This window comes from Bos mutus, chromosome 2 (assembly GCF_027580195.1).
Source record: "Bos mutus isolate GX-2022 chromosome 2, NWIPB_WYAK_1.1, whole genome shotgun sequence".
NCBI classification, from domain to species: Eukaryota; Metazoa; Chordata; class Mammalia; order Artiodactyla; family Bovidae; genus Bos; species Bos mutus.
In genome coordinates this window covers 104,705,214-104,977,594 of record NC_091618.1, presented here as the reverse complement: position 1 = coordinate 104,977,594, position 272,381 = coordinate 104,705,214, and the positions used below count along the sequence as shown (strand labels likewise).

Here is a 272,381-nt window from a genome sequence, read left to right as displayed (position 1 = left end):
TAGATGCTTAGTAAATGCTGGGGTTTTTTTTTCCCCTTTTTTTAGAGACATCTTAGTGCTGTTGCTTGTCATTTCAGTAATGCCTATCTCTCCATTGTCCCATCTTCCTTATTTTATCCCATCTTTTGTGGTTTCCAGGGTCTAGCATAGTACTCATCTGAGATAAAGTGTTTAGTAAATCATCGATGAATTAACAGTTGTAACCCTGTATCTATTCAGGAGTTTTCTTGGTCTTTGTTTTCTTTCCAGGATAATTTTTGTGTCATGACACCAACTAATTTTTGATTTCTGATTTTGTTGTTTCAGTTATATAGGACTTTACAAGTGACTTCTTACATCTATGGCACCTCCATATACTGAGCTTACTTTACCTAACCAATGCCCTTAACCTAAAGTCAACTACTATCCTCACTGTCTCCCCTCTCCATCCAACCCATGTGTACTTGAACACCACACACATGCACACGCACACACACACACACACATGCATATATATAGAGATATGTTTGTTTCTGCTTCCCTAGCTTGTTTCAGCAGCCCAGAAAGTTCAACATTCATGTATCTACCTTTCACAATCTTATCAATTCATCACAAGCCATTGTTCTGTAAATTTTTCTTCCACTTCTGAATTTCCATTATATCAATGTTTAAAGAAGAAAAAATATCACAGCATTAACCTCTTAATGCATACATTAACATATATTTTTCTTTGCGTTAATCTGTCCCTAAAACTACTTCTTGGTCAGTTTTAATGAAAGTATAGCCTGACATCTGTCACTTTCATCCAATTATTATCAACTGATTCTTCATTACCACTTTATATTATAAAGCACAAATTCTCCTGCCTGATATTTAAAGAACATTCCAAATGTCCTTTCCAGTCTTTCCTCCTGTCAACCCTTATTAGTACCCTGTTTTAAAGACACAATAATCTGTTCAAGTTTTCCTAAACCTGCATCATGTTCTCTGTATTTTCACTTCCAAGCTAATGTTTATGCTGTTTTCATGACCTGAAATTCACTATATTACCAATTCAACCTGATAAAACAATAGCAGTTTTAAATCTCAAGTATGACATTTTCCATAAGTACTTCCACATCCTTCCATCTGAATATATCCTTTCACTTTTGAGCCAAATAATACTTGTTTTTTACACACTATTTGATGTACTAATGTGACTGCTAGTAAGTCTATGAAGCCCTCCTCTTGGTAACTCTAAAAGTTCATAAAGCAATACCTTGTACAAAGTAGACAAAAGAACTAAATAACAGAATATTTCCAAAAGGCGGTATTGAATAACCTGCGGTGCTAGTGTTAAAAAAACCGCCTGCCAATGCAGGAGATGTAAGAGACATGTGTTCAATCCCAGGTTGGGAAGATCCCCTGGAGAACGGCATGACAACCCACTCCAGTATTCTTGTCCTTGAGAATCCCATGGACAGAGAAGCATGGCGGGCTACAGCCGATAGGGTTGCAAAGAATCAGACACAACTAAAGCGACTTAGCATGTGACGTTGAAGGGGTCCTGGATGTAAAATAGGCTCTTGTGACTCGAGAGGACAGATCTAAGATGAATATGTCATAGGAAAAAATTGATTCACTATAAATAATAATGTTCAAATTATTAGACTTGCATAAATCTAAACAACTACTCTTTAATAAGAAGTAATTCTAAGTTATTGGAGATACTCAAGCCAGTACTATAGAAAGAATGCTTGTCTGGGCAAATAATTGGAATACATAACTCCAAAAATATTTTCAACCTCCAGATTGTATGATTGCCTAAAAAGGCAGAGCACTTAATTATCTTTTACTAAAGTGAGAAAAATGAAGGCAGAATTAAACAAATTTTTATGGTTTTTTACATAAATTCTGGATTAGAGATCACTCAACATCCAGAAGTCAGTGAGAAGACACGTTGCCTCCCTGATCAGTGGTTGCTGCTGCCTGGCGATGAGCAGCATGAGGGCAGGAAGCTCCTCTGGAACTGCAAACCACCTCCTTCTCCATTTCTCATTGTATCATGTGGTTTCCCCATAAATATGTGGAACTGAATTAAAAATGAGACTTAATTTGCATTTGCATAACTAGACCAAAAGAGGTCAGAAAGAGGACATAGTAAAAAAAGGATCTTAACAATAAAAGCTGACTTGCTTTAAAAATACAATCAATTATGGCTTTTTAGACCGCAATAAGAAAACACTGAAAAGCAATACTAAGAAGTTATTTTTGCCTCTTTTAAGGATCAAGAATGAATCTATTTATTTTTGTTGAGTTCACATTGTAAACAATATATTTTCAGCAAAAATATGAAAATATATGTCCAGATACATGTCTTCTTTTTTAAAATTAGTTATATTAGTGGTCCAGGCACTTAAGCCAAGAGGGCTATGGCTGTAAACAATTTTGGATTTTTTTCTTTTGGAATTGTTGCCTATTTTCTAGGAAGATAATTTAGAGTTCTTTTTTTCCATGAAAATTCTTTGGCACTCAGCTTCTAGTTACACTTGATTTAGCAACATCACTCATTTTGAGGTACTCTAACTGACTTACTGTTATTTGGTGAGCACCAGGCTTCTGAAGAAAAGGCAATGACTTTGGAGCCAGAACTAGTTTGCATCTTTACTCTGCTACTTTCCAGCTATGGTTCTTTGAGCAAAGTACTTAGATTATAGTGAGAATTAAAGAAATAAGTAAATTACCCAGCACACACAGAGGGTGTTACTTATCCCACTTTTTTCCTGCACCCTTCAAGTTCTTCCAAATAATACTGTATGAAACAGAATAAATAAGCCTACATATAAAGCTTGAAGTCCAATTTACAATTTTACAATTTTTGCAATTTACAATCCAGTCCATCATTTAACAAACAAAACTTTTAAGTGTTCACTAAAGGCCACTATTGTCCAGATGCTTCCAGACAATCTGCCTTCATGGAGCTTATACTTTATGTATCCTAATAAAACAGATTATGTATAAGAAAATTGCTATGAAAAAAGAAAGAGAGAGGAAAAAAAAATAATAAACCAGTGTAGAGAGTGAGGGAGAAGAAGGTTATGTGGTAACTTCAAATAGAGCGGTCAAGGAAAGTCTTGCTGAGGAAGTAACATTTAAGCCAAAGCCCTGAAGGATTCACGGAAGACAGCCATGTCATAAGCCTTCCAGGATGATGGGGTTCCAAGCAGAGCCAATGCATTGCAGAGTTACAGGAAGGTACTCACGTTTGGAGAGGGCTATAGCAAGGTAAGTAACACTGAAAGAGTGAAATGAAACACAAAAACACCAGCATGTCAACAGGAAGAAGAAACTGGAGCAGGTAGCAGGGACAGTGAGTACACCAGCAGACGCTGCCAACCTCAGTTAGGCCTGCCATCTGGTTGCCCAGCAGTTTTACCGGGGACACCTGTGACATAAATGTCAAGATCAGAGCCCAAGCCAGACCCTGAGAAGCAGCAATCGTAACAGATAGAAAGAAAAGCTCGCTGCCACTCAATGCCCTTAGCCTGAGCACAAAAAGGGATGTTGAAAGCAGGATAGCATTCCTGACAGCTCAGAAAAATCTAAGCCTGGATGGCCATCTGCAGGGTGGGACCCGAGAACCACATTATGGATAGCTATGGGGAGTACGGGGCCAAATTTAGCAGCTAGAAACAGCTTAACGTCAGTAAAGCAGTCAAAGCAAAATGTTGCCTATCCTTGATGCCTAGAAATCTTTGCTGCAATTTTAAGAGATTAGAAAAGGGGTATTTTTTGTGGACCAGGATGCAGTTTTAAAATAGACTAGTTAAACGATATAACACCAATTAAAATTAAAACTATGAAACAGATACTGCTACAAAAGTTTTCATTTTTATGTGTGAAAAGTGCGCTGGTATTACATTTGTCTATTCAATATGTTGGCAGCTATTTTCACTAGCATATTCCCTGGCTTCTAACCACTCCTAATACATTTTAGAGAGAACAAATAGAGAATTAGCCACTCTGCCCTTAAGTCTTAGGGGCTTCCTCCTTACCTTTTCCCTCCCTCCCTTCTCTCTCTATTTCTTCTTTCTTCCCCTGCCTCCACCCCAACCTTTAAAACAAGGATAACTTCTATCTTGATCAAAATCATAATGTTGCTGTTGGGATGAATTCTGATTATTTACAGTAAACCATTTTTTTAACTTTAAAGCATTATAACATTGTTTATCCTTTTCCTTAATATTATTAAAACATAATTTGCCAGTAGAAATGAATGAAGAAAGAGTTTTTAAATGAAATGACCTCTTGCATTCTATATTTGAAAGTTTCCTTATGTAATTCCATGTATGTGATTTATAAAGGTATGGTTAGAACCTATAAGATGGTTAGATTTTAAAGAGTTCTCTATCCATGCACATAGATGCATAAGCCCACACATGACAGGTCACATGATTTCCATCCCACCATACGACTGTAGCGGTTTCACCTGAAAACTAAAACAGGAAAAGCAGCAGGTCTGAGAAGGGAAAAGGGCAAAGTGAGGAAAACATACCACCTCCCCCAGTAAAGTGACCATTTGCTTTCTACATACTCATTTCCAGGCTCATATTCATGAATGACATTTCCCATTTGCTTTTCTCACTTCCAACCAGACAAAATACAGTGAAATCATTAAAAGCAAGGACTGATCTGTAAAAACAGCCTCATCACTTGGAAATTATCAAAGGGCAAGAAATGACTCACACTTTTTTTTAAAAGTTCAAATCTTGATCACAAATTGCAAACTGAAATTTCTTTTGGTTTCTTGTAAAAAAAATACAGAGAGACAGAGAGAGAGAGAGAGAGAGAATGATTTGAGTTCTATTAATACAAAGAAAATGTTCATCCAAATAAAAGAATTTGTAAATTAGAAGACATCATTTATATTCATAATTAAACCTCTACTTTCTTTATGGCACTGAGAAAAAAATTTCCCCTTGTATTCGCACTGTAACCAATGTTAATTAAAATCATAGGTTTTGTGTTTGGAAGGGGGCCTCCAAAGAGATCATGTAGTCAGACTACTTCTATTCATTAAGGATTGAACTAAAATCGGAGACAGATGGCTTTGTCTCAGATCTCGGAACAGAGATTTCACAACTTTCCTTGGTTGTCTATTCAACTCTTTAATCACCATCTAACTTACTCTTTAGTTATAACCTCTGCTACTATTAACACTATCCAGACTATTTCTGTCAGTGTTTCATTGTATGGAAAGAGAAGCACCATATACACCCCTGTATGGGGTTTATCAAGGTAAAATTGCCCAAACATTTACTTAGCATTCTGTTTATTAACATTGAAAGGATATTACCTTTTAGTTCAACCAAGATACAGTGACTCAATAAGAACTGTAGTAAAAGAAAAACATTAGCTAGCATGTAGGCATGACCCTTATAATTCTTAGCCTGTAGTCTGCTGGTAACTACAAATTGTCACTTGCCAAAGGCATTTTGCCACATGCCACTTGGGAGATTGAATCCTGTGCTGCTGTAGCTGTTGACCTTCAAAAAGCCCTGAAGGGCTTTCAGGGTGGGGAATGAAGCACTTTGTGCTCCGGGAAAACTGGTGGAATAGGTCTTTAGATAGATATTTTCAGGAACTGATATCATGATCCCAATCCTTGCATCTCCTCATTGACATCAGCTCCTCTGACTAGCAGAAAACTTTTTGTAAAAGAAGTGTTGATTGTGTGAACTCCCCTTTCACCAAAACTACATATATTGACCTTCCCCAACTATCTCTTTGAAGCAGTTTCTCAGAACTATTGGAGGTGCTTTCTCCCGGGCTGCAGTCCTCATTTTGCCCCCAGTAAAATCTAACTTGCAACTCTCACGTTATGCATCATTTTTTTAGTTGACACTGATTTTCTGTCCATTCTCTTCCCCAAGTTCTTCTGAAGAAAATATAATGTTAACTTGATTAATCAGCTCTTGAGACAACATTGCAGTTGAACACCATAAACACACAGGCTTTTTTTTTGCAGTTTTAATTTATTTTTAATTGAAGGATACTTGCTTTACACTATTGTGTTGGTTTCTGCCATAGATCAACATGAATCAACCACAGGTATACATATGTCCCCTCCCGCTTGAACCTCCTACCCCACTTCACTCCTCTAGTTGTCACAGTGCCCTGGTTTGAGCTCGCTGAGTCATAGAGCCAATTGCCACGGTTACCTATTCTATATACTGCAGTGTGTATGCTTCCATGCTACTCTCTCCATTATCCCACCCTCTCCTTCCTCCCCTGCCATGTCCACAAGTCTGTCTCTATGTCTGTGTCTCCACTGTTACCCTGAAAATAGGATCATCAGCACCATCTTTCTAGATTCCATATGCTACTGCTAAGTCACTTCAGTCGTGTCCAACTCTGTGCAACCCCATAGACGGCAGCCCACCAGGCTCCCCCATCCCTGGGATTCTCCAGGCAAGAACAGTGAAGTGGGTCGCCATTTCCTTCTCCAAGATTCCATATATTATGCATTAAAATACAATATTTGTTTCTTTCTTTCTAACTTACTTCATTCTGTATAATAGGCTCTAGGTTCATCTACCTCATTAGAACTGACTCAAATGCCTTCCTTTTTATGGCTGAGTAGTGTTCCATTGCCAGAGAAGGCAATGGCACCCCACTCCAGTACTCTTGCCTGGAAAATCCCAAGGACGGAGGAGCCTGGTGGGCTGCAGTCCCTGGGGTCGTGAAGAGTCGGACACGACTGAGTGACTTCAATTTCACTTTTCACTTTCATGCATTGGAGAAGGAAATGGCAACCCACTCAAGTGTTCTTGCCTGGAGAATCCCAGGAACAGGGGAACCTGGTGGGCTGCCGTCTATGGGGTCGCACAGAGTTGGACACGACTGAAGCGACTTAGCAGAGGCAGCTGCAGCAGCAGTGTTCCATTGCATATATATACCACAGCTTCTTTATCCATTCATCTACTGATGGACATCTAGGCTGCTTCAATGTCTGAGCAATTATAAATAGTACTGCAGTGAACACTGGGGTACATGTGTTTTTTCAATTATGCTTTCCTCAAAGTATATGCAATTGTTGGGACATATGGTAGCTTTATTCCTAGTTTTTCAGGGATCTCCATATTGTCTTTCATAGTGTCTTATCAATTTACATTCCTATCAACACGGTAAGAGGGTTCCCTTTTCTTCACACCCACTCCAGCATTTATTGTCTGTAGATTTTTTGATGATGGTCATTCTCACCAGTGTGAGAAAACTCAGACTTTTAACATGTTGTAGTTGTCTGTCATTCAGTACAGAACACTTTCTACTTTTTCTTATGATTTCTTTTATTCATAGATTGATTTAAGTTTTCCTTAATTTTTCAAAGAAAAGGACTTTTTCTATGTAATTTATTGTTATTGGTTTCTAATTTAATTCCACTGTAGCCAAATAAACAAATAGATTGAAACTTACTTTATGGCCCAGCATATGATTTTTGGTGAATGTTCTATATACACTTAAAAAGAATGTGTATTGGCTATTTATAATAACCAGGACATGGAAGCAACCTAGATGTCCATCAGCAGATGAATGGATAAAAGAAAGCTGTGGTACATATACACAGTGGAATATTACTCAGCCATTAAAAAGAAAACATTTGAATCAGTTCTAAAAGGTGGATTAAACTGGAGCCTATTATACAGAGTGAAGTAAGTCATAAAGGAAAACACCAATATAGTATTCTAACACATATATTTGGAATTTAGAAAGATGGTAACAATAACTCTATATGCGAGATAGCAAAAGAGACACAGATGTATAGAACAGTCTTTTGGACTCTGTGGGAGAAGGTGAGGGTGGGATGATTTGAGAGAATAGCATTGAAACATGTATATTATCATATGTGAAACAGATTGCCAGTCAAGGTTTGATGCATGATTCAGGGTGCTCAGGGCTGGTGCACTGGGATGACCCAGAGGGATGGGATGGGGAGGGAGGTAGGAGGGGGATTCAGGATGGGGAATACATGTACACCATGGCTGATTCATGTAAATGTATGGCAAAAACCACTATGATATTTTAAAATAATTAGCCTCCAATTAAAATAAATAAATTTAAAAAAAGAATGTGTATTGTAATAAAAGGTCAGAATATAGAATATTCTATAAGTAAATTGGAGCCTCATGTTTGATAACTGAGAATCCTCACAGATTTTCTTTTGTACTGGTTTTATCAACTGCTGAAAGAAGACTGTTCAAATCTCTAAAAATAATTGTGCATCTATATGTGTATTTCTCACTTTAATTCTGTCAATTTTTTCTTCTTCTGTTTTGGAATGTTTGTCATACACATTTTGTCATGATTTTGTCATGCACATTTAAGACTGTTATGTCCTATTACAAATCTGACCTTTTATTCCAATGAAATGAACATTTTAATCTGTATTAACATTCCTTGTCTTGAAGTCTACTTTATTTGATATTTATTTGACATAAGTGTTTATTATACCTTTTGTCATTTCATCTTTGTTTTCTTTGACCCTCTTTCACCTGATAAGTGTTTAGATACCTCAATTTACCTTTTGATCATATAAGCTCCCTTTTCACATTTTTCAATGAGCCATCTTTGTTCTAAGATAATTGGGAGTTGGATCTTTTTCTTGATCTTGATCAATATTCTTTCACCTTCAATGCCAAAAAAAAAAAAAAAGAGAAATTATTTAAAAAAAAAATTATACACAGACATATACACACCTGAAAAGACAAGTTAATTAGAATTACTTACTTTGTATATTTTAAGAATTGGTCAAGAAATGGCAAAAAATTCTTGTTACTGTGAAAATAAATGGTAGAGAATACAGAAATTGTTGTTAATCTGTTTCACATTTTAAATTCTTAATTACCTGGGAGAAGAAATTATGTATTTCCATTTCAAAAGAAATTATTTAAAGTAATTTGTATTCTAAGATAAAATAGCAATTTTCTTTGTTTATATAAATAATATAAGATATTATGAAATGTTTTGTTGGTATAAATTTTTGGCCTTAAAACTTACTCAAATTCTAACTCTAGATGTACAGTATTCTGTTTTTGTCTATCCTCAGAATAGTAAAAAAAAAAAAAAAAAGAGAGAATTCAATGCCTAATTAAGTATTCCAAATAAACACATGGAAATTTAAGTGACAGCACTGAGTCCAGTAGCAGCGCAAGACAGCAACATACAAAAACAACACAACTAACAGGTTGATTTGTTTGTGATAAATTTTTTTAAAATTTTACAAAATGTTTTTATATACGCTATATTTATCACTTACAACAACCACAGTGGGTAGCTCAGGGAGGTATGAATAGCTTCATCTTATAGATAAAGAAACTAAGCTTTTAGTCAGCCTATGCTACTGGTCACAGCATATACATAATGGATGCAAGAGTGCAACTTGCATATTTTGACTTTACCTCCCACCACAAGAACTTATTTTATGTCCCTTGCTATTCAAAAAAGGTTAAAGTCATTGACTGCTGAAGATAAACAAAAGCTTCTTAGATGAGGTAGAACTTAGGCTCAGCTTTAAAGGTTATACCAGAAGAAGAGGACATTCCTATTGGAAGGGAAAGCATAATCAAAGGCCCAGCCCTAAGTAGGGTCTGGCTCTAACCTACAAGAGAGAACAAGGCAGGTTGGAGAAAGAGCAAATGAAAAGATCCAATTGGACTAGAGAGGATGTTCTTGCCTAGAGCAAATCAGGGAAGGATAACAGAGGTGAGAATGGGGAAAGTGTCAACAAAAGATGCCAAAGGTCAAGAGGTGGCTTCAAGATGGGGAAGGAATAAGACTGAGAGACCACCTTCTCCCCTACAAAAATATCAAAAAATCATGTGTGTGTGGAATAATTCCCACTGAACACTGTCAGAGGACCCCGACATCCAGAAAGGCAAATTAATCTCCTCAGAATAGGTACAGAAAAGATAAAGACAAAAATGGAAACAAAGGATTTCACGATGGGTCCTCCTGTCCCAGGGAGGGAGTCCTGAAGGAGGAGAAGTTTCCACACAATAGGAAACCCTGTCACAGGTGAGGTAAGGGGGGAACTTTGGATCCTCAGAAGGAAGCACAACAAGGCAAAACAGAAAATTCACTACAGAGATCAGGCCAAACAGCAATTTCCAGCTAAGAAGTGGCTCACCTGCAGTAAGTGAGGCCTGGGTGCGGGGACTCAGGCTTTGGGGCCCAGTCCTCAGGGAGAGGACTGGGGCTAACTGCTGTGAAGATACCCTGAGGGGGCTAAAGTAACACAGCAGAGACAGAACAGGAAAAACCCTGGGACCACCAGAGAAACAAGAGTATGCCTCTTTGTGCTAACTCCAGGCATTCACAGGACAAAGGAACATGCCCTAGCATATATTGAAGTGGGGCAATTCAGCTGCAGTCTACTGTACCAGAGATGGCAAATTCCACCAAGCTGTGATCCTAAGCAGCTCAGCTCTGCCAAAGGTGTCACAAACCCGGGTTCAACTCCTCTGGGGACATGCACAACCTGCTTCAGGCTGTGGGAACCCCTATGTGGCCCAGCCATGGTCAGCACTCCCCCCATACCCCGCTGGCATTTGCAGTATCCCTTCCTCTCCACAGCACAGCTGAGCAAGTGAGACTGAATAAGCAGCCACTTTCCCTCCTCCATGTCAGGGCAGAGATCAGATGCTGGAGAGAGACCTACAAGCACAGGTAGGACCAAAACCAAAGCAAAAGCACAAGCAAAGGAAAGGGTTACAGGTGCACAGTTTAAATTTCTGCAATTAACCTGAGACTAAGTACTTTACGGAAAACAGCAGACTGCAAGAGCAAGTACAAACTGGAACAAGGGAAGATCGCAGTCAGAACTGACTCCACTGTGCCCACCACAGGCCCAAAGACCTTCCTAGATATACTGCAGGACTCTGAGTACACAAATTGACACGAGCAGGAAGATGGAGGAATCACTGGGTCTTTCCTCTCACTATCATTCTCTATATATTTCTCGTCCCCTATTTTTTTTTCCCTTTTATTCTCATATTGTCCTAATACAGTTCTTTATTATTCCTTTAATTTCTATTTTTATAACCTGCTTTTCTGTGTGTGTATTCAGTTGCTCAGTCATGTCCAACTCTTTGCGACCCCAAAGACTGTGGCCTGCCAGGCTCCTCCATCCATGGGAAGTCTTGGTGCTACTGTAGGAAGTCAGGCCTGAACCCCAGAGGCAGGAGACTCAACTCCAGGACTTTGGACCACTAGAGAACTTCCAACCCTACCGAACATTAACAGATGTGAACATGCCCAAAGGCCTCCATCTTAATACTGAGACCAAGCTCCACCCAAGAGCCAGCAAGCTACAGTGCAGGACATGCAAGCGCGCTTGATGCTAAGTTGCTTCAGTCATGTCCGACTCTTTGTGACCTCATGGACTATAGTCTGTCAGGCTCCTCTGTAAATGGGATTCTCCAGGCATGAATACTGGAGTGTTTGCCATTTCCTTCTCCAAGGGCTCTTCTCCACCTAGGGATCAAACGCACAACTCTTATGTCTCCTGCACTGGCAGGTGGATCTTTACCACTAGTACTACCAGTGCAGGACACCCCATGCCAATCCTCCACAAAACAGGAGCACAACCCTGCACATTAATGGGCAGGTACCTCAAAGCCATACCGAACCCATAGATACCACAAAACACACTGCTAGACACAGCACTGCCCTCCAGAGAGACTAGATTCAGCTCCATCCGCCAGAACACAGGCACAAGTACCCCCCCACCGTCAACCAGGAAATCTTCACAAGGCACTGGTCTAACCCCACCCACAGTAGGCAGACTCCACAATTAAGAGGAACTGTGACTTCTGCCTACAGAAAGGAAAGACAGCCCAAAGTCAGTAAATTAAATAAAATGAAAAGACAGAGAAATATGCAACAGATGAAGGAACATGGTAAAAACCCACAAGACCAAACAATTGAGAAGGAAATAGTTGTCTAACTGAAACAGAATTCAGAGTAATGATAGTAAAGATGATCCAAAATCTTGAAAACAAAATAGAGGCATGGATAAATAGACCGGAGGCACAGAATGAGAAGATGCAAAAAATGTTTAACAGGGACCTAAAAGAATTAAAGAATAAACAATCAACAACAAAAAATGAAATAACTGAGATTAAAAATACACTGGAGGGAATAAACAGTAGGGTAACTGATGCAGAAGAATGGATAAGTGAACTGAAAGATAGAGTGATGGAAATAATTGAAGCAGAGTGGAATAAAGAAAAAAGAAGAAAAAGAAATGAAGACAGCCTCAGAGACCTTTGGGACAACATTAAGTGCCCCAACATTTTACTCATTTGCCCCAGAAGAAGAAGACAAAAAGAAAGGGTATGATAAAATATTTGAGGAGATTACAGTCCCTAAAATGGGAAAGCAAATAGCTATCAAAGTCCATGAGATCAAGAGAGTCTCACACAGGATAAATCCAAGGAGAAACACAACAATGTACATATTATTCAAACTAATAAAAATTAAACACAAAGAACAAATATTAAAAGCAGCAAGGGAAAGGCAACAAATAATATACAAGGGGATCCCCATAAGGCTAACATTTGATCTTTCAACAGAAACTCTGCAGGAGAGAAGAGAATGGCAGGATATACTTAAAGTGATAAAAGAGAAAAGTCCACAACCAAGATTATGCTATCCATCAAGGATCTCATTCAGATTCAAAGAAGAAATCAAAAGCTTTACAGACAAGCAAAAGTTAGGAGAATTCAGCACCACCAAACCAGCTCTTCAACAAATGCTGAAGGAACTTCTCCAGACAGGACACACAAAACTAAAAGGCCCATAAAACTTAGCCCAAACAATAAAGTAAATGGTAACAGGATCGTACTTATCAGTAATTACCTTAGCTGTAAATGAGCTAACTGCTCCAACCAAAAGACACAGAGTGGCTGAGTGGATACAAAAACAAGTCCTCTATTTATGATGTCTACAAGAGACCCACCTCAGACCTCAGGGACACACACAGACTGAAAGTGAGGGTCTGGAAAAAGATATTCCATGCAAATGGAAATCGAAAGCAGGAGTAGCAGTAGTCATAACAGATAAAATAGACTTTAAAATAAAGATAGTTACAAGAGAGAAAGGACACTACATAATGATCATGGGATCAACCAGAAAGAAAATATAACAATTAAAAATATATATGCACCCAACATAGTAGCACCTCCATACATAAAGCAATTGCTAACAACTATTTAAAGGGGATCTCCTCATGGCTGCTGCTCCTGACCTTGGACGTGGGGTATATACTCTTGGCTGCACCTCCTGACCTAACGTGGGGTATCTAATCTCAGCCGCTCCAGCACATAAGTGCAGCTGCTGCTTTAATGCCAGCTTTGCTGGAGCAACCATGAAGAGATACCCCATGTCCAAGGTAAGAGAAACCTCAGTAAGATGGTAGGCACTGAGAGAGGGCATCAGAGGGCAGACACACTGAAACCACAATCACAGAAAACTAGCCAATCTGATCACATGAGCCACGGCCTTGTCTAACTCAATGAAACAGCCTGCCATGTGGGGCCACCCAAGACGGATGGGTCATGGTGGATAGTTCTGACAAAACGTGGTCCACTGGAGAAGGGAATGGCAAACCACTTCAGTATTCTTGCCTTGAGAACCCCATGAACAGTATGAAAAGGCAAAAAGATAGGACACTGAAAGATGAAATCCCGAGGTTGGTAGGTCCCCAATATGCTACCGGAGATCAGTGGAGAAATAACTCCAGAAAGAATGAAGGGAGGGAGCCAAAGCAAAAACAATTCCCAGTTGTGGATGTGACTGGTGATAGAAGCAAGGTCCGATGCTGTAAAGAGCAATATTGCATGGGAACCTGGAATGTCAGGTCCATGAATCAAGGCAAATTGGAAGTGGTCAAAGAATGCTCTTACTACTGCAAAATTTCACTCATCTCACACTCTAGTAAGTAATGCTCAAAATTCTCCAAGCCAGGCTTCAGCAATACATGAACTGTGAACTTCCAGATGTTCAAGGTGGTTTTAGACAAGACAGAGGAACCAGAGATCAAATTGCCAACATCTGCTGAATCATCAAAAAAAGCAAGAGAGTTTCAGAAAAACATCTATTTCTGCTTTTTTGACTATGCCAAAGCCTTTAACTGTGTGGATCACAATAAACTGGAAAATTCTGAAAGAGATGGGAATACCAGACCACCTGACCTGCCTCTTGAGAAATCTGTATGCAGGTCAAGAAGCAACAGTTAGAACTGCACATGGAACAACAGACTGCTTCCATTCAGGAAAAGGAGTATGTCAAGGCTGTATGTTGTCACCCTGCTTATTTAACTTCTATGCAGAGTACATCATGAGAAATGCTGGGCTGGAAGAAGCACAAGCTGGAATCAAGATGTCGGGAGAAATATCAATAACCTCAGATATGCAGATGACAGCACCCTTATGGCAAAAAGTAAAGAAGAACTAAAGAGCCTCTTAGTGAAAGTGAAAGAAGAGAGTGAGTAAGTTGGCTTAAAGCTCAACATTCAGAACATGAAGATCATGGCATCTGGTCCCATCACTTCATGGCAAATAGATGGAGAAACAGTGGAAATAGTGACAGACTATATTTTTTGGTCTCCAATTCACTGCAGATGGTGACTGCAGCCGTGAAATTAAAAGACACTTACTCCTTGGAAGGAAAGTTATGATCAACATAGACAGCATATTCAAAAGCAGAGACATTACTTCACCAACAAAGGTCTGTCTAGTCAAGGCTATGGTTTTTCCAGTGGTCATGTATGGATGTGAGAGTTGAACTATAGAGAAATTTGAGTGCTGAAGAATTGATGCTTTTGAACTGTGGTGTTGGAGAAGACTTTTGAGAGTCCCTTGGACTGCAAGGAGATCCAACCAGTCCATATTAAAGGATATCAGTCCTGGGTGTTCACTGGAAGGACTAATGTGAAGCTAAAACTCCAATACTTTGGTCATGTGATGTGAAGAGCCATCTCATTGGAAAAGACCCTGATGCTGGGAAAGATTGAAGGCAGGAGGAGAAGGGGACAACAGAGGATGTGATGGATGGATGGCATCACCCACTCAATGGACATGAGTTTGTGTAGACTCCAGGAGTTGGTGATGGACAGGAAGTCCTGGCCTGCTGCAGTTCATGGGGTCACAAAGAGTTGGACACATCTGAGTGACTGAACTGAGCTGACCTGATTAAAGGGGAAGTTGACAGTAACACAGTGTTAGTGGGGGGGGTCTTTAATACACCACTCACACCAATGGACAGATCATTCAGACAGAAAATTAATATGGAGACACAAGTTTTATGATACATTGGACCAGTTGGACCTAACTGATACCTACAGGGAATCTCATCAAAAAACAGTAAATTTCACTTTTTTCTCAAGTGCACATGAAATATTCTCCAGGATAGATCACATTTTGGATCATAAATCAGGCCTTGGTAAATTTTTTAAAAATTGAAATCATTTAAAGTATCTTTTCTGACCACAATGCTGTAAGATTAGATATATACTATAGGGGGGAAAAAACTATAAATAACACACATACATGGAGGCTAAACAACACACTTTTGAATAACCAACAGATTACTGAAGAAATAAAAATATGCCTAGAAATAAATGACAATGAAAACACAACAACTCAAAATCTAGGATGCAGTAAAAGCAGTGCTAAGTGGGAAGTTTATAGCTATGCTAGCCTACCTCAAAAAACAAGAGAGACATAAAATAAACAACCTAACGTTATACCTAAAGCAACTAGAAAATGAAGAATAAAAACATCCCAGAGTTATAGAAGGAAAGAAATCATTAAGATCATAGTAGAAATAAATGAAAAAGAATGATGGAAACTATAGGAAAGATAAATAAAACTAAAAGTTGGTTTGTTGAGAAGATAAGCAATACTCTAAACTGTTAGCCAGAATCATCAAGAAAAAAAGGGATAAGACTCAAATCAATAAAATTAGAAATGAAAAGGGAGAAGTTACAATAGAGAACACAGAAATACAAAGGATCGTAAGAGGCTACTATGAACAACTATATACCAATAAAATAAACAACTTGGAAGAAAAGGACAAACTCTTAGAAAAGTACAACCTTCCAAAACTGAACCAAGAAGAAACAGAAAATATGAACAGTTCAATCACAAGCACAGAGATTGAAAATTTTAATCAAAAATTCTTATTACAAACAAAAGCCAGGGCCAGAAGGCTTCACAGGTGAATTCTACCAAAATTTCAGAGAGCTTACACCTATCCTACTCAAGCTTTTCCAGAAAACTGCAGCAGAAAGAAAACTCCCAAACTCATTCTATGAGGCCACCAATCACTCTAATACCAAAACCAGACAAAGATGCCACAAAAAAAGAAAATTACAGGCCAGTTTCACTGATGAATAGATACAAGAATCCTCAACAAAATTCTACCAAACAGAATCCAACAACACATTAAAAAGATCATACATGCCTCAACATAATAGAGGCCATATATAACAAAGCCACAGCAAATATTATTCTCAATGGTGAAAAACTGAAAGCATTTCTTCTAAAATCAGGAACAAGACAAGGATGCCCAGTCTTACCAATATTATTTCAACATTTTAGAAGTCTTAGCCACAGCAATAAGAGAAGAAAGAGAAATAAAAGAAATCCAGATTGGAAAAGAAGAAACTCTGTTTGTAGATGACTCTATTCTTTACATAGACAACTCAAAAGATGCCACCAGAAAACTACTAGTACTAATCATTGAATACAGTAAAGTTGCATGATACAAAATTAATACACAGAAATCCCTTGCATTCCTGTATACTAACAACGAAAAATCAGAAAGAGAAACTAAGGAAACAATCCCATTCACCATTGCAACAAAAAGAATAAAATACTTAGGAATAAATTTACCTAAAGAGACAAAAGACTGTATGCAGAAAACTGTAAGATATTGATGAAAAACATTAAACACAACACAAACAAATGGAGGATATACTATGTTCCTGGATTGGAAAAATCAATATTATGAAAATGACTATATTACCCAAAGCAATCTATAGCTTCAGTGAAATCCCTATCAAACTACCAATGGTATTTTTCACAGAATTAGAATAAATAATTTCACTATTTGTATGGAAACACAAAAGAGCTTGGATAGACAAAGCCATCTTGAGAAAAAAGAATGGAGCTGGAGGAATTAACCCTCCTGACTTCAGACTATAATACAAAGCTATAGTCATCAAGACAGTGGTCAGTTCAGTTCAGTTCAGTCACAGTCGTGTCTGACTCTTTGCGACCCCATGAATTGCAGCACACCAGGCCTCCCTGTCCATCACCAACTCCCAGAGTTCATTCAGACTCAAGTCCATCGAGTCAGTGATGCCATCCAGCCATCTCAGCCTCTGTCGTCCCCCCTTCTCCTCCTGCCCCCAATCCCTCCCAGCATCAGAGTCTTTTCCAATGAGTCAACTCTTCGCATGAAGTGGCCAAAGTACTGGAGTTTCAGCTTTAGCATCATTCCTTCCAAAGAAATCCCAGGGCTGATCTCCTTTAGGATAGACTGGTTGGATCTCTCAAGAGTCTTCTCCAACACCACAGTTAAAAAGCATCAATTCTTCAGTGCTCAGCCTTCTTTGCAGTCCAACTCTCACATCCATACATGACCACAGGAAAAACCATAGCCTTGACTAGACGGACCTTTGTTGGCAAAGTAATGTCTCTGCTTTTGAATATGCTATCTAGGTTGGTCATAACTTTCCTTCCAAGGAGTAAGCATCTTTTAATTTCATGGCTGCAGTCACCATCTGCAGTGATTTTGGAGTGCAAAAAAATAAAGTCTGACACTGTTTCCACTGTTTCCCCATCTATTTCCCATGAAGTGATGGGACCAGATGCCATGATCTTCATGTTCTGAATGTTGAGCTTTAAGCCAACTTACTCACTCTCCTCTTTCACTTTCACTAAGAGGCTCTTTAGTTCTTCTTTATTTTTTGCCATAAGGGTGGTGTCATCTGCATATCTGAGGTTATTGATATTTCTCCCGACAATCTTGATTCCAGCTTGTGCTTCTTCCAGTCCAGTGTTTCTCATGATGTACTCTGCATAGCAGTTAAATAAGCAGGGTGACAACATACAGCCTTGACATACTCCTTTTCCTGAATGGAAGCAGTCTGTTGTTCCATGTGCAGTTCTAACTGTTGCTTCCTGACCTGCATACACATTTCTCAAGAGGCAGGTCAGGTGGTCTGGTATTCCCATCTCTTTCAGAATTTTCCAGTTTATTGTGATCCACACAGTCAAAAGCTTTGGCATAGTCAATAAAGCAGAAATAGATGTTTTTCTGGAACTCTCTTGCTTTTTCCATGATCCAGTGGATGTTGGCCATTTGATGTCTGGTTCCTCTGCCTTTTCTAAAACCAGCTTGAACATCAGGAAGTTCATGGTTCACATATTGCTGAAGCCTGGCTTGGAGAATTTTGAGCATTACTTTACTAGCGTGTAAGATGAGTGCAACTGTGCGGTAGTTTGAGCATTTTTTGGCATTGCCTTTCTTTGGGATTGGAATGAAAACTGACCTTTTCCAGTCCTATGGCCACTGCTGAGTTTTCCAAATTTGCTGGCATATTGAGTGCAGCACTTTCACAGCATCATCTTTCAGGATTTGAAATAGCTCAACTGGAATTCCATCACCTCCACGAGCTTTGTTCATAGTGATGCTTTCTAAGGCCCATTTGACTTCACATTCCAGGATATCTGGCTCTAGGTCAGTGATCACACCATCCTGATTATCTGGGTCGTTAAGATCTTTTTTGTACAGTTCTTCTGTGTATTCTTGCCACCTCTTCTTAATATCTTCTGCTTCTGTTAGGTCCATACCATTTCTGTCCTTTATCGAGCCCATCTTTGCATGAAATGTTCCCTTGGTAGCTCTAATTTTCTTGAAGAGATCCCTAGTCTTTCCCATTCTGTTGTTTTCCTTGATTTCTTTGCACTGATTGCTGAGGAAGGCTTTCTTATCTCTTCTTGCTATTCTTTGGAACTCTGCATTCAGATGCTTATATCGTTCCTTTTCTCCTTTGCTTTTCACTTCTCTTCTTTTCACAGCTATTTGTAAGGCGTCCCCAGACAGTCATTTTGCTTTTTTGCATTTCTTTTCCATGGGGATGGTGTTGATCCCTGTCTCCTGTACAATGTCACGAACGTCTGTCCATAGTTCATCAGGCACTCTTATCTATCAGATCTAGGCCCTTAAATCTATTTCTCACTTCCACTGTATGATCATAAGGGATTTGATTTAGGTCATACCTGAATGGTCTAGTGGTTTTCCGTACTTTCTTCAATTTAAGTCTGAATTTGGTAATAAGGAGTTCATGATCTGAGCCACAGTCAGCTCCTGGTCTTGTTTTTGCTGACCGTATAGAGCTTCTCCATCTTTGGCTGCAAAGAACATAATCAATCTGATTTCGGTGTTGACCATTGAGAAATGCAAATCAAAAAAACAATGAGGTAGCATTTCACACTGGTCAGAATGCCACTGTCAAAAAGTCTACAAACAATAAATGCTGGAGAGGGTGTAGAGAAAAGAGAACCATCTTGCACTGTTGGTAGGAAAGGAAACTGACACAGCCACTATGGATAGCAGTATGGAGATTCCTTAAAAAACTAGGAATAAAGTTATCACATAACCCAGTAATCCTACTACTGGGCATATACCCCCAGGAATCCATAATAAAAAAGTACACACATGTACCCCAATGTTCATAGCAGCACTATTTATACTTGCTAGGACGCGGAAGCATCCTAGATGCCCATTGACAGATGAATGGATAAAGAGACTGTGGTACATATACACAATGGAACATTATTCAGCTATAAAACAGAATGCATTTGAATCAGTTCTAATGAGGTAGATGAACCTAGAGACTATTATAAGAGTAAAGTAAGTCAGAAAGAGAAAGACAAATATTGTATATTAACCCATATATATGGGATCTAGAAAGATAGTACTGATGATCCTATTTCAGAGCAGCAAAGGAGACACAAAATAAAGAACAGACTTATGGGCACAGTGGGGGAGGAACAGAGTGGGATGATTTGAGTGAGTAGTATTAAAACATATACATTACCATAAGTAAAATAGATAGCTGGTGGGAATTTGCTGTATGATGCAGGGAACACAAACTTGGTGCTCCTTGACAACTAAAGGGTTGGGATGGGTAGGGAGGTGGCAGGGCGGTTTAGGAGGAGTGGGATGTATGTATATCTTTGGCTGATTCACAGTGATGTACGGCAGAAACCATCACAATATTGTAATTATTCTCCAATTAAACATAAAATTAAATTTAAAAAATGCCAAAAGTCAGTGTAATTTGCTAAAGCCATTAAGAAGGAAAATTAAATATTAAGGGAAAAGGTGTCTATTATAAAATATCTTAAATATTGTAAAATATTAGTACATATTTAAGATTACAATTTTAGTACAGTAGTGAGAGTGGATAAGCAACAATTAGGTTATAAAGATGAGTTTACCAGGAGGCTCAGTGGTAAAGAATCTGCATGCCAATGCAGGAGATGCAAGTTTGATAACTGCTTTGGGAAGATCCCCTGGAGGAGGAAAGGCTCCCCACTCCAGCATTCTTGCTTGGAAAATTCCAGACAAAGGAGCCTGGTGAGCTACAATCCATGGGGTTGCAAAGAATTGGACATAACCAAGATACCGAGCATGCATGCACATGTTATAAAGAAATAAAGAAATTTGGTACACAAAACTTAAGAAATTCACTTTCAAGGGAAGAAAAACCAAACCAAAGAGCCCATTTTTCAGTGTAAGAAAGAGCTATACTTGCTCAAAGGCAGAACAAAAGAAGTTAATGAAGAATAGGAAATTAAAGATATTGAGAGAGTACTTGCTTATGGGGAATTTCTCTTGGAATATGAGGTAGAACAGGGTCAAGAACAAAGAAGAAGTCATTAAGCTTTGAAATCAAGAAAAATAACATTACGTATAGGACAAAATCAGAGTAAATGGATAGAAATACGATTAAATTAAGGTTAACAATGGAGAAGATCAAATTCATCTGATTACCTTAATCTTTTGAATAAAGTCCTATGCAGATACTGATCTTAAAAAAAAAGAAGATTTGGATTGGAAAATTCAGGAAAGAATAATTTTGTTGTTCAGTTGCTCAGTTGTGTCCTACTCTTTATGACCCCATGGACTGCAGCACACCAGGCTTCCCTGTCTTCACCATCTCCTGGAGCTTGCTCAAATCTATTTCCATTGAGTTGGTGATGCCATCCAACCAACTCATCCTCTGTTGTTTCCTTCTCCTGCCTTCAATCTTTCCCAGCATCAGGATCTTTTCCAATGAGATGGCTCTTCACATCATGTGGCCAAAGTACTGGAGTTTCAGCTTCAACATCAGTCCTTCCAATGAATATACAGGACTGATTTCCTTTAGGATGGACTGGTTGGATCTCCTTGCAGTCCAAGGGACTCTCAAGAGTCTTCTCCAACACCACAGTTCAAAAGCATCAATTCTTTGGTGCTCAGCCTTCTTCACAGTCCAACTCTCACATCCATACATGACCACAGGAAAAACCATAGCTTTGACTAGATGGACCTGTATCAGCAAAGTAATGTCTCTGCTTTTTAATATGCTGTCTAGGTTCTTCATGAACTCCTTATTGCAAAATTCAGACTTAAATTGAAGAAAGTAGGGGAAACCACTAGGCCATTCAGGTATGAAAGTGAAGTCGAAAGTGAAGTCGCTCAGTTGTGTCCAACTCTTTGTGACCCCATGGGCTGTAGCTTGTCAGGCTCCTCCATCCATGGGATTTTCCAGGCAAGAGTGCTGGAGTGGATTGCCATTTCCTTCTTCAGGGGAACTTCCTGACCCAGGAATCGAACACAGGTCTCCTGCATTGCAGGCAGACATTTTACCATCTGAGCCACCAGGGAAGCCCTTCAAGTATGATTCTAATCAAATCCCTGATGATTACACAAGGGAAGTGACAAATAGATTCAAGGGATTAGATCTGATAGACAGAGTACCTGAATGACTATGGACATAGGAAAGAATAATGGGTCATATAATTTTCACTGATAAGAAGCAGATTTTTGGTTGTTTGCAAAAGTAATAAGATATTACACTTTTTTTCACTTGCAATATTTTTCATTAATTATCAGTTTAAAAAATAGAGGCCATTCCTTTTGAGAGATAACTATAGTACTTTTCATTGTACAGATTAAACAATACTCATAGAAATAGTAATAGTAAATGACTATTTATTACAAATCAACACTTGAGTGAGACAGAAAGATCAGCCCCTTTGTATTCTTCAAAAAATTAAAACATTCAACATCATATGTAGTGATGTAGAATGATAAAGTGATAAAATGATCAAGCATGTGAGGAAGGTATGCAAGGAGGTATTAGAACACAGCAATATTCTTTATTAAGGATAATTTGCAGCAAAAAAAGAGGTCTGCATGAGCATGCTCCAAATCACTCTCACCTCATAAATGTACCCCTACTTGAGGTAATTCAGCATATTTTATTTTGGGAAATGGTACAAAATCAATACAACAGAAGAAGTTAGTAGGACAAAGGCAAGGATAAGTCGTTTACAGCACACTGTCTACCTACTGCTTAAATTATGTCTTCCTACTATTTCAGACCTGGAGTGAGAGGAACTTCTTGTTTTCTAAAGAAGGAAATAGTCTTATCAACCTCTAGCTTTAATTTTTTTAATATATCATCATCTATGGTTCTAATAATGTGAACTAGAAAAATTATGCAGCTTTGCAGAGATGTAGGCCATTTTTTTTTCATTTTAATGGTAATAAAATTGAAGCTTATATTAGTCAAATTTAAGAGTATAGATAGTATCAGATCTGTGATCAGAATTCTGTTTTTCTAACTCCTAGTCCAGTCCTCTTTTCACCAATAATGATTTGTTATCTCTAAAGAAACTGTGAGATTTAAAAAGAGAGAGAGAGAAGAAATAAAAGTTATTTGAGCTGAAAATAAAAATGGGACTTTATTATCTATTAAGCAAACAAAACTACCTATTCATTTGAGTCAGTTAATACTTCTGTTAAATCTCTTTCCTTTATTCATGGATAATCTTAGGATTTGAAGGCATTTACTTTTGGGTGAAACAGTCTCTCGGTCACAGACATCTAATTCCTCTCCTTTCAATGCACTACCCTCTCAACTGCCAGATGCAAGTGAAAAGAGCACTGCACATTCTGAAATGAGTTGGGGAGGCAGAACGTGTTTCATTGCTGGAAACTAGGAAGACAGATCTGCACATGCTGTAAGTGTCTTTCTAGATATAGATCAGCAGCAGCAGACTGAAAGAAAACCAAACATATGCAGAACTGCGGGCATAAGGAAGATCAGTTTTCACTCAGAAATAAATGAAAGATGTGCCCATTGAATAGCATAATCACTGCTGGAGCCTGTGACGAATGTTGGAAGAAGAGTATGTTTTGCAGCAATCATAGAACACTACAGCTTTCACCAATATATCTAGGATGTTCACTAGATGGCAAAGTCCGTGTGTAGCTTACAATATGTGCAGACAGCCATGTCAAGCAAAGAACAGGAATGCTGCTCTCCATGAAGACAACTGAATTCAGGAAATGTCTTACTTCCCCAGATTTGATCCTGGCTGCCAAACCTACCAGTCCCTGCTGTGATTAGCTCTTATTTTCCTTTGGCACTGGACCTTTCAAATGGCAAAGTTATAACAACTGGGAATTTAAAGCATTCTCTTCTGCCTAAAAGATCTCTAGACAATTACAGGAAATCAACAATACTTGACAGAATCATCACAAATCCATTATTTACAGCATAGACTTTTTTCTGGAAGGATGAATGAACAGAGAAAAATGACCAGACATATGATTCTTCAAAATAAGGTGTATGTTTGTAATAATCAACTCAGATGCCTCCTTATGAAACAAAATTACTACAAAACAAGACAAGCTAATGTTGAAATATACTCTAATTAAGAGGACAGCTTAAATATGAAAGAAAAGCTGACAGCAAGAGAGTCCAACTGGAGACTGTAAGGATACTTCTGTGCAAGTGTGCTCAGTCACTTCAGTCATGTCCAGCTGTTTGCGACCCTATAAACTGTAACCTGCCAGGCTCCTCTGTCCATGGGACTCTCCAGGCAAGAATACTGGAGTGGGTTGCCTGCCCTCCTTTGGAGGATCTTCCCAGCCCAGGGATCAAACCCATGTCTCCTGCGCCTCCTGTACTGTAGGTGGATTCTTTACCCACTAGCCACCTGGGAAGCCCAAAGGATAGTTCCAAAAATAGCTAAGATCATAAGCAGAATACAAACAATAAACAGTAGATGTGAAAATGCTGGAAGTTAAATACACTAAATAAAACAGAAGACAAACTCAAGACAATCTGGAAAAGACAATCTCTTTCCAGAGATTAAAGAGGGGAGAGAAATAAGAGAAAAATGATTATTAAAAATATAAAAAATGTATGAGGCAAAAGCCAAGAAGATACTATAGTTAAAACTAGCAATTCAGAAGGAAAACTAAAGCAAACATGGTAGTTTCAACAATTTCTAATCTCCAGAAAGAATGGAGTCTTTGTATCAAAAAGACTCTGTACATCAAAAGGGACCAGCAAAGAGAAGTGAAAGTTGCTCACTTGTGCCTGACTCTTTGTGACCCCACGGACTATACAGTCCCTGGAATTCTCCAGGCCAGAATACTGGACTGGGTAGCCTTTCCCTTCTTCAGGGGATCTTCCCAACCTAGGGATCGAACCCAGGTCTCTCACATTGCAGACAAATTCTTTACCAGCTGAGCCACAAGGGAGCCTATCCCTTCTCCAGCAGATCTTCCCTACCCAGGAATCGAACGGGAGTCTCCTGCATTGCAGGAGGATTCTTTACCAACTGAGCTATCAGGGAAGCCCTCATCAATGAAAACAAACTGAAACTCAGGCATATTCTGTTAGGCTAGAGAGGGAAAAGATGAAGATATAAGTCTTTTAAGTATATGGCATGAAAAAATGATTCATTTCCAAGAAAAATAGTTGTATATCAAATGAAAGTATTATTCCCCTATGAAGGCATTGGAGAAACAGTCTCACGCAACAAGAGGTAATAAAATATATATCAGCAATGTATCCTTCATAAAAAGATGATTTTAAGATATACTTTGGCTCTACAGAAGATGATGAGGAAAAAATGGTGAAATTGTATATAAAAGAACTCTCAGGACGTACAGTTAAACCATAGAGCAATATGTAAACCACTGTTGTCACGATGGTTAGAAACAATAGACTTATTAAGAACATTTACATAAATTTGTATAAAATACCAGATTACCTTTCAAAACACTAGGGAATAGTTGGAAAGTGAAGGAAAAATTAATATTTTTATCTTATAAGGGAATAGCTAATAGATACTGTTTCATTTATGATGGTGATAATTTCTTTTAAAATTATGGAATAAAATGAGGCTATAAATGTATTCCAAAAACTAGAAGAAATAATGCCAGAAAAAAAGAAAGTAAAAAAATGATAGTTGATACAGTCCAGGAAAAATCAGGAAAAGCACTAAGAACAAAAGTAGAAATGACAAGACAAGTTACCAGAAAAAACAGAAAGGCCAAATATACCTAAAATTTATGATAATAAATTGTGATTTGGTTTATTTGCATTAAATAACAAAAAATACCAAATTAGATCACAAAGTAAAAGCGTAACAGATGCTGTTTATTTAAAAGAAGCATAGAAAAAACTGCCAAAATTAAAAATAAAAAATGGGCAAAAATATATCAGGCAAATACAAACAAAAATGTAGGTTTTTACAATATTACTAGAGACAAAATATATGTCAAGGCAAAAATAATAAATGGATAAATAATGTAATTTTATATTTATAAAGGTAAACCTTCCAATAAATTTATACTACTCATCAATTTGTAAAATGAATAGTAGTACATTGTTATGCAAAACTTAGAAATTCAACATAAATCAACACAACTGTTGAAGACATCAATTCATTTCTCTCAGTTTTTGAGAGATCAAGTATAAAAGTAAGATAGAAGCATTGAAGATATGAATAAAATAATTGTTACTGTTGTTTTAATAACTAGGTACCAAACCTACTGTACAGAGAAATTTTCTTTTATAATTTCTAAAACTGATCAATTGTATAGCAACAAAGCAACAAGCAACAAACAAGCAACTAAACAAATAAAATATCCTAACTTAATAAACTCTAAAAGGTAGAATTTTCAGACCTAGCCCACATTCCTTGACTACAACACATTATAAAACTTATTGTGAAATTCATAAATCTTTAACATTCTCTATGAAACGTATAACATGCATGAAAATGAAATTGTCAATATCGTATAAGAAGTAGAAAACTTGATCAGACAGATTATAGGACAACTAATTGAAAAAATATGTAAAACTAAGTTATAATAACAAAGGTATTGCTTTACAGAAGTTATTGATATCTTCTAGAAAATAAATATTGACATTATACAGAAGCACTTTATTTCCACATTTTTAAATGGACTCAAAGCAGAGGTAAACAAATTATCCAAGAGAGTTAAGAAACAAATACAAACTTCATAGTAAAACCTTACCAGAAATGGAATCTACAACCAACACCACTAGTGAAAACAGATACAAAAATCTTAAACAAAATCTGTTCATTACTTAATAGCACACTGTTCATTACTTAATGTTGCTGAAAAGCAACAACCAAAATAGCCATGAAAAAATAATACAGTATTAGAAAATATATTCATGAAATGTATTATGTCAGTGAATCAATAAAGAATATGAACTATATCCAGATGCTAAAATGGCATTTAATGTCTCATATTTACTCATAAATTATCATACATTCTTTTTGTCAGAGAAATAAAAGAAACCTTCTTACTTGTTAATGTCTGTTTCAAATCAAAATTACATCAATACAATTATATCACTATTTTTCTTAAGACTTAACCAAGGTCAGGAATTTGAGAAACCATAAGCTCAAGGAAAAATGATGAATGACATGGAACCAGAGATTAAATTTATTGGCTGAACCTTATCCAAGTGATCAAGGTTTCCATCATCAGTGACAAATCATGCTGATAGCAGGCACCCTTCATGGCATGAGGGAAAAACACCCAACTCTGGGGTACTCTTCTCTCACATCCATAATCTGAGTGTGAGCATGAGAAAACATCAGACAAAACCCAAATTGAGGAATATTCTAGGAAATATCTGACCACTACTCAGCAGTTTTGAGGTCAAGAGAGACAAAGAAAGATTGCGAGGCTGTCACAGGTTGGAGGGGACAAAGGGGCAAGGAGACTAAATGCTATGCTTTGTTCTGGATCTGACCCAGAACAGGGCAGTCTAACACCTACAGTCAGTTAACAGTACAGTGCAGTGCTCATTTCTTTGTTTTAATAAATGTCCCATGATTTTAGAAGAGGTCTCCATCAGGGGAAACTGGGTGACAGATATGTGGGGTAATTCTCTGCACTATCTTTGCAACTCTTTTTCAAACCTAAAATTAATCCAAAATAAGACCTTCAAAAACATTAAAAAACTGTATTGGTTGAGTAAAAAGTGTTGTCTTAAACAGATCTTCAATTAAGGAATTGATGCATTCTACAAGATACACATCCCTCACTATTGTGACACCAGAATAGTATTGCAATCTACATTTTATTACTTCCTCCAGATGTTTGGTCAATTTACTTTTTAGGTTGCATTTTTAAAGTTTGATAATAATAATTATAATATATTAATAATAATAGAGGGAAAGACCATAGATATTTGTGTGTATGCATATGTGTTTGTGGGACTATTGCTGATTAATTCTGCTATTGATTATAAACCTTATTCAGTCATGGAGTAAGAGAATTCCTTATGAATGATATCTTGAGTAGAGACTGCGTGTGTGTGAGAGAGACAGAAAGAGACCCCTAAAATTATATTTATTATTATTGTCTGAAATTTTAAAATATATTCTGCATCCATATTCTTTTACACATCACCAGATAGTCTATTAAAACACAAAATTTAAAAGCCATTTAAGCCAATTACATTAAAGTAAACAATTAAAAACTATTTTAATGACTCACTTAAAGTAGAACATAGTTATGCTGTGAAAGTCAGACATTTCAAATAGTACCTTCATCGCCGTTTTAAATGACCACAGCTCAGCAAATGTACTGATCACCTTCTATGGAAGACAGTATGTGTAGGTACTGGATAGATTGGTAGGCTGATAAGACACACGTCTGTTCTTACGCAGTAAACAATTTTACATGATAGATGACCCAGGTGCACATAAATCTGGCTAGTCCACATTATGACAAGTGTAGAGAGAGCTGCAGGATGCAATGGAAGTATAGAGGAAAATGTGACATTGCATGTGAAGACATCAGAGACAGCATTATAAAGGAAGTGACATTTGAGTTAGATTTAATGAGGACAAAAGTTCACATATGTTTTCTGAAGCATGGAATATTATAAAAAATTTTTTCATTGGAACCCTGGAATCTATTGAGGACAGAAATATATTCAGTGAATATATCTTTCAGTATGATTAAGTAGAAAGTCATATATTTTCTATATGATTATATATTTTATAGACATATATTTCAGGCATATATTTTATAGACTATATATTTTATAGGCAGAATTTTCTACAAATAAAATAATAAAGACATATATAGGCCTTTAAAAAAGACAAATATCTAAGCTGAAATGTAGAAGACATCATTGAAGACTCTGGGACAGCTAAACTGGGTAGTTTCAATTAAACTATAGTGGTTTAATGACATGTCATCATAAGATGTCCCTTGTATTTCTCTTCCCACACAACAACAGAAACTTGGCATCTATCCACAAACAAAACTACTTCTGTGAGAGCACTATATGCCAAAGACCTGAAATAGCTAAACACTGAGAAAGAAGAATAAAGCTGGAAGAATTGCATCACCTGATTTCAGACTATATTACAAAGGTATAATGGTCAAGACAGAAAGACACTGGCATAAAAACACACACATAGACCACTGTCATAGAACTGAGAGCCCAGAAATAAACCCTCACATATAAGGCCAACTAATATTTGACAAAGAAACCAAGAACACCCAGTGGGGAAAGGACAGCCGCTTCAATCAATGGTGCTGGGAAAACTGGAAAATCGCATGCAAAAGAATGATACTGAACCCCTATTTTACACCACATACACAAACTAACTTGAAATGAGTTGAAGAGTTAAAACATAATATCTGAAACTGTAATTTACTAGAAAAAATTAGGAAATTTTTTGACACTGGTCTGGCAACAGCTTTTGTTGGGGGGAGGGATATGACACCAAAAGCACGAGCAACAAAAGCAAAAATTAATAAGAGGACTACACCAAACTAAAAGGCTTCTGCACAACAAGAGAAACAATCAGCAAAATGAAACAGCAACCTTCAGAATGGGAGAAAGTATTTGCAAACCATATACTGGATAAGAGGCCAATATCCAAAGTCATATAAAGAACATATACAACTCAATAGGAAAAATTCAGCCTATTTTAAAATGCCAAAGGACATGAATAGGAATTTTTCCAAGGAAGATATTCAAATGGGAAACAGATACATGAAAAGGTGCTTGGCATCACTGATCATCATATCATGGAAAAGTAAATCAAAAACACAATGGGATATCACTGACATCTATTAGAATGCTGCTGCTGCTAAGTCGCTTCAGTCGTGTCCGGCTCTGTGCAACCCCACAGACGGCAGCCCACCAGGCTCCCCGTCCCTAGGACTCTCCAGGCAAGAATACTGGAGTGGGTTGCCAAATAGCTATCATCAAAAAGACAAGAGATAACAAGTAGAGGTGAGGATGTGGAGAAAGGTGAGGATCTGGAGAAGGAAATGGCATTCCACTCCAGCACTTTTGCCTGGAAAATCCCACGGACGGAGGAGCCTGATAGGCTACAGTCCGTGGGGTCGCAAAGAGTCGGACATGACAAAGTGACTTCACTTTCACTTTCTTTCTTTCTTGTGCACCAGCCATGGGAATGTAAATTGGTACAACCACAATAGAAAGCAGTACAGCAGTTCCTTAAATAACTAAAAATAAAATCATCATATAACCTAGCAATCCTGTTTTTGACATATATCCAAGGACATGAAACAAATATTTTAGGGATATCTTCATTCCCTTGCTTATTGCAGTGTTGTTCACAATAGCCAGGACACAGAAATAACCTAAGTCTCTATCAATGACTGAATGGATAAAGGAGATGTGGCATATATCATATTCTATATACAACTGAATATTATTCATCCATGAGGAAGAAAAATCCAGCCATTTGTGACAAAATTAATGGCTTGGGGGATTTGGTTAAGTGAAGTCAGTCAGAGAAAGACAAATACTGTATGATATCATTTATATGTGGAATCTAAAAAAGCCAAACTCTTAAAAAAGGAGAATGATGGTTATCAAGGCCTAGGGGTACACAGTGAAGAAAATGGAGAGATACTGGTCATAGAATAGAAACTTCCACTTGGAAGATGAACAAGTTCTGGGGATCTAATGTACAGTGTTGTAATTATTGTTTAAATTATTATTAACAATAATGTATTACATAGTCAAAAATTTAAGAGAGTAGATCTTAAAAATTCTCACTACAGAAAAAGGAACAATAATTATGTGATATTATGGAAGTGTTAGTTAACACTACATAAGTAATATTTTGCCAACATATGTGTATCAGATCAACATGTTGTATACCTTAAAGTTACACAATGTTATTATCAATTATATCACAAGAAAATAGGAAAAAATCCTGGTGGTTGATGTATATTAAATAGTAAATAATTTTATAACAGTTACAGAGTTAAAAGGACAAAATATAAAGTCAATTTTCCTAACTTATTAAGACAACAAAAGAAAATTAATTATTATTCACAACGCTAAAGATTTGCTTCCAACTGAAAACAAAAACAGAACATTCCCAATATATTTGACACTGCAACTATTACTTCTAGTCATCTCTAAACAAGGGAATAGATTTAACCTTCTATGATACAGTCTCTGAAGATAACACAGTGAGGACACAGAAATAGTTGAGAAAGAATAGAGTCCTGGGCCAAACAGCTGTAAAAATGAAAACTATCACATCTGTAAAAATGAAACTTACACTTTTCTCCTCAGGGTTGTTGCAAGAATTAAAGGAATCTGCATGGAGAAAGTTCAGGACACATAGTATACACTAGATCAATATTCAATTTTCAGTCTATGATTAATCTAGCATGTTTTGAAAATTTCTTACGTGCCAGGCAGTGGACTAGGTGCTTGAGAGTACCACTAAGCGTGCTTAAAGGAATACAATTTAAGTTGGTTCATTCATTTACTCAAACAAATACAATTTTAGTTACTTCTATTTGTCAGAAACCATTCTGAGCACTTGTGATAAATCGGTGCACCAAAAAGATAATAATCTCTGTCCATTTGGAGTTTACATTATTGACAGAGCAGATAGAAATTACACAGTGTGCCAGAAGTTGTAAGTTTTAAGAAGGGAAAGGAACAAAAAAAAAGGAAAGGAAAGGAAAAAAGAGTAAAGCAAAAAGTAAAAAGAAAGTTCAGCAGAGTATGGGGGAATCAAAAGAATGGAGTAGGGGAAGGAGCTGAGATTTTTAATTGCATAGTCAGAATAGGCATCATTTAGAAATGCCATTTGAACACAGACTTGAAGCAGGTGAAGGAATTAGTTATGCAAATATCTGAGGCAGAAGCCTTCCAGGAAGATGAACCTCCCTAAAGATGTGAGTGTTCCTGGAACATTCAAGAAATAGTAAAAGTGAATAGGGGAAAGAGAAATTGGAGATGACGTCAGAGAAATAATGTGACGGAGACCAGATTCAACTGAATCTTATCGGAAACTGTAACATAGTTTTTACTCTGAGAGCAATAGGCACACTTAGAGGATTTTGAGAAGAGATGTGGCACAATCTTACTCCCATCTGCTGAGTGTAGAAGGAGAAGAAGTAGATGAATTAAGTCCAGTTTTAAGAAACCAAGGCATAAATCCAGGAGAGATATGGTAATGGCTTGGACCAGGGAAGTAGCAGTCAAGATGCCAGGATGTAGTCAGCTTCTGAATGTATTCTGAAGATGAAATCAACAGGAATTCCATAGGGAATGGATATAGGATATGAGAGAAAGAGAATACTCAAAAGTGATTCTAAAGCTTTTAGCCTGAGGATAAGTAAGACTAGAGTTATCCCCTAAGAAGTAAAATGGGGAAGGCAGGGGGTGGACCAGGTTGGTCAGGGAGAGAAAAATTCAGAAATGTAGTTTAGGGCATGTTAACTTTGAGTTCTCTTTGAGATATCAAAGGCAACATGTCAAATAAACAGTGGGACACATAAGTCTTTTGGAAATTATGACTATTTACATGGCATTTAAAGCCATGGGACTCAATGAATCACAAGAAGGTGATGAAGATAGAGGGAAAAAAAGAGAATCAGGGAATGGATCAGGGACAGTCATAAGTAATGAACTTTGGAAAGGCAGGGTAAAGAGAAAAGTGATGTGGAAGAGTGAATAGAAAAAGAACCAAGACCATGTCCTGTCCTGGAATCCAAGAGAAGGAAGTACATCAAGGGAAATGCAATGATGCATTATGTCCAATACTGCATTGTGCTCAGACACACACAAAGACAGAGACAAAGACAGAATGGACCATTGGACAATGTGGTGGCTCCTGTATTCCCATCAAGAATTGGTAAAACGGTGAGAGTGAAAGCTTGACTAAAAGAGAATGGGTGGAGAAAAATGGACATAGAATATAACAAACAGTCTTGACAAGTCATTTTGAAAAGGGGAGGACTGAAATGGAGTAGTTGCTGAAGGAAGAAAAAAGATTTAACATATGAGCAATAATAAAATGTTTGCATGATCATACAGTAAGAAGCTAAAATTACTGGTGTAGGAGAGAGAGAAAAAAATTGCTGAAGTGGAGTCTTGTGTAGGTAAGAAGGAATAGGGTCTAGTGCACAGATGCATGGATTGTTTTAGGTAGAAGCAGAGGTAGCTAATTTAAGGTAACAGGTGGGAAGTAGGATATGTGGGTGCAGAGCTTGGTGGGGAAATGCATTTAGTGAGGAAAGTCTTGAAGGAAAAATATCTTCTGATTGTTTCAATTTTCTCAGGAAACAGCGTTGTCGACTAAGAGTGAACATGAAGTAGGGAGTATTGGTGGTTTGAGAAGAAAAGAAAGGGCATGATATCCAAGTCCAGGAAACTGGGATATGAGTGGTCTAGGGAACGGTGGTATGATTGCTGGGCAGCATCAAGGGCCCACTTGGGTTTTGTGCTTGTGACCAGCTACACGGGTGCACACATGGAGTAAGGGGAGAGTTGGATATAACTAGGAGGGGATTTCACCAGGAAATTAAAAAAAGAGTGAGGGAGAGTTTGTTAAGTGTGTATGTGTGTATGTAAGGAATGACCATAGAATTTATTTAAAAAAGGAAAGAGGACATTAAGAACAGTGAAAGTGTGATAAGACCAATGAGTTGGGGTTTAGTTGGGTTAAAATACTGTTCAAGCTGGGGTTCTATCCAAAGAAACATGTCTTGATCAATACGGAATTTTCTCTTCTATTTAATTCTCCCCCACTATCTCAATTATCTCCTTCTCAAATATCTGTTTCTTATTGCTGAAAATTTTAACTCTGCTTATTTTGCTTTTTTAACATCAAGAATGCAATTGATACATCCTAGGTAAATCCTTATATCCATCTACAAAATTTTAACTCTTATTTCAGCTGAATCTATTCTACTAAATCCATTTACTGAAGTTTAAAATGCTAGTTCTTATAATTTTCATTTATAAATTTCTATTTGGTTTCTGTTAAAATATACCTATTTTACTTAGTAGCATTTTTATTCCTTAACAGTTTATAATTTTAAATATGTTCATTTATATTTTATTACAGATTATTGTATTATCCCAAATTCCTGAGATGCTAGTTCTAATTATTTTTTGTTATGTCTGGTGAATATCTCTTATGGTGGTTTATTTCTCATGTAGTTTACAATTTTTTATTATGAGTTTATCTTAAGATTCTTTTCCTTACATATTTAAAATTTGAGAAAATGATTTTACAAACATTTACAATGATTTAGGTTTACAGTGATTTAGCAATTTTACAATTCCATCTGCCAAGGACTTGAGATGTCACTGACCTGATACTGATCTCTGTGTTAATTTATACAATGAGGAATTCCTTCCCACAGAATGGTATATATCCAGAAGCTAAAGTGACTTGATTTACTAGTCACACACAGTCCTAGAGTTAAGTCTTTCTAAAAGACTCTTTCCTCCCCCTAAAAGACAGGACAGAAACAAGTTTCTTTGAATTCCTGTATCAGCAGATTACATTCTCTAATTCTCATTTCAGTAAGGGTACAACTCCTTAAGGCTCTATGCTGTACACAGGGATTCTGAATTTCAACTCTCCATATTACAAAGGTCAAGATTGCAGCCTCATGCATGCACAGGAATTTGGATCATTTTTCAAATGATCTCTTATCATAAATTCTATTTTTTCATGATATTCTAACCAATCTACTATCCTTCCTACAAGCCTAATAGGAAGTGTTGTTCACTTATCACTCTCCCATAAATATCATCCAACACAAGATATAGCACAGTATAATTATGCAATCACATAATTGCATAATTATTTGCTAATACTACCAAGACATGCTCATGCTGGAAGCATTTTATAATCCCAACTGCTCCTAGATATCAATATAAGACTTAGTCATTCAAAACTATAAATATAATTCAAACAATTCAAAGCACTTCTTGAGGGTGGTTGATTCCTAAGACCATTTTATTCTAGTACAAAATTATTTTTTAGCAAGTAGACACAAAAAGATAACAAAAATTATGTTTACTTAACCTCAAAAATCTTTAATATGTTCTATAGAACAGTCTTATGGACTCTGTGGGAGAGGGAGAGGGTGGGAAGATTTGAGAGAATGGCATTGAAACATGTAAAATATCATGTATGAAACGAGATGCCAGTCCAGGTTCGATGCACAATACTGGATGCTTGGGGCTAGTGCACTGGGACAACCCAGACGGATGGTATGGGGAGGGAGGAGGGTTCAGGATGGGGAACACATGTATACCTGTGGTGGATTCATTTTGATATTTGGCAAAACTAATACAATTATGTAAAGTTTAAAAATTAAATAAAATTTAAAAAAAACAACAAAAAAAAAAAAAATAATAATAATATATTCTAATAGATAAAATGTATTTAAATTTACTTTTGATTCTTAAACCATTTTTCCAAAAATTCCTACAAATAACAAAGGTCCTTATATGATAGAAATGTTTTCTTTCTAAATTATTAATGTAGTTAGTAACTATATTTTCTTCCAAATAAAAGCCTTGATTTAAAAATTTAATGTCATATCACTGGTAAAAATTTACATTTTTGATTTGCCAAGTCCACCTCCCTCTCTGCTTTCACCCACCTCGAATTTCTCTAACCCCAATACAGTAAGGTGGAGATTACACTAATGTGTGATAAGTGAATAGCTTTTACTTTTGAATTTTAATATGATTTCACTTCATGTTCTTGATGCAAGCCATCTTTTCCTACTTAGAAATAATACTTCAGTAGGCATATAGCCAATGTTATTTATCATGAAATGTATATACACTTTTAATGCTCTTAAAATAAATATAATATGAAATTACATTTTGATGATTAGAAGCTTATTTGCCTTCATTGGAATGATGATCTTTCTTCTTGTTTGAATCCTAAAGCAAGACCTTTTCCAACATAGCAAATAATTTTTCATAAATCTTACTTTTGCTATAATTAAACACTAGAGAAGATCATAGTAAACTTCTATTCTAGACATGAGACATGTGAAGTAGGTACAGGCAAAACTACAAATCTGCAGTATTTTATTTTATTTTATGTATTTTTTTTTTTTTTGCGCCTGGAGAGCCGCGGTTATTTGCCCACTCCGCCACAAATTCCTGGAGTTGGGAAATTTACCCCCCTTCGGCCGGAACGCGCATATCTGTATTAAAACCATTTGAATTATTTTCCACTTGTTTGCAACCATTATCAGTATTTATAGCACACTGAGCAAAATGCATTAATGATTAATAGAGCAAGCAGTTATACAAGTAGGGGAAGTAGTGCTTTTTTAACCACAGGAAGCATCTGAAAGTGATCTGGAGTTGATATTAAAAGTATGTGTGAATTTTGTTAGAAAAGTTTGGTTTTTTTTTTAACAGAAGTTTTAGAAGACCTCGATGTGTACCTTCTAGCATATTTGCTTAGAGCAGGAATCTGAAAAATATTCTAAGCCTTACCTTGTGCTTCCTATGACTTACTAGAAAATTACATTTTAAAATAAGTATTTCTCAAAGGGAAATACTTAAAACCAGACAGAATATAATCCCTTGAAAGTACCCTGAGCTGAGAAGTGATGGCACATATGGAACTGAGCAGAGCCCCATGGGCCTTCCAAGACAGTCCTCTCCCACCCCATGTCCTTCACCTGCCTCCTGTCTGTGGAAAAACTCCAACCAAAGAATAAATTTAATTACAGAAGTAAGAAAATACAGAAAGAAAGGAAAACAGTCAAAGAAATACAAAGTAATAACACTTTAGCCTTTAAACAAAGTCAAGGAAGGATCTTTAGATCCTTCTCAAATGCTATGGACAATTTTCTGAGCCCTACCCTTTGAGATGTTTTGCAGATACTGAAAGCCCCACCAGGTGGGAAACGCTGACTGTATACTGACCACAAGTGTATAGAGCCCAGATGAGTTGGAACCAGAAAGACTAGCTGATCAAAGATTTATGCCTCAGGTCACAGCGAGACATGACGGCTACTTTGAGCCATGTGATCAAGACAATCATCTCTGAAAATAGAAGATTACCCCGTCCCCAACAGGTAACCCTTTCTTTTTTCCCTTTATAATCTCTGAGCAAAACCTGGGGAGATGGGGGGTTGGTTTTTTGCAACAAGAGTTATTCAGGAAAAGATGGAGACAAATAAACATCAAGCTCTGAAATGGATAAGGTTTAAGAGTCCACCTTCTCCACAGGATTCACAGTTTCCTCAATAGTTATCTTTCCTTTTACCAACACTTGTGTCTCAGTGTTGGATTCTTGAAGCTAAGTTTGGTAACACTGGGTTTGCCACTGTACAGTTAGCATTTTCCAGTTTCCAGTTTCCAGTTAGAACATCTAGTGCCAAGCATTGCCCACGACAATGAGTGTTAGTAGAACTGAACTTGAACTACTGTTTCAATCCAAATCATCAATTGTCCCAAGTATGCCCTCAAAGTGCCCATGCTGCTGGTCAGGAAAAGATGGAGACAAATAAACATCAGGTTCTGAAATGGATGGATAAAGGTTAAGAGTTCCACAGGTAGCAAAAATAATCTAAAATGTTTTAATAACAAAAGAATAAAAGCAAACCCAAATAAAATCTAAATTCTACCTTAATATTTTAATAACCGCAGATTTGAGGCTAGATAATGATATTCTCATTTATAAAGCTTAGAAGCCGATGTGATAGCTATGAGACTATCTATATGTGACTCCCATGAGGCAGGGGTGAAATTTGCTATACAGGGTTGTCCAAGGTCAGCCCTAAGGGAAGTTATCTATGTTTGTGCTGTGCTGTGCTCAGCAGTGTCCGACTCTTTGTGACCCCATGGTCTGCAGCCCACCAGGCTCCTCTGTCCATGGGATTCTCCAGGCAAGAATCCCGGAGTGGGATGCCATTTTCTTTTCTGGGGGTCTTCCTGACCCAGAGATCAAACCCGTATCTCTCAAGACTCCTACCTACTTTGCAAGTGGATTCTTTACCACTGAGCCACCTGGGAAGCCCCATCTGTGTCTCAGTTCAGTTCAGTTCAGTTCATTTCAGTTGCTCAGTGGTGTCCGACTCTTTGCGACCCCATGAACTGCAGCACGCCAGGCCTCCCTGTCCATCACCAATCCCGGAGTTCACTCAAAACTCACGTCCATCGAGTTGGTGATGCCATCCAGCCATCTCATCCTCTGTCGTCCCCTTCTCCTCCTGCCCCCAATCCCTCCCAGCATCAGAGTCTTTTCCAATGAGTCAACTCTTCACATGAGGTGGCCAAAGTACTGGAGTTTCAGCTTTAGCATCATTCCTTCCAAAGAACACCCAGGACTGGATCTCCTTCAGAATGGACTGGTTGGATCTCCTTGCAGTCCAAGGGACTCTCAAGAGTCTTCTCCAACACCACACTTCAAAAGCATCAATTCTTCGGTGCTCAGCTTTCTTCATAGTCCAACTCTCATATCCATACATGACTATTGGAAAAACCATAGCCTTGACTAGACGGACCTTTGTTGGCAAAGTAATGTCTCTGCTTTTGAATATGCTATCTAGGTTGGTCATAACTTTCCTTCCAAGGAGTAAGCGTCTTTTAATTTCATGGCTGCAATCACCATCTGCAGTGATTTTGGAGCCCAGAAACATAAAGTCTGACACTGTTTCCACTGTTTACCCATCTATTCCCCATGAAGTGATGGGACCAGATGCCATGATCTTCGTTTTCTGAATGTTGAGCTTTAAGTCAACTTTTTCACTCTCCTCTTTCACTTTCATCAAGAGGCTTTTTAGTTCCTCTTCACTTTCTGCCATAAGGGTGGTGTCATCTGCATATGTGAGGTTATTGATATTTCTCCCGGCAATCTTGATTCCAGCTTGTGCTTCTTCCAGTCCAGCGTTTCTCATGATGTACTCTGCATAGAAGTTAAATAAGCAGGGTGACAATATACAGCCTTGACAGACTCCTTTTCCTATTTGGAACCAGTCTGTTGTTCCATGTCCAGTTCTAACTGTTGCTTCCTGACCTGCATATAGGTTTCTCAAAAGGCAAGTCAGGTGGTCTGGTATTCCCATGTCTTTCAGAATTTTCCACAGTTTATTGTGATGCACACAGTCAAAGGCTTTGGTGTAGTCAATAAAGCAGAAATAGATGTTTTTCTGGAACTCTCTTGCTTTTTTGATGATCCAGTGGATCTTGGCAATTTGATGTCTGGTTCCTCTACCTTTTCTAAAACCAGCTTGAACATCTGGAAGTTCACGGTTCACATACTGCTGAAGCCTGGCTTGGAGAATTTTGAGCATTACTTTACTAGCGTGTGTGATGAGTGCAATTGTGCGGTAGTTTACTGCCACCTAAATGCCTGCTCCTGTTCCATGGCCTGTCAGGCTCATAGTACAACCCCAGCCAGGTCTTGAAAGAAGGAAGTAATGTCCTATTCAGGCAATTCTAAACCAAACTCAGTTAATGTTACCCAAGAAAGCAGCTATTTCAGAGGCTTCATTGTAAAGGATGGGACTCTCATCATGCCTCTGCCTTCTCAAGGCTTCACATTCCTGTCCCATGGCTAGTTGAGTGCAAGGGAATGCCTAGAAGAGATGCGCTCTAGGAAAGATGTAAGAGGATTCTGGAACTGTCAACAGAAAGGGAGAAAGGGAGCTTTATAAAGGAGGTTAGTTCACCCTAAGGGAAGGACATTTGTAATTAAACTGACTTTCTTTTTTCTTTACACACAGCCCTGTGAAACTGCTAATAAAACCGAGGGAGGAAAAGGCAAGAGCTTGAATATTTAATTCAGATGCTGGCAAACCAGTCCTTACTAATCAAACTAAATGTATATATATATATATATATATATATGTATATATGTGTGTGTGTGTGTGTGTGTGTGTGTGTTGGTCGAATCTTATTCAAGTTTAAAATAGAACCTGTTTTCCAACACGTCATTCTGAATAGGAAATAGATAACAAAGGAGATACAATAAGTTTAATGTGAAACAGTGTTATTAGTTTCCAAATCAAGAATTAATATGATTAAAATATGCTCCGCTGGAAAGTGTTTTGATACTGAGGATGAATTATTTCTTCCAGAAAGCCCATATGCCATAAATAGTGTTTTCTGAGGAACCAACTGATTTAAATAGAAGAGATATTTTATCTCACAGACAAGGATTTCATTTCCAAGAACAGGGCACCTAAAGTGGTTATATTAGCTTTCTTTTATATCATCTCCTACCCTTTCTTCTGATCTCAAAGGGAAAAAAAAAAACACAAAAACATTCTCAAACATTCCCTCTTTTGTCTCTTGTAGGACTTCAATTTATTTTATTATTTTTTCTTTCTTCACTTTCTCTCTACTGACTTTATATCCTTACTGGATGAAGGTGTTGAGGTTTCTCTAATCCTAGCTTAAATCAAATTACCCTTAACAGTACCCTACCCTTCAAGATAAAAACATGTTATCTCTCTTTACCTTCACTGATAAATACCTTAAAATCTAAAATTACTCTTCAGCTTTCTCTTTTTCCACTTAGTCCTCAATTAAAGCTCATGTCTCTGTAGATCTACTAAACTTCTCTTAAAATCCATCCATGACCTAATAACAGGTCAGCTCCACCCTATTCTCTTGTTAAACACTTTATGGGTTTGCTTTTGGTAGTCAATTTACCTGCTTTATCTCCTATGACCCTATTATTAAACTAACTCTAATTTATCCCATTACGTTCCCACAATCAATTAATATCCTTTCTAAACTTGTGTTATTCCACCACTCCAGCCACTTTTATTTTACCACTCCATTCCACTTTTGTTCCCTACTGATGTTCATTTATGTGTGACCTAATTCTTGCCACAGCTTCATACACATCCATATATTCAGCTTTACCTTCTAAACTGATATTTGGATGTAAAATTTTCACCATCTTCCAGATCATCTCTGTGTGGTAGTACAAATTAGTATGTAAATGCATAACATCAAAACCCAAATTCATTATCCTTACTTTTTCTGCCACAGGGGAAATAAATACAACACCCTCATGTTTCAATCAGGTTGGATTATTTACCATTCTCTTTAATTTCCCTATATAACGTCTTCACTATGTCTTAGCAATATTTGCATGCCTAACCTTTGTGCTTAGAATAAACAACTTTATATTTTTATTTATTTATACCTAGATCACTCTTAAAGAAGTAATTAACTATCATATCCCCTTAAAATCATTATCTCTGGGCTCTGAGTTCCTTGTGGACAGAAATTGTGACTTTTGGCTTATTGTGAATCTCAGGTTGTAACACAGCACCTCGCACTAGATAGGTACTCATATACCTGTTCCGTTCACTTTCCCACTTTTCTTCATTTTTCATTTTGATGTTTATAATATTTTGAGTACAAGCACATTTCCATGCTACATTCCATGAGGTATAAACTATATGCCTTTGTTTACATCTCAGTCCCTTCCATGGACTGTTCTCGGTAGGTGTGTGCTGTACTGTGCTTAGTCGCTCAGTTGTGTCAGAGTGTTTGAGACTCCATGGACTCTAACCTGCCAGGCTCTTCTGTCCATGGGGATTTTCCAGGCAAGAATACTGGAGTGAGTTTCCATGCCCTCCTCAAGGGGATCTTCCCAACTCAAGGGTTGAATCCAGGTCTCTTTTTTTCCCCCTCAAGATATTGAAATAGTAGGATGCATCCTGTGCCCAGGAGGTGAAAAAAAGGAAAGCCAGGGCATGAGATGATGTTCAGGGTCAACAGACCACATGTATAGTCTGTTTTATTAGCTAGGAGGAATGGAGTTGCAAGATAGTATGTGACCATCCATATCATTCATGGGCAGAGAGTAGAATGACATACCTCATCAAAGGGTGTAAGGAGAATACTAAGAAACAGAGCATCTCCATAGTTCTTTTATTAGTTTTCTTGGGTGCTTTATCAAGACCCCTGAGAAAACTGAACACTGTATATGCTATGCCACTGTAACATGAACACTAAAAGAAAATACTTCACAAAATTTACACCCCTGCACACACACACGCACACACACACACAGAGAGAGTCAACATCAGTATACCTGGTACATGCCATTCGGATATGTTCACACTAGAGGTAAACTGTGTTACTGCTATGAAAGACTGAACCCTGTCAGTCAGTATTCAAGCCTTGCCTCTGATTCTAATTATGTGGCTCTGGGAAATTTTACTTACTCTCTCAGCCACAACTGTTTTTCTTTAAATAATGAGATAGGTAAATGCTAAAAATCTGAGTTCCTAAAAAATTTTCATGTAACTAGAATTGTATGGAACTTAAATCTCTTTCTAGATTCCACATGTGAAAGGAATTAATTTTTTTCTTAGTGGTTCGAACCCTTCTGTAAGATCATTCCCCATTGCTTTCACAACCTCTGACACAGCACAACCACCACTTTACAAGAAAAAAAGAAAAAACGATGCGTAAGATAGAAACATCCTGATGCACCTGCCACCTCCACCACCAGCATGACACACGTACATACAAATGCACTTTCAAAAGAGGAAGGAATCAGATATTTAAAAATGAGCTTACAAAAATAATTTTTCAACATATTAAAATTCCATTATAAATTCACCTAAATGACGACTGGGACTTTTAAATTGTTTTCTTCCTGTTAATTGGATAATAACACCCAGAGAATTTAGGGGAAAGCATGAGAAGCAGCAGAAAAGCAAGGCTGTGGCATGCAATTTCTAGCTCCTGAGTCATTCCACTCTTCAGCACAGCTAATGTCACATGACGAAAAATAATTTTAAATGTGAGCATCTTATACAACATCAACTATTTTAAGTGGCCACAGTCCTATCCTCACAAATCTACCACAATCTAAGAAAAATTCATTTTCTCAGTAATTAATTTGTTTTCAGTGTCCTCCTCACAACCACACTGGAAGAAGGGCAGGGTCTGTACCATCATTCCAAGTCTACTAAACACAGTACATAAATCTTCCACTCATGTGGGAGAAATGACTTACATATTTTTCATAAATGGGAAGAAAAAAAGCATAAATAACCCATATCATCATTACTGGTAAGAACTGCTCAGAAGGCCTTTGGGCTCAGGATGTGGACGTGCCTCGGAGGCTGCTATCAAAAGGCTCAGCCCTGGGCTTTGGAAAAGCCTGCTGCCATGTTAATCTGCTTCATTACATTTCTACAATTTGTTCACCACATTAAGGAGCAGTATTTCCCTCCTGAAAGGAAGATCCATCCTTCACTTTGAAAGCTTTATCATCAAAAGGTAACAAACATAGCCACAGAAATAGATCAGAAAGCCAAATAAATACTAAAATACAGCATGCTAAAGTCAGAGCTCATTTCAGGCTAGGAAGATTTAAAGATACAGAATAGCTAGAATTACAGCTTTTGAATCTCCTAGATCAAAATCCAAGCTCACAAAGCACACATTTTAAATGTTACCATTAACATAAATAACAATTCATTGGTAGGTCAAAGATAGAATCATTCTGGCTTACCTGAAATAAAGGGAATTGTAAGTCATAGCTCAGAATCCACATATGTGTTAAATATAATATTCTCCAATGCAGTTATTCAGAATTTCGGCTACAGTAGAAACTAAAATCTCACACGTGCTCCATCCTCACTGAAGAAGAAAAAACAAAAAGGACGACTGCAGCATCCTCTCTGTTTCTGCCTTAGCTTTCTGTTCTGACATATACTCTATGGTACCCACTGTCTGTTAGAAAGCAGCATGCTAAACTGAAAAAAATAAATAAATAAATGTAAGGCCGCATCTTACATGTCAGCTCCATCTCCTGGCCAAAAGGGGAATCATTTTCATTAAAGATCCCTTGGCAATGCCACATCTAGCAAGTTTGATGTGGTGTATAGCCCATAACTCCACTGTATTTGAAACTGACTACCTTAATTAACTGCAAAGTAAATATTTAAGAAGCATTAGAGTATGAATTTTTAAAATTTGTGGTTCACTTTGGGGTTTAGCTCAATTTTCTTACATTGTATTTAAACTAACTGAAACCTGTCATAGCATTATTAAAATTTTAATGCTTACCTTAACTTTATTTGCCATAGCAAAAATAATATGTATCTCCTACAAAATAATTTTAGATGTCAAATTTATTTTTATTGAACACTTCTTTGTGGAGATGTCATATAAGTTTTTGCTACTAGAGAAATTCTGCATTATGTTATTTTGTTAATGTTATCTGGAAGATGTTAAAAGATTAAAGTGAAAGTTAATGAAGGGCAAGGGCTTCCCAGGTGGCTCAGTGGTAAAGAATCTGCCTGCCAATGCAGGAGATGCAGGGGGCACAGGTTTGATCTCTGGATCAGGAAGGTCCCCTAGAGAAGGAAACCCACTCCCTGGAAAATTCCATGGACAGAGGAGTCTGGGGTGCTGCAGCCCATGGGGTAGCAAAGAGTCATACATGACTGAGTGATTGAGCATGCAAATGAACATGTATGACAAGGAAATTAATAAACAACAAACTAGAAAGTCTTTAGTCAACTTAAGCTTTTAAAGATATTTCAAAATTTACAAATATAAAATTATATGCTACATGAATATAAGAATTGTAGTATCCTATGGTGTGTAGTTATATCTTATTAGAAGGATAAGAGAAAAAATATATTATTATGATAATGCATTTAGTAAATAACACCAGTTATACTGAGCATGGAGAAGGCAATGGCACCCCACTCCAGTACTCTTGCCTGGAAAATCCCACGGACGGAGGAGCCTGGTGGGCTGCAGTCCATGGGGTCGCACAGAGTCGGATACGACTGAAGTGACTTAGCAGCAGCAGCAGCAGCATACTGAGCATATTACATGCTCAATATGTATTTATTTTTTCTATGCTTAACTGTGAAGTTCTGGTTAATTATTAAAGTTTTAAATAACCATATGGATTGTCCTTCTTCAACATTTTCACAATACCATGTAAATCTGAAGACAGACATATGTATGGACTGAAGTCCTCCCTACTAGTGTTTTGATATTCCACAGTTTTGTCTTTCCAGCTACTGCAGAAAACAATGTGACGCTGTCCGTGGTACTGAAAATCAATTTCCGAACTCAAAGGGTCTAGGTTTTAAGTGAAAGCGAAGTGAAAGTCGCTCAGCCGTGTCCGACTCTTTAAGACCCCATGGACTATGCAGTCCACAGAATTCTCCAGGCCAGAGTACTGGACTGGGTAGCCTTTCCCTTCTCCAGGGGATTTTCCCGACCCAGGGATCGAACCTAGGTCTCCAGCATTGCAGGTGGATTCTTTACCAGTGGAGCTACTAAGGAAGCCCAAGAATACTGGAGTAGGTAGCCTATCCTTGTGGGTAGCCTATCCTTGTCCAGCGGATCTTCCCAACCAAAGAACTGAACCAGGGTCACCTGCATTGCAGGTGGATTACTTACCAACTGAGTTATCAGGGAAGCCCTCTAGGTTTTAAACTGGTCTAAAATGTTGTCTTTGTAATATTTCATGTAAATTTTATTTTTAAAAGTGCTATATAATCAAGAATAATTTACAGTACCTAAGATAAAAGTAATTAATATTTTATCCACAGAATATATAGTATACATACTGACCAGAAGCCATGATTAAGATAAATATATTCAATAAAAATATAAGTCATGCTTCTTTGGACCCTCTATATAATACTTCATTTTATTCTTGATGAAGTTATATTATACAGACTGTTTCAGCATTAGTTCCCACACTGAACAGATGAAGGTACTTAAGCCTTCTCTTCAGTAAATTCAGAGTCAAGTCAATAAGCAAGTCAGAAGAACAAATCTGTTTCTCTAAAGTTTACCTTACTTCTGTTTCTACAATATCATTAACACATATTTGTATGGTTTTTAAAATACATAATAACATTGCACATATAAACAATTTAAATGACTTGGAAGATCAAATTATTTAAATATGCACACTCAAACTCTTGCCTTGCATAAGCTTCTGGCAAAAATAGGATACTGTTAAAAACCCTCAGGCCACATCAGTTCAGTTCAGTTCAGTCGCTCAGTCATGTCTGATTCTTTGCAACCCCATGGACTGCAGCACGCCAGGCTTCCATGTCCATCACCAACTTCTGGAGCTTGCTCAAACTCATGTTCTTGAGTCGCTGATGCCAACCAACCATCTCATCCTCTGTCATTGCCTTCTCCCCCTGCCTTAAATCTTTCCTAGCATCAGGGTCTTTTCAAATGAGTCAGCTCTTCCCATCAGGAGGCCAAACTATTGGAGTTTCAGCTTCAGCATCAGTCCTTCCAAGAACACCCAGGACTGATCTCCTTTAGAATGGACTGGTTGTATCTCCTTGCAGTCCAAGGGACTCTTAGAGTCTTCTCCAACACCAGAGTTCAAAAGCATCAATTCTTTGGTGCTCAGCTTTCTTTATAGTCCAACTCTCACATCCATACATGACTATTGGAAAAACCATAGCCTTGACTAGGTCAGTAGACGGACCTTTGTTGGCAAAGTAATGTCTCTGCTTTTAAATATGCTATCTAGGTTGGTAATAACTTTCCTTCCAAGGAGTAAGCGTCTTTTAATTTCATGGCTGCAGTCACCATCTGCAGTGATTTTGGAGCCCCCAAAAAATAAAGTCTGACACTATTTCCACTGTTTCCCCATCTATTTACCGTGAAGTGATGGGACTGGATGCCATGATCTTCATGTTCTGAATGTTGAGCTTTAAGCCAATTTTTTCACTCTCCTCTTTCACTTTCATCAAGAGGCTCTTTAGTTCTTCTCACTTTCTGCCATAAGGGTGGTTTCATCTGCATATCTGAGGTTATTGATATTTCTCCCGGCAATCTTGATTCCAGCTTGTGCTTCTTCCAGTCCAGTGTTTCTCATGATGTACTCTGCATAGAAGTTAAATAAGAGGGTGACGATATACAGCCTTGACGGACTCCTTTTCCTATTTGGAACCAGTCTGTTGTCTCATGTCCAGTTCTAACTGTTGCTTCCTGACCTGCATATAGATTTCTCAAGAGGCAGGTCAGGTGGTCTGGTATTCCCATCTCTTTCAGAATTTTCCACAGTTTATTGTGATCCACACAGTCAAAGGCTTTGGCATAGTCAATAAAGCAGAAATAGATGTTTTTCTGGAACTCGCTTTTTCGATGATCCAGCAAATGTTGGCAATTCGATCTTTGGTTCCTCTGCCTTTTCTAAAACCAGCTTGAACATCTGAAAGTTCACGGTTCGTGTACTGCTGAAGCCTGGCTTGGAGAATTTTGAGGATTACTTTGCTAGCATGTGAGATGAGTGCAATTGTGCGGTAGTTTGAGCATTCTTTGGCATTGCCTTTCTTAGGGAATTGGCATGAAAACTGACCTTTTCCAGTCCTGTGGCCACTGTGGAGCTTTCCAAATTTGCTGACATATTGAGTGCAGCAGTTTCATAGCATCATTTTTTAGGATTTGAAATAGCTCAGCTGGAATTCCATCACCTCCACTAGCTTTGTTCATAGTGATGCTTCCTAAGGCCCACTTGACTTTGCATTCCAGGATATCTGGCTCTAGGTGAGTGATCACACCATCGTGATTATCTTGGTTGTAAAGATCTTTTTTTGTACAGTTCTTCTGTGCATTTTTGCCACTTCTTCTTATATTTTCTGCTTCTGTTAGGTCCATACCATTTCTGTCCTTTATTGAGTCCATCTTTGCATGAAATGTTCCCTTGGTATCTCTTATTTTCTTGAAGAGATCGCTAGTCTTTCCCAATCTATTGTTTTCCTCTATTTCTTTGCATTAATCACTGAGGAAGGCTTTTTTTTTTATCTCTCCTTGCTATTCTTTGGAACTCTGCATTCAGATGCATTTATCTTTCCTTTTCTCCTTTGCTTTTGGCTTCTCTTCTTTTCACAGCTATTTTAAGGCATCCTCAGACAGCTATTTTGCTTTTTTGCATTTCTTTCTCTTGGGGATGGTCTTGATCCCTGTCTCCTGTACAGTGTCACAAATTTCCATCCATAGTTCATCAGGCACTCTGTCTATCGTATCTAGTCTCTAAATCTATTTCTCACTTCCATTGTATAATCATTAGGGATTTGATTTAGGTCTTACCTGAAAGGTCTAGTGGTTTTCCCCACTTTCTTCAATTTAAGTCTGAATTTGGCAATAAGGAGTTCATGATCTGAGCCACAGTCAGCTCCCAGTCTTGTTTTTGCTGACTGTATAGAGCTTCTCCATCTTTGGCTGCAAAGAATATAATCAATTGATTTCGTTGTTGGCCATCTGGTGATGTCCATGTGTGGAGTCTTCTCTTGCATTGTTGGAAGAGGGCGTTTGCTATGACCAGTGGGACCTCTGGCAAAACTCTATTAGCCTTTGCCCTGCTTCATTCTGTACTCGAAGGCCAAAATTGCCTGTTACTCCAGGTGTTTCTTGACTTCCTACTTTTGCATTCCAGTGCCCTATAATGAAAAGGACATCTTTTTTGGGTGTTAATTCTCAAAGGTCTTGTAGGTCTTCATAGAACCGTTAGACTTCAGCTTCTTCCGCATTACTGGTTGGGGCATAGACTTGGATTACTGTGATATTGAATGGTTTGCCTTGGAAATGAACAGAGATCATTCTGTCCTTTTTGAGACTGCATCCAAATACTTCATTTCGGACTCTTTTGTTGACTATCATGGCTACTCCATTTCTTCTAAGGGATTCTTGCCCACAGTAGTAGATGTAATGGTCATCTGAGTTAAATTCACCCATTCCATTTTAGTCCATTTTAGTTTGCTGATTCCTAAAACGTCGACGTTCACTCTTGCCATCTCCTGTTTGATCACTTCCAATTTGCCTTTATTCATGGACCTAATATTCCAGGTTCTTATGCAATATTGCTCTTTACAGCATCGGGCCTTGCTTCCATCACCAGTCACATCCACAACTGGATGTAGTTTTTGCTTTGGCTCTGTCTCTTCATTCTTTCTGGAGTTATTTCTCCACAGATCTCCAGTAGCATATTGGGCACCTACCAACCTCGGGAGTTCATCTTTCAGTGTCCTATATTTTGCCTTTTCATACTGTTCATGGGGTTCTCAAGGCAAGAATACTGAAGTGGTTTGCCATTCCCTTCTCCAGTGGAACACATTTTGTCAGAACTCTCCACCATGACCTGTCTGTCTTGGATGGCCCTATACAACATGGCTTATAGTTTCACTGAGTTAGACAAGGCTGTGGTCCATGTGATTAGATTGGTTACTTTTTGTGACTGTGGTTTTCAGTGTCTGCCCTATTGATGGAGAAGGATAAGAGGCTTATGAAAGTTTCCTGATGAGATTGACTGACTGAGGGGGATACTTGGTCTTGTTCTGATGGGTGGTGCCATGCTCAATAAATCTTTAATACAATTTTCTGTTGATGGGTGGAGCTGTGTTCCCTCCCTGCTATTTATCTGGGGCCAAACTATGGTGGAGGTAATGAAGATAATGCTGACCTCCCTCAAAAGATCCCAGGCATGTACTGCTACAGTCAGTGCCCCCAACCCTGCAGCAGGCCACCACCGACCCACGCCTAAAATGTTGACATTCACTCTTGCCATCTTCTGTTTGATCACTTCCAATTTGCCTTGATTCATGGACCTGACATTCCAGGTTATTATGCAATATTGCTCTTTACAGCATCAGGCCTTGCTTCCACCACCAGTCACATCCACAACTGAGTGCAAAAACTATACCCAGACACCCACCAGAGACTCCCAGACACCCACAGGCAAGACTCCTGTGGGGGTCACTGTTTCTTTTTCCAGGGTGCACAAGGTTCTGTTGTGCCCTCCAAGAATCTATTTCCCAGTCCTATGTAAGTTCTGGTCTAAACGCAAATTCACCCATCCTACCATCTTGCTGGGACTTCTCCTTTACCCTTGGACATGGGGTATCTCCTCACAGCCGCTCCAGTGCCTACCGTCTTATTGGGGTTTCTCTGACCTTGGACATGGGGTATCTCCTCACAGCCAGTCCAGCATAGCGCAGCTGCCGCTCTTGACCTTGGACGTGGGGTATCTATCCACGGCTGCTCCAGCCAAGTGCAGGTGCCTCTCAGAGCACATAAACTATGGTAATTTTTCAGCAAAGCACTCCTAATGGCCAAAAATATTGAACTCATAAGATTAGAATCCGATATGTCACAAACATGAAATATCACTGAAGTTTCACTTGATCTTTATAATAATTTATATAACATTTAAATACTTCTCTTAAAACATCAATTATTTTCCCACTATTTTGAATGTAAAATTTACCCTTTATGGAGGTATATTTAACTTATCTTGGGATTTTACAGACCTCCAGGTATGCCACCATACGCTCCTGGGATCATAACATCCCAGTTTGAAAACCATGAAATTACATAACATAAAGTCACTTTATTTCAGCAAAAAGGTAATTACTTGAAACCTTTTTTCATGTATTCCTTTCAAGCATATAACTTCTATTTTGACTAATCACAAAAGTAGGAGTCCAGTATGAATAAATGATACCTCATAAAATATATTTGCATTCTTCATTTTTAGCATGCTCTGTAGAAGTCACAATGTAAGTGTTGCCACAATCCTTTTTTCCTCTTCATATTCCTGTCTTTTGCAATGTGAGTAGCATTAAAAGATGGGAAACTATTTTTTCATCTTTTATCTGGGCTGAACTCATGATTTGGCAATAAAATGTAATGAAAATGACATTGTTCCAGATTAGTCCTCAAAATTTCTTACATACTTCTGCTTTCTCTCTGGGAGCTCTCTCTGACCATCCCATGAACTAGTCTGGGCCTGCCTAGTGGAGGACATGAGACCACATGGAGCAGAGACCATTTCCTGGCTATGAATTTCTAAGAACAGCTAGTCCTAAGCTGACCTGGCAGCTGTGATGCAAGTGAATGAGCAAATCCATCCTAAAATCAGCTGAGTCTAGCTAGGATCAACCGAACCAAAAAATTATGAATTAACTAAAGGTTTGTTTGCATTATATCCAATTTCTTCACATTCAACCCCATGGTAAATTTGTGATCATAATATTAAAAATCATTTGAAACATTTGCTTATTTCTTTCTTTTTGAAATACTTTCTACGTTTGTTTTTTCTTGGCACCATTCTATAAGGTACTTCGTCTACACATGGCTGCTGCTTCTCATTGTCTTTACTGATCTCCTCCTCCATTTCCCTAGCTTGAATATTGACAGGATCCAGAAAGCAATCTTTCACAACTCTCAAATTAGTTACTGTTTTAGCTTGCTGTTTTAGCTTGAACCTGTCTCCTAAACTCCAGACTTAGTATATTCAAATGGCACTCATCATTTTCACGCCCTATTAATATGTCAAAAGTGAGGTTCTCCATCTTCAGTTCAGTTCAGTCGCTCAGTCGTGTCCGACTCTTTGCAACCCCATGAATCACAGCACACCAACTGTCCATCACAACTCCCGGAGTTCACAGAAGATGTGAGCCATCCAGCCATCTCATCCTCTGTCGCCCCCTTCTCCTTGCCCCCAATCCCTCCCAGCATCAGAGTCTTTTCCAATGAGTCAACTCTTCACATGAGGTGGAAAATGATTCCTTCCAAGGAACACCCAGGACTGGCCATTTGAATATACAGTAAGTCTCAAGAGTTTCCAACACCACAGGAGACAGGTTCTTTACAGTCCAAAATCCAGTACCACTAATTTGACGGACCTTTGTTGGCAAAGTAAAGATTGCTTTCTGGATCTAGGTTGTCAATCCTTCCAAGCTTTTAATTTATGGCTGCAGTCAATGGAGTGAGGAGTGCAAAAAAATAAAGTCTGACACTGTTTCACTGTTTAAAGACAATGATGGGACCGGATGCCATGATGCAGTTTTCTGAATGTGCTTTAAGCCAACTTTTTCTCTCCACTTTATAGCAAAGGCTTTTGGTTCCTCTTCACTTTCTGCCATAAGGTAAAAACAATCTGAGGTTATTGATATTTCTCCCAGCAATCTTGATTCCAGCTTGTGTTTCTTCCAGCCCAGCATTTCAAAAAAGAAAGTTAAATAAGGGTGACAGTATACAAATGTTTCCAAATGATTTTCCATGTCCAGTTCTAATTACCTGATACACATTTCTCAAATTTACTATCTCTTGAAGAATGTCCGCAGTTTAATGATCCACACAGTCAAATTGGATATCAATAAAGCAGAAATAGACAAACCATTCCAGCAGATGTTAATTCTCTAATTTTTAAAACCAGCTTGAACATTGATCCTATTGCTGAAGACTCAGCTGATTTTAGTTTGGATTCTTTGACATTTGCTCATTCTTTGGGATTGGAATGAAACAGACCTTTGCCAGTCCTGTCACTACTGAGGACAAATTTGCTGGTTATTAGAAATTCACAGCATCATCTTTCAGGATTTGAAATAGCTCAACTGGAATGCCATCACCTCCAAGCTTGGTTTGTAATGATGCTTTCTAAGGCCCAGTTGACTTCACATTCCAGGATGTCTGGTTCTAGGTCAAACAATCGTGATTAGTGGTACAGGTGATGGCATTCTTCTTAATAGTTGAGTCCATACCATTTTGTCATCTTCCAGTTAAAGATGATTGTTCCAATTACTTAGACCAAAAGTTTGTATCACCTTTGATACTTCCTTTCATGTTTCACGTTATTAATATTAGCCATTGCCAAAATTTCCAGAATCTAAAACTCACTAATTTATGTTAGTTAGTTTCATTTCTATTTTGGACTGTTAACTGATGTGTTTTTCTACTTCTTTTCTTTTCCAATCCCAAAGAAAGGTAATCCAAAACATAAGTCCTATAATGCACTTATCTCAAAATTTTCTAGTGGAGACAATTCTGCCTCAGATTAAAGCCAAGGCCTGTCTAATGCACTTTACTTCTCTTTTCTAGTTACCTTTGCCTTTACTCACTCTACTTTAAGGCTTCCCTGGTAGCTTAGATGGTAAAGAATTTGCCTGCAATGTGGGAGACCTGGGTTTGATCTCTGGGTTGGGAAAAATCCCTGGAGAAGAGAATGGCTACCCACCCCAGTATTCTTGCCTGGAGAATTTCATGGACAGAGGACCCTGGCAGGCTACAGTCCATAGGGTCACATAGGTCACTCTACTCCATCCTTTCCGGTCTTGTTGCAGTTACTCAAACATGGCAGCAATTTTCCTTCTTTGGGAAATTCCCAACTTTTGATCTCCTTGTCTGTAATACTCTCACCTGGGCTCCTCATATCTCACTTCTCTCATTCTGGGTCATGGCTCAGAGCCACTTCCTCAGTGAGGCTAGCTTTGACCCCGAACACTATGCCCTAATTCCCCTCTTCTGTTTTTATTTTTCCCTGTAGCTGATAACCATACATTTTGTTTACTGTTGCCTTTCTAAGGAAAACATAAACTCCATGAAGGCAGAATTGTTGGTTTCATTCACTGCTATAAACCTGGTTCCTAAAACAGTATCTGGGGCATATTTAAAAACTTCTCAAATAATGAATGAATGTCTTAGACACAGAATATGCATTTTTATTAATACATCATGGAAATGTTATTATATTTATGTGTGAATTCATATGTTATTATGAATATGTCTGTCACAGAGTGTGAAAAATGAGGTAAATAGCATGGTCTTTAATTAAACAATCATCCTAGATCTAAACAGAAAGTCTGACATAGTGTGGGTATTCAATAAATACATTGAGCTAATTACATAAATTTTGAAATTAGATCACTAAGATTTTGAGTTATTTTCAATGACATTCTGAAAAAAATTTGCTAAAATATCACTGAACAATTCATTTCATATTAACATGCTTTGAAAGTGACAGTGAAAGTTGCTCAGTCGTGTCTGACTCTTTGAAATCCCATGGACCATACAGTCCATGGATTTCTCCAGGCCAGAATGCTGGAGTGGGTAGCCATTCCCTTCTCCAGGGGATCTTTCCAACCCAGGGATCGAACCTGGGTCTCCCACATTGCAGGCAGATTGTTTATCAGCTGAACCACCAGGAGAGCTTTACCAGACTTTGAATAGATTTTGAAACGACCATTATAATTGTACTTTGTTAAAAAATGTTTATTTTCATGAGCGCAGGAGGAGAAGGGGACGACAGAGGATGAGATGGTTGGATGGCATCATGGACTCAGTGGACATGGTGAACTCCGGGAGTTGGTGATGGACAGGGAGGCCTGGTGTGCTGTGGGGCCATGGGGTCACAAAGTCGGACACAACTGAGCGACTGAACTGAACTGAGAATAGTTTTAACTGCTTAAAAATAATTATAAAAATATTAGCAATGCTTCCCATTATGTGTGTGTATTGATATCTATCTGAGAGAATATATATATATATCAATATATATGTATAATATATATACTCATAAAACTTGAGTTGACATTCATTTGGCTAAAACAACAAGCCAATGACATATAATTTCTTAATGATTTATCTCTCTGGCACTATTTTAATCATAAAATCTACAGTTTTATTTTGGCAGATCAATTTTCAAAATTACTTTAAATTTTAGGGATAAAAGCAAGTGTAGAGGTTAATTTTATGTACCAGTTTAACTGGTCAAGAGGAACCCCAGATTGAACATTATTTATGGGTGTATCAGTTAGGGTTCTGGATGAAATTAGCACTTGAATTGGTGGACTCAGGAAAGTAGACTGTCCTCCTCAGAGTGGGTGGGCAACATTCAGTCCATTGAGAATCTAAATAGAACAAAAAGCAAGGAAAGAAGGCATTTCTCCCTTAAAAAAAAAAAAAAAAAAAGCCTCCCTTCTTAGGCTAAGGGCTTGTCTCATGTTTTTCTGCTCTCAACTGAGATTTGCACTTTGGGCTCCTTTGGTTCTTATGCTTTAGGACTCAGACTGAAGTATTTCACTAGTTTTTCTGGGTTTCCAGCTTTATATCTGTGTATAATATTGTTTACTTTATATATTATATATTACATAGATAATAAATTGGATATAAAATATTTTATATTATGTTTATATTATATTATTGTATGTGTTATAGATGACACATTATATAGATCCTACATATAATATTATTATCATAACAGTACAGATATACACATGCATGTTCTGTTTCTCTAAAGAACCCCAATATAGTAGGTAAGCCTTATTTACCTCCATTAAGTTGTAGATATTGATTAAGACTTAATTTTGTAACTCTTTACCACTTCTCACTCAACTTTTTAAAACTTTTGTGTAATTCAAGAAATAAAGGAAGATGAAAAACCCAACTGTCAATGCAGGAGACATAAGAGATGCAAGTTGGGAAGATCCCCTAGAGGAAGGCACAGCAACCTACTCCAGTATTCTGGCTTGGAGAATCCCATGGACAGAGGAGCCTGGTAGGCTAAAGTCCATGGGGTTGCAAAGAGTCAGACATGACTGAGCAACCGAGCATAGCACAGCACAGCATGGTATGTTATTAAATGATGGATGAAAAAATAAAAGGGAAATAAAAATTAGGCTAGCAAAAGCATATAATTTCCATAAACAAAATTTGATAGAGTATTTGCCATAAACTTTTGAAAGAGGAGGTGTGACAAATAATTTCAGCAACTTAATGTTTACTGAGTACTGTTTATGTGCCAAGCACTTTGCATAGATTGTCTCATTAAATTCCCACAGCAGGCCTATAAACTAGGTTTTAATTTTTTCCCCCTAATAAAGATGGAGAAAATAAGCCTAAAAATCTCTCAGCTGGCAAAAGATGTTTCTTGAACTCCAACTCAGACCTCAATTTTCGATGTTTGGGCTCCATTTGAATCCTTTGAGACTCAGGAGATAGGAACTCCAAGGAAACTATCCCAGTGACCTTTAGAATGTATGTGCTTTTTGTTCCAGCCCCAGGTCTCATTAGTTATGTGAGCATGAAGAGCAAGAATGGAAGTTGGAGAAAGGATAAACTTCAGGTGTGCTTCTCCTCACTGGGGCATTTTTGAGTCAGGAAATGGCAACCCACTCCTGTATTCTGGCCTTGGAAATCCCAAGGACAGAGGAGCCTGGTGGGCTACAGTCTATGGGGTCACAAAGAGTCGGACACGACTGAATTGACTACGCATGCAATGAGTTTACAATGGAAGGGCTATACATAGACGGAAGGACTAACATAGAAAGACAGGAAGAGAAACGGGGTTAGAGTGATTAAAGGAAATAAATCACCAAAAGCTTAATGAGCTGGAGAAAAGGGCAAAAGAAGAGCACAGGCCCCTTGGGACTTTGCCGAAGACTTGTCTCTTCCCAGAAGATAGTTCTCTGAAAGAATGAATCTGTCTATGATTCACTGAATGAGAAGTTTTCATTTGTGCAAAAAGCCTTGCATGATTCTGTTACTGACACCAGAAATACATAAATGCCTGTTGGTGGCCCCTACTGACAATAAGGAAGGTATAATCAGGTTATCCTGACATCCTTAATTGGGAGGCAGGTTTTTTTCCTGAAGCAAAAAAAAAAACCAATACAATGAAGAACCATTTAGACATGATGACATTTTCCAAACCCTAAGCCAAAGTATAGTCACTTGGTGTCTACAAAAATCTCCTAATGGGCAGAAGACTGATCATAAACTCCAAATCTTTCTTTGTGGTTCTTGTGGTAACAGTTCAACGGTCCTTCCCCCTCCCTCCAAGCTTATCATTATTATTATCACTGATAATGGTAATTATCAGCTTAAATTTTCATTAAAAACTGCATTTGATACATTGTTATTTTTATTTTCTGACAAATTCACCTCTCAGTGGGGCTAATAACACAAGGTAGAGAACGGCAGTTAATTGAATCCAATAAATGATTTTAGCAAGAACTCACTGAGATGATGGGACAGAAAGGAGAGACCAGAGGTGATTAAAATTCTGGAATTTCGTTGGGCAGAGCCCTGCTGCTCATCTATATAAAACATGAAGGCTGAACTAGGAGAGGGCAGGCAAGAAAAGTTTTAATTACTAGAAGCAGCCCTCTCCTTTACTGAGCTTGCTATATTGTAACAAGTTACAAGGACCAGAGCCTGAGTGAGAAAATTCTAGCACTGAAAATAAGAAGAGTGAACTCAGAGTGATGAGGCAGGCATGCTAAGTCACTTCGGTTATGTCCGACTCTATGTGACATGATGAGCTGCAGCCTGCCAGGCTCCTCTGTGGCCTAAAAGATGCTAATCATTTTATGGATGGAGTGGGCAGAGGACAATGACATCTGTTAAAATTTCTAAGTTTCTCCAGGTTCACTTTTGGTGGGGATAAGTACTCGCTTGTAAGTTTCTAGAGGTAAGAGAGATGGTACTGCATATCTTTATCCTTGACCCATGCTCATCACAATGTACCAGTTACTTCTAAAGTTACCTCTATGACATTGTAGTTCATTTAGGAAGGTGCCTTCTTGAGTCAGGCAAATCACTGACTCACAGAAGATAAGAGACATCAGGAATAGAAAGAACACGTAGAAATTAAATGCCACAGAATTTAAAACTTTGCCCACTAGGCACCAAATGGTGTTTCTCCAGCATCCTGCCCCACTGGACAATGCACACAAACCCAGCAGAGGGCCAGCATGTAGTTTCCTTAGAGACTAGGCAGCTACAGTGAGTGTCTCCTTGTCCTAAACATTACTGGAAACAGAGTTATCTGGGAAGACAAACATTGTTTTAGACATGTTGTCAGTCACTGAGATGCTAAAGGACAGGGGAGTATTAAAATCAGGGTAGCAGTTTAAGTGTGTCCTTTGAAGGAGTCAAACACCACCAAAATGATAACTATCCAATATTTAAAGTGTGAGGTCAGTTTTTGAGGAAGGGGTATAGAAACCCTTGAATAGGCTGGTCAGGTGCTCAATAACTGTGTGGGTGTCATATTATAATTGTTCTTCAAACCAGTTAGGGTCAGTTAGTGACAGGCTGTGGAGAAGGCAATGGCACCCCACTCCAGTACTCTTGCATGGAAAATCCCATGGACGGAGGAGCCTGGTGAGCTGCAGTCCATGGGGTCACGGAGAGTTGGACACGACTGAGCAACTTCACTTTCACTTTTCACTTTCATGCATTGGAGAAGGAAATGGCAACCCACTCCAGTACTCTTGCATGGAAAATCCCATGGATGGGGAAGCCTGGTAGGTCACTGTCTATGGGGTCACACAGAGTCAGACATGACTGAAGCGACTTAGCAACAGCAGCAGCAGCAGCAGTGACAGGCTGTGTTCAAGAAAATGATCTCAAAGGAAAGTGCTCAGGACTCAAAGATGATTTTACTGGTTAGTTGATCTCACTACTTGAGCAGGACCAGTTACCTGGAAAAATATAAGTGGATAAGAATTGTTTTCTGGGGGAGTAAAATCCTCTAAGTATAATGGAGTCATCAGAACTTCTAAGCCAGGTTGTAGAGCAGACATCAAGAGGATATTTGGGTAAGGAAGGCTTAGGTTCTAGTCAAAGATTATATGAATCTCTGACTTCTTTAGATCAGTAATTGTGACAAACAGTGGGAAAATTAGCAGTTAGCCCGTAACTAGGAAACCCTAGAAATGACCAGGATGCATCGACCAAACTAGGATCTTTCAAAGCAGATACTTTATGTAGCCTTAGTCCATGTTTTGTGGTCTGTACACAAGAGGGTCCCACCATACTGCTAGAAGTGGCATAAAAGTTTCATCTTAATAATTACCTTTTCACCCATTGAGGTTTGTAAGACCTGGGAGAAAAATATCTGCGTATTTGGAGACACTTAACCCTTCTCCTTCTCCCTCTTGGTGGTGGTGGTTTAGTCATTAACTCGTGTTCAACTTTAGTTGTGTCTGACTCTTTGTGACCCCATGGACTGCAGCCTGCCAGGATCCTCTGTCCATGGGATTCTCCAGGCAAGAATACTGGAGTGGCTTGTCATTTCCTTCTCCAGGGGATCTTCCTGACCCAGGAATCAAACCCAGGTCTCCTGCATTGCAGGCAGACTCTTTACCAACTGAGGGAAAATATGGACTGAGCAGGGTGGAGAGTTTCCATATACGGATATGGAACAGAAAGAGGCAAAATTGTCAGATATAGCATATTAAACCATTTTTATAACAGAGATAAAATTCACATTAGCATGAACAAAGGGAGTAGTTGGGTATGGTGAACCAAAAGTAAAAGATATGAATCTTGAGATACAAAGTGAATCCATACATAAGGAAGGTAAGATAAAGCTTAGATATCAAACGCTCAGATTCTTTATGTTCCCCAGGACTGGTGGGCAGTTATTGGAGGAGTGGACCAAAAGAAGAACAAACACTTAAAGATGAGAGAGTTTAATGATAATACATAGTATTTAAATAATTATAAAGAATGTGTAAACAATGCAGAGGAATTGTCAATAGATTCACAAGTAACTCAGGTGAAGAGGAAGGACTCAAATCTCTAAGTTCCACCTGCTTTTATCATTATGCTTTTGGTCAATATAATATAGAACGTAATGATAGCTACACGATAAAGGAAAGAGCTGCTTGGAGACAGGAATTTCTCTGAATATCACAGAGTTTGAACATTTATCAAAAATGCTGTCATATGGATTTTTGTACTGCTTGTAGAAAGAGCTGTTGTTTATAACCCACTCTGGCTCTTAAATAACACAATACTGTTACCAGGACAAACATCTAAATACCTTTCTTGTTTGAGAAATTGGGAAATCAATTTATATCTGAGATTTATATTTCAGAAAAGGTAGATGACTAAACAGAGACATCACTTCACGAGAAAACCACAAGTCCTCCCACCTACCTCATCTCTCAACCAGTGTCCTCTTCACTAAACCAGTAGTCACTCGCTATGGAAAGGATGTGCGGTTCCTCATAGGAATTGTAGAAAGAGAAGTCTCATTTCTTTTCCCTGCTCCAGGTGGAAGCATTCATGTATTTCCAAAAGAGAATGCACCTAGAAAGAGCTGCATTGAGAAAATGAGTGTCTGACATTTTTCAGGCTCCAGGGTAGCAGAAACAATTCTCTGTGTTAATCAAATCATTTCATTTTCTTCTTTAACACACAACTAAGCTACAATCCTCAGCTCTCTGGAAGTGAACAGTATGATGTGATTATACCCAAACAAAGTGAAGCAAGAGTGGTGCTATCTCTTGCAGGGCTGGCCCCTCAATCTTGTCATGTGATCCTTGACAAACTCTTCTAGTCCTTGTATCCTGGCCAGGTCCAGAGGACCCACTGGGGGATTCTGAAGAGCCATTCGATAGATGGAATTGGGCCTTGGGTCATCAATTAGAGTAGCACCAATCAGGAAATAGAGAATGGTGAGGAAAATCATAGAGCAAGACATGCCTCAAAGCTTGTGGTACTGACTAAGAAATCAGAATCAAAGTCCAGTGTTGGTTCAGGCATGGTCCAATGTTGCCTGAAATGTGTTTCCTGAAATGAGATAGTAAAACAAAGTTATACCCTGGTTCAAACAGGACAGAAAATTCTCTCTCCCATAACAGTCTAGAGTATGAAAGCAGGCTCTACTTCATAAGGTCATTAGGGACCCATTCTGTTGTCTCCTCGGGTATTGCTCTCATCTACATATTTAAGGTTGGTTGACACACATGTCTACATTCTGGCCCATGGGAAGATGAGAGGAAGTAAAGAATGAGCAAATGCAGAAGTTGAACATATATACTCAGCTACAATCCACTGGCAAGAACTCAATGGCATTGGCAGTGTCTGATTTCAAGGGAAAATTTCAAGGGAAAAAACAAGGTGGCCATGTTCACAGGTTAAACTCCATTATTTTGGCAAAGGGCAAGAACATATTTGGGTTGGGGAGGGTACTAGTAGTTTATCACACTGGACTAAAAATATTTAGCAAATTATTTCTTTATTAAAGTATTCCTCAAGATATAAAGCACTAATGTGCATTATGATTCTTTAACAGAGATTTTTTAAAATAAGAATTTGCCATAACATTGGACTATAAAACGCATTTTACCTTGGAACATCTCTGGGGATAGTATTCTATAGGACATACCACCAGAAACATTGGCCTATTAAACTCCTCTAGCTACAAAAGCAGGACCAGTCTACTTCCCTTGCCCTAAATGGATAAAAAGATCTCTGGAGGAGTCGATTCCTCTAATCCCCCACCCTCACTTCTAAAGTTCCTTTGGAATAAACTAATGATGCAGAATCTAACATAAGAGTTCTTATCCATAGACTCTAAAAGAAAAAAAACACAAGTCAAAATAATGGCAGGGAATTTATCTCATGTCCCCCAAATATGTGTATCTATTTGGAAATAGCATAAAAGGCGTTCTTCAATTGAACTTCTTGAAGGAGAAAAATGCTTTACCCACACATTAAAAAATTATCCACAGACTACAGTCTGTATTTTTAACACTTGTTAGCTAGGAGTCATCCAGTTTTATAAGTTTAGAACAGAGTACCAGCACAAGAGGCTTAAAATATAAGAGTGGGAGTTTTGCTATCGGGACAAATTTAGTGGCAGTTGTGGTTACAGCAGCAAAGCTCAGGTTTTATGTCATGTACCAACAATTCCAGGTCTCTCTCCTGGTTCTCCCTCTAGCACTCTGATTGCTCTTTTGCGTTCTTCCTTCTACGATCACTTCTGTCTGATCAGACACCGTGTTTTCTGTAGACTATCATGGTTAATTTGTTAATAATGATAATGGGCTAAAAGTTGCAAAGATTACTTTTATGTATAATTTAAAGTGAATCTGGGATTGCCCCTATAATAGCATGAGTCCCATTAACTTTCATTCAGAGAGCCTTTCTTAACAGGTAAAAAAAAGTCATATTTACAGTTAGTGCATTGGTAATAGCACTTGACTTTGGGTAGAATCGGGGGCCTGGATCTAAAGTGTGAACAGTATTATTTTGAAGCAGAAAAATACTGCATGCCACTGTTTTGCATGCATATGTGCTAAGTCACTTCAGTGGTGTCTGATTCTTTGCGACCCTATAGACTGTAGCCCTCCAGGCTTCTCTGTCCATGAGATTCTCTATGCAAGCATATTGGAGTAGTTTGCCATTTCCTCCTCCAGGGGATCTCCCTGAACCAGGGATTGAACCCTGGTCTCATGTCTCCTGAATTGGCAGGCAGGTTCTTTACCAATAGCACCACCTGGGAAGCCCATGAAAGTGAAAATGAAAGTCACTTAGTCATGTCCGACTCTTTGTAACTCCATGGACTATACAGTCCATGGAATTTTTCAGGCTCTAATACTGGAGTGGGTAGCCTTTCCCTTCTCCAGGGGATCTTTCCAACCCCAGGATTGAACCCAGGTCTCCCACATTGCAGGTGGATTCTTTACCAGCTAAGCCCATAAGCAATTGCATTTTCTTAGTAACTTTTACAAAGCACAGAACTAATCATAATTGTCCCCTGCAAGACAATGTTCAGCAGCTCACTACTGTTCAGGGATGAATTCAGTCCCAGCCCCTAAGAATGACAAGCAAGATGCTTCTACGACATAATTTCTGTCTGCCTTATCTCTGCAGCTTTACCTCCACCTCTGCTCTTGCATGGACCATTAGCTTCTGTATTACTGGATATTCCCCAAAACAATTTATACATTTTCACATCTCTGTTCCCTCCTGCATGTTGTTACCTTCACTGAGAACCTTCTATATGTTCCATTACCTGCCTGATAATCTACTAGTCTTGTAGAGATCAGTTCCTGTGCAGACCTGGCCAACCATCTAAGGTAAATTCATCACTCCTTTCTCCCTTGTTTTAGATATAGTGTCACAGCTCTTCTTGTTACTCAGATTCACATGGTTGCTATAAAGATCAGTGAAATGAAGCTGGGAAATTATTTCTGAAACAATAAACAGCTACGAAATTACTTTGAAATTATCAGTAGGCAGTGCTGGATAATAATCCCAAGAGAACGTTTGTGCTTCTTTGTTTTTCTCCCTTGGCACTGACGTAAGGTTCCGTCACACTGTAATATCATTATTTATTTAATTTTGTCATTTCGGCCCCTCCTCTTAGTCTGTCTCTGGGAACACAAAGAGCAGACTGCTAATCAGAAGAGTCCCAGCTGGAATGAAATTGACAGTGTGGGTGCTGAACAAAGTGTTATTAACACTGTGGGCAGAGCAAAGGATCAGAGAAACACTTTCTTCCTAGAAATAGCTCCCTGGGCTCTCCTCCACTTCGTTTGCACCTCTAGGTGTTAGTCATGTGAACTTAAAAGGACAGGACAAAAGATTCAGACCTGCCCTGTCTCTTTAAATAAAGGCCATCCCAAATGTCTGAGCATATCCAGACCATTGTATAGATCCATTCAGTTGGAAAAACATTTATTAGCAGGCCCGATGTTAGATGCTAGGGACTCAAAAATGAACAAGGGAAAGCCTCTGCTTCAAGTAGCTAGCTCTCCTGCTAACCTATGGGAGAAAAGCAAAACCAAAATTTGCACAGAGAGGGATACATTTCATAATGCAGACAAGCATGATGACATGATGACATGGCTAATAAATCTTCACAGGTTGGAAGCAAAAAGAGATCAAGAAAGATTTCTCAGGTGAAAAAACAAAATATATTTACCAGTATATTTAAACAACTTTCCATCAAAACCTATTTTGTTTTTCCTGCCCAGCCCTTTAGAGCATATGTTCTATGAACTTACCATTTAGTCAAATATCTTCTAAATTTGGAAAAATGTTTATAACCTACATTTTAAATTACAGTTAAAGCACTTTCCTCTCTTGCCTTCTATCCAGTCTGAATTTTAGATAAACTTGATGTTTCTTTAAGCAAAACCTAATGTTGAAGTGAAGTGAAGTGAAAGTCGCTCAGTCATGTCTGACTCTTTGCAACCACATAGACTCAGTCCATGGAATTCTCCAGGCCAGAATACTGGAGTGGGTAGCCTTTCCCTTCTCCAGGGGATCTTGCCAACTCTGGGATCGAACCAAAGGTCTCCCACATTGCGGGCAGATTCTTTACCAGCTGAGCCACAAGGGAAGCCCCAACCTAATGTTATATGTGACCTAATGTTATATGAAACTATTATTCTGCATATTTATTTTCTTACTAAGGAATTTTTTCTAGCCAAATATTTTCAGTTTTATAGCACTCAGTGTCATAATTAATTTCTTATAAGTTAAATTTCATTTTAAGCTGATAGCAGTTTTAAGTTATTTCTATACTCTATTTCTTTCATTTCTGCATCTATAAAACTATTAACACTTTCAAGTCCTTTGAACAGACTGGAGACTCTCTTATGAACACAGAGGATCATGTTAAGTCTCACTCATAAATTTAGTAAGTCCGTTCCAGATAGATATTGCAAGGTCAAAGCCAGGCTAAGCCAGGATCAGACCTTGAGTAAAAGGCTATTTTATGAGCAATTTTTACTAGATTCTTAAGCTTCTTATGTATTTTGAGGAAACCTGAAGCATCCTTTTTTAGAATTGATTCAATATGAATGACTTATAGCCACTGAACCCCATAGTAAACATAAAAAGTTGGAAATAAACCTCACGCTTATGAAACTTTTAAAGGGAAAGTTGATTAGATAAAACCCAAATGGAAATGAAAATCTCTGGGAAAAAAATTCTCAAAAAGGTACAGGATGACCCTCCTGTTATTGCTGCTTTCATTTGGGTAGTTGTCTTACATGCAAGCATATGAGGTTGTCAGATGACAAATTTCATGGTTAATTTCAATATTAAAACCCTGCTTTTGAGTTTGCCCCTATTTGCAGGGCAAGAACAGAGGTGCAGACATAGAGAACAGACTTGTGGAAACAGTGGGGGAAGGAGAGATTCGGATGAATTCAGAGAGTGTCACTGAAACATATACATTACCATATGTAAAAGAGATAGCTAGTGGGAAGTTGCTGTATCACACAGGGAGCTCAACCCAGTACTCTGTGACAACCTAGAGGGTGGGATGGGGTGGGCCGTGGGATGGAGGCTCCTGAGGAAGGAGACACAATGTATACTTATGGCCGATTCACATTACTGTATGGCAGAAACTAACACAACATTGTAAAGCAATTATCCTCCAATTAAAAATAAAAATAAATAAAAAAGAAATGAACAAAAGCTCTTTGGCTATGCACCAGCCTTGCTTCAACTAGTAGGAAACGTGAGAAAACAGTAAGCCATTGCTTTTACAGAAGAAAGCAATGAGGCTAAAAACACAATGAAAGCCAACAATCATGGTGTGTCTCCAAGGGTAAAGAGCTAATTTAATGCTGCTCTTTTACAACAAGCACAAGTAAATAGTTCTCATTCATGCTTTAATTAATCAGATTAATGTAAGCACTAGTTGGATGGAATAAATGTTTGTCTTTTCCATTATTGTGTGTTATGATTTGCTTATTGGTGTCTCAGCTCCATTTCAGATAGCTTAGAGGAATAATTCTGCTTATTCAAGCATGCTGGCAGAGTTGGTTCCAACAAGAAATATCTCTGCATCTCAGAGTATGGCTCAAAGGTATCTGCAGAGAAAATACCATTTCTATTAAATCAGGCAAGAATATCTGTCTCAAAAAGATGAATCAAAAAAGAACTTTTTATTAAGTTCAGACCAAATGTTTTAAGAGACTATTTTATTTTGCTATGCTATTCTTTATGGTAGAATACCTTCACCATCTCTCTTTCATCTTTTCATCTTTCTCCTCCATCATCCTCCTTAGGGGTGACTCTGGAGTCACCTCTTTCTGAACCTGCCCTGACTACCCTGGCCCACAATGCCTCTCTTCTGTAAACACTGAGTTTTTTGCATTGATTCTGACAATAACAGAACAAGTATATGGTCAATATTTTGATGTATGCCTAGGCTAGGAAAAACGTGGGCTTTGGTGCAAGACATCATTGGGTGAAATCTCAGTTCAACTATTTACTTAACCTTTTTACTACCAATTAACTCCTCTGTGATATCCATCTGTAACTATTTGGTAAGGTTGTGAGTATTAAGTTTTTTAAAAAGTAGTATGTCTAGAACACTGTAGACATTCTATAAATGTTATTGTGGTATTTATACAAATGATATCATAGACCATGATAAAGCAGGTTTATTCATGTTAACTATATTTTTGGCTAAAAAAAGGTACATTTTTTAGCAAAACCGGGAATCAAAATTATTCATTTCTGAGTTTTCCAGCAATACTATATCCTAAATATTCCTAGGAAGGCCCTTTTGAAGTATTAACAGATGCATTTACAGTTGACCCTTGAACAATATGGGTCTAAACCACAAGGGTCCACTTAGAAATGGATTTTTTTCAACAAATGTGTACTGCAGACTGCATAGGCCCTGCTTGGTTGAACCCACAAATGCAGAATTGGGAACATGGAAGGCAGGAGGACCGAACGTAGAGTTATGTGGGAATTTTTGACTGCAGGGAGGATCGGTACCCCTACCCGCCCTCCCCAACCCCACACTATTCAAGGTCAACTGTTCTCACGTCTTATTTAAAAGATTATTGAATGCTTTAACACAAAACAAAATACATACAGGAAAACCCAACTTTGCCAGGATCCTCACTCTTACTTGCTTCATACAATTTCATTTCTACATCCCAGACTCTCTTTTTCCCTTTAATAGAATCACTTTCCTCATTTCAGCTATTCAGTTCTCTCATCATTTACTTGCTTCCTAAAGAACAATTGTAAAAAGATGGTTTCTAAGAATTCAGTCTTGCAGTTTGTGAACTGAAGAACTGTTCTTAGACTGTCTTCTTTTTTAACAAGTAAATCTTTATGGAATAAGGTTGTGTGTTTCATGAATAAAAAGTTAAGGGATCACACACAAAACATGGTGATATATTATGGATGAAGTTACATACACATACATACAAACACATGAACTATATACATTCCCTAGACCCAATGAGAACTAATAAGGTCCTAACTAAGGCAGAGGCAACAGAATGGAAAGAAAAATAGAAAAGAGATATTAAAATATTATACAAAGTTTCAAAACAAGGTAAAGGTGTCAAGATAATTCATTGATCTTTTCAACACATGATGTTGGGTCTATTGGATATCCATATACAAAAGAGTGAGATTGGACCCCTTCCTCACACCATACAGAAGCATTAAGTCAAAATGGATTATAAATTTAAATTTAAGAACTAAAATTATAAAAACAGCATAGAAGTAAATCTTTATTACATTGAGTTAGGCAATACTTTCTTATATATGACACAAAAAACACATGACAAAGAAATACAAATAAATTCTAATTTATCAAAACTTACAAACTTTGATCCTTCAAAGATTACCATCAGGAAAATGAAAACACAACCCACAGAATGGGAGAAACCTTTGAAAATCATCAAGTCAATAAAAAACAAATAACCTAATTTAAAACCAGCAAAGGAATTCAATAGACATTTCTTCAAAGGAAATATATCAATGGTCAATAAATATAGGAAAAGATGATGAACATCATTAATCACTAGGAAAATGCAAATCAAAACCAAAATTCACTTCCACTAGGAAGGCAATGATAACAAAAATAACAATAGCAGCAGATAAAAAATACAAGTGTTGTTGAGGATATGGAGAAATTCCCCTTCTACATTCCCTGTTGGGAATGTAAAATGGTTCAGCCATTTTGGAAAACAATTTGGCAGTTCCTCAAAAGGTTTAAGAGAAAAGTTACCATCAGTTCAGTTCAGTTCAGTTGCTCAGTTGTGTCTGACTCTTTGCGACCCCATGAATCGCAGCACGCCAGGCCTCCCTGTCCATCACCAACTCCCGGAGTTCACCCAGACTCACGTCCATCGAGTCGGTGATGCCATCCAGCCATCTCATCCTCTGTCATCCCCTTCTCATCCTGCCCCCAATCCCTCCCAGCATCAGAGTCTTTTCCAATGAGTCAACTCATCGCATGAGGTGGCCAAAGTACTGGAGTGTCAGCTTTAGCCTCATTCCTTCCAAAGAACACCCAGGGCTGATTTCCTTCAGAATGGACTAGTTGGATCTCCAGTCCAAGGCACTCTCAAGTTACCATATGACCCAGCAATTTCAATCTTAGATATATACCAAAAAGAAGAAAAAAGAAATACATTCACACAAAACCATGTGTTGAATACATGAATGCTCACAGCAAGGTTATTCAGAGTAACTAAAAAGTAGAAACAAAACAAATATTCTATCAACTGTAAAATAAATTAATTGTTTAAATGTGGTCAGACATGACTGAAGCAACTTAGCACTCATGCACAAGGGTCTAGTTTTTACCTAATATTTGTTTATATTTTTCTTGCATCACTTTTTCCCATGTAAAATATCCATATTGAAGAAATACAACCAAGCAGACTATTTTTAAACATTTAATTTATATAGTTTTAGTCAAGGCAGTTTGAAAAATTTGAACTCCATATTTGTTTCTCCTAAGCGTTATAAAATTAAAAGATGCTTACTCCTTGGAATAAAAGCTAGGACCAACCTAGATAGCATATTAAAAAGCAGAGACATTGCTTTGCCAACAAATGTCCATCTAGTCAAAGCTATGGTTTTTCCAGTAGTCATGTATGGATGTGAGAGGTGGACTATAAAGCTGAGCATGGAAAAATTGATGCTTTTGAACTGTGGTGCTGAAGAAGACTCTTGAGAGTCCCTTGGACTGCAAGGAGATCCAACCAGTCAATCCTAAAGGAAATCAGTCCTGAATATTCAGTGGAAGGACTGATGCTGAAGCTGAAACTCCAATACTTTGGCCACCTGATGTGAAGAACTGACTCATTGGAAAAGACACTGATGATGGGAAAGATTGGAGAAGGAGGAGGAGAAGGGGGTGACAGAGGATGAGATGGTTGGATGGCATCAGCGACTCAATGGACATGAATTTGAGTAAGCTCCGGGAGTTGGTGATGGATAGGGAAGCCTGGCATGCTGCAGTCCATGGGGTCACAAAGAGTCAGACACGACTGAGCGACTGAACTGAACACCATTATCACTAGGGTATCACAGACCTTCAAGCTAGAAAAGGCACAAATCTTTCCACATCATTTTCAAAGACTTCTAATACTGATGAAAAGGGTAGCTTCTATCACTAATCCTAATTAGTGTGAATTGACATTTACTAGTATGTTATTCGGAGAAGGCAATGGCACCCCCACTCCAGTACTCTTGCCTGGAAAATCCCATGGACAGAGGAGCCTCGTGGGCTGCAGTCCACGGGGTCACGAAGAGTCGGACATGACTGAGTGACTTCACTTTCACTTTTCACTTTCATGCATTGGAGAAGGCAATGGCAACCCACTCCAGTGTTCTTGCCTAGAGAATCCAGGGACAGGGAAGCCTGGTGGACTGCCATCTATGGGGTCACACAGAGTTGGACACTACTGAAGTGACTTAGCAGCAGCAGCAGCAGTATGTTATTAAGGGCTTCCCTGGTAGCTCAGCTGATAAAGAATCCGCCTGCAATGCTGGAGACCTGGGTTTGATCCCTGGGTTGGAAAGATCCCCCGGAGGAGGGCATGGCCACCCACTCCAGTATTCTTGCCTGGAAAATCTCCATGGACAGAGGAGCCTGGTGGGTTACAGACCAGGAAATCACAAAGAGTCAGACACGACTGAGCAACTAAGCACAATTACTCCTTACTGCTCAGAGATCTTTCTTGCCTAAGACAGTCCATGTAACCCTGTCCCTGCCTTTGGCTTCTGTCATAGGTATGTATTTCTCTGGCCACCAAGCCTGTTTCAAGATATTAGTCTCAATAAGAACCAACTGATCAAAATACCAAAACTTTACAATTGGACTAGAGCTGTGAAGATATAAACATGTAATTCCTGGAGGTCCTCTTGGCATAAAAAAGGAGAGTATATCTATAAATAAAGACAATAATGAGAAAAGAAAAGGCCACATCTGGAAGAGAGATTAGGTCCAGATGATTTCATTTGATCTCTGGGGTGCAGGCTTGCCCAAAGCCATTTCATATTCTGGACTTTCCAATTCTATAAGCCAAAAAACTCTCTTTTCACTTAAGCCAATTATAGGTAAGCATTCTGTCACTTGAAGCCAAATAATCCCAATTAACTTTTACATCACTGCTCCTAAAATACCTGCTTCATGGAGGCAAAGGAAAACTGAGCAGTCTTTTCCATAGCCACCTAAGGCGCCTACATAATACTAAATCATAAATTAAGGCTGGCTTAGCAAACATCTTTCCAAATGATGTTGACTATTACTGTGATTGATCTAAGTCTGTGTAAAACATAAATGGAATAGCACCGTATTAAAGAAACTTTTTTATTTGCAAGTGCTCAGGGAAAACATTATCAGATATGTGATAGCTCTCAGAAAGCATTTTTAGTTCTAGCACTTGAAATTCTTGTACTCAATTACAAATCTGGTTTATTAAATGGCAATCTCATTTTATTTGTTGTTACCACGCACTGGGCTTTACTTTTGCTAATGCTTGGAAAACACCCTGTGAATTAAACCCTCAGGAAAATACCTGCAATGATTCCTGCAACTGACCTCCACATTAAAAATGGCATGAAGACTGTCCAACAGAATGGAATTCTTCAGGCAAGAATACTGGATTGGGTAGCCATTCCCTTCTCCAGGGGATCTTCCCAACTCAGGGATCAAACTCAGGTCTCCTGCAATGCAAGCAGATTCTTTACTATCTGAACCACCAGGGAAGCCCACATGGTATGTTACCTAAATGAAAGACCTCCAACTGGCAAAAGAGACATGGCAGACAACCTTGCTTTGCCACCTCATTCATTTCTCCAAATGTATGACCCATACAATCAGTAAGTTTTTCAATGTTTTCTTCTTTAGCTGATAGCTTGCTCCTTTGTAGTGGCAAAAAAAAAAAAAAACAACCCCATAGGACTAAATTTTCTAGAGATTATTTTAGTATTCTTCTCTAATTAAAATTGTATGTGTGTTTAATCAGGGACCATTTATACCTTGAATCATTAATCTTTCTCCATGTAACCAAACCATCATAATCAGAATATATATATTTTTTTCTGACAGACCATTTCTGTCTAGATCATCAGGGGTGATCAAAAATGTAGTAGATTATGTGGCTTTAGCTATGTCAGACTCTAGATTCTTGGTGTGATATTTTAGGGAATGAGAACTCTGGTTTATTGTTATGGCTGTTTCTTACTTGCTGAGTTACCTACTTGTTGTTCAAGGCAAGCACTCTGTTACTAATAATTAGCAACTTTAAAAAATAAAACCTACTTCCTTAACCTTCTGTTGTTCTTAAAGTTACTATCAAAAGTATTGGAATTTGTAGAACAGATTTTTAAACAGTGAAGAAAAATTGTTCATGCCACTCAGTTAAAACAAATCAAAACAAACCCTGAACTGCATTACTGACAGTTATCATCATGCTGCTTGTCAGTGATGATATAGACAATCCTAGCTCAATTAATCTACAAGGACACTCTTCAAACAGAGGAACCCAGTAAGAACAAAATCATTGTAGTGTCTGATCAATTCTGCTAGTAGAAAATTCAGTAGATTACAGAGATGTTGAAAACTAAGTGAATCAGTGGGGCTTTAGACAGATGCAACAGCATACTACAATGGATTTGGAGAGATGATGAAATGAATGTGGATTAACTAGAAAGTGAATCACAACATTTAAACTGGAAATTTCAACCAAGGAACCAAGAACTAATAAATGCAATGCTGTATTCCAAAGAAGGTTCCAGACATACATATCTGAATGAAGTTTCATGATTCTCACAACCCTGTACCTACGTCAAGGAAACCAAACTTGGTCTGCAAAAATTAGAGGGGATTTTTGGAGAAGAATTGTTCTGAAACTTCTATTAGTCCTCAAAACACCTTCCACCAAGAGAGAAGAGTGGAGGTATCTCCATCTTCACCTCAAATATAGTAACAGGATTTTCAAAGGCATCAACCATGAGACTTAATACATGTCCCCGATATGATTCAGGCATAGGAAACAAGAAAATCTAACATGCTGCTTTTGTAAAGCAAAAGAGAGGTGGTTTCTGTATTGGGATTGGAGTTCATCTCCATAAACTGTTAGGCAAAAAACCACAAAGTTTTCCACATGGAGAGTCAATTTTGAACCAGTTTTAAACCTTTTCAATTATCTATCTCAAAAAGCAGAGAGGTGGACAAAAAACTTGGATGAAGTGGATCTTCAGAAAACTATGAACTCAGGGGGAGTATTTTCTAGGAGTAAAAACACATTGCCCTTGTGAGAGGAAGAATAATCAAAAATTCTCAAATACTCCTTCTAAAAATCAGTCTTGAAAGAATATTGCCCCTAAGCATTTGGCAATCCCTAAGACATCAAGATGATGAAGCTGTCTTACAGCCTTACCAGTCAAGTAAGAATTTTCCCTCTTCACTGGCCATCTCCTCCTATCTTTAATCCTGCAAGCTCAGGACCCAAGCAAAAGTGGTATTCTGGGAGAGGAGAGGTAGAGTTTTGAGGAGGAGAGAGAAATGACTATATTTTTATTTCCATCAGAAAAAGAATTTTAAGTTTAAATCAAGTTCAAAATGTTATTTTCTAAATGGGTTATTTATATAGCTATTAATAATAAATTGAGATCAAATTTGTAACAAAATGAGACTATAAGCCTTTGTATCATTGAAGAGTGACAAGAAAAACTACTGGGCATATTCAAGATTTTTACTATAAGCATGATAAGAAATTCTTCCACTGTATTCCTTTTTGAAAACAGTGGTAATAAAAACAGAATTTTCTTTGATATCATACTCTGTGAGCCCTGGACTGCTCAATATGTTATTTGACTGTGAATAGCAGCAGCAGTCTGTACACAATTGATGACCCAGTATTTGCATGGTCACAATGCCTATGAGGATATTTATTCCTAGAGCTCCCAAATGAGAGTTTTTGCTGTAATTTGTTCAGGCATTTTAGTAGCCACTTAGCTACAAACAGAATGACTATCTTATTTCAAAGGCTTCCAAATTGTCAAATAAGTCCGGATAACTTAGAGATAACTAACAAACAAGCAATGAAAAGCCTTTCGAAGAGTCTAGAGAAGTATGAAAAATCCAAGTTTTCATTTTCTGGAAAAAATAGGAGGCTAAATTATCAAGTTAGATGTTAATTGAGAGAGAGAGTGTGTGTGTGTCTGTGTGTAGGAGATAAAAATAATAGAGTGGAAAGAAATCTTTATACAAAGTCAAGTAAAAATATGTGTCTCAAAAATAAGCCTTATGAATAAATGTAGTATTTTATAGTTTGAAAACCATATTTCCATTTTCTTTATCTTGTCAACAATCCTGTGAGGGAAGTGAGGCCATAAAATTTACACATCTACAGTTGAGAACACTGAGCCTGAAAAGGTCAAGTATTTTGCCTAATACCACCCAGATTTTTATTTCACTAGGACTGGAACCCAGGGCTCTTCCTGTGTTCTAAAAGAGATGTTGATTTCAATGCAAATTTTCAATGGAAAATTTCTGTAACAGCATTAAAACAAAGGGCTTTTTTGTTTGTTTGTTTTGAGAGAGTAGCTTATGAAGCTTGAGTAAATACACATGAATTATTTTACATCTATAAATAATGTTTGACACTTAAAAACACATGGGTCTACAGCTTTCCTGGAAATAAAAAGTTTAATTAAACAGAAATCCATGGGATTTTGGTGGATGATTTGCCCAGCAACCACTCTCACTTCTAATAAGAGAACTTCCCCAATTTCCCACAGGTAACTAACTACCTCTCCCTTGCTCTCAGTCCACTTGATTTGGGTGAGTTGACTCCCTCCCCTTCTCTAAAGGTGGCACCTAGCCCAAGTTCTTTTCTCTAAAGGTGGCAAGTTTGATCTTTTTAAGCAACTTATCCTCTTAGTCTCTGTGACTGGTCAGGGTTGGGCACTTGACCCAATCAAAGGTCATCAGAGCTGATCTTGGGGATTTTGCTGGTGCCCTTGGTGATGAAGTGTCTTCATTCTCACTCTTCCTGAACCTGGTGGATGAAAGCCAGGACCTGCAGGAGCACACCATGTGCAGACAGCCTGAATAAGAAGGAAACCAGTGCAGAAGAAAACTCAGCCAATGATAGAGGGAAAGGTTCCAGAATCATGTTTCAGGACTTGAATCCAGATGTGCCCAAAGCTCCTCTAAATCCCACAGTTTTTACTCTATGAGCCTATTATTGCTCTTTTCAGGCTTCCCCAGTGGCTCGGTAGTAAACAGTCCACCTGCAATGTAGGAGACGTGGGGGAATCACACGGACAGAGGAGCCTCCAGGGCTACAGTTCATAGGGTCGCAAAGAGTCGGACACAACTTAGCGACTAAACAACAACAACTGCACCTTTTGTCTTGAGTCCTAATTCAGGATTCTGTCACTTACAATCCAGCGAGCTCCAAAATGCACATGGTGTCAACAGAGCCATATGATTTCCTCTGGAGTAGTTTTCTAGGAGCGCTTGTTAATATACTTCACAGAGACCATTCTGTGTGAACTGAGTGACTTCGGGACACTTACACATTGTAAAGCCAGCTATCCCATTTTTGAAGCTGCCTTTTTTTTTTTTTTTCTATTTCACATAAAAAGTGAGGAATGATTTTTCTCTGAGGGCAAGTTTCAGTCAGGCGTCCTGCAGCACCTGTGTGTACCTCCATCTGCAGTTGTGCATCGTGTTGAAACAGCTGTGTCGTCAGATTCCCTCCCTAGTCCATAAACTCCTTCAGTCCAGGGACTGTGTTTTATTCTTACTCATTCCCACCATGCATTTTTCAATGAATACTTGTTAAGCAAATGACTAATTCAAACTACAACATTTTAAATCATCAAAATTACTGTCACAGTTCCTGAGATTCCCCGTCTCAAGGCATCCTTTAACAGTGTTACTACATGATTTTTCACATAAAACACACTGAGCATGTCCCTAATCTATCATAATAATCAGTGAGCACAGATGAATAACAAAATTCTCACCTTGAAGCTTCTACCCCTAAGAGATAGAGCTAATCAGGCTGCACGTTTTTATTTGCGTTCCCGAGCCTACCCAGATCAAAGGACCTGCAGCCTTGCTTTAAAATGACTGTGACTTCATCTGCTGTGCTCTTAAATATAAATAAATAAATAAGGGGCTAGAGGAAGTAAATTAGTAGTATCTATCTGAAGGCTGGAAAACTGACAGTCTTAAAACAGTGAGAATAAATCAACAACCAATATTTATCTAAGTGCTTACAATTATCCAGCTCATGCAGAGCACCTGCCTTGGTGTTAACCAGCATTTAACTACTGGGCGAGTGGCTGCCAGGCTCTACTTACTGCTAGGAATTATTTTCGATTCTAAAGTCTGTGTTTGCATTATCAGCCCTTCTATTTGACTGCCTCCCGAGCCTACCATAGCACTAGCCCACTCACTCAGTGAGGCTGCCTGGCGCAGGAGCAAAGCACTGTGTGAAGTCCGTTTATGTCCAATAGGACAGCCCACCTTCATCACACCTGCTCCACTTGAAGCTGAACAAATGGATCCAGGTGTGCAGTGATCCATAGCAACAGGGACCAAAGCCAGGGCCACCTGCCTGCTGGGTAGCAGAGGGAAAGATTTTTCTAGAAGACTACACATTGCCAGTTTGGGGCAAATTAATATCTCTAGTTGGAAGAATATTTTGCCAAGGGAAGTAAAGGTAATATTCTTTTCCAGATAGAGATATACACAATGACAACTTGTGTTGCTAGAAGTACCTTATTGCAAGAAAAATATGGATGCAGTTGCCCTGTGAAAGACTTTAAAAGATATCTTAGCACTAGTTATCTACCATATAAAAAATAAACTCAGAATAGATTAGAGACCTAAATGTAAGACCAGAAACAATAAAACTCCTAAAAGAAAACATATGCAGAACACTCTTTGACATAAATTGTAGCAATATTTTTTGGATTTGTCTCCTAAAGCAAACAAAAGCAACAATAAATAAATGGGATCTAATTAAACTTGGGACTTTCCAGGCAGCCCTAGTGGGAAAGAGCTCACTTGCCAATGCAGGGGACATATGAGACACAGGTTCGATCCCTGAGCTGGAAAGATCCCCTGGAGGAGGGCATGGCAACCTACTCCAGTATTAGCTGGAGAATCCCATGGACAAAGGAGCCTGGTGAGCTACAGTGCATAGGGTGGAAAGATATGACTGAAGCAACTTAGCACACATGCACAATTAAACTTAAAAGCTTTTGCACAACAAAGGAAACCATCCGCAAAATGAAAGGATGACCTATTAAATGGGAGAAAATATTTGCAAATGATGTAACTAATAAGGGGTTAATATACAAAATATTTAAATAGCTCATACAGTTTGACAGCAAAAAAAAAAAAAACCAACAACCCAAATAAAAAGTGTTCAGAAGACCTGAATGATATTTTTCCAAAGAAGACATACAGAAGGCCAACAGGCACGTGAAAAGATGCTTCAACATCATTAATCATCAGAAAAACACAAATCAGAATCACAATGAGATATCACTACACGCCTGTCAGAATGTGCTCAGTCCCTCAGTCTGACTCTTTGTGGCCCCATGGACTGCAGCCCACCAGGCTCCGCTATCCATGGGAATTTCTAGGCAAGAATACTGAAGTGGGTTGTCATTTCCTCCTCCAGGAGATTTTCCTTACCTAGGGATCAAACCCACGTCTCCTGCATCTCTTGAATTGGCAAGTGGATCCTTTACTACTGAGCACCTGGAAAGCCACAGATATATATGCTGTGCTATGCTATGCTAAGTCACTTCAGTCATGGCCGACTCTGTGTGATCCCATAGACAGCAGCCCACCAGGCTCCCCTGTCCCTGGGCTTCTCCAGGCAAGAACACTGGAGTGGGTTGCCATTTCCTTCTCCAATGCATGAAAGTGAAAAGTGAAAGTGAAGTCGCTCAGTCGTGTCCGACTCTTAGCAACCCCATGGACTGCAGCCTACCAGGCTCCTCCATGGGATTTTCCAGGCAAGAGTACTGGAGTGGGGTGCCATTGCCTTCTCTGACAGATATATATAGACATATAAATATACACAATATACACAATGGGACACTACTCAGCCATAAAAAAGAGTGGAATTTTGCCATTTGCAAAAATATGAATGGACATGAAAGATATTACATTAAATGAAGTAAGTCAGAGAAAGATATCATTTATATGTGGAATCTAAAAAATAAAACTAGTGGATATAACAAAAAAGAAACAAACACAGATATACAGACAAACTTGGGGAAAGGGGCAGAACAGGGGTGAGGGATTACAGTTATTTACAATTACTGCATATAAATTAAGCTATAAGGATATGTTGTACAACACAGGGAATATAGGCAAACGTTTTAAGTAACTATAAATGGAAAATAACCTTTAAAATTGTGAATCACTATGTCGCACACTTCAAACATATAATATGTATCAACTATACTTCAATAAAAATTGTTTTTAAAAAGGATACTTAGTGTTACTTATTGTAAGTAAATATGATAAAAATTGCTTAGCTACATCCATACAACTGAGTAGATCTATAGTAAATTACAGTTTTCCTCCACAGAACCAAATTTTGTATACTTAAAATCACTGCTCTGTTTTTCCATTCCTCAGGCTTAAACACTGTAACACAATGAACACTTCCCTATAGTCCAGGGTTGCAAAGAGTCAGACAGACACAACCTAATGACTAACCAACGATGGAGTTTGTACTCTCACCAACTGTACCACTGCTCCCTTCTTCATTTGGGTCAATTTTGAGAATCATTATTCATAAGTCCTGTATCCTCCATTTTTATTATTTGTCTCACACTTGGCAATGAAAAATTTCTGATGTGAGCACTCCTGCTGTCTGTGGTTCTTAATTTTAGCACTTTTTTTTCCAAGTTGCTTAATTAGGTTTCAGATTAGAAATGCTGCAGCATTACAAAAAGGATTGCCTCTTTTGTTATCAAAGAAATAATCATTTCTCTCAGAGATATTTTATTGCAATTTATTACATGGTTTTGTCCAATTTGTTTTCATAATTATTTAACACACAAACTACTGTGTACAAGAGACCCCATCAGAAAATTTAGAATTATAAGGATAAGCAAACTATTTAAGCATTGATGAAACTTACAATCTACTAGGTGATCTAAGTAAGCTATTTAACAATTATGCTACAAGTCTACACATAACAAACACTAAGAGAGAGCAAACCAGCTTTCCCACTAAATCCTTTACTGTAAGAAAAAAAGCTCAGGAACCACAAACCTTCTCATTGTAAATTCACCACATGTATGATCTTGGTTACATTCTCTGACCTCTTAAAACCTCAATTTCTATATCTTTAAAGTGAAGACAATACCAGCACTTAAGAGTTGTGAAAATCAAATGAAAAAAAAAAATCCAAAAAGAAACAAAAAATCCATGTGAGGATTTTTTCCATTTTCATGGTTATATATTTGTATAGCAAAATATCAGAGAGGTGAAAGGTCAGAGAGACAAACCAATGAAAAATTAAGATGTAAATTGTTCAGATAGGAGATTAATGATGTTGGCTAAGACCCTGGAAATGTCACTTCTGGTGATGGGGAAGGGAGGAAATAGGTCCTGAAAATGACCATCTGAATTTCCTGCCACTTCAGTGGGATGGAGCACCAAAATCCAAACAGGTTTGTAGAACATAAGGAAATGTGGCATTTCCTAAATGCCTAGGTTGTGGACTTACAATTTAGACTTACTCAGATAGTCAAGGTTGATGCCATGCAGAGCTAACTCCCTACACTTCTGAGTTGCACAGTCTGGCCACTCAGCAGCCACTCAGAAAAGTAGACTCTCACACCTTGATTATTGCGCTGTTTGTTTCTGAGTCTAGAGAAGGGAAACCTGATCCAGGTAAACATCGGGCAAGAGAAAGAAAGGGATGTGCATGGGACTCTGAGAAAATACACAAGATTGATAGCAAATGGATCCCAAAACTTGTCCCAACTACCGAAGCTGGAAAACTGAATAGAAAATAGTGGGTTATAGAAGTATGGTGTGAAGAAACAAGTAAGGGTTTGAAAGAATGAAAAGAAAGTTAAACAAGAAACACTGAGAGAGATTTCTGTAGTAATTCCTTAAATTGGTACACAGATTGAAGCAGAAATCTGAGTTCTCTTCTCTAGTAGCTAAGGGACCAAAACCTTAAAAAGGAATGCTGAATTTTACAGCCAAAAGATGTGAACCCAATCAAGATCCCCAGCCTCATAAAAGATTCTGACAAATTTGCCAAAGACATGACTCATTGCTTAAATATTATTACTTAATAAATATTTCTATATGATCACCCAACTCGAAACTGCAAGCAAGTACCCCATCAACATTTTAATCCCATCTGCTGTTTTAATTTTAACTTCTTTATATAGCATTGATCATCTTCTGACATGTTATAATTTACTAACTTGTTATGATTATTGTTTATTGCCTGTATCTTCTCCATCCCTAAAACATAAGCCTCATGAAAGTGGAGATCTTCATCTTGCTTCCTGATTGATATTTTAAGCATGAAGAACATTTCCTGGCAAATAATAGATCCTCAATAATATTTGTTGAATAAATGAATCCTTGAGCTGTTCACTCCTACCTTCTGCACTGATTCTACATGAGTCTAGAACTTTGATATGATGGGTGGAGGTGCTCTAGTAAAATTATTCAGCTGAAGTTATTATCAACCTGTAATTTTTCATATACTTGGATATAGACAAAAATCATATATGCAATGTAAATTTTATAATATATTTCAAATCTGTATCAGTCAGTTCAGTTCAGTCGCTCAGTCATGTTGATTCTTTGCGACCCCATGGACTGCAACACGCCAGGCTTCCCTGTCTCTATTTCCACTTCCATCAACTTATGTAGATCATCATCTCTCTCCCAGGTTTACAACAACACACCATGTTTCTCCCTGACTTTCCTCTTGGCCTAAGAAAGCAGCCCCTTGCTTTCTTTCTAGCTTCTCCTTCATCTTCCTCTCCCAATTTCTCCCACACTCCTTGACCTTCCATTGTTTTCAATGACCCTTCTTTTCTGCCCAAAGCACTTTGCAAAATTTCATTAATGTATTTATCTTTGCAAACTTAGGGTAATTATTTTCTGAAATATAAACACAGTAATTTCAACCGGAAACAATTCTTCTCATTTCTTTTCTCCACTAATAAGTGAACTTTCAAACTGCAATGGACTTTTTTTATCAGCTAAATTCACCTCTTAAAATCAATAAACTAAATAAAAATACATCTTACATTAAACAAGCTTTTCAAAGGACTAAACCCTCTACTTAGACATACAGCCTACAAATACTTTGCAATCTTTTTGTGTTAGCATTAAATAATGCTAGTGACAAACAGCAAAAATGTAAGTTCAAGTAAATATTTTTAAAAATAGTATATTAAATAAAAAATTTAATTCTTTCCTATTGATCTAATTCTGCATAGATTGGCGTGTAGTTACTTGCATGCACTAAATTTCAGAAGATAGAATGAGGAATTGTATAAGTGAATTGTCTAAGAGCTTGCTTTTAATTAGCAATAGACACTACAGTCTCATGGAAAAAATAATAATGTATTTTTCCCTCTAGCTTAGCTGAATTCACAATGTGACAATGTCACACTAAAAAAGTTTGTGTAGGAAAAAAAAAAGGTCTGTTGCTTAGTCACAAAGCCACAGAGCAGAAAAGCATGTGTGCATATGGGTAAACACATTATCCAGCGATCTTTCCTGAGAGAAGCAGAGCGTATCTCCAAGACCTGACCTTATCTGCTTTGCATCTGTCCTTTCCAAGTGAAATCTCCTGGTAAATAATGGACATTTACAGGAGTCTAAGAATATTGAGTCATCTGAATGGATGACACAGTCTCACTTCTGACAATGTGTATGCTAGTATGAAAGGTAACATTGAAAGGTTAGAGTGAAGTTAATGCCTCACATTTAAATATAGGTCCCCACAAGTTGTTACTAGGAAAGGTGAAGTACAGTTGCTTACTTTCTAAAAATAGAGTAGATTCTTACACTAGATGGCAAAGCTTTTCTCATTACTGGCTTTCTAAATGAAAGAGGTAAACAATATGCCAATTTATACACAGTGACAAAATACCATCCTGTGAAAAACAGGTAATTATTGAATACTACTCCCTGCCAAGCACTGTGTTAAGTAATGAAGACAAGGATATAAAGAAGTAGAGTTCTTGCTCTCAAGGAACTCATAGTCTGTGTAGGAGAGGTTTGAAGAGGATGACACACCACAGCTAAGCCACCATTTATAGTGCAGTATGAAAAATACTATCAAAGAGTATGCAATAATAAAGTACAACCATGTAATACAATGCTACCCATAATCTGGGAAAAGCAGAAGAGGGTATATAATTCTTTTATGGGGAGAGCAGGAGAGGATATCAGGTTTATTATCCTGAGTCTCCAAGAATAAACAGCAATTGTCCAGGTGTTAGAAGGGAAATGGGGATGAAAAAGGCAATGATGAAACATAATTTCAAACTAAGGGAATAGCAATTAAGAAGGCATCATGGCCCAAGATAGCTTCAGATACTTGTAATTACATAGCTGGATAGCTACAACATGGAGGTAGTCTATATTTGGGAATCACCTGGAAGCAGAGAATTTCTTACTGCATTATTCTTTTATAATAACGATAAAAATATTTTAATATTACTGAACTGAAGCACACTTAAGTAATATTTTGACAGTTGTTACATCTGGAATATTTGAGCCCATGAGATAAAATCATATTGTCTACTGAATAGACTTGAAACTGACAATTATCCTGTTTTTCAGATCGACTTTACCACCATGTAATTTTTGCTTTTCTGTACCAATTTTCTCAGCTAACAAATGTGAAAAATATCTACACTTCTCAACTTCTAGAGGTGTTATAAAGAAAAAAAGATGTAATAAATGTAAAAATATTTCATTGTTTTCTTTCAGAACGAAGAAGTTATTTCATGCTGTAATTTACACCTTGTATATTAAGCACTGGGCAAAGTGTGCTTGTGTCAATATTTACCACCATGAGATTCTGATCTAAAATGGACTACAGAAATATAAAAGGACAGAAAATATAATGTAAATTAGTCTAAGTTTTCATAAAATAGCAATTAATAAAAATAAATGCAAGCAGAGTGGTAGGTAACTATACTATTAAGGTGACTAAAGAGAGAAGCATGGAAGTTGAGCATCATCATGAATGAGGATGTCTTCTTCTCAAAGACGACGTATTCCAGGATCTCTTTGAATAGCAAAGGGGATCTATTCTAAACCCAACTAAAAGGGAAAAATAAATATGAAGGTACATATTTAGTGTATTTTTAGTATTTTAAATATATTTTTAATTGCACTGGTAATGCACACATATATAATTGTATATGTTTCAGACAGAAAAGAAATATACACAGCAAATCCTGAAATTTCCATACATTTACTCTTCATTTCTTTCCTCCTCTAAAAATGACAGCTGTCAAACCCTTGAAATTTGTCTTGTACTGTATGTATTTGCTATTTTACTTTAGGGATTGGTGCTTTTTTCCCCCAGTACATTTTTATATCCTTGTGTTGTGTTCAACTTTCTAAAATATGTCTTTATTTTCTTTCAAACTGTCTAATGATTTCCCCTTGTTTTATCTATTATATAATTTATGAGCACTTTTTATTATATTATTCCCCCAAGGTATCCTACTCTCACTTCATAGATGCATCTAGGATATTAAATATATTTTTATATATTTATCTTAGCTTCATGTAGTGTCTTGAGTTTTTCAGATTTACAAGGTTTTTGCTTGGTCCAGGCCCAGGGAACCACCATTCCAAATTGTAAGGTAGAGGAGGAAGGCAACAAAAGGGAGATATCTAGGAAAATTTAAAAGAAAAATGCTAAATCAGGTTTGTATGTCTGGAAAATAATTGTTACTCATTGACAGACCTAGTGGAGCAATTAAAAAATTAGCAATGTGCCGGAGTCCAGCTCCAGCAGACAGGGAATCAGCCTGAAGGGGTGAGCGGTGTTAGCAGACGATAATGTAGCCTCTGACTCATAGTACGGAACTATATGTTTATTTCAAGCTTCAGGTTCTCTTTTATACTCTGACAAAAGCATTATGTCAGAGGTTTGACATTTTCAGTTTCCCCCACCCAGATTTATTGTCTCCAGAAATCATTGTTGTCCTTCAAACAGAGTTCCTGAATCGGCTTTACTATCTATTATCTACTTTCTCTTATACGTCCTATACTTAACTTGTGATTACATTGTAACTCATGCTACATTCCTCAGTTTATTTCTTATCTTTCTAAATCCTGTTCGCCCATAGCATCTTAAGGCTTCTAGCTATTCTTCAGTTCAGTTCAGTTGTTCAGTCCTTTCCGACTCTTTACGACCCCATGAATCGCAGCACGCCAGGCCTCCCTGTCCATCACCAACTCCTGGGGTTCACTCAAACTCATGTCCATCGAGTCAGTGATGCCATCCAGCCATCTCATCCTCTGTCGTCCCCCTTCTCCTCCTGCCCCCAATCCCTCCCAGCATCAGAGTCTTTTCCAGTGAGTCAACTCTTCACATGAAGTGGCCAAAGTACTGGAGTTTCAGCTTTAGCATCATTCCTTCCAAAGAACACCCAGGGCTGATCTCCTTTAGAATGGACTGGTTGGATCTCTTTGCAGTCCAAGGGACTCTCAAGAGTCTTCTCCAGCACCACAGTTCAAAAGCATCAATTCTTCAGCACTCAGCTTTCTTTACAGTCCAACTCTCACATCCATACATGACCACTGGAAAAACCATAGCCTTGACTAGACGGACCTTTTTTGGCAAAGTAATGTCTCTGTTTTCTTAATTATTCCTAAACCCTAAACTCAGCAAACTTCTTTTGCCATAAATATTTCCCTCACAAACAGGTCTCAGAAAACAATCCTTCCCATGGCCTCAAGCTGCGGCCTACATGCTCATCCTGGGACATTCTTTGTAAAGATCCTTGAACAAATGTCAATGGTTAGTTTATAGATTATTTTCTGGGCACAACTGCAGAAGGCTTTGTAGGCACAAAGCTTCTCATGCTTCTCTCAAGCACCTTAACATTCTTTCCAGCCAACTCAACGGAAGAAAGGAAAGAACAAGTCAGAATCACAAGGCCTAACTCCTTCATCCCGGGGCCGTGCCTGCAAGATGAGGAGAGGGGGTTGGGGCCGTGCCTCCATTTTGTCAGTAATGCCTAATGTGGCTCCCGACAGCAACGACTATGTGAATCAGATAAGGCAAATAATTTCATGATGATGTATGAATTCTGTCTGTAAAATCTGGTATAATTTATATTCATCCAATATAATTTATATTCAGTAAGAATTATATAATTCTTGCTATAATTATAATTCTGTCTGTTGATTTGTTATAGAACTTCATTGCTTTTCTTTTTCTTCCCCCAAATTTTATCCCATGATAATTCCCCCTCAATGTCCTAAGAATAAGGTTTATACTTTAATGTGTGTACATGCACACACACACACACACACACAGAGCTTAGAATCATCTAAAATAAAAATCGGTTCTCCAGAAAACACTACCAGGAACTCTCCTGAGCAAATGAATACCCAAAAGTAGACATCAGAATGAACATACTTCTAAGTAACATTATTAGTGGAAAAATTAGTATGGCATGCTAGGGACTGGCAGTTAATAAACATTACCAGTTGGCACTCGTGGTAAAGAGCCTGCCTGCCAATGCAGGAGACATAACAGATGTGGGTTCAACCCCTGGGTTGGGAAGAGCCCTTGGAGGAGGGCATGGCAACCACTCCAGTATTCTGGCCTGGAGAATCCCTTGGACAAAGAAGCCTGGCAGGCTACAGTCCACAAGGTCGCAAAGAGTCAGACATGACTGAAGCGACTTAGCATGCAGTGAAGGGATAAATTTGTCTGTGACAAGAGAAAAAAATAAAAGTTCCTCAAAAAGAGAAATATCTCATGACAGAAAATGTATACAACAAAATGGTAAATTGTTTTGAATTTTCCCTGAATGTGTGAGTAGCAGCAGTCTAAATTAGCAGAAGTTCATTTCCTTTCTGCTCCTCCAGCACTTGGTACATATTTGTATCATAACAGTTATCTTACTAGATTACAATTGCCTGTATGGTAAGATATGCAAAGTGCTAACTGATATGCTTTTACTTTCTTCCACATTTCACTGTTTCATCTGTAGAATGTATGTGATAATACCTTCTAGGAGTGCGTTAAATGAATATATGCAAAATGCATAGAAAAACATCTGGCACAAAGTACTGAATAAATTTGGGTTTTTGTTATTGTTATTATTTAATTTCTTCACTATTACCCGAGGCTCTTCCCCCAGCCACTCCCTAACATTCTGGCCAGATATCTAAACTATCATTCCCTATGGGGAACTCTTATGGGAAACATAAAAAAGAATCATCAGATTCTTGTATTTTAAATTTAAAAGGTGTTAATCTAAGTGTATGAGTTGAACTGCACCCACATATCCTCAGAAAAAGAAAGAAAAAAAAAAAGATTTGAAATCCTAATCTCAAGGGGCTCAAAATATGCCCTTACTTGGAAATAAGGTCTTTCTGAAAAAAAGTAAAGTGTTGGTCATTCATTTGTGTCTGATTCTTTGCAACTGTAGCCCACCAGGCTCCTCCATTCATGGGATTCTCCAGGCAAAAATACTCGAGTAGGTTGCCATTTCCTTCTCCAGGGGATCTTTCCAAGCCAGGGATCAAACTCTGGTCCCCTGCATTGCAGGTGGATTCTTTACTATCCGAGCCAGCAGGAAGCCCAAGGTCTTTACAGAGATAAGCAAATTAAAATGAAATCATTACAGTCGACCCTAATGCAAAATGACTTGTGACATTATAAAAAGAAGAAATTTGGACGTGGAGACAGCACAGAGGGAAGACGATACAAAGAGATGTAGGAGAACACTACGGAAAGATGGAGACAAGGACTAGAATTAGTGTCACACACCAAGGAATATCTGGGCTACCAAAAGCTGAAAGACACAGGGAGGATGCTAGTTTTCAGAAGATGCATGATTCCACTGACACCTTGACTTAGGAATTCAAACCTCCAGAACTGTGAGATAATAAATGTCTGTGGGTCTGAGCTAACCAGTGCGATCCTTTGCTGTAGCAGCAAATTATCACATTATGTATAAGACAGACGATTTCCGAGGAAAACTTTTGGATCCAGTTTACTACTGGCACAGAAGGAAGAGATTCAAGCTATACTCTTTGGGGGCTGGAAAGGAAGTCTGTGAGGAAGCAAGACTCAAACCAACTGGGGTGTCTGTTAAGGACCTCCTACATAGTTTGCCTTCCCCAGGAGTAGCTAAAAAGCAGAAAGATAAGAAGCTGAAATTTTCTAATATAGCAGGGACTGCGCCTCATTTTTCTGAAGCCCACAGAGCATATTATGCTCCATGGGATGAAAACAGGAGGCAAGAGATGGCCGTGTGGGGTGCCTGGGACGTGGGACTTACGTCAGCTAATTATTATAGTGACCCTGGAAAGTTGCTACTTGCTTTTCTTCCCTCCTCCCCTAAGTACAGAAGCAAAAGTTACCCAAGAGAAAGAGCTGACAAAACCTGAGGTAACTAATGGTCATGAAGAGGGGATGCTGCCATGCAAAACTGAATCGATGGAGCTTCTGGGGCCCAACAGGAATATAGGCACATTGGCAGATGTCTGAGTGAAGGGTTGATAATGTTCCAGAATCATTCAAGACTCTCAATCCAGTCGCTCAGTTGTGCCCAACTCTTTGCGACCCCATGGACTGCAGCACGCACAGCCCACTAAATGGCCACGAAGAGAAGTGGGAGGCTGGGGATCATATTCTGCTTTCCTTAAATATATTCCGGACTGAGATCAGTCCCCGTGAGAAGATTGTAAACCTGAAATCACTAGAAAAATTCCCAAGTGACTCAGTCCACCTCAAACTGACAGGATTTATTTTTCTGCCATTAGGCAAATGGGGGCTAGAATTAAAAAACTAAGTACTCCTTGAGCACATAGTAAAAAAAAAAAAAAAGGCATCCGTTATATTCCTCTCTTCATTATACATAAGTTCCTTGATGACAAGCACTGTGTTTTCATCTTTGTCTTTTCAAAGCTACCATAGAGCCTGATGTATATTAAGGTGTTCCCTAATATGAATATATTTAATTAATGAAAAACTAATAAAATTATAGTTGCTTTCTCTAAATTAAATTGAAAAGTCAAATGAAATGCACTTTGATTAGTTAAGAAATCTCTTAATAAACTGATAAAGTCATTTTGCTTATGTATTGTGTGTTTCAATATCCTTATAAGCCATGTTTTCTTAATATTTTAAAGACATAGATATAATAATATATAACCTTTGATTATATTATCATATGTAAGATGAATTTTACCTGTTCCTCCTGTCGTATACATAGAACACATAATCCATAGATCTAAATTACATAAGCCTCACTGAAGTTAAAAATACTTTCCCAGATATTACTACTTACAAATGTTTTACAAAAAAGCAACACAAAATGACTGCCAGTGAATGACTATTACCTTGTTCTTTAAGGAGACAGATTATTCACTCAGAAAGAATTAATCCAGTGGGAAGACAAAGTTTTCAGAAGACTAGAGCAGGCCACAAGAGAGATTTTGCAAAACTCTACATGTAGTCCATAAATCTGATTTTCAAACAGAAATTTGGAGGGTTTTTAATTGTATTCATTTATGGTTGAATCAACATTGTAAACATAAAATTTAGAAAAATATATAATATCAGAAAACTGTGCATACTCCAACAATTTAGTATGCAAAAGAATATTTTTTACATATTCATGTGTAGGGCATAGGTATGATAAAGAATAATGGGGATGTTTATCCTTTTGTTCAATTTTGTGTGTCTGCCAGTAGATGGCGGTACCATGTCGAGTGCTGTCAGCTTTTTTTTTTTTTTTTTTTTTTTCCCCTCAAAGCTGTTTTCTGATATATGTTGGGTACCATAGAGTGAATCTCAGAACAGGAAGCGGAGGCATAAGCAGAGAGGATTCTGGAAAGGTTTCTTTGTTTTCTTGTTCAGAGAGAAAGCAAAGAGGGGGTTGGGGGGGAAGCATTGTAGTTAATATGTAAACCTCTGTGGCCAAAAATTTGAACAACTGCAGGGGAAGGCTCTTTATACTCTAACCATCTTGGATGCGGGCTTTGTTATGCTGTGATCCATAAGGCTCTGTTTCATCAGGTAAGCTGGCAAAACGTTCAATTTTCTGAAACATAGAATTTAACAACCAGATCATTTCTCTTATTTTAAATCATCTTCATGCTGCTATTTTTAACCTAATGTTGTTTTAATGTCAATTACAAGGACCAAAGGCATCGTTTGATGTGTAAACTGCTTACTATTCCTTTATCTCAAAGGAAGAGCCTCTGTCTAGAAATGGTGACTTATGGTACAGACTAGGCATTACTGAGCTTGTATTTGTGAAACATGTAGATGCCTATGATTCACTGTAGTCAAGAGGAAATATTTTTATTACACAAAGCTAACCTAATTGATTTTGTGGCTATACTTTCTCTATTTAAATGTCCAGTGTGCCTAGTGTTTTTTGAACATAAATGTATAGTGACATTGGGACTATCATTCTCGTGCTTTAGTCTTTTTGTAACAGCTTTGGGAGGCCATGCGTATAGGGAATGATAACAATATAGAGGTGTATAGCTGTTTGAAAAACATTACCATTGGTCTGTAAAATAATCTATTCTCACCAATACTAACCCATTAAAATGAGATTTAACCTTCTAGTATTAAAACTATCCCTAAATACTCCATTATGTGTTATTTTTTATTTTAACATATTCATTTTACATTATTTACCACTTTATTGATTTAAAGGGTATTGTACTCTCTTGATGAGTTATAAGCTTTATATATTTCTGTATTTTTTCTGTGTATATTTTAATAACTGGTTATTATTATCATTATTATTACTATTTATCAAGGAGGGCTACTTGGACAAAAGCAATTATTTATTTTATAATCTATATTTTCTGCAGTTTCTTTAAAATATTTTATAGAATAATCATAAAGATTGCATTCAATTAGCAATCACATAGAACAGAAAATTATTGGCAGAAAATCTCTAAGTATTCATTTAATGAAGAGTTTTAAAAATCATAGAGGTTTTTAAAAAATACAACAGGTGGTATAATGTAACACATGGAGACAAAGATAAAAGTGTATATACTTAGAAGATTATGCATGAAAACATTTCATCACAATCAGTCCAAGCAGTGAGTGCCCTGTGTGGAATAAAGACCTCTGATTTCAACACGGGTTTCTAGTCAGTACTGGTCAAACCAGCCTAAAAATAGAACTTGCGGCCTCTGCTTTAAAAACAACTATAATCTCTAATGATATGGAAAAATACTGATTTCTCATCCAAGATTTTACCTTGGCTAGCAATAATACTTCCTCTAAAAAATTACAAAATAGTGGTTGCCTCAGAGAAAATCCCTGGGTCTTGTATATTTTTGAGCTCCTACCATTGGCTATAAAGAAAACTGTTTCTTTGAAAAGGGTTCCCAGAAAAGGATGCTAATTGGCTTGAGTATATTGTACACTCCAAGCTTCACTACAGGTGACTGAATTTAACTTTGTTCTGTGTAAACACCAGAGCTGGTCTTTCTGAACTGTTTTATATTTATGAATGGATGCTTCTATTTTGTTCCTATTAGTAATATTTTTATCAGTATAGTTGCAAGAATCTCTTAATTCTTTCTATATTTGTAGTAACCATGTGAAGAGCAAATGCATACAGAGTTATTCACCAAATGTGCTCTTTGAAAATTGTTAGAAATCAAACATGTTTCGATTAAATGATGTATCAAGTACATTTGGTATCTTATTCTTAAAAAGAACTAGTAGTGACTTCATTTGTTAGGTCAAAAATAATACTGTAATGTACTGGTGTGGTAGAGAAAAATAGGTTGGGCACTGAGCTGGAAGTCTTGATTTCTGATTCAAATTCTGCTACTAATGAGTTTTGTTGCCTCAGAAGGGACACTTGTAAAATATGGAAATGGGAATCAAGGATATATAAGGACACTTTTCATTCATTGTTCCTAATTTATCTGGATTTTCACCAATTGATTTCTCAGCTTAACTGTAATCTGATATATCTCTGATTTTCACTGAGTTTTATATTACCATTAATCTTGTGCTAAACATGAGGATAGAGAAATAGAGATGTTTAAAGGTCCTTAGCCAGTTCCTTCTGTGGTGGGAACAACCAGAAAGCAACATGGAGAAGCGGTTAAGAGCAATGGCTAGTGGAATGAATCTTATATGTGTGTGTGTGTGTGTGTATGCGCTTGATTCATATACGTGATTGTGTGTGCTTAGTTGCTTCCATCGTGTCCAACTCTCTGCAATCCCATGGACTGCAGCCCACCAGGCTCCTCTGTCCATGGAATTTTTCAGGCAAGAATACTGGAGTGGGTTGCCATTTCCTACTTCAGGGATCTTCCTGACCCAGGGATCGAATTTGTGTCTCTTGCGTCTCTTGTATTGGCAGGTGGATTCCTTCCACTGAGCAACCTGGGAAGTCCCAAATGAATCCTAGGTCCACTATTAACTAACAAAGATTTTAATCTTATGAGCCTCTATCATATCACCTGTATAAACAGGAATGATGATGCTGACATTGCAGCATTGTGTAAATAAATACTGTCTGTCCAGTGTTTATTACATATCCTGGGGCACAATTAAGTGCCAACCCATCCCTCCTCCCCTGTTCACCAACGCTTGCCAAAAGGAACAGGTATTATTTTTTAATGCTGGTGATGGTAGTGCATCTTCTACAACAACAGGAAGAATACAGTGAAACTGCCAAGAAATTCCGTAGTTGAAAAGGGAATAGTTCTTATCCTGGAAGCATGCCCTTGCTGAAACACAACAAAATGTGTTCTCTATAATAATATCAATTAGTGTTAACATCCTAGCCATTTCCTGAATTGCTCATAGAACTCTCATACCTTCTAGAAGACCACTCTTTTGCCAATGATACATTATCATGGACCCCACTTCTAAGGCCTTTTTCTTTTTAACAAAATAGGGGCAAAAGGCTTTATTTCGCTTGTGCTTTAATCAATACAACTATTAGACAGAAGGCCTCTGTGAAGTCAGAAAAAAAAATTAGGTTTCACCAAGAATTAATTTCACTATGACCATCAAGTTAAAGAACCTAAATCCCAGAAATGACTGCATGTGTAGGCTATGTGATCAACTCAAACTATCTACCGTTTAAATAGAATTGATGGTGCAATAAAGGGTGGAAAGTCAAACTGTGCCGGATGAAACTGTTGACATAGAGCAAAATCTCTGCTTCTCTACAAAGGATTTTTTCTACAAACCCAGCTTCATGCTCTTGACAGCTGTGTGCTACTGGGATCTTAGGGAGCTAGAGCTGGGAGGTCTTTTCAGCACCCCAGGCCTCCCAATCCTTCCCTTCAACCACCCTAGGCCTCTTTAAACTGACTCAAATAACTGTGATGTCAGTTTCATTTTCATGGCAGCCAAGACGACTTAATGGGCTTATGATTAGACAGATCTGAGATGGCCTTGAGTTTGAGAGTCTTCAAGACACGAGGGGAAAGTTTCTCAATTAGACAGTGCCCTGCTTTAGTCCATCTTCCTGACTCCAGCTCATTCCCAGCTCTTCTGATTCCTTATTTTTAGGGGTTAAATGAAAGCACTCATAAGTGGAAGCATATTAAAAAAACACTTTTTTTCCACTGAGGAATGAAATGTGACTAGATGGTGAAATGTCTTTGCATGAGCGGCTGTTCAGATTGCTTTCTTTCTCATCATCATTCATGTATAGGAACACTGTGAACTCACTGAAGGTTGGGAATAATGTTTACCTTGTCATCTAAAATATATTATTCTTTCTACCTTAATATTGATGATTGTTTTACCAGTTTTCTAAAACTTGAGGATTAATTTATCCACCTGCTCCTGAAATAAGGACTTCCCTATAGCTCAAATGGTAAAGAATCTGCCTGCAATGCAGGAGACTAGGGTTCGATCCCTGGGTGAGGAAGATCCTCTGGAGAAGGGAATGCAATACACTCCAGTATTCTTGCCTGGAGAATCCCACGGACAGAGAAGCCTGGTGAGTTACAATCCGTGGGGTCACAGAGTCAGATATGATAACACATACACGTAACTCCTGAAATATAATTTAGGATATTAACAGTATACTTCCGTCCTAGGGATCTATTTGAAATTTTTATTAACTTTAATCCTAAATTATCTGTACTTCCACTTGAATTTTACACCATAAACACCTTTAATGGCAATCCTATGTAGAACCTGGTATCCAAACTACAAGTTCTTGAGGTAGGTTGTTCTTTGAGGTAGTTATAAAATCTGGGAAGGATAAAAGCCAATTTTATTGCCTCTTGGGTTGCAAGTTCATATATTTATCTTTGATTAGAAAACTACCACTTTAGTTCAGCTTTACTTGATAATATTTTTCACACTGGGGTGAAGTTAACACATTCTTTGCATACATTTTAATGGGTTTATGTGTAGAGTTAAGAGCAGAATAGTGTTAATTTTCTGTTAATTTTACCTGAAAGTAAGTTAATAAAGAAAATCTTGCTCTCTTGCTAAGCAAAGATGTGCTTGCTGACCTGTCTGATGGGCACCAGCTCTGTAGATATCTGAAATCTGAATCTATGCTCAGACGTCTAATTAGCCACAATAGAAGAATTCTTTAAATTTTATATGAATACCTACTCAACTGCATAACAGAAGTTTTAATATGCCTCCTATTTATTGAGTGATTCTTATAATACTCCACCTCTTTTGTCCAGGCTTTGAAGTAAAAAAGGACTTTATAGAGAGAACCTTAAAGAAATTTCTGCTCAAGATAAATGAATAGAGAGTAACTGCAAAGTAACTTATAAGCATGCTTACAAATTAAATCTACCTATTAAACACAAATACAGTGCATATAAACATATGCTAGGTGGTAGCTGTATTAGGGAATTCTCAGGGGTTGTTTTAGTTCAGAGAAACCTTTTAAAAGTTTGGAGTTATTTCTGTAATAGTTGAATTAGGTTTTCATGCTTTTGCAGACTGCATATAGGGAGCCCTGCATGTGATTAAGCTCTGAGCTGGAGGAAAGAGAAAGAAATGATGGTCTTTAAATTTTTAAACAGTAGTTTAATATTGTTTTATTCAATGGGTGATTTCAAAGATGGGAAGTCACTCCTTAAATAACCTTGGCCATTTTCTGCCAAGAAGCTCACTTTTGGGAATTTTAATCTCCTAATATTCAGAAGATACTCTATTCTTACTTCGGTCGTACAGAACATTTTGTCCTTTTCTTTTTCCAAGAGCTTGAACTGGAATAATTCACTAAATCCCAGCTCCTGTTATTAAGTGACATTGCACTTCTGAACCAAACCCCAAATATTCATGCAGAGCTTATTAATAGGACACATTTAATGGGCTCACGCCTCTATTTGAGAACCAATCACCTGTTTGTTAGCTTCTCTGTGTCCTTGCTGTTTTTGCTTGTAACATTTATTTTTCTTAATGTAAACTGCTTTTGCAAAGTATTCTGATGAGACTGAGTACATTCAGCATGGTAGGGCCATAGACAAAGTATTCCGAGCAATTTCTTTTCATGGAACTTACACCATGGATGGCATACACTTAAGAATGAATTCTCCAAGAAACAAGCCCAAATTCCTACATGCATGATGCAGGTGAGAGAAATGAGTAAAGCAAGTCAGGTTGGGACTAAAAACTCCTACAGCCCACGTGCTTTCTAAAGAGGGACTGCTCCTAAGGGCCAGGAGACTATTGAATTTAACGATTTTTCCAAAGAAGCTTAAAATCTAGATTTCTTTTTTGAGAAACTTCCCTCTTGTTAAATGTTATCATCTATTTCAAATTATTTACAATATTGGATAGATTCCACAAAGCATACCTACAGGCAGGATATGGCCAAGGGATTTTTGGCCAGGTATTTTTTCCTTTTGCCAATCTAACCAGTATTTTTACCAATAAGGGTAAATAAACTTCATGGAGAAGAAATGGCTTGACTGTATTTGGAGGAAGTGCCACACAGGCACTCATAGTTCCTATCTGCTCCTCCAGGCTTAACTAACTGTCCACCATTTTTCTCTTTCATTTCAAATCCTTGGATGTTCTACATATTCCCTCCCAAAATTCTGTTTTTACTGCTGCAATTACTTCACTGAATTTTATCTACTTAGATCCTTTTACTCCCCTTTTTTTTTATTGCTATTAATACTTCTCTTGCTATGGATATCTTGTTACGGCTATGCTAGTTGATGAAGTATGTAATATTCTCACTTCTACACTATTCTGAAATTATTGAAATTTGTAGGAAAAACATGTCCCTTAGCTGAGAAAAGATAAAAGATATCATTAATAGAATATTTACATGTCCTTGAGTTAACATGGTCTCAAAGTTCCAAAATATCTTATTAAAGTATCTTTAATCATAGCCATTAATGATGACAACTCAAGTAAACCCATTCTTCATATTAGTTTTCAACAATTTTATCGGGCTCTACTATCAATCTTAATATATCAGTTCCAAAAATTAAAGTACATTATTATATTAGCATTGAAAGAACAGGCAAAAGTATAATACACAAATATATTGCATTCTTTTTCATTGATGTAAAACTTGGTGGTATAAAGAATAAAAATCAAATACATATGTCTGGAATGAGAACTTCTTCACCAGTACATGGAAAATCAGAAAGAAAAAGCAAAATGAAAACTGAAAAAAAAAACAGTCAGATTTTTTAAACCTCACCAATAATAATAAAAGGAGGGGGAAAAAACAGTTTAAAGGAAATAGAGATGCAAACATCTGAGAGAAAATGGAAACAGATAAAACATGATGAGCTTATTCAGAGAGTGGGGCACAGCTCTGGCTACACACTGGAATCATCTGGGAAGCTTCAAAAAGAGCAAAGCTAAAAAAAAAAAAAGAGTAAAGCTTGCTCCACCTTAGGCCAATTCAATTAAATGCGCTGGGCTGAGCCTGGGCATCAGTGTTTAAAAGCTCTGCAAGCATAGTTCAAATATGCAGTCAGGTTTGAAAAGCAATTGACTAAAGAAAGATGGAGAAAAACAAGAAAAGCTAGTGAAAGTTTGGCTAGAGAAGTGAAAGACAACTGAGAAATGGCTTTTAGAATAATTTCAAAATTCTAACAAGTGGGCACATGTTAAGTTAAAAGACTATGCAAATACTAAAAGTAACAAAAAGTACATTCGTGTCCATTTCCCCTTCGGTTAAAAACACTGGTATTTACTCTATATGTTTAAGCAGTTTTATATTTCAAATTGGTAATTTCCTACCCTTACCTCTATTAGAAAGTTGACTCAGCTGCTGGTTGTGATATATTTTTCAAACTAACAATACAAACAATTGTGCACACTTGGACATAAGCATCCATGAAGTTCAATTTGTACAACCAGAGATTTGCCCTCTTCTTATTCTGTACCTTGTAAATTGTTCCTTTGAAAATTAAGTCTTAAAATCAAATAAGAGTGGTCATTGAAAGATAATTTTTCAAATAGCCAGTTCATTCAATTGGAAACAAAACATTGATTTCAAGTTATTGAAACTTCAATTGTGGCACATTTCGAGGTAAAGCAGATCTGTAAACCAACAAATTATTTAAAGCCAAAAGTCACTTAAAAATGTATTGTCAGAAAGTGGCATTTCTGAGGAAAAAGTGAATTAACCTAATAGTTAAGTGGAATTAATAATGAATTGATTTTCCTAAAACGAATTCCATTATGAAGGTGAGTCAGCCTTTTCAACATTTTCTGGGTTAACATCGCAGTTGCTTTTCCATGTTGATTTCCCACAATCCTTTCCACAACTAGGGAGAGTCTGTGGTAGCCTCTATAAAAGCAATCCGCTCCATCCTTCAGAGCAGATTATATCCTAAAGTCTTTCCTCTGGAGAAACATCCTTTAATATTTCTACTCAACTATGCTTTCTTCATGATTTCTACCATTTTTTCAACCAGGTCACGAAAATTATCATCCAATATGAAAGAGCTGTTAAATCTCAGGATGAGAATACATGTATTTTGAAACAGGAGGCTAGTGGTTGCATGGTGAACAGAAGCAACACTATATTATATCTGGGCTCAGTTTATGGTAGACGTCGATGAAACGGTGCTTGGATTCTCAAACTGGGATTAGATCACTGATTTTTTTTAAAAAAATGACATCCTACCTTTATATTCAAAGTACTTAGGTGGTCTACAATAAAAATATAAATAACAAACCAGTAAAATATTAATAAGAATGAACCAGTCCATCCTGAAGGAGATCAGCCCTGGGATTTCTTTGGAAGGAATGATGCTAAAGCTGAAACTCCAATACTTTGGCCACCTCATGTGAGGAGTTGACTCGTTGGAAAAGACTCTGATGCTGGGAGGGATTGGGGGCAGGAGGAGAATGGGACGACAGAGGATGAGATAGCTGGATGGCAACACTGACTCGATGGATGTGAGTCTGGGTGAACTCCAGGAGTTGGTGATGGACAGGGAGGCCTGGCGTGCTGCGATTCATGGGGTCGCAAAGAATCGGACACGACTGAGTGACTGAACTGAACTGAACCAAAAAGAAATGTTTTTTAATGAAAGGTAAAAACACCTTAAATTAGTCAGTGTAGAGAGCAAAAAATTTATGGTTGATATGACCATTTCCTCTACCAACACAGTGACAACTGTGAGAAATAAGTGGATTCTTTGGGGAAAAGAATTCCAATTTGTTATTCAAAAGCATTAAGTATATTTTGAAAAGGGGAAGGGTAATGCTCAGGAGTAAATGAAAAGTGGCAAAGCACATCCAAATCATGATGCAGATCTCTATGCAAATTAGCACGAGTTAAAATACGCCCTGGAAACTGCAGTAGTAAGCTCTCTAATACATTTGTTAAACTTGTTTACTCTGTGTCTCAAAATTATCCTGAGTCATTGTTAAGACACATTTCTTTTAAATATCCATTAAATGTACTATAACTGTATTACATTTGAAACAACACTCTGTGATACAGATGTAACCATAAAATAATACTCACTTTCTCCAATAACCCAGATCCCTCAGGAAAGCTAAATTTGGGAAACTTTATGCATAACAAAATACTTTCTATTTATTCTCAATTTCTTCCTGAATAAAACATTTGAAAACTAAATATCTAAGACATAAAGAGGCACACTTGATTTGGAAACTCTTTGACTTTTTTTTTTCAACATTTGATAGATATTTTATGTTTTCTTGGATTTTTTAAAAATTGAAGTATAGTTGACATACAATGTTGTGTTGGTTTCTGGTGTTTAGCAAAGTAATTCACATATATGTATATGCATTTTTTCTTTTTCATTATAGATTATTATAAGATACTGAATATAGTTCCCTATGCTATACAGTAGGCCTTTGTTGTTTCTTTTATATATAGTAGTTTGTATCTGCAAACTCCTAAATTTATCCCTCCCCTCCCTCTTTCCCTTTTGGTAAACATAAGTGTGTTTTCTGTGTCTGTGAACTGTCTATTCAAGTTTCTGGTAACCTAGAACTGCCCTAAAAAAATAAAGTCTATTATTTTTTTAAAAGGAGAAAGACATTTGAAGAATAAATGAATTCAATGCCCAACTTTGCACAGGCAATTTTATCAGAACCCTAAATTATCCATGTCCTTGAGTAGTTAGTTCAAGTTCCATACTTGAAGAAGTTCTCAGTTCAAGAACACTGTAGAAATGCCACAAATTCCAGCTCTGTCCTTCCTAGCATCTCCTCCGTTCAACGCTTTTGTTTCTCCTTATGATTGCTGCCCTCACTAGCCAGAGTCTTGCTAGATCCTGCATCCTGGGAAGGGCCAGGCAGGCTATGCCTGTCTTGACTCTAATTAGCATATTGGTTGCTGCAATCTCTAAGGAAAATTTTGCATCAAATGTAATTTTCTATTGCCTGTGGCATTCTGGCTTCCTTTAGCCCCCAAAGAATTGAGCTCTGAACAGTATCCCTGCTGTGTTTACATGCAGAGACCCTCCACTGTGTGATCCTGCTGCAATTAAGTGGTAATGTGGGTGCCTGCTCAGTCACTTCGGTCACGTCCGACTCTTTGCAAATTTATGAACTGAAGCCTGCCAGGCTCCTCAGTCCCTGGGATTCTCCAGGCAAGAGTACTGGAGTAGGTTGCCATGCCCTCCTCCAGGGGATCTTTCCAATGTAGGTATTGAATGTCTCCTGCTTTACAGAGTGATTCTTTACCACTGACCAACAGGGAATCCCAAATAAGTGGTAACATCTACACCTAACTCAGGCAGCGCACGGAGGTCTTTGCTCTATTTTGGTACAAATGATGTGCTAAGTGGCTGAAGGAAAAACATAGACTCTCTGTTTTCACATTTTCTTCAATGACTGATCGTATTTCATTGAAACCTAGACTCGAGGTTTTGTTAGTTTTTTTTTTAATTGTTATTTGTATAGAAGATTTTTGATATCACCAATTTAGGAAGAAATTATGTGTACAGAATTGAGTATCTAAATAGAAAAGATGTGAGGGACAATTCTCTTCAGCAACCAACCCTCCAGCTATACTCTTCTCAAGGTATTCATAATATTGATTCATCAAAAAAACATAGCTCAAATTTGAACAAGCACATAGCCCATAAAGTATTCTGAATATGAAGACAGACTCTAAAAGGTATAACACAGCCAACCCCAGTTACATCATTAGTCCAATATTCAATGACCCTTTGAGTTCAGAGTATAAGGCAACTGCTGCACCTTCAGATCACTGTCTCTCAGAAGGGATAAATGTTGGAATACACCAAGCACAGAGTTTCAGTGCTGTAGAGATAAAAGAGGCGTTGCATATCAACTAGTCACATTCCCGCTTCCTTCTCCATAACAGATGTGGACACTCAATACCAAAAACACTGAGCATTCAACATGTCACAGCAAGTGACGTCAAAGACAAGCCTAGAACTTACAGATTACTTGAGTCACAGGCATTCCCCTATCTGTTTTCTTCTGTCTCTCTTAGGGGCAGGGCATGTTTCTATTGTATTATACTCTCCTCTGCCTCTCCTTTCCATCTTCAAGGTGGTCAGACTCCACAACATTATAACCATCTAGCTAGGATGGGGTGGGGGTGGGGTGCTGCTGCTGCTGCTAAGTCGCTTCAGTCGTGTCCGACTCTGTGCAACCCCATAGACAGCAGCCCACCAGGGGTGGGGTGGGGATGCTTAAAAGAGAAGCTGCTCAGGCGGCTGGGTTCTGGCTGGGGAAGAACCACAGCAGAACTGCAGCCACACCTAAATAAGTGTGCTCCAGTGGAGTTTACCACTAGCACTAATCTGAAGGCTGATTTCACAGCCTCCCTGCTGCATGCTAGATAACTCTCAATTCCTCTGTAGTTTAAGCCTCAGAGGATGCAGGTTACATATGAAGTAAGCACCACCATCTTGAAGTGATGCAAGTTATACCTCAAGCTCCCTTAGGTTGCCAAGTGAAAAAGGCAATCGACTCAACGCTGGGTTGTGAAAACAGTGTGCTGTCATTTTGATTACAGTCAGTAAACAGTCTGTGGTTGCCTGGAAAGAAACTGCCTAAAGCACAAGGCACCAGCAAGCAGGAGGAGAGACGTGGCTGGGGGCAACTTGCAGGGCTCTCTATTATGGCTGAAGCAAAACTGACATTACGATAGAAATGGATCAAGGGCTGTTTACTGGGCTGAGAACTTTATTTGCTTTCTATTTTCCTTGATGCCAGTTTACTTCAAAATAGAAAGCTTTCTATAATTCTGGATATATTCTGATTTAGATGTTTAAATGTGTTTAAATGTTACCTTCCATGTTTCTCTGTCTCTTACACACACACACACACACACACACGCAGAAACACACAATGTTCACTTTTGTTTCTTGGTCCAAAATCCTAGGAATTAAAGACGAAAACAACCATCTAACCAAGTAAAACAGAAAATGATAGACAGAGTGTGCCTCTCCCTTTTAGAGCATCTCAGAACAGGGGATTGCCTGCTTTCTTAATTCATTTGTTAGTAGGTTTGATCATTTGGTGGATGGAAAAGGAATAGGAGAAAGGTATACACTGAACCAGCACTCATCACTACAGATATGAGATGAACATATGTACTTTGACAATTTCTAGATGATAACATTAAAAAAAGACAAAAGAAACAAGTGAAATTAAGGTTACTAATGCTGGTTTTTTTTTTAAATTTAAGCCAATATCCAAAAATATTATCATTTCAGATTTGGCACTAGCTATAATTTAAGTGTTCAATTCCTACATGTGACCAGAGCTAACACACTGGATAGGGCACTAGCAGAATTTGTTTTAGGTAATAATATTCAGAAGATATCTAATAATATCCTGCTGACTGTGGTAGATAAGCAATAAAATCTTTATCTTCAAGAAATTTAAAATGTAGAAGAAATAAGGCACATCCTTAATAAAAGCAGAAGCCAGAGTATTATAATTATTATATGAATTTTAAAGACAATCTGTGCAAGTTGTTGGAGTTCAGAGGAAGGCAAAACAACTTCTGACTCAGAATTTAGGTATGATGAGCCTTGGCGTATAGGTAGGATTTTAACAGGCAGTAATTGGTGGTGAGTGAGAATTCAGGCAGAGGGAAGGTTTCTGAAAGTCAGAGGCCAGAGACGGGACTTTCGGGGAATGGCAAACATACATTTGACTAGGGAGGAGCACACATGTAGGAGAGCATGTAAGATGAAGCTGGAGAAACAAATCAGTAAATTATTTTTTAGGGAGAGCCTCTGATTTTTACTTTTTCTTGAGAAACCTATATGCAGGTCAGGAAGCAACAGTTAGAACTGGACATGGAACAACAGACTGGTTCCAAATAGGAAAAGGAGTTCGTCAAGGCTGTATATTGTCACCCTGCTTATTTAACTTATATGCAGAGTACATCATGAGAAACGCTGGACTAGAAGAAGCACAAGCTGGAATCAAGATTGCAGGGAGAAATATCAATCACCTCAGATATGCAGATGACACCACCCTTATGGCAGAAAGTGAAGAGGAACTCAAAAGCCTCTTGCTGAAAGTGAAAGTGGAGAGTGAAAAAGTTGGCTTAAAGCTCAACATTCAGAAAACGAACATCATGGCATCTGGTCCCATCACTTCATGGCAAATAGATGGGAAACAGTGGAAACAGTGTCAGACTTTATTTTTGGGGGCTCCAAAATCACTGCAGATGGTGATTGCAGCCATGAAATTAAAAGACGCTTACTCCTTGAAAGGAAAGTTATGACCAACCTAGATAGCATATTCAAAAGCAGAGACTTTGCCAACAAAGGTCCGTCTAGTCAAGGCTATGTTTTTTTCTGTGGTCATGTATGGATGTGAGAGTTGGACTGTGAAGAATGCTGAGCACCGAGGAATTGATGCTTTTGAACTGTGGTGTTGGAGAAGACTCTTGAGAGTCCCATGGACTGCAAGGAGATCCAACCAGTCCATTCTGAAGGAGACCAGCCCTGGGATTTCTTTGGAAGGAATGATGCTAAAGCTGAAACTCCAGTACTTTGGCCACTTCATGCGAAGTGTTGATTCATTGGAAAAGACTCTGATGCTGGAAGGGATTGGGGGCAGGAGGAGAAGGGGACGACAGAGGATGAGATGGCTGAATGGCATCACCATCAATGGACGTGGGTTTGGATGAACTCCGGGAGCTGGTGATGGACAGGGAGGCCTGGAGTGCTGTGATTCATGGGGTCGCAAAGAGTCGGACACGACTGAGCAACTGAACTGAACTGAACTGAAGAAAAAAAAGACACTGGATTTGGTGGCATGATTACTAGCCATGTGACTTTGGACGTCTTATTATCCTCTGAATCCTATTGTTTCCTTATCTGCAAAATGAGGACAATAATCACCTTTATCTCATAGAGTTACTGTCAAGATAAAAATGAGCTAATCAGTGCCTGGCACAGAGCAAGTCAGTGTCCTCTATTATCATTACTATTCCTTCTCTAAGATATTTTGAGGTGTGGAATTCTTTGAGGAAAATATTCATTCCTCACTTTGCTTTGTATTAAAGAGGGTCTGATAAACTCAGCATGTTGTTGTTTAGTCGCTGAGTTGTGTCTGACTCTTTGAGATCCCATAGACTGTAGCCCAGGCTTCTCTTTCCATGGGATTTCCCAGGCAAGAATACTGGAGTGTTGCCATTTCCTTCTCCAGGGAATCTTCCTGACCCAGGGATGGATTGGACCCAGGTCTCCTGCATTGGCAGCAGATTCTTCACCCCTGAGCCACCAGGGAAGCCCAAACTCAGCATACTTAGTCAATAATCTTTGAGGTAAACAGGTTTTGAATGTATGTATGTGATCTAGAAGAAATACAATTACATAATTAGCAAATATTGTGCCTATAGAGTATTTGGCTTTTGTTGCTTTTCTATGTTTTACCATCTTCATGGCTATATGACACAAAACTACGTTACTTTATTTACCTAACCAATCTTATATGAGTGGATATTTCAGTTTTTTTCTAGACTTTGCTGTTATAAAATATGCTACCTAAATAGAATACAAGACTTTCTAAAGAGTAGTTGTAGGCTGAATTTGAAATAGCAAATCTAAGTAAAAAGTTTAAATCTTTATAAGAAACTAACATTAAGTAATTCATTTATTCAAAAAATATCTGTTGAGCACCCACTATGTGCCATGCACTGTTCTAAGTACTTGGGATTCACTGGTGAACAAAAGGGACCAAGAAAGGAATATTCCAGCCCCTTTAAGTCTTATGTTCTACCCAGGAAAAATAGAAAGTGAATAACAGACATTATAAATCAGTTAATTATATAGTACATAATAAGGTGATAAGTGCTTTGGAAACAATAAAGTGGGGTAAGGAGATGGAGGGGAAGCATAGAAGGTCTCTTTGAAAAGGTAAAGTTTTGACCAAGACTTGCAGATGAGAAAGTTAGGTTATCCAGAGGAAACAACACTCCTAGGAGACTGAGCAGTATATCTGCGTTTGGCAGGTGCAAAGGACAGCCAGTAGCCAGTGTGACTAGAGAGGAGTGAGAAAAAAGGAGAGCAATGAGTTCAGGATGAGTTCAGCAAGGTAACTGGAAAGCCATTCATAAGGTCTTAGAGGCAATAATACAGAGTTTGGCCTTTTCTCTGGGTAGCTCCTGTAGGCTCCTGCACAGAGAAATAACTCGATTTGTTTTCTCTTTTCCCCAAATCACTCTGACTGCTGGGTGAAAATAGGCTCCATGGGAGTCAGGCTGGAATCAGGGAGACGCTTACAAAGCTATTGCAGGCTTCTGTGAAATACTGCCATAAATCATTTTAAGCTTCCAGGTTCAGAAGAATTACACCACAGGACATTAAACAAATAAACAATGAGACTGAAGAAGCTATGGCTATTATCTTTGAGAAATCATAAAAATGAGAACAGTATGACTGGCACATATGCTTCTAAGTTCAACAACAAAAAACAGAACAAACAAACAAACAAAAAAATTTCTGGATTCTATCAGCCAGTCATTGTCAAAATGGGATTCCTGGGCTAACATCATCAGCATCCTCTGTGTGCTTATTAGAAACACAACATTTGGGGCTTCACCTGTATCTACAAGCAACTCTGGGGTAGAACCTGGCAAGCTGTGATTTACTAAAAGCCCTACAGGTGATTCTGATGCTAAATTTTGAGGACCACTGACACTCTAATGGTGAAACTAGATGCCAGAAGGAGCCTTTTCAGTTTTAGAATACTGGACTTCCAAGTTCCAATACATCTTTTAAATCATGTATTTAGAGAAATTTAACTTTTATTTATGGAAAAGGAAATGGCAACCCATTCCAGTATTCTAGCCTGGGAATCCCATGGACAGAGGAGCCTGGTGGGCTGCAGTCCATATGGTCACAAAAGAGTCAGACACAACTTGGCAACTGAACAGCAACAACTTTTTGTTTTTATTATATTTTATCTCTTCATAAAAAATAAAGTAAAATGGTACATTATTTTTTCAAAATACATGAGCAACAGGCAGTTGAAGACGATGAAAATGGAGAAAATGTAGATGATTAAACCTGTTCAACATTGCGCATTAATGAAGTCACTGTTTTAGAATGTACATTTAAGCTTCTGAGTCTCAGCCTCAACATTTTTAGAGTAAGGCAGAAATGAATTTAATACAACTCAAAGAAAGAAATCTCAGATTTTAAATTAACTGAGACCTTCATTTAGTCTTCTAATGGTCAAATTTACTCCAGGAGAATCTGAAGTACCCAGAGAAGTAGATGTGTGGTTTTCCTTCCTAGACAAAATTCTCAGTATATTACTTCATAACATCTTGGTGATTTGACCATTTGAAGTTATTTACCTGATAACAGTTTCAAGTCCTAAAACCAAAGGAGCAGCTGGTAGGATAGGGCTATTACAGACGCCAAAAGCCAACCAGCAATCCCATCCAGATGGAAGGAGGTCCCCTCCCCATGGGGAAACACTGCCAGGGACCTGATGACAATAGCTGTGAACTCCTTAGTGTGTGGCTTTGGATTTACTTCAGCCCCTGCACAAAGAGCTAACTGAGTCCCCAGAGTTTTACAGTCGAATGCCTGCCAGAAATGGTTTTGATCTGGAAAATTCTGAAGCAGGTACATTATGTCAACATAAATGAGGATAAAATGGATTGAAAGGAAAGAAAGCTGCATAAATGGCTAAAAATAGCTAAGTGAAATAAAAATGAAAGTCAGTCACGTCCGACTCTTTGGCACCCCATGGACTGTAGCCACCAAGCTCCTCTGTCCAAGGAATTCTCCAGGCAAGAATACTGGAGTGGTTGATATTTCCTTCTCCAGGGGATCTTCTAGAGTGAGGGATTGAACTCAGGTCTCCTGCTTGCCAGGCAGATTCTTTACTGTTGCGTGAGTTACCAGGAAGCCTCCAAAATCGTTCAGTTTAGTTCAGTTGCTCGGTCATGTCCGACTCTTTGCGACCCCATGAATCACAGCACACCAGGCCTCCCTGTCCATCACCAACTCCCGGAGTTCACCCAGACTCACATCCATTGAGTCAGTGATGCCATTCAGCCATCTCATCCTCTGTCGTCCCCTTCTCCTCCTGCCCCCAATCCCTTCCAGCATCAGAGTCTTTTCCAATGAATCAACACTTCGCATGAGGTGGCCAAAGTACTGGAGTTTCAGCTTTAGCATCATTCCTTCCAAAGAAATCCCAGGGCTGATCTCCTTCAGAATGGACTGGTTGGATCTCCTTGCAGTCCAAGGGACTCTCAAGAGTCTTCTCCAACACCACAGTTCAAAAGCATCAATTCCTCGGTGCTCAGCCTTCTCCACAGTCCAACTCTCACATCCATACATGACCACAGAAAAAAACATAGCCTTGACTAGACGGACTTTGTTGGCAAAGTAATGTCTCTGCTTTTGAATATGCTATCTAGGTTGGTCATAACTTTCCTTCCAAGGAGTAAGCGTCTTTTAATTTCATGGCTGCAGTCACCATCTGCAGTGATTTTGGAGCCCCAAAAAATAAAGTCTGACACTGTTTCCACTGTTTCCCCATCTATTTCCCATGAAGTGATGGGACCAGATGCCATGATGTTCGTTTTCTGAATGTTGAGCTTTAAGCCAACTTTTTCACTCTCCACTTTCACTTTCAGCAAGAGGCTTTTGAGTTCCTCTTCACTTTCTGCCATAAGGGTGGTGTCATCTGCATATCTGAGGTGATTGATATTTCTCCCTGCAATCTTGATTCCAGCTTGTGCTTCTTCCAGTCCAGCGTTTCTCTGATGTACTCTGCATAGAAGTTAAATAAACAGGGTGACAATATACAGCCTTGACGTACTCCTTTTCCTATTTGGAAACAGTCTGTTGTTCCATGTCCAGTTCTAATTGTTGCTTCCTGACCTGCATACAGATTTCTCAAGAGGCAGATCAGGTGGTCTGGTATTCCCATCTCTTTCAGAATTTGCCACAGTTTATTGTGATCTGCACAGTCAAAGGCGTTGGCATAGTCAATAAAGCAGGAATAGATGTTTTTCTGGAACTCTCTTGCTTTTTCCATGATCCAGCAGATGTTGGCAATTTAATCTCTGGTTCCTCTGCCTTTTCTAAAACCAGCTTGAACATCAGGAAGTTCACGGTTCACATATTGCCGAAGCCTGGCTTGGAGAATTTTGACCATTACTTTACTAGCGTGTGAGATGAGTGCAATTATGCGATAGTTTGTGCATTTTTTGGCATTGCCTTTCTTTGGGATTGGAATGAAAACTGACCTTTTCCAGTCCTGTGGCCACTGCTGAGTTTCCCAAATTTGCTGGCATATTGAGTGCAGCACTTTCACAGCATCATCTTTCAGGATTTGAAACAGCTCAACTGGAATTCTATCACCTCCACTAGCTTTGTTCATAGTGATGCTTTCTAAGGCCCACTTGACTTCACATTCCAGGATGTCTGGCTCTAGGTGAGTGATCACACCATCATGATTATCTGGGTCGTGAAGATCTTTTTTGTACAGTTCTTCTGTGTATTCTTGCAAATAGTTAAAGGATAAACTAAAGAGGCAAAATAAGATTTAAAAACAATGGACACCTACCTTTTTTAGAGTAAAGTTACTATCATACTCTTTGAATAACAACTTCCTCATTCATGGTATAAAGAATTCCCCTTAATTTCTGAACTGCTAAAATTCTTTTAAGATAATTTCAAGACAAAAATTAAACACTGGACTAGAAGAAATTAAAGGATAAATCAATTGTTAGGATAAACTTACACAAAAGGAAATATAAAACTCATCTCTAGAAAATTCAACTGTTGGTATTAATATTACAATTAATAATATTAACAGTATAAATAAAAATGAGCTAAGAAAAATAAAATTAAAGCAAAGTTCCTCAGCTGGTGACATCTACCCTTTTTAGAGTAAAGTTTCTGTCATACTCTTTGAATAACAACTTCCTCATTCATGGTATAAAGAATTTCCCTTAATTTCTGAACTGCTAAAATTCTTTTAAGATAATTTCAAAGGCAGGCTATCCATTTTGGGGGGATCTGTAGGTCCAATACTTATATTAAATAATCTGAAAGTATAGTTTCTAAATCATCTTATCTCATCACCATCTTAATGGAATTCACTGAGTTCAACTACTTTAACCATTAGTATAAGTCTTATTAGATTAAACCTTGTATGGGTCTTCTGTGAAATTAAATTTAAGATATCTGCTAAGCATGTTATGTAGTATCCCTTGATAGCAAAACTTCTTCCCTCAGTTTGGTTCTTGGAGAAAGATTGTCTTTTTATACACAGTGTTTAAGAATCTTTTTGTTTTGTTTTGTTTCCTAAAATAAAATCAGATACATATGATTCTGTGTACTTCCACTTTTCCTTACCTATTGGGAACATAAGCGCTAAATTCCAGCCTTGATTGTATAAAGTGACCATCTCATATTCATAGTAATCTCTACTCTTTCCTTTCAGAATAACCTTCTTAAACTGTACTCAATGTGCCATTTCCATCAAATTAATCTAAGGTACTATTTTAAAATGCAGATCCCTGGGTCTTGCCCAAGACTAATTTTTTCAGAATCTCCATAGATTGAACCCAGAAGTCTACAGATTTAATAAGCAGTCCAAGTGATTCTTATGCTCACTGAAGTTCAGAACTGATTTAAAGAATCCTCATTCTCTTCTTAACTCAAGTAGTCCTATTTTATCTTACAATTAATCTATAAACCGTGGTCTTCTTCGAATGATGAGTGAGATAGAGATCTTATTAAGACATAATACAACTCAAAGTATTGGACCTAAATTGGAGTGTGAAACCATATGCAGAAATCACTATTTCCCATGTGTACTCGAGACTGAAAAAAATCTCTCCCATTTGGAGCCCAGGCCATGAGATATATTTTCTCTAATCCGTGAATCAGTGATTTTCACAAGGGGAGGGTGAAGAATAAGAACTCAAGCGAATCAGAACTTTCTGGCATGCTTTTTCAAACTCCACTCTTCTGTTCATCCTGAAGTTCTTAGTTTCTCTTTGATATTTAGTCCTCCCAACTTCACCCCCGCACCAGAGAAAAGGCTGAAAATGTTTCCAGAGAAAAGACTGCACATAATTTAGAATATCTAAATTTGATATTTTAGTTGTTTAATACCATGCTCATTATAAGTCAGGATGAAGATCAAGGTATTGAAAACTCAGTTATTTACATGCTGTGAAGGAGAGAAGTAGTGTTTATTAGCCTGTGACTTAAAGTAGAAGCAACTAACATTTATTTAAGGACTATAAATTTAACAATGTAATACTTGAATGAAATTTAATGCTTCAAGATCTGATGATGGGTATTAGTAAAGTAATAATAACTATAATACTGTTATTCCTATTATTGCTACTTCTATTACTACTAAAACCTCCAGCTTTTATGGAAAACCTACTTTATACCAGCTATTGTACAAATGACTCTACATGCATGTGTGTATGTGTGAAGATCATTTAATTCTAACAACAACCCTCTTTCCATGGGTATTATAGTTTCCATGAACAGAGAGGAAACTAAAAATTGGACTGGTCAGGTAACATGTTCAATGTTAAACAGCTAGCAAATGGCAGAGCCAGGTCTGTGTTGCTACCAAGTGAAAGAGAGGAAAGACAAAGGCCAGATCACAAAGGCACCGGCACACTTTCCTAAGTATAACTCACTAAGAAGCACTTATAAAGTTTAATAAGGATAAGATACATATTTTTAAAAGATCACTCTGATGACAGATTAAAGAAGAGATTTGTTGTTTAGGAGTGAGTTCTCCTCTGGAGATGAAGATGAAAAAAAAAAACAACTATGTATTAAATAAAAAGGTGACATTTAATGGGACTTTTTTTTTCACAGTAAATTGTAAAAAGAGATTCATTCATGAGGATCCAGACTGGTTTGCCATGTAAGATTTGTATACATGAAATGAAGTCTTTTAAAAAATACTAATTGCTGATTTAAATCAGGGATACTGATTGGGTATCCCTGGTGGCTCAGATGGTAAATAATCTGCCTGCAATGTGGGAGACCTGGGTTTGATCCCTGTGTTGGGAAGATGCCCCTGGAGGAGGAAATGGCAACCCACTCCAGGATTCTTGCCTGGAAAATCCCATGGACAGAAGAGCCTGGTTGGCTACAGTCCATGGGGTCGCAAAGAGTCAGACACAACTGAGTGACTAACACTTTCACTTTCATATATCATCCTTCTAAATAATCATTGGTTTAACTAGGCTTAGCCATTGCTAATGGTTATAGCCGGAAGGACTATGACATCAGATTGATATATATTACGCCTTGGTTTAACATGCTGGTTTTTTTCACCTCTGCTTATCTAAAATTTATTCATAGAAGCCATTGAATAAAGTTTATTGGTCTTATCTTAGCAAATAAAATGGGATTTTAGGTGGAGAGGAAAAGGAATTAGGATAATAACCCATAACCTCCATGTGTACCGTACACTCCAAGGGTCTACCTCTTTGATCTTTCTGGTATTTGAAGAAAAGAAGCAAAGGGGCAGTAAAGAGAGGAGAGGAGGGAAGGAAGTAGGAGGTGAAGAACAGGCAGATGCCCTGGAGCTCCAGTCTGTCTTCAGAAGGACTGGAATCAAGGTTGCCACTGAAGGAGGTGAGTCCCATGCCCACTGCAGGATCCTGACAATGGTTCCCGGTCCCATCATCCCTTGAGCACACAAGGGTACGCTGCTCATAAGGCTCACACAACATGTTTTGTGTGAATCCTGATTTCTTGATCTAGGACTATAAGTAAACAAAGTGCATACAAAATCCAGATCCAGAAACAGAGTACCCATATCAATCCAAATGTCAAAGGTGCTGGATTCACCTCACCTGTGTTCTCTTTCTTCACAGGTCATGGAGCAAGGACGGTAATGTCAAGCCACATCAGAGTTCATCAGGGATGAGATACCTGTCAAGGATTTGTGGCAGAGTGGCACACTGGAATAAAAACACAGAATCTCTTATAAGGGTCGTATAAGAACAAATGAGATAATTCCCAGAATTGGCCTGGAGTTTTTTCCGGAAAAAGGTGCTGTGACTATCTAAGGTACCTAAACTTCTAGTGGGTCTAAATCGTGTTTGTGCAAAGTAAACTAAAATCTAGTAAACTAACAATGGCAACAGTTTCAGGACAAAAAGGAGGCAGAAGAGGGATTTCCTGCCTCCTTGCTAGTTTGTTCCTCCCAAAGAGAAAAACACTCAAGAGACATGGCAGAGATGACCTCAGGGAGTGGAGAGATGACAAAGGCTATTGATGTAAGTAAAGAGAAACTAAACCAGCATTTTATTTCTTTTTCTCTCAAGAGACACATTCATCTTGTGTATTCAGCAAATTATCCAGGATTGTATTTAGTTGAACTTATTTATTTGGTAATTGCTTCTGTAGGTCATCTATGTGTATAGGATAAAGGACATCTAAATATGTAGTCAGAATTGGACTGTAAGCTGGCTCCTGGACTGGCCAAGTTTTTGAACCTACCGAGGAGTGTTTATCAGTCGCAACTAATGAAAAAAGCTGTCTAAAATTATGTAAGTCAAGAAGGATGTTTATTGAACTAACAAGCAGTGCAGAGGCTGCTTGGGTCCAGGAGGTGAGTGATCCATCAAGAGCCCAAGGGCAGATCTGTCTCTGTGATCTGCCACCCTCAGCGTGTCAGCTTTGCCCTCACAATGGCACGCCTTCTGGTTTTAAGTGCCGGCAGTAGGACCATCATACCCTGATGCAACAATGTCCATAGGACAGAGAACTCTGTTTCCCCCTCAGTCTTTTTTGAGTGAAGAAAACTTTTACAGATGCCAAGTTGGCAGACTTGCCCTCATCTTGTATTGGCCAGAACTGGACCAAATGTCTAATCCTTAACTAATGATAGGCAAGGGGTTTGAAAGAGGTATTGAAGTGGAATGGCTGTTGGGAAGATGAACACAAAATTTACTTCAGTTTGAAAACACAGTAGACAAACTGAGGAGCTGATAAAACCAATGATGCTGATTTGTTTATTACAATATTGGCTTAATTGTCATTATTAGTTAGCAGTGGTCTCTCTGAGCGTATATCTATCTGATAATGATAAAGTCACAGGCAACATCATCTCCTAAAAAATAATAATTATTTCCAAGACAAAAACTGTTCTGAAGCCAGAGATGAACTTCTGCTTTCACATTCAGCTATTTTTTTCAGATGTCTGACATTAAGTCCAGGTAGAAAAAGACCAAAGTAGTTCTTTTATGGACAATCATGTGTTTATCTGACAGGAAGGGAACAATAGTAGAGAAAGTCGAGATTTAATTTGTATTTGGCCATAGTATGGTGATAGCCACACTACAGAGTTACTTTCTCAATAGGCTTGTCCAGACCGTTAGTTAATTTAATTTACCTTTAAATAGCTCCAAAATGTTTAACATACATGTGAACAGGTATCTATTAGATGTGCCTTTTATGTTTATTAATTCATTCCTGTTTGTTTTGTATTTTAAAGCAAAGGTGAGGACTCTATTGCTGTGCTTCTTAGATGGTACCACCCCATTCCTAACATCATACATACATAACAACCTCTGTACATAATAACCTCCTAATAAGGTAGCTGACTCATCGTAATTCCATTTCTGAAGACATGAACTAAAATTCTTCTCATTTTGCAGGCTTGGGACCCAGGCTTTATCCTAAACTATCTGTATTCAAATCCTGACTCCTTATTACTTTTGTAACTTGGACAAATTATCCAACCTACCTATACCTAGGTTTTCCTATCTGTAAAACGGGGAAAATAGTAATAGTAATACCCTCATAGGGTTAAAATGACAATTAAATAAGTTAGTGTACGTAAATTACATGACGTAAATTATCTAAGACATAGTGATCATTCAATTGAGTTTTATCTATTATTTTATTTAATCCTCAAAGTCACTTGGTTACGTAGGCACACCAACAAAGCAATAATTTCAAAACTTTTAAAACATAGACAATAATATTTTATTCAGCCTTGGTGAGTGCCCAGTGGTTATTATTATAATGTGTTGAATGCTATGTGTATGCCTTTGATAAAATATGCTTTTGGTCACACATGCCACTTATAAGCCCTAAACGAAAATTCCTTTGGAAAAAATAATAACTTTATTTAGTAGGAAAATAGTTAATTGGTCCATTCTATCTTTTAGATTATACCTTTCCTATTTCTTTTGTTGATACCAAGAAAACACAGACAGCATCCTGTTCTCACTAATGAAACCAGTCTTTCTCTGACAACTCTCTCTCTTGTCGTCAAGAACATGAAAATATATTCGGATGTTGTTTTTTCCTTCCCTGATCTCTCAAGTTGTATGACACAGAACAACTTTCCTTCCTTGAAGATGGCAAATTTATAGCCTCTGACATAATTCAGTTTCCATGGAAATAGACCAGAACTAATTGATTTTGTCTGTAACGTAATTATAAAAATCCCTACAGAGACGGAGAGAGACTATTGATACTAACAGGCTATAGACCAATACAATTCACCAAACTGTCTTCTGTTCTGGAAAATTAGGCAAGATGAGACTTCACGGGCTAAATGACTAATGGAAAAAATACTTTTGTTTCTGCTGCGGTAGTGCTACGGCATATCTCAAATATTTACTGTGCCATTTTTCTCAGATTCTGATTCACTAACAGTTATTAATTTTGTACTCATTGTATTCGTTGGTTTTACATGTTTTCAGCAGCTTATGTTAGTATCACAGCACACAGATACGTGAGCCTGGAAAACTGATCTGGGTTACACAAATCTATCTTTCTGTACTTATACACAGCTTAGATCTTTAATATCAAATCACACAATAGTAAGATTCAAGATAAAAAATGTCAACAATAATAGGAAAAATCAGTCAAGAACAGAATGTACGGAAAATGTGTCGCTTTAGGGCAACAATCTGTGTTTGTCAATAGATACTTCAATGAAGATTACTTCTCTGTGCCTGTTCCTCATTTATTTTAAAGGCAGGTAGCTGGACTTTTTGTCAAATCCAATGCATGCCTTTTAATTAACTTCTTAGAAATTCCTCTTTTGGCATCTATATAACTGTTCTAATTTCACTGTTTAATATCCTCTGTGTTCCCTCTCTTTAAAAAATGGTAATCACAAGAGTCCTGCTTCTTCATATTTCCAATTTTTTCCTAAATAATGTACTGTGTATTCTTCAGCTTTAATGCTGCTGCTGCTAAGTCACTTCAGTTGTGTCCAACTCTGTGGAATCCCATAGACGGCAGCCCACCAGGCTCCCCCGTCCCTGGGGTTCTCCAGGCAAGAACACTGGAGTGGGTTGCCATTTTCTTCTCCAATGCATGAAAGTGAAAAGTGAAAGTGAAGTCACTCAGTCTCTGACTCTTAGCGACCCCGTGGACTGCAGCCCACCAGGCTCCTCCGTCCATGGGATTTTCCAGGCAAGAGTACTGGAGTGGGGTGCCATTGCCTTCTCCGTCAGCTTTAACTGGTGACTCCTTAATCAACATTTACCCAGCCCAGACAGCTTTCTTGAGTCTCAGATAAATATACATCCAGTTGTCTCACAGGCATCTCAAACTAAATAAAACTCAAGCAGAATTTATTCCTACAAACCTCTACTTCTTGGTTGGGTTAAACTTGAGGCTTAAACCAGAAATCTGGAGATAAACTTGACCCCATAACTCTTCTTCACCCTTCATATCAAATCATCACAAAATCTCATTGGTTTTCTCTTCCTAATTGTGCCTTCAGTACAAACCTCCAGCCATGGTTTGTTTTCTTTCTAACTTATTGAAGACCTTCTATCCTCCAGGCACCTGCTCAGCTTTCAGTGCATTTTCTCATTTAAAGGTTAACATTAACTCTATGAAATATGTGCTGTCATTGCTATCATTACCTTCATAGGGAACCTGGCGAGTATGAAGAATTAAAAAAAAAAAAATTATCACATTGCTAGAACATAGTGGAGCCAGGGCTTGAATGCAGTCCTGACCACCAAGTCCACACCCTTAAGTAGTAAAGCTACAATAAAATTCTCTTGCCCTTTGCTTTAAACCACTGGTGTCCATCTGCTTCCTTTTAGGGAGGCTGTTCTCAAAGGGTGGTTTCAGACACCGGGGTGTTCCTGAGTTTGCTTCAGAGTGTCTGTGAGGTCTAAACTATTTTCTTAAAAAATACCAAATTGTCATTTGCCTTTTTTCACTGCTCTGACATTTGCACCGATAGTGCTAAAGTCATGGAAGTAGAACTGCTAACGCCTGAGCAGGAATCAAGGCAGTGGCACCAAACTGTAGGAGGAGTCCTTGTTTTCTTCACCACAATTTTTGGTAAGGAAAAAAAAAAAAAATGCCAGTTCGCATAAGAACATCTTTGATGAGGCAGTAAAAATTATTAGTTTTATTAAATCTTGACCCTACAGAACACTTATTTTTAATATTCTGTATGATGATAGGGAAAGAATACAGAAAGCATTTCCTCTTGGACTAAGCACTAAAGCTGTCTCAAGGAAAAGAGTTGTGTGACTGTGTCAGTCAAGAACTGAATGCGCATTACTTTTTCGCGGAACACCATTTCCACTTGACAGAAAGAACTGACAAACTCTGGTTATTCAGACTCGGATATTTGGCAGATATTTTCTCAAAAGTGAATAAAGGAAAAACCTGTCACTTCAGGGAAAGCAAATGATAGCAGTTGTTGTCGATGTTAAAATTGGAGCTTTCAAGGGGAAATTGGAATTCTGGAAAACCTGAAGCTGGGAGAACTGACTTATTTGAAAAGACCCTGATGCTGGGAAAGAGAAGGGGACGACAGAGGATGAGATGGTTGGATGGCATCACCAACTCAATGGACATGAGTTTGAGTATACTCTGGGAGTTGGTGATGGACAGGGAGGCCTAGCGTGCTGCAGTTCATGGGGTTGCAAAGAGTCAGACATGACTGAGCGACTGAACTGAACTGAACTGGGAGCTTGACAGTCTCCCAATACATTATGATCTTCTCTAGAGATCAATGGTGATATTAACAAATGCTATTTTTGAATGTTACATGATAAAGTTGGTCAAAATTTGGAAAATCTGCATAGCAATGTGCTGATATTTTCCAAATGATCTATGCATGATGGTACAAAATCCATCCAAAGGGCAAGATCAATCAGAAGTTCACTGATAGTTTTAGATTCCACATAGAAACTAATTTAAGAAACTACCATTTGTAGAGTTTTAATGTTTATCAAAGAAAAATATTCACAACTGCTTCATAAAGAAATTGAAATGCTCCCTATTTTCCAACTACATATTTGTGAGGGGATTTTCTTCTTGTACTTTAATCAAAACAACATATCTCAACAGATTGAATTCTTAAGCAGATATGAGTATCTAGCTATATTCCATTAAGTCAGACAGTAAAGAGATTTGCCCAAATGTAAAACAAGTTCATTCTTCTCACTCAATTCTTTTCATTTTGAAACATGATTGGTATATTAAGGTGTTTTCATTAAAAATCTGTTTTATATGTAAACATATTATGTTAATCAAGACATGTTTTTAAATTTTCTATTCTAATTTTTAGTACAGTAAATATGGATAGATAAGTCTCTTAAACAAAAGCTCTTTGAAGTCACCTATAATTTTAAGAGCATTAAGGGATCCTGAAACCAAAATGTTTAAAAACCATGGCTCTAGGATCACTCCCTATCTGTCCATCCTTCATACTGCCACCATCTTTCCAATCTTAAAGTGATCATGCGTGTCCCACCTACAGCTTTCCTTAGTGTGCTGAATGAGGCCTTTGGTGATCTATATCCTGCATAAATTCCATTCCTTTATTTTTCCCCTCCCTTTTAGGCAGGTTGACTTCCACCCATAATGAACTTCTTATAGTTAGTTCTTCCCAAACAATCCATGCTCTGTTATTTCTGGGTCCATATACATGCTTCCCCCCTGCCTACCTAATAGGTCTCTACTAATATGGCTTCTTCCCAACCTTCCCCCATCTACCACCACCACTACAACTAGCTGGTCAAATTCCAACCAGTCTACAAAACTTACCCTAATATTACTTCCTTAGGAAAACTTGTCTTAACCATGCCCTTCCCTGGGTAGAATAAACTCCTCCCTTTAATGCACCTCAGACAATAACCAGTTATATAAGATTATATTATAATTATTAGTATAAAAATCTGTCTTTCCCAATGGACAGTCAATTCCTTGAGGGCAGAGACTATGGGTACCTAGTTCAAGCACAGTGTTGATACAGAGTGGTCCCTCAATAAATATTTCCTAAATAAATGACCCTAAGTTTCCTTCCAGGTTTGAAATTCTGTCATCCATCCCTGTAATAAGATATTCTGAACCACAGTCTTTCTTGATTAACAGAAGGATGCATTTGTTTTATTGATACACATTAACAAACTTAGAGTTTTTAATCAAAGAGATCATCTCCTCAGATCTTTTCTCCTTTTTTGTCCTTGCAAGGACAGTTCTAGAGAAAATTTGATGTGTTTTAATAAATTATAATGCATATATATTCATTAATAATAGATATTCCACACCAAGGCATCAGCAGGAATTAATTTTTTAAAGTCTGTCCTAATAGGAATATAAAATTATGTAAGAGCTCAGTATAATAAGCTCACAAAGAACAAGAAAGAATAGAAAAAAATTAAAATAGAACTACTGAAGAACTACGAGAGGTTTCTAAACAGCAACACTATAGGTGAAGCCCCAAGAAACTCTGTTCACTATAATCTTTAATGTCTCAGCCTACCCAAATACTGAGCAAACCCTAGGTCTCCTTGCAGACAAAAAGCTGAGAGTCTAGAGCTGGACTGTCTTCTCGGGATTTAGAGACACCAGCATGGTAATTTCAAAGAGACGTCTTTACTTCCTTTTGATCAAGACTCGAGATCTTTATTCTGGCCCCTGATAAGTGAATGAAGGTAAATTATTTATTTTAAAATAAATTGTCATGATTTTGTGATGGTACCTTTTTGTGTGTCATCTCAGAGAAATCAAAGTCATTTATAAAGATTACTGGAAGATTTTCTACATTAGATATGTTTAAAATAATTTCATTTTAGAACTCAGGAGCCAGGAGACTCTAATTAAATGAGTAAAAGTAGTTATTTCTTTATGGAAAAGTGTTGTCACATATATGATAAGGTGTTTCAATGTCAATGAGGTTGCTTGCTTGTGTGTGCTCAGTTGTGTCCAGCTCTTTGCAACCCCATGGACCGGGGGCCCCACCAGGCTCCTCTGTCCATGAAATTCTCCAGGCAAGAACACTGGAGTGGGTTACCATTTTCCTACTCCAGGGGATCTTCCTGACACAGGGATCAAACCCACATCCCTTTTGTCTCCTGCATTGGCAAGCAGGTGCTTTAAAGAGGCTGAGGAAGATTAAGTGACAAACTCAATACCACAAACTCAGTAGTCACAGACTCTGAAACCAACTGCGGCAAGGTTCCCACTGTCAATAAAGAAACCAAAATCACTTCAAGTGAATGCTTAACTACAAAAGCAACCTTTCTTGTCCCTTAAGAGAGCAGCCAAGTTCCACAGAAATTTTTAAAGATATTTTTCTCATGCTTTGTCATTTTCATTTAGCACTTGGGAAGAACCCTTATCCATTCAATTCAAGACAGGTGATAAGAGACAGGTGGATTACACATACCTGGTTATTTAAGGCTTTGAGTTAAAGGCAAACTCCTTCCCCACTGAAAAGTCCAAAAGCTGTGATTATTCCACAGCTGCCTAGAGTTGAGATGACTATGTCGCCATTGGATTTAACATAAAATGGCTGAAACCATTAATTATACTTTGTGCATCTACCATGAATTTAGAAGGCACAAAATAGAGAGCTGATTGATTTTCAAGTAAAACAGAATACCTGTTCCCAAACCTTCTGATCCATATACCACTTGATGTCCCATCACAAATCAGAAGTTCTTTTTTCAGAACTAGTAGGGGATATGGCACAATTTTTTGACAAGTCTGACAATTTATAACTTATCTGGAATATACCTTCATAATAGCAGGAAATATAATGATGGTATCATACTGTGAATATGAATTCAATGGAAAGACATAGGTATTAAAATAGTTTTTTGTCATTGGGACAGACCTGGGAGCCAGTAATTCAGATATACACTCCAAAAACACATTTTTTTTTGAGTCACTATTTTTCTTATGTCACTATAAGATCTAGAATTTCTCCTTGTCTGGAAACTCACTATCTCCATGCAACGAACTGCCAAGAATTAGAATGCCATTTAGGGATAAACTACTATGGTGACTAGAGTAAGTGTCGGGGCAGAGGAAGGTAGGTGTCTGGGGATAGGGAAATATCACAGATGACTTCCATGATTATTCTGATGCCATGGTTGTAGATCATTCTACAAGATGGCTGATGTACTCATTGCATTTCATTGTTATTGTTTCTATTTTCTATATGGATTTTTAAAATGAGATTCTTGGCACAATGCAAAATAAAATAACTGCTAACTCATGTTTCAAAATTTAGCTGATTTCCTGTATTTCTGACAGTTCTGTCACATTTCCAGCAGACAGAATTTCTTCCCTCCCCTGGGAAATTGAGCAAGTCCACTCCGCATGTCTGCCTTGTCTCCTCCATTCCTCTTCCAGCCATGGGGTAGGCGTGTGTGAATGTGCCCCTGTACTCTGCACTCCCCAGTCCATTCCTGAAGCTCCACAGTTAGCTGTAGTTCCAGCAAGTTAGGACCTTATTTAAAGAACAGTGGCTTGAATTGCAAAGATGCTTGAAACCGCAACAGAGAAAAAGGTTGAAGGAAGGAACTAAAGATAATTAGATTACGATCACTGACACTAACACAACGCTTGCTAATTCTGGAAACTAGTCTAAATATTTAATGCAAATTAATTTTTTAATTCCTTACTAACCTGGGGGGTTCAGTACTCATATTATCCCCATTTTATAGATGAAGACTGAAGCACTGAGGGGTTACATTTTTAAAGTCATGCCGCTCAACAGTGACAGCCAGGGTTTAGAAAAGAAGGAATCTGGCTCCGTAGTCCATCCCTTTACAACCCTACACCAAATGAAAGATTCAGGAAGATGAAAACTGTCCTGGAATACTTAAAGAGGAGCAGACAGGAAAAGTAAATACATTCTGCATTGCTTCAGAAGATACCTCAGGAGGAACCTAAGTGAAAAGCTAAAAGGAAACAGCTTTGACTTCTCTGTCGATGCTGACAGTCAGACCTTGCCTTAGAACCAGTGTTCAATGATGCTGGTAATTAGAACAGTGGTTGGGTTACACAAAATTCTTTTCCTACCCTGAGATTTTATGAGTCTGCAGTATATCACTATATTGTCACCAGGATATTTTTCTTTGGAGTGTTAGTAAGATATGATAAAAAGAGGAGGGAGAGAAATAATGGGTCCCTAAGTAATCTTATCGACAAGCATTCTTGGCACTAATCTTTACCAAATGTTTACTATGCTTTGGTGTAAAGGTATCAGAACAGACATATAAAGTCTTATTGAAAATTAGACTGAATGATATTTCTAAGTTAAAATTTGTAGTGCAGCATGAAAAGCATTACTTAATGTTTACATTAAAATAATTAATACAAGAAATATTAAATAACATTTTGGTTGATTTTCTTAATCTCTCTCATTCTCTTGCTTTCCTAACCCTCATGCATTTTTTTTAATTGCAGGCTATTCTTATGCAAGAAGCTAAACGTAATTAAATGTGCAGGATGAAAAGATGGCACAGGCACTGTTGGTACCCCCAGGACCTGAAAGCTTCCGCCTTTTTACTAGAGAATCTCTTGCTGCTATCGAAAAACGTGCTGCAGAAGAGAAAGCCAAGAAACCCAAGAGAGAACAAGACAATGATGAAGAGAACGAACCAAAGCCAAACAGTGACTTGGAGGCTGGAAAGAATCTTCCATTCATTTACGGAGACATCCCTCCAGGGATGGTGTCAGAGCCGCTGGAGGACTTGGACCCCTACTATATCAATAAGAAAGTGAGTGTTGATTTTATCCTTCCCATAAGTCTTTAACTTGGAACTTTAATACACTTTTCTGGGGCTCATGGATACCCTGCACCATAAGTTTTCTATTGTTTAAGATTTTATAACACTTATTTCCACTTATTTTTAAGTACAATATAATGAGCAGAAACGTAAGAAAGGAAGTCAAGATCTGGCCAAAGTGAAGTGATATAGAGATGAACCATTTCTACAATTTCACAGCCACTGATATTGACAAAATTAAAATTGACACCAACAAAGCAAAACATCTGTTATTGGTGACATGTTTAAACACACAGTAGACAACAGAATAATAGCTGTGTGAAAGAAGAGTTACAGGGCACATGTCCTTAGTTTTCAGTTCTTTGACTTGAGGTTTCTTCACGATACATTTGTAGTCTAAAGGGTAATAAATAATCTTTTATTTAGCATCCTCCTATAGGAAGATAGAAAAAAATGTTCACCCAAAGATACATTTTTTGGGGGTCCAGTAACCTGATTGGGAGTTTCTCTTAAACTTAATCTGTGACAGGCTAGATTCCAGAACACTTATATGTTGTTAAAACATCACTCAGAAAAAAAAAATGTCAAGAACAGAAGACAAAAAAACAGAAACAGAAACTCAAGTTTTTCCAACTATATATGATTTAAATCAACAATTATGACTGTGTCTTTCTAATACTATAATAACCATATAATTCTGTCAGAATTAGCTAGTTTTTTTATGTTAAACCAACTGTGCAGTATTTTGTAGGAAGTATAAAGAATTCATGATAGATTGTGTGCTCTCTAATTAGGTATTTTGGCAGCTTACAACCATGATTTATATTTCACATTCACAGACATAAAAACTGGCCCATGTAGAAACTAAAGGAACATTAATATCGCCAAGAGTTATTGGCTTACAGATTAAAGGAAAAAATGAGCACTTTTATTAGTCAAAGCCAGCCCTTTTAAAAGGAATGGCTAAAGAAACTGTATTCTTTAAGCAGCATACAGCTTATAAGATCAACGATGGCTAAAGGAACTGACAACCATTCAGACCTGGAACTAGCCCTATTGCTCTGAAACTATGTACATATTGTATGAAACTATGTACATACAGAGGATAATGTTAAAGTACAGATTCTTTCTGCTTCCTTTTAAACTAGCTGCATGAAAGGTGGCATATAATATATATTCATATAGTTCTAAAAATAATTTATTCCAGTACTTTACTATAGAATTGGTAAAGAAAATTTTGAAATTTAGTTACTGTATTATTACATATGATGATGCAAGTGAGATATTCCCCAAGAAACTAGAAGAAAATTCTCCTCTGGAAATTATTGATTCAAGCTATACATTTGCAAAGATGCCTTCAAGAGATGACAGTATGACTTATACTTTGACATGATTAAAAGTATTTGCTACTTAAAGAAAGGAATTTTACCTATCCTTAAGATAGGGAATTGGTAAAATTAAGGAGGGGCAAAAGAGAATAATGAAGAAAAATATTAACATTTTTTCAGGGAGACAGATTTTCAGTTAGTAGTAGTCCTGAAAGTACTTTCCTCTCAGAAAGTCACTACACTGGGGAGGGCCTACACTGTGCCACTTAATTGAGATGTCATCAAACATCCATATTAATTAATTAAGTCAGCTTATTTGGACTCCACACTCAACAAAGAGTATCTTATTATAATTCGTCTTCCCATACATCTGCTTAAAGGAAAGAATGTGCTGGCTCTGCTACAGCAATTATTCCAACCCATGTGACAGTGATCTATCTGGTTGTATATAAATAGATTGGCATTTTAACTTTATATCAGGCTTTCAAGCTTGGTTAACGTGAGTCTGCCGCTAGGAAACAGAATTGCTCTCTATGTGCTAACAAAGTCAGTTTTTATTGCCTCCCTGTCTGACAACAAGAGTGGAACCCATATTTATTCATAATGGCCATGACTCATTTTAAGAGACATCCAGAGTGTATACTGTTGTTTGCCCTGCTTTCCTTTATGATGAGTCTATAAGGGTGAAGGATGAAGGGCTATTGAAGAAAATAGCTCTTGGGACAGAAGGAGCTAATGTAAGAAGCTAATGGAGAAGTTCTGGAATTTAAAATATGGTATAAAGCTTGTTAATTATATGGAATAATTGCAGGTGAAAGGTGTCTTAAAATTATAAAGCATTATGAAACTTTGATTCCATCAATTAATGTTATAATTTTGCATACCTAATTGAATCATATAAGCAAAATCACAATGCATTTTAATGGCATTCAAATTGATCAAATGAAACTTGAGACTAGTGACAGTGATTATGGTAATAGCTAAAATTTGCTATGCTCATACTTTGTCAGGTATTGTTTGAGTGCTTTAACTCGTATAACTTATGTAACATTCAACAAAAAACAAGGCATGTACTACATTTATCTCATTGTATAGATGGGGAAGTGAAGCACAGAGAGGTTACGTAACTTGCCCAAAGTTAACACTCCGTAAGTGATGAATCAGGATGTGAGCCTAGGCAGTCAGGCTCCAGAGCTCTTAATCACTAAGCAAAGCTATATACTGTGTTTATCATATAATGAAAGAAAATGTTTTTAAAAATTAGTTATATAATTTTCAATTCTCTGATGGATATGGTTCTACTCAGAGAACTTATTCTTGCCTTAAGTAGTAAAACCTTTAGTGAACCGGTAAAATGTACATTTACCTGGAAAAAAGAAGCAAGCACCATTCCAAAGTAGATAATAACCAGTTTAACATACTTTCAGATATAACATTCATCACCTTAGTTGCAATATATAGTACTATTTTCTTAAGTCACATCATTACTTACTATTTATTGGAGAACAGATTTTGGAATTGACACTATTGATCTCTCCTCTATTTATCAGTCATTCTCTCCAATAATTTTCAGTTTCAATATATCTCTCAACAAAAGAGCCCCAAATTTCAAATGCCTTTCTTGTCATTTGTTTACCATACAGGACAACAACCCTTTATTCTTCACTTCTCAGAACTCAAGGTTTTCTTTCTGTGAGGGGTTGTTCTCCAGAAATAAACTGGGATTGTGTTCTTAAGGTCTCCTTTATTCCAGAATCAGTAAATTCACTGAAGATGCCCTTGCTATGTCATTTTTAATCCCATTAGTACTGCAAAGGCTAATCTTATGGGAAGAGGAGAGGCTTCCATGTTTAAAGAAACAGTTCATTTCTGTTCACTTTGACCTTGGAAATTTTTCAAAATAAAATCCTCTCAATGTTACAGTTGGCTTTTTCAGGGATATTGTTTTAAAAAAAAAAATGAGTAAATGCACCTTAAACTGTGGTAAACTTTACATGTTACTGCTATCATTGAATATCTAAACAGACCCAGATTGCTTGACTATAATATTAAATGATTTAATCCTATGAATTCAAAAATCCTTTAATGCATTGTGTTTCAAGAGCAGGCATCCCAGTGCCCACTCTCCCTTGTGAATAATCTCAGTGCTAGTAAAGAACAGCTTATTTTCCCTTATCAGAGCATTTTTCAAATCTACAGACAGTTCATAGAAAATAGTTGGTTAGGTCTATGGTCTTGAATACAAAAAGGCAACGTGCAGGGAGGTCGCTTTCTCTATGCTTTACACTTATATATAAATATTTTCTATTCATTAAATGTAAATATCATACTCACAATATTCTACTCAAACAGAGCATGTTGTCAGTGAACATGAATGTCTAGGATACAGCCCTTAGTTACTTTAATCATATAAGCAACATCACAATGCATTTTAATGGCATTCAAATTGATCGTGTAAAACTTGAGAATAGTGAAAACATATTCATAACTAAACGGTTATATAGAATAGATATCTTAAAAGTAAATAGCAACTTAAAGGTAAACTCACATTTAATTGAAAAGAGTTTATTTGCAAACCAGGCTATTAAATGCTGTGTAAAATGAAAAAAAAAAAAGTAGCTAACTGGTTCTTTATGCTCAACGATTTATAACAACTTCTAAGCTAGTCCTCAGTGGAATGAACTCTACAAATAATTGCTGCTATAATTACAAGCAGCATGCCAATGTGTGTATATTAATATACTAAGACTTACTGGAAAAGGGAAACAATTGGGGAGTGATCAAAAGGCAGTGTGATTTATCTGGAAAGACATAATGGTGGAGATGATTTTGACAGCTGATGACATTCCTGGAGAGTAGGGATTTTCAACCCGTGGCTGCATATAGAATCACTAGGGGAAAATGTTTAACATACCATTGTCTATGCCCATCCTCCAGAAATTAATTCTGTTGTTCTTGGGTGGATCCCATATAACAGCAATTTTAAGATCACCCCAGGAGATTCTAACATGTGGACAGAACTAAGAACATCTGATATAAGAGTGGGTCATTGTAGATGGCACCTTATCGTCAGATCTGTTATGGATCTGGACAAAAGTAAGTTTGCATTACACGACCTCTCAGGTGCCTCCTTCCTCTAGGATTCTATGACACTCATCTTGAGAATCAGAGTGAGAAGTTGATAGTAAGTGGGATTGACAAGTGAATTGAATTGGCTGGAACAAAGGTGCTTTGGTGCGAAGCAAACCAAAAAGATGATTCCAGAGAGACCTAGTAGGTAATCACCATCTGAGCCACCAGGGAAGTCCCAGGAATACTGAAGTGGGTAGCCATTCCCTTCTCCAGGGGATCCTCCCAACCCAGGGATTGGACCTGCATTACAAGCAGATTCTTTACCATCTGAGCCACCAGGAAAGCCCAGCCTAAATGCTAAATTGATGATTATAGGGTTCAGGTCATAGGAATTTAGAGACAGAATGCCCTTTGAAATGATGCATTTCAGACTAATTCTTAATGCGGCTGGTCCTTCTCATATTACAGCAGATCTATACAACCAGCAAAACCAGTTTATTCAGCCTGTTTGAACATTTTAAAGTAGGACAACTACCACAGGGAAAATAGCTTCATAAACTTTGGAGTTAAAAGATTTGATATAATTAAAATATTTATAAAAGATTATTTTAATACCAGTATGTACAGAATAATCTGAAAAGTTACCAAAACTGGGGACAGATGGTAAGCCTTAAATAGAATTAGAGTCCACAAAGTTAATTTACAACTTGATACAAATTTTGTGTAGGATCATCAGTTTGTATTGGGAAATTGATACCTGAGAGACAGATTAGATAATAGTACGTTGTATCTTTATTTGTAGTTATATGTTAATTTAGGGGAGAAAAAATGATATCTAATATGTTTATACTTATACAAACTGGCTTAAACAAGTTCAAATAAATCAGGTAAAAAGTTTTTATGTGTGTAAGCTCTTCATATAAGCCACATGTCTAATCTAGTAATTTTTTCTCATGTGTTCTTTTTCAGACTTTTATAGTATTGAATAAAGGGAAGGCAATTTTCCGATTCAGTGCCACCTCTGCCTTGTATATTTTAACTCCACTAAACCCTATTAGGAAAATTGCTATTAAGATTTTGGTACATTCATATCCTTTTTATGTGAATTGTCTAAATGTTGTTTCTAGTAGCTGATTTTATAAAGAATGTCATTCTTTTTATTATATATATATATATAATTCTTTCAGATTAATTGATAACCTTGTTATTTAATCTATTGTACTCACTGATTTTCTGCTCTTTATAACAAGATTATTGTAGAATGACAATTATGATTCTAGTAGTAAAAAGAAAACTATGATAGTAAATGAAACACACTGTGTAGCAGGAACAACAGCAAATCTCCTTCAAACTGTTATTAACCTCAATTAGACCATATATAGCCATCATTAAAGAAGCATAGCCTCCTGTGCTTAGTATTATTATCTATATTCCAAACGTTCAAATTTTTTTGCCTTAATTGGTTCTGTATCTTCATCACCTGGACTTTCCTTCCTTCCTTCCTTCCTTCCTCCTTTTCTTCCTTCAGTAAATATTTATTAAACTACTATGCATCTGATTGATAGCATCTATTTAAAAATCATTGAACTTAAAACTACCTACAATGATAGTCAAAAACTTTATGTAAAATGACATAATAGGTGTGGATTTCAAGAAAACTCTCAAGAAGTGATAATAAACTAGATGATCTTCAGAGGCAGTGATCCAAAATAGGCATCTTATACAAACATTCAAAACAGGTCAACATAAAAACTAAAAGAGAGACAAAAGACACAGGGTTGACCTAGAGACAGGGAAAAGAGGACGGATAGCCTTTGAAGTGCTTTTGAATTCTCCCAGTCCATGGTTTGCTATTGGAAAGTATTTACATTTTAAAACAGAAAGATTTACTTCAAAAAATGTAATCCTAAGTTTTCTTAGAGTGAAGTCTGGGTTGAAATTCTAAGAGAAATCATTACAGCTAATTCTTAGAAAGGTTTAAAAACAGTGTGTGTTTAGGTATGGTAAGGACAAGATACAGAAAGATAATTAAATGTCCTGATAAGTTCCTATACTCGCAAGTGAAAATAAAAAGCTAGAAAATAAAACTAGCTCATTAGCAAAATTTGTCTCTCCCTTTATTCTTATGTGGTAAATGCTAAAGGGACAAGTTCCATCACTGTACGGCTACTAGAGTTCCTAATTACAGTAGAATCAATCAATGTAATCCTTGAATACACAGGGATATACATTCTCAGGTTTATTATATTCCATTCATTAACCTTTTGTCCATCAGTGGAAATTTTAAAGGGTAGCTGAAGTATAACTTTTAGACTTACACTAGAAAATTCCCATTTGCTTCAAACAGAGATCTCTTTCTATTGAATTCAGTTTTGTGAGGGAATGATGCAAAATAAAAAAACAACGAACCAAGAATACAAAGAATATATGATAGACTTCGGAGTTTCGTTTTTTTCTTTGTCATTGTTTTAAAACAAATAAGTAAAATTAATTTTACAGGTAACTTGGTTTCTTTGCATTGGATTATTTGTAAATGGCCACAAAATTATACTAGCATTTGTTCCTTAACTATAATCTACTTTATTCAGCATGCTTATCATGTGCACTATCTTGACCAACTGTGTATTTATGACCTTGAGTAATCCTCCAGACTGGACAAAGAATGTAGAGTAAGTAAAAATGATTTCTTGGAATGAGAAATGCACACTCAAATTCTCTAGCAATCTCCTTTTAATTATGGTCTGACTTATGGTTTCCACTTTTTGAAGTCAAACTAAACACTTCTAAGAAACTATTATTTGCATAATATGGAAAAACAAGGGAATTTTTTTTGGGGGGGGGCGTATTTCTCCTATGAGATAGATATTTCTTTCAACAAATGATAGCATTTGATTAAGAAAGGTTATTAAATGAAACCTATATGCAGGTCAGGAAGCAACAGTTAGAACTGGACATGGAACAACAGACTGGTTCCAAATAGCAAAAGGAGTACGTCAAGGCTGTATATTGTCACCCTGCTTATTTAACTTATATGCAGAGTACATCATGAGAAATGCTGGCGTGGAAGAAACACAAGCTGGAATCAAGATTGTGGGGAGAAATATCAGTAATCTCAGGTATGCAGATGACACCACCCTTATGGCAGAAAGTGAAGAGGAACTCAAAAGCCTCTTGCTGAAAGTGAAAGTGGAGAGTGAAAAAGTTGGCTTAAAGCTCAACATTCAGAAAACGAAGATCATGGCATCTGGTCCCATCACTTCATGGGAAATAGATGGGGAAACAGTGGAAACAGTGTCAGACTTTATTTTGGGGGGCTCAAAAATCACTGCAGATGGTGATTGCAGCCATGAAGTTAAAAGATGCTTACTCCTTGGAAGGAAAGTTATGACCAACCTAGATAGCATATTCAAAAGCAGAGACATTACTTTGCCAACAAAGGTCCATCTAGTCAAGGCTATGGTTTTTCCAGTAGTCATATATAGATGTGAGAGTTGGACTGTGAAGAAAGCTGAGCACCAAGGAATTGATGCTTTTGAACTGTGGTGTTGGAGAAGACTCTTGAGAGTCCCTTGGACTGCAAGAAGATCCTACCAGTCCATTCTAAAGAAGATCAGTCCTGGGTGTTCTTTGGAAGGAATGATGCTAAAGCTGAAACTCCAGTAGTTTGGCCACCTCATGTGAAGAGTTGACTCATTGGAAAAGACTCTGATGCTGGGAGGGATTGGGGGCAGGTGGAGAAGGGTTCAACAGAGGATGACATGGCTGGATGCCATCACCGACTTGAAGGACATGAGTTTGAGTGAACTCCGGGAGTTGGTGATGGACAGGGAGGCCTTCCTTGCGTACTGCGATTCATGGGGTCGCAAACAGTCGGACATGACTGAGCGACTGAACTGAAGCTAAATAATCATTTATCATAAAAGTTAAGATTGAATCACAATTATGCATTTTAGATAAAATACAATTACCATTTGAGCATAAATAAAATTATTTTATTCTACTATATTACTACTACTGTTATATTCTGATAAAATTGATTTAGGTGTTTAGCTCTATATCACTAGGCAATTCATTTATACACTATATAGGTACATTAAAAAAAACATACTTAGGTGTTTAAGTTATTTTGATATTTAGTTATATTAAGATACATAGATTATTTAGACACACATGTGTACTAGAAACATCACAAATCTGTAAAGGAAGCAAAATGTCTTTGCAAAACCATATTCAAATAATAACAAGGCTTAAGGAGAAAACATGATTATGGACAGATCTCTCAAAACTTTTAAAACTTTGTAATTGGAATATTAATAAAAAAACATAACAGTCCCAATAAAAAGACACTGGCCCAGTTAAATCTCTGTGGACATTTGTACCTAAAGCCTGAGCCAGCAACCTCTCTGCAGTCTTAGACCTGGGCCTTGTCCTTCCTGCCTTGAAATGGAGACCCTGGCAATGATATCATCAAAGTAAAACATTTGATTCAGTATTTTAATACAGAGGGAAAGGTCTAAGCACAGTATTTTGGGCATGTTAAACTACACCCTGCTTGCACGAAAGAAGGAACATCTGTCGATTTTTCTACAGTAGTATTAAGGTCTTTTATTGCTTAGGATATTGTATGTAAGTGTGAAGGAAAAGGTGCCCCTGATTATTTCAAAACATTAATGTGCTGAGGAAAACTGTGCTTTAACTAAAAATCTTTGCATTATAACAGCATTATTCCCCAATTTGTCAATCACATATAAGATTATTTGTGAAAGAAACATGCTTTATTTTTTTTTTTTAGTGAAACAGGTGTTTAGCTTGGACAGTCTATTTATGTAATAAGCTAATACAATGATCAGGTATTTGTTTTAGTGAAAAAGAAAATTGTATGTTTTTACCATTATATTTTTAAAGTAATGTCCAATAGGAGATAAGCTATTATAACAAATACTGACACTTTCATTTCTGTTTTTTGTAGATTTCTATGAGAATTTACAGAATCATTCTAAGCCATCATTCATCAGTGATTTAACAAATTAAAGACTTTTTTGACAGTAGATTGAAAAAGCTCCCTAGAAATCATTTTAGTAGAGAATCCAGTTCTTATGTTGAGGCAAGCCATTTAACAGAATTCTCAGTTACCATTTGGGGCTTAACAAGTGGATATACCTGTATAAAACTATTCTGTATGTATTTTTCCCTGCATAAATTATTGACATACTTAAACATGTATGAATTTATTTATATAATGTTATTAAAAGACAGGTAAAGGGGACACAAATATTATTATTTGAATATGCAGTTTTCTTTTAAGTTATTTTTAGAGATGCCTATATCCATTATGAAAAGTCAGCTTTACAAAAGCTTTTGACTTACACTGTTTAGTTGGAAAACTTTGCACAGGTTTCCTAATCAATTATCTCTAGTCACCTGACAGCAAGGCAGCAGGAAAATAAGCAAAACATTAGTGATTACAGTAAAAGAAACAAACAACAAAAACCTTAAAAAAACAGAGTCCAATGAAAAGAGAAGTCAGTTTTGACAGGAAAATACAAGTAACTGACAGCAGAAATCTTCCCTATACAGAGAGATGGCATCCCAAGGACCATATTATACAGTGAGAGTCATAATATGTAAGGCAAATCATTTCTATAAATATCAAAATTACAGGGGGAAAACACCTTGTAACATGGACAGAATCAACAACATGATTAAGAACCTAGTGGGGTCAGAGCCAGGAAAAATCAAGGTCCTCCTTGATTCTCACTGACGCATTCAATCTAGCTTTCTAACAGGTATATCTGAACACCTGTCCTGTGCAAAGCTGTCTTAAATGTTAAGCTCTAAGACCCTCTTCCTTGAATAGCTATCAACACTCACGATATATTCCAAATGTCCCCACAAATTTTCTTCCTTTCCCCAAAACAGAAATAGGAGTAGGGACTTTAATCTTACTCCTACTGCTGCTGCTGCTGCTAAGTCACTTCAGTGGTGTCCGACTCTGTGCGACCCCATAGACAGCAGCCCACCAGGCTCCCCTGTCCCTGGGATTCTCCAGGCAAGAACACTGGAGTGGGTTGCCATTTCCTTCTCCAATGCATAAAAATGAAAAGTGAAAGAGAAGTTGCTCAGTTGTGTCTGACTCTTAGCGACACCATGAACTTCAGCCCACCAGGCTCCTCCGTCCATGGGATTTTCCAGGCAAGAGTACTGGAGTGGGGTGCCAATGCCTCCTCCAAATCTTACTCCTAACAATTCTGTAAATAACTCCTAACAACTCTGTAAATAACTTAGAATTGCCTAGCATAAACCATAGGGCATTATCTACTAATATGATAAACAGAACATAGATGGGAGCTGTCTTTTATGGTCTTCTGCAATGCTAGGAATCTCTCCAAACAGAAATATCATGGCGATTATATGTAAATATACAAAGATTCAAACCAAAACACAAGTAACCATAAGCTTGGCATTGGAAATTATCTCTCTTCCTAATAAAATCAGCTACTTCATAGTAAGTAAAGACAGGAATTATTCTTTTCTTCATGAAATCAATTGCATTGTTTAAAAAGGAGAAAGAACATTCCTAGGAAAGCTAGACATGAAGATTCTGACATACATTTTCCTGTGATTTCTTTGCTCCCTCATAAGAAAGAAATTTCTACAGAAAAAAAAAACCTGAAAAAATAATTTCCCTTTTTTTTTTCATGTATAAAATACTAGTAGACTGGAAAATATAGTGAATTTTAATAAAAGTAAATTCAATTTTTGTGGCTTGAGTGAAGTAATCTGAAGAACAAACTTAGATTATACTTTTTAAAAAGAATTCAATGTTGAAAAACAAATACTCTCTCCCAACTATTTTTGGAAGAAACAGAAATAACTTACATTGTCAACATTCAAAGGAGAGGGCTGGTAATGCTCTACCAAAAAGCAAATAGAAAAGTATTTCACTATTTGAGGGATTGAAATTTGAATTTGAGCATGTTTAAATGAGAGTTCCTTGGACTGCAAGGAGATCCAACCAGTCCATCTTAAAGGAAATCAGTCCTGAATATTCACTGGAAGGACTGATGCTGAAGCTGAAACTCCAATACTTTTGCTACCTGATGTGAAGAACCCACTCTTTTGAAAAGACTCTGGTGTTGGGAAAGATTGAAGGCAGGAGGAGAAGGGGATGACAGAGGATGAGATGACTGGATGGCATCACCGACTCAATGGACATGAGTTTGAGTAAACTCTGGGAGTTGGTGATGGACAGAGAGGCCTGGCGTGCTGCAGTCCGTGGGATCACAAAAGTCAGACATGACTGAGCAACTGAACTGAACTGATTTGGCCCAAGTGCATAGAGATAGTAACTGATGTGAGGTTATACTCAGGAATTTTGTTATCCCTGAATTTTGATAATTGTGTAGACACACACACATAGAACACTAATGAACTGAACATTTTTGGTGAGTGTATAAGAGAAGCAGATTTACAGAGTTATGCCTGAATCTTAAGGATAGATATAAAGGGGAAGTTCATTTTTGATATTAGATACATAAAATATCCCCCAAATTATTCTAATCATTTAAGAAGTCTGAATGAAATGTTTTATTATAAATAAACAAATCCAAGAAATGTTAGCTCTAGAGCTACACTGTCTAGTGAGGGAGAAGGTAGACACATGCAGCTTGAAATTTGAAACTTGAAATGTGGCTGCTTTTAATTGTTGAAGAGATAACATTTTAGACACATTGGTTTAAATAAAGTATAACATGCAAATTAAGTTTACTCATTTCTTCTTTTTATTTGATTACTAGAAATTTGAAAACTATATATGTAGTTTGTATTAAATTTCAGTTGGACAGTGTTACTCTAGAGGATCAAGCCTGATGATTATCCATAAAACACATGAAACTATTACTATCAAACCTAAATATTTAAACAAGATCAAACTCTTAGTAGAAGGTATTAGCTCTTCAGTTTAACCCTTTACTCGTAAGACTAAACTAGTAGATTTTTTTGTAGGTGGGAATAAGGAATTCCATCTTAGTGAACTGAAAAACCACAAAAGAATCAGATTTGCTGTATTTTAACAGTTCGAATGAAATTGTTAATTTTTGTTTGGATGCTTTTCCTAGGTACACATTCACTGGAATCTATACCTTTGAGTCACTTATAAAAATCTTGGCAAGAGGGTTTTGCTTAGAAGATTTTACATTCCTTCGTGATCCATGGAACTGGCTGGATTTCAGTGTCATAGTCATGGCGTGAGTATTTTTAAAAACATGTTAAGCTCAAAGGCATGAAACAGTTGTAGCATAAAACAGGTTGTTGTGACATATTTTAAATGTAGAGTTTGCTTGTTAGCCAAATTAACTATATGCCTCATATATTTTGAGAATACATATTAGAATATATATTGCAAGGTAAATGTATCTGATAAATGAGCAATAAATGGAATTACTTTCATGTCATAGTCTTCTACTTCATCAAAATGAAGTTATTCATTGACTATAAATTTAATACCACCAACTGTACTTTAATTAGTTTTGCAAACAAACGTTCATATTAGTGAAAACTGTATTGAAATAAAGCAACAAAATTTTATTCCTTAAAGGCAGCTTTTAGCACATGGCACCCTGAAGTCTAGCATTTCCGTAAAATTCAAGGGGCTCTATATGCCAAACCAACCCACTTTTCATTCTTTATGTAGTATAAACTTTGCCAAAACTATCAGTAACTCTGATTTAATTCTACAGGTATGTAACAGAATTTGTAAACCTAGGCAATGTTTCAGCTCTTCGAACTTTCAGAGTCTTGAGAGCTCTGAAAACTATTTCTGTAATTCCAGGTAAGAAGAAACTGGTGTAAGATGGTAGACCCCTTATATCTCCAACTTTTCTGTTATTGTGTTTGTGTGTGAACTCCCTATTACAGATATGTGACAGAGTTTGTGGACCTGGGCAATGTCTCAGCGTTGAGAACCTTCAGAGTTCTCCGAGCTTTGAAAACAATTTCAGTCATTCCAGGTGAGAGCTAGGTTAAACACCGAGGCTGACTTTAAATACACTATAATAATACTGAGGTTGAAATTACACATGTGACATGAGCCTTGTGGCTTATTATGTTTGTTTTTTTATTTTCAAGAATGCCAAATGAAATTAAATATTGATTTATAAAGTCAGCCTTTGAGTTTAACAGAGACTTGCATGAGGTGTCTATACAAAATACTAGTTTTGCTCTCTTTCTCACCCACTTTTTTGTGCATTTATGATGCAATGTTTTCTTTTTTACATCCTATAAAAGCTTTGCTATCATGGCTTTACTAACTGATTTAGATTTTCCCATTTACTGCAGATATATTTTGAAAGTGGATCTCCTCTTACAAAGGAGAAAAGATTATTACTGAACGGCATGTACTACATGGCATGGGATTTTTATTATCTTAAAATTCTTTTCTCCTCTAAACCACTGCAACTTGGAAAGCTAGTATTAAAAAATGGTTGGAGAGAAACAGCCTCCTGAAACACAAAATGTGACGTGAAAAATAACTGCAAGTTTGTCTTTACATGTTCATGGCAGCACATAAAACTACACATGAAAAAAAAAAACAAAAAACTTCCTGCCTAGATACTTTACCCTTTCATTTTAAACCTCCCAAAAGCACACTGCTCATAAAAAAAATCTGCTCTTCATTCATTTCCCAAACCATCTGGCTGTCCATAAAGCTTTGATGTCTAAACAGACAGGCAACTGTTTGTGGGGAAAGAGAATGTATATGACTATTAAGAAGACTCTGTGGCTTCTGACACTCTTCCTCAGCTGATCTCATTCTCTCTCCACAGGTTTAAAGACCATCGTGGGGGCCCTGATCCAGTCTGTGAAGAAGCTTTCTGACGTCATGATCTTGACTGTGTTCTGTCTGAGCGTGTTTGCCCTAATTGGTCTGCAGCTGTTCATGGGCAACCTGCGGAATAAATGCTTACAATGGCCCCCAAGCGATTCTGCTTTTGAAACCAACACCACCTCTTTATTTAATGGCACAATGAATTCAAATGGGACATTTGTTAATGTAACAATGAGCACATTTAACTGGAAGGATTACATTGAAGATGACAGTAAGAAATATTGCTCCATTGTTAATCTTAGTGTTGCTGAATGAGTTTTTAACTATAAATAGTTGAAGCTGTGGGCTTGAAGCCATCTTTGTAAATTACTTTTTTGGTATCCACTTTGGAAATAACTGAGATAAACAAATTCTATTTATCCCTAATGTCAATAGGATTGATATGAAATAGTTTATTCTTTATATTAACAGGTCACTTTTATGTTCTGGATGGACAAAATGACCCTTTACTCTGTGGAAATGGATCAGATGCAGGGTAAGGAAAAATTTTTTTAAGATGTAGAACACTTTGGGAAAAAGCAAAAGTAAATAGGAAGAAAATATACAAGGGTAGTCTTGCATGTGTTTAATAAAGAGTGGTGCTGCCCACCTAGGAAGTACTTTCTCCATCTTTTGGGATTGGTATTTATTCTAAACTCACAGTCATTAAAATCATCCCTTTGGGTGAAGACCTTTTATCCAGAATTTCACAGATAATATGTACATGAATTTTTCTTTCAAGAATGAAGGTCCAGTGTCTGTCTTATCTGTAAACCCATCAGAGTCAGTTAAGAATTACAGAGAAGGAAAAACAAGATGGGCACATTTTGACTGGTATTAGGATGTGTTCCCTCATAGCTCAGTTGGTAAAGAATCTGCCTGTAATGTAGGAGACCCGGGTTCAATTCCTGGGTTGGGAAGATCTCCTGGAGCAGGAAATGGCAAACCATTCCAGTATTCTTGCCTGGAGAATCCCATGGACAGAGGATATAGTCCATGGGGCTATAGTCCATGGTGTCGCAAAGAGTCGGACAAGACTTAATGATTAAACCATAAACTACCACCAGGATGTATTGATGGGACAAGTTCTGCCCTGATTGGAAAAGATCCAGGCTGTAACATGGTCATCAGGGTGCAAACCCGGTTGGAAAACTGCTTTGAGAAACTCAGATACTCTTGAAATTGGATGAACCCCTGTATACAAGGAATCCAAGTGGCAGATGTATGTCAAAGGCATGTTCTGGTCTGCGTCTGCATATTTTATAGTTCTTTTCTGTCACATTACACAATAAGAGATGCTGTAATGTCTTAGTCATCCTGCTAGTCTCTCATACTTAGCATATTTTTCCAAAAGTACTGCAAATTAATTATAAGTCAGGGTCCTGTGCTGTGCTTAGTCGCTTGGTCGGGTCCAACTCTTTGTGACCCCATGGACTGTAGCCCACCAGGCTCCTCTGTCCTTGGGGAATTCTCCAGGCACAAATACTGGAGTGAGTGGCCATGCCCTCCTTCAGGGGATCTTCCCAATCCAAGGATCAAACCAGGGTTTCCCTCATTGCAAGTGGATTCTTTATTGAAGCCCATAACTCAGGATAGAGACTGAAATTTTTTAAAGCCAAGGGATAGCAGTAGTGACTCTTAGATCGCAGAACTTACAGAGAACATATTTTGAGTCATCCCAGAAGACTGGAGAAGGAAATGGCAACCCTCTCCAGTGTTCTTGCCTGGAGAATCCCAGGGACAGGGGAGCCTGGTGGGCTGCCGTCTATGGGGTCACACGGAGTCAGACATGACTGAAGCGACTTAGCAGTAGCAGCAGCAGAAGATGGGAAATTGGTGTGGTTATAAAGATCTAAGAGGATTACTAAAACCATAGACCAGTAACAAAGACAGAATTTTGGGGAATTTTTTTTCCTGATAGTTTTCCCAAACTTTGATAGGAGAGGGTAGAGAACAGGAGCAAAAGTTCTACAGTTCATATACGTGAGTGTGTGTGCTAAGTCACTTCAGTCGTGTCCAACTCTTTGTGACCAATGGACTGTAACTTGCCAGGCTCCTCTGTTCATGGAATTTTCCAGGCAAGAGTACTGGAGTGGGTAGGCATTCCCTTCTCCAACTGTTCATATATACCTGGGTTCAAATCCTAACTCCACCATTTACAAACTCTTGACCTTGGAAAGAGTGAAGCTCTCTGTATTTAAGTCTGTTTCTAAACTGAAGAGTAATATCATCTCTCCCTTCAGGTTGTTATGGTGATCAGTTACTTAATACATATAAAGCACTTGGACTAGCACCTGGTCTGTCATAAACATTTATTGCATGTTGGCTACTGTTTTTATTATTATAGTTAATGTAAAAGCCTAGATAAAATTTTGGATAAGGTGGGTTAATGTATACTTTATCTCTATTAAACCATAGTAATCACTTCCCTTTATTGAGTATCTGTTATGGGTCAGGTAATTTACACAGTAAAATTGATAGTCACTCTATTGTTAAACATCAAATACAATTCTAAAGAAATCTACTCCATTTTAAGACTCCCTATAAGGCTAAAGTAATCAAGACGATATGGTATTGGGAAATACTAGATATAGATCAATGAAAAAGAACAGAGACTCAAAAAAACAGATTACAAAAATGTAGTCAATGAATTTTTGACAAAGAAAATGCAATTCAATAGAGACAGGAAAGTGTTTTCAAGAAAGAATGCTAAAAGAATTGGAGATTCATGTGCAATGAAATGAACTTAGATACAGCTTTATACTATACACAAAAAGTAACTTAAAACCAATCATAAACCTAAATGCAAAACACACAAAACTATAAAAATTCTTTAAGAAAACATAGAATAAAAGCTACATGACTTCAGATTTTGTGATGAGCTTTAAAATATAAACCCCATAGCATAATACCTGAAGAAATAATTTATAAGTTGGATTTAAAAGCTTCTGCAAAGACACTGTAAAGGGAGTGAAAAGAGAAGCCACAGAGTGGGAAAAATATTTGCAAAATACATATCTGATAAATGATTTGTACCCCCAATACATAAAGCACCCTTAAAATAAAAAAAATAAAATAACCCAATTTTAAAATGGGCAAACTGAACAGATACCCACAAAAGAATATACACAGATGGCTAATAAGGATATATAAAGACACTCAACATCATTTGTCATTAGGGCGTTGAAAGGTAAAACAATAATGAGTTACTGTGATGGAATTCCAGTTGAGCTATTTCAAATCCTGAAAGATGATGCTGTGAAAGTGCTGCACTCAATATGCCAGCAAATTTGGAAAACTCAAAGGTGGCCACAGGACTGGAAAAGGTCAGTTTTCATTCCAATCCCAAAGAAAGGCAATGCCAAAGAATGCTCAAACTACCGCACAATTGCACTCATCTCACACGCTAGTAAAGTAATGCTCAAAATTCTCCAAGCCAGGCTTCGGCAATATGTGAACCGTGAACTTCCTGATGTTCAAGCTGGTTTTAGAAAAGGCAGAGGAGCCAGAGATCAAATGGCCAACATCCGCTGGATCATGGAAAAAGCAAGAGAGTTCCAGAAAAACATCTATTTCTGCTTTATTGACTATGCCAAAGCCTTTGACTGTGTGGATCACAATAAACTGTGGCAAATTCTGAAAGAGATGGGAATACCAGACCACCTGATCTGCCTCTTGAGAAATTTGTATGCAGGTCAGGAAGCAACAGTTAGAACTGGACATGGAACAACAGACTGGTTCCAAATAGCAAAAGGAGTTCGTCAAGGCTGTATATTGCCACCATGTTTATTTAACTTCTATGCAGAGTACATCATGAGAAACGCTGGACTGGAAGAAATACAAACTGGAATGAAGATTGCTGGGGGAAATATCAATCATCTCAGATATGCAGATGACACCATCCTTATGGCAGAAAAAGAAGAACTAAAGAGTCTCTTGATGAAAGTGAGAGAGGAGAGTGAAAAAGTTGGCTTAAAGCTCAACATTCAGAAAACGAAGATCATGGCATCCGGTACCACCACTTCATGGGAAATAGATGGGGAAACAGTGGAAACAGTGGCTGACTTTATTTTGGGGGGCTCCAAAATCACTGCAGATGGTGACTGCAGCCATGAATATAAAAGACGCTTACTCCTTGGAAGGAAAGTTATGACCAACCTAGATAGCATATTCAAAAGCAGAGACATTACTTTGCCAACAAAGTTTCGTCTAGTCAAGGCTATGGTTTTTCCTGTGGTCATGTATGGATGTGAGAGTTGGACTGTGAAGGAGGCTGAGCGCCGAAGAATTGATGCTTTTGAACTGTGGTGTTGGAGAAGACTCTTGAGAGTCCCTTGGACTGCAAGGAGATCCAGAACCAGTCCATTCTGAAGGAGATCAGCCCTGGGATTTCTTTGGAAGGAATGATGCTAAAGCTGAAACTCCAGTACTTTGGCCACCTCATGCAAAGAGTTGACTCATTGGAAAAGACTCTGATGCTGTGAGGGATTGGGGGCAGGAGGAGAAGGGGACGACAGAGGATGAGATGGCTGGATGGCATCACTGACTCGATGGATGTGAGTCTCAGTGAACTCCGGGAGTTGGTGATGGACAGGGAGGCCTGGCGTGCTGCGATTCATGGGGTCGCAAAGAGTGGGACACGACTGAGCGACTGATCTGATCTGATTATATATCTATTAGAATGACTAAAATTAACAACAACAACAAAAAATCTGACAATACCAACTGCTGGTAAAGATGCAAATCAACAGGAATTCTCATTCATTCACTGCTGGCTAGAATGCAAAATAGTACAGTCACTTAAAAGACAAGTTGGCAGTTTCATACAAAATAAACACAGTCTTACCATATAACTCAGTAATTACTCCACTAACTATTTAGCTAGCTAATTTGAAAATTTATATCCACACAAAAGCCTGAGGTAAATATCTATTTATACCATCTATATTCACAATCACAAGAAACCAGAAGCAATCAAGTTGTCCCTAAAGAGCTGAAAAGATAAACAAACTGTGGTATATTCATACAATGAAATATTATTGAGTAATAAAAATAAATAAACTATCAAGCCATAAAAATATTGATGAACCTTAAATGCATCTTAATAAGTAAAAAAAAAAAAAAAGGCAATCTGAAAAAGCTACATTCTGTATAATTCCAATTGCATGATATTCTGGAAAAGATACATAATAGAGATGATAAAAAGATCAATGTTTTCCAGGGGTTCAGAGTAGGGGCTTGACTGGGTAATGTATAGGGGATTTTTTAGGGTGGAGAAATTATTCTGTGTGATTCTGAAATGGTAAATATTAAGTATTTGTCAACTTTACAAAACTTTACAGCACAAAAACTTAATACTATATGCAAATTTTTTTTTAATCGTGTGAGGATGAGAGATCTCAGGTTGAAACACAGAATGTGACAAAGTATCTAAATACACTTAAATAATAAACTGAAGGAAGGGAATAGGTACTAATCTAAGTAACTTTGGAAATGAATTAGCCTATAAGACTAAAGGCAAAAGGAACTATAATCTTCTTGATAAAGTTGTTTCCCATCACAGTATGGATTAACAATCCAGAAACAATTATGCATGTACACTGGCACTGAATAATTAAGTAAATAGATAGTAGATGACAGAACTCAGGTTTCTCACTTTTGGAGTGAGGGGTTACAGATAAGTAAAGGGAGGAATCTGGAATGATCCAGCAATAATGAAATAAAGTTGGGGAAATGACTATGACCTCACGTTTAGTTTAACCTAGGCACAGGTGGCTATATGAATAGTATTAGAAACCACGATCTGGGTGCCATGTTGATTGCCAAGGCAGTGTCATTGCTTCTGGGCCCTCAGTCGGCAGGGCAAGGAGACAAATGTGTATACACAAACACAGACACACCTTTACCATGGTTTCTAATGCCACTCTTCAATAAAAGAGCAAAGGCTCCTTGGAGAAATGGTTGATTATAGGACTGGGGCAGGAAGTATGAAAGATGAGCCTGGACTATATCGTAGTGTCAGAATGTAATAAAGTGTGGAAAAACAAACAAAAACAAAACACATACCACCAAGAGTGATGGCAAAGAGATATAGGAGTCACCTGAAAATCGTCCAATGGCAAAAAGTGGAACAACGTAAGCAAAACTACACAATGATATTATACATAAAATTGCATTATAATTCAAAGTGTAAAATGAATACCCATGAGTATATACTCATAAAATAGATTGAATATTAGATAAATAAATGAAATAATAGATAAATCTCATGTAGAATTCCAAATAAATTTGTGCACATACTTTGCTCTTAAGAAGGTAGATCATAATTCCCTGCTCCTTATGTGTAAGCAACACATAATGAGTATTCTAAAGAGAGCAGGATGGAAAAACAAGGAAAAAAGAGTAAATTTACAATGGAGAAACTGGACAAACACTATCTCAAGTCAGGTGATGAACGTTATTATCAACAGTGATAAGTCATATTGATAGCATGTAACCTTGATATGATGTAAGGATTATGATACTTTACATCTGTGATCTTCCTCCCAAAAATTCATAACCTCAATATCTAATCATGAGAAAAACATCAGACAAATCCCAACTGAAAGAAATTCTTCAAAATACCTGACCAATATTCCTCAAAAATGTCAAGGTAATCAAAAACAAGAGCAAATCTGATAAGCTGTCACAGCCAAGAGGAGCTTTAGAGACACATGCTGACTAAACATAACGTGGCCTCCTGGGTGGGGTCTTGGAATGTAAAAAGGATACTAAGGAAAAACTGAGAAAATAAGAATGAATGACAGACTTTGATTAATAATAATGTATCAATATTGATTAAAACATACCAACGTTAAGATGTTAGTAATACAAGAAACCAGGCATAGGACATATAGGAAGTTTCTGTACTCTGTAATTTTTCTGCACATCTAAAATTATTCTAAAATAAAAATTGTATTTTAGGAATTTTTACATAAGTGGCTAATGAAGTAACTTATTAAGCAGTTCCCTACCTTTTGGCTGGGTTTTCTGGGTTTTCATTTTTAATCATTGATTGCTGCCACTTTAAAAAGAGAGGTGTCAGTGCAAAAATGTGTGATTTCTGCTGCTCTGCCATGCTAAAGATCTATAAATAGGACTCCTGTGCACCTAAGTTTTCTATTGGTTTTCCTGATAAATTTCATCTGCTAACAGTTTCACTGTGAGCAATTACCTAAAGTGTTCTGGATAAGAAAGCAAGAAAATTCATCACAGACAGCAACTCTGGGTTTTGACAATTCCTATAAATCAATATGGATTCAAATAGCTATAACTGCTCTGCTGAGCCCAGCTCCATTCCTCTCTCTTGCAGCCAATGTCCAGAAGGATACATCTGTGTGAAGGCTGGTCGAAACCCCAACTATGGCTACACAAGCTTTGACACTTTTAGCTGGGCTTTCTTGTCTCTATTTCGACTCATGACTCAAGACTACTGGGAGAACCTTTATCAGCTGGTAAATGTCTTTGTCCCTTTGGGTTGCAATAACAAAATGCCATAACAGAAATGTATTTCTCACAGTTATAGAGACTGAGGAGTCCAAGATCAATACACCACAATGAATGCATTCTGGCAAGATCCCTCTTCCTGGCTCATAAGCCGATACCTTTTTGCTGTGTCATCACCTGGAGGAAGGGACTAGTGATCTCTCTGGAGGCTCTTTCTGTTAGGCACTAATCCCATTCATGAGGTCCCACTCTCATGACCTAAGCACCTCTCAGAGGCCATACTTCCTAATACTATCACATTGTGCATTAGGATTTTAACACATGAATTGGTAGGACACTCACATTCAGAGCACAGCAGTAAGGTTCAAAATAACATGCATATAATTTAAATTTATGAGCATATATGAAATCGTAAGTATAGGCATTTGTCTATAATACTCTAAAATACTGAGAAGGGTCCATCATAAAGTGAGTGTGCCTAGGATCCCAACTGTTCATTCAGTCAGTACATGTATTTTGACATTCTTTGTTGAGAAGCATTCTGCTAGGGGCTATGGAGGATACAGAGAATGTTCATGACTTGAGCTTATAATATAGTTGTGGATGTAATAAGAACATGTGAAAAGATTTTCAAATTCAATTATATAAAATTTTCAAATTCAACTTAAGGTTAATTGGCTCTAGGAGGGAAGAAAGATGTTATCTCTAGATGATGTGGAAAGACAGTGTGGACTGAGTAGTAACTCCACGAAAGGAATTAAAATAGTGTTCTTACTTGTAATATTTCCCTGCATTATAGACTCTAAGAAAAAGCATTTTAGCAGTCCTCAAATGTATATCCAATATGTACAAATTTAAAATGTGTATGCTTACATCAAATGACACTACAATCAAGTCTTAAATAATTTTACTTGTGTGTGTATGCATTTTAAAACAAAAAATAATCTTGGTCAAATACATTGTATGCTAATAAGCATTCGTCTTCCGACTATCTAATGTTAGTAAGCAGACCTTTATTTGGGGACATTTTATAAAATACTGTTGAGATTGATCTTTTTCTTCCTCCTAGACATTACGTGCTGCTGGAAAAACATACATGATATTTTTTGTGCTGGTGATTTTCTTGGGTTCGTTTTATCTGGTGAATTTGATCCTGGCTGTGGTGGCCATGGCCTATGAAGAACAGAATCAGGCAACGCTGGAAGAGGCTGAACAGAAAGAAGCTGAATTTCAGCAGATGCTTGAACAGATTAAAAAGCAACAGGAAGAAGCTCAGGTACTAAGTGATAAAAAGCAAAGCTGCTTTATTATTATTATCATCATTGTCATTGTTATTTAAAGTAGGCATATTGTACCACGGAGGTAAAATTGGTGCTGGCTTTTCATATGGCACACTGGCATTGTCATTAGAAAAGAAAAAGCTATTGAAACTTGAAATTGTTTCCTAAGTTAGAGTCAAAGTAACTTTTTAGATGTTATATATGAGGAAACTGAGGGCTTCCCTTATAGCTCAGCTGGTAAAGAATCTGCTTGCAATGCAGGAGACCCCAGTTCTATCCCTGGGTCAGGAAGATCCACTAGAGAAGGGATAGATACCCACTCCAGTATTCTTGGGCTTCCCTTGTGTTCAGCTGGTAAAGAATCCACCTGCAATGTGGAAGACCTGGGTTCGATTCCTGGGTCGGGAAGATCCCTTGAAGAAGGGAAAGGCTACCCACTCCAGTATTCTGGCCTGGAGAATTACATGGACTGTAGATGGGGTCACAAAGAGTCAGACAGGACTGAGCGACTTTCACTTTCACTTTCATGAGGAAATTAGCTCAGGGTAGAAAACATATTCAGGATGAAGTTAACTATGCAATTATCTTATGAAATCTCAGGGAAGAACTTTATTTTCAGTTTAATACAAAAAAAGATACATAACTGGTATTTCCAAATATTCCTATTTCACCCCTAATTACACTTGAAGTTTTATTCTGTATTGATTGATCTCAAATGTGATCTCAAATTTTGAACTCAAAACTTCATGCCTACCTATGCTTAATCATTCTTCAGGATTTCTTTTTTTTTTTTTTTTTTTTTTTTTTTTATGGAACGCTTCACGAATTTGCGTGTCATCCTTGCGCAGGGGCCATGCTAATCTTCTCTGTATCGTTCCAATTTTAGTATATGTGCTGCCAAAGCGAGCACCATTCTTCAGGATTTCTATAGCACAATAGGGTATCAGAATATTTAGAAGGCATCTGCTATTAGAGCCGACTTTAAATTTTCATTAATATTAAAGGCTGTTTGGGCTAGGGGCATAGAGAATGGGGCATTCATGTCTTGAGGAAATAAGAGATAAGAACAATATTTGACTACAAGAATAAACATAAATTGAAAGATGACAGTCATGGAAAGACAAATCAAAATCCAATTCATGTCAGTGAGAATTATATCCTTCACATCTTCACCAACTTTGGTATGGTCAGTCTTATTGACCATTCTCCGTGTGTGTTAGTTGCTCAGTCATGACTTTGCGACTCACAGACTGAAGCCTTCTAGGCACCTCTGTCCATGGAATTCTCCAGGCAAGAATACTGGCAGGGGTTGCCATTCCCTTCTTCAAGGGATCTTTCTGACCCAGGGATCAAACCAGGTCTCCTGCACTGCAGGCAGATTCTTTACTATCTGAGCTACTTGGGAAGCCTGTTGACCATTCTACTAGCAGTATTTCATTTGTCTTATTTTGCATTTTCTTAACAATTAGTGAAGCTGAGCATCTTTTCTTGTTCTTATTTTCTATCTGTATGGATTCTATTGTAAAGTGGATATTCAACTATCTTCCCCATATTTTTAGCTAGGTTGTTTTCTTATCATTGAGATTGAGTAATTTTTATGTATTAAAAAAAAAAGTCCTTCATGATAACTATTCCTTGAATATATTTTCTCCCAATCTGTAATTTGTCTTTCACCCTAACTGTACTTTTTTAGGCAAAAGTTTTAAATTTTGATGAAGTACAGTTTATCAAGATTTTTTTTTTCTGTTTCTCTGATCATGCTTTTGGTGTAGCATCTAAGATATTTTTGCCAAGTCTCCATCACAAATATTTTCTCCTAATTTTTCTTCTGCAAGTTTTATGTCTTATATTTAGGTCATCAAAGACCCATTTTAAGCTAATTTTTCTGTAAGGTGGTGTGATTTATGAGTCGAATCTTTTTAAAAATTTATTGTTGTTGTGTTATTCGCTCACTCATATCTGACTCTTTGTGACCCCATGAACTGTAGCCCACCATGCTCCTCTGTCAATGTAATCTTCAGGCAACCGTACTGGAGTGGGTAGTTAGTCCAGTCTCCAGGGGTTCTTCCCAAGCCAGGGATTGAACCCAGGTCTCTTGCATTGCAGGAAGATTCTTTACCACCTAAGCCACCAGGGAAGCCCTTTTTTTGCATATGGATACCTAGTTATTCCAGCATAACTCGTGGAACAAAATATTTTTTCTCCACTAAACAGCCTTTGAAACTGTCAAAATCAATTGTCCATATGTGAGTAAGTCTATTTCTGGATTCTATTTAGTTCAATTGATTTATTTCTCTTTACACCAAAACCACACTCTCTTAATCACTGTAGCTATTGAGTGAGTTTTGAAATTAGATAGTGGTAACTCCCCAACTTTATTTTTCTCTCTCAAAGACTGTATTGACTATTCTTGGTCAAATATATTTTTAAAATGTGTAGCTGTATATGAGTTTTAGAATTAGCTTTTTCATTTCAGTTCACATAGTTTCTACTGTGACTAACATCTTCAAGTTTATCATCTTTTCTTCTGCATCATCGGATTTGTCTTTGTCCCACCCAGGGTATTTTCATTTCAAACATTATAGCTTTCATCTTGAAAAGCTTGATTGGAATTTCTTTTACTTCTCCCATATAGGTAACATACTGAACATACACAATACAGTTATAATAAATGTTTATAGAGTCCTAAAGTCCTTGTCTGTTAATGCTAACATCTGTGTCAGATCTTGATCAATTTTAATCATTTCTGTTCATTATTGATTATATATTCCTGATTTTTTTACATTTATTGCAAACTTTGGTTAAATTCCAGACACTTGAAACTTGATCTTTTGGGGTGCTGGATATTTTTGTATTTCTATAAAAATTCTTGATCTTAGTTTGGAAACATAGTTAAATTACTTGTAAACAGTTTGATCCTAAATCTTTGAAGAATTGTTAGGTATAACTTAGAACATAGTCCTAGGCTAATTATTCCCTACTGCTAGGTGAAAACCCTTCTGAAAACTCAACTCAATTCCCCCATTCATAATTTCTTCAAAACCATTGTTACATGTATCTAGGCTGCTTAGTGGTTGTTTTAGGAGGAAGAGTGAATCAGATCTGTTACTATATCTCAACCAGAAGCAGAAATCCAAATAATTTTTGTGCATAGTGATTTTCTTAAATGGATGTTCCCAAACATTAGAGGCATTATTTGAATGTCAGTATATCCTTGGAATTGTGTGTTGAAAATTTAAATTTTTAATAATTCTGAGTTACTCTGAAGATGTACAACATACAGCAAGAGGTACTTTTTACTGAGGCTTTTTTTTTTTTTTTGGTGAGATGGATTTGACAATGAATTGTTTATCTGGTTACTCAGACCAACCATATACTTAATAGTTGCTGAACATGCTGATTCTATTTTCCTGTTAACACTGGGTACAGAGTAGTATCATGGTTACAGTTTATTGATCTATAAAAAAAGTCATAAACTAATTTGGTGATAACTTGAGTGTAACTTATAAAATATACCTCATGCTTGCCAGGAATTTCTCCTATATTTCAAGTATTCAAGAGTTTATTCCAGATCGTTACAAATAAAACACATTTGTAAGATGATGAAATGGTAGCTATTTACAGGGCAAAGAATTTTTTCATTTCAAAGCTAAAAATAAAAGTTATAGGAAATAATATATATGTGTATACACATATAGACAGATAGTGCATACTAGTTGTATTTTAAAGCATTGGGTTATTCTATTGTCATTTACAAAAACAGAAAAGCAATGTGCATGAGAATACTAAACCAACCTACAGTACAGGAGTAAGAATGTCTTCTGAAATGCAGCCATTTTAGGGTAAAATATTACATCAGTTAAAAGAGTATAATCTTTAAAATTTAGCAGTAAATACACTATGTCTAGTAGAAGTTTAAAGAATCTAATTATCTATATCCTAATTAGGTCAGCCAAAATGTCAGTTCTTTTCACTTGAAAGTTATTGGAGTCCAGAGATCAAATCATGATTCAGCTTTAAGTTCATATACACAAAAGTTTAAACTGATTTCAGAGTAAATTATCCCAGTGTTTTAATATTGATGGGGATGGCACGGGTGCTAAGCTAATTTTACTTCCTTATTGACAATGCAGGTAACAGTGACCAGTAAATAGCCCATGCTGATGGAGAAGTGGGAGGTGGGGACAGAAAGAGAGGGAGACTTAGTACACCCATGAGATCACTGGGGCTCCAGTGTAATGTCAGTCTGGTTAATCACCTGTGACTCTTCAAAAGCTATCTAGCTAATGACTTCATGAAGTCTAGCATCATTTCCATTTTTATTTATATATGTTCAAAGACCTCCAAGTGCTAGTCACTGTTTAGACATGAAAAAAAGTCATATTCAGCTCACAAACCAAGTACAACTTTAAAAGACAAAGACATACTGACAAAGAAAGAAATGTTTTGTGCTGTGTCATCATAATTGTGTTGGCATTTAATTTGTGATCTTTAAATGTCTAAGTGCTCAGCGTAGCATATTCCACAGAAGTATATATTGGTCTGATAGGAAAAATTTAGCAGTAAACTTTGGCACAAAATTAGAAATAGTGACATTTAAGAGGCCCAATATAATTTGGGGTAGAATTGTAATAAGTATAGTTAATGTCTTGAGGTTTTAAAATGAGATTTTAAAACTGGATCTTATGTTTACACTGAAGTATAATCACAGATATATTTTTATTTTATTTTTTAAGGACACACAGATACAGTAAGTTATAGAGCCTCTTTTGTTTCACACAGAGATAAGAGAAACAAAATGTTATTCCCTGTGGAAATATTAAGCACGTATTTGTTATCTGTTACAATAAGAATTCAGCAAACCCACTGTGAAAGTAATGCTATTAGCCTAAGTAAGCAGGACGTTGGCCATGTCACAGCGCTGCGTATAAACAGGTACACAGACATGGGAGGTGACAGGAAACATCTGCCTCTGAGGGAATTGACAAATCCCTGGAAGTGGAATAAGTGACAGATTCGAGCTGACGAGTGACACAGAAAATGTGTTGTGTCGGGAGGTTACCGTTGTTGCCTTACAAAAATCTGTTTTGGTTTTGAGTTATTCCAACTGTTTACCCAGTCTAGGAAGGGAAATCATGTCTTATGCAAAACCAATTCTGGAAGTGATTTTAATGGACCTGAGTTTCAGAATTATGTCAAGAGACTATTACCACCACTTCCACTTCCTTTTTTCCTGACAACAAACAAGTGAATAAATGATTTGGCACTGTGAATTGTATGCTTTTCTCTATACAAAGTGGAAAGGAAAATTAAGGACTTTATTTGGATAAAAAGAAATGTGTATACTTTCATTCTCTCAAGGAGTGCTGTAAATTATGTATCTCCTATGTATCAAGCACTATGCAACTATATTTAACTTGCTCAAATTAGTCCTTCATTTATCCACTTTATTTTATACTTTTATATTAAATTTATTTATATTTATAAAGGGCCCTTAATATTTATCATCTTTCATTACTGACATTGAAAGTGATATCCATGATCAAGAATTTAATTGGGAATTCCATGGTGGTTGAACGTTTAAAACTCAAAGATTCCACTGCAGAGGGCACGAGTTTGACTGATCCTTGGTTAGGGAACTAAAAACTAAGATGCTGCATACCACATGGCTCAGCCAAAAAAAGAGAAAAATTCAATTAAAAAAAATCTGGATATCTGATTATATGCATTCTATAAATATACAAATTCTGAATTAATGTTTCATTTAAATGTTAGGATTGTCTTTTATCAAGTTTTAGATCCAGGTTTCTATAATGACTATAGCGATCAATATAAACATTTTACATGTTCCTTGGCCCAACACATATATTTAGTACTATATGTAATATTATGGTTCCCATCCGTGGGGTCATGTTAATCCCATGGAATGTGTTTCATAGAACCTTTAGTTTTAAACCTTTTTTAAAATTTTTAGTTGAGATGAGGTTCAGAAATAGAAGCTACTTAGAAGGGTCTGCTTCTCAAGAAGGAGAAAATGTTGTCAAAGCATTCAATATGAGTTTTATGTTCTTTTCTAAAATATATTTCTGTTATGCAGACTATTCTGAAACCTAGCTTTTATGAGATCTTGAAAAGTCAAGTCTGTCTTATTCTTCCCATACCCGCATTCAATATCTGAGACAACTGACAGTATAGTGCCTTTTTTTACCCTTATTCACCAAACACTTACTGAATCTTTTTTATGTCAAATGACATAATATGCAATGTGCACACAGACAGACACAAACACACATACACACATACACAAGTGACAGAATTCCTATCTATAGGAATAGACAAGAATATGTCTAGTGGCGAAGAGGAGAAGGTAGAACAAGGAGCAGCTGTATTAGAGTTGCTTGTATTCAGTAATGACATATGTAAAGAGTTGAACCAGTAGTCTACTATTTTAATTATTTCCATTTGATGATTATGTTTATAAACAGGAACATACTTAATGAGAACTCAGCTTTGAATTTCATATCCTCTCCAGTTAGTGTTTAGATCATTTCCCGTTTAAAAATACCATTCACGTAAATAAAAATACAAAAGATTTGGCATGCCATGTTTTACCTCAAAGCTGCTGTGTTTCTTTAGTAGGTGCAGAAATTTAAAAAGCTTAAGTAGTACTTGCTTCCAGAGAAGGCAATGGCACCCCACTCCAGTACTCTTGCCTGGAAAATCCCACGGACGGAGGAGCCTGGTGGGCTGCAGTCCATGGGGTCGCTAAGAATAGGACACGACTGAGAGACTTCACTTTCACTTTTCACTTTCATGCATTGGAGAAGGAAATGGCAACCCACTCCAGTATTCTTGCCTGGAGAATCCCAGGGACGGGGGAGCCTGGTAGGCTGCCGTCTATGGGGTCGCACAGAGTCGGGCACGACTAAAGTGACTTAGCAGCAGCAGCAGCAGTGCTTGCTTCAGCAGTACATATACTAAAATGCTTAAGTATACTTAGTGTTGAAATATGGAAAGAAAATATTTGAAGTAGTCATAATCCTTTGAATGATTATTACAGGTATTTATTGACTGATATGTTAAACTTTCGTTAATTATTTATAATAATAATAATAAATAAATATTTAAAATTTTAAGCTAAAAGTGCTATGCAGTAAATTAATCGTGTTAGACTCTGGGATTAATATGACCTCAGGAATGGGAGGGCTTGCCAGGTGGCTCAGTGGTAAAGAATCTGCCTGCTAATGAAGGAGACGCAGGTTCAATCTTTTGGTCAGGAAGATCCCCTGGAGGAGGAAATGGCAACTCACTCCAGTATTCTTGCCTGAAAAATCCCATGGACAGAGAAGCCTGACAGGCTACAGTCCGTGGGGTCACAAAGAGCTGAACACGACTGAGCAGATGAGTACGCATGAACCCAGAAATGCGAATAATAAATACTACTGAATGTGATTCAAATGAAGAAGAGGATAAATTAGCCAATACATTCCCACTATTTCCCCCTAGAGGTAAAAAGTAGATACTTTAAATGCTTTGAGTTCACAAAAAAAGAAAAGTCTTTTGTCCTAGATTTAGAAGAAAAAAATACCACTCAGTTGTTCACAATCACAAGTGGGAGGAACAAACCTATGGATGGAATTGGAATAGTAATCAGACCAGACACCACCACTAAGAGAACATTTGCTTTTAAAGTGTAGAAGATATTTTTAAGAGAGCAGTTGTTTCCTGAAATGAAGCTAATCTCAACAGAGTTTTTTAAAAAAGACTTCAGAAGATGTGCCAAACCAGACTTTTCTAATTCATAAGCTAACATATTGCCTTATACTATGCAAAAATGTATCATTATTAAGTACTCTCTTGTAGTAAAACATAAAAATGACCAGAAAGACATACACTTTCAAATATAGTTCATTGTATTAAATGGCAACATATGTACCACAGTCAACTGTTTTCCAAAGTTGCATGTTCTAAAGAGTGCCTGGTTTTATTTACACAGGCAGTTGCAGCAGCATCAGCTGCTTCAAGAGATTTCAGTGGAATAGGTGGGTTAGGAGAGCTCTTGGAAAGTTCGTCAGAAGCATCAAAATTAAGCTCCAAAAGTGCTAAGGAGTGGAGGAACCGAAGAAAGAAAAGAAGACAGAGGGAGAATCTTGAAGGAAACAACAAAGGAGAGGGAAACAGGTTTCCCAAGTCTGAATCTGAGGACAGTGTCAAAAGAAGAAGTTTCCTCTTCTCCATGGATGGAAATCGACTAACTAGTGACAAGAAATTCTACTCCCCTCATCAGGTACAGCTTTCTACTAAGGATTCCAGTTTGTTTTGTCATTTCTGTATCTTCGTATATTTTTGTAGCATCTGATGTAAATGAGGGACAGGGAACTAACATTTAATATGATTATTTAAATGTATATCATAAACTGTCTTTAAAAGAGACTTTTATTAAATCATTAATAACTTTGATTTTACAGTAATCAGTTTTAAGCACTATAGTATTTTGAGGCCATTTTCTCAATCTGCTTTGTTGGGAGGTAGGAGGAGTGAAACCTACCTATCAAACTTTTTCCTTCAGTGAGGCAGTTTTGTAATCTCTTGTCTACCTTTTCCATTTTGAGACCTCAAATGAACCTACCTTTTTTGCACATGGTTTTCTGCCTTTAATATCTGAGTATTAGATATTACTAATATCTAATGTATTAGATACATTACTGTGAGATATGTATGAATTTTGCAAAGAAATGTCTATGGATTTTGTTTCTGTCTTTTGATGTGAGAACTGTACTGTATCTTCCATTATGCTGATATGGTGTCATTCCATGATACATTAGGATGAAATTATGACCCAAATTCTCTCGAAGAGAATTAAATAAAAGACGGTCTATTTTGCTCTGATTTAATGCCAAGTACCCAATTCTTCAGCATATTTTCAAGTCAAATAGGGTAAATAGTATCAACTTTACTCATAAGTTTTATCAGTTGCATAATGAAGAGTAAATAGTTATGAAATCTGTGATAAGTACAGTTATGGCTTAGAACCCTATTTGGTTCCATTAGAATTTCATGTGCTATGAATTATTAACTCTTCTAATTATTTTAACCTGGGTCAGCCAACCAACAAATATTTATTGCTCACCTACTATGGTTCACAAGAGAAAGAAATAGTTCTACCAAAAAAAAAACTCAATGAACAAAACAATGTAATTCACTGACCTCATGGATTTTTATACAGAAGGAGGAGACAGACAATAAATAAGATAAGTAAGTCACAGACTATGTCAGAAAGTGATAAGTACAATTGCAGGGGAAAGGCAAGAAAAGAAAATCAAGAGCACTAGCTGGTGGTTAAAAAAAATTAAATAGGATGGTTTGGGAAGCCTTGACTGTAAAGGAGACCTTGCAGCAAAGATTTTGAGGAGGCAAGAGAACAGGCTATCTATCGAAGTGCATTTTAGCCTCACTGAAGAGCAAGTGGAAAGCCCTGATGTGGTAATATGCCCAGAATGTTCAAGAAGCAGCTGAGAAGCCCCTGTTGAGTGAACCAAGAGGAGCAACAGCAATAGGAAGTTAGCTGAAAATCAAGAGTTTAAATACTAAAAACAGAATTGGTATATACATATATTATATGTAGTTCATTTCATATTTGGAGATAGTGAGACAGATAGGGAGATAGGAAGAGAGGGAGATGGTAGGATGATAGGCAGGTAGACTGATAGATAAATGGATAAAATAGACAACAGATGTTGCAAAGAAAAAGAAATAGCCTATTAGCATTGACAGTTACATACCCCAGTAAAAATATGCACAAAACATTAACACAATCACAAGCAAAAATATACCAGAAGCATTTTACAGTTTCTGGTTGTGTAAACAAACTCTCTAAAAGGAAAGAGTTTGTTTACACAAACAAACAAGGTGGACAGGGCATAATGTTCAAAACAAATATATCTTTAAAATCATTAAGGCCAATTAGCCATAAATTATGAGTACCCTGTCCTCTACTAACATAAATTTTAGGTGTTAGTTTACATTTATTATATTATTTTATTCTTAAATACAGAGTACATATTCATAGTACAACGTGAAAAAGTACTTAAAGGCAAACAATGGAAAGTGAATCCTCCTGCCAAGATTTTATCAATGTTGTTTGAACACAGGGAAGCAATTTATTTTAAAACAGAAGCTTCATAGCTAGAACCAAGTGTAGTTGCTGACTTACTGGAAACATTGATAAGCCACATACATTTAACTTGAAATGCCATGCTTCTATTAGAACATCTTCAAATTCTCTGTGTCTTCCATTCTGACTTCCCAAATTCACTTCAAGTTCAGTTCTTGCATGCAGGATTGTGTCCTTACACTTAAATGCTTCGATTTTACCTTTTGCTACTGAAAATTAAGAAAAAGAATTCAGATTTACCTTCTTAGAACAAGACAAAAAAAAAAGATACCTAGAATTTATATTTTGGCATGCCTGAGGCAAAGAAAGTTGGGCTTTTGGTCCTTAATGCAGAAAAGCTTGTTTTCTCCAGAAAAAGGGCTGCCACAGCTGTGGGTATTCCCTGCACTCTGCTGCATCTTCTAGTGTGTTATTTTTGGTTTATTTTCTCTGAATACTATTTTTGCTATCTTCTTTTTTCAGTCTCTGTTGTCTTGAAAGCTGTGCTCACACCCATTATTATACTTTCCAAAGAGTGAACAGAAATTTCAAATAAACCCAAGGATTTGAAACGCCTCTGAAAACATGTCAACATAAAAACATGCAAATTAAAGGCATGTACCAGATACATTTTAGATGTACACACATATCACACACTCCCAACCACTATGTATAGACAGACTTTAAGTTTCCAAAGACAATATTCTAATACAGGGATATAAAGATGATTGAATTGAACCATCTTAGGAATTAGTGTAAGACAAAGCTGGTATTAGGGCTTGCATAGTGGCTCAATGGTAAAGAATCTGCCTGCAATGCAGAAGACCCGGGTTCAATCCCTGGACTGGGAAGATTCCCTGGAAAAGGAAATGGCAACCCACTTCAGTATTCTTGCCTGGAGAAACCCATGGCTGGAGAAGCCTGGTGGGCTACACTCCATGGGGTCACAAAGAGTTGGAAACAACTGAGCGACTAACACTTTCACTTTCTTTTCAAAGCTGGCATTCCTCTGAGTGCAGGGTGAGGTCCACCTGCATTAGAATCACCTAGAATCTATGTTTGAATTCTCAGATCCCAGTGTCCTGGGTCTTTCCTCATAGCTCAGTCGGTAAAGAATCTGTCTGCAATGCAAGAGCTCCAGGTTCGATTCCTGGGTTGGGAAGATCCCCTGGAGAAGAAAATGGCAACCCACTCCAGCATTCTTGCCTGGAGAATCCCATGGACAGAGGAGCCTGGCGGGCTATGGTCCATGGGATCACAAGAGTCAGACATCACCACCACCACCACAGTGTCCTACCCCTGATTACTGAATCCCAGTTCCAGAAAGCTGGGACCTAAAAATACACACCAAGGTTTCAAAACATGAGTGTGGACATAAAAATATTATATTGATAATTTAAATTGATTGTGAGGAGATTAAAAGCATCATCATTCCTTATTATTGAGGGCTGAATGAATGTCTTCACAATGTCTAATTTTTTGATCACTTTGATGACTAGAAAATCAGTCTAGATACTGCCTGACATTGGGTAGACAAACTTGCTACATGAACTGAGTGTCACATAGACACAGTCTCAGCCTGGATAAGCTGAGCAGTCATTAATTCCTGTGAATATTTCTAACCAAATCCAAAGGAATAGCACATTTCTCGATGAATAGTATCTTTCCAGAATATCACTGACACAGAAGGCAAAAAAGATGATTCTAGTGCTTTGCAGTCAGGGGAAAGCCATAAAATAAAGCTAAAAATGGGGCATAATAAAATCAGCATGACCTAATTAGGCAGAGGGACCAAAACTAAATTTGAGGGAGTTTGCCTTCCTTATAGTTTTTTCTGCCAAAATTACTATTTTTGGTTTTACATTGAAGCTTTGTGGAAGAAAGGAAAGGTCTAGGTATATTTCCAGCTGCATGTGGATATGTATGCATATGTATGTGTATGCATATGTTACCCAGCTATACAGAGATTTAGAACAGGTCATGAGAGGTTGCTGGGGCAGGGGAGGGGACAAAATATGGGAAATGCCATTGTCAACGAGGAAGGGAGTAAACAAATATTCGGCAGCAGACTAGAGATGTTTTTGAAAACTATCATCAAGGCTAAAACAAACAAAGAATTATTTGGCGCTACTGATTTAAAAGCCATTCAAAAAATGAAAGAAGGGACTTCATGTTAAATTCTTATTATTTAGTATCAGAAACTGTCTACTTGATTTATTCATAAATATATGTAAGTTTTAAAGTTTTTAATCATCCAGTTCCTTTTAATGAAATTAAATTGATATTAGAAGGATAAGCTATCCTCTACATCACCCTTACTGGTGAAGACATGTATAAGTATTTTTAAAACTAGTGTGAAATTTTAAGTAAGAATAGTAATTTACATCAATCTAGGAATTCTCTCTGTTGTGTTTGCTATGGCATATATTCTCTCAAACAAGGTGAATCATTAGTAGCCATCTGGAAAACTTAGCAAATTTAGAAGACCGCATCATAGATAAGTTTTGTGGCTTTTATGCCCATGTGCAAAAGACAAGAAGGCCCAGAAAATAACAGTAACTTCCTTTTAAAACTCAAAAAAAGAGAATGGAGAGATAATGCCTTTGTTTTTAAATCATCCAGAAGAAACTTACTTGGTCCAAATATTTTAAATTCAAGCCAACAGTCTCATTGAACTGTAACTTAGTTTCCAAGTCGTGTGCCCTTTCAGATTATAGCATTTAGGAGTGAAAGTCACCTGTTAAAAAGAATCATTTGTCCTCTCCAGCATCAGGTTCCCCACCTAGAACATTACGATGACAAAATCCACCTCATAGGACTACAGTAAAGATTAAATGAAGTGGTCATGCACTTAGTAAACTGCAGATTAGAACTCCTAATCAGAAAAATTACTTAAATTTGTATTGTGGTCTTTAATAAAAATATCAAAACATATGTGTTCTCTATAAATTTGATAAACCGTGTTTAAGAGCAAGACTATTCTTACCCAAAAGCAAATAGATTCTGCAATATTAAGACTTTCATTAAATAGCTGTGTCCCCTGTCCCCATTCTTTCCTTCCTTGCTCTCTCCTCAGTCTCTGTTAAGTATCCGTGGTTCCCTGTTTTCCCCACGACGCAATAGCAAAACAAGTATTTTCAGCTTCAGAGGTCGGGCAAAGGATATCGGTTCTGAAAATGACTTTGCTGATGACGAACACAGTACATTTGAAGACAGCGAGAGCAGGAGAGACTCACTGTTTGTGCCGCACAGACACGGAGAGCGACGCAACAGTAACGTTAGTCAGGCCAGTATGTCATCCAGGATGGTGCCAGGGCTTCCAGCCAATGGGAAGATGCACAGCACTGTGGATTGCAATGGTGTGGTTTCCTTGGTGGGTGGACCATCAGCTCTAACCTCACCTACTGGACATCGGCCAGAGGTGATAATAGATAATAAATTAGCTACTACTGACATTATACACCGATTTGAAATAATCAAGGCCTGGGCGGTTTAGCCTGTTATACTATCCTACTTCCCCAAAATGAAAGTCCTTAAAAATAACATATGATTTTACTGAATGAAAAAACCAATAGACTCTTGAGAACCAATTGAATTGTATGGGACCATTAACTTTCAAATGCTTTAGGTTAAAAGAGCCTGGTTTTTAGAGTTTGGGGTGAAAACTCCTATCTGCAAATTCAACACAAAATAATGGGCACTATGACAACCTATTACAGATGTCTGTTCACCCAGAATTGTATAATAGTCTATTCATATTCTGGAAATTTCATATACTTAAAATTAAATAATTTAATGGCCAACATATTGATAACAGGCAGTTTCGGTACAACTGCCAATATTTTACAGTGACTCTAAAATGTTCTGATGTCTATTAAATGACTCTAAAATGTTTTGATTTCTTATAGGATGGCACATGGAAATAATTAAAAAAATCTCAGGAAAGCACACACATTTCATTGTACATCTGTGTTCGTGCATAGAAAAAAATCGGCCCATATATGTCAATATTTTCAATATAGCCTCAAGAAAATAATTCAGCCTTAATATTAATATTACATAATACTATTATTTGTTTTGGGGGAAGAGTAATCTGATTTTAATTATTGAGAAAGCTAAAATACTTTTCATTTGAATTAAATGAAATAATAAATGATTTATGAAAAATTTCTCTGGAAATTCCAACAGGTAAATTAAAATATTTCTGCAACATAATTGCCTTATACAATTGCACCCAACTGGTAAATTCTTGTTTTAACCCTGTAGGGTATCACCTGTGATTTTTTTAAGTATTTATAATTTAATAATAAATTAGTATTTTATTATTATTTGAAAATTGTTACTTGGGAAAACTGCACGTGGCATGACTTTCCAAAGAAATGCTAATGTTGTGTTGTATTACTCACTGAAAAGGGTGGTTTGAGCCATCAGTATTTGGTTTGCAGGGTACCACCACTGAAACGGAAGTCAGAAAGAGAAGGCTAAGTTCTTACCAGATTTCAATGGAGATGCTAGAAGATTCCTCCGGAAGGCAAAGAGCCATGAGCATAGCCAGCATCTTGACTAACACGATGGAGGGTAAGAAGGCAGCTATGGGATAGTCAGCTTTCTATGATTATATAGTTTGGAGAACTATTACTTATTCCCATGGAATTATGAAAGTCAGTTACCCAAGATCAGAACTGTATAATGGACCTAAGCAGATAATATATGGAACACTATTATCACATTGATTACACAACTAATATTGCCTCTATTTCTTTTTGATTCCGATTCTCATCTACCGAGTGATTATTTCACCACTCGATAGCTCATCAGCGAGGATTTATCCTTATGTTATATTATCCTCAAGCAATTAGAGAAAAAAAAATTCCCTTTTTAAGTTTTGGTATGCAGAAGCACAAAGAAACATCTCTAAAACTTCAATCTGTTCTCCAGGCATAGGAGTGGTGATGGGTTGAGGAGGCATATGGGTTGAGTTGGAGAAATCAAAACCTTTGTTCTGTTTCCACAGGAGCCCTAAGAAAAGATCTTTCCTCCATCTTCCACATACACAGAAACCATTACATTCCTTTAATGAAGAGCTGACACAAATATTTGTTGATTTTGACACACAGGAATGGACAACAAATATTACTTCCTTGTTCATTCATTAAATAAGTCCCCATTTCTTCAAGCTTGGAGGAATATTACATCAGTACTGTCATTTTATAAATCCCAATCAGAATTCATATCTAACATGAATTCTTTAGAAAACTTCAATTATATTTTGTATCTTAGTCTATTGGTATATTGGATATGCAAATGGGCATATATTTCATATATATTTCACCCATTAAATTACTAGTACCTTTTTAATAGGCTAGAATTCTGAAAAAAAAAATGAGTAAATATGAATAACAGAACTAGATTTGGGGCTGAATCTATATTAAAAAGAAAAACATACTATATCTTGATGTGTACAAGATCAATGCTAATGTGGAGACAGAGAATAAAGGGTCACATATATTAATAATAATCACAGTTTTAGAAAGTATTCTGAAAAAGCTCTTTCAAAAGAAACAGTAATTGATACACTTAATAGTTCTCTAAAACTTACTTTAAAATTCTGTTTTGATAAAGAAAATATAGCAATTTAATAACCCATTACCTAATTAATAGGTAATTAAGTTATTTAACTTGAGGCAACATAATAAGTTTGAAGTATTTTTTCGGCTAAAAGACATTTTTCATAAATATTTTGTGAAAATATTCAATGGAATTGTCTTCTCAAGTCTGTTAAACTAATATGAACTTCCGTCCCTAAGTAAAAGTATCAATTTTATCAAATAATGTATAATCTACAACAACAGTAATTTGGTTATATTGTTATTTACTATCTCATTCTTTATTGTTCCTCCAGAACTTGAAGAATCTAGGCAGAAATGTCCACCATGCTGGTATAGATTTGCCAATATGTTCTTGATCTGGGACTGCTGTGATGCATGGTTAAAAGTAAAGCATCTTGTAAATTTAATTGTTATGGATCCATTTGTTGATCTTGCCATCACTATTTGCATTGTCTTAAATACCCTCTTCATGGCCATGGAGCACTACCCAATGACTGGTCAATTCAGTAGTGTGCTGACTGTAGGAAACCTGGTGAGTTCATTTGAAGTTTACTTATTTACTTTGTCAGAGATAAGGCAGATAGACCAAAGAAGAAATCCATTTGTGCTATGCAGAACCCCCGAACTATACCCTCTTTTCTCAGAGGAAGAAATATCTAAAGGAATATTGAAGGCGTTCTCAGGGATAAGGTCTAGAATTCAACTGGTATGAATACTGACTGTTGAGACCAACATCTGTGCTGATTGATCATGGTGTTTTACCCTTTGTAAACTTGTTAAAATCTTTACTGTCAATCTTGCTGAAAAAAAAGCAGAAATCATGAGGTCTAACTCTGGCTCCATAAGCATGCAGTTTTAACATACACAGCTTATGAAGAAATAGTTCTTTGAAGGGAATACATAAAGATTGATTTCTGTGCAAACGAGGGCATAGTTGTTTCAAACTGAACTGCCTAATAAAATGCTTCAGTAGAATTCACACAAGAGAAGAAATAGTTGATAAAAATGCATTTGTAATTTAGCCACACTCTGGTTCATGTTACTTGGGCAGACATCTGTATATGTGTATGCCGACATATACATTTCCTCCTTCTAATGAAGAAACTGAAATGGATGAACAAGTAAAAAAAGAATTTAAATAGTTTATTAATCAAGACCTTTTTTTTTTGGCACAAGATAGAAACAGAATTCAATAGCCTAAGAGGAAAATAAAAAGACTGTCTCATGAAATGGAAAGAAAAAGACGAATTACCAAACCATATGAGGATAATTTTGCAACTGGGCTTCAGGAAATGCTTTAACCAAGGGATTGGATGTAGCCCAACCATTCATTGCATCTTTTGTCTGTAGGTCAGGAAATATGATCACCCATACCTTGTTGGTTCTAAATCTTGTAACCTCTGCAATGGAAAAACACTGAATCTCTTTTTCAGTTCCAGTTTAAAGACTCTCGTGATAGGACTCTGATTAGCATAGCTTGGATCAGATGCTTCTCTCTGGTTTAACCAACATTGGCGAAGGTAGATTCATGTGAAAATCGCAGTTCTGAGGAATTACACAGGTGGAGGATTAATTCCCAACAGAAAGAAGAAAGGGAATACTGGGCAAACAACTGTCTAAGTGTCTACTTCAATAAGTGACCTCAACTTCACTGCATTATTTGACTCAGTATAACACCCACCAGATTCTTGAGACTTTCTTCATCTTTGACACCTGTGATATTGATTTTTGTGTGTATGTGTCTAATTGGCTCCTTCATCTTTCCAATCACTCAATATCTCTGCTTCCTTTTCTGGACTTCTCTTCTTTTGCCTATTAGGGCTATGTTTTTCACTCAATATTTGTATGTATTCAACAGCTCTATGTATTATCTACTCTTACAAGTTGTGTTCTATTTCTGTATTTCCAGCTGTTATAGATTATTGCCCCAGGATAACTTTAAACATCTGAAAGATGATCTTTCTCACAGTTTATTGAAAGCCCTAAAAATTTCAAGTTAGTTTTGTATTACCTCTAGTAGTAGCCTTTCAGTTTCAAAGAGGCTGCCAGCTTCAAAATAGAAACCTTTTATTTCTTATATACAATTTTATATCAAGACCCATTGTTTCTTTTTTCTAGGTATCAGTTCTTTTTACCTCTATAGCTACCATTAAAATTGTAATTCTAGTACTCTACACTCAGTCTGCTTTCATCTTGCCAAAGTATCTATTGTCTATATTTGTGGTTCAACAATCTTACCTGGTTTTCAACACTCCCCCTCTAATCCCATCCTTCCTATGTCATCTTATTTTCCATTGTTTCCTAGCCAGTCACCATCAGTCTTCTCAGAACAGCCTTGACACTATAACCCACAAATGTTTATATGTTTATATAGGGAAAGTAATTCACAGTTCTCTATATTCATATTTAAAGTGTCCTGACTCAAATCACTTCATCTCAATTTTTCATATTCTTTAAGGTCCAGCCATAGCTTCCTCTCCCCTCTAATATGACTCTCAGTCCATACTGAGCACACTTTTAACTCCTAATCCATTTCTGTGAATAGAACATGGTTGAACATTAAACATTTTCTTGTTGCATCATAATTCTTGTTTTTCAATTCCACTACATATTACTCCATGGCAGAGATCACATCCTACTTTTCTTTTGTATCTCTCAGAGTGTTTACATGGGTGTAGCTTGATAAATAACCATTTGTTTCCTATCCATAAAAGAACATGAGCTTTGGAATCAGGTAGAACTGGGTTTGACCTTACTAATAATGTAGCATCTGGACAAGCATGATAAAGACAATTTTGAGTCTTTGTTTTCTATTATTGAAACGGATATAATAATACTCATCTCCCAGAGTTGCTCTGACGGTCTAATGAGATAATGTGAAAACACAACACTTTGCCTGGCATCTAGCACGTGCTCAATAAACAGCTTCCTTCCTCTTATGTACGCTATTAACCTTTCTTTGAAATACTGATGGAAAACAGTTCTGGTCTAGCTCTGTATTTTTCCCAGGACAGTTAGGGAAGTTGAACTGTTAGGAACAATTTGGGAAATTTGTCAGAGTGACACAGGAAATTGAGGTCTTAAAGAATTTTGACGTTGAAGCAATGGAGTACAGAAGCACAGGATAGGAGATGTTGGATTATAGGATGATCAAACGGAACAGCACTAGACTAAAACACCAAATTTGGGTCCAAGTCCAGTTGTCTGTGCTAAAAATCTGATCTTGAAAAAGTCACAAATATTGTTTTCTCATGAGTACAATGTGTTGGGACTAGACGATTTTTCATGTCTCTCCTCATGCTAAAATCTATAACTTTGAGTATCAGTGGAGATAATGAGGTAGAGAAGTGAAGTGAAATACTGATCAGTGGTTGACTGTAACAGAACCATGGATAAGCTGAGTTTAATATTAGGGAAACAAGACTCAAAGATAGAGAACACAGGTGACCGGAAACTGACGTAACTATTTGTAACCGTAAGAACAGGCGAATGTGTAAACTGACTGTTACTACTAGCTAAAAGCTCATTAATATTCTCTTTCTCTCTGTGTGAGAGAGAAATATTGCTTGCATTATGAGTACTTAGCTGACTTTGGATCTATGGTATATACCATAGATGGGTGTTGCATTGCGTATTTTGTGAAGATTTTATAGTTTTCTTACTAAAATCAATTTAAAATTTCTCTGGACTAGTTTATTACTATTCAAGTGATTCCATACTGCCTTATAAATAAGGAAATTGAGTTTCTGGTTGAATTAATAACAAAAGAATGTGCCATAAAAGAGTTGTGGCACTTTCAGCCTTTATTTAGATAAATGTGCTTTTTTGTATCCTCTTTCTGCTGAAACATATAAAAATTATATCATTTCCCTGTTGATTGCATGGATCAAATTTAAGTTTCAAGAGACCTCAAATCTTGATTGAGTTTCTCTAAGATTCTGTTTTGCTTTTGTGTTTTTTTTTTTTGTTTGTTTTAACCACTATTAAACACATGCACTCATTTTACTGATTCTATAAGCAAAAAATCTTCCATCAAACATAGTAGGTTACATAATCCCTTCATCATATAAACATTTCCAACTACCCTGTAACTTTTTCTTCAGGGAATATCGATAGAGATCTCTAGCTCCTACACTATTTGTTTTTCTTACTGCAACTCTCCCAACTAGAGATTAAAGATTCACAATATCCCTCTATTCTGCTAGACCCAGATGGGAACTTAGAAAATGATACCTGTTCTAAGGACTTTATAAGCTATTTTCAAATAAAAGCCTAAAGAAACATGATTAGCAAATTATTTTAATTAAATGGTGTGGTTTAGGATGTGAATACAAAATCTTAGAAATCTTGAAGGAAAAAAATGGCTTTGTTTATTGAAAGATAATATCATTAGAAGCCAAATTCAAGAACTCACCTATGAAGCCTCTTGCATCAATGAAGAAGTGCTATTTGGCTACCTAATTCCTTTCCTAGTATAAGAGAAAATTGATTGTTGTCTCTTACTAAGCACTACTAACAAAATTGTTATGTAACAATAATTATGGGTACACCACAATTTCTAATAAAATTTGCTAAGCAATTTAATACTGATAGAAATCCAAGAATATTAAACACAGACCTGATGAATATCCCCATTTGACAGATGGGAGAAAAGAAAATCATAAATGTTGACTGATTTCCCATCATTTTTCTTTAAATATATTTCAATTTCATCATCCAAAAAAGAATGAGCAACAAATACTTGGGGGTACAAACCCAAAAGGCATGGGTATGATTAAACTAGAAGTATTTAAACAAGAAGCTAATAGTAATGGAATGAAAGGAGGCTACAGGTATGTCAAATTCACTACAAAAGAGTGGAATGTCAGTCTGGACAAGTAGAGATCCTGTGGAGCAAACTGACCAATATTCAAACTTCAGCCTTTAGAATGAACATTTCTATCTTTTTAATGTATGTATCAACAGAACTTTCCTCTCTAAGTAAATACTCAGTAAGGAAATTTTTCTATCCCTGAATTGAGACCTTAACCCCTAACATTTGATCATTCAAGCTCAGTGTCCTTCAAAACAACCCAAAATGCTCACAATTTGTTTACTCTTGATCCAGACTCTCAGGCTGATTCTCATCCCTATCTTTAGTGCTTATGTTTTCACTAACTGTCATGTGTCATCATGTATAATATTAAAGATTTTTCACTAAACATCTCCTTATTAAAGAAGCTGCTTTGGAAGTCTATAAATGTATTGTCCATAAGAAATTTACCAGCCTAGATGAATTGGGTTTGCAATTTCAACTTGTATGTCCTAATTAGCACTGTATTTCTTTTCAAAGCCTAAAACAATGTCTAGTAAGTAAGCAGCTATTTTTTATGAATGAAATGAATGTCTACAGAAGCATGTAATCCAAACTTTCGAAAAACAAAAAGCTTCCGCAGAAGACAAGATATAATTAGCCTAAGTCCAAACAATAAACATTTGATAATTTTACTGTCTTAGTCTTCTCTTAACCACTGACAATGCTGAACTAGATTGAAATGTAACAAAAACAATTATTAATGATTTTTAGGGCCTAAATTGAAACCATTTAAATAGATAAAAGGCTCTGACATTAAACTGCAAACTGTAATTCAAATGTTTTTAAAGAGAAGTTTCATGCTATAAACTTCATGATTATAAACTTATAGGAATATAAATTTAAGACATTCCTTTTATAAATTTAAAAGAAATTTAAATTTAAGGGTTTTTAAAATGCAGAACATCCTCATGACATTTCAGAAGAACTAAAAAGTTCACCTTTATAATTTTCTACAGGAAGAGATATTTACCTGGATTGTTTCTAACTGGATTTAACTAATATGTTTCTATAATTAGGCTGTTTATTTAAATAGTAGCTGCTCCTAAAACTTTATAACTTATTTTACATTAACCAGGGAAAAAATACTTCAGAGTGAGTTCTTATATAAAATAAAAGAAAAAAAAAACAAATTTTAATGCGCTTTATACCACATATCTGGATTTTCATGCACTAAGCTTACTTGAATTATGTTTTACTTCTATTAGAATGAATGAATGATAACTGAAGTTATGCTATTTTTTTCTGGGATGGGTATTTCCCTTAGGTTTTTCTGTGATTGAGGAAGTGAGATGTTAGCTTGCATTTACACATTTGTAAGAGTGGATCAAGATTTCCTTAAATTAATATTTTAGGAAACCAAATAATCTTGATACTGTTATTTTGATAAAGTTCATTCAAGGTAAAGGCTGATTTACCTTGCTAAGCGGTATGCTTTAGTCATAATACGCAGCTTTTATCTATAGTTAATTAAGATAATTGCTTTAAAAGAATTTTTGCAAGAGTAATTTCATAGCTCTTCATGTCCTTGGGTGTCTTAGCCTGTGGTTTTGAGTTAAAAAACAAAACTGTTTTCAAATAGACATTCATCCAGCCTCTCAAATAACTTATTAATCCTAATTGTTGGTGTATGCATACTGAGAATGTTCTCCTACTGCTTTCAATTAAATCTGCTGTTCCTTGCTCTATTTATCCATTAATGTTAATTCTGAGGCACGAATCCAGAGATAATTATTACAGAAACATTTGTGGCAAATTCATTCTTATTTCAGGAATGTTTATAAAATTATAGAAATAAGAATGGTATCCATTGAATAAAACAACATAAAAATCAAGAATAAAACATGTTTTTTTCCCCATTTGAAGTAATTTTTGAGTGACTTCCAATAATACATAGATTTGTTCTTAATGCCATATTTTTTAAAAATTGGTTGTGATTATGGTAGAAGTATAGGGTACACAATAGCTATAGTAGCTATTAATAATAAACTACCAGTATTAAATTTCAAATATGGACAACGAAATGTTATAACTCAGCATCGTCTTGGAAATCTAGCAGATTCATTAGATAACACAAACCCATTTAAAATATTCCCCAGAAAAAAAATGCTAAACTTGTATATCCATTTGTCACATTTCTTCACTTTAAATTTTAGATATTTTTACTCATAACAGTTTAATATTCTTTACAAATTCTCAATGTTAAAAGTTTTCCAATGCTTGTGAAGTACTGCTCTCTATGTTACTTTAGGTCTTCACTGGGATCTTCACAGCAGAAATGGTCCTCAAGATCATCGCCATGGATCCATATTATTATTTCCAAGAGGGCTGGAATATCTTTGATGGAATTATTGTCAGCCTTAGTTTGATGGAGCTTGGCCTGGCAAATGTGGAGGGATTGTCTGTACTGAGATCATTCAGACTGGTATCTGCTTAGACTATGCTTATATTCTATCTTTCATTGGCAAAACATTTATTTAAAAAATGAATCAGTGTGATTGTTTTTCAAGAATGATGAAAAATGAAACACTTCATAATTATTAGCTGTGTAAGACACATTTTAAAATACACATGTTCTTCTAAAATTATGTTTTAAATGCATTAAACATTTTTTGCTTTAAAGTCTATAAAGAAATGCAAATAAAAAGCTTACACCCAATTAATCTTTTTATCAACATATATTAGTAAAGGGACACGGAAAAAAATGTGTTCCCATTAGCACTTTAGAAAATGGTGTAACAAATTTTTGAATTTGGCAAAAAAAAATTTTTAAATATGCAAACTTTTATAGGAAATTAAGTAAAATGTGTATTTTTAAAATTGATACAAGCTTTTTTATGTTTGGTTAGTTTTCTGATTGTGGCTTTCATTCTGTCTGCCCTCTGATGGAGAAGGATAAGAGGCTTATGGAAGCTTCCTGATGGGAGAGACTGACTGAGGGGGAAACTGGGTCTTGTTCTGCAGCCCATGGGGTCACAAAGAGTCGGACACGACTGAGCAACTGAACTGAACTGAACTTTTTATGTTTACCAAAATTAGTTCATTTACTTTTATATTTTAAATGTCCATTAAAAAATATAACTCATACTCTTAATACTTCTTTTTACTCTCTAAAGTATAGTCAGAGGTGACATTAGTTTGCTAAATTCACAAATGTCTATAATTAAAATATTAATTTGTTTTTATGGTCATATCTGCTGATAAATCAAATGTTTTATTTATCATTTCTGAAATATTTTCTCTTATTTTTGCATTTAAATGATATTATGATTTGACTTACAATTCCAGTATTATTAACACTTTTTTATGGATTTGATTAGTATGCTTTGAAATTTTATATTCCTCAAAGGTGGGTCTACAGTGTAACATACTGATAAAACGATGTCTAACTTTTAAAATTATATTGTGATTACTACTAAGAGTACATTTTCACTTGACTACAGCTTCGAGTTTTCAAGTTGGCAAAATCCTGGCCCACCCTGAATATGCTAATCAAGATCATCGGTAATTCAGTGGGAGCTCTGGGTAACCTCACCTTGGTGTTGGCCATCATCGTCTTCATTTTCGCCGTGGTCGGCATGCAGCTCTTTGGGAAGAGCTATAAAGAATGTGTCTGCAAGATTTCTAGTGATTGTGAACTCCCACGCTGGCACATGAATGACTTCTTCCACTCCTTCCTGATTGTGTTCCGGGTGCTGTGTGGAGAGTGGATAGAGACCATGTGGGACTGCATGGAAGTCGCCGGTCAAACCATGTGCCTTATTGTTTTCATGCTGGTCATGGTCATTGGAAACCTGGTGGTACGTATGTATTACAAACACTCATAATTAAGAACAAGATCAGATAGTAGGTGGGAAGGAGGCCTGATGCAACAGACATATTTGGTTTTACCATCAACAATGTAGACTCAAATCCCAGTACTGGGACTCTGAGCAGGGGCAAGTCACTTAACTTCCCTCAGGCTCAAATTCCAAACTATGAAACTGGAATAACAAAACTGAAATCTTGTAGTTTATGTGAGGATTACATGAGGTATATATATCTGTGAAAGTCTTGGGACAAAAATATTAGTTTTCCTTCTTCAAAGAAATGTTTCCAGCATCAAAACTGATTTGTCCTAATTTTATTTTTATGGCTTGAATTATTTTTTATTCTATTATTATTTTGACAAGATAATGATCTCCAGTAATTACACATACATAGTTTATATTGTTTGTTTACTCAGAGGCATATGTTGCATATCACCAAATTTTAAAGACAAATTTCAATGAAATCTTAGCTCTGTATTGTAATTATCCAAAAAAATTGGAAGGGGACTAAATATATTTTTCCCAGAATTTGTTTTATCAAAGGAAAATAAATTATTGTAGTTTCAGTTATACACATGTATAAACATTGACCAGATTTAAAAGGCTTACTTTTAGTTCTGACTTAAAAGCACTAATATAGAACCACAATTTGCATGTTTGTGTGTTTTAATGCTTACATTTTTCAATTATGCAGTGTCAGAGTATTTCTTTATTTCATCATTCTGAAACTTTCCTTTGAGAAGTACATATCAAATGAGATTTCTTTAAAAATGGTTTGTGGGATATCTGTGGACATGCAACTTTTTTCAGAATTGTAAATAAGGAAGTTCTAGATTCTGAACAAATCTGATATAAAAATAAGGAAATAAACTGGGGTTCTGGCTAAGTGTGTGTCTTCCTACCATGTAACATTTTTTGAAATTCAGTAACTACATTTCAAGCTAAAAATATTCTCATAAATTTTCTTTTGCATCAGTTATAATGAACTATTCCTGTATTAATCATATTTTGCCAATTAATTGAATAATATTTTCCCTCACGTATCCCAATGATATGCTGAGATTTCACCACATTTTCTCCAAAAAAAATAAAAAGGAAAAAGAAAAGTAATTTACATTATATGGGTCTAGCCTAAACCCTGGAATAATTTTAGACTTTTCTCCATCTGTTGAACTATTTGGACAGATATACTTCAAAGTATATTGATGGGAAATGTGTTAAACCTTATATAATCTGCCTTTGCTGCTGCTGCTACTAAGTCGCTTCAGTTGTATCTGACTCTGTGCGACCCCATAGACAGCAGCCCATCAGGCTCCTCTGTCCCTGGGATTCTCCAGGCAAGAATACTGGAGTGGGTTGCCTTTGCTGCTGCTGCTAAGTCGCTTCAGTCGTATCCGACTCTGTGCGACCCCATAGACGGCAGCCCACCAGGCTCCCCTTCCCTGGGATTCTCCAGGCAAGAACTCTGGAGTGGGTTGCCATTTCCTTCTCCAATGCATGAAAGTGAAAAGTGAAAGTGAAGTCACTCAGTCGTGTCGGACTCCTAGCAACCCCATGGACTACAGCCTACAAGGCCCTCCGTCCAAGGGATTTTCCAGGCAAGAGTACTGGAGTGAGTTGCCATTGCCTTCAGGCTGCTCTAAAAGCTTTTGGCCATTGGAATTTACATTTCAAGTATATTGTTTTAATACAATCCATCAGGCTATTAAATAAATAAATTCATTATTTACACACACAAAGCTAGACATTCCCTAGACAAACTGGTAAAATGACTGAAGTGAAAATATCCCATTTTTCCTCTTTGGCCAAAACCACAAAAATGGGATTTTTTGTTTTTCACTAGCAACTCTGAATAGACACAATTTAAATCTCAGAAGCTCCAGTTTCCTGGTTGTCCTCCGTTTGAAAGGAAAATCATTTGTTTTACCATTTTGCCCTTAGAGCAGATTCTTTAAATAGCGTGTGACTAAGACAAGGTGTCTGAAATATAGCAAACAGTCAAGAAGCATTTGTTGAATTAATTTCAGCAAAGAGCTGTGAGTGCTCTGCTTAAACTATTATGTTTACACATATTTCAATATTAATACAGCAAAATTTTCTTTTTTTCTTTTAGGTTCTGAACCTCTTTCTGGCCTTACTGTTGAGTTCATTTAGCTCAGACAATCTTGCTGCTACTGATGATGATAATGAAATGAACAATCTCCAGATTGCAGTAGGAAGGATGCAAAAGGGAATTGATTATGTGAAAAATAAGATACGGGAGTGTTTCCAAAAAACCTTTTTCAGAAAGCCAAAAGTTATAGAAATCCATGAAGGCAACAAAATAGACAGCTGTGTGTCTAATAATACTGGAATTGAAATAAGCAAAGAGCTTAATTATCTTAAAGATGGGAATGGAACCACCAGTGGTGTAGGTACTGGAAGCAGTGCTGAAAAATATGTAATTGATGAAAACGATTATATGTCATTCATAAACAATCCCAGCCTCACTGTAACGGTGCCAATTGCTGTTGGAGAGTCTGACTTTGAAAATTTAAATACTGAGGAGTTCAGCAGTGAGTCAGAACTAGAAGAAAGCAAAGAGGTAAGAATGATTTTAAAGTTTTTCTTGCGTTTCCTATACAAACCATGTACCACAGTTACTTATAATTTTTATTGTGTTTATAGGCATTATTAAAAAGTATATTAAAAGCCATATATACAGTAATGTTGGACAATTATCAGATATTCTTCTTTGGGAATTCCTTCCTTTGAAATTCCAACTTTTCACAGGAAATCATCATTCTGAATAGTTAGTATATTCATCTTGATATTTTAAAGTCTGATTAAAAAATATGGCCTTCCAAAAAAGAGATTTTATTTAACACATTCTTTTATACACTACATTATGCTCTTTAGAAAAATAAACAAACCATATTTTACTGATCATTGTGAAAGTGTCATATCTTTACTTTCTATAATACGTTAAGTTTTGCTATGATATTTTAATGTGAATGTTTGTGTAGTTTTGTTCACCTCTGAACCTTTTATTGACTACTGATAACAGTGTTATTCATTAATGAAAATTTTATACATAATAGGAAAATAAGAGTAGTAATGATTACATTTTGGCCCAGTCAAGGAAGAGCATATTTATAAGGTCTTCCAGATTAACCTGGAAATACTAAGAACTATTTGGAAAAACTCCGCTTAAGGATTACAGCCGAACTGTAGACTGAAAAGCTATTCTTACTGTCATATTACTACTTATTTAAAAGAAAAGGAAAAAGGAAAGGCAATGTTATTCTTGCAGGATTAGAATTCACAGGAGTCTATGATAGTAGTTCAAGGCTATTAATTCCCCAATTCTGTGTTGTGGAGATCAGGATTAAATTTTTTACTATTACTTATTTATAGAGTTCTGATATGCTAGTAGGAAGTTAAGTCTAGCACAGAGCTATAAAGACAGATTTTAACTTGAAAGTATAAATAGTGACACCATAGGAATCAGACAAATGACATCTGATTCTGTGAGCATATTTGCATAGTTTGGAACCTTCTTTTTTTAATAACAGTGGCAACAGAATTTGTATAAGTAGCTGACAGTGTCACAATTCACATGCCTTTTTTTCAGGCATTTCAGAGCTTCTGAGATATATTATAACAGTAAATTTGGAAATATTTTGAAAAAGGTAAAAATATATACAAAATGAGGCATAATATCCTTTCTCTGAAATTCCACTCAAAGTCTAATGAGTTCAATTCTAATTTATATGTTGCTCCTTCTGGTAAGATAAGAATTCAATTCTAATTTTATTTCCCATCACTTGACAAAGATTTACTTAAGAAAATCATCAATTAGTTAACAAGCATTGATTGAGCACTTCTGTGAACTCAGCAACTTCTGGGCAGTAAGGGTAAAGGAAGAGATAAAGGAGAGATTCGTAATATAACCCTTTTCAGGGAATTTTCAGAATCTTCAAGGAAGCTAATACTAACTCAGAAAATCATTAAAGGCCTATTAAAAAGTTTAATCCTAAAGGACTGACTATAAGAGTATAAAGACAATAGGTATTGAGAACAGCAAGAACATAGTAAATTGCTAAATGAAGAGATAAAATTGAAGTAGGCCTCGAAATGTGGGTCAAATACATGAACAGAAAGCCAAAAGCAGAAAACCACTAAACAGAAGCCAGAGTTAGAGTGAGCTTGGCAGTTAGGTGCAGCAGTGAAATAATCAGTATGAATAATGTATCGGCTGAGAAAGTGGAAAAACATGTTTGAGTGAGTAAGGCAGTTTCAAATAATACAGTCTTGAAAATCAGCCAAAGAGTTTGGAATTGGCTATATGATCAATAAGGAGCTATCTGTTCTGAAGCAGGTGAAAAGCAATAGGAAAGGGATGCTTTAGGAAAATTTATTCCATAGTAATGAGTAAAGCAGTTTAGAGTGAGGAATAAGGGTTATCTTGAGGAATAATGAGGTAACAATCATTTGATTATAATAAGGTGATAGAAATATGGGCTATGTTAATAAGTATGGCAGATGAGACTAACTGGCAATTTGACAAACCTAGTAAAGAGTCTGAGAAACTGGAAAAATAGTAATGCAACTGTCTGAAATGATCTTTTGGGTTACCAGATTTATGGGAAAAGAAGGAATTCAACTGGGATATACTGAATTAGAAGTGGGATACAATGGGAACCACAGCCTAGATGAGAAGTCAGGGTTTAAAAATAGATATGATAACACAGATTTCATCATTATCTGATTTCTTAAAAACAAAGGAGTTCGCCACAGAAGTAATTGCAAAGAGAAAACAAGGGAAGATTAGGGACAAGACTAGCTTGGGGTCAAGAAGAGATAGAAAAGCCAAAGAGGTTGAGAAACTTTTGCTACATTAATATTATAGGTTTCATCTCACTGCACTCATGGAAATGATATATGTTAATTTCTTTTTAACAAAAAGTTGGTTTCCAGAATACTTCAAAAACTCTATTTCAAATAGATATTTCAAATGATTGCTTTAGTATACTACTACCTTATTAGTGTATCTTTTTAATAGCTAAAAAATCATAAATTTGGAACAAGGAAATATATCTTTATTTTCAAGCCATTGAAAACATTTTATTATTGGAGTAAGATTTCTTTTTTGGGTGAATTTTTAAAATAATCATCTGTCCTCTTCCTAGCTAGTTTTGGGTAGATAGAATTCAGTTACTGAATTAAATTAAATTGTTTAAAATATACAGATATAATAGAGGGAAAATACTTGCAAGCTAATATAAAATCAAATACTTCTATAAAGTTAGGATAAAACTTCAAATTATTTTGCACAGTAAAATTAAATTCAAGCATAGGTTTTATGCAGATGAATTTTTTAAATAGTAGGGCAATTCTCACGTATGCTCACACAAAGTGTAAAAGTACAGTTGACCACTGAACAACACAAGTGTTAGGGGTGTCAACCCTACACCCAGATGAAAATCCCAGTACAATTTACAGTTGACTCTCCATATACAAGGGCTTCCCTGATAGCTCACTTGGTAAAGAATCCAGCTGCAATGCAGGAGACCCCGGTTCGATTCCTGTGTTGAGAAGATCCACTGGAGAAGGGATAGGCTACCCACTCCAGTATTCTTGGGCTTCCCTTGTGGCTCAGCTGGTAATGAATCCACCTGCAATGCAGGAGACCTGGGTTTGATCCCTGGGTTGGGAAGATTCCCTGGAGAAGGGAAAGGCTACCCACGCCAGTACTCTGGCCTGGACAATTCCATGAGCTGCAGGGGTCTCAAAGAGTAGGACACAACTGAACGACTTTCACTCCATATACATGGTCCACATCAGCAAATTCAGCCAACTGAAGACCCTACGGTACTGTAGCATTTACTACTGAAAAAAATCTGTGTGTAAGTACACCTGAGTAGGTCAAACCTTTATTGTTCCAGGGTCAACTGTACACTGTTTTTAAAAACAAAAGCAAAAATAACCATTATAGGACAGATTTAGATAAATTTCAGCAAATTTCAATTTTGATCTGAAATCTCTGAAAACTGCTGTCATTAAACACAGGTCACAAGTCAGATTTATATTTATGTTGGCTGGGTTGTTCTTTTTTAATAGCTATAGCACATACACACTCATACATACACACATAAATTAAAAATAATGTATCCATAAAATAGCATTTTGGTTTATGCTTATTAGTTTTTTGAACACAAGTAGAAAAAGCATATTGGGCTGGGCTTTGGGGGACACGAAATGTCTTTTTGCTGACAAACTGAAAAATCATACAAGTTAAACCTAACAGAACAATATATTTCAAAAGAAAGGAAAAAGAAAAGAAAAAAATTTTTGCAACATTATTTGTGCTTTAAGAAGAGGCAGTAAATTAATCATTAATTTAGATAGTATTTAAAAACTCAACTCGATTACTTCCACTCATTTTCATAATAAAGTATATGTAGCTATACCACAGTCGAGGAGAAATGATCTCTAGAAATTTTTCAAAATAAAAATATGAATTGCTATTATATTATGTAATATAAATTTTATACATGTGTATCTTTCTATGGACCGCTAGCATAAAAAGACTTGGTATAGAAACAAACATAAAGCTTTGCATGAAAAAAATTTAAGGAAATTGAAGGCATGGATTTCAAAATAGTGATCTTTTTATTTTTGCAAACTTGGAATTATACCTGTCTTGTGACAAGATTTAATATAGAATTTTGCTTTTATATTTTTACAGTTCACATAAACATAATTTCTTGACATTTTTATGTAACTATGGATTTTTACAATTTAGTTCTTAAAAGGTTTCATTGTCTTCCTAGGTGAAGGATATAGAATAAATGCTCTTAAGAATCATATTTGAAGTTGAATTCCATAGTACAGTCTAGGAATATCATCCTGTGACCTTCACTGCTTACCATTCTTACTTCTCACAGGGGTAAAATCAAGCTGGAGCCATCAAGAATGAAACTCTGGTGTTTTTAAACCAGCCAGAGGCTCGTGTCACCACTTTTACCCAGGTTACCCAAGCAAGTTGTACATGTACAATCACTTTCTAAGTAAATTTTGACTGGCCTGCATGCTACTCAGCTGTGTTCCTTCCCCTGCCATGGCAAGGAAGTGCTAGACGTGCCCAGCTGCTGTCTGCTGAATCGTGTGACACATCACAGCATGGTCAGGCAAGACGGGCAGTCCCAACACCACATTGGATTCTGCTAATGACTTTCCAGTTTAGTCTTTTTAGGTTTTCAAAAGCAATAATTGCATGCTCTATAGGATTTATATCTATTTTTAAATGATAGAAATGTTTAAAGTTCAATTTGAGAGCATGCACTTTTTTTCTGCTTTTGTTTCATTAAAATAAGATCACAACTTTTTGTTGTTGTTGATTCAGCCCTTATAAGTAAATTGTATTACCAAAATGAGCCTCGCAGGTTTTTTTTAAATAGTATTGCCATTTTCAGATCATTATATTCAGATCTGTGAATATAATTTTCAACCCATCCAATTCGTGTGCTCCAGATGGAAATGTTTGCTTTCATGTTTTGTGGGAAGCCTCTGTTAAAAAAAAAAAGAATAAGGTGATCATGAATTTTTGGATATGAAGGGCCATAGTCTGTATACATTTGGGCACCACATATCTTGGATTTTCATGTAGTTTGGAAAAGTTGTTAAGTCATGTGTCTGCAGAACTCTAAGCGATCATTGTAAAGTAATTAAAAGATGAAAAGCAACATGATACAATCTAGGAAAAATTCACTGCATTATGATCATTAAGTAATTGGTTCAGTGTACCCATTAGGTTTTTTTCCCCTGATCTACATTAATTTCTCCCTAAATGTTCAACCCAAAACTGAGCAGGCAAAAAGGAGACTACTTTTGATTATTATTTATTATTAACTATAGTTTTATGACGAGTAAAGGATATTTCCAAAAATTACTGTAGGTTTATGGATGAAATAAATCTTTAGGTAATTCTCTTGACTCAATTTTTCCTGTTACTGGAATATCAGCCATAGTGAGTGTTCTTGAGCAAAAGTAAAAAGTTCATGAGGATTAGTTCACGAAAAGTTTTCCAGGCTTTTGGTGGGGGAAAAAAAATCTAACTAGATCTTGTGGTTTGTCTCCAGGTTTAATTAATACATACTCTCTTCTTCTTTAGGAACAACTGAGAATTAATTGTAAAATTCAACAAATTCAGACATTAAATTATTAACAAAAAATAGAAAAAAACATAGTCCCTGGCGATGTATGTAATTTTACTTAGCAACGACTTTTTAGTTTTAGGAGTAAAACAATATATTATTAGTCATTGAAGAAAATCTAATTATTTTTTCTTCACAAGCAGGGCAGAATTAAATGGTATTGGAAAATTACCTTTTACACAATGTTTGTAAAGATTCCCTCTTTTTCAAAGCCATTATGGAGACTTTGAAAATGATGCTTGACTGAAGGTCCCAAGAATGGACTTACCCCTCTGGAAAAGGCCCTGTGCTCTGTTTTCAGAATCTGGAGAGCAATGGGAGAAAACCTCTGGCTTCCCATTTCTATTAGGTTCTCCCTGCCTTCCAAATGTTCTTTGTGAAATTGAATGTGAGACATTTCAAACCTATCCTGACCTTCAGGGAACGATTTTGGTGCTTCAGTTTATTTCTGCTAAAATAAAAAGTAGTGCAAGTTTAGACGGAAATTTTTGTATATCTTCCTAAGATAAACCATCTTTTCCTTGGCCTGCTGGATGCCCCTCTGCCTTACCCTTCAACCACCATATAATTAATTTCAATTTCCTATACTGTGTTCTTAGTAAGGCTCTTTCAAAATTAAAGGAGCATCAGGGTTGTTGCACAAAATATGCTGAGGTCAAACCAAATAGAGGTGGTTTATATTTTTCTCCATTCAGTGAATAGTCCACAAAAAAAGAGTTGTTGGTTTCAGTCACGTTCTTCATGCCTTGGAATAGCAGCCTCGTGGCCTCACTGTGTGGCTACCTGTTCTTAAAGTGAGATATCCCAAGTCAAGATATGGATATGCATATCCAAAAGATCAGACTAAGGCCCTGAGAGATTGTATAACCAAAAGATTGTCTGTTTCTACTTGCAAGATGAAACCCAGAAGTTTTGAAAGAAATGGCTAGATTTTAAAGGCAATCTGTAATGGCTGAATCTTTTATTTTTGCCTTTTGAATCATACAGCAATTTGTGAGAGTCAAACATTTGATAGCTGATTGAAAATAAATGAAATGTGAGCGCATTTCGGTGGAAGTAGGCCAGTTGCTAACATTCTCTTCTATTTCTGAAAGTTAAATTTCACTATTTAATTGGATAAAAATTAAGAGCCATATTGCCATAAAGGGGAATTTCTAAATAAGTTCATGTTATCAGAGGGGAAATGGCCATTTGCGGGGCTGATTCTGTCATTTCTTATGAGTTGTATTTGCAGCTAACCCTGAAAACTTGACATTCAGGTACCATGTCTTTGACAACATGGTTCTTGGATCAGCGTGCAGCTTCCACAGCATTGCGCCAGGCTTCTGCTACAGCCAGGCATGTTTTCTGTGGCTGAATTAGGCCTGGAGAATGTTGCATCTTCAAACCTGCTTTCCAGTGTGCATTTGTAGAGCATAAGCCATCATCCCTCTGTAGACTCAGCAGTTTCTACAAGGGATGGAAGAATCTACCTTAAGTGTCATAAAATATTGGACGGGTAGGGAGAAAATAGTACAAGGAAACAAGTGATGAGCTTGTACTATGTGGCTTTATATGGAAGCTTTCTACTGTTATGTCTATACACCTCATTACATTTTTCTGACTAATTTAGAACAAGTATTAATTTTAGTTATTTAGTACAGTCACCAAGTTCCTTAATGTGGAAAACTTCATTTCAGGTTTATTTGGTTTTTTGTTTTTTATCATTGTAGTATCACAGCTATGGCAATTTAAAAAAAGTAAGTTATACTTTGTATTTATCATTAGTTACTTGCTTTTAAATTAGTTACATGCTTTTAAATAAATTTGGAAGTCATTTTGGTATGGCTATGATAAAATGTATCACAAATTACTCTCTATCTGAGTATGAATGCCAAAGTGTTGAATTTAATTAGAAGTGTTTAGATTGTGAAGATAGTATCATATCCATGTACAGAATTTTAAATGCTTAAGTAGTTTGCTAGGATATAAATTTTAAAATTTAAAAATACAGGAGTAAAATTCTGTATGTTTCCAGTGACTAAAACTTATCAGGCCGTATATCTTAATTGGTAAGTTGCTGCAACTTAATAAGAACACAGTCTAAGTTTTAATTTATAAATGTAGATAAATTCACAACTTTAAAATGTTTATATAGTTGATATAGTATTTTTATAAACTCATAGGATAAAGTGTATGTACTTTCGTATGATAAAAATGGGGCCTAGGGGGATTATACCATGAATAAGCTTGACTCTTCAACTATCAAGATTAGCTTTATGTCAATTTCCAATGAAAAGGAGCCTTCCACAAAGCACTTTTTAGTGGCAAGAACACTAGCCTGCCAACTATTTTTTAAGCTTAGGTGCATCAAGTCTCTGAACATTCCTTAAGGAGTTTTCCAGAACATAAGATTGACGAGTTTATACTTAGCAAAACTCCTGGATAACAGTGAAGCAATTCTTCATGTAAAATGGGTTTTGCTCATTTGAGAACAGAATTTGTTGTTATTGTTTAGTCCTTGTCTGTTTCCAAAAGACATGCTAAGCTTCATAATGCCAGGCAGACGGAGGTAAACTAGTTCACACACTGACCCTCTCTGCTTTACAATGTACATAACCTCCATAGACATTTAGAAAATTAAAAGTATTTATATTCAAACATATTAACCACATTCACAAAAGTTCACAATCTAAAGACAATACCAACAACAAAGATACAGCCAGAGGTCAATATTTGGTAAACAGCAGAACTGTCATTCAGATTAATGGCTACCATTACTTGTGCTGTGAAGGATTTGCTTTAAATTAAATAAGTATTTGTCTTTAAATATAAGACTCTTGTATAATATATGACAGAGAATTATAATGCAAAAAATTGAACATTTCACAACTGTATTAACAGTGGTAAAATAAGAAGTGAAGGGTGAGTATATTTTCTAAAGTTTTCAAATGGAAAAGTATATGTGTATTTTTGTGTATATACATATATGCTTATTACTTTCTTCCTTCAGATTTCTTTATTGAATGTCTGCCAATATTTTAGAGAAACATTTTGGAAACATACTTTTACCACTAAAATATCATTAATTAAATAATTTTTATTCATTAAGAAAATGCATTTTCTAATAAAATTAAACCTTCTGTAAAGACCACAACTGAGTTGTGTATCAAAATGAAGAGATCAAATTATCTAAACACTATAATTCTCTCTCTCGGAGAAGGCAATGGCACTCCACTCCAGTACTCTTGCCTGGAAAATCCCATGGACGGAGGAGCCTGCTGGGCTGCAGTCCACTGGGTCGCTAAGAGTTGGACACGACTGAGCGACTTCACTTTCACGCATTGGGAGAAGGAAATGGCAACCCACTCCAGTGTTCTTGCCTGGAGAATCCCAGGGCCGGGGGAGCCTGGTGGGCTGCCGTCTATGGGGTCACACAGAGTCGGACATGACTGAAGCGACTTAGCAGCAGCAGCAGCATAATTCTCTCTATAACAGTAATAACAAAATGCATTCACTCATTCATTTATTCATTTTTCATAAATTCAGCCTATTTAGTGTCTATTCTATGCTTGGATCTTTTGGTGTATAAATATGTGTATGTGTGTACATTTGAATATATATGTGTATATATGTACATAATTATACAATTTTATGTATATATATAAAATATACATATATATTTATGAGAATATTTAGTCAAAGAAAACAAGTATTATGGACAAAATGTTATATAAAAATTTAACATGGAGAAATCATAATAAAGAAAAGCTTCATGGAGAAGGGATTATGACTGGGCTCAGAATAAATTCTTCAGCTTGGATTGGCCAAGAGGAAGAAGAAACATTAAGCTTTTTATAACTAACCTCAAAATAATTTGGTTTCTTATTGGTTTTATTTATACAGTGGATATTATTGTTGCCACTCAAGAAATGTCATAGTGTCCAACCTATAAACCAGTAAATCTGAAAGGGAAGAGTTATTTAGTATTTTCTCAGATTTACCAGAATCTACTGCAATTTTATTCAGTAGTAGCTTTCCTGGGATTTTCTTACAAAAATAAAGACATTCTGGCTGTAAAAAGTGGAAAAATTTTGAGGGAAGAAAATATGTCTTGAACTTTCACCTCTACAAAAAGTAGAGGATTTTAATGGTAAAACTTTTTTACTATAATGATCCGAAGAACCATCAGCCATAATTGATGGCTTATTCTCTCCTTAGCATACTTTGGACATGGAGATATTTTATTATAGAATTATATCTTGACTTAGGGTAACTTTCATAGTATATTTAACTGGACGTAGTTAACCTCATCCTCCAAGTAATACCACCGAAAGTATCACCTGGATATTACTCTTCGGGGTTCACATTATAAAGTATTAAACTAACATTTGCATGGTGATTTCAAAAAGCTAAGAATTTTGAGTCAGATATCCTCTAATACGACCTGTTTAGGTAGTCATTCTGGTATTTTTCAGTAACATGTTAACTCTTTCAGAGAGCTAGGGCAGAGGGACCCTACCTCTCAGTTACTAAAGTTAATGGGGCCTTTGAAACCATTAACATGTCCATGTTCTTTCATTCTAAAAGCTTTACATTGCCTGGTTGTGCTATATGTCACATCTTTGCATCACTTTTCATAACGAATTCCACATCCATATTGTCTTCCCAAGTGTTATTAGAGTTCTTATAAGATATTTATTCTTGCAACACTAAAGTGGCTCTTCTAGCCATGTGACATGTCACAATGATTTATTTAAAGGAAAAATTCACAGCCTGATCACATGTTGAATTCAGAATATGCTCCTAGTGAAAGTCTATATAGATTCTGAGCAGTGTCATTCATGAAGAAATTTCCATTTCATTTAGAATTCTTTGGCAAGTACTGAATTCATTTAAGCAGTTCAAAAAAAAGAGAGAGAGATCCATCATTTTTCAGCTTGTAAAGTAAGAAGAAAATTATGTAAGCCAGAGAAAAATATAGCACAAAGTTGAAATATAATGACTGTGACTAATGTTAATCTGCTGCTCTTCCTTTCTAAAATTACAGAAACATGAACTGTAGTTATAGACAACTGGTAATGTTCTTTGCCCTCTGAAAATTTCCATTGGAAGAGTGGAAATAACAATTTGATTTGAAGCATTTTAATTAATATAATCAGTTGTGAATGTCAATATACCAAACTTATCAAACTATTCTCAATTTGGCCTGAGTGTTAATGTATGAAATTATTTTCACATGGCATCCATAGACAAACAGAGATCATGAAGTTAATCAGTATAATCGCTCCTTTCCAAATCACCCACACTGAATGCTCTCTAACCATTTTCTGTGTGAATTAAGTTGGTAGTTATGTTGTTTTGAATAATAGGACTTTATGTTAAATTATGAGTACAAAATTATCAGGACTGTTAAGAGAGCCAATACTATCACTACCACCACCATTTTTTTTCACACCATGTCTGAGCATTTTCAAACTGATGGAATAAAAGGGAAGAAAAATCACATCTTTGCAATGGGGTTTTGTTTCCAGAAATTAAATGCAACCAGCTCATCTGAAGGAAGTACAGTTGATGTTGCTCCACCTCGAGAAGGTGAACAAGCTGAAATTGAACCTGAGGAGGACCTTAAACCAGAAGCTTGTTTTACTGAAGGTAAACTAGCTCTAAAATGGTTAAATCCAATCTCCCCCTCTTTCCTTACAGACTAAATATACCTCACTTGAACAAAATATTTCAAAGAAACAGTGAAGGCATATTTATCTTTGTTTTGCTCTTTTCTTCCAAAAAGTTCATTTATCTGTATTTCCTGATTATACTATAGTAGTTACTGTGCCTGGACAATAAGATAATTTGACATGTCCTTTTTTTCATCCCAGAATGCGGAGAAGTGAACCCTAGGAGATAAATGGTATTCTGGAACATCTTCTCATTATTGACAAAGCAATCCCTTCAGACTTCACTGGCAATGTTGTGATTTGATTTATAGATGCCGCAATAACTATACCCCATCTCTTACAGCTTCAAATGTGGTTAATTTGTGCTGTGACCAGAGGTGTTGGGGGATATAGATGCATTGCAGAGCCTTGGCAGGGAGACCAAGTTATTTTCACAGCCACCAGTACAGTGTCCAGCACACAAATCAATAAAGATTTGCTGATTCAATGTGATTGGACTGAATCCCATAAGTAGTAACTCAGACAGTTAGAGCCCAAGAGTGGATGGAAGTTAGAAATAATATGAAAGCGAAGAGGGGGAGGACAAAGGAAGAGAGATACTGACTGACAAGATGAGTCATAGGTGTGACTAAGAAAAGCTCTGAGGTTGAAAATAAATAGCTTGGGAAAACTGACAGAGGATGAGACCCAGGAAGACAGAGGGATTTTCCATGTGAAAAGAAGTGAGTAAAAATCCAGGATCACACAAAAAATAAATAAACAATTTGAACATGTAGTTTTTCCCCAAACCTCAGAGATGTCCTTATCCATGATTGGCCTTGAGGCCAAGAGAGATCCTATGCAGTGTTCAAGAATGGAACTGTTTGTACTCAGGTAACTCTCGGTAAAGTAATTCCTTGATTTCTAGGTAGCTGGCTCATATGTAAGTTCCGAGAATGATTCCCTATACAGGAGGGAAGCTGAAAATAACTACGAAATGAAGTAGCCAGTTACTATATAAAATGATGATTTGAGACTAGGATGGGGAGGGAGCAGCAAAGTTAATTTCTTCCTACAGAAGATGGAAATATATTTTTCTAATGTATTACAATGTATGCTATCTTTTAGGATGTATTAAAAAGTTTCCATTCTGCCAAGTAAGTATAGAAGAAGGCAAAGGAAAAATCTGGTGGAATCTTCGGAAAACCTGCTACAGCATTGTTGAACACAACTGGTTTGAGACTTTCATTGTCTTCATGATTCTTCTCAGTAGTGGTGCTTTGGTGAGTGTGACACATATTGGCAAGAATCAGGTTCTAGTGAAATAGCTTTACTCAAAAAATACCAGAAGCATACCCTTAGTTTAAGGAGCAAAAAAAGAGGTACATTTACACCTTGCAGAGCTTGGCACCCAGGGTTTAACTGTACAAAATTCAGTATGGAATAAATCACAACCATGAACAGCCAGATGGAATTTCTCATCTGGTGTTTTTCTAATAGATGTTTTCCTTACTGAGACAACCATTTATAGGGATATTCTGTAACTACATTACCTACCATGTCAAATCCCATCCAATTCTCCCTAACAGTCATAATAATATTTATGGACTGATGGTGGATTTTTTTATGTCTAATTAATTTATTCTTTCAATATGAGCCAGACTATTCAGAGCATCAATGAAAGTAAGGTTAGAATAGGCCAAGTCTATCCCTCATTAACAGAAATTCTGGTTATTTTCTGAGTTTACATTGCTTCTCTAAAAGCATGTCTTAGTAGTAATTGAGATAGAGATTATGGGGTGAGAGGCAGGGAAGAAAGCATACACTAAATCAGTAAAGATATTGACATTTCCTTGCCAATATTTTCCATTAGATTCAGTCTTTAGATTTTGTCTGGTTCCATGTCAATCTAACATTAGCCAATATTTCTCAAATTAGTGCTTTGTGCCAAGTATACTACTTGCAATTTTATCAAGTGTTTGGTGCAGGCAAGCCATTCAAGTAAAATAAAAGCATTCTTGATTCACAGGCTTTTGAAGACATTTACATTGAACAGCGAAAGACTATTAAAACCATGCTAGAATATGCCGATAAGGTCTTCACTTACATATTCATCCTGGAAATGCTTCTCAAATGGGTAGCTTATGGATTTCAGACATATTTCACTAATGCCTGGTGCTGGCTAGATTTCTTGATCGTCGATGTAAGTATCCCACGTGATTTTTATAAAATTATTTTTAAAAAGGCAAGTGTGACATTTCATTTATTTCTATAATTAAAACTTTGACTTTAATTAGAACCTAGTTGCACTAATTCTGCCACAATTATGCAACTACCTTTTAAAAACTACAATAAATACAAAAATGAGGAAAGTGTCATGGGAAAGCAGTAGAAGAGGTCCTAACAATGTGGACAGTGATAAAAGAAAACAGACAGAGTTGTTCTATGCCATGAGCAGACAGCTCTTCTTCTTGTGAAAGTTAAGGGTCTCAAGGTAAGGAATATCTAACAGTCTGTTCATTGACAGGCGTAGCTCATTAAAAGCTCAATTGAAAAAAAAAAAGTTTCTCTAGGAGGTAAAATCAAGACAGCTTTGGGGCCAGGAAACTGTCAGGATTGCACTTTAATCCCTTACTAGAATGCATGTTGCTGAATAATGTTAAAATAACCTATTTACTATATTCATTCAGCCACAAGCCCACAGAGACAATAAAATGTATTTCCATTCTTACATGCTGCTAAGTCGCTTCAGTCATGTCCGAGTCTGTGCGACCCCATAGACGGCAGCCCACCAGGCTCCCCCGTCCCTGGGATTCTCCAGGCAAGAACACTGGAGTGGATTGCCATTGCCTTCTCCATTGTGTGAAAGTGAAAAGTGAAAGTGAAGTTGCTCAGTTGCGTCCGACTCGTAGCGACCCCATGGACTGCAGCCTACCAGGCTCCTCCATCCATGGGATTTTCTAGGCAAGAGTACTGGAGTGGCTTGCCATTGCCTTCTCCACCATTCTTACATAGGTAGTTAGATATCCTAGTAGCTAATGGAATATTTACCAGGCAAAGAGTTAGATGTAGAAGTCCTATTCTGAATCGGATTACCATGAAGTGAGTAGTCATGGGAATTGTATCAATAATGAGACCTGTCTGACTTGCAGCATACTTTTTTACTATAGCAATGGAGAGGCACTGGGGCAAAATTACAGTCAGCTGATCTTTTGTAGTCTGTAATATTCCACTGCACAAGGCTTCTCAGTCTCCCTCCTGACCCCCAAAAAGGTGCTTTAAGCACTATCTCTAGCTGTTTCCCAATGATCATAAAGCACCTTATTTTTAGTTCTAACACTTGTCACTGTGAATCAATGATTGCTGTATCTGTTTATTCATTCTTTTTATCATCTTTGACAAGTGTGGGCCTATCTAAATGCTACTCCTCTTTCTCCCCACATATACACTCACAGTTCTATAACCAAAATGCACGTTCAACCCTTTGAGTTGAGAAGAAATCTGCAGTCAAGTCACTGTTAATAAATCAGAAATGACTTCCAATTTTTCATGTCTGGTCTTTAATGAATAATAGAGAAGAATCTCGGTGTTGTCCTGAAGTTTCCAAACAGAGAAGTTTAATATTTTTGTATTCTGCAGCTAGAACGGACCTTAAAGAGTATCTAGACTTTATTTCGGAGAAGGCAGAGGCAGCCCACTCCAGTACTCTTGCCTGGAAAATCCCACGGACAGAGAGGAGCCTGATGGGCTGTGGTCCATGGGGTCGCTAAGAGTCAGACACGACTGAGCGACTTCACTTTCACTTTTCACTTTCATGCATTGGAGAAGGAAATGGTAACCCATTCCAGTGTTCTTGCCTGGAAAATCCCAGGGACGGCGGTGCCTCGTGGACTGCCGTCTATGGGGTCGCTCAGAGTCGGACACGACTGAAGTGACTTAGCAGCAGCAGCAGCAGCAGACTTTATTTACACAGTTTTCTGAACAGTTTATTGTAAATTAAAGCCTCAGTATAAAGAATTCTCCTAAAATAGCACAACTACTTAGTAACAAAATTGAGATTAGTGTCCTAATTTCCTAATTCTCAATTCAGTGCTCCTTTGCCCTGTAGATTTCTCATCTAACTGGTACAAATGTTATATTTATATCTTCATACTGGCTTTGGAACTCAGCATTTATAATCTCTAGCTTTTCTCTGAAATGATGGAACACAAAATATATAAGAATCTTCTCCAGTTCCCAAAAAAAAAAAAATGTCATGTATGATGATCACTTACAAAAGTGACATAATTTCTCCAGAAAATTCTCAAATTTCCTATATTTTAATTTACTGCAACATTTATATTCACTGAAATACTCATTACACTGTACTTTATTTCCATGCATTTCTCTCATATAGAAAGAATAAATATAATGCAAAAATCTATCAAAGTCTTGTATCATATTTGAATCCTTAGAAACCTAATATAGACACTTAATTATCTAGTGAATAATGTCAAAGAATGGTGCCCCCCAAGTTACTTCCCTTTCAGTACATTTAGATTATTAATAGTAGAATGGAACTGGGTGCCTCTGGGCAAGTTATGTTATAGTAAATGAATCTATTTTCTTCTTTTTCTCAAAGAAGGGACTAAAATGCATGAATTAATGTAACCTTAACTAACAACTTAATCTCAGACCAGTGGATCCAGTAAGCTAAAGTAAATGTAGAGTTAAAATAGTTTTTGAAAGTACAAGTAAAACATGCTTAAAACAGTTTACAGTCCATCAGGTATAATGCTTTAACAGTCACAGAAGGCTCAATAGGAAACAAAGCAAAACTCCCCAAACTGAAGTATATGTGAAGTAATTTCAAACTAGAAGGAACAGGCTTTTAAACTTTGAGAAACTTATCTATGTACAAATGTAATCTCTTCAATTCCCTACCTCCAAGTAAAGATACTATGCATTCAGTAACATTACATTAACATTCATTCATTTATCTAATAAAATTCCAAACACTGGGCCACAAGCTATTTTAAATAAAGGAGATATGAATAAGACAAATAAAGCTCTATTAGATCTATAGGATTTAACACTCTAGGAGAAAATGAAATAGACAGTAAAGATGTAAACAAATAAAATCCAAAAATAAGATAAAAGCAGTTGATGATCACTGCTATGAAAGAAAACAGGGTAATGAGATAGAGAAGGACTACAGAATGGGAGCCGGAGGAGAGTATTAGCCAGAGTGTCTATGGAAGGTGTCTTTTTGGAAGATAAATAAGAAAGAGTGTCTCAGTCCATTTGATCTGCTGTAATAGAGTATCATGGCTTCCCTGGTGGTGCAGTAGTAAGAATCTCCCTGCAATCCAGGAGACATAGCTTTGATCCCTGGGTTGGGAAGATCCCCTGAAGTAGAAAATGGCAACCCACTCCAGGATTCTTGCTTGGAAAATTCCATGGACAAAGAAGCCTGCCGGGCTACAGTTCATGGGGTCACAAGAGTTGGACATGACTGAGCACACATACACACTCAACAGAATATCATAGATGTAGTGACTTATAAACAGTAGAATTTATTTCTCATTATTCTGGAAGCTGCAAAGTCCCAGAAAAAAGCAGCAGATTCGATGTCTGGTGAGAGCCCACTTTGTGATTCATAGGCAGCAGTCTTCTCAGTGTGTCTTCACACGGAGGAAGGGGCAAACAAGCTCTCTGGGGTGTCTTTTATAAGTACAGGCACTAATCCCACCCAGGAGGGCTCTGCCTTCATGACCTAATCCCCCCAAAGACTCTGAATACCTTCACACTAGGGACTAGGTTTCAACATATGAATTTGAAGGGCACATAGACATTGTCTATAACAATGGGCCAGTCATTTGAATACCTGAGGGAACAGAAAAAAGCAATCTCAAGATCCTGAAGTATGAGCCAAGGACACTCAAGAGACAGAAAGAAAACTGTTGTGCTTGTGTGTGATGAAACACGGGCAATAGTAATAGATGCTGACTTCAGAAAGAAAGCCAAGGGCCATGGTAAGAAGTTCATGTTTTACTGTTATTTAATGTGCACTTGGTCACTCAGTCGTGTCCAACTCTTTGCAACCCCATGGATTGTAGCCCGCCTGGCTCCTCTGTTCATGGAATTTTTCAGGCAAGAATACTGTAGCATGTTTCCTTTTCCTACTCCTGGGGATCTTCTCAACCCAGGGATCGAACCTGTGTCTTTTATGTCTCCTGCACTGGCAGGTGGGTTCTTTACCACTGTGCCACCCACAAAGCTCCAATACTACATCATAGCCAAAAGGCCGAGAATGTAATTTAATGTATACTGATTACGGTTACAATGGGAAATTCAAGGGAGGGATGGTGAGCATGGATCTGTTCTACTGTTCTTAAATGATCACATCTGGCTATGGAGAAGGAACAGCAAAAACGTCAAACCAGGGAGACCAATGAGGGAACTGTGTTAATGGTCTAGGAAAGAGAAGATTATGTCTTAGACTAATGTGGTTAAGACTTACTGGTGAACTGGATGTACAGAATGAAGAAAAAGGAGATTCAGAAAAGATTTTTTTCAGTCTTAACAAATGGGTAGAGGATGAAACCATTTACTGGAATCAGGAAGATCAGAAACAGGCTTGACAGGGCAAGCAGATGGTAGATGGAAGAGGGATGTACTAAGTTTGAGATGCCAATTAGACGTTGAAGAGTATATGGTGAGGTTTACACAAGTCTTGGGTTCTGAAGAGAAGTTAACACCTGATTATGAATTGAGAACTCATCAGGAAATAGATGGTTTTTGAAGTCATGAATCAACTGGATTAGCTCACCTAGGCAGAGAATGCAACATGACAAACACAAGAGCCCAGACCAAACTCTAGAGACACTTCAACTTTTAGAAGTTACGCAAAAAACTGCTGCTGCTGCTAAGTCGCTTCAGTCGTGTCCGACTCTGTGCGACCCCATAGATGGCAGCCCACCAGGCTCCGCCGTCCCTGGGATTCTCCAGGCAAGAACACTGGAGTGGGTTGCCATTTCCTTCTCCAACACTTCTCAATCTAGTTTACTGGTTCCTACAAAAAACTAGGAACCAGTAAACTAGATTGAGAAGTAGCAATTAGAAGAAAAAGGAAAACAGAATATACATGGTATCGTAGAAGTCCAGAGGATCAATTTAGTCAAAGGCTGCAAGGAAGGCAAGTGCCATGAGTACTGAGAAATTACATTCGTTTTGGCAGAATGGACATCATTGGTGTCATGGTTAAGAGATACCATGGTAGAGTGATGGGAAGAGAGTTCTAGAAACATTGGGAAAATTGAGGAAAGAATGGAGGCGAGGAGACAGAGACAGCAAGTACGATAATTCTGGTTGGAATCAAGTCAGACAACTTGAACCACGTCTTTCTTTGCCAGAATGCCATACTCGATGGACCACTTTTTCTGATTCTGTATAACTTTTTTCTCCTATCCAAAGACCAAAAGATACTATCTTCATATGAAAACCAAACTATCCTGTATTATAACTATACAAGCAATATGTTAGATGCTATTATTATCCACAGAATGAACTGAACATGTATTAAGTTGATCATAGTTTATGGAGGGGGGGGAATCACATTTCTTATACTCCTTACAGATTTTTGTATAAATTTCATCCCTAAGAAAATACACTGGGCATCTATTGTGACAACTTCAAATTTGGTTCTAAATTATTGTAAGCTGCTAAGTGTCCAAAACACACTCCAGGTAAAGATTCGACTATCATAAAATATTTATTGCCCGCAAGTGATTTCCACTTTACAGACAGCACAGGTTGCTGATGTGGCTGAAATGGATGCTTGATATCTGCTACTCAGACATCCTGCTTGCTCAAGTGCTCCTTAGAATCCTCATCAGCTGCTCTGATGAAGTGAACAAAAGCAGAACAGGGACATTTTCTGATTCTAATGTGTATTTTCAATTGTTATCAACATCTAGAATCTGGTAACCCCCACCTTAGTTCTTAACATTTATTCTTGACATAGCAGCATCCTCAATAATGAAGCCAGAATTGTTATTGCTATTAGTAGCCACAATAAGATGCCTAGCCCTTCCTGTGGGAATAGCACTGATTAAGAGCCTTACCTAACAGTAGAGAAAATTGGTAACTCTGATTTAGTGCTTATTGTGTACAACTGTGGCTAAAATCACTTTATATATGTTAATTCACCTAATCTTCAAAACTCTGTAAGTTAGAAACCATAATTAGGCTCATTTTACAGATGAGGAAACTAAGGCAAAGAAAGGTTGTTGTTGCAAACACAGTAAATAAGAAAGAAGCTTGGTGGCTCAGATGGTAAAAAATCTGCCTGAAATACAAGAGACCCAGGTTTGATTCCTGGGTCAGGAAGATCCCCTGGAGAAGGGAATGGCTACCCACTCCAGTATTCTTGTCTGAAGTGGACAGAACAGCCTGGTGGGCTACAGTCCACGGGCTATGTCCACGTGGCTACAGCTACAAGAGTTGGACACGACTGAGTGACTAACACTACTAAGAAAGAGGCTAAGCTGGTTTTGTAACCAAGGAATCTGGCTCTAATGACCCTGCTTCCGAACCCCCTACATCACAAATCTCATTGTCAGTATCTCTTTTAAATAATATATTACTAATCCTCAACAATCCTGTGGTGTAATTCTTAATATTACCTCTACTTTGCTATTAATAAAATGAGGTTTATAAAATGAAATTTAGAGATGTCACACAGCTATAAGTAACAGAGATACCTTTATCTAGCACTGTACTCCTTCTTTGTTCTGTGATTTGCAACAGAGCCCAGATAAATTTAAAGGTCAAAAAGTTGACACTAGTCAAAAAGTTCGCACATTACACTCTGAAGATGGCTGCCTTTGGCAGCGGTGAATGAAAACAATAAGATGTCTTACCAATACATGCTGCTGCTGCTGCTGCTGCTAAGTCATTTCAGTCGTGTCTGACTCTGTGCGACCCCATAGACGGCAGCCCACCAGGCTCCCCCGTCCCTGGGATTCTCCAGGCAAGAACACTGGAGTGGGTTGCCATTTCCTTCTCCAATGCAGGAAAGTGATAAGTGAAAGTGAAGTCACTCAGTCCTGTCCGACTCTTAGCGACCCCATGGACTGCAGCCCACCAGACTTCTCCATCCATGGGATTTTCCAGGCAAGAGTACTGGAGTGGGGTGCCATTGCCTTCTCCGCCCGCCGTGAATTTTACCTGCAACTCTTGTGGAAAGATTTTATTAAATTAAAAGAACTTTGAGATAAGAACTGGATAGTTATAAATTACTGTCATTTTCATATCAATTTCTGGTCTCTCAGACATAGTTCTATGTAAACAGTCTCATATGTGCTTTGGCTTTTTCTGCAAATGCCTCCTAGTAGGAATGACTCACTTTGCTCCTTTTTGGGAAGTGTCTAATTCTTTTACCATTATCAATGTATTAACAAGAAAAAATTTTCGCTGGCTAGGTTTAAAGAAATAATCCTATTAACAGCATAAATTCTGTGTTGCATTTTTTAAAAGACTATGAGTTTTAGCACAATTCTGGTCTTTCCTTAAACCCCATTCACATTTCTAATTGCCTCCCAGATAATACTACTGACACTCCTCCTGACCGAGTACATTTATTACTTTTACGCTTCAATCATGCATTTCTTCCTGAATGTCCTGTTTACTCTGGTAGTACTGTCTTTATGAAGCTAAGCTAAAGGTCCTGTCTTCAGCCTCTCCCTCTTTTACACCTCACAGTCAATCAGCAAATTCTACTCCAGATTACCAACTGAAAAATGAATTGGAGGTCTGAACCCTTCTTTTCAACACCATATCAACACCACAGTGACTAGCTGGACCAAGCAATGGCTTCCTAGAAAGATCCACATGGCTCTTTTTTTTTTCTAAAAGCATTCCCGTGAGAGATTATACCAGCTCATCACTGCTAAGATTATGAGCATGAAAGTGAAGGCAGATTAGGGTTCTCGTGTATAATATTAATAATGACTAATCATTGCCTTAATTCATTTAATCATCACAACCACCACTGAGGCATCCACTGTTAGGATCTCGATTTTGTAGATGAAGAAATTGAGACACGGAATAATTCCTTAGCTGTTAATTTATTATATATTGGGTTGGCCAAAAAGTTCAATCAGAAAGTTCATTCGATTTTTCTGTATAGATATAACATATGTTCATTATATTAAATGTCAAAAACGACTTTTATTTTCCTAGAAATAACAATAATTAAACCTAAGGATAAATTCCCAATTATTAATACATACCCCATAAGTAATCATGCTATCAATCAGACCAGCACTCAGGTATTTTCCCAGTAGAGTGAGTACTTGATTAAAGATGATATATCCATTAGTAAAGTTACTATGATTTATCTTTCCAGCGTGAATAACATATTGTGTTATATTGCTTTAATCATCTTGAAATTTCTGAATCATAGGATTCCAGGCAAGAAAGCAAACTTAGAAATCACCTGATTCAAAACCCTCATTTTATTAAAATAAATGGTGTCTGGAATATTTAAATGAAATTCCTATGGTACCCATGGTATCTATATTCCACAGTGCAGTTCAGTGATGTACCATCAGAATTTACTCATCCGTTCTCCAGGAATGAGCACTAAGGTTATCTCCAGTTTCTCTCTGCCATAAACAAAACCATAATTACTGAGATGCCTTTACATGTCTGGTGAGTACTGTGAATTTCCTGTGCCTAGTCGCTCAGTCATGTTTGACTCTTTGCAATCCCGTGGACTGTGGCCCACCAGGCTCCTCTGTCCATGGGGATTCTCCAGGCAAGAATACTTGAGTGGGTTGCCATGCCCTCCTCTGAATTTCCAAATCATGTAAAAAGCTATAGACAAATAAACTGCAAAAACCTACTATAAAAGTAGAAAAATGTCAAAAGTAAAAAGCAAGGGGTGAGTTACAAACACCCCTTATATAAAAGTGTAAGGACTCTCATTCCTGACTGATGATGCATATGAACTGCTCTTCATTTCTCAGACACTGGATGGTCTTCACTCCATTCCTACTATAAAATTACCCATCGCAGCTGAAGAATCCTGCCATCTCCAGTATCCCCCGTTTCCCATCTTTGCCAAGAGCCTTCTGCCATCACTTTCATGGACGCTTTGTACCTGTCCCTCACCACCACCTGAGCCCTTTTTAGAAGCTGTGTATCTGACAATAAACAGAACTGTTCTGGGCTGAAAGGAAGGAGATATGCACTCAGGAATCTGAAACTTCAGGTGCCTGCTCTCGGAAATACTGAGTTAGACCACAGGCTGTTTAAACCCTATGATAGTATTAATGGAAAACCCTCCATTATATGATGTATTAAAGAGGCTTTTGTGGTCTAACAGGGAAACCCAACCACAATGCAAATTATTGCTGCTATGTTCTGACCTCTGTAGCAAATACAGATTTTACTTTGTAAGCCACGAAGGAGTATTAGTTCATTATGCTCTCTAGCAGAGCTGGGGAGAAGTGGGGGAAGGCAGTCAAGAATGCCCAGCTTCCCTATGCAGAGACTTTGAATCAATTCTGTTCTCAGTGCCATGCATTACCCCCTGTTTTAGGAGAACATGGTGCCTCCAGGTCCAGAACCTTTTCAGAGCCCACTAGAAAAAGTTGACTTACTTCTGCAAGCACCTGGGTTTCTGCTGCTGCGTTTGCTCTGTGGAGAAAGTGATCATTCCAGTGCACTTTTTTTTTTTTTTAACTCAAGAATTTTTTAAAACCTTCTTCCTTCTTGTCCCTTTGTGCATTCTCTGTGTATTCTTTAGATTTCTTTCTGGTTAAATTTCAATAAGGAGTATAAATAAATGTGTTGTTCAAATATATTAAAATGAAAGTTTAGAGGGAATTTGTATGTTATAGCTAATGACCTTTTTGTTACTGATTAGTAGGACTTCTTTTTACATTAAGGAAGTTTACTATTTTGTCACATGTGGTATGACTGTTTTGCCGACTTGGGCTTTGTCTTTTGAGCTTTTTTTGTCATGTAAAAAGGTTTTCATATTGATTTAGTCAAATATATCAGCCTTTTTTTCCCCTTTTTGGCTTTTCTTATGCTTATAAAGACCATTTGCTTTAAGATTATTAAACATTTTCTCATGCTTTTTTTTTCTCAAATTTTTTGAGTTTTATTTATTCACTTTTATGTTTTAATTTTTGATCAATCTAGAACTTATTTTGGTGTAAGGTGTGAGGTAAGGCTCCAATTCTATTGTCCTCAAAATGATTTTGACATTTTAAAACATTTCAAAATGTCCCCCTTGTTTCTTTCACCTCTTATTTAAAATACTACCATTTTCCATATGCTAAAACTTGGTATGCCAGTATGCCTTGGGTCCAGTTTAGATTTGTTTCACTCATTTCTTTGTTTATTTATATGATAGCATTAATTATTGAAGATCCTATAGTTAGCTTTAATATTATGTGGAATTTGTCCTTTCTGATTGCTCTTCTTAAAACAATAATATTTTAGATTATTCTTATACTGTATTTTCTTTATAATATTTTAAGTTTTGTGCAGTTTCAAAAGATACATATAAACTTTAAAAAATTAATATGAAAAATATATTAGTCAGAACCTAAAATAATTATATTATCATTTATAGTAGTTTTCATTTTATTCATTTTATTCTGATTTTTTTAGGTCAACATTAACAAATATGTAAAGAATGACTTCTACTTTTCTAATTGTTTTAGCTCATTTCTTTTTACAGAAAGTGTTAAATAATAATGTTGGTTCAAAAAATAATGTTAGTAGCTGGCATTTTTTTTTCACTTCTGGTTTTAATAGAAACACTTCTAAATTTTTCCATTAAAAATCAAGCAAGCTTTTGCACTGAAATGTATCATTTCAGTGTATGGAGGTGATCCTATGGTTTTAATCTTTTAACTGCTTATACTGAAGTTAAAAAATTATCTTTAGCCATTTTTAAGGGAAATAATGTCATGTCACTTGGTTCATTAAACAATCACAGGACTTCCAAGGTCTTCTTCAGAACCATCAACTCCTTCCTGCATTATTCCTTTCGTTCTCAGTCTCAACGGCCACTGGAATGTGGAAGGTGTGACTGACAACCAAACCCCGCCCTGAAGCGTCTAGCACAGACAGTTTCATATATTTTGTGGATAGTAAGGTACCTGCTGCTGCTGCTGCTGCTAAGTCGCTTCAGTCGTGTCTGACTCTGTGCGACCCCATAGACGGCAGCCCACCAGGCTCCCCTGTCCCTGGGATTCTCCAGGCAAGAACACTGGAGTGGGTTGCCATTTCCTTCTCCAATGTATGAAAGTGAAAAATGAAAGTGAAGTCGCTCAGTTGTGTCTGACTCTTAGTGACCCCATGGACTGCAGCATACCAGGCTCCTCCATTCATGGGATTTTCCAGGCAAGAGTACTGGAGTGGAGTGCCATTGCCTTCTCCGTTAGAAGCATTCAGTTCAGTTCAGTTCAGTCACTCAGTTGTTTCCGACTCTTTGCGACCCCATGCATCGCAGGACGCCAGGCCTCACTGTCCATCACCAACTCCCGGAGTTCACTCAGACTCACGTCCATCGAGTCAGTGATGCCATCCAGCCACCTCATCCTCTGTCGTCCCCTTATTCTCCTGCCCCCAATCCCTCCCAGCATCAGAGTCTTTTCCAATGAGTCAGCTCTTCGCAACAGGTGGCCAAAGTACTGGAGTTTCAGCTTCAGCATCATTCCCTCCAAAGAAATCCCAGGGCTGATCTCCTTAGTAAGGTACCTAGAGTCATGTAAATTTGTATTAAAAATTCAGTTTTTGGTAAAGAGGTTCTGTTACACTTAGGATACCTTAGTAAGAATGCCTTTTGTGTTGAGCATAAGAGACTAAAACACTGTATTGAAAGGTCGAGTCTGAAGTTGCTGAGGTGGGAAACGCACTGGACCTGAAAACAGAAATTCCAGTTATGTTCTTGCCCCTTGCTACCTTTTCTTGGACTAATATTTGACTACTCTGAGACACAGCTCATGAGTGGAAAAGATCATTTTAAGTTTTACAGCACCTTACCAATATAACTGAGGAGCCCAGTGGGCTACAGTCCATGGAGCTTCAGAGAGCTGGACATGACTGAGCATGCACGCATGCACCAATATTAGGCATCATCTTCCAATTTTAAGAATATTTCAAATCTTTAACTTCAAAATTGAGTTTAAACCATATTTAGTTTTTCACAATAATACAATAAAATGAGTTTTTATTGTACACAAAATGACAGGTGCATAAAAAGGGGGGTTCACTAGTGTCCAGCTTCTCTAGCAATCCACAGAGCCACCCCAATATGATGGGGTAGTTATATGCAAGTAGTGCCTCTCAGCTCTGAAGCCACAACTTGCTGTCTTTCCAGAATCTCCTGGCTCTAGCCATTATATTTCTTTTCCTTTTAAAGCATGAGCTTCCTTACTTCCCAGTCATGAGAAATTTCCTGCCACTTCCCTTTAAATTGAGCTTCCCTGGTGGCTAAGATGGTAAAGAATCTGCCTCCAATGCAAGAGACCTGGGTTCGATCCCTGGGTCAGGAAGATCCCCTAGAGAAGGAAATGGTAGTATTCTTGCCTGGAGAATTCCATGGACAGAGGAGCCTAGCAGGATACAGTCCATGGGGTCGTAAAGAGTCAGACAAGACTGAGGGACTGACAGTTTCACTTTCCCTTTAAATGCCCCCATCTCAGGACCTGGTTGGGAAGATAAGTCTTCAGAAGCAGCTGCAGAAACTTAAAGAAGTTGTGAATGCTTCCAAGGCAAATGAGTCCAGAATGTAGAAGGCCTGTGTGTTCTCTAATAATAACCTTCCCCATCTTCCCAGTCTTCTGTAGCAGTGAACACTAGAGAGAAATTAATAGCTCAATAAATTATGCAGCCACTAGTCAAGTCTAACATTCAAGTCATTTATTTTTCTGTTCAACACTAACAATAAGGGGATAGTGGCTCCGTCTGCCTTAAAGTCTCAGTTCTGGTTTTGGTGTCACCTTTACACCATGGCCCTGAGGCCATCCAGTGGATGCATAAATTATCCTCTCTCCTATCCATCAAGCTATATATAATCCTTATAAGAAGTGAAGATAATCATTCAAGTCATTTCTTGAGTTTTGTGGTTCAGATTAAGAATGAATTTCTGGTAATGGAGGGAAAAGGTTAAGATACAGTTTTGAAGTCCAATCACTTGGGTTCTAACTTCATCTCTTTCTATCTGTACATCTTTTTAAAAAAAAAAAAAAAAGCAGAGGTGTGGGAGAAACTCAACTTCTTTATCAGTGAAAAGGCAAACGTAATACTACATACTTCTTGAGATTTATAGGTATAAGACAATCAGAACAGAACCTAGCATATAGTAAATGTTCAACATTTAATAAAATGCTGGCTTCCCCGGAGGAGGGCATGGCAACCCACTCTAGTATTCTTGCCTGCAGAATCCCCGTGGACAGAGGAGTCTAGCAGGCTATAGTCCATGGGGTCGCAAAGAGTCAGACATGACTAAGCGACTAAGCCAGGCTATTAAAGAAAATCAAAGCAAATAGTGCTTCTTCCTCCTGAAAAAGACATGTCTTCTTTAACCTTTCATATATTTAAGTAAAACAACATTTATGTAAATATCAGAAAGATATATCATCACTCTGAATGAGAGGTATTGTATTCTAAATCATAAATCCAATAGTTTAGGTAAAAAAAAACTTCATTGTTATGAAACTATGTGGTCTGATAAAATGTTTTTGCAGGTAATATTTTCTTCTTTGTTTATTTATCCAACATATACTGACTAAAGATATTCAACCAGGTATTATTAGAGACATTGAAATAAGAATGTTTCATTTCAGTCCATAAAGAGTTAATGTGGCCTGGATTATGGTCAGTGCCTGCAATACACATAACCAGGATACTGCAAAACTTGGAAATGAAGTATGATTATTAATCATTGATGTTAAACACAGATCTATGAAGGATATGACTTTTGAATTAAATCTCGAATCATCAGTGGTCTATGTCTGGGCTGAAAAGGGCTCCATGGGTAAAATATCTAACTGGAGAGCCTTATGGATGTTTGGTAAGAAAAGCAATTAATTAATGAGACTGGGAAGGTAAAATGAGCACACTACTATGTAGAAAATGAAGGCTGCCAAGGGCTGTCTAAAGCTTTGTTTGGCACTGAAAAAGAGATATTACGTCTCATGCCTTTAGTCAATAGTTTATTTCCTGGTGAACTGACTGATTTTTGTTTCTTCTTCAGGTTTCTTTGGTTAGTTTGGTAGCCAATGCTCTTGGCTACTCAGAACTTGGTGCCATCAAATCCCTACGAACATTAAGAGCTTTAAGACCACTGAGAGCTTTATCCCGGTTTGAAGGCATGAGGGTAAGAAGAATAAAAGCTCTCACGATTCATATCAAAATTAAATGTAGGTAATGATTTAGATACAGAGGGGTGCCACACTCTTCTGACATTTCATAGAATTATACAATTTCAAAGCAGAAATCCTAAAGATCACTACGCCTAGCCTCCTAAAACTAAAACAGGCCCTCAAAAAAATTTTTTGTGGCAGTACTAAAACTTAGAATCCAGGTCTCCTGGTAACAGATCAAGGATGTTTCCACACAACTACAAACTCTGTGTTGCCATTTATTTCTTTTCACTGCTTATACATTTTATAATGACTGTTTACTACTGACATTCATCCTAGGAGGAGATATTCTTCCTTTGAATAGGTAGTTTGATTTCTTAAAAATAACTAGTAATGAAGGTTTTGTGTGCTCTACTTCTTCCATTAATATTGGTAATAAAAAAGTTGTTGTGCAAGAAAACAACACTAAATTGTAGCTTCTGACAAAATCTGCATCCTAAGCCACCAAAGTAGGGGTTAGGATAATTAACTAAGCATTGCCGGCAACCCCTGGGGTTTGTTTAACAGATCTCCCTTTTAAGTGAGCATTCTGAATGAGGTTCACTTTTTCCATTAACACTTGTATTTGACCCTCCATCTCTATCCCTTAGTGTACATTTTATGCTTCTAAACATAAAGTACACCATATTCACATCTACTTGCCACACCCCTCAAAATACTAGTTAGCACTAAGGCCAGCTTTGTTTAATCCAGCTTGCAAATGCACATGGATATTGAATTCCTTCTAGGCCATAGGGCTTTTATGTTAGGAGGTGGTTTGTTGAAGCACTTTTAAAAAACACTTCAGCTTTGACTTTGAGATTCACTCACCAGGAAGAATGAAACCACTCTCCAGATGCGCTGTAAGCAAGGAAATGCTTAGTGTTACACTATAATTTTACTTCATTGTTACTTGATAAATAAACACACAAGATGATATTTTTAAAAATCATTATGTAATTTCAAGTTTTTTCCATACCAATCTTTTAGTATTACTGATATTATTTAAGCCTTCTTCTGATTGCATGGCTTCATATCAATAATTCATTTTTGAGGGCAGACAGCAACTGAACAAAATTAAAAATTTCCAAATTTGCTCTAATCTGAAAACTATTCTACATTAACATTTTTAATTCTTATAATATGACAGAATTAATATTCTAGGTATAAAACATGGTAAAAGGTATCATGCATTTACTTGATGATAAGAAAATTTGTGGGAGGTCATATTACACCAATTTTAGAGCAAAAAACAGGTTTTGGTATAACATACATGACAATTTCCATAAGAAATAAGATTCAACTAGCATATGAAGTTTTTACAATTTTGGATTTCAAGTTTTGATATTAATTTAAAATTCTTTGGTGTTGATTTCTAAAATAATGTTTCAGTATTTAAAAATAATAGTTTCACTTATAAGTGCTTAACAAAATAGTCCCAATATTAATTAATTAGATAAAACAGATTAATTAGATAACATACAAACTGCTAGAGATTTGAAAATACATATTAATCTCTTCTGAATTCAATTAGAGGAAAGGTGATGGAACGTCTCCTTCATCAAATAGGTTGGCCTGGGTTGGTAAAGAGTGCCCTGAAGTAAACCTTTAAGAGATTTGGAACAATAATAATGGGAATACGTTCAGTACTTTTATGTCCAGAGATAAATTCCATCTTATTTCCCATCTTAATTCACTTTTTAAAAAATTGGGAATTATCAGTAGGGGGAAAAAATGACCTTGCAAATTCCTAATACTATTCTTCATCATCATCAAAAGTTAGCTTGATCTGGGGACACAGATTTAAGGCATTATCATTACTTTGTTTCTTTGTAGTGGGTTTGTTTAACCATGTTTTCACACCACCAATTATTCATTAATACCTTTGAAAATTAAAGTGAATTGCTGAATGATGATTACTTCTTCTGTCGGTATTTAATACATTTTTTTTCTTTTTTTCCCTAGCATACAAACATTTTCTGACTCCATCTTACTCTATCAGGTTTTTGTTTATTTCTTTTCATACTTTGGAATATTTTGCTTTCCTTAAATCCTTTAGCTTTTTAGTTGTGTCACTGTCTGTTTTCCCTTACTGAATATGTTCTAGAAAATATCGGAAGAAACAACTTGTCCACCCAGATTTTTATTTAACTCATTAAACACCCATTTTATGTTAACTATATAATAGAAGAAATGGTTACCATTTTAACAGCTTGTAAGCTGCCTCATTCTTGTCTCCTCTTCTAGGTCGTTGTGAATGCTCTTGTTGGAGCAATTCCCTCCATCATGAATGTGCTGCTGGTTTGTCTCATCTTCTGGCTGATCTTTAGCATTATGGGTGTGAATTTGTTTGCTGGCAAGTTCTACCACTGTGTAAACACGACAACGGGTAACATGTTTGATGTTAGTGAAGTTAACAATTTGAGTGACTGTCAGGCTCTTGGCAAGAAAGCTCGGTGGAAAAATGTGAAAGTAAATTTCGATAATGTTGGCGCTGGCTATCTTGCACTGCTTCAAGTGGTAAGTACCTACTGTATGAGTTTTGAAAAAGATTTCAAGTAAATCATTTCTCTGATGTTCTTTGAGTGATTAATATCTGACAGCACAAAAGTAGTTGATGATAACAGCTGTACTCTAACAGCTGTACTATTAGCTTGACTTGACTGCAAAGAAGATATTTTGCAGTGATTTTAATGTATGTCCCCCAGTGTTCAGTTGTTAGTATGTTTTAATATGATTTTATATTTCTGCTTCCTGTTTTTTCTTATTTTATTATTGTTATTGCGCTAGTAGCATTTTTAGTTTTCTGTACCAATAATTGCCAAAGAAGCAATTTTGTGTATTAAAGTAATAATATATATAGTAGTAATTAATTAAATGTATAGACTATTAGCCAGATAATTAATTGTATCAACATCTTCAGGGTATAGAGCTATTAGGTGTGGAAATGCAAATCTTTTGGTGTGGATTTTAAAATTTGTAATATTTAATTATTTTGACATAATTGATAATATATTAACTAATCAAGAAATTAACCAAAACAATTGAGTGCTTAAACACACCAGAGGTTTGAATGATAGAGCTTAGCTTCTGAAAGTGATTTGAGCCTGAGATTCATCCAGTTAAATGTTAGTGTAGAAAAAAATAGAATACTTTCCAAGACAAAACGAGTTCCAGTTTGAAATAAAATCCTATTCGATTTCAGTTTCATTGAAATTTCAACTCTTAGAGAATTCAAGGCTCTTTGTAGAGTATTTCAAAATATTATACAAAAATTATTTGTAATAGCTATCATATTTTCATATGGTAAAATGCATACTGTTGGATTAGGTTTTTATGCAGAATTCAAACATATGTTGTTTAACAGGCAACATTTAAAGGCTGGATGGACATTATGTATGCAGCTGTTGATTCACGAGATGTAAGTATCACTCAAATAACTATTTATAGTTACTAGATTTTTCCATAGTGAACATTTGTGATAATTTAACTGGAAGGCCCAGAATCAGAACATTTACAACTGCATGTAGAGATTCTCTTTTTAAGCCACTTCACTTCCATGTAAATGATACTTTGGTTCATATATGTCTGTTATACATCTAATAACAGGTCGATCAGGTCAGTCCAGTAAATGAGACTCTTAAGGTTGGGAAAACTGCTCAGGCAGGAAGGAACTAGTCTCCTCCATCCCTGAAGAGTATGATAAATCAGAGACTGTAAAGCGGCCTCCAAAAATATCATGATAAAAGTAAGCAAGTTTCAGGGAAACTCAATTTAGAAAATAGGAATAAAAATAGTTCCTCAGCACACATCTGTTTATTGCTGAATTTTCCTCTTAGAAGTAGATGTTCTGTTATTAAAGCCTTATCTCCAAGATAAGGAGTTATCTCGGGTTTTAACTCCAAACCCAAGTTGAAAAAACTGCAACAAAAAAAAAAATTATAGTAAGACAAACAGTAGGTTCAAAATGTTTGCCTTGTTTATACCACTGTTATTTACTCTAAAGAATATGTACAGGTAAGCCCCAATGGGAAAACAGATTTAAGAACAATCATAAAAATTACAAACTTTCAATATACTAGTAGTGTTTGTCACTCAGTCATGTCTGACTCTTTGCAACCCCACGGACTAGAGCCCACCAGACTCCTCATTCCTTGGAATTCTCCGGGCAAGAATAAGGGAGTGGGTAGCCATTCCCTTCTCCAGGAAATCTTCCTGACACAGAGATGGAACCTGGGTCTCCTGCATTGCAGGCAGATTATACTAGGTCATACTAATTTAAAAAAAGAACTGCTTTTGCAGAACAATATCTCAGGTCAAGGCAAAAAATAGCTCTATAGAAAGTAACAACACTCACCAAATTTTTAATTTAGCCCAAGTATTTATTGTGTTTTTAAATGTTATTTAATATTTTCAATATTATTTAGGTTAAACTTCAGCCTGTATATGAAGAAAATCTGTATATGTACTTATACTTTGTCATCTTTATCATCTTTGGGTCATTCTTCACTCTGAATCTATTCATTGGTGTCATCATAGATAACTTCAACCAACAGAAAAAGAAGATAAGTATTCCTCAGCTCTCACCTTTCCCCATTCTGAGATTCTGGTTTTCTTTTTTTACATCCCAATAACCAGGACCGACTTAGGTCATTTTTATATTCTTTTCCATTCACTATGTGGTCAGTTCAAACGCAGAGGATTCCAGCCTCTAACTGGTGGCTCCTCTCCAGGTTCATCCTCTGCAGATCTGCTATAGTGTCATTCTGACTTAGAAAAATGACCATATTGCCTTAAACCATCCAGTGGGCCTGAATGCTTTACCCTTGCTTACAGAGCCTTTCAGGAATTATCTCCACCCAGTCTTCCAGCTTCATCTTCGCCCACACACTTTCTATATTCACTTCCCTCCTCCTCAGTAACCACCCACCCACCATTAACACCATCACTTGCTACACACACAGCTACATGGATTTTCTGCCCTTTTCTGAACAAGGTATGCTCTTTTCCCTCTGTCACTTTACACAGGATATTTTTTTTCCTCCTAAAATGCTTTGTCTAGCAAACCCTTAATCATCCTCTAAGGTCTAGCTTAAGGGTGTTAGTCGCTCAGTTGTGTTCTATTCTTTGCAATGCTATGGACTGGAGTCCACCAGGCTCCTCTGTCCATGGGATCTCCCAGCCAAGAATGCTGGGGTGGGCAGCCATTCTCTTTTCCAGGGGAATCTTCCCAACCCAGGGAAGATTGGGTCTCCTGCATTGCAGGCAGATTCTTTAACATCTGAACCGCTCCCCTATATAAAGCCTGTTTCTGAATCCTGGAGTTTATTGCTATCTCTGCAGTGATGGGTTGTTTTATTTGTTTACATATAGATGCATATAGATACATATAGATGCATATAGATACATATAGATGTAGATCTACGTAATTCTGATACTGAATACATTGTCCTACAGCAAGTGCTCAAAAAGTGTTGAATAAAAAATAAAGCTGTCAACACTGAAATGGACTAAGATTTTTTTCTTTAATGAAAATATATTTGAGATCCCTGAGCCTCCTTCTAAACGTAATATTATCAAATTAGAATCCTGTACTAATCAGAGTTTTATGTGATTATGGGTTTTACATAGTGTTAAGGTACTCAGAATTTCAGATAAAATGAAAAAGCAGAATAAATCTATATGAAGTAGGGTAAAATCCATTTAACAATTGAAAAGAAGGATTAAAGGAAAGACTCAGAAGTATTTTTGTAAAAGTATTGCTGTAATACAGGCTGGGTTGTAACCAGTTTCCTACTATGTCTTTACTTTGGAGGTCAAGACATCTTTATGACAGAGGAACAGAAAAAATACTACAATGCAATGAAGAAACTTGGGTCTAAGAAACCTCAGAAACCCATACCTCGGCCTGCAGTAAGAATTACTCATCTCCTTGAACATTCCAAAGCCCTATTTCCATATGATGAAACTGGGCAGTGCTGGTTCAGAACATATTAGGTGATATCACCAATATATATACCATGATCTAGTCGTAAAGTACATATTGTATAACACAATTTGCAATTACTACACTCTAAGAATTACTAAGCTCTTAAAAATGAAGCAATGTTCTTTACTTGTCAGTTGAAAAGTTCCAAGTCAGAGTTTCCGCTAACTGCTCCCAAAGCAAGCTCATGCTCCCGCTGCCACCTACTGCTGCCAACGGCGCACCCGGTTTCTCCTTCTCTGATCTGTGATATGACCCCCCTCTTGTCCTTTTAAGTAGATGAACTTAAAACCTCCCCTTCAACACCCATGACCTCCCTCTGTGCCATTTGTTCTCTCCATTGTTATAACAGAAAACGATTTTTCACCTACTTAGAAAGGAAAGGGTGTCATCAAAATAGTTGGTTTCAGCACACAGACACACACACACACACACACACACACACACACAAATGATTTATCTAGAACGCATACCCCGTAGAGCTTCATTATAGTGAAAAGACATAAAGATGGTGTATTATGTCCACAGAGTTGTATTTTAAATTATCTGTCCTCTTAGATGGGTAAGGAACAAGGAAACTAAGACCCAAGGAAGGTATATATTGTACCCAAAGTCACAAAGCCTATAGTTGCTGAACTAGGACTTGACAAAATCTCATGAATCTTATAAATGACTTCACTTTGCATAATTTTTAAGAGGGTACAGTCTGGGCAGGGGTGGCGGGGCAGGGGCAGGAGGGAAGGGAGGGGAGGCAGAAAGTAGGACAGGATACACAAAAGGACATAAACCTACTTTACTGAATGTCATTTAAGTATTATTGTTAAAGAAGCAGAATTAAATAAAAAATGACTGATATTTTGAGTCATGGACAGACAGAAATAAGACATAATTCAAAATTCCTAAGTGTTGATAAATCAACTGGCATATTCATCCATCTAAAAGTCTATCTACATTAACCTACTTTGTAAATCTTCATTGTTAGTTGTTACATTTTTTGTAAAAATTACCAGTTATTAAAATCAAGCAAAGCCCATGCACATTATCAGCCAGTTGCCACCAATTTATGTCGTTCAGCTTTGTCTTCCCATAGAATCTAAATAAAACAATTATGCTTTGCTTTTGTCATATGACATTTTTCATTTCCTTCTCTTTTTTAAACAGATTTGTTTCAGGTAGTATGAGAAGGGTACACATCCCATGGGCCATATACAGAAGGACTTCATCTTCAATTTTGTGGCTCATTATTTATGAAATATGCCTATTAACCTTCTTGTTTTCTCTCTCTTTCTAGAACAAATTCCAAGGAATGGTCTTTGATTTTGTAACCAGACAAGTTTTTGATATCAGTATCATGATCCTTATCTGTCTCAATATGGTCACTATGATGGTAGAAACTGATGACCAGAGCAAATACATGACTCTAGTTTTGTCCCGAATCAACCTTGTGTTCATTATCCTGTTCACTGGAGAATTTGTGCTGAAATTGATCTCCCTCAGATACTACTACTTCACCATAGGTTGGAACATCTTTGATTTTGTGGTAGTGATTCTTTCCATCGTAGGTAAGAATGGTTTATTTACAGAGAAGTATAGAAGTATAGTTGTTGAAAAAATCCCCCACAGCCTACCACCTGTGTGACACGGAAATTAGATCTGAGAATCATCATGTGTACAGATCTAAAGTTCAACACTCTTGGTCATTTTCCACTAATTGAAAAATGACAGTATTCAAAAAGAAAGCAATATATTTGAAGATTTCAGAAACAGTCTTTGTTTGCTGTTGAAACATTTCATATATGAGGATAACTATTCATAGTAATTGGGAGTATGTAATCTTAAAATGCCATACGAGTATGTGAGATTATTTAATTTATAGGATTTTGCAAGAGTCCACATTGGTTTATGACATTATAGAATTATTAAATAAAACTCTATAATCTTTCATTGGTAACATTAGAAAGTGGATCCAAATAGTAAAGATTTATACTCATGACAAATTTGTTGTTTTCAATAACCTCGCAAAGAAAAAGCATCCATATAAGCCTAAAATACTCACTGTTAGCGGTTTTCTGTATTTTTCCATAGGTATGTTTCTGGCTGAGCTGATAGAGAAATATTTTGTGTCCCCTACCTTGTTCCGAGTGATCCGTCTTGCCAGGATTGGCCGAATCCTGCGTCTGATCAAAGGGGCCAAGGGGATCCGCACGCTGCTCTTTGCTTTGATGATGTCCCTTCCTGCGCTGTTTAACATCGGCCTCCTGCTCTTCCTGGTCATGTTCATCTATGCCATCTTTGGAATGTCCAATTTTGCCTATGTTAAAAAAGAAGCTGGAATTGACGACATGTTCAACTTTGAGACCTTTGGCAACAGCATGATCTGCCTGTTCCAGATTACCACCTCTGCTGGCTGGGACGGATTGCTAGCACCTATTCTCAACAGTGCACCACCAGACTGTGACCCTGACACAATTCACCCTGGCAGCTCAGTTAAGGGAGACTGTGGAAACCCGTCTGTTGGGATTTTCTTTTTCGTCAGTTACATCATCATATCATTTCTGGTTGTGGTGAACATGTACATTGCTGTCATCCTGGAGAACTTCAGTGTTGCTACTGAAGAAAGTGCAGAGCCCCTGAGTGAGGACGACTTTGAGATGTTCTACGAGGTTTGGGAGAAGTTTGATCCCGATGCCACCCAGTTCATAGAGTTCTCCAAGCTCTCTGATTTTGCAGCTGCCCTGGATCCTCCTCTTCTCATAGCAAAACCGAACAAAGTCCAGCTCATTGCCATGGACCTGCCCATGGTCAGTGGGGACAGGATCCACTGCCTTGACATTTTATTTGCCTTTACAAAGCGTGTTTTGGGTGAGAGTGGAGAGATGGATGCCCTTCGAATTCAGATGGAAGATCGGTTCATGGCGTCAAATCCCTCCAAAGTCTCCTATGAGCCCATTACAACCACTCTGAAACGCAAACAAGAGGAGGTGTCTGCTGCTATCATTCAGCGTAATTTCAGGTGTTATCTTTTAAAGCAAAGGTTAAAGAAGGTAGTAAATGAGTATAACAAAGAGGCGATCAAAGGGAGGATTGACTTACCTATAAAAGATGACATGATTATTGACAAATTAAATGGGAACTCCACCCCAGAAAAAACAGATGGAAGTTCCTCTACCACCTCTCCTCCTTCCTATGATAGTGTAACAAAGCCAGACAAAGAAAAATTTGAGAAGGACAAACCAGAAAAAGAAAGCAAAGGGAAAGAGGTCAGGGAAAATCAAAAGTAAAAAAAAGAAACAAAGAATTATCTTTGTGATCAATTGTTTACAGCCTAAGAAGGTAAAGTTAATGTGTCAACTGAACTCCCAGAGGAGGTCTATGCCAAACTGACTGTTTTAACAAACACTCATGGTCAGTGCCTATAACAAGACAGTGACCTCTCTGTCACTACAACTCTGTGAATCAGGGTATCAACACTGACAAGAGGTTACTGTTTTCTTTACCAGCTGACACTGCTGAGGAGAAATTCAATGGCTACCTAGACCATAGGGATAGTTGTGCAAAGTGATCCATTGTAACCACACCAAACACTTTTAGTACAGTACTTGCATCTATTCTATTTTTAACTTCCATATCTGCCATATTTTTACAAAATTTGTTCTAGTGGATTTCCCTGGTCGCTAATTCATAGTTTATTCATAATACGACGTCACTATTTTTGTAAATGAGCTTTAGGTTGAGAAAAAAAGAATATAAGAGCCCTGTGTTCCTATTTCACAAGTTTCTTGAAAATCAAACAAGAGCTTTGCCCAAGAGATGAAATTCTTGCTCAAAACCAGAAAAAAATTCTAACAACAATATCAGGTACTTCCATTTTCTAGATGGCTTTAATTTTGAAAGTGTTTTAGTCTACATTTGTTTATATCTACACAGTTATGTGCCTGTAAAGTCTCCTCTAATTTTTAAAGGATTATTTTTATGCAAAGTATTCTGTTTCAGCAAGTGCAAATTTTATTCTAAGTTCCAGAGCACTATATTTAATTTTGGTTAAATGTTTTCCCAAAAAAAGTAATCTAATAAATCTGTTCTAGAAAAGTATATCTAAAGCATCACTTTAGAATAGTTGTTCCACTTTCTGCTGCAGTATTGCTTTGCCATCTTCTGCTCTCAGCAAAGCTGACATTTTATGTCAATTAAACACACCCTCTGTTATGTAAATAGTTATTTTATCCTGTGGGGGCATATTTGCATATATATATATATATATATACACACACACACACATATATATATATATATCCTGATAAACAACCTCTATTAAATCAAATATGTACCACAGTATATGTGTCTTTTGCAAGCTTCCAACAGGGATGTATCCTGCACCATTCATTAAACATAAATAGTTTGAAGATTATCACTAATGCATGTTAATTGCCTATGCTGCTCTATTTTACACAATCCATTCTTCACAAGTCTTGGTTAGAAGTCACATGCTGGTAGTACAGTGATTTCAACCTGCTCTATGTCTAGTATGTCAAGCAGAATAGCTTACAGTTATTTAAAAGCACTTTTCCTTTTCCATTTTTAATTCAATTTGAGTGTCATATGGTGTCTCTCTAGATTCAAGGAAACACACTGCATACTGCCTACTGTCAAAACATATACTTCGTATTTTGCTAAAAATATGTCCAAAACTTGTTTAAATATAAATAATGTAAAAATATGATCAATTTTATTTGCTGCATTTTATACATAAGATAATTATTTTCAAGTTGATGACATGGCAATTTATTTTACTTTATGCTTTTGCTTTTTATTTTTAATCACAACTCCAAACTTTTGAATCCATTAGACTTTTCAATGGATAATTTCCTAAAATAAAAGTTAGACAAGGGTTTTGTGAATTTCTTTGTTATAATATTTTTTCTATCATTCCAGTAGGATATACATTGGTCAAAAATTCAAACCTAGGTCATTTTCTACCAACTATGGTTGCCTCAATATAACCCTTTATTCATGGAAGGTTTTTTTTTTAACTCAACTTTTGTAGTATTTGCTTATGCAGACTAGTCTTATTTTTTTAATTCCTGCTGCACTAAAGCTATCAGAGATATAACTTGGGCTCTGTCCCTTTTAGCCATGAACATAGTGGCAAAGTTGTGCAATTACTTAACATGATATAAATTTTTGTTTTTGCACAAACCAAAAGAGTAATGTTAATTCCTTTTACACAACTATTTACTTGTAGTGTATTGATGAACTGCATGCAGGGAATTGCTATTATTAAAAAGAATGGTGAGCTATGTCATTATTGAGCCAAATGAATAAATATTTCATTTTTTATTGTATTTAATTTCTTGGCTTCTGTTTTTATTGTTGGAAGTTTAAAATATATATAATTAATGAAACCTGTACTTGATCTGACATTTGTATACATAAAAGTTCACATGAATTTTGTTACAACATACTGAACGATTTACCAAGAAATACTATAAAGTCAATTAAAAGCAGTTTTTATGAACTTTTCTGTGTGCAAAAGATCAAGCCCACGTATTCCAACTTGCAAGTTTAACAACAGTAATAGTAGCCATTTACAACAGTTATCAATTTCAATTAATTCTCTTGGTTGTAAACATTTTAATCTCAACTCCTCACTATGTAATCTCCAAATTTCTTGGTAGTAAATAAATGTTGTAGTACATAGTTTGTTACTTAAATTCATTTTATGAATTTCTATTTACACATAAAATATTAATGATGTAGTGACTGAGAAATTAATCTTTTTTTTTCCAGGGTCCCCTTGGATTTATGTCAGGCCAAAACAAAATATTTATTCTCAATGGAAAACTCCATTTATAATGCTTCTATTTTTGATGAATTGGATCTAAACATGCATTTTACAGTTTCACCAATGCAGATGGCATAAGGTGACTTGGTTGGAATTCACTGGCTTCTTTCTGTTCAAGTCAATTTTCAGATTTTGCCAACACCACAGAGAAGTCAAGTATTACTATGCAAAGTCCTTAACCTTTTTATGTACCCAATTATATAATTATTGGCCAAATATATCTATTGATATGTATTATATCTAAATGATCTTATGGTCCGAAGAGTCTTCAGCTGTTAAAAAATATATGTATTTTAAAAAATATACCTAGCTAAATGATATTCTGAAAACATTCAGAATTTAGGGTTGCTAATGTAATCTGATAGATTTCTGAAATAACTACTTTCACAAGAAAAATCCTCTTAATATTAAACTTCATGATATAATTTTGTTAAAAATAGAATTAATCAAGTTGGACACAGAAATAACAATACCAAGAAATTAAAGAAATTTAAATTCACCAATAAGTGATACTAAAGCACAAATACATGATTCTAAATCACCAGTAAGTGATCCTTTAGTAGTGAAAAACTATTTTTGTGGAGAGAAAAATGAGTATTCTGCATTCTGCATTTCAAATACTGTAGTTGAAAGATAATGGTTATATAAACTTATGCATTTTACTAATTTTCAAACAACTAGAATACAATATCAAAAATCATTCTTGTAAATTTCAAACTACTAGTAGTAATCATAAAGAATGTCCTTGCTGACCATTTTTTGTGGACATGGAAAATGTAAAACAAAAAAATGGATCAAAAGTTCTGACACTTGACTTTTAGTATCAGTTCTGGTACAAAACTAGCAGTGTAATCTAGGAAAATCAATTCTGGCCCCTCAGATTACCCCTCTATTTCAATGGGGGTGCTGGATTAGGGATGTTGTCTCTAGTGATACTTTAATTCTACAGTTTTATGTTCAAAATCAAATTGCCTACTCAAAATGAGTAATTTCCTTTATATGAGTAATATTTAATGAAAAATGCATATTGTCAATACACCATGTAAATGATTACTCAGACAACTTTAAACAGAAACACGAGGGACTTCCCTGGTGGTCCAGTGGTTAAGACTTCATCTTCCAATGCAGAGGCAAGGGTGTGATCCCTGGGCAAGATCCAGTGTCGTGGGGTGTGGCCAAAAATGTTTTAAAAATAAATAAAAACACAACATTTCACCTTGACTGTAGCCCCATTAATGAAGAAGCCTCCTTGGCCTCAAAGATTTTATATGACAAAGGTGAAGAATGTTTTAAATAGTTGAAAGGATGGTTATTATTTCTTTCCTATAGTGTTACATATTTCTAAAAGAGAACATCTGATATAAAACAGAAGAGATTAAAACAACAGTATCATTAGTTATACATAAAATTGTCTTGAACTACAAGTAATGACAACTACTTCTTTGTCATTAATATTTGCCACAAAACTTCAAGAAGTTGGGCTTATGTCTTATATTCCCTAGAGCACTAATTTTTATGGCAAAAGAATAAAAGATGCACATCATTCTCTTATAACAGCACCTAAAATGATTTATTCTTTCACAGAGAAGCCATTTATGATTTGATGCATCCAACTTTTATTGTAACTGACTTCTTATCATGCATCCTTCCATCTGCAATATTTCTTCTCTCTGCTTCTCTGCAGTCTTTCTGCCAGCTGACACACTGAAATACATATCTGAAATCTTCTAAAACTGACAGCACCCCATTAGTCAGAGAATCCATTTCCATATCTTATTACAGAGTCAAAAAAAATCTCTGCATAAAGTGCCCCTTGCATATCCCATGACTATCATCTATCATTGGCCAACACTCCCCAACTCATGCCTCCTCCCCACAGAATCCATAATCTCCAATTACACAACTTTTTGATATCTCTCCTGTCTTGGCACATCCTACAGTCTTTGCCTGAAATGTCTTTCTATTTTTTCCCCCTGAAAAATTATTACTTCAGTTCAGTTCAGTTCAGTTACTCAGTCATGTCTGACTCTTTGTGATCCCATAGACTGCAGCACACCAGGCCTCCCTGTCCATTACCAACTCTTGGAGCTTGCTCACACTCAGGTCCATTGAGTCTGTGATGCCGTCCAACCATCTCATTCTCTGTTGTCCCTTCTCCTCCTGCATTCAGTCTTTCCCAGCAGCAGGGTCTTTTCCTATGGGTCAGTTCTTCACGTCAATTGGTCAAAGTATTGGAACTTCAGCTTCAGCCTTAGTCCTTCCAATGAATATTCAGGGTTGATTTCCTTTAGGATTGACTGGTTGGATCTCCTGGCAGTCCAAGGGACTCTCAAGAGTCTTCTCCAACACCACAGTTCAAAAGCATCAATTCTTCATTGCTCAGCTTTCTTTATAGTCCAACTCTTACATCCATACATGACTACTATAAAAACCATAACTTTGACTAGATGGACCTTAGTCTGTACAGTAATGTCTCTGCTTTTTAATATGCTGTCTAGATTGGTCATAATTTTTCTTCCAAGGAGCAAGAATCTTTTAAATTCATAGCTGCAGTCACCATCTGCAGTGATTCTGGAGCTCAAGAAAATAAAGTCTGTCACTGTTTCCATTGTTTCCCCATCTATTTGCCATGAAAGGATGGGACTGGATGCCATGATCATCATTTTTTGAATGTTGTTTTTTTAATAAATTTATTTATTTTAATTGGAGCTTAATTACTTTACAATATTGTATTGGTTTTGCCATACATCAACATGAATCCTCCACGGGTGTACACGTGTTCCCCATCCTGAACCCCCTTTCCTCCTCCCGCCCTGTACCATCCCTCTGGGTCATCCCAGTGCACCAGCCCCAAGCATCCAGTATCATGCATCGAACCTGGACTGGCAATTTGTTTCATATATGATATTATACATGTTTCAATGCCATTCTCCCAAATCATCCCACCCTCTCCCTCTCCCACAGAGTCCAAAAGACTGTTCTATTTTGCTGTCTCACATACAGGGTTATTGTTACCATCTTTCTAAATTCCATATATATGCGTTAGTATACTGTATTGGTGTTTTTCTTTCTGGCTTACTTCACTCTGTATAACAGGCTCCAGTTTCATCCACCTCATTAGAACTGATTCAAATGTATTCTTTTTAATGGCTGAGTAATACTCCATTGTGTATATGTACCACAGCTTTCTTATCCATTCACCTGCTGACATCTAGGTTGCTTCCATGTCCTGGCTATTATAAACAGTGCTGCGATGAACATTGGGGTACATGTGTCTCTTTCAATTCTGGTTTCCTCAGTGTGTATGCCCAGCATTGGGATTGCTGGGTCATAAGGCAGTTCTATTTCCAGTTTTTTAAGGAATCTCCACACTGAATGTTGAGTTTTAAGCCAGCTTTTTCACTCTCCTCTTTCACTTTCATCAAGAGGCTCTGCAGTTCCTCTTCGCTTTCTGCCATAAGGGTGGTGTCATCTGCATCTTCCAAAAACTGGCTCAAACATCATCATCTTTTATGAAGCTTCCTCAGACTGCCCTAAAACCTTTCTCCTCAGACTTCCCTAAGTACACCTAGGATGGCATGAACCATACTGTGCTACATTACCTCCTTTTACGTATCTTTTCTAATAGATTACAGTACATACAAGGTATGGGACACACTTCATTAATTTTATCACCCTTTTACCCTTTATCACCAATAACTAAAAGGTATGTGACTATCAGTTTTCACATATATTGCTAGAATTGATTCTTACAGGAACATACAAAAAACTTAAGTGCCAAACAGTAACACTAGTAAATTTTCTTTCAACCTTATTGAGAATGACTCTCAAATTTATCATCATCTAAATTCAGATAAACCAGTCACAATTAATTACAAGATACACAAATATCTCAGAAATACCTTTTAACTATAATTTACAAGTAATGCCAATTGCCTAACAAAAACTATTGAAACAAACAAACAAAGAAAAACTTCATTTCCATTAATTCTGCCAGTGAAAGAATAGATTTCTTTAGTGGTTCTCAACTAGAAATATGTTGCATGAATAAAACTGTAGTCAGGTTTTATTTCACTACCTTAATCATGCACATATTCTTCACTTGAATAACTCATAAGTACTCTGATAATACACTGATAACTAGGATTTTGCTTGGTGAATGTATACTTCCAGCACACAATGGGACAATTACACTAAAACCCTTCTGTCACAAAATATCTAGAGACAGGTAATAAAAATTTTACCAGAAAACAAGGGAAATGCCTTACAGGTGATAGTGAAAGGTAAGCTAGCACTTAAGTCAGCGGCTATCCTGTGGAGTTCTATTGATCCCAGTGACCTATAGCTTGGTTTTAATTGCCTGTGTACAGGGAACAGAAAACAAAGACTTAGATCCAATGTGGATTAGAGATCCTGAATAAATTCAAGACCCACAAAAAGTTACACACTTAATGAAAGCATTTTTAAAGATCAAATTTGCAAACACAGATCAAAAGAAAACCTTAAAACCTTAGGCAGCAGATGTTTCTGTCTGGTCTTAACTCTGGTTTACAGAAAAAAGTCTCTCTACCAACGCACAGTTATAGACCCAGGATTCACCTGTATTTATGGTCCAAACTTATACCAGTGCCTGGTTACAAAAGGCAAGGCAAATATTCAATTTGAAGCAGACACAGGTTGCTGGTGGTCCCAAGATTCTGGTAGAAACTAACTTAAATCCTTTCTAAAAGGCCACACCCTAGGTCAGGCCTCAGTGATTTCCCACAAAGTCCCAGGAACATGAACTCACATTAGAGAAATAACAAAACAATGAGAAAACAAAGCTACAGAGTGAAAGAGGGAGCTGAACTTCAGATAGAAATTTACAGTCTTACAAGTGGAAAGCACAGAGTTTGAAACAACCACAGCAGCTGGAAAGTGACAGAACCATACAAATCTGGCTGATCCCTTAAATTTGCCCATGTGTGACAGATTTAAAGCAGCCACGCTAAGTCTTAAACATTCAGGGTTTTCAGTTGTTGCCCACTGCAGAGAAGATAAGAGCCTGGAGTTGAACTCATCGTATACTCATCAGAGGAACAGAATAGAAGCCAGAGAATCTGCAAGATACCTTTCACAACACTCAACATAAAAGGCATACAACAGAAGCCCTGGTATTGGACTTAACACGTAAAAATTCTGAAGCAGTCATATAGTTGTATTAGGGTCTGTAAAAGAACATATGCTTATCTCCAATTAAAATAAATTAATTGATTAAAAAAAGAATATACACTTATAATGAATGAACAGATATGAAATATTGAAAGAAAATTAGAAGCAATAAAATAAACTAAAAGAAAACTTGATAATTGAAAATATAATTATCTAACATAAAAATCTAATCCAGCATATTAGAAATTATAGAGGTCAAGAACCTTGAAGATCAATAAAAATCATCAAATCTAAAAATATACTTATTTATAGCTTAAGGATTAAAAAACAAAATAAAAATTATAAATAGTTTGATAATATAAAAATACCACAGTGTAGACACTGTGAGATGAAGCTAAAATAGTAGTCAAAGGCAGATAAATTTAAATTTACAACCGGAAATCTTTTTACTAGAAAATAAAATGGCTAAAACTTAGTGAGTTCAGGAGTAATTTAAAAACAAGAGAAGCTAGAAGTAAGAAGACAGGTAAATAGTAGGAAGATAGAGAAGAAAACTTAATGAAATATTTTTAAAGTGATAGAATAAAGAAAGACAAATTTGTGTCTTAAACTTAATGACTCTTGCAAGACTGATCAAAAAAGTAAACAATATAAGGAAAAAATTACAGGTACTGCCAAGATTGAAATAATAATAGAGGATACAACAAACTGCTTTTTTTCAAACTTTTTGAAAAATAGAATGAATACATTCTGAGAAAAACAGCACACCAACACTGACAATAAAATAATTTTTACAAATTGTTAAAATTTTTGAATTATAAAAATTTTTGAAAAATTATAACCTTTAAGAAATTTAATCAATAGTTAAAAAAAAAGAAATTTAATCAGTAGCTTTTTAAAAAAGAAATGTAATCAATTGTTAAAATTACACATCCCCATACAAAGAGAGACTAAACACACTTGGTTTCAAATTTCAAGCAAATTTCAAGGAAAAGACAGGCATATACAAACTTTTCCACAGATCAGAAAAAGAAGAAACATTCCCCAACCATCCTATAAGCTAAACTAAACCTTGATACCAAACCTAAACAAGGACAGTAACACAAGGAAAAATTACTGACCAACTTTACTCTTCACATAAGTGAAATATATTTATATAATAGGTTAATCTTCTGGAATAAATGAGTAAGAAACTCACCAGCTAAACAACTATTTAAGTGGTCAAAATTATTAAACCAATTATTTAAGGTCTCTGGAAACTGTCCTAATGGCACACAGCAAATAGAGAAACATTCCTTCAAGAAAATCTACTAAATATCAGAAAGATATGTGGAGATGTGGCATTTGAGCCACAACTCACTCTCTTCCCCTGTCCCCAGTTCCATGTTCCAGGAACACTTGAAGAAACAGGACTCCCTCTGCCCCTAGTGCTCAGTCCCAGGAAAAACAGGCTGCCTTCATTTCTCATCCTCAACCCAATCCCCACCCCCAGCCAAATACTATAGGAATTTTATTCCAGAGAGGCTTCCCTGAGAGGACCAGGTGTCTCTTCTCTCACCTAGTCCCCATCTGCATAGCACAAATGCTGTCCCAGGTATGACAGACTTGAGGAATACCTGGAGTCCCAACTACACTCACAACAGCTAGTACCTAGGGCCCCAACTACACTCACTATAGCTCACTCAGAGGTCAGAGTTTCTACTCCAGGAGCTGCATGTCTGGACCAGGGGCTAACTCACCATCGAGTGCCCACTCCTAAAGAAGGAAGCCATCTAGAGAGAAGAAGGGCCCAACCTTCAAGTCAGCAGCAGTGGTATGGGGGTTCTGTCCAGACAGATAGGCCAACAGGATAAAAAGCTCTATAACAGTTCCTGAGAAGATTAACATTGCTTGGAACTGAACTCCATGTCTGAGGGTGTTATGGAAAAACAAGAGCTATCTAGGAGGAACATTTAGTTAAGAGGAAGCTAGTAGCTCCATGAAGGAGAAGGCAATGGCAACCCACTCCAGTAGTCTTGCCTGGAGAATCCCGTGGACAGAGGAGCCTGGTGGGCTGCCGTCTATGGGGTCGCACAGAGTTGGACACAACTGAAGCGACTTAGCAGCAGCATCTCTGTGATACAAGCAGAACAGTGAGCAGCCATTAGTTTTATAGAGTGAACCAAGGAATGAGAAAGCCAAAGAGCCCTATTGAGACCACAGCCAAGTCTATGGGTCAAGAAGGCTGTATCTGTGCAGTACGCCTTACCCAGTCAGGAGAAATCAGAACAGGACATGGGGCAGACATGTAAGTACTCTCTGAACTGCAGGCAAACCCATCAAAATAGGATGGAAGGCTCACTTGCATGAAGGGTTTAAGGGCAACCTTCAACCAAATACTGACTGAAGTTTATTTTCACCCAAAAGTGACTCCTAGGAGGCCAGGATTAAAAAAACTCAGACGCATCCCTGGCCATCTGAAAGACTATGTGCAAGTTCAAGGTTGTACTTCCTCAGCAGCAATCAGTTAGAAAAACTCCTAACTACTAGTTCCTGACTAAACGTGGGGCCAAAGTCCCTGGCCTGGGAAAACAAGCCTCCAAGCCAAACACACATCCAGTGGTGAAGTGGAAAAAATTAACTGTCCAAGGAGGCTCAAGCAGAACCTTTGACCAGTTAAGTAGCTAGTGCTGATGCTGACCCCAGGGTAATATCAAGTTATCCAGGCTAAAAGAGAAAAATAAGGGAAAACAACCTAAGCAGGGAAATTAGAGGCCACACTAAGGAAATAGACTTTACAAAATTAGGTCAGCCAAATCATTAAGCAAATAAAAATTTTAAATTAAAAAAAAAAAAAAAAAAAACAAGCAAATCATACCATAGCGAACTAAAGAATTAAAAACAATAACTACAGTGAAAATTTCATTACAGGGGTTCAACAGTGAATTGGATCTGGCAGAACAAAAAAGTCAACAAAGCTCAGGATAGATCAAAAGAGATTACACCACTTGAAAAAGAGAGGGAGGAAAAAAATGAAAAATAAACAGCCTCAGAGAAATGTGAGACACCATTAAGCACACGAACATATGTGCAATGGTCATATCGAAAGGAGAGGAGAGAGAAAGAGAGAAAACATTTGAAGAAATAATGGCTGAAAACTTTCCGAATTTAAAGAAAAGCATTAATCTACACAAGAAAATTGGAGAAGGCAATGGCACCCCACTCCAGTACTCTTGCTTGGAAAATCCCATGGATGGAGGAGCTTGGTAGGCTGCAGTCCATGGGGTCTTTAAGAGTCGGACACGACTGAGCGACTTCACTTTCACTTTTCACTTTCATGCACTGGAGAAGGAAATGGCAACCCACTCCAGTGTTCTTGCCTGGAGAATCCCAGGGATGGCGGAGCCTGGTGGGCTGCCGTCTGTGGGGTCTCACAGAGTCAGACATGACTGAAGCGACTTAGCAGCAGCAGCACACAAGAAAATAATAAACATTGGCAAGCACTTGGAAAATTTGGAACTCTTTCACAATGCTGGTGGGAATGCAAAATGGTGCAGCTACAACGGGAAAGCAGTATGAAGAGTCCTCAAAAAATTAAAAAATAAAACTGCCGAACGATCCATCAATTCCACTTCTATTTATCCAAAAGAACTGAAATCACAATCTCAAAGAAATATCAACACTCCCATTTTCACTGCAGCTCTATTCACAGTAGTCACAGTATGGAAACAATCTATGAATAAATGTGCATTGACAGATGAGTGGATAAAGAAAGTGTGGTATGCACATACAATGGAATACTATTTAGGAAAGAAGTTCTGCAATATGAGACAACATGGATGAACCCTGAGAACATGATAGGAAGTGAAATAAAACATTCACAGAAAAACAAATATTGTATAATTCCACTTATACAAGGTAGCTAAAGTAGGCAAATTCATAGATGCAGAGACTGGAATGGTGATTGGGCCAGGGGTTGGAGGAAGGGGAAATGGGAAGTTAAAACAGGCATAAAGTTTCAATTAAGCAAGATGAATGTGCTCTAGATATCTTCTGTACAACACAGTAGCTACAGTTAACAATATTTTGTACACTTTAAAAATGTGTTGAGGGTAGCTCTTAAATGTGTGTACAATAAAATAAAATTTTAAAAGATAAAATCTTGCTGATTTACTTAAGAGATGGCATGTAGTCTTTTTCAGTAAATATTCCACACATCTTTGAAAACAATGTCTATTCTCCTATCGTGAGGTACAGAGATTTATAGTGTTTACACATCTCTATATTGACCTCTTGTCTGCTTATTCTATTAGTTACGGAGAAAAGAAGGCTAAGGTCGCCCATATAATTGTGGATCTGTCACGCTTAAATCTGGTCATATTTCATTGTGCACGCACCAGGTCCAAGATTCAAAGACAAAAGAGAAGATCCAAAGGATGAGCGGCCTGCCGGTGAGGCTTGCCCCTGACGCGCAAAGCCGAACACCAGCCTGGTCTAGGACCCAGAGAAGGTGAAGAAGGAGGCCAGGCGGGATCCAGAGGAGTCGCAGGTCTAAGTGCTATCCGAGGCCTACAACGCAAGCAACCACAGGCACAATCTGGCCCCATTGCTTGAAGCCACGCTCCATCTCAGGGCGCAAACAGGGTAGCTGCTCAGGTTCTGCCCGTGGACCTCGCTAAGCTGAAGCCGGCCGCAAAGGGAATTCTGGGAAACGTAGTTCCCCTTATCTGAATTCGTTCCATTTGAAGTTCCCACACCAGGCTAAGTCTGCAGGACCCAAGACACTCCTAACACAAGAGTATTGATAATTTATCTGATTCAGGATCTGGTTTAAGCCATAAAACTGGAAGAGACTGACTTGAAAGAAAATATAGAAAAGTGAGAGAGAGAAGGTTATTGTTGCAGCCCAGTACCATTACTAGATAGAGCCACAGAGCAAAAATTTAAACTTATCTTCTTGAAACAGAGCTTATTTAAAGGAAAAAGTATATATGTTAAATATTGTTGAGAATTTGTGGCAAATTAAATCAAATCCCCTAATGAATTAATCTGGTAAATTTAGGTTTGAATAATATATATTATATAGCACACATCTTTGTTGTCTAACCATGATTTTTTTTTTCCTGTGAGTGACATTTTAAAATTATACTAGTAAGTCTGTCTAAACAAAAAGCAAAGAAAGAAACATTTTTTCCTTTCAAATATTCATAATGTATAGCAACAATATTCCCAGGCTAAGACAGTTGTTTGACTTTCCAATGATCATTAATATTTAAATCATCTCAGGGAATTGGAAAACTAGAGACAAAGTTAAAGTTAACGCAAAACATGGGAGGAGGTGAAACTATGTGCCAGATGCCAGAAAGATCCTGGTGATATGGCTCTTTGTTTATGAAATCAGGTTTGGAGTGTGTGGCTTTGGGGTACAGCATTAGGTAGAGACATAAAAAAAGAAAGACACAATTAGAAAATTGCGCTGGAAAGAGGGGAAATGAGGTGAGATTTTCGTTAGAAACGGCCCCTCCCCCTCAGCTCTCAGAAGGTCTTTCACTAACAGCAGCTTCCCCAAGGACACACGGTTGTCATGGAGACAGGAGAGGCTTCCTCCTCTGTCCTCTGAGAAGAAAGAGCAGACCTAGTTGGTACAAGCTTGGGAAAACAGTGGTGAACACTTTTGCTGCTTGCAGTGGACATCAAGCAATGACCAAGTACTTTGAAAGAGAAGGGTGGTGGGGAGGGGGCGGAAACCAATACAATGATATTGCTGCTGCTTGCTGCTGCTGCTGCTGCTAAGTCGCTTCAGTCGTGTCCTACTCTTGTGCGACCCCATGGACTGCGATATTAGGGACAATAAAAATACTCTGATCACCTATCTACTTCAATAAAATTTAAAAAGATCAAAGAGCTATTTTTAGAAAAGCCATTTATTTCTTCTAAGATTTAATAAAGGCAAAGCTACTACTATTCCAGTGAAATTTAATTTCCTATAAATTAACAATGCTGTGTGTTTGCTGTTCTCACTCAGTTGCGTCCGACTGTTTGCGACTCCATGGACTGTAGCCTGCTAGGCTATTCTGTCCATGGGGATTCTCCAGAGGAGAATACTGGAATGGGTTGCCATGCCCTCCTCCAGGGGATCTTCCCAGCCCAACAATCAAACCCAGGTCTCCAGCACTGTTGGCATATTCTCTACCATCTGAGCCAACAGGGAAGCCCTCACAAAGAAGTTCATTGGCTTCTGCATGGGATCTTCCCAATCCAGGGATTGAACCCAAGTCTCCCGCATTGTAGACCAGCTGAGGCATCAGGAAAGCCCAAGAATACTGGAGTAAGCAGCCTATCCCTTCTCCAGGGGATCTTCCCAATCGGCGAATCCAGCCAGGGTCTTCTGCATTGCAGGCGGATTCTTTATCAGCTGAGCTACCAGGGAATCCCTAATAAACATAAACAAATAATATTATAACCAGAGTATACAGTTTCTCCAAGAAAGTTATATACCAACTAAGTTACTGGAATATTTCATTAAATACCACTAATGTGTATAGAAAGATAAGAACAAATAAATACTTTTAAATTAAAAATGACTAAAACAGGAATAGAATATGAAATCTATTTACTACTTATAAAGAACTTCTGCTATTTTATAAAATATCTTATTTATATTATAAAACAAATAATTCAACTAGAATTAAAACATAAAAGTGAAAATGGGAGTCAGTGAAATTTAATAGCATTCTTTATACTTCAACTGTCTGCACGAACATAAATAACCTTTCTTCATTTATTCTGTAGTCTTATTAAATTCTAAGCACAGCTTCTTTGTCTAGAAAATCTATGGTCACATCTTCAGTTTATGTTGACATCCTATATCCTCTGGCAGAGAATGCAAACCTGAAAAAGCAGTATGTAAATGAAAAAAGTAAATAATAAAATGAACAATAAATTTACATATAAACAATTTTACTATTTAATTACTGTAAGCTCTTTTCTTGAAAAAACCTCTAAAAGAAAATTGACTCAATCATATTCTTGGATTTTGAGTCCTTATATAAAAATGTTGTGAATTTCTTTTGTCGTATATGATTCAAGAACAATATGTAATACTAAAGTTACCAGTTTTTTTAAAATTTCAGTTGGTGGATAATATAGGTAGAATTTTTGATCTTTAAGTAAGGAAATAGGTATTTATGTAGTTAAGACTTTATCCTTGTAGATTCTGAAAGTATAATCAAGTATATAAACACAGGAATTTATAACATAATGCCACCACAATCCTTCCAGAAAAAAACATGGGAAACAAACCATAAATGTTATAAGAAAATGGATCTTAAACAAATAATAAAGCAAAATGCACTTATTAGGATGGCACCCCACTCCAGTACTCTTGCCTAGAAAATCCCATGGACGGAGGAACCTGGTAGGCTGCAGTCCATGGGGTCGCTAAGAGTCGGACACAACTGAGCGACTTCACTTTCACTTTTCACTTTCATGCATTGGAGAAGGAAATGGCAACCCACTCCAGTGGCTTGCCTGGAGAATCCCAAGGATGGGGGAGACTGGTGGGCTGCCGTCTATGGGGTCGCACAGAGTCGGACACCACTGAAGCGACTTAGCAGCAGCAGCAGCACACTTGTCTTACATTCTGAAAAATGATATCATGATCATAATTAAGCTCTTCATGATTCTGGTGATATTACATATTATGACAATAATGTTAATCATAACAATAAAAGATCAAAGATAGGTAGAAATAATTATGGCAATTTATCTTAAATTAGCTGATGTTCCTGGACTTTTATGAATAATCTGGCTTTTTACTTTGAAACTTGAAACTATTGAAAAATTTCCTTCTATTTTTTCCTTTTCCTCTCTGCCCCCACCCTTCTTTCTCTCTCATAAGGAGAGTATGTATATGTATTTATGTATACATACATATTTATATAAATGCTAGAGATACATATAGAGAAAGAGTAAATTTTAAATGTGTTACTAGTATCAATATAACACACACACACACACATATGCATATATACATACACACACAAACACATGCTCCTCATGTTTTCATAGGGGAAATTTTCAACCCGTTCTCCCAGAGGGAAAAGTGAGAAAATAATATTTCCAGGCTCTGTTCACCTCCTTACTCCTCCCAGGGAAGGAGTAAAGTCTCTTATTAAGGGTTTTAGTAGAAAGAACATGAAAACTTGTCTTCCACCTTCCGGGCTCTATTTCTGGATCCTCCTGCCTGCAGGGAGACATTCAGATTTGCTGTGAGTGGCAGTAACCCTTGTGGGCTGGCTGTGCTCCACTGTAGACCTCAGACTGTGCAGCTGTATCTGTGATTGAGGGGAATAAATTTGGCCTCCCCAAAACCTTAAATATATACATATATGTGTGTAATTTTCCCTTTTCAAGTTTTATTTCAAGATGTTAACTCAAATATATAATGATTTCTCAGTTTGTGTTATCATACAGAAGACAAAACAGCAGAACTTAATCAACTCTCCCAGAATTATTTTAAGTAATTCTGAAACAGAGGATGCCATAGAAATTTGAACTCTAGAATTAGGCTACATTTTTGCATGTACTATGTATAAAATTATTTTTAGTTATAATTCCCTCATTTGCATATTGATGTAATGACAGAGTTCAAGAACCAGATTTTAAGACAACTCAATCCCAATTCTGGTCTCTACTCTAAATAACATGATTTCTTCAATACTGCTTAAAAAAATAAAAATGCATAATTAAAAGATTTCTTTTCAACTTTAATACTGTGCTTTGAAAAGCATATCATATCATAGGAGCAATCATTTACCTTAAAATAAAAATGGTATATCCTGCATTCCACTTTAAAGTGGCCAACTCTCCTTAACTTAAATAAGTACTTTCTACAACTCATTTTGGAACTGGAAATTTTTAGTGACCACCTGATTAAAAGGAGGGTATATGCAGAATTGTATCCTCTTGACACTCTGGTGCAGTATCCAGATTTCTCCATTTCTGGAAGCAGCAACATAAAATCCATTTGTTTACTGCATGCACTCTTATATACCCAGAATTATAAAGACACAGAGGCTTTTACATTCATTTAAAAATATGTCTTTTGGGGCTTCCCTGGTGGCTCAGTGGTAAAGAATCTGCCTGCCAATGCAGGAGACACAGGTTTGATCCCTGGTCAGGATAGATCCCACGTGCTGCAGAGCAATTAAGCCCCTGCACCACAACTATTGAGCTCTAGAACCTGGGAGCTGCAGCTACTGAGCCCACCAACCCTAGAGCAAGTGCTCTGCAACAAGAGAAGCCACCGCAGTGAGAAGTCCTTGCTCCACAACTGGAGAGTGGCCCCTGTTCTCTGCAACTAGAGAAAAACCTGGGTGGCAATAAAGATCTAGCACAGCCAAAAATAAATACATAAATTTGCAATAAATAAATAAAAATGGTCTCTTTGTAAAAGAAAATAGCCAATAAAAATGCAGACATAATATATAAATGTATATATTTATAATGTATATATAATAATATATTAAGAATCTTCTATTTCATATTAATAAAGTCTATAAAGGATCAAAGAAAAAACTTCTACAGAGCACTGTACTATCTGCCTGGCATTAACAAAAATTTTAATTTATTTATCCTTCATAAGACTCCAATGAGATAAGTTTTACTAATATTTTTTAAATAGAGAAACTGAGGCTCAAGACCACAAAGTCAGTGGCAGAACCAATGCTCAAATCCAGATCTGGCTGGTGCCAAACCTGCCAAATTCAAGTCCTATTTAGGATCTGCCTCTCTAAAACTATCAGACATGTTAGCTATTCCACTTTAATATTTAGTCAATATTTTCTCTGAAATCACTTTTACATTACTTAATATTTATTGAATATCCTTTGATGTAGAGAACCAGAAGGTGTGAGAAAATAGAAAACTCTGTGGTTCCTGCCCTTAAGCTTAAAATAATTTAGTTTCAGGACAAGTTGTTCTGAGTCTAAAGCCTTGATCACATGAACTGTTCTGTTCTGGACATGGAAAAAGATTGATTAAATAGACAATGTCTTACCCAATTAGGGTCAGGCGGCTCTGACGCACACACAGGGAAGAAATAATTAAACACAAGAACTAAAAACTGAAACAAAGCATATAAATAGGGACAATGGAGAAGTCAAAGCAAAATTCAGGCAAAATGATCATTGATTCAGCTGATATATTTGCTGATAACCCACTGTCCCTGGCACTATGCTAACTGCCGAGTAGACAATCTCAGCTAAGAATATACATTCTACTCCATGGAGAAGGCAATGACGACCCACTCCAGTACTCTTGCCTGGAAAATCCCATGGACGGAGGAGCCTGGTAGGCTGCAGTCCATGGGGTCAGGAAGAGTCGGACACGACTGAGTGACTTCACTTTCACTTTTCACTTTCATGCATTGGAGAAGGAAATGGCAACCCACTCCAGTGTTCTTGCCTGGAGAAATCCCAGGGACAGAGGAGCCTGGTAGGCTGCCGTCTATGGGGTCGCACAGAGTCAGACACAACTGAAGCAGCTTAGCATCAGCAGCCATGGAGTTAATCTACTAGCATGGGGCACAGAGAAGCATACAAACAATGGCAATGCTGTGCGATAAGGCTAAGAAAAGGAGGATATGCAGGCTGCTAGAGGAACAGAAATGTGGGCACTTAAACCAGTCTTCACTAGTTTCCTGTACAAAAGGATACCTAAATGAATCTGAAGGATGAAAAGGAATTAACTAAGTTCAATTCAGTTCCAGTTCAGTCCCTCAGTCGTGTCCGACTCCTTACGACCCCATGAATTGCAGCATGCCAGGTTTCCCTGTCCATCACCAACTCCCAGGGCTTGCTCAAACTCATGGCCATCAAGTCGGTGATGCCATCCAATGCCATCCAACCATCTCATCCTCTGTCATCCCCTTCTCCTCCTGCCTTCAATCTTTCCCAGCGTCAGGGTCTTTTCAAATGAGTCAGTTCTTTGCATCAGGTAGCCAAAATATTCGGGCTTCATCTTCAGCATCAGTCCTTCCATTGAATATTCAGGACTGATTTCCTTTAGGATGGACTGGTCTGATCTCTTTGCAGTCCAAAGGACTCTCAAGAGTATTCTCCAACACAACAGTTCAAAAGCATCAGTTCTTCGGCACTCAGCTTTCTTTATGGTGCAATTCTCACATCCATACATGACTACTGGAAAATCTATAGTTTTGACTAGACGGACCTTTGTTGGCAAAATAATGTCTCTGTTTTTTAATATGCTGTCTAGGTTGGTCATAGCTTTTCTTCCAAGGAGGAAGTGTCTTTTAATTTCATGGCTACAGTCACCATCTGCAGTGATTTTGGAGCCCAAGAAAATAAAGTCTGTCACTCTTTCCATTGTTTCCCCCAATCTGTTTGCCATGACGTGATGGGACCGGATGCTATGATCTTCATTTTTTCAATGTTGAGGTTATCTAGAGTCACAAAGCTACTGGCGCCTGCCTCCTGGCCAGAGCCAGTGGGAAACTATTAACCAAGTGGCAAGGCTATATGTCACTTGAAGGAACTAATCATGTGATATCACTGGGCCTGGCGGATTCCCAACAAAGAGCAGACAATAAACATTTTGTGACTTACCTAACTGACCAAATGAATGAATGAAGAGGAAGATAATCTTGAATTCAACCAAGGAAGGAAGGATGCATGCATGCTTCAGTTGTGTCTGACACTATGTAAATCTACAGACTGTAGCCTACCAGGCTCTCCTGTCCATGGAATTCTCCAGGCAAGAATACTGCAGTGGGTTGCCATTCCCTCTTCCAGGGGATCTTTCCCACCCAGGGATTGAACCTATATCTCTTATGTCTCCTGCACTGGCAGGCAGGTTCCTTGCCAGTAGCACCACCTGGAAAGTCCAGGAAGGAAGGATAAACCAGTGTTAAGAGCTTATGTATAAGGAGAGACTATAAAAAAAAAAAAGGCTGTTTTTTAACTCTACTTTTGATATTTTAAATTCAAAATGATTAGCTACTTTTCCCCTATTATAAACAATGACACAATGATTTAATTTTGTGCATATGTAATGTTGTTCTTTTGCAGGATATCTGTAGGGTAAACTCTTGGCTGTAGATACTGTTAAATAAGAAAAGGCAGGGCATAAAATAATATTAATGTATGATCAGTGTCTAGAAAATAAGTGCACAAATAATTTAAGCCTTTGAATTATAAAAACATATGCATAAGCATGAACACACTAGCATGTGAATTTTTTATGGGGAGAAGTTTAAAAGAGATTGGTAATATTAGTACCAACAGAATAACAGGTTATTTCTTTACTTATTCATGTTTATTTCATGTTTCCGACTTTTTTTAAATGCCTGTAATAAGACTCCTCAAGAAATATACACAGAATATATATTCAAATATGCATCCTTAATTTGATAAATCACTGTGCACAATTTGCTAAGGAATAAACATACTCAGAGCACTTAAGTTTATGGCTATAGTTAAGTAATATAAATGTCTCTTGTTTTCATGATGATTACTGTAATTTATTGTTACACAAGAAAGAAAAAAAAATCATTCCTTATAAATGTATAGAATTGGATGTCTTCCACCTTTAACTTCAAAATAATTGAGTGTTCTAATTTTTGTAAGATAAATACGTAACATTTATAGGCCTTACATTCATATACTTGGTACTCTGAAAGAATCATGTCAGGTAATTTTCCCAACAACCCTGTGAAAGAGGCCACCATTTTTAGCCCCAGTCCACTGATATGGAGACTGAGGCTTAGGTTTAGAAATGGAACCAAGGTCACACAGCCACTAGAAGGTAGGTATTTAAACCAAGGTGACTCCTGAGCCATGGTTTTTTTTGTTTCCTTTTTTAAATTTATTTATTTTAATTGGAGGCTAATTTTACAATATTTCAAAAAAAACTTTATAATATTGTGGTGGTTTTTTGCCATACATCAACATGAATCAGTCATGGGTGTACAGGTGACCATCCTGAGCCCCTCTCCCACCTTCCTCCCCTCCCCATCCCTATGGGTTGTCCCAGAGCATCAGCTTTGGGTGCCCTGCTTCATGCATCAAATTTGCGCTGATCATCTATTTTACATATGGGAAAATACATGTTTCAATGCTATTCTCTCATATTGTCCCACCCTTGCCTTCTCCCACATAGTCCAAAAGTCTGTTCTTTACATCTGTATCTCTTTTGCTGTCTTTTGTATAGGGTCATTGTTACCATCTTTCTAAATTCCATATATATGCATTAATATACTGTATCGGTGTTTCTCTTTCTGGCTTACTTCACTCTGTATAATGTACACCAGTTTCATCCATCTCATTAGAACTGACTCAAATACATTTTTTTTAGTGGCTGAGTAATATTCCATTGTGTATATGTACCACAACTTCCTTATCCATTTGTCTGCCGATAGACATCTAGGTTGCTTCCATGTTCTAGCTATTGTAAACAGTGCTGCAATGAACATTAGGGTACATGTGTCTTTCCATTTTGGTTTCCTCAGTGTGTATGGCCAGCAGTGGGACTGCTGGGTCATATGGCAGCTCTATTTCCAATTTTTTAAGGAATCTCCACACTGTTCACCATAATGCTGAGCCATGGTTTTAACCACCAGGCTAAACTTTATCTTTTGACCTTCCCACAATGCTATAAAATTATTTCACATATATTAAGTATAAAAAACTATGCTTGGAAGTACATAGTTTATGCCATCTAAGATAACCTCTGCTTTTCTCTCTGCATCTTAATGAATGTACATTAAAATGATGCTAATTAGGGAATTCCCTAGTTATCCAGTGGTTAGGACTCCTAGCTTCCACTGCAGGGGTCACAGATTCAATCCTTGGATGGGGACCTAAGACCCCACATGCCATGCTGCACAGCAAAACAGATGCTAATTAAATATGTGATTTTAAAGGGAAAATAAGATATAATTTAGTATTTTAAAACAAAGACTAAAATTCTGATTACATCAACTTGATTCAATCAAAGTTGCCCTGTCTGTTCAGTATGTATATGAGGTTACTATGCCAACAAAACAAGACTGTTTTCCTTGGTTGTTTTCAAGTACCAAGTCTTAGAAATATGAAGTCATCTGAGGTGACTTCATACATAAATAGAGACCAAACCATATTCTTAGAAGATAGTTGAGAAGATAGTTGATTAAGAACTAGAACCAATCTTCTTAAAGAATGCTTTCATTTCCTCAAGTTCATTATCCCCATTATCCTAATTAACAACTTGCCAAGTAGGAGGGATCTCCTGGTAATACTTAAATGCCCCAGAGTGTGAGATGGCAACAGAAATGGGATACATGCCTACAGATGGTTTCTGGCTAATTGTGAATGTCAAAAGGTTGGCATCTAAATAGGAAAAGATTTATTAGCTACTTTTCAAATAGTAGGAGACAGTATTATAACTTAGATTTAAGAAGGTAAGACTTAAAAAGGAATCTAAGATTATATAGTCTGGAAAAATATTTTTTTAAAGGCACTTTAACTGATGGGAAGGGTTGTTCTGGGTTTTGTTTTTCTTTTTTTTTTTTTAACAATTTCCATTATCTTTCACTACTCAGACGCACATTTAAAAATTAGAACTACTATTAATACTAATACATACAAATGACATTCTCATTAAAATTCTATTCTGGGAAAGAAAATTTTGCAGTAGAAGCTGAGTACTTCCTTGCCAATTGGCAAAAAGTTAAAATTTTAGCCTCAGAAGTAACTATGAAAATACTTACTTAATAAAATATTTAATACTTACCAGAAGTAAGTATTAAACAAGATCTAGAGAGGATGATGCTTGCTAAACCACACTCATCTCTACCATTTAGACCAAGGTTGATGATGATACACTGAAGCATATTTTTTTAAAGGTGGAAATATACTTTTATTCAACATAGGTTCTTAATTGCTATTTTGTAAATTTATAAAATCTTAATTGGATTTTATAAATTTCAGCCTTTATATCTCTCTTTTGTCTCTTAATGAAAGAAAAGTTACAAACTTACTATATTTAGAGATGAAGTACTCAAGTTTACCAAGTAAAGTAACAAGTGACTTATCTAGCAGAGAACGTTTAAATGGGTTATTTCCTATGTTCTGTCAGTTTGGGAAATCCATTTTAGCACATTTGACTTATTCACAGGTGGTACAAGATTTTTTTTCCCATTTGATTTTGGAATTCTGTTAAGGTTAAAAAGCAGAAAGGGACTGCTGATCTGTGGCTTGTTAGCATCACATGGTAAAATGGCATGCTAATGAGTAAAGTAAAATTTAGGATGAAACCACAAGAGCATTCTTCAGAGGGTTATCCCAGGAGAGTAAGAGGCAACACTTACAAGCTCCAGCCATCTAGTCTACCAATATATTACAGAGTTTATGATTTGAGATCTGACCTGGACATTACATCCAACTCTGAGAAGTTTTTGGATGGAGACCCACTTGCTATTAAATGTTAATGCAAGCTCATCAACAGTGAAATACAGCCTGGAGCGAAGCCTGTTCTCTGACACTGCAGCACTCTCTGTCTTCACTGAAATAACTCCTATAGAATGCTGATGATAAGCAAGCAAAGGAAGAAAAGGGTTATTTCCCAGAAGTTCAAACTGGTGAAATTCTAAAAGGATAAGCTGAATTGAAACCATAGGGAATACTGGTTAATTTTTGCCTAACTATGAAATAAGAGTATAAAATAAAAGTCAAAATGAGTATACTAATAGTGAACTCCACTATTTGAGAGGCACCATTTTAAGGGCTGCACAATTAGGTCAACCATTGTAAGATGATGTAACATAGGCTCTATTGTGATTTCCTTTTAATAGATAAGAAAAGAGATTTGGAGAAGTCTAAGAATATGACTTCTCTATGCCACACTGTTTGTGGCAGATTAAATATGGTGACAGGGGCTTCCCTGGTTTGTCAATACAGGAGATGTAGGTTTGATCCTGATCCAGGAAGATCTCACATGCTGCGGAACAACTAAGCCCCAGTGCCTGTGCTCTAGAGCTCAGGAGCCACACGAAGCTCCCATGCTCTAGAGCCCATGCCTCACAACAAGAGAAGCCAGCACAGTGAGAAGTCCACGCACAGTAACCAGAGAGTAGCCTCCGCTCGCCACAGCTAAAGAAAAGCCTGTGCAGCAACAAAGACCCAGCACGGCCATAAATAAATTAAGTTATTTTTTAAAAGATAGTGACAAATTCCTTTCATTTTTCTCATAGACAATTGGGTCTATGCTCCCCACCTTTAGATTTGGATGGGTTCTGTGACTCCTTTGACCACTAGATTTTAGCAGAAATGACACAATGCCAATTTCTGAACTGGCTGTCTCATTCCTATCTCTTAGAAAACTCTTTCTGGGAGAAACCAGCCAGCATGTGAGAAAACCAACTACCCCAGGACCATCATGCTATGAAGCCCAAGCTGGCCAAGTCGAAAGGCCACTTTGAGAGTGAGATGCTCAGTCATCCCTCAGCTATTCCAGCCCTATCTTCACAAGTAAACATGTGAGGGAGTGTGATGGCTAATTTTATGTATCAACTTGATTGGGTTGAGGAATGACCAAGTAGTGGGTAAACATTATTTCTCAATCTATTTGTGAGAGTGTATCTGGAAGAGAATAACACTGGAATTAGTAGACTGAATAGTGAAGATTCCCTCACCCATTCGGGTTGGCATCATCCAATCCATTCAGGGCTTGAATAGAGTGAAAAGGTGAAGGTAAGATGAATTTGCTCTGTCTGTTTGAGCTCAGACAAGCATCTTCTCCTGCTCTCAGGCTTTGGTGCTTCTAATTCTCAGCCTTTTTGCCAGGACTAGGATATAGACCATCATTCCCACCACCCTACACACATATCCCTTCCCTCTGATTTTCACAGATTTTGACTGAGTTACACTGATTTTCCTAGTTCTCCAGTTTGCAGATGATAAATTATGGAAATTTTCAGCCTCCATAACCATGGCAGCCACTAATTTTCTCCTTTATATATTTATATTTAACTGTACATATTATAATGATTTCTCTGATGAACCCTGATGAATACAGGGAGGAAGGCTTTGGATGATTCTGCCCTGGCCATTGAGCTCAGCTGCATTAGAAACCTTAAGTAAAAGTCACCCTTATGAAGTAAACTAATTTACAGAATTATGAGAGGAAATACATTGTTGTTTCAAGCCAATAATTTTTTAGGTGGTTTGTTGCCTGGCAATAGGTAAGGAGAATGTGGTATTAAGTGGTAGAACCGGGGTCTAGACAGTAGTATACAAAACCTCTTCGAGGGTCTACTGTTTTAATTTAAAACCAAGACACCCATAATACAAGATGGTATCTGCCTTTTTCACTGTGTTGACATTTGCATTGATGGTGCAAAGACATAGGTAGATAAAACTGGAGATGTCTTAGTCTGAGTAAGGCAAGGACACCAAATGGCATGAGTAGGCATTATATTTTTTAAAAATCCAATTTTACTTAAAAATGTGCTAGATGAAGCAGTAAAAAATATTAATTTTATAAAACCATGACCACTGTGTACATGCATTTTGAGTATTGTGTAACAAAATGGAGCTACACACAAAAAATTCCTTCTGCTTTATATCTGCCATTTTGAGGAAAAGAAATAGGTGTTTGAGTTTGGAGATAAACTAACTGCATTTTTCATGGAACAGCACTTTTACTTGAAAGAACAACTGACAGACAAGCTATGGTTATTCAGACTTCAGTATTTGACAGGCACTTTTTTGGAAGTGAATGAAATAATCCTGTCACTTCAAGGAAAACAACTGACACTATTTTGCCAGTGGTGAAATTTGAACTTTCAAGCAAAAATAAGAATTTGAAAAACTGTATCTGTTGCGGCAAACCTGACAGCATCCCAATACTTAAAACTTTTCTGGTGAGTTCAGTAATGGTATTAACAAATGTATTTTTTTGTGTGTGTGCTGTATAATAAAATGTGTTAATGGTGGGAAGATCAGCATAACTCAGTGAAGCCTTATTTTCCAACTGACCAATCTATGATGGTTAAAAAAAAAAAAAATCACATAGGAGTGAATATCCATTCCATGTGCAAGACAGAGCAATAGATTTTAAATGTCACAGAGTATCCAATGTTTACTGATTTGATTTTAGATGGCATGTTGCAACTAATTTTTAAGAAATACCCACTTGTTAAGTTTTACTGTAGTTATCAAAGAACAATTTCAACAACATATCCAAACATATTTGAAAAGTTATTAAAATGCATCTTTGTTTTGCAGTTATATACCTAGCTGAGGCCACATTATGTTTATACACTTCATCCAGAACAATGTACTATCATAGATTAAACATGGAAACAGGTGTAGGAATCTGGCTATCTTCTATTAAATCAGGCATTAAAGAGATTTGTATGAGTTTAAAACACTTTAAAACACTCTTCTCACTAAATGTCTTTTGTTTTGGAAAATAGAGTTGTTTTTCACATACACACACAAATATGTTATTTATGTTACCAGTAATAATTTTTTTATTTTAAAATAAATTAGTATACATTTTTAAATTACTTAGTTTTAATTTCTAATAAGGTAAATAGTAATACATATGACTCACATAACCAAAAACTCATTGGAGTCCTTCCTCAATAGTTTTTCGTTTAAGGGAATCCTGAGATCAAAAATTTGAAAGTCACTTCTCTAAAATAAAACATTGCTACACATACCACACACAAAAGCATTGATCTGATTATACATTTATCATGAAGTTAGAGATTATATGGTTCAGGCAGAGAAGAAGTAGGCCAGAATCAGAACATGTCTCTCAAAAATTAACCACGTACGCATCAAAAGTGAAATTAGAAGTGTAGTCAATGTCGAATGGTCTGATGTCACATATTAAAAACACATCTATAGTAGTGCTTTTTATTTATTGCATTTAACAATGCTATTTAAGGGTGACAAGCTCTTTATGCTAATTATATAAAAGACCTCACAATTCATACACAGAAACATATAGTATTATGTCATAGAGTTGTTACCAGATGTTAACATAGACATTTTATCTCTTGCAGTTTTATTATCACTAAAGCAAGAAAGTTGGATAATAAACGCCTGCATCCCATTTATAGCTGAATCATTCTTGGGTTAACAGCACGTCTTCTGAAAAAAAAAAAATGTCACTGTTAGCACTGTGGATGGAAGTTGTTTTACTATTCTCTGGGTTCAGACACTTAGTGCTCTGGACCATCTTGAGGACATTTTTGCAATCGTATTATTATATGAGTGGCAGGAATAAGTCTACCAGGAATAGGCTGTATGAAAAAAAAAAAAAACAAGGTAATTAGAGAAAGATATTTAAAAATGTGCAATTCTGCATTATGCCTGGATTCTCTTTAGGAAAATTTCAAACAAAAATTTTTCATTTAAGGCTTTTCTGGAACAGGGCCCTTGGTGAGAATACTGTTGCTAACTCTGAAATTTATTTATAGTCTGAATTACAGATAACCCCTTTGTTCTGTTTACAGCCCACACACCCATGAAACATGAAACATTCCCTCTTCTCCTTACACAAGAATCAGTTGCTGCAGTGCTCGGGAAAGAGACTCATGTTGTCACTACCAGAGCATGACTCATTTCGATAAAGGGCCCAAAGCGTTTCATCAAGATAGCGTTGCCATGGCAAACAGATACAGTCTCTGGTTCTGTGTGAATCAGGGGGAACAGAATTAACACTTCAAGTGTATACTCAGTTATACGAGTATAAATGCATACATGCATGCTAATTCAATGCTACTGGAGTGATGTGTTCCTTCTCTGAGGGCCTTACAGGAAATGCTGTCAAATCTTTTAGTTTTTTTTCTTTCTGGCTGGCTGAAGAGTGTAAACTAGCTTCCAAAAAAGATAAAATAACAATGTTTTAAATATATGTTTTCCTAACTCCTTCTGGCAACTATCTCACAAATGGCACTTTCACAGATATGGGAGATGACATACCATTAAATAATTTATGTAAAAAATTCTCATGACTATATCACCAATTCTGTTTCAAATGTGTACTTACTTAAAGAATCCATGGCGTTAGGCCAAAGGCTATAATAATTTAAAAACTGAATTCCCTTTTTGCCCATAAATATGAGAATGATATTTATGAGAAAGTACTGACTAGATTTGTGCTCAAAAAGAATTGTATATTAATTACAAAAACATTATTATTATAACCTTAACGTTTCTCTGAGCTCACTGTAAGTATAAGCCCCTCCTTCCCTCACATCTACTCATTCACATATATACACAGACACTGGAAACTGAATTTGGTTCTAAATGGGATTCCCAGTGGTGCAGTGATAAATCCACCTGCAAGGGCAGGAGACACAGGAGGTGAAGTTTTGATCTCTGGGTTGGGAAGATCCCCTGGAGAAGGGAAGGGCAACCCACTCCTATTCTTGCCTGGAAATGTTCACAAACAGAGGAGCCTGATGGGCTACAGACCATGGGGTCACAAAGAGTTGAACTGAGCACAGTTCAGTTCAGTCCAGTGGTTCAGTCATGTCCGACTCCTTGCGACTCCATGGACTGCAGCATGCCAGGCTTCCCTGTCCATCAACAACTCCCAGAGTTTACTCAAACTCATGGCCATTGAGTTGGTGATGCCATCCAACCACCTCATCCTCTGTCGCCCCCTTCTTCTCCCGCCTTCAATCTTTCTCAGCATCAGGGTCTTTTCAGATGAGTCAGTTCTTCGCATCAGGTGGCCAAAGTATTGGAGCTTCAGCTTCAGCATCAGTCATTCCAATGAATATTCAGGACTGATTTCCTTTAGGATGGACTGGTTGTAGCTCCTTGCAGTCCGAGGGACTCTCAAGAGTCTTCTCTAACACCACAATTCAAAAACATCAATTCTTTGGCACTCAGCTTTCTTTATAATCCATCTCTCACATCCATACATGACGACTGGAAAACTATAGCTTTGACTAAATGGACCTTTGTTGGCAAAGTAATGTCTCTGTTTTTTAATATGCTGTCTAGGTTGGTCATAAATTTCCTTCCAAGGAGTAAGTGTCTTTTAATTTCATGGCTGCAATCACCATCTGCAGTGATTTTGGAGCCCCCAAAAATAGTCTGTCATTGTTTCCACTGTTTCCCCATCTATTTGCCATGAAGTGATGAGACCAGATGCCATGATCTTAGTTTTCTGAATGTTGAGCTTTAAGCCAACTTTTTCACTCTCCTCTTTCACTTTCATCAAGAGACTCTTTAGTTCTTCTTTTTCTGCCATAAAGGTGGTGTCATCTGCATATCTGAGGTTATTGATATTTCTCCGGGCAATCTGGATTCCAGCTTGTGCTTCATCCAGTCCAGCATTTCTCATGATGTACTCTGCATATAAGTTAAATAAGCACGGTGACAATATACAGCCTTGATGTACTCCTTTCCTGATTTGGAACCAGTCTGTTGTTCCATGTCCAGTTCTAACTGTTGCTTCTTGACTTGCATACAGATTTCTCAGGAGGCAGGTCAGGTGGTCTCGTATTCCCATCTCTTTAAAAATTTTCCACAGTTTAAAAGGTTTCCACAGTTTCCATAGTTTGTTGTGATGAACTGAGCACACACAATGTTAAATAACTCCACAATGGCATGGCTTAGATTACCTAAGAAAGGAAAATCTGAAATAATAAAACCCCAAAGAGTAACTTTCTTCATTAAAAAATATTAATTTTACTGTAAATTGGCAAACTTTTAAATTAAACTTTATAAAAAATTTAAAAATAACATAGCTTTTGATTCACTGGGGTAATGACTTTGAGAGAGGTGGAATAAGATGGTATATATAAGAATAGACCAGAGGAAAAGAAAGATAGATTTAATGTAAATATATTTGGTTAATATGACATATGACATTTCAGAATGCTTTTGCAGCTCTATAAATATCACACCACAAAGTAAAAATAACATGTAGTTTAAGAACACTCAGTATCACATAAACGACTTCAAAAAATGGCCAAAAGTTTACTATCTGTCAAGAATATTCTGTCAATATTTTTCACTTGTAAGCTGTTGGTTTGGGGGTTTTTTGGGTTTTTTCTTCATGGGTCCCACTTTAGTCTCAGGTAAATCCTCTTTCTCTAACCCTTTCTCAAGAGCCTAAGCCCTCCACCAGGACTTTGCAGTGTTTGTATCTATAGCAACACAAACTCTCCTTTGCCTTCATCAGGCAGTTAGTCCGAGGCTCCCTCAGAAAGAACACTGGCAAAGAGCAGAAGCTACTGAAGTGCTAATATGGCATTGGTTGACCGCTCTCTAGTTACAGGTAAGTTACATTTTAATTCATTGATGATTTTGGTTCTTGTGTATCCAGAATAGAGACCTCCTTGGCTGTCTGGTGGTTAAGACTTTGCCTTCCAATGCAGGGACCGTGGGTTCTTTCTCTGGTCAGAAGCTAAGATCCCATATGACTCTCATCCAAAACACCAAAACATAAAACAGAAGCAATTAAAAAAATAGAATAGTAATAATACATTAATATCAATTTGTTTAGGGATTCTATAATTTTCTAGAAACAAGAGGATTAGCTAAACATAGTCAAGGCTATGGTTTCTCCTGTGGACATGTATGGATGTGAGAGTTGGACTGTGAAGAAGGCTGAGCGCCGAAGAATTGATGCTTTTGAACTGTGGTGTTGGAGAAGACTCTTGAGAGTCCCTTGGACTGCAAAGAGATCCAACAAGTCCATTCTGAAGGAGATCAGCCCTGGGATTTCTTTGGAGGGAATGATGCTAAAGCTGAAACTCCAGTACTTTGGCCACCTCATGCGAAGAGTTGACTCATTGGAAAAGACTCTGATGCTGAGAGGGATTGGGGGCAGGAGGAGAAGGGGACGACAGAGGATGAGATGGCTGGATGGCATCACTGACTTGATGGACTTGAGTCTGAGTGAACTCCGGGAGTTGGTGATGGACAGGGAGGCCTGGCGTGCTGCGATTCATGGGGTTGCAAAGAGTCTGACACGACTGAGCGACTGATCTAATCTGATCTGATTTGAAACATCCCAATATAAGATCTAAGGAATGTGGCTCAAGTGAAATTTTCAAACTTTGATAATCATTAGTTTTTATTGAGCTCATATTTCACATTTATAAAATTCAGTAACAGAAAATAAAAATAAGAATTCAGTTACTCTTTCCTTGGAATATGTGTTATTAATATTAGTAATCCTAGTTTGGCACATGGCTGTCACATAGTAGGTGTTCAATAAATTATTTCTGAATTGAGTTACTTGTACCAATTTAAATGATTTTTCAAAAATCCCTTTAAAATACACTTAGCTAGCTAATTTATTATGCCCTACATCTTACTGAAACTCTCTCTAAAGTATGAAAGTTCAAATAATATAAACAACAGTGCAACTTTCTAAAAAGGTTTTTTCAGTAAACAGAGGACTCACATAAATTCACACCCTCAAGCCACTGCTAATAAATAAAAGCAAACAGAGAAATATTTAAAACTAGTAAATAATAAAAATAATAGGCCATGTCTAGTTTGTTCTAATATGGATCACAAATAGAAAAAACTTTCTTTGATTTTGTTCTCTTCTTGCACTGTAGATATTTATAAAAGAAAAATGATGATCAGTCAAATTGGGATTGCTTGATATAAAGCAGGAAGCTGTTGTCTTCCACAAAATAAGGGAAACGAGTCCAGAGTCTACATTGTAAATTAATAGCTCTAGCAATTATTCATGAAACCTGCTTTTAAAACCTCCTGAACCAAAACAAGCACCAAAAAGAAATCATCCATGGAATGTGATGAACAGGATTAATCACTCAGTCTAGTATAATAATTCTCTGAAATATTTTATTGACTTGCTGAAAAAACTATTTAAATCTTTTTTTTTTTGTAAACACTGTTGTATAATCTCAGAGATAGAGTTTGTGCACTACTATGACAACCTAGATTCTCATATCTGCAAATCTTGGCTACAAGCTTCTGGGTTTTTTCAAAGTGCAATTAAAATTTAAACAAACATGTGGGAATATGCCCTTTTGCTTTTCACTTTCTGCAAAAGACTGTGATATGAACAGTCTAATATTCAATGTGCATTCATTTCACAATCTAAAATAGCTAGATGCAATTAACTCTGGTATGTTTGGTGAAGTGTTCTCCCAGGAGAAACAAATCTCATTCTACAGATCAAGGGATGTAAAATGAACCACCAACCCTACAGAGAAATATGCTGATTGGATTTTTTTTAAAAAGTTTAATGGCATTTTATTGCAACACTAATCCTCATCCCTTTAAATATTTAACTGTCTCCCATCATGATCTCTCTGAGTTCCTCCAGTATGGCTTCAGCACAGCTGGGCCACTCTAACCTTTAGATCCCAGTTGTATAACTAATGAATGAAGACCATGGGAACAATGATCTGGGGAGTATGCTGGGTTGCTGAAAAACCCAAGTGCAATCAGGAGCCAGTCTCAACCTCTCTAAAGTGGCTATTTCATGTCGATAGTACTTTGAGCTATAATAAGGAAGAAATTTAAGTTTGGAACATAGGGTTCAGAGCAACCCAGGGCAGGCCATTGTCTTCAAAAGTCCTGTACTTTGTATCTGTCTATCATATGCATTTATCATTATGTCATCATCTATCTATTCATGCGACTATTCTACCATGAGAGTTTCCATATTTAACACATTCTGGTACAATGAGAATGGCAGGTATTGGGAAGATACTAATAAGTCTCTGCCGTACATGGCCAATGTCTAACAAAGAAACTCATTTAAAAAAATCATGATTCAATAGAGTAAATAATATAGAATATGGAAATGTAGCCTTTAAATTGTGTCCCTTTTTTTTCTCATTTTAAAAGCAAACAAAAACCCTATCATCTGTGAAGTCTTTCTTGTAAGAAAAAAGTATGAATAAAAGTTCTCCCTGATCTAATGACCTATCCACCTCTTAGCAAAATTTTAATCACTGATTAAACACATTTATACTCATGATTTTATTAGCTCAGCTTTTTTTTGTTTGGTTCTGTGTGTACTTTTATTACACTTTCTATTTCGTCTCACTTGATAATTGCTGACTATGTACATGTGAGGTATGGTATTGATATGATATTAAAAAACTGAATCTCTGAAGCTATACTATCTGGTTTGAATGCAGCTTGACCATTTACTAGTTGTGTTCCCTTGAGAAAGTTATTTAACCTCTCCATGCCTCCATGTTCATCTGAAATTTTGCATAACAATTTTTATCTCAGGAGGTTGTGACTTAATCATGGGGTTTTCTTTTCCTGTTATTTTATGATGGTTTGACATCTGGGGACTTTGTGGACTCCAGTTGGGACTGAGTCTCCCAGGGTTAGCTAATTTTTAAAGATAGCAAACAACTTACCTGTGAGCACAACTCTGATATGCATATCATAGTCCATACCCGCCCAGAGTACATACTTGCACCCAGTTTCCTTCATCAGGCTCCCATAGGCAAGGAGGCTTCCAGGTGGCTCAGTGGTAAAGAATTTGCCTGCCAATGTAGGAGACATGGGTTTGATCCCTGGGCCAGGAAGATCCCCTAGAGTAGGAAATGGCAATCCACTCCAGTATTCTTGCCTGGGAAATCCCAAGGACGGATAAGCCTGGTGGGCTCTATGGGGTTGCAATGAGTTGGACATGACTGAACACACACGCATAGTTGAGGACCCTGTCTGCCCTAAATCACTGAAGGATTGAGTGCTGAACAACTAGAAATCACCCCTATAGCCCCAAGCTTGCTGAAATTATTCAAACTATCCAATCCTAAACCTTCTTAGTTTGTTTATCCCGCCTCATTCATTCCTTCTGGTGAAAATCACAATAAAGCCTTTTGCACTTCCTTTCTCCTTAACCTGTTTGCCCCCTGACTGACCCTGGCGCTGTCCCTATGGTCTTGAGTGGTATGATGAATGCCCTCCTCTTGGGAACTGTGAGTAACAATCTATCTTGTCAATGATAGTCACCCCTGATCTGCTGGCCACACCGTACCCAAATAATTCTAAAACCTACATTTCAAATAAATTTTATACATATGCATGTGTTTATACATATAAATATCCTAGGACAGTTCCTTATATTATAAATATTCAGATATCAACAAATTTGTTTGGTATTATTTCCGTAGAAGGGTATACATATGAGCACTAAATAACTAACACCTTCACTCATTCACTCAACTTATAATTCAGAATTCCCTATTTGCCAAAAACTATGTTAGGCATTGGGCTTCCCAGGTGCCTACTTGCCAATGAAGAAGAGGTAAGAGACAATCAATAACTGCAATGATTCTTGGAAAGAGTCAGACATGACTGAAGTGACTGAGCATGCGTGCACACACAGGTTAGGCATTGAGGCAATAACAGTGAAAGCACAATAGGGACTTTGTGCTATGGGCTTAGTTGCTCAGTCCTGTCTGACTCTTTCTGACCCCATGGACTGTATAGCCCATCAGGCTCCTTTGTTCATGGGATTTTTCAGGCAAGAATTATGGAGTAGGTTGTCATTTCCTCCTCCAGGGTATCTTCCTGACCCAGGGATCGCACCCACATCTCCTATGTCTCCTGCATTGTAGGTTTCTTTATCCACTGAGCCATTAAGGAAGGCCCTCCAAATGATTATGACCTTGTTAATAATTGTATTGATTTAACCTTATTAGCAAAATGCCTGGCTAGATGAATCACAAGCCAGAATCAAGATTGCTGGGAGAAATATCAACAACCTCAGATACATGATACCACTTTAATGGCAGAAAGTGAAGAAGAACCAAAGTGCCTCTTGATGAAGGTGAAAGAGGACAGTAAGAAAACTGGCTTAAAACTCAACAATCAAAAAACTAAGATCAGGGCATCCAGGCCCATCACTTCAAGGCAAACAGATGGGGAAAATGTAGAAAGTGTCAGATTTCATTTTCTTGGGTTCCAAAATCAATGCAGACAGTGACTGTAGCCACGAAATTGAAAGACACTTGCTCCTTGAAAGAATAGCTATGTCAAACCTAGACAGTGTTTTAAAAGGCAGAGATATCACTTTCCTGACAAAGGTCCACATAGTCAAAGCTATGGTTTTTTCAGTAGTCATGCATGGATATGAGAGTTGGACCATAAAGAAGGCTGAACACTGAAGAATTGATGCTTTTGAACTGTGGTGTTGGAGAAGACTCTTGAGAGTCCCTTGGACTGCAAAGAGATCAAACCAGTCAATCCTAAGGGAAATCAACCCTGAATACTCATTGGAAGGACTGATACTGTAGCTTTAGCTCCAATACTTTGGCCACCTGATGCAAAGAACTGACTTATTGTAAAAGACCCTGATGCTAGGAAAAATTGAAGGCAAGAGGAAAAGGGGGCAAAAGAGGATGAGATGGTTGGATGGTATCACTGACTCAATGGATATCAGTTTGAATAAACTCCGGGAGATAGTGATGGACAGAGAAGTCTGGTGTGCTGCAATTCATGGGGTCACAAAGAGTCAGACACAACTTAGCGACTGAACAACAACCTTATTCCTTCTTGTTCCTAAGTAGTAATTGAAAGTTAGATTGATATTTTATGGCCAAGAACATTTTTTAAATCAAAACAATATTTCCCCAATATTCTTCTCTCTGGGTTATTCTAATAAGTCCAGTTTTCACAGTATTAATTTCTGTTATTCACTGTCACACTAGTCTTCTTCTCTTCTACCATTTGTAGGTAAAGGAGAGAAGCTTAGAACAGATGCATTATGATAAATGACCAGTATGGGAGGTAGTTACATAATATCCTCTTAATAACATATTTCAAATGACAGCATTATACTATTGACTCACAGCTAGTCACTGAATAGAATCCAAATAATTTTGAGCCTACATTTTTGCCTGGTCAGTCATTCTCCATCTGTATAGTTTGCTTTCTGTTCTGAGATGTCCTCTGCATATCCATATATAAATTTCTCACCTCCTCTTATCTGGCTACTAACATATTAAACATACTTTGGGGTATCTGCCATGTCATGCCCAGTGTTATGAAATCTGCCAATGCCCACAGCCCCTGCTCAGTAAGCAGCACACACTGAATAATCTTGCCACCTTCAACCTCAGGTAAAAAAAGCTGATGGAAGGATGATTAAATCAATCAGAACCTTTCTCTTCTCTCTCCCTCTTACTCTGTCTCACAGATACAAAGACTTTGGTGCTGAGCAATAATGTTGTGTAGTCCATAGATGAATAACCATGTTCAATTATTCAAAAATATTTACTGAGCACATAGGCATTAAAAACATAAGCACAATCTAAAACCTTTTGGGGTGAAGGAGATGGACAATGAGCACACAATTGCATGAGTGATTTTTTCCAAATCTAGGCTAGGCTTTCTTTTTATACAACCTCACTCTGAAGGAGAGGACAGGAGGAACATAGCAGGACTAGGGTATATATGTTTGTGCATAAGTGCTTGTGTGTTTTGAGAGAAAGGAATATAGGAGAGGAATCCTTCAAGGAAGTAACTCCAAGCTGCAACATAAAAAATAGTTAGCCTAACAGGAAGCTCAGTCTGGCGCTCTGTGGTGACATAGATGGGATGGGAGATGGGGGTGGGAGCCCCAAGAGGACATGTATACATCTAACTCATTCACTTCATTGTATAGCAGAAACTAACACAACATTGTAATGCAATTATATACTCAATTAAAAACATTAGTTGGCCTGGTTTAGGCAGGAGTCACTAGGTGTGTAAGAGCTTTGAGACTGGAAGGAGTTTGTAACATGAGTGAAATGGAAGGACACACAGCTCACTGGAGTTTATGAGAAATGGGAAGAGCAAGGTGGGTCAAGACTTGAAAGGCAGACAGGGGCCAGATCATGACAAGTCTTATAGTCTGTCTCAAGGGATCAAAATGATACATATGTAAAGTGAATCAGTAGAAAGAGAGCAAGAGAGAAGGAAGCTTATATGAGAGACCATGAGGCCGCGCTCCTGAGTAACACCTTCATCCTTAAATCTCCCGGCATCAGTTCCCTTCCATTCCCTGCAGTCTCTCCTTTCCAATCTACCCTGCATGCAGCCATGAGAGCTGTCTTTGTAAATACAGATCTCATTATACCACTTCCCAAGTTTAAAAAACTGACCACTCTCCATGTCTTAAGGATATATTTCCAGTATACAACACACTTTTCTAGAATCATCTTCTGTCACCTCATCCCATACACCCTGAACTTTAGTCATTCTGGGCTACTCACGGTTCCTTAAAAGTGGAACATAGCATTATGTCTCTGCTTTTACTGATGCCCTGCCTTGTCTGCCCTGCTGCTGAGTCACTTCAGTCGTGTCCGACTCTGTGCGACCCCATAGACGGCAGCCCACCAGGCTCCGCCGTCCCTGGGATTCTCCAGGCAAGAACACTGGAGTGGGTTGCCATTTCCTTCTCCAATGCATGAAAGTGAAAAGTGAAAGTGAAGTCGCTCAGTCGTGTCTGCCCTGGAAATTCTCAAAAACCTCAAACGTCATTTCGTCCATGAGGTCTTCCTGGACCACATTTTCTGTATTCAGTAGCATTTTATCTACATTGTTTATAAAATTATACCATTTTTACATTTCAATTGCGCATTTCTACCCTTGAAATAGGAGGATCTTATGGGCATTTGGTGTTCAACTTTTCAGTATACCCAGTACCTAGAACAAAATATTTAGCAAATAAGTAAACATATTATCTTTTCGCTAACAGCAAGACATTTTATAACACTCCCCAAACTAAATTTTACATATAATTATAGCTAATGTTGGTTTTTTTCCCTCACTGAGTCATCCAGTCACTAGACATTAAGTGCGATAGACTAAAGAGAGCTCTAAACTATGTATTACAGATAATTTTTATTAGCTATGGATTTTCTTTACCTAAAATATGACTTTACTGAAATTGTTTATAGGTTTAAAAAGATGAGGTAATAGATGAGAAAGATATTACTAGATTATCTTCTCTTAAAAAAGTGGTTCAAGGAAAGGAGTGAAGTGAAAGATAGGGAAGATTAAAAAATGATTTCCCTTTTATATTTAGGTGTTGAAAATAAAAAAATATAAAAGGGCTCTTTAAAGACAATAAAAAGCTACCTGTTCAAAACAATTTTAGGAAACCTCTATCCATGAGAAATAAAATGAAATAAAAAATCGTTAAGGGATCCTAGTAGGTCCCTAAGCTTCCTGGGTAGCTCGGCTAATAAAGAGTCTGCCTGCAATGCAAGAGACTCTGGTTCAATCCTGGGTTGGGAAGATCCCCTGGAGGAAGGCATGGCTACCCACTCCAGTATTCTTGCCTGGAGAATCCCCATGGACAGAGCAGCCTGGTGGGCTATAGTCCATGGGGTCACAAAGAGTCAGATACAACTGAGCAACTGAGCACAGCACAGCAGGTCTCTGATACTCAGATCCTGAGCCCTTACTAAAATCAAATACCCCTTCTGGACACAGTTCTAATACACATTAACTCTTGGACCTCAGAGCTCGCTCATCTTCCTTGGACCATTTATGTATTTGTTAAACGATGAGGTTGAATTTAGCAAAATTACTTCTAGTTCTTACAGTCTATAATTACACATTAAAAAATATCTCTTTGTAAGAAGATCCAAATATAAACTACTCTCCAGTAAAATGCAGGTAAAAATGATTTTTAGAATATTTTGCTTTGCCTTTTCCATGCATATTTTAAGAGATTTCCACTTTTTAAAATTTATATTTTGTTAATATCCCTCCACACTCTGCTAATGCCCACTGGTGACCACTAAACAAACATGTTGGCACATACAGTCAGCTCGGGCAAGCAGCTACCCTTAATAATGGCATTTGCACCAGGATTCTACCCCTTTTTGTAGAATTCCAATAGCAAAATTCTCCTTTAGACGTAGCAGCCGGCTGACCCAGTTTTTCACACAATACTGCCTGCAGCTCCAGACAGTCTGCTGAGATAATGATCGCACCTCTCTCACCTTTCCCCTACTGGGCAAGAAGCTCCCTTTCTGTGAGGATTGCTGTTAATGAAAGGTAAGGATGCCCATATGTCCCCTCACTTTAGTCATCTTTTACAGAGAGCTGTAGCAGATCTCACGGTTCTTAGCACAGCCTTACATACAGCCACTAATAATCAATTAGGGTTGGCATCTGAGATGGAGCTTGCCACCCTGGGCCAGATAGTCTCAACATCTCCCTTCTAGATTTTTTCTGCAATAACCAGAGAATAAATTTTGGATTGGTTTTTACTACTCAAGTCCAGAAATATGTAGAAAAAGTTGAGTCTAGTTTGAGCTACTTTTCCTAGTTTTATTTAATGGGTGTAATTAGAGGACATTAAGAAATCTTTTTCAGAGAAGGCAATGGCACCCCACTCCAGTACTCTTGCCTGGAAAATCCCATGGATGGAGGAGCCTGGTAGGCTGCAGTCCATGGGGTTGCTAAGAGTCGGACACGACTGAGCAACTTCACTTTCACTCTTCACTTTCATGCATTGGAGAAGGAAATGGCAACCCACTCCAGTGTTCTTGCCTGGAGAATCCCAGGGATGGGGGAGCCTGGTGGACTGCCGTCTATGGGGTCGCACAGAGTTGGACATGACTGAAGTGACTTAGCAGTAGCAGTAGCAATAAGAAATCTTTTTAAAGGCTATTGCTATTTTACTTTCACTTTTAACCAGGACTCAGTATCAGAGGAAGATAAAATCTAATTGCCTTCATTTCATTTTTTAATTATGATATTATTGACTGTATAATCTATGTGGGGTCCATAAGACTAAGACAGACCATCTAAAATTTAGCAGTGGCTGAGAAAAGCCTTAAAAGTTTCTGAAATCCATTAGGATAACAAAACAAATATCTCTTACGACCCGTTCATAGTTGTCTGGGGTGTAGACAACTGATACAAAAATTTGGAAACATTAAACTTTAGCTACCACTGTTTTGTATTTCTTATTTGATTAATAATTTCTTAGAAAAAAATTATTTTCAGACCAAAAAAGCCCCAAATATTCAAGCTGCTCTCTAGCCCAGAATACTGTGGCTAAGTTTAAACCATGTAGAAATAAGTGAATGGTAAAATATAATAAGCCACAGATTTTCCTAGCTTAAGGCATTTTGGCCTGGTTCCTCTCAGAATGTAGTTGAATAAAATCTTTCAAATGTATCATGCTATTTATCAATGCTGTGGATAATCCCAAATCAGAGATAAACTAATATCCTTTTATTTCATGTAACTACAATATCTGAATTCACAAAAGAATTTATAGATTTGGAAATTCTGAGTATGTGAGATAAGTTAGATGAGAAACTATCACCCTCCTCTTGGTAGAAAGAAAAGAACGCAGTCTGGAGGAAGTACCTATCTTCTTCGGCTCATTCTACCATCAGTGTGAGGTTGTTTGTTCAACATGGTAGCCACTAGCCATCTGTGGCTCCTGAGCACTTAAAACATGGTGGGTGTGAATTATGTGCTGTAAGTGTAAGATACACACTAGATTTCGAAGACTTACTACCAAAAGTATATAAATCATGGGAAATATTTATTGAACCTTATGTTTTAAGATCCTATTCTAAGCATATGTGAGATCTTAACAACCCTATAATAAAGTAATCACTGGTCCCAGTTTGTCTGGACTGAGTGGTTTTCTGAAGGTGGAACTTCAGGTCTAGAACCTGGAAACATTCAGAGCAAACCAGGATGTGCTGGACACCCTACCCCTACATTAAATATCATTTACCCCATTATATAGACGAAAACATTCAAGGCTCAGGGAGACTCAGCAACTTGTGAAAATTCACACTACTAAAAAGTGGCTGAGAAGAATTTATGTTATATCTATTTGTATTACACAGTATAAGCAGTATATTTATACTATATTCTATTTCCATCAGAGAAGATTGTTGCTTTTTATTCATTTCTCCAACGTACACATGTAAAATACATAATAGAAAGTATTACTCCAAAACATGAAATAATAATAATGAACATCAATATATATTGATTCTTACAACTCTATAACATAGGTACTATTTTTGCTCCCATTTTACAGATTAGAAAACTAAGGCACAGATAGGGTGGGTAACTTTCTCATGTAAACAAATTTCCAGCAACTGGCCTTAACCAAGACAGTTTGCTTTCAGTGTGGTTGAACTGTGTTGTTAAAACAGATTTTCTGAACCACTTGTCAACGAATGTTGCAAGAATGTCAGACTTCTTGGTGCTACAAAGGGGCTGTAAAGAGCTGGGACAAATATGGAAAAGCTAAGGTGGTAGCCTGGACTCCAAATCCACCTGTAAACACTTAATTCCATGAGATTACTAAATTCGAGGTTCATAGAAAGTAAGGGCAGGACCCTAAATACTTTTTATATGACATTTTGTTTTTGAATTTGTAATTTTTGTCTTTTGGTTCACTAATGTATATTTTCATGTTACTTTAAAAATATACAGATAAGGAGGTTTCTGAGAATTTGCTAATGTAAGAATTACTTTTCCTGTCTTTTTTCATAAAAGAATTGGTTCTATATAAAATCCTTGAATTGTAACACTTTTCCTTATAAATTTTATGGAAAATTAGTACCAATTGCTGATTTCATTATCTTCCTACATAGCAGAGGAGTCTTCCTATAAAGCAGAGGAGTCATCTGATGCCATCAAGATTTTTATCTTGTTACAAAGAAGTTACTTTTTATGACCTCAATGGTTTTGAATATTTTATAACTCTACTTGAATACTTTTAATTACCAAGATGTGGCTACCTATACATTTCTTCATACTGATTTTGTCTGGAATAAATAGAGAGAACTCGTTCAACCATCATCATCTGATGACATTTTTCAACAATTATCTTTGGTACTTCTGATTATTCAAGTCTCCTCCTCAGAGCATGTGTAATTTTAAGATTGACTTTCCATTTTTGACTCTTCATAAAGATTTGATTTGATTTTTCTCCTTATTTTGCCTCTTTCTTTTACATTCTGAGAGAGCTACTCATTGTTGTTCACATTAGTGTGTGTGAGTTAGTCACTCAGTCGTGTCCAACTCTGTGGGGCCCCATAGACTGTAGTCCGCCAGCTCCTCTGTCCATGGAATTCTCCAGGCAAGAATATTGGAGTGGGTTGCCATTTCCTTCTCCAGGGGATCTTCCCAACCCAGGAGTGGAATCCGCATCTTCTGCATTAGGTGGGTTCTTTACCGTCTGAGCCACCAGAGAAACACGTTGTCCGCTCTGTTGTTCAGTCGCTCAGTCGTGTCCAACTCTGTGCGACCCCATGGACTGTAGCCCACCAGGCTCCTCTGCCCATGGAACTCCCCAGGCAAGAATACTGAAGTGGGTTGCCATTTCCTTCTCCAAAAGTATATTATCTGCACTTTAAAAATCTCATCTATTGTTGTTGAAGTTATTTAAAACTCGTCTCAGATTTTGACAAACAGGTTAAGTTTCAGCTTCAGACTGCAGTTGCATTGTGAGAATTCCCATTTATCTGCATCTCCATAGGTTTTGAGAAGTCATGAGAGGCTGTGGTGAGAAGTAGCTGGAGAAATTTTAAACACAAAGCTACTAGAATATGCCTACTTCAGCCAAGACATTATGCCTTACATTTTTCATGAGTTTCTGGTATTAAATATAAAATACACTTCCCTTAACTTGCTTCATGATTTTCAATGAGTCTTTGAAGTTCAATAGAATAACAACTAGCACTGCTTTTGATCTTTACTGTTGCTGCATAGTGACTCTTTGAAAATGCTGGGCTAGAAAATTTACATATCAACCTAAATAGCATCAAAGATCAGTGAAGCTCTCTGCGCATTGGACAGGCAGTTCATCAGACATAACAGGCTGCTTTCGGTTTTGACACTTCTGCTGAATCACCTCCTATGCAACTGGGTTATCTGAAAATCATAATGGTGATATTTGACTCTACTGCTGCTTTTTAACAGGACAGTCAAATCAGAATAACTACCTTTAACATTAGGATATATTTTTCCAACACTATTGAGTTTGATTCAACAGTGTTATAGCAGTAGGGACAAAGCCCTCATAACTCAGAAGCCTATTTTGCATTGGCAGGAGATGATCTAACCGGATATTTTCATCTCTGCCATTACAAGTAAAACATTTGCATTAGCAACATAAAGCAGGCAGATTCCAAAACAAATTTAATTTAAAGGTTCATCATAATCAGAGGCACTGTGCTATCAACTACTGTCATTTCCTTTCCAGGTTCCCTATAATTCAGTCTATATGCTACTTCTCAAATAACTGTGCACGCATGCTGTTGCTTCAGTCATTTCTGGCTCTTCACAACCCCATGGATTGTAGCCTGCCAGGCTCCTCTGCCCACAGGGTTCTCCAGCCAAGAATACTGGAGTGGACTGCCATGCCTTCCTCCAGGGCATCTTCCCAACCCAGAGATCAAATCCATGTCTCTGCAGCTCCTGCACTGCAGGCAGACTCTTTACCACTGAATCACTGCAGAAGCTCCCTCAAATAACTCTATTTTTTCTAATTCACCTGCATTTATAGCACTGCCATTCTAATGATCCTCTGATGAAATCTCCTTTTAGGAATCAAGAGAAACTTTGAGTATCATGATGCATTATGTAAAGATCCCTATTTCCTAATACTATTTGTAGGTGGTATGACACTGGGAAGGTGGAAGCATTTTCTCCAACTTTTCATTTCACTAACATGAAGCTTCCACTAATTGAGTTCCTAGTACCTCAACCAAATATGACATAAATTGTGATAATAATCTTATGATAAATGTTTAATTCTCTTTTTTTTTAATTAAATGGAGTGGTATATAAGTAAACTGTTTTTTAAAAAAAGGAAAAGAGCAGAGAAAAGCTCATAGGTTAAGTGTGGTCAAGAGATATAATCTTTCTAATAGGTAAAAGGAACAAAAAAATTCAAGTGGTTTTTGTAATATGCTTACAGATGTATATCTATTGCCGGTAAAAATATTATAAACATCATAAATTCAGAACTTCTCGGCTCTGCTTTAGAAAACTCACAAATTTCATATCTGTACCACTACACCAAACAGGCTTAGAAACTGAATAAATGAATTTTAAACAGCATAGTCAATGCAAACATCTGAGTTTAGTTCAAAGACCTATTTGTGTGGAACATTTCTCTGACTATATCCCTGTTTGATGTGTAAGATGGGTGTACTATTGAGAATATCTGAAAAATAATGGCACAATGAAAAATAAAATTGCAGTAGGGAGGTAATGACGGTACATACTTAAACTAGAAATGGTAACAGGTAAAATTATATAAAAAGTGCCCATTACAACGATGCATTTGTATTATTCACACATTTTACTTCCACATATTTTTTTCAGCTGAATGTCCTTACAGGTCACTGGCTTCTCCTGATACCCCTACACCAGATCCCCGATTCCACTCCTACCCACAGCAGGGTAGGGCCCCATGCAGAGCTTTGTCCTAGCATAGGGTGCCTTCACCTAGCTTCAGGGTCAGAGTCCAGCCCGTACTTTCTCTAAGGCCCTCTCTACCCCATCCAGTTTCTGCTGTGGTGACGGAGGAGGGTGCTGCTCTTCTGCTTGAGAAGGAAACACCAGCGAGCATGTGCTCTGGTAAGGGAGACACAATAATCTGTTTTTCCTAAATAACTTTGTCTTTATAAAATTCCCTGTTGATTAAGTTAAGTGCCCCCCCCAAAAAAAATACAGTAAGTTCCCTACATACAAAAGAGTTCCTTTCTGAGAGCACATTTGTAAGTCCAATTTGTTCGTAAGTCCAACAAAGTTAGCATAGGTATTCAACCAAAGTGACTTTAGAATTGGCTATATAGTATTGTACTGTAATAGGTTTACTTTTCACACAAATAATACATTCCTGAAAAAAAGACAAAAAAATAAAGAAAACGTTTTTAATCTTACTTAACGTACCTTGAGAAATACTGTAGTGCATGACAACAGCTGGCACACATGGGCTGGCATCAAGTGAACAGGCAAGAAGAGTCACTGACTGGAGGAGGGAGAGGAGGTGGGAGATGGTAGAGCTGAAGGATCATCCGTAATAGGAAGTGGAGGGCAAGCTGCAGTTATACTCATGCCTGATGTTAATGGAATGCAAGTTCACATCTTTGAAAGTTTACAACTTGAAGGTTCATATGTAGAGAACTGAATGAAAAATAAATTTTTTAATTAAAAAGAAAAAATAACACCGAATAAGACATCTTGAAAGGTTTTAAGCGGTTGAACATTTCCCATCTCAATTTGCTGTCATCCATGACTTTATCATTATTTCTACTTCCTGTCAAACAAGTGACTGCTGCTCTAGATATACCATGTCCCCACTCTAAGGCAGATCTCTGCACTAGAGTTTCTCAGCTACCATAGTGTGCAGCAAGTAGGTTACTGTCTGTGGAGATGGCTCTATATCGTCACCCCTCACCGCTGATAGTTGAAGGCCTAGAGCACCCAGGACTCCTGGCTGGTAACCCTGACTAGAAACACCTTCCTAAAGCCAACTGTTTGCTGTATAAATATTAATAGTGTCTATGTTTGTGGCATCTTGAAAAGATTGGAGGCAGTAATTTAAACCAATAATTATGAAGGTGTCTGTACGGTAGGGTCCACTTCCACATACATACTCCGAGGCAGGTTTAAAATGAGGACTCCAATGTCTTTTCCATTTTCATTTTAAATATTGTTCCACAATAATGTTTACTTACCTGAAGATTTCCTGGAGAAGGGATAAGCTACCCACTCCAGTATTTATAGGCTTCCCTGGTGGCTCAGATGGTAAAGAATCCACCTGCAATGAGGGAGACCTGGTTCGATCCCTTGGTTGGAAAGATTCCCTGGAGGAGTATTCTTGCCTGGAGAATTCCATGGACAGAGGAGCCTGGTGGGCTACAGTCCACAGGGTCCAAAGTCAGACATGACTGAGTGACTAACTCTCCCTGTCTCTAAAATCTCTCAGGGTTCTTTTTCACATACAAGATAAACTGAACACTTTATCATGGTCCCTAAGGGTCTTTGTGATAATGTTCCTGCTTCTTCGTGCCAACATCTCCCAGCAAGTCCCAGTATTTACTCATTGTTTGATTCATACTGAATGGCTAACATTTCATAAATGTACCATGTTCTTCTTGTCTATGCTGTTTCATTTGCCTTAATGTCTGCTTCCTTTGTTACCCTGGCATATTCTTACACACTATTCAAGATTGAAAATATAAATATACGTATCATTGCAAAAGTGTAGTGTCCTTGGTAACAACCATCTCCACAGCTCACCAAGCATATTTCTTCTTACTTTGCAGCTCAGTATTCCTAGGCAAGCCGGTTCACCTTCTATAAGATCCTAGAGAACCCTATGAAAGCTTTAATTGTATTAGTAACACTGCTGTTAAGGTATCAGCTTATAAACCTGCTATCCCATTAGCTGTTGAACTTTTAATAATCCAAGAGTACATCTAACCAATCTTTTTTCCTGAAGTACATGGCAAATGATGGGGTAGTGATTATTTTTAGTTTTCTTTGCTTAGCATTCCTCTCCTTGAAATCAACAGCACCATCATCTTCCCCCCAAACACCCCTCCTTTTCAAACATTTGGAGCTGTTATTTTATTTCATTTTTCTACTTTTATGGCCACACGATTTGGTTTTCGAGTAAGTATGTGACTCAAGATTACCTTCTTTGGTCCTTTCCTAGGATAAAAATATTGGTAAATTGGAGGTCTTCCCTTTCTGTTTAAACTAGGAACATATGGTCCAGGAAGCTAACAAAAGTCATGGGAACAGATACACAGATAAACTTAGTTTAAGAGCATGATGAGAGAAGCAGAACTGAGAGAGGGAGGAAAAGCATTCTGATGGCACTGCAGACCGTGACATGGGGATGTTCAGCTCTGTTGTGAACAAACCCTTTTTCTTCTTAGTCTGGTTCAAGGCAGAGTTCCATCATTACCCAAAAATGTTAACAGAGAAGAAGATCAACAAATGATAAGTGGACTGACACATGAAGCAAGAAGGATAGGAAGAGAAGAAAGGACAGGAAGGAAGGAGGGGAGAAGGAAAGAAGGAAATGGAGAGGGAGGGAGGGAAAGAGGGAGGAGGGTACAGTAAGGGGAGGAAAAAATGAAAAAGTTAAATGGCACAGAAAATCCTTTCAACCTCACTAAACTCACTCAAGGATTCAAGTTTTCCAACTTCTGATCAGAATTTTTCATGTTGGGTGGCAATCAAGTGTCAAACTGAAACTGAGGGTAGTCATCAGTTAGATCCATTCAACTATAACTTGTCTAATAAACAATACACATGGACATCACCAGATTGTCAATACCAAATATATTCTTTGCAGGTGAAGATGGAGAAGCTCTATACAGTCAGTAAAAATACCAGGAGCTGACTGTGGTTCAGATCATAAACTCATTGCAAAATTTAGACTTAAACTGAAGTAGGGAAAACCACTAGACCAGTCAGGTATGACTAAACCAAATCCCTTATGATTATACAGTGGAAGTGACAGATTCAAGGGATTAGACCTGACAGACAGAGTGCCTGATGAACTATGGACAGAGGTTCATAACATTGTACAGGAGGCGGTGATCAAAACCAACCCCAAGAAAAAGAAAGGCAAAAAGGCAAAATGGTTGTCTGACGAGGCCTTACATATAGCTGAGAAATGAAGAGAAGTAAAAGGCGAAGGAAAAAAGGAAGGATATACCCATCTGAATGCAGAGTTCCAAAGAATAGCATGTAGAGAGAAGAAAGCCTTCCTAGTGATCAGTGCAAATAAATAGAGGAAAACAATAGAATGGGAAAGACTAGAGATCTCTTCAACAAAATTAGAGCTACCAAGGAAACATTTCATGCAAAGATGGGCACAATAAAGGACAGAAATGGTATGGACCTGACAGAAGCAGAAGATATTAAGAAGAGGTGGCAAGAATAGATAGAACTAGACACAAAAGATCTTAATGACCCAGATAACCATGATGGCGTGATCACTCACCTAGAGCCAGACATCCTGGAGTGTGAAGTCCTGGAGTATCAAGCCTGGAGTGCGCCTTAGGAAACATCACTAGGAACAAAACCAGTGAAGGTGATGGAATTCCAGCTGAACTCTTTCAGATCCAAAACGATGATGTTAAAGTGCTGCACTCAATATGGCAGCAGATTTGGAAAACTCAGCAGTAGCAACAGGACTGGAAAAGGTCAATTTTCATTCCAATCCCAAAGAAAAGCAATGCCAAAGAATTTTCAAACTACCACACAATTACACTCATCACACAGGCTGGCAAAGTATGCTCAAAATTCAAGTGAGGCTTCAACAGTACATGAACTGAGAACTTTCAGAGGTTCAAGTTGGATTTAGAAAAGGCAGAGGAACCAGACATCAAATTGCCAACAACCACTGGATCATAGAAAAAGCAAGAGAATTCCAAAAGAACATCTACTTCTGCTTCATTGCATTTAACTATAGTCATGCCAAGCCAATGACTCTGTGGATCACAACAAACTGTGGAAAATTCTTCAAGAGATGGGAATATCAGACCACCTTACCTGTCTCCTGAGATACCTGTATGCAGGTCAAGAAGCAAAAGTTAGAACTGGACATGGAACAACCAATTGGTTCCAAATTGGGAAAGGAGTATGTTAAGGCTGTATATTGTCTCCCTGATGATTTAACTTCTATGCAGGGTACATCATGAGAAACGCTGGGCTGGATGAAGCACAAGCCAGAATCAAGATTGGTGGGAGGAATATCAATAACCTCAGATATGCAGATAACACCACCCTTATAGCAGAAAGCAAAGAAGAACTAAAGAGCTTCTTGATGTGGATGAATAGGAGAGTGAAAAAGTTGGTCTGAAGCTCAACATTCAAAAAACTACAATTATGGCATCCAATCCCATCACTTCACGGCAAACAGATGGGGAAACAATGGAAAGAGTGACAGACTTTATTTTCCTGGGCTCCAAAAGCACTGTGGACAGGGACTGAAGCCGTGAAGTTAAAAGACACTTGCTCCTTGGAAGAAAGGCTCTGACAAACCTAGACAACATAATTAAAAGAGACATTACTTTGCCAACAAAGGTCCGTCCAGTCAAAGCTATGGTTTTTCCAGTAGTCATGTATGGATGTGAGAGTTGGACCATAAAGAAGGCTGAACACCAAAGAACTGATCCTTTCGAACTGTGGCGTTCAAAAGACTTGTGAGTCCCTTGGACTGCAAGGAGATCAGACCAGTCAATCCTAAAGGAAATAAGTCCTGAATATTGGAAGGACTGATGCTGAAGCTGAAGCTCCAATACTTTGGCCACCTGATATGAAGAGCTGACTCATTAGAAAAGACCCTGATGCTAGGAAAGATTGAAGGCAGGAGGAGGATGAGAGGACGAGATGGTTGGATGGCATTACTGACCCAATGGACATGAGTTTGAGCAAGCTTAGGGAGATGGTGAAGGACAGGGAACCCTGGCGTGCTGCAGTCCATGGGGTTGCAAAGAGTAGGACACGACTGAGCAACCTAACAACAACAAGAAACAATACACTGTAACCTGCCTTCACTGTTCAGCTCACTTTAATTGTTTAGATGAAAACTTGCATATTCCCCAAGCACCAGAAAACCTAAAAAGACCCCTTTACTGCCCCTTAAAGTAGTGTCTCTGACCCAAGTGTCTTAAGATGTTTGCTCAAGTTTTTTTTAGGAATTTGGAGTCAGTTGTTGTCCAGTTTGAGCTCAAACCAGTTGAGACTGGTTGGGACCACTGACCCTTCAACTAGGTTTGCACAAGTATCTGATAAGTGGCCTTTTGATATGAGAGGGCCAAAAGCTCCACCCTTATAACATACTAATGCAACTATGTTCTGAACACGCTTCCCATGGAGAAGCATGTAGCCTAGCTGCACCTGCACAGAGCGAGCACTACCTCACCTTTTATCTCTAGTCATCTTTCCCCACTCCCCAAGCCACCCTGTTCTTTGTGTAAATATCCCAAGCCCTGCACCTTACAGGAGGCGGATTTGAGACATATTCTCAACCTCCTCACGTGGCTTTCTTGCAATAAACCCTTTCTTTTTAATTCACACAATAATTATTAGAAAAGAATTTTAAAACACCTTGCTTTTAAGTTAAAATATCTCTATTTATAAACTCAAAAGTCTTCCAGAATTTAAAAAAAAATGATGTGGCTCTGTCAGTTTGGCCACTAGCTTCCAAAAGTTTGTAACATTATCTTGAGATGGAAATAAAAGCAAATTGCAAATTTTGCTCTCTAAATTGACCTACAATTTGAAATATTGAAAGTTTAATACAAAAGGCTCTTAGGGTCTGATGGATATTTCACAATTCTCAGCAAGCAATTATTCCATATTGATTTTTGAAATTTTAGAGTCTAGTAAGCCACGTGTAGGTTTTTTAGATATTTACAAATAACACTAACTTATTTACACTTCCTCTTAAAAACCCAATTCTTTAAATATTGGCTCTTCAAATTGACAACCCATTATATCTTATCACAGTGTAATATGCACTAAAAACAATATGCTAGGTGCTGGCTAGAAGCAGCAGATCTGAAGTAATTTTTCAAATGGAAATTAATTCAGCAGTCTAGGGAAATACTACCACAAAACAATGCCCTGCTGAATCTCATTAAATCAATTTGGAAAGGCATATGGGTGGAAAGGTAAAAATAAATCAATAAGATTAAAAAGGAAGTATATTGCTTTGCAACAAAGAGAGAAGAGTTATAGTATCTGGTTGCTAAGTAACAGGATTTTAAGCAGGAATTATTTGTCTTCCTTATAGAATAAGGCAATTTTGAGGATTAGAGCAAAATACTGTTTGCATATGGTCCAATTTATACAAACTGCATTTCCCTCAACAAGACCTCACTCCATCTTTGAAGAGGGAGATGAGCTTTCACTGGCGGAGCCGTTGCCTAGCAACAAGATGCTAAGAAGGCAAGCTGAGTCTGCTCCAGAAAGAGCTCTCTTTCTCTCTCTCTCTCCTCATCACACCGCAGTGACCTCTAGCACAAGCTGATGCCCTTGAGAGAACCACCTTAACAACCAGAAAGCTAAGGGAAGGGAAAAGTGTTTTGCTAAGATCACTACAAGGTCTAAGCTGCTGCTTTTGTTTTAAACAGATGACAGTGCTCGCTCTCCTAGGTGCTTAGCACGACACAAAGCATTTTCACAAACATGCTTTTCTTTCTTTTTAGCCCCAGCTCTCATCAGCACTGGGTCATATGACTCATACAGGACTAGTTGTAGGCCTTGGGTCTAGCCAATCATATCCAACTGTCAAATGTTTGCTGAAAAAAATTGATCTCCACCATCTTTGCTTTGGCCTCAAATGTTACATTCCCCATCCCCACCCTACAATAGGCAGGGTAACAAAACCTCTTTTAACCATTTCTTCACAGTATAGAGTCCTCTGCTACTCTTACCCTTCATTTATGTTTCCTTGAAAAGACTTGATAAAGATTCTTAAGTTTTTGTTTTTTTTTTTTAAGTTGGCTCCTACTAAGTACACAATGCTAGGTGCTGGAGATAAAATTAGGAACAAGGCATAGTTCCCAGAGGGGCTTACAGGACTCCATGGGAGGAAATGGGAGAGACACACAATAGCCAAGGAGATTGGAAAGCAGTGGAGCTGGCTGCCTGGAGAAAACACCTCTGCTGTGACTTGAGGAGCCTGGAGAATTCAATTAGGTAACAGAATGGAGGGGCTAGAAACTGAGGTGGGATGGAGGTGGGGAAAAGGCATCTGGCTATGATAACAGAGAGATTCTCAAGACATAGAAATCCTGAGGTAGGTGGAATAGGTTAACCTCTATCTTTATAGTTCAGCATTCATTAAGTTTCAGTTATGAGTCAAACTGACCCAATAACTTTCTGTGGAAACCTAGCATACAGCCAGATACAGTTCACAAAGCTAATACAAAGCCTGGCACATTTCAGCAATCTTTCATATAAACTACATTTCATTAAAATGTTCCTCCATATATCTCCAAACAGGAGATGGGGTTTAGACTGTGCTAGATCAAAATAATTATTCATTCTGATATAAGACAGTATAATTGAGTACTTACTAAGTAAATATTTTGTCCTAGATTTAACTACACAAGAAAGATCAGGAAGTACATTCTGTCCAGTGATTGCAAATGTCTATTCACAAGCATTCACCTATTCCTAGATGCAGGTCCCCCTTTTCTTTTAAAAAATAAAAGTAAGCAAACCGATTGACCACGATTGTTTAAAAAGATAAAATATGCGATTTAATTTTCGAAAGGATGTTTCTGAAAACACTACGCCCAAAATTAGAGCCTCAGGTTTCTCAGATTTGCTCTTCAGGGCGGGTATCTACCTGCCTCTCTGCTGCCCTCATGTGACTAACCGTAGCGTAGCAACACAGAAAACCTGGTCGAGAAACCTGCCGGGTCCTCAAGCAGGGATGACATGACAAGCGCATGTCTTTCTCACAGATTCCGGGAATCTGGATTTGTTGTGACTCAATCACTGTGCAAATGGGTTTCTATCGAATAATATTTTCAGAGCTTGTTTCAAATAAAGGAGAGTTTTTTCAACATCTCAAAATATATGTTTAGATAATAGGATAAGGAAAGCAAGATTTAATTGGCTAATTAAGGCTCCAACTTTTACAACTACAGAACAATTATTGCCCAAACAAGAATTAAACCATACTGGGTTTTTTTTTTTTTTTTTTCCACTTCAGAAGTATTATATCATTCTTTGCTAGTGGAATGGTATACATTAGGGACTTTAACCTTCTTATTTTACTTGAGGTATTCTCTTTTTTAGGAAAAAGTGATTTTTACTACCTTGTATTATGTAGAAAATGTGAAAAATTCTTCTTGAGCTAACTTTCTTGGGATGTCCTTCAAATATGCCATTCTTTCTTCTTTATTTCCATTCTATACCTCAGAAACTGTCAGTATTCTCAGAGCTTCATTCATATATGATACTTCTGCAGATGATTCTCAACTAGTCCTGCAGATTCTCTTGTATACTAGACACTAATCCTTGAAGGTTTCATCACAGTTTTGAAATAAAAGGACAGTTCCTCTTGCCTTAAAATCTGATTCTATCCTAATTGTCCTATATTTTACTTGAGGGCATTCTTGTCATTTTTCTAGGCTTTTTTTTTTTTTTCAATCCCCTTGTCTACTTAGTCTGTATTCATTTTCCAACCACTCAATGCTAGAAATCCTGCCATAGGTTTGCTTACAACAAATCGAAGATTCCTGGTGAAAAGGAGATGTTTAGGAAGGATTTATAGAAAGGATGATTCAGTGGATAGATGGGAGGCTGGATGGGGAGGAAAAGATAGATATTAGATAATCATAATTTTAAAAAAAATTCTAAGAGGATAAGTATGCTAGAACAGGGAGATGAAATCTAATTTAAGTTGGGAGTACAAAAGGGACAGATTCCCACAATGAAGTGATTTCTAAGTAATATATATAAGGCAAGAAATCATTAATCAGGTAGAAGGAAGGAGGAAAGCATTCCAGGCAGAGGGAATGGTCTGTTCTTAAACTCTGAGGTAGGAGGGAGCTTGACATCTTCATGAACCTGCAAATGGGCAGGATGGTGCAGACATGACCATAGTGGAGTGGTAGTCAAATTGCTTTTCCCCTCTGGCATATTTCTAATTTACTAGGTTTTATATTTAACTGACTCTGAATACCTTTAGACAGGAAATACAGTTTCAGAAGCCCCAGGCCCCATCATTCACTAGTCTTATAGGCAAGTGGATTCCATATTCATGCCCACTGCCCATTCCCCAAAAGTAATGGCAATTGAAGTCAAGCATTAGAACCCATGTGATTATAGAGATTTTATTCTCGGGGGCCAGGGAGAATCTGTGGGAAATTTTTAACAAGGGAAGTGTGACACATTCTGATTTCAGTTTTTAAAAATTCACTAAAGCTTTTCTACTAAGTGTGGTCCTGGATTTTCCATGGCCATTAAACATGGAAAACATACATTAAACCAACATAACATTTGTTAAGGTTAGGTTAATGGAGTCACCTGGAGGAACCACTGGGACAGTAGGCTGTCAGTTGTGGGAGTCAGAAGAGCTGTCCAAACTCCCCCAAGCTGGTGGGGTCTCATCCCAGCCTCTGTTTGGCACCATCTAATGGCGGTTGTCCATGCAAGGTGAAATGCTGGTCAGGATGGTCAGGATGATGCTGAGTACTACGGAAAGGATTTCTAAGACAATAGCAGCAACATCAGAAACCTTTTGTTTTGAGGATTTCATGTAGGGAAACTGGACTTGCGAAAACTGGGGGAGTGGAAGTTCCTTATCCACATCCCAAGATAGGCGTTTCTGAAGTTTCCTCCGTGGGCCCCGCTAGCTCCTTCTGTTGCTCTTCAGTCCCTAAGTCATGTCCGGCTCTTTGTGACTGCACGGACTGCAGCACGCCGGGTTTCTCTGTCCTTCACGGTCTTCTGGAATTTGCGCACAGTCATGTCCATTGAGTTGATGATGCCAGCTCCTTTGGACCTTTCCAATAAAAAATGAGAACTTTACCTCACCTCTGTTTGAGAATGGGAGGAAGGATGGGGAATAGTAACCAATCACAAATTACCTTATATCAAAATTCTCATCATTACCAGTGGCTGTCACAGGTTTTTACGGTAACATTCCAGCCATTATGTGAAAATGAATCAGAGGTGGAAGAGAGGTTTTTTAGTGAGCAAATCATAAGGAGGTGATTACAATGGCTCAAGTGACTTATGAAAGTTTATTAAACTAAAGTGGCAGCATCAGAAATGGAGTAAGGGGGCAAGATATTTAGGAAGAAATATTTAAGATATTTAGGAAGCAGAATCAGCTAGATGGAGTAACTGATTAGATGCCACAGAATAGAGGAGGGAAAGTGTCAAGAAACATCTATGATTACCCAGGTTTCTAACATGATAAAGTGGGTTATGGTGGCTCTGCTGCTGATGCTAAGTCACTTCAGTCATGTCCGACTCTGTGTGACCCCATAGACGGCAGCCCACCAGGCTCCCCCGTCCCTGGGATTCTCCAGGCAAGATATGGTGGCTCAGTTGACTGAAATCGTTGGGAGAAAGAGATTTTCAGGTAAATAGTGTGAGTTCTGGGAGAAGGCAATGGCACCCCACTCCAGTACTCTTGCCTGGTGAATCCCATGGATGGAGGCTCCTGGTAGGCTGCAGTCCATGGGGTCGCTAAGACTCGGACACGACTGAGCGACTTCACTTTCACTTTTCACTTTCGTGCACTGGAGAAAGAAATGGCAACCCATTCCCGTGTTCTTGCCTGGAGAATCCCAGGTATGGCAGAGCCTAGTGGGCTGCCGTCTATGGGGTCGCACAGAGTCAGACACGACTGAAGCGACTTAGCAGCAGCAGCAGCAGGAGCAGCAGTGTGAGTTCTATTGGGGAAACAGGTGTTTGAGGTCCTCTGAGACACTGAAGTGGATTTGTTGCTTAAGCAAATGGATATACATGTCTCAGAGTCCAAAGAAAGGATCCTGGCTGGAGGTATAAATTAGTGACCTATTGCTGTATGGATGATAATTGAAGTGGTTAGAAAGAATGTGATTCCATGGGGAATCAGAGTAGAGTACCAAGGAAAGAAGAACTAGGACTCAAGAATGAGGAAAATGAGGAGAATTCAGTGTTACAGAAACCAGAAGAAGAAATTATTTCCAGATGGGATGAGCAGTCAACCATGCAAAAGCTGTTCAGAGGGCATGCAAGTCAGGATAGAAAATAGTGTGCCTGGGTTGTAGCTTCAGGAGAGTACTGGTGACCTTAGCAAGAAGAGTTGTATGGAGGCGGTGGGAATCAAAACTGATGGGACTTATTTGTTAATTTATGAAAAAGCTAGCAAATGCAAAGTCATTGTGTGATTTTATGTAATTGAGCATATGTAAGCAGTGCATCTTGACAGTTCTTTGAGACATCAAAAAAGTTCATTAGGAAACAAAAATCTCTAGCCTTTTAGCAGGGCTAGAGTTGAGAAGAAATTTCACTTTTAAGATGAAAGAGATTTGACAATGTTAAAATGAAAGACCAATAAGGAGGGGGGAAGTAGGATAGAAAAAAGATATAAAAGGAAAAGTTCTTGAGGAAATGGGAAAGAATAGCATTGACAATACAGGAGAGACTGGCCTTTGATGAGAGGAGGAAGAGGTCCCCTATTGTAGGAGAGGAGGGAGGTGGACCCTGGGCGCCTCATGGATTCTGTGATTGGAGTTCCCACTGGCCTTCATACTTTGTGTTTAGACACTTTTGTTACCCTCCAAACTGGTCCCCGTGCATCTGGACACACTCTTTTCCACAACACTCAGCACAGTTTGGCAAATTACATGTCATAAAGAACTGCTTCAATAACATCACTTCTCCACTTAAACATCTTCAGTGACTACAGAGAAGGATACTGAGGAAGAGGTGCAGGATACTCGAAATTAGAATCAGGTCAGAATGGGGACTTTGCCTTTCTCTCAGCTGTACATTAACCAAATCTCTTCACTCCTCTGTCCCTGTCTAGTCAGGCTCTTTTCTTTACACATCCTGGCTTCCCTGAGCTGCTGCTACTTAAGTCATGACATATCATCAACTGTCAAGGTTTATTTCTTACTTCCTCCATAATTTACACTGATGACTCATAAGGAAGCCCAGCAACACCCATTTGGTTCTTCCATGTACTCACTTAGATTTCAATTGAACTCAAGACTTTACCCAATGACTCTAAAGGCAGGCACCATATTTCTATTAGTCATTGCAACTAAGAGAAACCAGCAGGTATGATTTGCATAACATGCACACACACAGATGTAAGCAATATTTTGCAATAGTCATAAAAAAAGAAAAAGAAGAACAAGACAAGGGGTCTTCAAGTAGTCACTTCTGTTGCAGCATTGTGCTAAAACTCACAGCCATATTTTTAGGGAACATTCAAAACATATTTCTTAATGGAAATATGCACAAAAAAAAAGTCAAAGAAATTAAACTGAGTCTAATACTAGTGTAGCTCTGATTAATTGTTTGACTTTGGGTAAATTACTTCCCCTCTGGGTCTCAGACTTCTCATTTGTACAAAAAATTAGACTAAATAATCTCTTGTTTTTCTTCTAGTTACAAAATTCCATGAACCTCTTTTTGAGAAAGAGGCTGATTCTGGGTGATTAGGCATTTTATGATTTAGAGATCGCCAGACAGTGTATTGGAGAAGGCAATGGCGACCCACTCCAGTACTCTTACCTGAAAAATCCCATGGATAGAGGAGCCTGGTAGGCTGCAGTCCATGGGGTCGCTGAGTCGGACACGACTGAGCAACTTCACTTTCACTTTTCACTTTCATGCACTGGAGAAGGAAATGGCAACCCACTCCAGTGTTCTTGCTTGGAGAATCCCAGGGACGGGGGAGCCTGGTGGGCTGCCGTCTATGGGGTCGTGCAGAGTTGGACACGACTGAAGCAACTTAGCAGCAGCAGCAGCAGACGGTCTATTAAAAAGCAGAGACATCACTTCGCCGATAAAAGTTTGTAAAGTTAAAGCTATGGTTTCTCCAGTAGTCATCTGTGGCTGGGAGAGTTGGACAATAAAGAAGGCCGAGTGCCAAAGAATTGATGCTTTCGAACTGTGGTGCTGTAGAAGACTCTTGAGAGTTCCTTGGACAGCAAGATCAAATCAGTCAATCCTAAAGAAATCAACTCTGAATATTCATTGGAGGGACTGATGCTGAAACTCCAATACTTTGGCCAACTGATGCAAAGAGCTGACTCATTGGAAAAGACCCTGGTCCTGGGAAAGATTGAAGGCAAAAGGAGAAGTGGACAGCAGAGGATGATATGGTTAGATAGCATCACTGATTCAATGGACATTAATCTGAGAAAACTCTGGGAGATAGGGAAGGACACGGGAGCCTGGTGTGCTGTAGTCCATATAGTCACAAAGAGTCAAACATGACTTAGTGACTGAACAAAAACAACAACTACAGTGGGATGGTTCTTAAAAATTATAGTCCTTTGCACTTGGAAGGGTGCTGATGCTATTATTTTTTTCTGTAAGCCACATCATCTTTCTTAGGGAAATCTACTGCTACCTTGAGAATATTGGACATAAAACAGTGGAATCATTAATACTCCTGAATTGCTTGCTGAGAGGCAATGTTTGTTGATGGTTTCATGGATATTTTCACAGTACTACCTAAAAGGGAAATCTGCTTTTATATCAGACTCTAAGCATTAAACTCTTTCCATAAAAAAAAAAAAAAAAAACCAACACCTCATCATCAGACAGCAAATAACAATTCTAATAACAATAACAATTAGTTCACCTCTGCAACTTGCAGCATTTTGTATCTGTGTAAAATAATCAGTTAACATTTTACAGAATTTCTTGGAAAGAAGCGCACTGTCAACAAAATAAATAGCTAAGAGTTTATTGATTAAATGAAGGCTTGAACTCATGAATAAATAAAAAGAACTAAACCCTATTCATTAATAAATATTGAAGCAAAGACTGAGATTTGTAATTCTGTGGTTAGAAATTAAAACTCTGGGCCAAGGTAGCTACTTCCCAGCTCAAAGAGCAGCAGCACTTGAAGGAAGAAGTTCATTATCATAGTATGGTTGGCATAGCAATAGCTTCCCAAAGATGGCCACGCCCTAATTCCTGGAATATGTGACTGTGTTACCCTACATGATACAGAAGACTTTGCAGGTGTGATTAAACTAAATATTTTGAGGTGAAGAGATTATCCTGGATTATCCTAGTGGATCATTATAACTACAGGGGCCCTTATAAAAGTGAGCCAGGAGGTTCAGACTCAAAGAAGGCGATGTGATGAAGGAACCAGAGGTCAGAGGGATTGTGGGCTCATGAGACAACCACAAACTTTTTATTTTCCTTCTTCTGTGTCTATTCTACACACGGCTTTAGAAAAGTGAAAAAGCAAATGTAGAATTATGTGACTATATTGGTCTTACTCTAAATGGTTCAGATAAGTTTTTTCATGGTTTATTTTTAGGTACATGTACTTGTTTCCTACAGAAGCTACAAAAAATTACCACCAACTTATTGAATTATAAACACTGTTGAAGATTTTCATGCAAAGAGTCATAGTTTTTTTATTTTTTATAGTGTGCATGTACACGCATGTGTGTGTGTGCATATGTGCCTGCTAACTTGTATAGAAAATACCCAAAGCCTTAAAAGTGTGAGTTCACTCCATCTCCACAAATTCTTTCACTATCCTTACCCTGAATTAAATACCTCGTTTAGATGTTATTGAATATAGGAAAGTGAACTGTTCATATCAATTTATCACCAATTAATATAAATGTGATTTTTTAAATGGAAATATTTTATAGCTATCAATATTTTATGGGTTCCTATGTTGTGGGGAATTCAGAGACAAAGAAGGGCCCATGCCCTCAAAGAACTTGGGTCATCCTAGAGGAAAGGATGATTTCAACTGTTTTATATTTTTTTATGAGGATAGTATATCAGAATAATACTTTAAGTTATTTTAAATCATTTCCAGACACATTGTACCTTTGAATAAAATATTGTAGTTCCTAATAAAGATATGCAATCTATAGAAAGTATTAATTTTGAAAATGTTTCCCGACAGTGCATGGCTTACTTGTATGACTAGACATGAAAAGCAATTAAAGCTTAGTTTAGTCTCCAAATACAGTGGAGAATATTTATTTTACCTTTTTCACTGAAACAGGGGCTTCCCTGGTGACTCGGATGGTAAAGAATCTGCCTGCAATGCAGAAGACCCAGGTTTGATCCCTGTATTGGGAAGATCCCCGGAGAAGGGAATGGCAACCCACTCCAGTATTCTTGCCTGGAGAATTCCATGGACAGAGGAGCCTGGTGGGCTACAGTCTGTGGAGTTGCAAAAGGATCGGACATAACTGAGCAACTAATGCTTTTCTCACTGAAACCACAAAACTAAGCAGTTACATGGTAGCTGCTGAGACATTCCATGCAACAAGTCACTTGAAGGCAGGAGGCAGCTCTCATTTCCACAGAGCCAAGGGTCCTATTCTGGAACCCACAACTCAGTAGCAGAAGAGCTTCAGCAAGTTTGTTAACCCATTGAAACTGCAAGCAACTGTGTGTGTGTGCATGTGCACATATGTTCTTTTGGCTACAGGGTCAATAAATGCCATCAGTGTGTAAAGGGGGTCTCTAAAGAGAACTATACCCTTCCATAGGCTAATTTCAGTAAGCAAAAGTTTAGGTACTTGAAGCAAGTTGCATTTTTAACTTAATTGCACCATCCGGGTTATACCTAGATCAAATTATTTCATCTTATAGTATTACATTTTCACTTGCTAAAATAGGGCTAATGATTCTCTGATGCCCCATATTATCCAAGTCTCCATTTGGAGACAGATAGGGAATAAATACCCTGACCTCACTCTCTTTTCCTCTCTGATCTCATGCTAGAAGTTCTCATCAGCTGAACTGACCTGTAAGCCAAAGTGCAAAATTGCCTCCTGATGTGGTTCACACAGCCTGTCCTCCCATGACAAAAAGAAGGGTATAGAAGGGCAGAGAGTGGATCCTGGGCAAGTGAGTAAAAGAAAGTTATCTGGTACATGTCCTCAACTATGAAATTCTTAAAGTTAAATGTAGTAAGATGTGGACTTCATTTGCTCTTCCATCTCTTTAAGTTCTTGCTCAAATGTCATCTCTTTGGTGAGACCTTCTCTCATCACCCTATTGAAGTAAGAACACATGACCCTGACTCTCCAACTCCCTTCCCTGATTGGAGTTTGATCGTAGGATGATCATTTTAGATGAGCTTCATATTATCACTTGCTTATTTTTTTTTTATTGTCAGTCTCTACTCACTAGGATAAGATCCAAGAAAACAAGAATATTTTGTCTCCTCATCATTTATCCTCAATGCCTGTGTCAGCAACATCTGCTGCTGCTGCTGCTGAGTCACTTCAGTAGTGTCCGACTCTGTGCGACCCCATAGACAGCAGCCCACCAGGCTCCTCCATCCCTGGGATTCTCCAGGCAAGAACACTGGAGTGGGTTGCCATTTCCTTCTCCAATGCATGAAAGTGAAAAGTGAAAGTGAAGTCGCTCAGTCGTGTCCGACTCTTAGCGACCCCATGGACTGCAGCCCACCAGGCTCCTTCATCCATGGGATTTTCCAGGCAAGAGTGCTGGAGTGGGGTGCCAGAAACATCTGGTACCCAGTAAATCTCCAAACTAGGGCCTGAGGTTGCTGCAAGGGTTAAGTAAAATGATACATTTAAGCCATTAGTGAATAAATACTCAAGCATATCAATTACTAGCCTAGTGTGTGCTCAGTATTTATTAAACAAATGAATGGCTGTAGTAAGATATGAAAGAATAAAATTCATACAAGATATAATCTGATCATGTTCTTTATTAGAGATATATGAGGGGTCTTCAACATGAAACAAAAAATAAATCTATATTAAAGTGTAGGCTTTCGAGTCAGACTGCTCACAACAAATCCGTCCCTTACTACCAGTATGACTCTGACCAAGTATTAACTTCTCTACCCTTGAGTTTTCTTATCAGGCTAACCCAGAGAGCACAGAGCCTTGGCTTACTAAATGATCAATATCACTAATTACTATAGACACTGAAAGCCAAAGTGAAAAAACAGTTTTCTTTTAATCTGACAGTCTGTCAGACATTCACCAATTTTAAGAATTTAGTTTGCATGCTAATAAGTAAAGAGCTATAATTAATCTTTTCAGAGCTTCTCATTGCCAAGGTCTTTTCAAGATAGGACTAAACCACAGACACTTAGGAAAAAAAATATTTCAAAACAAGCAATGTTCCAAAGAGGCAAACTATAACTTCAAAAATCCCTTTTATGTGTTTGTTAAAAGTAATCCTCAAAGCAGGTGTTATTAAAACTTTCTACTTCCTGTCATCCAACAGTGTTATTTCACAATCATTAATAATTAATCATAGGTCTCTGATTCATTCTTGCACAATCTAAAAATAGCAAACCATGAATAGGCTAAGATCCTTAGCAACAGAATATTGAGTCCTCTATCAGCCTAACCTGGGTATCTATTCCCATTTTGCAAACAGATCTGTCTCGGAATTGCTAACATGGCAAGGTCAGACAGTATGTTTTTCTTATGTGTATTTATTTCAAATTCATCTCACTAAAAGCTTCAACGGTTCTCCACCCCCAGAGAGAACAGAGTTTGTGCTACCATCTTGAGACCTTGAGCACAGAGGCCAAGCATCAGATTTGAAGCCTGCCGAACTAGCACCCACCTGGCCAGCTACCTGATGGGAATTTCTGAGATCTATCATGTGGCAAAAATTTGAACAAGCTCTGATAAGTGACAAAAGATCATTAATACAAAAGATCATTAATTAGATAAAAGCATCTAATTTTTTATTTAAATTTTAGTTTGTTAAACAGTGAAAAGCAGTACTCTACACATTTTGCAAACATGAGTTAATTTAATCCTTTTTAACAACCCCATGCGGAAACCTACGGAAGAGTTTCAGTACGCCTCCAAGAGTTACCATAACAGACAGAGGGTCCATGATTGAAACCTAGGCAGCCTGGACCCTGAATCCAAGAGCTTAAGCCTTAAGTAACCCAACAAACCAGTATACCCCAGATTTGGTTAACAAATTTCTATGTAGCTCTTGGCTTAACAGCAGGACAAATGTGGGGACAGGTTGGGTGTGTACATGTATTTCTTAGCTTAGTATTCAAAATATTCAACTTACCAAGTGAATGTTTATGTATAGACTTCACTAACATGAAATAATAACCAGGGAATAATGGAGTTGAGCATAAAGACATATAACATAGCCTTATATAAAATAGCAGTGCGATAGCTTAAGATTCTTGACACTTTGCCATAGGTAGTTCTGGGCTCATCCATGAGTCAAAAACAGCAATTTTTTTTTTTTTTTTTTCCCATAAAAAGTAGTCATTCTTTCTATCTTAAATAAATGACAAACAAAAGGACAGAGAGTATCAACAACAACAAAAAAAAGGGATGCCTGCCATATCAGTAAACAAAGGATGTTGCAGCCATCAAGATATCAGATTTACAGCCACCACTCATGCCCCAACAATGCACTCTGAGGGAACTCAGGATGTGAAAACACAGAATACTGGCCCCGGATAGCTGAGATGACTATCAGAGGAATGATTTCAGTGAGCCCAGACTCTTGCATCTTTCCATATATAGAAAAGCACAAGATATCTTATCTTGAGATATCAGGTTTACAAACCATCATTGTAAACCATAAGAAAGCACAAGAAAGTAATAAAGTAGAAATTCTTAGAATTAATAAATGAAATGTTGGGTTTTGTGGGGAAAACTATTTGTTCTAATAACTCTGCTGTTGTTCAGTCGCTAATTCGTGTCTGACTCTTTGTGACCCCATGTACTGCAGCACTCCAGGCTTCCCTGTCCTTCACCAACTCCTGAGTTTGCTCAGACTCCTGTACAATGAGTTGAGGATGCTATCTAACCATCTCATCCTCTGTTGCCCCCTTCTCCTTCTGCCCTCAATCTTTCCCAGCATCAGGGTCTTTTCCAATGAGTTGGCCTCACATCAGGTGACCAAAGTATTGGAGCTTCAGCTTCATCAGTGCTTCCAGTGAATGTTCAGGGTTGATTTCCTTTACTGGTTTGATCTCTTTGCAGTCCAAGGGACTCTCAGAGTTTTCTCCAGCACCACAATTCAAAAGCATCAATTCTTTGATGCTCAGCCTTCTTTATGGTCCAACTCTTACTGGAAAACCAGAGCTTTGACTACACAGAACTTTGTCAGCAAAGTGATATCTCTGCTTTTTAATACGCTGTCCAGTTTGTCAAAGCTTTCCTTCCAAGGAGCAAGCATCTTTTAATTTCAGGGCTGCAATCACCATCCACAATGATTTTGGAGACCAAGAAAATAAAATCTGTAACAGCTTCCACTGTTTCCCCATCTATTTGCCATGAAGTGATGAGACTGGAAGCCATGATCTTAGTTTTTTAAATGTTGAGTTTCAAGCCAACTTTTTCACTCTCCTTTTCACCCTCTTCAGGAGTTTTTTAGTTCCTCTTCACTTTCTTCTATTAAAGTGGTACCATCTGCATATCTGAGGTTATTGATATTTCTCCCAGGAATCTTGACTCCAGCTTGTGATTTATCCAGCTTGACATTTCATTGCTAACTTAATTAGGAATAAAAAGGATAGGGGCATAAATACTGTAATAAGAAATAACCACTGAAAGAGAAGGAACTCAATGCCAAAAATACAGAGATAAAACAGACATTTCCTAGTAAGTTTAACTGATCCAAATTGACCCTGTTAAATATAGATAGCTTAAGTAGACTAATTTACATATTAAAAAGTAGAAAAAAAAATTTTTTAATTACCCAATTGAAAACACAATAGGCCCAGATGGCTTCATAAGAGAATTCTACTAAGCACTCAGAGACCAGATAATTCTAATTATGCTTAAATTATTCCAGAACATAGAAGTAATACCTCCAAGATTTTTTCATAGAGCAGGTAGAACATTGCTAATTAAATCTAAGATGATACAGAAAACCACAGCAAATTACTGCTCACCTCACAAATGTAAGAGACTGTACTTCCCCAACCCCAAGGCTTAGGAAGGAACGAGTATGGTAAGTCCTGAGGTCTGCTTCTCAAAAGCACTAGGTGTCTAGACTGCCTTATTTGCCCTGCTGGGAACACCTGGATTGAGTTTGCAGGTACAGAGCTTGGTATTGCATCATACCAAAGAAATGGAGGGAGAAGGTTTTAATTGAGCCTCTTACAGATAGGCTGGGGCTGCCCAGGTGGCACTAGTGGTAAAAAAAAAAAAAAAAAAAAAAAAAAACAACCCACCTGCCAATGCAGGAGACATTAAGAGATGTGGGTTCAAACCCTGGGTCAGGAAGATCCCCTGGAGGATGGCATGGCAACCCACTCCAGTATTCTTGCCTGGACAATTTCATGGACAGAAGAGCCTGGAAGGCTACAGTTCATAGGGTCACAGAGTTGGACACAAGAAGTGACTTAGCATGCATACATGCACAGACTAGCTGGGCTGCCTCTGTCCCTGTGCAAAGCTACCATCACACATGAGTTCAAAACATCTCCCTTTACCACATCCCTCAAATCAGGGGGTTCTCCACGATTTCCTCTATTTTTCTCCCCCTGTTCTTCTGGGGTGGATTTGGGAGGTGGGGGTCAAAGAGTCAGTAATCATGCTAGATCCACCCCTTAGGTAGAACTAAAACTTTTGCAGAGACAGAAAATTTTACTCATTTAATCAAAATGCAACATTCTTTTAAAAAATTTATTTATTTTTATTCATTTTTATATTTGGCAAAACTAATACAATTATGTAAAGTTTAAAAATAAAATAAAATTAGAAAAAAAAAAAAAGAAAATAGTCAACCCAAAAAAAAAAAAAAAATTTATTTATTTTCAATTGGAAGATAATTGCTTTACGATGTTGTGTTGGTTTCTGCCATACATCAACATGAATCAGTCACAGGTATACATATGTCCTCTCCCTCTTGAACCTCCCTCCCACCTTCCCCCAGAATCTCACCCTTCTAGGTTGTCAAACAGCACTGGGTTTGAGTTTCCTGAGTCATATGGCAAGTCCCCACTGGCTATCTCTTTTACATATGGTAATATATATGTTTCCATGCTGCTCTCTCAATTCGTCCCACCCTCTCCTTCCCCGACTGTGTCCACAAGTCTGTTCTGTCTGCATCTCCATTG

General features: G+C 37.2%; 1 protein-coding gene and 1 non-coding gene across 11 annotated transcripts; one reads left to right on the top strand and one right to left on the bottom strand.

Moving 5' to 3' along the window:
- Positions 1–87,824: 87,824 nt before the first annotated feature.
- SCN3A (sodium voltage-gated channel alpha subunit 3) lies at positions 87,825–208,973 on the top strand. 10 transcript variants are annotated; one of them, XM_070357803.1, is made up of 28 exons: positions 87,825–88,044; positions 109,793–109,970; positions 119,619–119,932; positions 125,311–125,429; positions 126,921–127,010; positions 132,459–132,587; positions 133,080–133,171; positions 134,166–134,438; positions 134,639–134,702; positions 141,558–141,699; positions 142,761–142,967; positions 150,968–151,258; positions 156,201–156,545; positions 157,570–157,702; positions 159,027–159,265; positions 165,837–166,010; positions 167,029–167,385; positions 169,508–169,978; positions 181,106–181,226; positions 182,357–182,511; positions 183,258–183,431; positions 197,493–197,615; positions 199,888–200,160; positions 201,008–201,061; positions 202,068–202,205; positions 203,449–203,553; positions 204,918–205,188; positions 205,712–208,973. In XM_070357803.1, the coding sequence occupies exons 3-28, from the start codon at positions 119,669–119,671 to the stop codon at positions 206,905–206,907; spliced, it is 6,000 nt and encodes a 1,999-aa protein (XP_070213904.1). In that variant the 5' UTR covers positions 87,825–88,044; positions 109,793–109,970; positions 119,619–119,668; the 3' UTR covers positions 206,908–208,973. The 10 variants fall into 10 exon arrangements, with proteins under 10 accessions (XP_070213904.1, XP_014333834.2, XP_070213920.1 ...); XM_014478348.2 differs by lacking the exon at positions 133,080–133,171 and adding an exon at positions 133,258–133,349 and having other exon boundaries at positions 109,793–109,988; positions 156,201–156,401; XM_070357819.1 differs by lacking the exon at positions 133,080–133,171 and adding an exon at positions 133,258–133,349 and having other exon boundaries at positions 109,793–109,988; positions 156,201–156,497.
- LOC138985090 (U6 spliceosomal RNA) lies at positions 143,775–143,881 on the bottom strand. The gene has a single exon (XR_011462360.1). It is a non-coding gene; the product is annotated as a U6 spliceosomal RNA (small nuclear RNA).
- Positions 208,974–272,381: the final 63,408 nt, after the last annotated feature.

Coding starts and splice junctions, on each gene's coding strand:
- SCN3A (XM_070357803.1), top strand. CDS start 119,669: ATGGCACAGGCACTGTTGGTACCCCCAGGACCTGAAAGCTTCCGCCTT. Junction 181,227..182,356: donor AGAAGCTTGTTTTACTGAAG/GTAAACTAGCTC, acceptor GCTATCTTTTAG/GATGTATTAAAAAGTTTCCA. Junction 183,432..197,492: donor TAGATTTCTTGATCGTCGAT/GTAAGTATCCCA, acceptor TTTCTTCTTCAG/GTTTCTTTGGTTAGTTTGGT.